The sequence below is a fragment of the Aquarana catesbeiana genome, linkage group LG04 (assembly GCF_042186555.1).
Source record: "Aquarana catesbeiana isolate 2022-GZ linkage group LG04, ASM4218655v1, whole genome shotgun sequence".
NCBI classification, from domain to species: domain Eukaryota; kingdom Metazoa; phylum Chordata; class Amphibia; order Anura; family Ranidae; genus Aquarana; species Aquarana catesbeiana.
In genome coordinates this window covers 274,093,201-274,381,558 of record NC_133327.1, presented here as the reverse complement: position 1 = coordinate 274,381,558, position 288,358 = coordinate 274,093,201, and the positions used below count along the sequence as shown (strand labels likewise).

At 44.3% G+C, this 288,358-nt stretch overlaps 2 protein-coding genes and 1 pseudogene across 5 annotated transcripts; 2 read left to right on the top strand and 1 right to left on the bottom strand.

The window, feature by feature from the left end:
* Positions 1–23,313: 23,313 nt before the first annotated feature.
* Positions 23,314–23,503, bottom strand: LOC141141746 (U1 spliceosomal RNA; annotated as a pseudogene).
* Positions 23,504–71,010: 47,507 nt separating this feature from the next.
* Positions 71,011–206,419, top strand: ECE2 (endothelin converting enzyme 2). 2 transcript variants are annotated; one of them, XM_073626597.1, is made up of 19 exons: positions 71,011–71,123; positions 123,385–123,471; positions 136,022–136,166; positions 140,845–141,060; positions 143,128–143,252; positions 151,677–151,823; positions 155,026–155,091; positions 166,604–166,792; positions 168,131–168,273; positions 177,186–177,300; positions 177,451–177,561; positions 177,651–177,749; positions 179,560–179,637; positions 179,738–179,841; positions 180,170–180,280; positions 181,995–182,062; positions 200,212–200,402; positions 200,528–200,623; positions 200,737–206,419. In XM_073626597.1, exons 2-19 carry the CDS (start codon positions 123,385–123,387, stop codon positions 200,911–200,913), a joined length of 2,268 nt encoding a protein of 755 aa, XP_073482698.1. In that variant the 5' UTR covers positions 71,011–71,123; the 3' UTR covers positions 200,914–206,419. The 2 variants fall into 2 exon arrangements, with proteins under 2 accessions (XP_073482698.1, XP_073482697.1); XM_073626596.1 differs by lacking the exon at positions 71,011–71,123 and adding an exon at positions 74,220–74,456.
* Positions 206,420–212,914: 6,495 nt separating this feature from the next.
* Positions 212,915–282,119, top strand: LOC141139951 (mitochondrial ubiquitin ligase activator of nfkb 1-A-like). 3 transcript variants are annotated; one of them, XM_073626595.1, is made up of 4 exons: positions 212,915–213,043; positions 229,798–229,879; positions 257,241–257,361; positions 280,709–282,119. In XM_073626595.1, the coding sequence occupies exons 2-4, from the start codon at positions 229,840–229,842 to the stop codon at positions 281,418–281,420; spliced, it is 873 nt and encodes a 290-aa protein (XP_073482696.1). In that variant the 5' UTR covers positions 212,915–213,043; positions 229,798–229,839; the 3' UTR covers positions 281,421–282,119. The 3 variants fall into 3 exon arrangements, with proteins under 3 accessions (XP_073482696.1, XP_073482695.1, XP_073482694.1); XM_073626594.1 differs by lacking the exon at positions 212,915–213,043 and adding an exon at positions 223,229–223,383; XM_073626593.1 differs by lacking the exon at positions 212,915–213,043 and adding an exon at positions 223,392–223,609.
* Positions 282,120–288,358: the final 6,239 nt, after the last annotated feature.

The window sequence follows — 288,358 nt, the reverse complement described above, 5'->3', positions numbered from 1 at the left end:
ACTTAATACACATGCTTCCTGCGCTACTCTGCACGCTGTGCTCTGATGTTCCCCAATGTGCCCTGATGTTCCCCAATGTGCTCCAATATGCCTTGATGTGCCCCAATGTGCTTTAATGTTCCCCAATGTGCTTTAATGTGCCCCGATGTGCTTTAATGTGCCCCAATGTGCCCTGATGTGCCCCAATGTGCTCCAATATGCCCTGATGTGCCCCAATATGCCCTGATGTGCTCCAGTGTGCCCTGATGTGCCCCGATGTACTTTAATGTGCCCTGATGTGCCCCGATGTGCTCCAATATGCCCTGATGTGCCCCAATGTGCTCCAATATGCCCTGATGTGCCCCAATGTGCTCCAATATGCCCTGATGTGCCCCAATGTGCTCCAATATGCCCTGATGTGCTCCAATGTGCCCTGATGTGCCCCAATATGCTTTAATGTGTCCCAATGTGCCCTGATGTGCCCCAATGTGCTTTAATGTGCCCCAATGTGCCCTGATGTGCCCCAATGTGCTCCAATATGCCCTGATGTGCTCCAGTATGCCTGATGTGCTCCAATGTGCCCTGATGTGCTTTAATGTGCCCCAATGTGTCCTGATGTGTCCCAATGTGCCCTGATGTGCTATGTGCCCTGATGTGCCCCAATGTGCCCTGATGTGCTTTAATGTGCCCCAAAATGCCCTGATGTGCCCCAATGTGCCCTGATGTACCCCATGCCCTGATGTGCTATGTGCCCTGATGTGTCCTGTGTCCTGATGTGTTATGTGCCCTGATGTGCTATGTGCCCTGATGTGCCTCATGCCCTGATGTGCTATGTGCCCTGATGTGCCTTGTGCCCTGATGTCCCGTGCCCTGATGTTCTGTGTCCCGGTGTGCTGTACCTAAATGTCATGTGCCCTGCTGTGCCCTGTACCCTGATGTGCTGTGCCCTGATGTGCCTGTACGCTGATGTGCTGTGCCCTGTTGTGCACTGTACCCTGATGTGCTGTGACCTGTACCCTGATATACTGTGCCCTGAACCCTGATGTGCTGTGCCCTGATGTGCCGTGCCCTGTGCCCTGATGTGCCATGCCTTGATGTGCTGTGCCCTGATGTGCCATGCTCTGTGCCCTGATGTGCTGGGCTCTTTACCGTGCCCTGATGTGCTGTGCCCTGATGTGCTGTGCCCTGTGCCCTGATGTACTGTGCCCTGTGCCCTGATGTGCCATTCTCTGTGCCCTGATGTGCTGGGCTCTGTACCGTGCCCTGATGTGCACTGTACCCTGATGTGTTGTGCCCTGGGCCGGTCTGGATGAAGTCCAGGGCCACATTTTTGTCCCAGTCCAGCCCTGCCCATAGACTGTGTCAGCGGGAAGAATAGTGCCCCATCATTCCTGGCTCCAGCTGGCGTGATGTGAACCACCTCTGGGCCTGTCCCTGCAGAGCTGCAAGAATCTCTGCTCCACTGGGTTACTGTCCCCTAAACACACCAGCTGAAGCACTGCATGGCACCTTTTAGCCTGACTCTGGGAATAGCCCTTTGAATGCTTAGGGGGTACCTGATGTTCATAGGACAATTCTGCAGAGGAGGGCATGGAGGTGGCCAAAGAGGAGGAGGGGGTAGAGCTCACAGGTCTGGCATCATCACCACCAGCTGTATGGGGACGTGGGGGCACAACAAGCTGCAGCACCGAGCCTTGTTCTGCATCCTTTTGAGTTGCAAGCAGCGTTACCCAGTGTGCTATGAACAAAATATATCGTTCCTGCCCATGCTTGCTGGACCACGTGTCAGCAGTAAAGTGGATTTTATGGCTGACTGCCTTGCTCAACAATGCCAGAACATTCCCTTCCACGTGATGGTAGAGAAATGGAACAGCTTTATATGAAAAGTAGTAGCGACTGGGAACGTGCCATTGTGGTACAGCACATTGTGCGAATTCACAGAAGGGGGCAGAATCAACCAGACTGAACGGCAGATGTTGGAGAGCCAACAGCTTTGACAAGCTTGCATTTAGCCGGGCATGTGGGTGGCACGGACTGTACTTTTTTCCGCTGCAGCAGATGGGGCCGAGAAATTTGCTGGCTACAGTCTACAGGTGTTGGTGTACCGCTGGCAGATGTGCTGCTAGGATCTAGGACACCCTGTGCTATATCATCATCCCTGTCATTGGAGGCTGCTGAGAGGTAATGATTCGGGATAGCAGGGGCAGATTGAAGTGGGTAAGGAGGAGGAGGGACAGATTTATGCCCCTTTTGTGTGGCTTTTAGGTGCTCTTGCCAACAGGCTGAGTGGTTGGAGGTTAAATGCCTTGTTAAGCATGCGGTACCCAAATGTCTGGTGTTTTTGCCACGTTTGATGTGCCTGGGACACAGTTTGCAGATAGCAACAGTGCGATCTGCTGAAGATGTGCTGAAAAAGGCCCAGACAGCTGAGCTTTGGGGAGTGGGCTGGGAGATAACAGTTGCAGAATGTGATGGAATAGGGTGGCTGCTCTCTACTCTTTCTTGATGTTGGCCTCCTTGGAGTTGTGACCCCTCACCTTCAGTTTCCTCCTCTGCTCCATCTGGCACCCAAGTCGCATCAGTGACCTCATCATCATCATCTCCATCTCCTCCATCATCATCATTACCCCTGTAGACAACTTGGCAATATGCTGCGGCTGGGGGAACATGAATGCCAATTTGCCTACCAGTGTTCTCCCCTCTATGTAGGCTCATGTTCCTGTCATCCTTAACCTCAGAACCAACATCTGAATCCAGTAATGGCTGGGCATCATCAAGGAGCAAGTGGCTAACTCTGTGGTCAAATAACTCAGCTGACTCCTCCGTGGCTGATGTTGGGGCTATTGCAGGAATAGATGTGGACAAGGAGGCAGGTTTATCCACTCGGGCAACTGCAGGGGACTGCACACTTGTCTGCTTGCATGACAGAGGGTGAGGAGGATGAGGAAGGTTTAGTAAGCCAGTCCACCACCTCCTCTGCATGCTGTGGCTGGATAGCACGGGCAAACTCACTAAACAGAGGAAATTATGACCTGCCTGAGGACTGACCACCACATCCACCTTTGCCTGCGGACACATTTGTTGCTGGCCCCCTTTCAGTGCCAAGGGAACATCTGCCTCTCCTTGACATTATTGGAAGCATAAGCAAGTGTAAAGAAGAAGTGGAAATCTGTACGTAGATGCACTTTAATCAATGTAAAGTGGTGTTTGGTGCACTTTAATGTGAGTACTCACACTACACAGACACTCCACAGATACACTATAATTTACTGCAATATAATGCGCCAAACGTATAGTGACGTACATAACTGTATGGCATTAAACTTGCAGTAACGCACACAGAAGTAAATTGCATTAAACTTGCAGTAACGCACACAGAAGTAAATGGCGTTAAACGTGCAGTAACGCACGAAACTATATAGCGTTAAACTGGCAGTAACGCACACAGAATTATATGACATTAAACTGGCAGTAACGCACACAAAACTATATGGTGTTAAACTGGCAGTAATGCACACAGAACTATATGGCGTTAAAGTGGCAGTAACGCACACAGAACTATATGGCGTTAAACTGGCAGTAACGCACACAAAACTATATGGCGTTAAACTGGCAGTAACGCACACAGAAGTAAATGGTGTTAAACTTGCCGTAACGCACAAAACTATATGGCGTTAAACTGGCAGTAACGCACAAAATTATATGGTGTTAAACTTACAGTAACGCACACAGAAGTAAATGGCGTTAAACTGGCAGTAACGCACACAGAACTATATGGCGTTAAACTGGCAGTAACACACATAAAACTATATGGCGTTAAACTGGCAGTAATGCACACAGAAGTAAATGGCGTTAAACTTGCAGTAACGCGACTTCCGGCCGGATGTCATTGAGGCAGCACACGTTCCTCTGCAGCTCTGTTTCCTGTCAGTATCCGCTATATTGGAGTGATTGCTGATTGCCACTGAGTCTACAACAGGGTAGGTGATGGCGCCCTGACTCTAACAATGCCCTCCTCGGCCTCCAAGAAGGCGCTTAAGGCACAAACGGACCTATACACTCAAAATTTTTATTATATACCGTATGACTCCAGATTTTCCTGTTGGAACACGCAGAGACGGTATGGAACCACCTACGGAACTGCCGGACTTTCAATTGCTTCGGCGGGATTTCACCGCATGTTTTTTGGTTTTTGTTCAGGGATTAAGCTATATGCCGGATTGAGAATGTTTGTTTCTGGCATACTGGCAGGGGAAGGTTTTTTTCGAGTCACAGCTCAATCTAATGTATTAAGTTCGGGTATAGTTTACATACCAATTAGGATATACAGTGCTATTGCTGGGGACAACCCCCTTAAACAACCATCCTCCTGGGATATGACTGGTAAAAAAGATAAAGATGACGGGTGATGTTAAAATAGTGTCTTGGAATGTTCAAGGCCTTAATCATAAGCTTAAAAGGGCCTCGATATTCCAATACCTTAAACAATTCAAGCCACATATCGTGTTCCTGCAGGGGACACACCTACATGGCAGCAGGATCCTCTCCCTGTGCAAACCATGGATTCAGAGAGCTTTACATTCGACCTACTCCATGTTTGCTAGGGGGGTCTCTATCCTAATCAGTAAGACAATCCCTTGCTCAATCCATCAGGTGCTCTCAGATCCAGGAGGTAGATATGTGGCGGTAGTATTGGATATATGTTATAAGAAAATTGTAGTGGTGAATATATATGTGCCCCCCCCTTCCATGTACAAATACTGTATGATTTATTAGCTAAGATAGCGCCATATGCCCATCTTCCTGTGGTTGTGATGGGGGATTTCAATGCCGTCCTAGACTGGACTCCTCCAATCCGAACAGAGGGGGATCTGCTGGGTTGACGAGCAGGGTGTCCGTGATAGGCTTTAAGGAACTGTGGCACTGGAAGCACCCGACTGACAGATGCTATTCTCATGTGTCGTCGGCCCATGGATCCTCGGCCAGGATTGATTTGGCCTTCGGGAATGACCTTCTCCTACCATTTGTGATGGATATCACGTACTTGGCTGGGGGGCTAACTGACCATAACCCTCTTTCTCTCACCCTGACCTTAGTGTCGGGGGTGAGAAGGGGGGTGGAGACTCTCCCCTAGTTGGCTACAGCATGAACAGGCTGCTGCCCAGCTGGAGGAATCAGTAAGGATGTACTGGTCATCCAATACCGATACAGCGGATCCCCCAATAGTATGGGATGCCTTTAAGGCAGTTACTAGGGGGGAATGTATCTCAGCTATCAAGACAGCACGAGTACAGGATGATGAGGAGAGCTAGAACCTGCAGCGGCGGGAGAGGGAATGTGCGGAGTCGCATGCAGGATCCTCTACAGGGGCCTCGTATGAATCTCTGTTAGAGGCGCGCTGTTCCCTGTCCTTACACATTACGGGTCACGCCTGCTCTGAGATGACAAGGAGGGCTCATACAGTGTTTGCAGAGGGAGATAAGAATGGGAAGCTTTTGGCGATTACTATCAGATCACTAATATTCCGGGTATTAAGGACTGGGGGGGCCTGATTAGTGACCCCATACTTATCATGCAAGAATTTGTCAGCTTTTATTCTTCCCTCTATGCCCCCATTCCATCGTATGACAAATCGGCCTTAGACTCCCTCTTAGGTGATCTGCCAATTCTGAAGCTGTCAGATAATGATATCAACATTTTAGACGCTAAATTTACGATCAAAGAAATACAGCAGGCGATCTTTGCTTTTCCTCCACACAAGGCCCCTGGGCTGGATGGCCTCCCTGCAGACTTTTATAAGGTAAATTTTGAAATTTTAGCCCCCAGGATTAATTTGCTTTTAGAATATTGCCATGAACATGACACTGCCAGACTCCATGTTAGAGGTCCATAGGGTCCTTTTACTAAAGCCAGGGAAGGATCCAATGGAATGTGCATCCTACCGGCCTATAGCCCTGTTGAACACGGATCTAAAAATTGTAACTGGCACTTAGATTAGCTACTGTTATCCACTCTATAGTTTACATTGATCAGACGGGTTTTATGCCGGGTAAGTCAACTGACACAAATCTATGGAGACTGTTCACCCACTTACAAATCCGGCCAGAAAATGCCAAAACTAGAATAGTAGTCTCCATAGATTTTGAGAAAGCATTTGACTCCGTGGATTGGTGGTACGTGCTCAAGGTATTGGAGGTCATGGGGTTTGGGCCACAGTTCAGGAAATGGATTTCCATGTTATATAGATCCCGGTTGGGCTCCTCGGTTTCCAATTATTTTGAGGTGGGAAGGGGAACTAGGCAGGGTTGTCCGCTATCCCCCTTCCTGTTTGCCCTCGCCTTGGAACCCCTGGCGGTGGCACTCAGGTCGTCAAAGATGATACAGTCCATCAAGATAGGCACAATAGAGGAATCTCTGGCACTGTATGTCGACGATATGTTACTATTTCTTAGTGACCCGGGAGACTCCCTGAAAACAGCTCTGGAGATTATAGATCACTTCGCCAAACTTTCAGGATTAAAAGTAAACTGGGATAAATCTTCTATTCTACCCCTAGACACTGAAGCCAAAGACAAGACTGACCCGAGCTTGCCGCTACAGTGGGTTAGGTCCCTCAAATATCTAGGAGTTAAGATTATAGCTAATATACAGGATTACATGCCCCTAAATTTATTACCATTGCTGGCGTTGATAACACAAAATGTCCCTAATAGGTAGGATCAGTTTGCTGAAAATGAAATTTCTCCCAGTAATCCTCTACTTCCTGAGACATGCACCTATATGGGTCCCAAAATCATATTTTAAAAAGATTGATAATATTATTACTTCTTTTCTATGGGCTCCCAAACCCCCAAGAATAGGCATTCAAATACTGCAGGAACCAGGTGATCAGGGGGGATGCGGCCACGGTACTGGAGGTGGCTCATCTGGGGTCATATGAAAGTCTCAGATTTGCTCTGTTTAGGGCCCTACCCCAGTTTTACAACCTACCGGATCCTATGTTGTGGGAAGTTAAGGGAGTGAAAATATTGAGGGACATTACATGCTTTGGAGAGTTGCTGACCTTTCCCCAACTAAAATCAAGGCATGATCTTGCGAATTCATACCTATTTAGATTTTTACAGATTGGACATGCCTTTCAGATGCAGTTTCGGGAGACGAGGGTAGAGTCCTTGCCCTCGTCTCTGGAAACGTTGTTGTCAAGTGAGGGGCTGGTCAAGCCCCTCTCGGTGTCATACAAAGAATTCTTCAAAACTACTCCACAGGCGGTCGTCAGGTGTAGAAAGAAGTGGTTGCAGAGATTCCTGATGCACAGGGGGAGGATTGGGATGATTTATGGACGCAACCATTTAAACATCTGGTGTCAGCCAGGGATAGGTTGATCCAGTTCAAATGTTTGCACAGGGGCTATTACACCCCGGCTATCCTGGCTAAGATTTTTCCTAATGCCTCAGCAGAGTGCTGGAGGTGCTCTCACGCCGACCACATTTTCTGGCAATGCCAACATGCTCAACGGTTTTGGTCAGATGTCACCTCATGTATATCAGAATTATTGTCGGTACCAATACCGATGACTGCAAAGGTTTGTGTCTTGTGGATGAAGTGATGCCATCACATGCTTTGCGGACTGTGCTCAACATTCTGCTATTCTATGGGAGGAAAGCTATTTTATTGCATTGGAAAAAGCCGGGGGCACTAATAGTAGCCTTTTGGAAGGGACTAGTAAATGCCATGTTGCCCTACTATAAGACTACATACGAGGCTAGGGGCTGTATGAAAAAATTTGACAAGGTTTGGCAAACATGGTATAAATCTAGCAATACGGTAGGATAGGGAAGAGAATGTAACTTGTGTTAATGACCTCCAAAAAAGATTGTGCTACCCACAGGAAGGAGGGGCTAAATTCTCCTTATCTTCCCCCTCTTTAATTATAATAATGATATATTTTCTTTATTTCATATTGTTTAATTTATCTACCCTGGCAAATCAGGTGATCAGTACATTTCATAAAGACTGTGAGGATTGCCTCATGAAGCCATGCGTGTATGTATACCTGAGCTAACATTACCCACTAGAAGTTAAAAGAAAACTGAAGAATCCTCCTTGATGAGCTGTGACCCAAGGTTGGAAAGGAGGGTTGGAGGGGAGGGGGGGAGGGAGGGAAGGATTTTTGTGCTAAATAGTTGATCTATGTTAGTTAATCGAGTTGGCCTAGGCCATGTTGGCCATGTATGGACAGTGTCCAAATGACACATCCAAGTGTTGTATGTTATGTATTTTTTTGTTTTTTTGAAAAAGGGAAAACCAATAAACAGAGTTAAAAAAAAAAACAAACTTGCAGTAACGCACAAAAAACTATATGGCGCTAAACTGGCAGTAACGCACCAAATTATATGGAGTTAAACTTGCAGTAACGCACACCCAAGTAAATGGCGTTAAACTGGCAGTAACGCACACAGAACTATATGGCGTTAAACTGGCAGTAACGCACAAAAAACTATATGGCGTTAAACTGTCAGTAATGCACACAGAAGTAAATGGCGTTAAACTTGCAGTAACACACAAAACTACATGGCGTTAAACTGGCAGTAACACACACAGAACTATATGGCGTTAAACTGGCATTAACGCACACAAAACGATATGGTATTAAACTGGCAGTAACGCACACAGAAGTAAATGGCATTAAACTGGCAGTAGCGCACACAGAAGTAAATGGCATTAAACTGGCAGTAACGCACACAGAAGTGTAGCGGGCACCTACTTTTATGTAGGTGACCTTTTTGTTAGTTTACAAATTTCAGGTAAATTTAGGCAGGCTTGTACCATATAGCAGGCCTGTTTGTTTATTTGGGATCTAAGTGACAGGTGGTTTGTATGCGAGTTCTGGCCAAACATTAATTTGTTTGGCAGGAGGCGGGACTCTCATATAAAAAGCCGGGTCACATGGTGAGTCAGGAGTTCGAGTTTGGAGAGGAACCCAGCCTGGTTCCCCCTCCGGGGAGTCAACGGAGCCCCCCCCCCGCGAGGAGGGTGGGGAACCGGCACCTGGAGAGGAGTGGATGACACCGTGCAGTATGTAGTCGCGGGTGTCGTTGGCCACCTCTGCGGGGAAGGGAGCGTGCCAGAAAGCGGAAAGGGAACAAAGAATCATTGCAAAAGAAGTAGCAACTAAGTGGAAGGAAACTGGGTGATCGATCGTTTATGAGTGGCACATGGACTATTGATCGCGTGAGTGAAAGCCCAAGGGAAGGGTACTGGCAGAGGCTGAGGGATGTTGGTACGCAAGTCAGTGAGACAGGTGGTGATGGCCTGTGACTTTGGGCTCAACAATGCCCCGGGATTCCAATCAGTCAAGCGGGAGGAGTTATTCAGAGTGACTTTTCTTTAGCTCAAACTTGGAAGTAACATGCAGATGGGAAGTAGTGGTAAAGAGGTGGCGGTGAAGATACTCGTACACATGTAGAGATACAGACTGTTCTTGAAAAGTTCTGCAGATGAAGTTATTCAGAGTGACTCTTTATCAATTATTCTCTATCAAATCTACTTGCATCTTCCCTGATGAAGAAATCACATTCTAGTTATTTTCTTTGCATGAGAGGCAAAGAAAACAGGTACAAAACAACAAAAGAGCATCTCAGAGAACCCTTCTCCTATCCCAGTTCATGTTACTTAAATAAAGCAAGAGAAAAAGAAATATGGACTGTTTCCGATTGTATGGGCTGCGATGGGTCAGGTGGTAAACGTGAATTAAGGATATAAAATTTAATCAGCCGCTCCTTCGGGGGTAAGCGCTATAGAAGTAAATGGCGGTTAACTGGCAGTAACGCAATCAAATAGACGGTGTTCAACCATCACTACACTGAGGCTATGTGAACTGTCCCTACTCTAGCTATACACTAATGTAAAGATTACTGACACGGTCTCACTACACTACAGTGAAACTATCTGAGCTGTCCGTACTCTAGCTGCACACTATGCAAAGCTAAATGATGGTCCTCCTCACTACACTCACACTATCCATAGACTGACACTAAACTAATATTCTACACTGACAATTGAAGCAAAATAGCACAGTATAGCACACTAACTAACTAATAGCACTGAACAGAGTCCTGTTCTACTGTATCTCTCTCCACGCCGAAATCACACTGAAAATGGCTGCTATTGAAAGAATACTTTTATACTTTGGGGCCGGAATGAGCCATGATTGGATAAAGTCATGATGACAGTGTCCAATCATGACTCTGACAGTGCTCTGTGCCCTGATTGGCTGAAGCTTTCACTGCTTCAGCCAATCAGGGCTTGCAATGCACTGTTCAGCGCAGCAATGCATTGTGGTCGGTTCGGGGGGCTGAACAAACGGTCGAACAATCCATTTGTTTGGCTACTTGCCGAACGTCGTTGTCCTATCAGCAAGCTCTCCTTGCTGATTGGACAGTTTACCACCACATGAAGGCATATGGCACGGCCAAAATGTGTTAAAGATACAGTATATTTCTTGGGCTGTTAAAGATACAGAATATTTCTTAGGCTGTTACTTTTCTATGCTAGAAAAGCTATTGTGTTAAGGTGGAAATCAGATCAACCCCCGCACACTAGATTATTGGGAAACCCTGATTAAAGTGTTACTAAACTCTGCTGTTTTGAGGGTTGAAATCTCTGTATGATTTGACGCCCTCAATGGTAACAACTATAAAGGCATGGAGAGCAAGTTTAGTTGGGGAAAAAACACTCCAAGGTGATTTTATCTCCAAATACTCCACTGTGGAGGAATCCTCAGCTGCCACATTTAAACTCCATCTAAGATCCAGGAGCCTGGACGAGATTTAAGGTTAAAAAGCTATCTCAGGTAGTGCAGGGAGAAATGGTGATACCCTTTGCAGGAATGATAGAATGCTGGAATATTCCAGGAAGCTACGTTTTTAGATATACTGTATGTAACTTGCACATGCTCTTTCTGCCCAGTTTCCTCAAGGTTTTCCACAACTAGAGGAATTCGGGCTGGAGCAGATAACTAGAAGGGGAATGGAAGAGAAACTTATTTCAGTACTATATATCCATTTGGTAGGAGTATCACTGACAGATATGAGTAAACTTCGATCATGTTGGATAAGAGATGTTCCAGAATTAGAGGAGGAGAATTGGGAGGAGATATGGGGATTCCCCTTATATTAGTCTCTCTTCGAGATAAACTCATACAATTTAAGATAGCACACAGAACGTAATATACACCATATAAATTACATAGAATAAGCCCATTGAACTCTCAGAAATGTTGGAGATGTGGGAATATTCCAGGAGATTTTATCCATATATTCTGGTCCTGCCCCAATATCGTTACTGTGACGGGAGTCACTTTGGGTGGGGGGCTTGTGGAACTCAGTTTACCTTGAAGAGTTCTGGAAACTCCATGTCCAGCTCCCCTGGCCCCTCCTATGTGTAAATCACCCTGTGTCCATTAGGGGCACAGGGTGACCGAGAACCCCACTATAATCTGTGCTGGTCTGACTCGCTGTACAGCCACACCGGAATGTTGTATATATATATATATATATATATATATATATATATATATACCGTATTTATCGGCGTATAACACGCACTTTTTTCCCCTTAAAATCAGGGGAAAGTCGTGGGTGTGTGTTATACGCCGATCCCCGCTATCGCTATGTGAATGTCGGCGATCGCCGCCGACATTTACATAGCGAGTAGTTTCAAATATGGCGCTGCGGAGTTCGGAGGGACTCGGCGGTGCTGAACGAGCGCCGCCGAAATCACAGAGCCGAGATACACATAGTCGGGTGTATTCGGCTCTTTCCGGCGCCGCTCACTGTCACGCCCAGTCCCGCCATTGGACCTGTGTTATGTCCATCATAGGGCGGGACTGGGCGGGACTGTGAGCGGCGCCGGAAAGAGCCGAGAACCCTCGGCTATGTGTATCTCGGCGGCGTTCGTTCACTTCCGCCGGCGCCGAGTCTCTCCGAACTCCGCGGCGCCATATTTAAAACTACTACCATGTGTATGGCGGCGGCGGCAGGAGGCATGGACACTGGGGACAAGGCTGCACTGGGGACAAGGCTGCAGGGACAAGGCTGCACTGGGGACAAGGCTGCATTGATAAGACTGCACTGGGGACAAGGCTGCATTGACAAGGCTGCACTGGGGACAAGGCTGCATTGACAAGGCTGCACTGGGGCAAAGCTGCACCGACAAGGCTGCACTGGGGCAAAGCTGCACTGACAAGGCTGCACTGGGGCAAAGCTGCACTGACAAGGCTGCACTGACACTGAAAAGGCTGCAATGACACTAACAAGGCTGCAGATGAACACTGATGAGGCTGCATTGATGGGCATTTTAATGTAAGTTTCTTTTCCTTAAACTTCCCTCCTAAAAGTTTTTTTCCTTAAAATTCTCTCCTAAACTTGGGGTGCGTGTTATACGCCGATAAATACGGTATATTGTGTGTTGTCTCATGCTGTTGTGGACTCTTTGCTGGGATTGTTTGGGGTGTCATTGTATTCCATTGTTTTATTGTGTCTGCCTTGGAAGAAAAGTATATTATGGGATGTGTATCTCTGTGGAGGGGGGGGGGATTCCTCCAACAGCTCTCCTTGCTGATTGGACAGTTTACCCTGCCCTGAATTCCAAAGGGAGGGGTGATTGTCCCCTGAGTTGTATTTCTTTCTATCTTTTCTACATGTGTTTCAATAAAGAGGCTGATGTTTTTCACCCTACACTGAGTTACGGCTAGTGACTGGGTGGGCTAAAGGGTCTTGGATCGTGTGGTACCAGACAGAGGAAGCATTTACGGCGGACCTGTTGAGGACAGGGGTTCGTCACAGTTACATTTTGGACAAGGGTCATAAATGTAACTGCTATAGTGACGTCAGATGTTTTGGAACAGGATGCAGGGACCTGTCTTTTGGGTTTGATGGGAAATAATATTGCTGCTTCTATAGCAAAGAGAACACAAATAAGCCTATTGCTTTTCTATGCAAGAAAAACAATAGCATTGAACTGAAAAAAACAGAGGTTTCCTTAATAGTTTTTTGCATTTTTTTTAGCATTTAGTAAACGATAACCTGCCGTTGTATAGGGAAACATACTGCAATAGAGGACATCAAGAAAAATATGAAAGCGTTTGGTCAATCTGGATAGAAGAACCTACAACGCTCTGTGAGCAATCTAAGGATTAAACCAGAATATGAAACAAATATAGAAAAGTAGAAAGAAAATAATGAAATGTGGGTAAAGAAAGCAAAGGGGTACAACAAACCACACCATGACGCAAAGTTAATGGGGAAGAATGTGTTTTTTTTTTTCTTTATCTTTTTCCCTTTTTTTAATGTGATATGTACTAAGTATTGTAAATAAGAGTTATGTGGAAGCTCCTGCAAGAGTGGAATATAGATTAAGTGAAAAGTATATGTACTAATATATAATTCTATTGAAAAATAATAAAGAGATTTATAAAAAAAAAAAAGTGTTACTAAAACCAGGATCCTGCGTTCACTATATCTGTTCTCCCACAGTACACAGTGATGTAACTGAGTGACCCCGCCCCTTCTGACATCATGTGACGTCAGAGGGGGTAGGGTTACTCGGTTACGTCAGTGGGTGGCCCTACCCTTGCCTATATAACAGCTGTCAAAGCCAAAAGAGTCGCCGGGAGGCCTCCCATTGAGGCAGCGTTTTTTTGTTTTTTGTTTTTTTCTATTTTTCGGGGGTTTTTTTCTTTTTTAATAAAGGAATTGTCAAAAACTGTCTATTGTGGTTTTTACTTTTTTACACTTTTTTTGGTGAACAGGGGGGGGCCTGGATCTGGGGGCCCCCTTGTTAAAGGGGGTTTCCAGATTCTGATAAGCCCCCCACCTGCAGACCCCTACAACGAATGGCCAGTGTTGTCGAGAAGAGGTCCTTGTCCCCATCAACATGGGGACAAGGTGCTTTGGGGGGCACTCCAAAGCACCCTCCCCATGTTGAGGGCATGTGGCCTGGTATGGTTCAGGAGGGGGACGCTCACTCGTCCCCCCTTATCCTGATCTGCTAGGCTGCTTGCTCGGATAAGGGTCTGGTATGGATTTTTGGGGGGACCACACACCAATTTTTTTTTATATTTTTGCGTGGCGTTCCCCTTAAAATCCATTCGGGTCTGGTATGGACTGGGGGGGAACCCAATGCCGTTTTTTTCCTTGATTTTTCATCTATATTGCCTCTGTGATTGGCCTCTGTGATTCTGCTTTATCCTGGTTCTCCTCCTACCTATCTCAGCGCATTTTCAGTGTCACTTACAACTCCATCTCCTCCGCTCCTCTTACTCTCTCTGTTGGGGTACCCCAAGGCTCCGTCCTTGGGCCCCTCCTATTTTCTCTCTACACCTCTTCCCTGGGCCAGTTGATAACCTCCCATGGCTTCCGGATCTCAAACTTACTGAATGACATATCGGTATGGATGTCACACCACTTTCTCAACTCAATCTTTCTAAAACTGAGCTTGTTATATTTCCTCTTTCCTCGTCCCCCCCCCCCCCATGACTTTACCATTAAGATCAACAGCACAACCATTGATTCCTCCACACATGCCAGGGTGTTGGGTGTAATCCTTGACTTTGACCTCTTCTTCAGCCCCCATATCCACTGGCTAAATCCTGCCGCCTTAACCTCTGAAACATCTCCAGGATTGGACCCTTCCTGACTAATGACACCACAAAGCAACTTATTCACTCCTTGATTATTTCCCGCCTTGACTATTGCAACTCTCTCCTTAATGGCCTACCCTTAAGCAGGCTATCCCCCCTTCATTCTATTATGAATGCTGCTGCTAGACTAATACACCTCACTAACCAATCCGTGACTGCTGCCCCTCTCTGCCAATCCCTTCACTGGCTTCCCCTACCCCACCGTATAAAATTCAAAATACTAACCACAACATACAAGGTCATCCACAACATCGCCGCCAGCTACATCACCAACCTTATCTGCAGATATCGCCCTAATCGTCCCCTCCGCTCCTCCCAGGACCTCCTGCTCTCTAGCTCCCTTGTTACCACGTCTCATGCTCGCCTTCAGGACTTCTCCAGAGCCTCTCCCATCCTCTGGAACTCCCTGCCCCGGTATATCCGATCAGCCCCTAACCTGTTCAGGAGATCCCTGAAAACTTACTTATTCAGGGAAGCCTATCCCACACCCACCTAACAACTGTCCCCAAGCTACCCCCATCAAATCATTCCCCGCATCTATTACCTTTTGTACCACCACCCCCTACCTTTAGAATGTAAGCTCTACGAGCAGGGCCCTCCTGGCCCTTCTGTATTGAACTTTACTGTAATTGTGCTGTCCCCCCTCAACATTGTAAAGCGCTGCGTAAACTGTTGGCGCTATATAAATCGTGTATAATAATAATAATATTGCTGGTCGGCAATACATTACAGCTGCGAGCAATTTTAAATTACATTTTTTCCTTTAGAAATGTCATTTTGCTGAGGCACAGTAAAACACATCACACAGATGTACCACTTTACAGGCAGACTAAGGGGACTCCCAGGCACAATATTTAAAGGAATATTTAATTTTTATTTTTTCACTTTAAGCATTATTAAAATTACTGCTCCTGAAAAAACTGTTGTTTTAAAAACTTTTTTTTGCATTGATACATGTCCCCTAGGGCAGTACCGGGTCCCCATACACTTTTTATGGCAATAACTTGCATATAAGCCTTTAAAATTAGCACTTTTGATTTTTCATGTTGGTGTCCCATAGACTTCGCTCAAAACTTTTTGCCTGTTCACATGTTCTGTGAACCAAACCTAGGGGTGTTCGGCCCATCCCTATTGTGAGGTAATGCCACAAACATTATAGCAAGAGCAATAATTCTAGCTCTAGGCCTCCTTTGTAACTCTAAACTGGTAACCTGTAAAAAAAAGTGTAAAGTGTCACCTATGGAAATTTTTAAGTATCATAGTTTGTCGCCATTCCACGAGCTTGCACAATTTTAAAATGTGACATGTTAGGTTTTAATTTACTCGGCTTAACATCATCATTTTTAGTATTCCAAAAAATTGGATTATATATATTGTTTTTTTGCATTAAAATTCATTGAAGTGTATTTTTTCCCCAAAAAATTGCGTTTGAAAAACCGCTGCACAAATATCCTGTGACAGAAAAAATGGCAAAAGCCAACATTTAATTCTCTAGGGCCTCTGCTAAAATATATACATAATGTTTAGGGGTTCTAAGTAATTTTCTAGCACAAAACACCAATTTTTGTCAGAAAAAGCCTGGTCTTTAACCACTTGCCTACTGGACACTTTCACCCACTTCCTGCCCAGGCCAATTTTCAGCTTTCAGTGCCATCACACTTTGAATGACAATTGCACGGTCATGCAACACTGTATCCAAACAAAATTTTTATATTTTTTTTGAGACAGACAGAGCTTTCTTTTGGTAGTATTTAATCACCACCGTGTTTTTTATTTTTTGCTAAACAAATGAAAAAATACAGAAAATTTTGAAAAGGTTTTTTTTTTTCTAAATAAGTAATTTTTCTCTGATGTGTGCTGATTATGCTGCACTGATAGGCTGCACTAATGGGCACTGATAGGCTGCACTGATTGGCACTGATGAGGCGGCACTTATGGGTTCTGATGAGGTGGTACTGATGAGGCTGCACTAATATTTGGCACTGATAGATGACCCTGATGGGCACTGATAGACAGCACTGATAGGTAGCACTGATAGGCATCACTGATGAGCACTGATAGGCAGCACTGATGAGCACAGACAAGGAGCACTGATGGGCACTGATTGGCATCACTGATGGTAATTGGACACAGCTGGTCACATGGTAAAGAGCTGCTGTGATTGGGTCTTTACCCCGATCTGTGATCAGCTGATCACAGATCTGTGCCGGTGCGCACCGCGCGGGGGGGGTTGGGGGCGTGGAAAGCTCGATCACGGAAGGATGTCCATAGATGGTATGATCAGCAATTTGGAAATCCCCTTCTCCGCTCTTCAGCCCAATCTGATCCAGCCTGTGGTTTCCTAGATCAGAAATCCACTCTCCCACACATCGTCTCTCTCTCTCTGTCTTTTCCTCTCTCTCTCCCAGGGCTCCCAGGCTTTTCTTTTTATATGCTGCCACTCCTTTGCTCACTCACTTGGGATCTGTAGTTTTATTCCAGCCTAACTGAATGAAGAAATCCTGCTTGCAGCATACAAGTCCCAACATTCTTAGCATTGTTATACGAGTTCCTGTGCCAACTGAACTGCAGATTTTGTGGCCATTTAACAACCTGCAATCAGTAACAATGCAGTGTGTTACACAAGTAAGTCCTCCAAGCGAGTCACCAGGCCCTTCTGAGAGACCAGCCTTTATCTTGGCTCTCTCTAGCAAGGAGCCTCCCCTGGATCTTTTCACCCTGGTATGGCTTCCTCCTCACCAGGCAGGACAGCCTCAGGGCCACCTCAGCATATGTAGGCCCTAAATAGGCCTCTGGGTCTAATTACAGAGCTCTCTCCAGTAGCACCCCTCAGGCCTTAGCCTGAGGCAAAAAAGACTTTGCCCATCAAATGTGGCAAAAATATATATCCTTCCCCTGAATGCACCAACAGTAAAGGACCTGCAGTATTAGTGCCACCTACAGGCGGCAGTGGGAAATTCACAGCCCCACTGAGCTTAGAAAAAAACAACAATTTGTAAACTATGCAATCCATCTGAGTTTCCTACAGCCCAGCTAGACTAAATTTACATAGTAGTTCCAGTTTAGAACCAGGGGGCTACATCAGGATACTTTTTCATACAAGTAAATGGAACAGAAGGTACATAAGGAATATGAAATGTTGGGTATACACATTCTTTAAATATTGCAGACACAGTATGGTATATGTAGGCTGACCAGACGTCCCCATTTTCCAGGGACAGTCTCCAGATTGAGGACACTGTCCCCGGACCAAAAATGTCCCCAGTTTTGTACTCGGATTGGCGGTGCTACTTCCGCCACAGCAGTCATGGCACTGTTTTCTATTTTTGGCTGCTCAGTCTCAGGCGGGGCTTGCTTACGCTTTCCCTGGCATTTTAGCTCTGGCCGGCTGCCCGGGAGTCAGGCTGTATCGCCTCTGTAGCCCCGTCCCATCAGCACTTCCTAGCTCCTCCCTTACTCTGCCGCCTGTCCAATTCAACACTCCGTCTCAAATTAGCGTCCGCCCAACCCTGCCCACACTCCAGCCTCCTGCATGCAATGCATGCACTGTGCTCAGCCTACCTGGGAGACCAGCCTGAGAGGGGAGGCATAATTGGTGAGTGAGCCATCTGCTCCGTGAACAACACTCCTCTCTCACCCAACCTCTTTGCTTTGCCTCTTTTTCTTCTCATTTCGTTCTCCCCCTGGGGAGAATGAAATGAGAAGGAACAGAGGCAAGAGGGGATTGTACATTCGGGGGGGGGGATTGTGCAGACTGGGGGGGGTGTTGCAGACTTGGGGGAGGGGGGATTATACAAACTGGGGGGTTGATTGTGCAGACTGGGGGGTTATGCTTACTAGGGAGGGTTGTGCTGACTGGTGGGGGGGATTATACAAACTGCGGGGGGATTGTGCAGACTGGGGGATTGTGCAGACGGGGGGTGTTGCAGACTGGGGGAGGGGGGATTATACAAACTGGGGGTTGATTCTGCAGACTGGGGGGGTTATGCTGACTAAGGAGGGTTGTGCTGACTGGGGGGGGATTATAAAAACTGGGGGGGATTGTGCAGACTGGGGGATTGTGCAGACTGGGGGGAGGGGGGATTGTGCAGACTGGGAGGTGGTGCTGACTGGGGGGACGGGAGATTGTGCAGACTGGGGGGAGGGGGGTTGTGCAGACTGGGGGGGTTCTACAGACTGGGGGGTTCTACAGACTGGGGGGCTACACAGTGCCCTGGACGGTGGTCTGAGGGGAGGCCAGTAATGTACACAGTGCTTTGGGCAGTCGTCTGAGGGGAGGCCGCCACCGCCCTCGGGATGGTGTCACCCCCCTGCAGGTGTCATCCAGGTTCTGGCTGCACCCCCACCCCCCCTAGTGATGCCACTGAGCCGTCCGTAGAGTTGCTTGCTCAGATTGTCACTCTCTGGGCGGCAGGCTTGCGTATAGTGAAAGGAGGCAGCTGCAGCAGGAGTGAGAGTGAGGAGTCTCACTCGGCTCTGGACGGCGTTCCCCCTGCCCTTGGTGTGCCTGTACCACAGGTTAAGAAACACTGCTCGAGACGGTGGTATGAGAGGAGGCCTGTAATGCACACAGTGCTTAGGACAGTAGTATGAGGGGAGGCCTGTCATGCACACAGTGCTCTGGATGGTGGTATGAGAGGAGGTCTGTCATGCACACAGTGCTCTGGACGGTGGTCTGAGGGAAGGCCTGTCATGCACACAGTGCTCTGGACGGTGGTCTGAGGGGAGGCCTTTAATGTACACAGTGCTTTGGACGGTGGTCTGAGGGGAGGCCTGCCCACAGGCGCAAAATGTTGTAAAACTCCACCAGTATTTTATGTTGCCTTTGTTCCTTTAACATCTGTAGTCTTATAACAGATATTAATATTTGATTATTTATGTTCGAAGGTAAACACGTCAGTGTTTCTCAACTCCAGTCCTCAAGGCGCCCCAACAGGTCATGTTTTCAGGATTTTTTAGATGAAATGGCTGTGGTAATTACTAATGCAGTGAAACCGATCAAATCTCTTGTGCAAAATAATGGAAGGCCTGAAAACATGACCTGTTGGGGCACCTTAAGGACTGGAGTTTAGAAACACTGTCCTACGTGTTGTTACCATCCAATCTTTTACTGTTCTGAATAGTTAATTTATATTGTTATTGTTGATCCAAAATTCTGTTGATCCAAAATTCCTCCAGGGCTTTCACACTGGAGCTGTGCACTGGCAGGATGCTAAAAAAAGTCCTGCTAGCAGCATCTTTGGAGCGGTGAAGGAGCGTGTGTGTATACCGCTCTTCAACCATTCCTGCCCATTGAAATCAATGGGCAGAGCGGCTATACCGCTGGCAAAGCGCTGCTGCAGCAGCACTTTGTGGGTGGTTTTAACCCTTTCTCGGCTGGTTTTAACCCTTTCTCAGCCACATGGCAGGGGGTAAAAGCGTCCCGCTAGCGGCCAAATAGCGCTGCAAAATTGACGGTAAAACGTCGCTATTTTTACCGCCAACGCACCCACCGCCTTATTGCAATTTTGTAGAAGAATACATATTGGCCTAAACTGTGGAAGAAATTAGTTTTTTTATATATTTTTTGGGATTATTTATTATAGCAAAAAGTAGAAAATATTGCTTCTTTTCAAAATTGACGCTCTTTTTCTGTTTATAGCGCAAAAAATAAAAACCGCAGAGGTGATCAAATACCACCAAAAGAAAGGTCTATTTGTGGGAAAAAAAGAATTTCAATTTTGTTTGGGTACAACGTCGCACAACCGCCCAATTGTCAGTTAAAGCGGCGCAGTGTCGTATCACAAAAGGTCAGGAAGGTTGTAAATCCTTCCGGGGCTGCAGGGGTTAAAGGGTCACCCGACCCCCCTCCTCCTCCTCTGCACTGTCTGCACCCCAACCTTCCTCCTCACCATCCGCACCCCAACACTCCTCCTCAACACCAACACCCCAACCCTCATCCTCCTGTTCTGTTGCAGTCAGTAATCTTGTGATTCAGAATTTTCATGGATCAAAGAATCAACAACATGTAGTTCATCAGAAGAGATCCTGCCACCATCAGGAAATGCATCAAAGAGGTTATTTGCAGATCACATCCTTGGTGTGCAGCATTTTTGGCTCCCTCTGGGATGGTTGCAGTAGATCCCAGAGGGCACAAACTCGCATAAAGTGGTGTTTGGCAAAACCAGCATAAAGATGCTGGGCACGGTGGTGATTTGGGGACTCCAGCAACAGATACAGTGTCCTGCACAGTACTGTATGTTAAAAAAAAGCCCTGCAGAGGTCTGTGGACCAAAACAGAGGATAGCATTGATAAAACAATTTCACCAATTCCTCATAGCCAGTTGATTATGGTGGGATTACTTGTACCTGGGAGGAGTAATGCTGCGTACACATGACTGTTTTTTTCGTCAGAATAAACTCTGATGGTTTTCCTGACGGAGTTCTGCTGAAACTGACTTGCATACACACGATCACACCAAAGTCCGATTGTTTAGAACGTGGTGACGTACAACACGTACGACGGGACTAGAAAAAGGAAGGTAAATAGCCAGTAGCCAATAGCTGCCCTTGCCTCGTTTTTGGTCTGTCGGAATAGCATACAGACGATCGGTTTTCCAGATAGGAATTGATTCCGTCTGAAAGATTTAAAACATGTTCTATTTCTAGGTCCGTCAGAATTTTCGAAAGGAAAAGTCTGATGAAGCCCACACACAATCCGAATATCTGATGAAATGATTCCGTCTGACCTTTTCTGCTGGAAAGTAAAGTCGTGTGTACGCGGCATAAGTAGAGAAAGGCATTATCAACCACTTCACTACCTCCTGCATAAATCAGCTCTTACAGGAAGAAAAAAAAAATACAGCTTCCAAAGCCTCTCCAGATTGCAGCCCCTATATATTTGCTTAAGAAAGAAGATTAGTAGAAAGACATGCATCCTATGACTGTAGGATTAAACACTTCATTTTTTTGTGGCTACCTGCCTTTCCCCCAGCCTTAGAATTTACCCCCTTCATTGCTACTGCACACCCCTGAAACATTGTGTTGAGTTGGCAGATGAAGCCAGTGAGGAGGAGGGGTTACAGCAGACTGCACTGTCACCATCAGAGAATTCTGTAGAGATTCAAGTCTTCACTTGACCCTCCTTTGTGGGGTCCCGTGACCCTCTACCCTGCTTGACATGGAATATCCTATGTCTCTGAAACCCTCTTTGAGACTCCCCCCCGTCACTAAAGGTCGCAGCTGTTGCAGTGGATTCAGCAGGAGAATGTTGTGTGGGGTGAATGTGGAAAGTGAGGGACGAGGAGGAGTGTAGGCCTTTAGCTGCCAGCTTGTCTCATTGAGGTGCTGCTCCCACAGGGATCTGTGGTGCGAAGTCATGTGTTTCCTCATGCATGTGGTATCCAAATGACTGGTACTTTTACCATTGTTAACTCCTTCAGATACGCGCTATAGCCAAATGACGGCTACAGCACGGATCTACTTTGCCGAGAGGCTGTCAGTAGATGTCCTCCCCTTTGCGCGCTCCCCGTGCGCCCCCTGCAGGGCACGTGTGGCCGCGCTGTGATCACCGAGTCATTGAGACTTGGGTGGTCACAGATTGAAGTAAGGGGCCGATCCCAGCCCCTTACCATGTGATCAGCTGTCAGCCAATGACAGCTGATCACATGATGTAAACGTGAGGAGAAAAAAGAGCTGATCACCGGCTTCTGTGCAAGGGACATCGGTCCCGAAGAGGAAGAGGCGAAGCCGCCCCATCTGTGCCCACCAGTACTGCCTGCCAGTGCCCACAGTGCCACAAATCAGTACCCACCAGTGCATAAGTGCCAGCAATCAGTGCCACCTATCAATGCCCACGAGTGCCACCTATCAATGCCCACCAGTGATGCCAATCAGTGCCGCTTATCAGTGTCACCTACCAGTGCCAATCAGTGCCCATCGCTGCCACCCATCAGTGCCCATCGCTGCCACCTATCAGTGCCCATCACTGCCAGCTATCAGTGCCACCTATCAATGCCCTTCAGTGCCACCCATCAGAGCCACCTCTCAATGCCCACCAATGCCACCTATCAGTGCCCACCAGTGACACCTCATCAGTGCCCACCAGTGCCTCCTATTAGTGCCCATCAGTGCCGCCTATTAGTGCCCATCAGTGCCGCCTTATCAGTGCCCATCAATGCAGCCTCATCAGCGTATATCAATGAAGGAGAAAAATTACCTGTTTACAAAATTTATTAAAAAAATATAAAACGTTTTGTATTTTTTTTTGTTTCGGTCTTTTTTAATTTTTTTAACAAAAAATAAAAAACCCAGAGGTGATCAAATACCACCAAAAGAAAGCTCTATTTGTGGGAAAAATGATAAAAATTAAATTTGGGTACAGTGTTGTATGACCGCGCAATTGTCTTTCAAAGAGTGACAGCGCTAAAAGCTGAAAATCGGTTAATGTGCTGCAGACATAGGCTACAGACATGGGCTACAGACGACAATGGTGCTGTTAGCAGCAAAATAAAAGCTCACACTGTAGAAATCTTTCTATTAGTTGCCTGTACAAGTGCATAGGTACTGTCCTGACGCTAGTTAGTTTTTATCAAACACATGCCTAATGTTTATGTTTTGAATATTTTGGGAATGCATGGGGATATGGGGATGAAAGGGGGGTTTGTGGAATGATGGGTCATTTTTTTTTTTTCTTTAGTCCCCCACTACCAAAAATTATGCAGTCGAGTTTCCTGCATTTGGGGAAATCGCAGGGGTCAGCACAGCCGGAGTGCAATGGCTGAGCCCCCTCGCCCTCAGAGAACCACCTTTTTGATCATGGTTTCTCCCCTGCCAGGTAAGTATGAATGATGGGTAGTTTTGAAGTCTTTTGTGCATTTTAATAAACTTTTAGGGCAATGAATGTAGTGTTCTGTAAAAAAGGTTTACAAACTATACAGTAAAACTATTTTGCACTGCCCATTTGTATTAAGTTGGGGGCTTTTGCTTTCTGTATTTATTTATTTTTAGGAAAACTTTCCTATAGGTTTTAGATCTATGACTGCTACTTACACCGTTCAATTCAGACCAATTACTGCTGAAAAAATGAGGTGTCGCAGCCAACTCTACATAAAATTCTTTCCTGACAGACGCCATGGCAGCATACATATGGGTTAACTCCGCCTCCACTCCTCTCCTATAGGACCCCACTCACATAAATCTTTGCTCTAACCTAGAAACCGCTTTCCTTTTTTTTGTCCTCCTCCTAAGGACCAGAATGATTGAAGTCCTACCTTGGATAAAGTGTCCACGATCAAGGTCTGGTTGTTCAGCAAGCTGTGCCCCAGAAGACATGCAGAGTTTCCAGCAGTCCCCAGCTATTAGCAGGGTGGAGAAGGGTGATGAACGTGGTGCCATGTGGAGTCTCCAGCAATCCCCAGGTATTAGCAGGGTGGTGAAGGGCGATGAATGCAGTGCCATGAAGAGCTTAAGCCTGGCCATTGGCAGGAAAAGCAGCGGTACGGCCTAAGAGCCTAGCTATTAGCAGGTGGCCATAAACCCCCTGGACCTGTGCAGCAGCATCTTCTGGATCAAGGCATGGTCGTGGGGGATGCCGTGTGCGGTGATGTATACGTTTATATTACATATTCTATGGCAGCAGTTTTTGTGTGTTTGTTTTTCTTCCCTGGCTTTAGTGTCTTCCAGCCTATGGCGACTGGAACGATTCGCGTTCCAAGACGCTGCTCTCTCTTTTAGCCTGGTGTCCCTGGGTTACTCCTGCTCAGGGGCTCAGTGAATGTGCGCTATGGGCGGCGGTGGCATCATTACAGTGGAGGAACTCAGTAGTCAGTACTGTTGATATTGGGATTTCTCTGTGGGAAGCTTGCAGCAGTTTCCCTAAATGCTGTGTGCAATCATCACAGGTATATCTGCATTAACACCCTTGTGTGCTGCCTGGGTGTGATTCTGCTATGATTCTACCACCTGTACAGGTTGGCTGTCTGTGTAGTTCACACTGTGGATGTATCACAGCCCCCCCTTGTGGCCAGCCCTGGTGTAGCAGGTATGAGAGGGTGTGTTTAACCCTTTCCTTTTCTTGCTGACCTGGGCACTTTTTTTTTTTTTAACCATTTCCTTTCTACCCTATTTTGCTTTTTGTGAGTCCTTCTAGGTCGAATTTACAATACACAGCATGAGATGATAAAGACCTTATTAGGTTACAACATTCTTCTTCCAGATGTAGTTGTCATAGGTCACCGTCAAGGTCCAGCCTTCATAGCAGAAGCTCTAAATCCACCTTTACGCAAAGGTAATGATGGGCATTTACATGAATAGAACCTGTAGAGTCTCCTGCAAAGCAAGAGGAAGTTCTTTAAGCACCTCTAGGGAGAGCATTCTAATTTCCCATTCCTAACGGAACTAAGGACATAATTTTGGATGAGTGGACCAAGGTCGTGAGATACACCTCCCTTCTGAGCAAGATGGCCAAGCTCTATCCATTCAGAGATAAGGATGTGAAGCAAGCAAGTATGTCGCTCTTCCTTGGAAGATGCAGGAAATCGCCTAAAAGTTGGCCTGGGCTCTTGTGGCCATGTTTAAAAGGATGAAAATGTGGATAGAGAAAGTGGTTCACAGTGTTCTCTGAAACTCTGTAGTTCAGGAGCCGGAGCTGGTGTCGGTTTCCATAGTGAGGCTCCAATTGACATCCTCCGCATAGTGGCGCATGATATACTCTTGTCAGTTACGGCAAAGTGAGTGCTATATCTGGGGCCTGGGCTTGCTGATCATACCTCTAACAGGCGTAGTGTAACATCCCTTTGAGGGAGCTTCATCTTTTGGCAAGCTGAATAGCACTGTAACCCGGGACACAGTTGACAGGTCGGGGTCCTGCCTCAGGGCCGGTGCCTGCAAGGCCAGAAGATGACAGTCTAGAGAACAATGTTCAGAGCATGCGAGGGTCACACATTTTTACAGATAAGGTCGTGATTTTAGGAAGAGCTGGTGAAGAGGCCACATATTCCCTCAGAAGTATGCTAAAAACTTGACCTCGAGTATCCAAGAAGCTACAGAGTTTGGGCCTCAGACTATTGGAACGTTAAAGTGGTCTTTTCAGGACATGCATAGTCCATCAGAAATCCTCCTCATCTCGGATTCATTTCCATGTATTTTGCCTCACTCTGAGGTAAAAGAAGCATATTCTCTTGTTTTTTTTCCCCGTAAAGTCACTGGTGTCTCAAAATGCAAGAGAATACAGAGCATGTACTCGCCCCTCTTTATGGTCATAAAGAGGAACAGCTTGTGTAGACCAGTTTTAGACCTTGTGCATCTGAGACAATTTTCAGCAAAGGAGAAATTCAAGATGGAGAGACATTGTCCTAAATTCATAGGGGGTCCAGCCACGTGACTGGCTTGTTTCCAATAGACCTAAAGATGCTCACTTTCATGTGCCCATTTTGGAAGACCTCCGCAAGTTCCTTCAGTTCAGTATAGGTCAAGACCATCTCCAGCTCGCTTATCTGCCATTCGGACTTTCAACATCACCCTGTGTGTTTTCAGAGTCTTATTGGTCGTTATCGTCTTTATCAAACAAGGAGCATACGCCTGCATAATTACTTGGTGGTCCTTCTCCTACTGTCCCAAGACAGAGGGCAGCTGCTGTAGGCCAGAGTACAGGTCTTTTCAATGCCAATTAAATTCAGCTGACGGCTGAATCTGGAAAAGAGACACCTGGAGACCATTCAGTCTCTTGGGTGCATCAGGGCTCAGTTCAATATAATCAAGAGGACCATTGCTTTGTCTCTGGATCTGGATGTTCTGAAACAGAATACTCCTGGCCCTGTCTTCTTCCTACCTGCGCGCCTTTCAGTGTCTGAACTGATTGGCTCTGGAGAAGGCGGCCCTTCTGGAAGATGTTTCTCCAGCAGTGGGAGCCAAAAAGCAGAATTCAGGTCATTTACTGTACATAACCTCAGTCATGAGAGTGAGTCCCCTGGTTGCTGCAATGGGGAAACTGGCTCATTTGCCATTGCATTGCCCCATTTCCTGGTTCACAATTACGTCTGATGCCAGCAATACGGGATGGGGGGCTTGATGCCTGTCGGGGATATCTCAAGGCAGGTGGGGCTGTCAATTTCACAAGATTGTGTTGAACATTCTGAAACTACGGGCAGCCATCTGCACCCTACAGGTCTTTCACCATATAACGAAGGGAGCATCAGTGCTCTTAGGCTAGTCAACACTTCGGCAGTCTCCTACGTTAAAAGACAAGGGGGGACTCACAGCCTGTACTCTATTACAGAAAGCGGAGCCAATTATGTCTTGGGCACAGAAGAATTGATCCTACATCTCAGCGGCTTATGTCTCCGGAGTCCAATTGGACAACAACGAATGGTCTCTATGTGTGGAGGCAGTGGCGGCCTGTCCATAGGGGGTGCATGGGCGCCGCCCCCCCCCAACGTGTCCGGGCGGACGCCGGACGCGGTGCACTATGGAAGCGTCATGCCAATGCAATCCCATGATTGCAGGCAAGACGCTTCATTTGCGGGGTTTTTTGATGCCCTGTGGCGCTGTGCAGTGCGCCTCTACAAGCTGATTGGGGCATTCTCCTTCATGTCTTCATGTCTGGGTGGTGCTGTCTCCCGGCGGCGTGTCACTTCCTGTTTCGGCTCTGTGTGAATGGAGAAGCCAAGGTACTGTGTTACTGACAGCCTATCTGTCCATCGTATTATATTCTTCTCAGTCTGTGATTCGAGGGTGGAGGGAGCCGTGTTTCACCTCTGCCCTACCAGGAATCAACCTCTGCTCCAGCCCTTCACCCAACAATCTGCTGGAGCCTTCATTACACATCTCCTGTATGTGTATATCACGAGGGCTCCCAGCACTGCGTCCTGGAGTCATGCTGTGCATTCTATCATCTCATCTCTCTCTCTCATCTCTCTATCTATCTATCTATCTATCTATCTATCTATCTATCTATCTATCTATCTATCTATCTATCTATGTATATCTATCTGTATATCTATCTTATCCATTCTATCCCTCTGTCTGTCTATAGGCTCCATCACGGGTGAGTGACGTTGAGGGGGGGGTTGGTTGGGATTTTGTTTGTGCCCCCCTAAAAAAATGGTGCACCAGCCGCCACTGTGTGGAGGTTTTCAGGCGTTTCTTCCAGTCCTGGTCATCCTAGGGTTTCTATGAAGACTCTGAACAGAGGTTGTGGAGGTAGTGGCAGTGATGCCTTATTGGCCAATTAGGCCATGGTTTCCCTTGCTAGCACAGTTCAGCTACCGGAACCCAGTGCCCCTTCTCCTCAGGCCAGACCTTCTGTCACTGGGTATAATTCTATATCCATACCCAGCATGGTTGCGTCTGACGGTCTGGTTCTTGAGATTGGAGGTTCTCGGCTGCTCCTCCAGAGTCATCTCCGCCCTCTTGAATGCTAGAAGAATAAACACAAAGTTTATGTGAGAAGCTGGTCAAAGTTTGTGCAATACATGTCTGCTGCTGACAGATCATATAGTGATCTACAAGTTGTAAATATTCTAGGCTTCCTCCAGTTGGATTTAAATCTGGCTCAATCGGTCAGCTCCCTCGGAGTACAAGTATCAGCTTTATCAGCCTTCACATGTGTATCCAGGTCTAGGCATCTTTTCCTGTCCAACAGTTCTTCAAGGGAGCAGCTAGACCTCGGAGTAAGTGGAGTTTTTCCAAATGGAGTCTCTCTCTTGTTCTCAACTTCCTCTCGGGAATTGGAGCGGAGTGTTCTAGGGCTGTCTCTGTTAGAGGCCTCTCTGGAAAGTTCGCCTTTCTCCTGGCTATCACATCGGCATAAAAAGCCTCAGAGATTGCTTCACTGGTCATGGAGAACTCTTCTTAATGTTCTTTCCAGTTCGAGCGGTGCTGTCACCTATGCTTGACTCAATTCCCAAGGGTACATCAGTCTTTCATGGGAACCAACAAATTGTTCTGCCAACCTTTAGAGCACTAACTTGTATCCTTTAGATGTGGGAGAGGTCGCGCTGTGGCTTAGTTGGTTAAAGCACTTGTCTAGTAAACAGGGAATCCTGAGTTTGACTCTCAGCAGTGCCTTACTTTGGTTCTAGGAATCTCTCAAATATTGTGAAGTTATATCTACAAGCTACAGCTTCCTTCAGGCTTCAGAACGCCTGTTAATTCTTTTTTGCTGGAAAGGATAATGGGAAACCTGCCTCATCTAGGACTATTGTGCCATGGATTGTCTAGGTCAGGGGTAGGCAACCTCGGCCCTCCAGCTGTGGTGAAACTACAAGTCCCATGAGACATTGCAAGACCCTGACAATCACAGGCATGACTCCTAGAGGCAGAGGCATGATGGGATTTGTAGTTTCACCACAGCTGGAGTGCCAAGGTTGCCTACCCCTGGTCTAGGTCAACTGGCAGGCTCACAGAGCCAAGGGCTTGGCTCCTTTGGAGGTAGTGACCGCTCTCTCGACCAGGAGTGGATCTATATCTTGGGAAGGTTTGCAGCATGTGGTTCCCAATGTAATCTGTAGGGCAGCCTTGTGGTCCTCAATCAATACATTTATTACTCTCTATTGTGTAAAGCCTGCTTCTTTATCATCTGTTTATTCTGGCTTGCAGGTCCTGTCTGTTGACGGTACAAATTAAAGCCTTTGGTTCAGCATTGCCCGCCCATAGGATGTACAGTATGGCTAGTTATTTCCCACACGTATGCTGCCATGGAGTCTGGCAAGAAAACTGAAAATTTCCTATCAAATACTAACCGTAATTTTCCTTTCCTGATGGACTCCATGGCAGCAGGAGTTCCCGCCCAGTGTTTTGAGTAGGCTAGTTACGGAATGCGGCCTCTGGTTTAGAGCAAAGATTTATGGGAGTGGAGTTCTGTAGGTGAGGACTGGCGGCGGGGTTAGCCCATACATATGCTGCCATGGAGTCCAACAGGAAAGAAAATTACGGTAAGTATTTGATAGGAAATTTTGCGGGTTTTTTATCAAGTTGAAATAAGTCAGAATAGGGGGCTGCTATTATATTTAAACTCAGCTAAACGTAAAAGTAATAAAATAATCAAATTTTCAAAATATGTATGGTGAAAATTGTTTCGTAACACCACATACAACATTTTCTATGATTGTAATTTAAATGATTTTTGTCTCACCCATGTTGCCCTCAATCTCACATTAAAAGGAGAACTCTCTGTCTCCTGTGCGGTATTTCTATTTTTTTTTTTTTTTTTGCATTGCCACATGTACCCTATTGCAATGCTCTTTTGTGAAATTTACTTGCTTATTAGTCTTAAACTGTTTATCAAATTTTACTCCACTTCATGGACTTCAACAGGGTTTTTTTGTAAATATAAATTTTTTTTACTTTTCAGGATTCAACAAATCCTCCGCACATTTACTTATACATCCTGACGAGAGACAGGAATATGCTGCTTCGTCACAGACAAATCCTGAATTCCACTGGGCTGCAGTGTCCAAAGCAGATTACCTCTCATGCCACTTTATAGACAGCAAGTGGTCTCTCATCTCATCTCAGATCTCTTTGACCAGATCTCTGGTCAGTGGGGACACCTGCAAGTGGACTTCTTTGCCTCACCATACAACAAAAGTGTCACAATCAGGGGTCATGCTCAAAGACCAATTGCTATAGCAGTAGCGGGACTACAACCGCCCAGCAGGATAGGTACACAGGTAGTCACCCTGGTGGATGACGCAGGCTCACCTGAGGTGCGGAGTCTAAATACTAACTGGTGTTCACCAGAGCTCCTGATGGTGGAGATGGCTTTTGCTGCGTGTAAGTACCAGGTTACAGACCTCAGGATCACCCCACCAGGAGGTGAGCAAGCTGAGGTCCAGAAGCGGATAAGCAGGTAAGGATCAAACAGAAGCCTAGTCCGTAAAACAAACCAAAGATCAGTAACGAGCAGTTGCAGGTTGGGATCAGGCAGAAGCATAGTCGAGGGACAAGCCAACGGTCGATAACGAGTGGTAGCACACTATGAATGACAGCAGGGAAGATGAGAGCGAGATATCTGCTGAAGGGAGTACAATAATCTGTCAAACAGGAAGTGCAGAGACATAGCTTAAATCAGGAAGTTCATCTAGGAGGGAGGAGCCGGATGTGGGCGTCAAGCTGGATTCGATGCTAAGCCCGGGACGCCTGGAGACCTCCTCCCTATAATGCCGGTCTCTGCTTAGGCAGAGCCGCTGCACCTTGGTTCCCCCTTCGCCCCACCTCCCTGGTGATCCTGTCTCTCTGGTACCTCCAGAGGCGGAGCGGCTTGTCGGAGCGAGATGTGAGGGGTCACGCTGGCGAGGGCCGACACTCCTCTGCTACTTGTTTCTTCCTGCTCAACCTGTGTGGGGCTGCCCGGGCTCGGAGTCAGTTACATGCGTGGCTCCGGGAGCCTGAGAAGCCGATGGCGTGAAGGGCTGAGGAGCTGAGCTGCAGGTGGGAGTTGCCGGGTGAATGCACACGTATCGATTAATGGGGTAAGTGTGCAATATTGTTACAGTGGAGAAGACCGGAGACACTGGATGAAACTGGATGAAAAAATACCAGCTAACTGAAGTATGTAGAACGACAAGTAGTACAAACCTAAAATATTTCATACCTATCCTCGTATGCTCACATATTAGAGTGGTTAAGTGCTGGATGTGTAAGGGTAATTTCTAGTGGCAAGTCCAAAAATCTGTCTAATAACAACTACCTATAAGCCATTGACTGTCCTATGTTCCTGCAGACTCGCGGCGCTGGAGCCAATGCAATTTTTTGGTTATAACCCTGTGTAGAGTCCATAGGCGACATCTGGCACCGATGCTGCGACCCCAGGGATAGCGAAATTACGGAAGACAGAGGGGAAGGTCCGGCAGGTAGATTTAACTTCTGTTAACTGTTAACTTTAATTACCGACCAAATCTGACTTTTTACTGTCTAAAGAGGCTCTCTGCCTATGTCACAAGGATAATTTTATAAAGCTAAGCTAAATAACTGTAAAGTATGGATTGTATCATGTATTATGCATTCAGCGGAGGCTCATGTCCTGAAGTATCCTGAAGTATCTTTTTCATCTTAAAATTCTCTGTGCTAATCAAGCCGCATTTTTTCCATGCACCCGCTTTAACACTGCATACTGTTCGACCGTCCACTTATTTATTTCAGTAAATTTATATATTGTCTTCAGAAGTAAAACGAACAGAGTTGGTCCCGATCAGTGAGTGGAGTGTTATGGAGATGTGCAACGCCATAAGCAAAGTTAACTTCATAGCAAATTATCAGTAGTATAAAGGCAGTGAAAATAAGGTGGGGTGGTGCCATCACATCGGTAACTGTGTGGACTGGGTGGTCTGAGGGACTGTTGTACGCACTACTAGGTCTGGCTCACGGGACGCCTAGGCAAATTAAGCAACGCGGTACAAAGAGGCGTGACACGGACATACTGGTTGGTGGGTACATCAGTTGCAAAGAATACCTACCTGTGAACTGTCATATGATTATATTGATCTAACTTATGGTACTCAGTCCACAAGCGGACAAGAATCAGATCTCTGGAATTTGGAATCTTCACTCGGTTAAAAGTAGGTTCCGCTTGAGAATCTCTCTGGGGACTTCCCATTAATTCTTTCTATAAAATACCCAAAAGCCCACTAGAGACGAGGTAATACCAGAGGGAGCCTGCCCGGGCTGGCCTGGGATTAAGATCGGGGGATTAGGAGTGGTAGGAAGAGAGGTAGGGAGGAGTTGGTGGGGAGAGGGCGCCCGTACTAAAGTGTAGTAAGTAGGAAGAAATGATAGGTAAATCAGCGAAGGGGGCAACAGCCAATCCTGCTAACCCAGCTAGGATAAGTGCAAGCCCGGGAACCATCAGAAAATATATGGTACACGATAATGGTAAAGATAGTCCGGGAAAACAAAAAGAAACTAAAAGTAATACCCCCGAGTGCATACCATGGACAGGGACGAGAAGACAGCTAGCCGAGGCCGAGACTAATATAGCAAGCAGCGAAGCACTTGAGGAAACAACAATGGAACCCCAACAAAAACTGCTACCAACAAAAGGCGAAATGGCAGAAATGTTTGCAAAACTTGAAGTATCTATAAAGGGGGAAATAGGCTCTATCCGCGAAGATATGAACCACATTCTTAAAAGAGTTGAAGACGCAGAAACAAGGATGGATAAGCAAGAAGTCAAGATCAAAGAACTTAAATCTCAGATGGAAGAGATGCAGAAAGAACAAAGAAATTTACGGTATAGATTGGAGGACCAAAAAAAACGGAATAGAAGGAAAAATCTACGGATTAGAGGCCTACCAGAGATACAAGGGGGAAATGAGGATTTACAAGGTATAATGGATGAAATTTTTGGTGGTATGATAAATCCTCCTGATACAAGTAGCAAAATAAAGTTCAAAAGAATCCATAGGATCAGAAAGCCCGCTAAAATAAGAGGTGAGGTCCCAAGAGATGTCATTGCAAGGTTCCATAACTTTAAGGATAAAGAGAAGATTAAGGCAAATATGAAGAAGAACTATCCAGTGAAGTTTGGTGAAACAAATTTGCAGATTTTCCCAGATCTGGCAGCAGAGACGCTGGCCAGGAGAAGAATCCTGAAACCACTACTGGAGCAGTTAAAGGCATACAATGTTCAATATTCTTGGGGCTTCCTAGCCTGCCTAATAGGGCGTAAAGAAGGCCGTTCGGCAACTTTAAGATTCCCGGAAGAAACAGCAAAATTCTGTAACCGCCTAGATGTGCCATTATTGGAAATGGCGGGTTGGTGGGAAAAGACAGTTGACACCGAAACTCTCGAGGAACAGCTTGCATGGAAACCAATATTTAAAGCGAAAAGACCATAAGCGAAGTAGAATTATGCACCAGGGAAACTGAAATTATGCTTAGGTCTTTTTGATTTCTCAGTTGGTGGGGGGGGCGTGGGGGGGGGGAGAGGGGGGGTTGGACAGGCACGGGAACCCCTCTATTACAGGGGGGAGCATAGGTTCTAGGGACGACCAATCTGAGCTTCACCTCAAGGGGGACAGCCGAGGGGCCGGGAGGTGTGTCGGAGGGGCCACGGTTCTTTTAGGCCATGGGAAGGCCTATTACCCCCAATGGGGAAGGAGGAGGGCCGGGGGGTAGGGTGGAAGGAAGGCAGAGGGAGGAAAAGGGAGGTGGGAGTGGGAGGGGGATGAAGTCAAGTAAGAATACCCATCGGATTAATATATCCTATAAGTATCTAGAACACCAATCTGCTACAGGGCTTAGGACAGTTATCTCAAAGCAAGTATGCCTAATTTAAAAAAAACAAGAGTTCTAGTTGGAGGTCAAACGAAAAACTATTAAGTGATAAAGAGGTAGGTAAGCTTATCACAAATGAATTAGAGTTCTACTTTAAAATTAATGAAACAGCGGAGGTATCGGAGTCTATTGTGTGGGAGGCCCACAAAGCCTACATCAGGGGGATTTTGATTAAGGCAGGCACGGAAAAGAAAAGAAAGATAAAAAAAGATAAACTTATATTAATGAAAGAGATATCTGAACTTGAGCAACTGCATAAATCAAATGGAGGAAAGGAGGCGCTCCTAAGACTCCACTATAAAAGAGAGGCCATGAGAGATTTAGTAGAACAAGAAACACGCGTAGCCTACAACCTAATAAAGAAGGAGAGGTATGTGGGGGGAAACAAACCGGGGAAGTATTTAGCTAAGACCCTAAAAAAAAAAGACTAACAACTATATTGAGAAAATTAAGACAACAGACGGGGATATGAGATATAGAACTAGTGAAATTGCTAAAACCTTCCTAGATTATTATGAGGTACTGTATTCCATTAATAACAAGATTTTAACGAATGAGGCAGACAAGAAAAGGGATAGAACTAAAGCTTTTTTTCAGGATTTGGGATTAAAAAAAATAGAAGAAGATAAATGTAATTTACTAGAGGCCCCTATAACAGAGGACGAAATAAAAAAAATATTGAAAGAAACGCCGGTAGGGAAAAGCCCTGGGCCCGATGGCTTTACTGTACTTTACTATAAAAAATTCCAGGACCTACTAATTCCCAAATTATGTAGGTACATGAACGGGATAGGTGTAAATTGGGGGATGGGGAAAGAAGCGTTAAAAGCCATTATCACCATTATCTTGAAAGAGGGCAAAGATAGCACACTCTGTTCTAGCTACAGGCCTATAGCGCTCCTCAATACGGACACAAAACTATTCGCGAAAGTACTGGTCGGGAGAGTGAAGAACATACTGAACAACATTGTCCACCCAGATCAGGCTGGGTTCATCCCTGGTAGGGAAGGGCGGGATAACGGTATAAGAACACTCTTGGTAACCCAGAGAATTAGAGACAGTGGAGCCCCAGGTCTACTCCTGTCAATTGATGCTGAGAAAGCCTTTGACAGGGTAGACTGGGGCTTTATGTACTGTATGCTGGAGGTTTTGGGCCTAACATGATCAGATGGATAAAGGCATTATATGTCCGTCCTTCTGCGAGGGTCAAAGTCAACGGAACACTCTCGGAGTGTTCTCTTCTGTTTGTGCTTATGCTCGAACCCCTTCTAACAAGGATTAGGCAGAACCCGGATATTACGGGAGTAGATGACGGAGAAGAAGTACACAGATTGGCAGCTTTTGCAGACGATATCCTTTTCTATATTACCAGACCTAGGATAGTCCTCCCTAACCTGTTTAAAACCTTAAAAGTGTACAGCGAAATATCAAATTTCAAGATTAACCCGGCCAAATCAGAAATATTAGAAATAAATAAGATGGATAAAGGGGATCGTATGGTTTATAGGGAGTTCCCATTCGCGTGGGGAAAAAAAGAGGTTAATTATCTCGGGATTAAGATAACTAGATCAAGAGAGTCTCTATACCAGGCTAATTTTGTTCCTCTCCTTAACGAGATCAAAGGGGAGCTGAACAGAATTACAAGAGGACAACTCTCATGGGGGGGAAGAATTAACATCCTTAAGATGGCAATTTTGCCAAAAATTTTATACAAAATGCAAATGCACCCTATTCCACTACCACAAGCATATTTCAAAATATTGCATTCACTTTTTCTAAAATTTATTTGGAGAGGGAAAAACCCACGCATAAGTTTTGCAACACTGGTTAAAGACAAGGAGAGTGGGGGTTGGGGGGCACCAGATATCAGATGCTATCACGAGGCAATTATTTTTTTTTTTATTAAATTTTTTATTTATTTCTGGAGACAGGTATACAAGTATTCAGGTAACAAAATTGGTTATACATCAATTTGCCACATACAAATGAAAAGGCATAGCATATAGATATTGTTAGATGTATTATGAAAGGAATGCATGAATCCTCTTTAGTTGAAGTTAGGGTATAAACAAGGAATTATATAAGAGGAGGCTTTTAAAAAATATAGGCTTGTGTATTCCAGGTGATGTCCCCCGTTTCTAGCGTATGTTTCTGTGATAGAGTGATTAACTGATTAGGAATATTGTATCCTTGTTCAGAGATGTAACTCCATACACCTTGTCTCCTTCTCTTTTCATATTTTCTCTTAAAACATATAACTAATTAGAAAAGAAATCGAGCCGGTTGTAAAAACCATCGGCTCAGAAAGAGGACCAGAAAAAATATTAAGATAAGCGGTATGGGGGGAAGGGAAAAAAGGAAACAAGGGGGTGTCTAGGGGTATCGGTATCCGCGAGCATGGAGCATCAAAATTATTTATTCAGTTCAGTGTATTGTGTAAGTGGATAGCGCTATGAAGCAACTTCCCACTATTTATCTATGTCAGCATTAATCAGACATTCAGGTTTCCTCCTCTGAGGATTTGTCCTTCTTCTGAGTATTGAAACATAGTCCATAGCTGCCATGTCCTGGAGTATGTTTCGCTCTTGTTTTGGTTCGAGAGCATCAGATCCTCAAAGCTACTGATTTCGTCAATTTTTTTGAGCCAGAGAGAAATTGAGGGCGGGTGTGGGGATTTCCAAGTAAGAGGTATACAGGCCTTGGCTGCGTTTAGTAGGTGACGAATTATCGACTTTTTGTATATGCGTGAAGGTGTGTTATTGACATGTAGAAGAAAATATGCCGGGTCGTTCGGGATATCACGATCTGTAAATTTTTGGGTTATTCGGCGAACTTCTTTCCAGAAGTTACTTAGCTTGGGGCATGACCAGAAGATATGAAGTAGTGTGCCTGTATCTTGCTGGCATCTCCAACATATGTCCGTGACCCCTGGAAATATTTTGTGTAATACTTCTGGGGTTTTGTACCAGCGTGTGAAGATTTTAAAGTTGGTTTCTTGGAATTTGGAACATATGGATGAATTATGTATAAATTGGAGGATACGTGTTCGCTCGTGTGTGGTAAACTGGCGGTTTAAGTCCCTTTCCCACTTGTCAAAACTGGGGTGTTGGTAGTTTTCAGGAGGTGTGATTAATAAGTTATACGTCAGGGAGAGCGTGTGTAACACCACTCCTGTTTCTGTGCAGAGTTCTTCGAGAGTAGTGAGAGGGTCACTGTTTGTAGCCGGGGGAGTCATGCTGTTAAGAAAGTGTGAGAGTTGTCGTGCTCTTAGGAAGTCCAGACGGAATGGGCCGCTCGGATCTAATAGATCAGCGAGCGTGACCCATCTGCCCGAAGTGCTAAAATGGGATGCTTGGTATTTCCCTGACCCTTTCAAATTGAGAAACTTAGGGTCTGTTAAGCCGGGTTCAAACTGGGGATTACCTATGATAGGTCTCAATGGTGAATTTTTGTGTGAGAGCGAGGTTTGCGCAAGGAGGCGTGAGCATTCTTTTACAGTATTGCCTATCAGAGGATGGCTGCTAATGTGAGGTGGTAAAACTGGGCCGCACCATGGGGCCCTGTGAAGTGGTACTACAGTTTGTGCTTGTTCAATTTGGGGCCATATTTTGGTCTCCTTATGTCGGCACCAGTCAACAAGCCTGCTCAGGTGCACTGCGTGGTAATATGTTCTGATCTCCGGCAAGGCTAGTCCTCCGTATTGTTTTGGCATTGAGAGCGTTTTCCTGGGGATTCGGGGTTTTTTCCCGGCCCACAGAAAAGAGAGGAAGGTGGAATGGATTTGTTTAAAGTAGGTTGCGGGTATGTGGATTGGTAGAGCCTGCAGAAGATAAAGGAATTTGGGTAATATCATCATTTTTAATATGTTACAACGGCCGAACCAAGAGTGAAGGCCACTGTTCCAGTTTTGTAGCAAGTGTTGGACAGATTTCAGTAAGGGTGGGAAGTTTAAGTTAAATAGTTGGGATATTTTCGGAGGGATAAGGGTTCCTAGGTACCTCAGTGCCGTATCTGTCCATTTTAGGTGAAAGCTGTTTTTAAGACTGGTGATTTGAGGTGGTGGTATACATATTCCCATTGCTTCAGATTTATTAAAATTTATTTTTAGGTTGGAGAGGCGTCCATAAATCTCAAATTCTTTCATTAAGTTAGGGAGTGAGATGATTGGATTAGTGATGGAGAACATCAGGTCATCCGCGTAAGCGGATATTTTATGTTGCAAGCCCCGGACCGGTATTCCTGTGATGTCTGGATTTAATCTCACATGGCATAAAAAGGGTTCTAGTGAGAGGGCGAAAAGTAAGGGTGATAGTGGGCATCCCTGTCTGGTTCCGTTGGAAATTGGGAACGGTTCTGAGACAACACCATTCGCCCTGACTCTGGCGGACGGGTTTGTATAGACTGCTGAAATCCAATTAGACATTTTAGCACCTACTCCTATGTGTTTCAGTGTCTCAAATAAGAAGCTCCATTGAATCCGATCGAACGCTTTTTCAGCGTCGGTGCTGAGAAAGACACAGGGTGTTTTATTGGTGTTTGCTATATGGAGTAGGTTTAGGACCTTAATGGTGTTGTCTCTAGCCTCCCTTGTTGGAATGAAACCTACCTGATCTAAGTGTATCAGGTGTGGGAGGTGTTGTTGCAATCGTAATGCTATGATTTTTGTGAAGAGCTTGAGGTCGGTGTTTAAGAGGGAGATCGGTCGATAGCTGCTGCACTGGGTTGGGTCCTTACCTTCTTTTGGTATCACAGATATCTGTGCTTGTAAAGTGGAGGTATGCAGATTTGAGCTTGATCCCAGGTCATTAAATAATTTGGTCAGATGCTGTCCTAGGGAGGGTAGGAATGTTTTGTAATATGTTACGGTCAAACCGTCCGGGCCCGGGGCTTTTCCTTGTTTCGTGTCCCGGAGGGCTAGTTGAATTTCAGATATAGTAATGGGTTCCTCAAGTATATCTTTTGTTTCTGCCGGCAAGGTCGGCATCTGGGATGAGGTTATGTATTCTGATGTAGTGACTATGGTGGGTTGCGTTGTAGTTAAATTATATAGAGAGTTATAGTAAGCTCTGAATTCTTCAGTGATTTGTTTTGGTAAGGAAACCTTCTGTCCAGAAGGGGTGACGATTTGTGGTATGTATGACGCTAATTTCTGTTGTTGTAGGGACCGAGCTAGCATCCCTCCACATTTGTTACCGGATTCGTACGATTTTGTCCGGCAGATCTGGAGCGCTGCCTTAGCTTTATATTGCAGCAGGTCAGTGACCTGTTTGCGGATGATGTCTAGCTCGGTGCCTATTTCTCTCGTAGGGGTCAATTTGTGTTTCGTTTCTAATGTCTGGAGTTTCTGGAGGAGTGTAGTTAGTTGTTCTGTTCTTTGTCTTTTTAATCTGGCTCCATGTTTAATAAGTATCCCTCTGATTACGGTCTTGTGTGCCTCCCATATCAAGCCTACGTCAGCGTCGGGAGTATCATTGGTGTCGAAATAATGTCCAATCTCCTTTGTCACGTCTGCTAAGACCAGCGGGTCCGATAGAAGGCTTTCGTTCAACCGCCATGGTGGGCGTTGCGTCCTGTGTATTCCTGCAAGGGCGTATCGCATTGTGATCGGGGCGTGATCCGACCATGTGATGGGTTCTGTCGTAGTGTTTATGACTGCCTGTAAGTTTCTGTGGGGGACTAAAAAGTAATCAATGCGGGAGTACAACTGGTGGGGCCGGGAGAAGAACGTGTAGTCCCTTTCTCCTGGGTGGAAGAGTCGCCATGTATCTATCAATTGTGCTGAGTGTAGTGTGTTACTGATGCGTTTGCGTGAGTCTCGGGAGGTCGAAGACCTGCCTGAGGATGTGTCCTCAGTCGGTGACAGGGGGGTATTTAGGTCTCCCCCTATGATTAACTGTCCGTCAGTGTAAGATGTAAGCTGTTTTAGGCATCTCGCTAGGAACGTATCCTGATGTGCGTTTGGAGCGTAGAGATTAGCTAGTGTCACTTTAATGTCTCCTATTTGACCTTTCAGAAACAAATATCGTCCCTCTAAGTCTGTCTTCTTATCTAGGCATTTCCACGGGACTTTAGCTGAGATTAGGATCGTGACCCCTCTAGATTTTGCTTGGCTGTTAGTGGAATGGTATACGGTGGGGTAATATTTGTTTCTGAGTATAGGTGTGGTGTCTTCCCTAAAGTGTGTTTCCTGCAATAGGATGATGTCAGCCCTTAAGCGTCTCATGTCATGAAGCAACATTCGTCTTTTTTCAGGTGTGTTCAGTCCTTTTACGTTTAAAGATACAATTGTTAAAGCCTCCATGCTCGCGGATAGAAGGGGTAAAAAATTAAAACACTAGGTGGAGGGTCAGTTAAGAACAAAAAAGAAAAATTATATAAGGCAACAAAAATTAAAATTTAAAAATTGAAAATAAATAAGTCAAAGTAACGGAAAATTATAGGCTGACACGGACGTGTGCAGCGAGAAAAAAAAAAAAAAAAAAAAATTACTAATAGTGCAAGAAGAGAATTCCTTGCTGAAGTGCTATCCAGATAGAATCTGGGTGATTAGCGCCGTCCTAAGTGGGGGAGTGGATAAACCTAGCCGAGGGAGGAGCCCCCAGCCCCAACCGCCCACCCCCGGCAGATGCAAGAATCATATTTCAGGTCGGCATAACACTTTTTATCTAGCAACCAATAAATTACCTGGAAGGTACTAACTGGTTCGGATATCATTTATATAACCAAAAGTAACAGAGCGAAATTAGTAACAAGGTGAAAGTTCAGATAACATTTCTCATCCAATTTCCCCAGGGGGACCCCTATCTCACCTAAACTCCTTTTCCTCTCATCTCGTTTCTCATGTCGGGCCCCGTTCCATAGTGACCTGTATCTTATAGATCTCCCGTTGACCGAGAGTTTAACTCCCCAGGTTTACCAAGTGAACAACAGAAAATTAACATGTGGCTCCTGGGCCTCTGAATAAGTTTCCCCTCTCCCCGTCCCCCCCAGGACAAGTCCCAAAGTCTAGATAGCTCATTTCCCCTGCTTGTCCCTGTTACCTACAGTGCGCCAGTGAGTCCTCGCCATGCATGCTTCACTCGGAAGAATTTCTCTTAGAATCCATCGCAGTCTCTGCAGGTTAGAAGTGTTGTGGTGAGATGGCGAAGTAGGGGGTTTCATTTGACTGCGGTGATCTTCCGTCTCCCGCTAGGGCTCTAAACCAGGCAGGTGTCTTCCTCAAGCAGAATGGGTTTGGATAGCATGGTGTAAGACACCGTTCGGATTCCCACCTTCCCTGGTCACAACTCGGTATTAATGTTCTTCCCTGCAGGCGGGCATCATGGGAGGGGAGGGGGGGGATTGTGCACAAGATGTCGCCCCCATCGCCGTGGTTTATCGTGTGCCGGAGCCGAGTCACTGTACAGGGACAATCTCCCGTGGTGGGGGGCGGGGGGGGCCGGCAGAGACAAATGTTTGCGAACGCCCTGAAGAAAAGGTGAGATGGTTACCCGGGGGCCCCCTCCTGGGATCTACTCACGTGGGACTTCACCCGAGACGGACCGGTGTCTTCTCCTGCCACGCTGGCGCGGTGGCATTGGGCCGCGTGCAGCTGCAAAGCCTGATCTGCCCGGGGGACGTGGTAAGATTTGTAGCCAATCTGGTACCTGGATCGGTCCCGCTTCCAAGTAGCGGAAGAGTGCCGGGAGGTCCGCTGTGGTCTGTAGGGTAAATGCGTCCGCTTCTTTGCGGAAAGTCACTGACAGAGGATACCCCCATCGGTAGGTGAAGCCTTTCTGTTTCGCCAGATCGAGGAGGGGTCTCAGCATGGCTCGGCGTCTCAGGGTGGCCCTAGATAAGTCAGGCAGAACCCTCACCCGCGATCCGTGTGTGTCCACATCTCCATGTTCCCACGCGCGGCGGAGAATGTTCTCTTTCTGGATGTATCGGTGTAGTCTACACACCACATCGCGTGGATTGTTTGGGTCTGCTGGCCTCTGTCCCAGGGTTCGATGCACCCTGTCAAGCTCAATGTTAACTCCTGTATCATCCAGGATAGTATGAAAAATCCCTGTGACTGCCTCCGCAAGGTTCTCAGGGGTCACAGTCTCCGGGATCCCCCTGAGCCGCAGGTTGTTCCGGCGGCTCCGGTCCTCGATGTCCTCGAGATGCAGCTGGAGAGATACTGCATTTTCTTTGTATTGATCCAGGGAACGTTCAAGTGCTGACACTCTGTCCTCCAGAGAGGATACCGCTGTCTCCCCTGTAGTCACTCTGTCCGACAGGCTGGATACCTCCCCTCGTACCTCCTGTATGTCCCGGCGGTGCGTCTCCTCGAGCCGGAGGATCATCGCCTCGATGTCGGTTTTTGTGGGGAGGGCTTGCAATAGCGCTCGAATGTCTCTATCCATCGGGACCGGTTCCGGAGATTGTGGTGGTTCCATAGTTCCCAGTATTGGGGGTCCCGGTGTTTCCGATGTCGTTCCAGGTATCTCAGAGGAAGACGCTGTTAGTCTGGTAGGGGTCTCGTCTATGGCCGCACGTGGGGAACCTCGTGGCGCCGCAACCCTAGCTCCGGGTGAGGGTTCCTGTGGGCTTCTGAGGTATCGATGAATAGCTCCGGGGTTCTTGTTTGAGGGGGTCCCTTTAGTGGTCGCTCTCGTTTTATATTTTTTGGCTGATTTCATGCCGATCTGATGTCTAAAAGTTCGAGGATGGTAGGCCTAGGCCGGGAGCTCACAGAGAAAGCAGCTTCACTCAGCCATGTCCAGGCCACGCCCCCACGAGGCAATTATTTTATCACGAATTATAGAATGGGCAAAAAGTAACAAGGAAAAGCGTTGGGTGAAAATGGATAACACGATTAGTAAAGTAAACATGAGTAAAGTAATTTGGATTCCTCCACCCTTTAGGAAACTCAGTTCCGAGACACATATTATCACTAGATACACTTTAAAAGTTTGGGATAATTTGCACAAAAGGGAGAAGTGGGAGTATAACTCCCCTTTAATCCCTCTGAAGGATACAGAATTTTTTGCACCAGGCATGGAGATTTTGAGCGGGAGATGGATTTTGCAAGAAGAAGCACAACTAAAGGATGTGATGGAATGGGGTAAACTTTGTTCTTTTCAGGAATTAAAAAACAAAAGTGACCTTATAGCCATTAATAGATGGCGATACTCCCAATTAAAACATTTCATCGAAACACTTCCCCAACCCGATTAGATCGGTGGATAACTTGCAGCCCTTACAGAAATTGCGTGTCGATAAAGCAGGGAAGAAGGGGATTTCGAGGATTTACAAGGTGTTGATAGATTTGAAGGGAATAGAAATTCCGGTATTCATTAAAAAGTGGGAGACTGAATTAGAATCAAAACTCACAGACGCGGAGGCTACGATCTTACTAAAGTGAGTTCACATCACATCAGTAAACTATAAGGTGTCCGAGCTAAACTACAAATGTTTGGCAAGATGGTATATTACCCCAGATAGAGCATCTAAGTATCAGAGTGAAACCTCGTAATATTGCTGGAGGGGATGGAAAGAGCTTGGAACAATGGCGCACATCTGGTGGCAATGCCCAGAAATTAAAAAATTCTGGGGTGAGATTAGGAAAATCATCAGTGAGATAACCCATATAGCGGTCCCCGATGATCCATGGGCGTGTTTATTTCACGGTTTTAGAATGTCAACTGAGTCATATTTGAGAACACTTTTACCACAATTTCTGAATGCAACCAAAAGTCTCATACCTAGATATTGGCAGGAAAGAAGCTGTCCAACATTACAAGATTGGTATGATAAAACAAACAAAATCCAAAATCTCGAATACCTAAGGTATACCGAGGGAGTGGAAATGGATGAATTCAAGGAAAAATGGAGGGGCTGGCTAAACTTTAAAAGTTCAATAAGATCAGCAGAGATGTTAGGAATCTAAAAGGTTTATATGGTTTGGCCCTTCACTCAGATAGAGATCGGTAAAAAGCAACATGAGTGGAGTACATGAGCGGAGTTGAACCGGTAGGCTTTGAGGCCCATGGTGGAACAATATATAGGACTTCGGGGGGGTTTGGGGGATTTGGGGTAAAATTGGGGGGAAGGGAGGGGGGTTTAGATAAGCTTGGTATTGGATTCGCTTCACGTGCCACTAATGAAGTGGGGTCTCAAGATGGTTCGGATTGTAAGCGACGTAGATTTTTTTTTTCTTTCTTTTTTTTAGCGATATATGTAATTATGGCAAAAGACTAGACTATAAACTTGTTTACATGGGGAAAAAAGAAAAAAGAAAGAAAAGAAAGGAAGGGAGGAAGGGAAGAAAAAAATAACACATTTAATATATGCCACTATGATGTGAATAACGAGTCGGGTGAATATTGAACTGCAAAGTTGAAACCTACCTCCCCGAAAACGGTCACTGATATGGAAAAAAAAAAAAAATCAGGAAGTTCATGGGAGGAGCAAAGAGTTCAAGGTTCAACAGAATTTATAGCACAAGGTGGGGTTGTCCAATGGATCAGACAGTGTGCTGTCCAACATCTCAGGTAGCTCAGCGAGAAGAGTCATCGCTAGACACAGCAGAGGTCTCAGGTTCAAGTCAAGGCATTGACAACATGCTTACTAATTTTTTCTCCAGGTATGCAAGTCAGATGTCATCAAAAACAGATGACTTTGTTTAACACAGGTCGTCTGGCTAGGCTGCACCTTTCCACCAATCCCTCTTATAATGAGGTTCCTGATCTGTCTTCTGTCCAAGAAGATAGAGGTACTGTCTTGTGTTTCTTACTGGCCTTGGAGAACGCTTTTCTCCCTCTTGACCCAGCACAGTGTAAATCCTCCAATTATACATCCAGAAACTTCAACAATGTTGTCTCAGGTTCATCTACATCTATATTGTCTACTTCTGAGGGCTTGAAGGTTGAGAGGTGGTATCTGTTCCTGTTAGGCTGTTTATCTGCAGTTTTTATCACCTTGCTAAGAGCCAGAAAACCACCTACCATGCAGTTTACCACTGAGTCTGGGGATAAGTTTGTTTTTACATTGGGAAAAATGTTTATCCTTTTCATCCTTGGGTTACCTAGTTGCTAGAATTTCTCCAGGAAGACACAGATTTGGGCCTGAGCTTGAGCACTCAGTGCAGGTAACTGCCATCTCTGCAAAGACCAACTCAAGGTGGGCAGAGGATCCCTTGGTTATCCACTTCCTAAAGGCTTTAGTGAGGGCCAGTGGGAGTTTCAGTAATTACTAAACTTTCTGGCCTGCTCTCTGCTTACTCTGGCCAAATCCTATTCTGCCTGGGTTGTAATATTCAAGACTTTAATTCTGGTAGTGGTATTGTAAATGTACAAAATCTCAGAGATTCAAGCCCTGGGGAGCAGGGAGTCCTAGAGTGCATCCTATCCTGATAAGGTTATTCTGCAGCTGTTTTGGATGCATTGAAGGATTAGATACTTTGCCGAGTTTTTATTGCTGTTTATCCCTCTATTGGAGAGATTTCTCCTCATTTTAATTCAAAGCATAACAGCATACTATGTTCTCGTCACCTAAAATGTTAATTTTATTTACAAAAATGGTGGTTTTGTAAATAGGTAGTTAGGGGCTGAGTTTTACCACATGTATGCAGGGCTCCCATCACATTGCTAGGGTTAAATGCTTGCTAGAAAGAACATAAAAAGTAACAAAACCTTATTACTTACTCCCGCAGGCTTCCTCCTAGTTGCACAACTTTTCACCAACAGCTGCTTCTCTTCACTGTTCCTTTAGTCGCAGGCAATTTGATGTCAACACATGCTATCCAGGGCCAGCAGTATTGCATTGTAACTAACTGAGGACGGGAAAGCTTGTCTACATCCTTGGCAGCCCTATATAGCAAGGAATAGGGTAATTATAGCTCATTTTTCTGTTCACCCTAGGTGAAATGAGCATTAAAAGCTTGCAGTGTGGGGGAAATCCCACTGCAAGGGACATTTTCTATTTTTCCCAGAGTTCAGCCTTAAACTTTTTATTTGTATCTCATATAATGTGTACACTGTGAAAATGTAAGGTAGCTTCCTTTTAATCAAATATTGACTGTTGTTTTATGCTATGAGTTGCCATTTGCTGGCCATAAGTCAAAGATAGACACGTGATTCTCACATATGACCAGACCTATATATCTATCATACAGTGGTTGTCTCTTCAACATTTCCTTCCACCCTTACATAAATAAAACTTTTAACAAACAAATTGAAAGTGTAATTTTGTATTCTTTGTTTTTAAATGTACTCAATTTTATAGAGTCTCTCTTCACCCACTACTAAGTCTCCCCAAGCTCCTTACTGCTTGCTGGGTTGTACCTCACACATTTCCAGCTGGTGCAGGGGAGGAAACTGATCTAAATGATTAAATAAATATGGATTTTTCTTCAGCTACAGTTTTCAGCTCTGCAAGGCTTTCACTCTTGGGTGAACTATTTTAAGAACTAAATTTAAACTGAAAATAGATGTTACTTGACTGACGGCTCCTTTCTCTGACAGCAGTCCAGTAAATCAATCATGGAATTGCTGCAAAGCAGTCTGCACTAGATGTACTAATTTCCCAGAGTCAATAGTTATGAAATGGTACCTTCTGAAACATTTTTGGCATGATTTTTAATATTTGAGCTTGAACATGTCACTGCTCTTTCCAATGTTAAAATGGAAGCAACATTTTAAAATCACTTCATGAGAATATCCCACTAAAATATCCCAAAATCTTAATATATTAATATAAGTAAATCCCTAACTTCCTCTAAAAGTAGCTCATCTTCCCAGTACGAATGGTCCCACGATGCACAAGAGGGGGGTCGACATCTGGTAGATGCACAGTGGCGCAAGGGGAAGGCAGCTTCCCCTTAAATGGTCCCCCACTACTTGCACTGAGGACACCATCACTGCCCAAAAAGGCATCGCAATGGCAACATTATGCTCACACAACATCTTAACATAGGTAATGTCATTGCACCTAGCAGAGCTGGAGATGCATGCATGCACCCAGCACTCAAGCTGACAAACAGGGTAAAAGAGGTGTTTTCAGGTAGCCAACAGCCTGCCTCACAGACACTGCCCCCTACAGGCTCCCAGCATCAAGGGCATAAAGAATGCCCGGGACCCAACCCCAACGTCATCAGAGAAAGGGGGAAGGGTTTTATCCATGTCAGGTGTTTAGAATTCCCATCCCCTCATCTGACCACCAGGGGGTCCCTCAGAGTGAGACAACCAAAGCCAGCAATACAATCATATATACAACATGTCATAATGGTTATTTGCTGTATAAAAAACATATATTGGTGTAATCATACAATAGTATTAGAACTGGCAATTGTGTTTAAATATATACACTCATATCATATGTAGCACCCTCTAGTGTGCTAGTGTTTAAGTACAAGCAAATTTATTTGACTCATGGTAAGTGTGAGTCTGGAATCTGGGTCAGGGTTTATTGCAGATCAGGCTGGATGACTCATACAGGCAGGTCGCTGTTGCCTCCCCCTGATTCTGGAAGTTTGCAGACACTAAAAGTTAGCTGGCAGAGGCCAGGAGGGTGGATCTGCATAGTTAGGGGAACCTAGCCAATCCCCAGGCATACTGTCCTGGCAGCAGATGAGCGATGCCAGCAGGGAGTCAGGTGGAAGATGGAGTGCTTAGGACACTGTCGGTGGCCTAGGAGGGGTTTCCTAGGTCTAGGGGAGATTCCTCCTCCAGGCTGCGTTAGGACTGGCTTAGCAGGATCCATTCAGCAGAGTGGTTTGACATGGAATCTTGCCTGAAAAGCAATGGGAGCAAGGTGGACAGTGTGAATACATCAGCACACCCAGGGACATTTAAGGGGAGAGACTGCCGCATGTACAGTAGCATGTTTTCTAAAAGGACAGCACTGTGCTTCACCCTTTTAGTACCTTGCCCTGGGAGATCTTCGGAGCAGCCAGGAGGGCTGGTAGTGCCTGCAGCATTGTAGCTGGGAGCAGATCTACATGTAGCGCTGGTAGATTTTTAATCTACTGCTTATATGTAAATTTAGTGGGTCATCTGTTCTGTACATAGTTCAGATTTAATCTATGGCTAAATTAGCTTCTGTTCCAGCCTTGGTTGTGTTGCGTGCAGTTCCACTCCGTCTCCTGTAGATGTCGGTGTCACTACAGACCGGATCTGGAAAGCAACAGACTGAGGTGTATTGAGTGCTCTTCTTTCTCAGAAGTAACTCGGCAGAGGTTGTCCCCTGCGGTGCATTCTGGGAAGGGGTATTTATGTAACAGACGCCATATTTCTGGGTCTTTTCGTTCCACTTGCTGGCCCTCCTGGACGACAGGTATGTGCTAGGAGTCCTACCTCGTGGTCCTCCGGGCCGGAGGACTGCGTTGCTGCAGCGTGTGGGTGGGCCCAGAAGTCTGTCTGGGGCCTACTACAACTGCTGCAGAGATGGTCCTGTGCTATCTGTCCTGCGGGAAGAAGCTGGACAATTGAGAAGAATCCAGGGGAGGACCCGTCATGGAAAGATCATGCGGAGCGCTGGTCTGGAGAGGGGCCTGGTGACTCAATTGGAGGATGCATCTTAAGTTAACCTACCACATAGTACTGCCGGGTCGGCTTAAAGGTTCTGGTACTGTGTTGCTGTTCATTGAAAACTACTACATTCTGTGGCAGAGGATCGTACAGTTTTGTTCTACTCAAGTCTGTGGCAGAGACTTTCTGTTTGTGCTGCGCACTGGCTGCTAGGTTAGTGAGAGAAACCTATCCGGGCGGGCAAAGATTAAATCCTGAACTGAAGATACATTCATCCCTGAGATTTCAATTCCTTAGTGCTACACCAAGAAAAGGTATTTGAACTTCCCTGCAACTCTTCTTCTACCTCTTTCCTGCTACTTCTTCCAGTTATCTCCCATTAAAGCATCGGAAAAGTATTAAAGTGACTGGTGCCTACATTGTCAGATGATAAGTTCAACGTGGACTCTAAGTCTGGTATTGGTGAAACTACAGGTAAAACGGTGACGGAAACAGCCCGCTTTAAATCCGCAGCTCCACCATGAGTTATTGCTACATACACATGGAGAGAATACACTCCTGCATGTAGTTTGCCTCAAATTTTGTGCTATTTTAAGAGTGGCTGAAAGCTCCTACTCTGTAAGGAACTTTTTCATCTAAATCCACTAAGGACTGTGTGAGAAAAGGAGAGAGAACAGTCTGGGATCTTTTGTACAGAGGAATGAAGTTGTCTCCTGTTGTTGTTCTTGTTTCCATTTGGGCATCCCATAATTCCCTTCACCCAGCCAAGTTGTTACCCCTAATAAAACATAAAAACAAAGCCAAGAGACTGACTTCTTGTGTTTGGTTACAAGCAAAGAGTGTGTGTTGCCTGGCTGTGCAGAAGTAGGAGAACCAGTTGCCAGCAGGCCCTGCAGGGGTAGTGCTACACAAATGTAGAAACATATGTAGATTTTTTTGAAAGTACGGAGTATAAAAAGACCCATAAGAAACAAAAGACCCAGGTCTCAACCAGCCAACTATTAAAATATAAGAAACTAAACTCCTCTAACAAAACTCATGCCATCACCAGCAAATGATTTTACACACTATTCTCATGATCCATAAACTTAGATGTATAAAAGAATACTAGCCACTAGTCAATAGGGATGAGCCCGCTGTTCGAGTTAAGCTTAAGTTCGACTCTAACATCGGGTGTTCGTTTGTTCTAAAACAAACCGAACATATGGGGTGTTCGTGGGAAATTCGAGCACCGCAGAACGCCTCATAATGGACTGCGAGATTGCAGTGCATTGCTGTATGATGATTGGCCAAAACATGTACCTGACCTGCATGCTTTGGCCAATCACAGCGCGTTCTGTTGAGAGAGCCATAATTGGACAAAGGCAGGGTGCCTTTGGCCAATCATGGCTCAGGGGGACTAAGTCTACGCCCAACGCTATATAAGGCTGCTTACATAGCGGCCATGTATAGTGTGTGGACAGAGATAGTTTGAGCTAGATTAGGCAGGCAGGTTAGTTAGTTGCAGTGTATTTGACATATATATATATATATATATATATATATATATATATATATATATACATATACACACACAGGGCTCAAAATTTCAAGTCCTGAGCTACTAGCCAGGCCTCAATGGTTACTCGCCACCAGTTGTCGCCACCCAACCCGACCCTGCCCCGCCCATAATTTCGCCCCTATACACACCCTCATAAATTATCTCATGAAATGTCCCCTCAAAATAACTCAACACGCAGCCATTAATGTCTAAACCGCTGGCAACAAAAGTGAGTACACCCCTTAGTGAAAATGTCCAAATTTGGCCAAAAGTGTCAATATTTTGTGTGGCTACCATTTCTTTTCCAGCACTGCCTTAATCCTCTTGGGCATGGAGTTTAGCAGAGCTTCACAGGTTGCCACTGGAGTCCTCTTCCACTTCTTCATGACGACATCACGGAGCTGGTGGATGTTAGAGACCTTGCGCACCTCCACCTTCCGTTCGAGGATGCCCCACACAGGGTTTAGGTCTGGAGACATGCTTGGCCAGTCCATCACCATTACCCTCAGCTTCTTTAGCAAGGCAGTGGTCGTCTTGGAGGTGTGTTTGGGGTCATTATCAGGTTGGAATACTGCCCAGTCTTGGAAGGGAGGGGATCATGCTCTGCTTCAGTATGTCACAGTACATGTTGGTATTCATGGTTCCCTCAATGAACTGTAGCTCCCCAGTGACGGCAGCACTCATGCAGCCCCAGACCATGACACTCCCACCACCATGCTTGACTGTATGCAAGACACACTTGTCTTTGTATTCCTCACCTGGTTGCCACCACACACGCTTGACACTATCTAAACCAAATACGTTTATCTTGGTTTCATCAGACCACAGGACATGGTTCCAGTAATCCATGTCTTTAGTCTGCTGGTCTTCAGCAAACTGTTTGCAGGCTTTCTCATGCATCATCTTTAGAAAAATGTTCCTTCTGGGACGACAGCCATGCAGACCAATTTGATGCAGTGTGTGGCGTATGGTCTGAGCACTGACAGGCTGACCCCCACCCCTTCAACCTCTGCAGCAATGCTGGCAGCACTCTTTCCCACATCTATTTCCCAAAAACAACTTCTGGATATGACACTGAGCATGTGCACTCATCTTCTTTGTCGACCATGGGGAGGTCTGTTCTGAGTGGAACCTGTCCTGTTAAACCACTGTATGGTCTTGGCCACCGTGCTGAAGCTCAGTTTCAGGGTCTTAGCAATCTTTTTATAGCCTAGACCATCTTTATGTAGAGCAACAATTCTTTTTTTCAGATCCTCAGAGAGGATCCAAAGCCACAAATTAAACATTTAATTTCATTGGGGAGATTTCTCTTCACTTCCTGTCCCAAAGCCAAAACAGGAAGTGAGAAAATCCCTCTAAAGTGAGGGAACCCCTGGTTGTCACCAGGGTCACCAGAACTACATAGTTACATAGTTAGTCTGGTTGAAAAAAGACAAAAGTTCATCCAACCAATACATTTCCCATTTGCCATAGTGTCCCCATTTGAAGTTACCCCCACTTATTATGTTCTGGGAACAACCCAAGCTTTGGGATTTTCTTTTACTTTTAGTAATAACAGTAAGCAGAACAAATAGAGAGGGTGAATTTCCCTAACAGGGTCAAATAAACAATAAAGCCTGAGCTAGAGCGTGTGTTGTGTGATGTTGGAGAAACCAGACAGGGACCAGCATTGCTGGAGCAGAGCAACGCCCATAGCTGCCAGGGGAAAAACTCCGCCAGTGAGGAAGGGTAAGGAAAGACAGATTCTGGTGGTAGGGGACTCAGTTATTAGAAGGGAAGAGAGGGCTATCTGGCAAAAATACCGTAAGCGCTGAATCGTATGCTATTTTCTGGGTGCTCGGGTTCGGCACATCACGGATCTGGTGGACAGATTTTTGGGAGGGGCTGGGGAGGACCCAGCTGTCATGGTACACATTTGCACCAATGACAAAGTCAGAGGAAGATGGAGTGTCCTAAAAAAGAATTTTAGGGACTTAGGAGCTAAATTAAGGAATAGGTCCAAGGTAGTATTCTTAGAAATACTACTGGTACCTCGAGCCACACCAGACAGGCAGTGGGAGATCAGGGAAATTAACAAAGCGGCTGAGGAGCTGGTGTAGAAAGGAGGGGTTTGGGTTCCTGGATAACTGGGCAGCCTTTTCAGTCAGTTACTGGCTCTTTAGCAGGGAGGGGCTGCACCTAAATGGGGAGGGAGATGCCCCAAAAAGTTAGAGGGGATTTTATACTAGGTGAGGGGGGGGGGTCCAGATGTAGAGATAGCCAGCGTGGAACAAGGTTTAGCAGGTAGTGTTGGGGGTATTAGCGGTAGGGAGTCTACAATACTTAAACCCAAGGTAAGTAAGTTCACTAATCCAAATTGCAGCCTCATAGCAACTAACAAGGCGATAATATGATACTGGACAAAACTACGAGGCTTGTACACTAATGCTAGAAGTCTGGCTAATAAGATGGGAGAACTGGAGCTGCAGATGTATCAGGAGGATTTAGAGTTTAAGGGAATTTCAGGGACTTGGTTTGACAGCTCTCATGATTGGCTGGCAATCATTCAGATGTATTCCCTATATTGCAGAGATAGGGAGGGTAAAAAAGAGGGAGGGGTATGCCTGTATATCAGAAATGATGCAAGTGAATGTGAGGGACAACATCACTAATGGAGCTAGGGAGGAGGTGGAATCCTTATGGGTAAAGCGTCAAAGGGAGGAAACTAAGGGGAAAGTAATACTGGGTGTATGCTATAGGCCCCCTAGCCAGAGGGAGGAGGAGGAGGCGGACCTTCTAACACAGTTTGGAATGGCGGCAAGACTGGGAAATGTTATTATAATGGGGGACTTTAATTATCCAAATATAGACTGGGCGGAGGGAACCGCGCATTCGTCTAAGGCTCGCCATTTCCTAAATGTCTTGCAAGACAATTTCATAGGTCAGATGGTGAATGCACCAACAAGAAACAATGTGTTAGTAGACCTACTAATTACCAACAATACAGACTTGATTGTGGATGTAGAAATCCCGGGCAACTTAGGAAACGGTAGGTCAATTAGTTTCAGTATACATCACAGAAATAGAAAGCACAAGGGTATTACACAGACACTGAATTTTAAAAGAGCCAACTTCCCTAAACTGCGCTCTCTGCTAGAAGACATCAAATGGGATAAAATCCTAGGAACAAAGAACATGGAGGAATGGGAGTGCTTTAACCACTTGCCACCCAGGCCAATTCTGACATTTCTCTCCTATATGTAAAAATTATCATTTTTTTGCTAGAAAATTACATAGAATCTCAAAACATTATACAGTGGGGACGGAAAGTATTCAGACCCCCTTAAAATTTTCACTCTTTGTTACATTGCAGCCATTTGCTAAAATCATTTAAGTTCAATTAATGTACACACAGCACCCCATATTAACAGAAAAACACAGAATTGTTGACATTTTTGCAGATTTATTAAAAAAGAAAAACTGAAATATCACATGGTCCTAAGTATTCAGACCTTTTGCTCAGTATTTAGTAGAAGCACCCTTTTGATCTAATACAGCCATGAGTGTTTTTGGGAAAGATGCAACAAGTTTTTCACACCTGGATTTGGGGATCCTCTGCCATTCACCTTGCAGATCCTCTCCAGTTCTGTCAGGTTGGATGGCAAACGTTGGTGGACAGCCATTTTTAGGTCTCTCCAGAGATGCTCAATTGGGTTTAAGTCAGGGCTCTGGCTGGGCCATTCAAGAACAGTCACGGAGTTGTTGTGAAGCCACTCCTTTATTATTTTAGCAGTGTGCTTAGGGTCATTGTCTTGTTGGAAGGTAAACCTTTGGCCCAGTCTGAGGTCCTGAGCACTCTGGAGAAGGTTTTCGTCCAGGATATCTCTGTACTTGGCCGCATTCATCTTTCCCTCGATTGCAACCAGTCGTCCTGTCCCTGCAGCTGAAAAACACCCCCACAGCATGATGCTGCCACCACCATGCTTCACTGTTGGGACTGCATTGGACAGGTGATGAGCAGTGCCTGTTTTTTTCCACACATACTGCTTAGAATTAAGGCCAAAAAGTTCTATCTTGGTCTCATCAGACCAAAGAATCTTATTTCTCACCATCTTGGAGTCCTTCAGGTGTTTTTTAGAAAACTCCATGTGGGCTTTCATGTGTCTTGCACTGAGGAGAGGCTTCCGTCGGGCCACTCTGCCATACTGCATCTCTGGAGCTCAGCCACAGTGATCTTTGGGTTCTTCTTTACCTCTCACCAAGGCTCTTCTCCCCCGATAGCTCAGTTTGGCCGGACGGCCAGCTCTAGGAAGGGTTCTGGTCGTCCCAAACGTCTTCCATTTAAGGATTATGGAGGCCACTGTGCTCTTAGGAACCTTAAGTGCAGCAGAAATTTTTTTGTAACCTTGACCAGATCTGTGCCTTGCCACAATTCTGTCTCTGAGCTCTTCAGGCAGTTCCTTTGACCTCATGATTCTCATTTGCTCTGACATGCACTGTGAGCTGTAAGGTCTTATATAGACAGGTGTATGGCTTTCCTAATCAAGTCCAATCAGTATAATCAAACACAGCTGGACTCAAATGAAGGTGTAGAACAGGGGTCTCAAACTGGCGGCCCTCCAGCTGTTCCTAAACTACAAGTCCCATGAGGCATTGCAAGGCTGACAGTTACAAGCATGACTCCCACAGGCAGATGCATGATGGGGCTTGTAGTTTCGCAAAAGCTGGAGGCCTGCCAGTTTGAGACCCCTGGTGTAGAACCATCTCAAGGATGATCAGAAGAAATAGACAGCACCTGAGTTAAATATATGAGTGTCACAGCAAAGGGTCTGAATACTTAGGACCATGTGATATTTCAGTTTTTCTTTTTTAATAAATCTGCAAAAATGGCAATAATTCTGTGTTTTTCTGTCAATATGGGATGCTGTGTGTACATTAATGAGGGAAAAAAAATGAACTTAAATGATTTTGAATGGCTGCAATATAACAAAGAGTGAAAAATTTAAGGGGGTCTGAATACTTTCTGTCCCCACTGTATATGTTTTTTTTAGCAAAGACCCTATAGAATACAATGGCGGTTGTTGCAACTTTTTATCTCGCACGGTATTTGCGCAGCAATTTTTCGAACACGTTTTTTTGGGGAAAAAAATAGTTTTGTGCTTTAAAAAAAAAAAACACAGTAAAGTTAGCCCAATGTTTTTGCATATTGTGAAAGATGAAGTTATGCCGAGTAAATAGATACCTAACATGTCAAGCTTGACATTTTTTTTACTGGTTACATGTTTTGAGTTACAGAGGAGGTCTAGGGACAAAATTATTGCAATCGCTCCAACGTTCGCGTTGATACCTCACATGTATGGTTTGAACACGGTTTTCATATGTGGGCGGGACTTACGTATGCGTTCGCTTCTGCGTGTGAGCACACAGGGACAGGGGCACTTTAAAAAAAAATTTTTATTGTTAATTATACATTCTTTTTTTTATTTTGACACTTTTTTGAAAAAAAAAATGTTGATCACTTGTATTCCTATTACAAGGAATGTAAACATCCCTTATAATAGGAATATGACATGACAGGTCCTCTTTATAGTGAGATATGGGGTCAATAAGACCCCACATCTCACCACTAGGCTGGGAAGCCTGAAATAAAAATAAAAATAAACCGATCACCGTTTCCTTGCCGAAGCGGCGCCTGTTTTTGAAGGCAGAGGCCAGACGTGAGTCATAACATCGCGCCCGGCCTCTGATGATCATAGAGACTCCGGCGACCATCTGGTCCACCGGAGATCTCTATGATCAACATCCGGGGCCGGCAGATCCTCTGTCCGACTCACCGATCATAGCGGTGAGTCGGTAGAAGCACTGGAGGGCGGTGGGAGGGGGGATGTCCCCTCCCGCCTCCCGTAAGAACGATCAAGCGGTGTATGATTGTTCTTATGGTGTAGGGAATTGCCGGCTGAAACCGGCAATATCTGAATGATGTCTGTAGCTACAGGCATCATTCAGATATACCCGCTCAAAGTCCGTCACGTCATATGACGGCGGGCGGGAGTGAGGTGGTTAAGAGAGTATTAAATAAATGTATTGGTCAGTGCATTCCAATAGGAAATAATTTTAAAGAGCTTCAAAAAAATCCTGGGTGGCTTAACTCCAAAGTAAAAATGTACATAAAAACAAAAGAAAAGGGCTTCAAAAAATACAAGGCTGAGGGGTCATTGTCAGCATTTCAATTTTACAAAGAATAAAATAAGAATTGTAAAGGTGCAATCAGGGTGGTCAAGATAGAACAAGAAAGGCACATAGCAGAGGTGAGTAAAAAAAATCCCAAAAAATTCTTTAAGTATATAAATAGTAAGAAAGTGAGGCCAGAACATATTGGCCTCTTAAAGGATTAAGAGGGGAAACTGCTTACAAAAGACAGAGAGATGGCAAAGGTTTTGAATATATTCTTCTCCCCAGTCTTCACAAAAGAAACGGGGGGATACAGTAACCAGGACGGTAATGTTAATTTTCATAGCTTGTCACAGGAAGCACCCTCATGGCTAACAGAGGACATAATTAGAAATAGACTTGAAAAACTTAACATAAATAAGTCACCAGGACTAGATGGCTTGCACCCGAGTGTCCTTAAGGAACTCAGTCAAGGCATAGCCAGACCATTGTTCCTCATTTTTGTGGACAGTTTACTGACTGGAATGGTACCAGCTAATTGGAGAAAAGCCAACGTGGCACTAATATTTAAAAAAGGGCCAAGATATATCCCTGGGGACTACCGACCAGTTAGCCTAACATCAATAGTATGCAAGCTATTGGAGAGGATAATACGGGACTATATACTATACTAGATTTCAGTAATGAAATCGGTATCATTAGCAGTAATTATGTTAGAATGTGGAAAAAGATTCCACCAACCCGCGCAGATGAAAAACTAAATTAATTACTGTATGTGTTATGTGAGAGCTGCACGTTGTGCTTGGAGTAAGAATAAAAAATAATTAATAAGTAAATTAATTAGAACCGCGCTCTCTAATAAAGTGAAAGTGCAAATTTAGTTAATTAAACAAACTTAAAAATAATAATTCTGAAAAGTGCGGGTGTCAAATATATATATACTGTATATATAAACACTAGACTAAAAAGTCCAAATATGAAATCACCCAAATATGATATTGTGGAAACTCAAAAAAATCATCAAACCATGATATGTGAAACTCAAAAATCATCAAACCAAACAGAAATGTGATGATAAAAATATGGAAATGTTCAAAAATGGAAAAAGTCAGATAAACAAAATCTGATGATAGTGTTCAAATAGACAAACCTCAAAAGCTTCTGGACAAAATCTTCCTATATTCGGCGATCATACAAGAGGTTTATCTTCCACCACCATCAACGGCCACACAGTCTACTCAACAGAAGTCGATGACCCCCATAACAGGAGTCAAAAGCGCTTCAAAGAAGGTGCAAGATGGATTCCCACGGCCGCGGCTTGATCCAAACGATGTATGGTCAGGAATGCTATGATGGACTTGTTAGTAAACCTCGATGCGGGATTGGTCATGACAGACCATCAATGCCATATATTGGGAAAAAGATAGGCTCCCATGGTGAAGTATGCCAAAAACTTATTGAACGAGGTAAAACCAAATAAAAACAGCATAGGGAATGCCACTGGCGCTCCAGCTGCGTACCAAACGGCGGAAGTGGCGTGTCACATTCAAAACACCCTACCGGTTTCGTCAGTGCGCTCTGACATCATCAGGGGTCCAAACAGCAACTGCCAGCGGTGTCCACCAGAGGTCATCTCAACATCAGCCACACCAACGAACCCATGGCAAGGGTACCATAAAATATAGAAGGGGCTCACATAGTGTAAAACTGATAAAATTTATTGAAATATAATAAAATAAAAATGAACACGTCACCCCCAAGCGAGTTGTATTCCAGCAGGACGGGTTTGTTCGAGCTCCGGTGGCCACGGAGCCGGACTTAAGGCTGTTCTATTAATTACGTTTGTAAGTGTTCATTTTTATTTTATTATATTTCAATAAATTTTATCAGTTTTACACTATGTGAGCCCCTTCTATATTTTATGGTACCCTTGCCATGGGTTCGTTGGTGTGGCTGATGTTGAGATGACCTCTGGTGGACACCGCTGGCAGTTCCCATCTTTTGGCTTTTAAAGATTTCTGCTTGCTGTGATCCCCTGTGGTGGGGGGTCATGGCCATCTGGTAAGGAGCAACCCCTTCCATTCTCTGGTGGTGGACCCTCCTTTGCTATCACAGAATTACACTCATTATCACTTGGACTTTTGTTGTTTATTTTTGGTGATTTGGACTAACTATGATATTTAACTGATGCCTCATCGGATGGGACTGTTTTTTCACTATCACTAAACGTTTTGCACATTGGTTTTATTTTTATTTTTATGTATGATCACTTTATAAATCTTCTTTCACTGTAGATTTTATATTATGCAATACCAGTATTAGCGCAACCCCTTGTTTTTCTCAGACCAATCTACTAACCTTCTATGAGAAAGTGAGCTGCCTTCTAAATAAAGGAAGGCCTGTGGATGTTGTGTATCTGGATTTTGCAAAGGCATTCGATACAGTTCCCCACAAACGTTTACTGCATAAACTGAGGTCTGTCGGCATAGACCAGAGGGTGAGTACATGGATTGAAAAGGGTGGTGATAAATGGTGAGTACTAGGAATGGTCTGGTGTGGAAAGTGGGGTCCCCCAAGGATCTGTCTTGGGACCAATCCTGTTTAATGTATTTATAAACAATCTAGAGGATGGGATAAACAGCTCAATCTCAGTATTTGCAGACAATACAAAATTAAGCAGGGCAATGACTTCTACGCAGGATGTGGAAACCTTGCAAGAAGACCTAAGCAAATTAATGGGGTGGGCAACTACATGGAAAATTAGGTTAAGGCCCCTTTCACACGGGTGGACCGTTAAAGTCTATGGAGCGATGGATGTCAGCGCTGACATTCGATCCGCTGAATCCAGACGGATGTAAACCCTATTTTCCATCCGTCTGACGGATCGGATGAAAACGGACAGGCGGTCCATTTTCATTTGATCCCCCATAGAGGAGAGTGGAGATCTGACAGGTCCATCCCTGCACAGTGATCAGAGATGGACCTGTCATCCGCCGGCTCAATGGAGCGATCCCCCTCTGAGCAAGCAGAGTCTGTCAAAACAGGCAGACCCGTGTGAAAGGGGCCTTAATATTTAAAAATGTAAGGTAATGGGTGCCAAGAATATGAATGCAAGTTACTCACTAGGAGGAGAACCTCTGGGGCTCCAGGATGGAAAAGGACCTGGGGGTCCTAGTAGATGACAGGCTCAGCAATGGCATGCAATGCCAGGCTGCGGCAAGCTAAGCCAACAAAATATTGGCATGCATTAAAAAACACATTCACTCAAGAGATAAAACAATAATTTTCCCACCCTACAAGGCTCTGATCCGGCCACATCTTAAGTATGCCGTCCAGTTCTGGGTACCAGTCCTCAGTAAGAATGTGCTGGAGAGAGTCCAGAGAAGAGCAACAAAGCTGATAAAGGGACTGGAGGACCTCAGCTATGGGGAAAGACTACAAGCATTGAACTTATTCTCTCTAGAGAGGAGACGCTTGAAAGGGGATATGATATCGATGTACAAATACCGTACTGGAGACCCTAGCATAGGGAAAAAACTTTTCTGTGATAGGAAATTTAAAAAGACACACGGCCATTCACTAAAATTAGAAGAGAAGCGGTTTAACCCTAGAGGTTTCTTTACTGTCAGAGCGGTAAGGATGTAGAATTCTCTTCCACAAGCAGTGGTATCAGCAGGCAATAGACAATGTACTATTGACATAGATGCACACACACAGGTTGAACTGGATGGACTTTTTTTCAACCTCACCAACTATGTAACTATGTAACCCTGACAGATGATTTAATCCCTCTCCACTCTATTCAAATGTAGTGCTTACCCCTGAAGGGGGGTTGAGAATGACCCAGGTTCCCCTTGCTAGTACATAGGCTAGAGACAAAGTCTAGGGTATTTGTTTTTTGCATTTATTGCTGAAGATTGAGTTTAGAGTCACAGGATACTCCAAAACAGAACTAGAAATCAATGAGAGGACAATCTTCTTAGAGAAAAATCATTTTAGGAGCAGGCAATAATTACAGTCCCAAATCAGTTCTTAGTGTCCCAGGAGCTGTCTGCCACCCAGCATCCACAGGTAGATCCTCAGTGAGCGGGATAAAAGATCCTCCCCCAGACTAGGACTTCAGGGCAGTGCCCTCCTGCAAAAAGTCTATTATCAATCTCCTCCAGGCCCCTTAGCTCAGCTCCTGCTGAGGCCCACACTGCACTCTTTTGTCTCAGTAGTTTTCTCCTATGGGCAGCACCCCAAGGAGAACAGGAACCCTTCCTTGAGAGGAAAGAACATTCTGCTCTGGTCTCCCAAACATTTATTACCATTATCACATTTATCTCCAGTCACCTTCCGGACAACTCCTTCCAGGGATTGGCTGGAGCATGATAAATATTCATGCTGGTTATTTAAATCTCCCTGCCCTATAATATAGAAACTTCTTTCAGGGGCAGGTTGGAGGAATAAAACCCTCAGCTCAGGAAACACTGAATAGACAAAAACAAGCACTACTCCACTCACTACAATTAAACTAAAAACTAAACCTAACAGCCTAACTAGAGGAGGGCACTGCATGAAACAAAAAGAAAAGTTATACTTTAAACTGGCAATTTGCACAGCATATACGTGACTGTCTCCAAAATTATATGTCTGTTTTGCCTATATAGAAGGCCCCACAATCGCAGGTAAGAAAGTAAATTATGCCCATGGTTTTACAGATTACAAAATGTTTGGATCTCAACCTTCTGCCATCTGGTAATGTTACTCATGCCCTGTACACACGGTCGGATTTTCCGATGGAAAATATGTGATAGGACCTTGTTGTTGGAAATTCTGACCGTGTGTAGGCTCCATCACACATTTTCCATCGGATTTTCCGACACACAAAGTTTGAGAGCAGGATATAAAATTTTCCGACAACAAAATCCGTTGTCGGTAATTCCGATCGTGTGTACACAAATCCGACGGACAAAGTGCCACGCATGCTCAGAATAAATAAAGAGATGAAAGCTATTGGCTACTGCCCCGTTTATAGTCCCAACGTATGTGTTTTACGTCACCGCGTTTAGAACAATCGGATTTTCCAACAACTTTGTATGACCGTGTGTATGCAAGACAAGTTTGAGCCAACATCCGTCAGAAAAAATCCTAGGATTTCATTGTCGGAATGTCCGAACAAAGTCCGACCGTGTGTACGGGGCAATATACTGTATGTGTCCTGGTGACAATGTACTTGTAATATGTGCAGTTACCACAACTATAGGTAGCCCTCACTGTACATGGGTCCCCCCATTGGGTGCCTTTGTATTGGCTAGGCACCAATTTATCCCTCAAAGAAGTAGCCCTCTTAAACATATCTTGTGGAGAGCCTGCCACAAACTGACCCACTAACAGGTCAACCTTTAATAAGTGCCAGTATTTTGGTACAATGCCTCTAATAACAATGTGTTGTGTACAGTATCTAGTGAAGATTACTGTTGTTTCCTTTTTCTGATGGGTATTGGTCTTGTATAGTAGGTCATCTTGGGGTTGTTGTATGATCTACGGAATGCTTTTTAAATAGGTGTGCCTATAGCCTGTCTTGTAAGTGTTTTGAAGTACTGTAAGTCAACCTCCATTCGAAACCCAGTTTCACTGGAACAATTCTGTTTTATTCCTAAGTACTGGCAGTAAGGTATGGATATCATAAGTCAGGTGGGATTGGAGCTAGAAGCATGCAAGATGGTATTCCCGGCAGTGACCTTCCAGGAAAGGCCACTAGCCAGACAGGCATCCTCCTATACAGACATCTTCACATTCAAAAAATTTAATTCTATCACAGTCATATGTCATGGAAAAGCTAAGATTTAGGGTTTTAATAGTTTATTTGCTTTAGGAATCCATGAAGCAAGCTCTCAGTCCCATCCCAGACCACAAAGATGTTGTCGATGTACCGATGCCAGCAGAGGCGGCTCTAGGCTTTGTGAGGCCTTAGGCGAAACTTACACATGAGGCCCCAATCACGCCCATAATGGGAAAAAAAGCAATAAAAATGGCTGCAAAAAGATGCACAGATCTAGCACACAGTTCATCAGCACCACTTCCAGGGCACCCTCCTCACCCATTAGACATATGCAGCCAATAAAACATCTGGGACCCAGCAAGGTGGCAACTCCTCTAAGAATTTCCCGTGTTTTGGGAGAATGGGGAGTGGATGTCACTGAGTCATTCCACATCCATAGAGGAAGTAGAGTGGGGGGATCCCAGTACAGCGCAGGGGGAGAGAGAAATGGGGAGGGAGATAGAGAGGAGGAGAAGGAGAGAGAGAGGGGGAGGGAGAGTGGGTGAGAGAGAGAGGGTGAGCGAAAGAGAGTGAGCGAGAGGGGGAGAGAGAGAGGGTGAGCGAGAGGGGGTGAGAGAGAGGGGTAGAGAAAGGGTGCGCAAAGTGGGAGAGAGGGAGGGTGAGCGAGAGGGGAGGAGAGGGAGAGAGGGGGAGGGAGAGAAAGAGAGGGGGAGGGGGAGAGAGAGAGGGAGGGGAGGTGAGAGGGGGAAGAGAGAGAGGAGAGGAGAGGAGAGGAGAGGGAGGGAATGGTAGGAAGGGGTAAGAGAGAGAGAAGGAGTGTGGTGAGAGAGAGGAGGGAGAGAGAGGAGGGAGGGAAGGAGAGAGAGGGGGAGGGAGAGAGAGAGAAAGAGAGGGGGGAGGTGGAGAGAGGAAGGGGGGGGAGATGGAGTGAGGGGGGAGAGAGAGGGTTGAGAGGGGGTAAGAGAGAGAGAAGGGGGGAGAGGTGAAAAAGAGGGGGTGAGGGAAAGGGGGTGAGAGAGATCCCTGGCCATGTCCCTGTCTTCAGCCCCTCCTGTGCCCCATGTCCCAGTCTGTGAGAGCACTGAGGGGGGGCAAAGAGCAGGGAGGAGCTGGAGTGTGCTGGGGGTGAGGGGCGGAGGGTGCTGGGGGGTGGAGAGTGCTGGGGGCAGAGAGTGCTGGGGGGGTGGGGGGAGAGTGCTAGGGATGGGGGCCGGAGAGTGCTGGTGGGTGGGGGCCAGAGAGTGCTGGGGCCAGAGAGTGCTGGGGGGGTGGGGGCCGGAGAGTGCTGGGGGGGCAGAGAGAATTGGGAAAGGTGGAGAGCACAGGAGGGGTGGGGGCTGGAGAGCGCTGGAGGGGAGCTTGAGAGGGGGGAGAAGAAAGAATTGGAGTGGAGAGCAGGGAAGTGCTGGTGAAATGGGGCCGGAGCCAGGGAGGACAAGGAGAGGCTGGAGAGCAGGAGGGGCAGAGCCAGAGAGCACAAGGAGGGGCTGGAGAGCAGGAGGGGCAGAGTCAGGGAGCACACGGAGGGGCTGGAGAGCAGGAGGGATGGAGCCAGGGAGCACAAGGAAAGGTTGGAGAGCACAGGATGCAGAAAAAGTTAGATAGGAGGAGCGGTGGGGAGACTGAACATAGTGGAACTGATTTTTCCATATTCCTCCATGCAGCCGCTGAATGATCACGTCTCCTCTCCTTCCTGCAGACATTCAGCGGCTGCATGGAGGAATATGGAAAAATCAGTTCCACTATGTTCAGTCTCCCCACCGCTCCTCCTATTCAGGCACACAGGGAGACTGCACGGGCACTCATCTTTTCTCCGGTCAGCCAGGCAGAACTACAGAACCAAATAGGAGGCAGGTGCGGAGAGGTCGGGTGAGCGGCGCAGGCTGAAGTAGCAGCTTAGCTGTGGGTCCCACATGGACATGCCACCCACATGCCTTGGAGCCAGATGCTGTTATCCAGCCGCTGCCGCCACCTAGAGGCCTCTATAATCCCGCTCCCCGCACTTGCTGCCACCAGACCGGGATGCTCCATGATGAGACCTTGACATCAGTGTTGATCACAGGCAAATTAGGCTGCCGCGAGGCCCCTGTGAGTGCGTGGCCTTAGGCGATTGCCTAATTTGCCTAATTAGAGAGCCGCCTCTGGATGCCAGGATAGAACATCTATACATACACGTGTACATATACAAAATCAGCTTCTCAGCGAGCCTGCCACTTCCACTCTCCCAGGTACAGGAGCATCTTGATCGGGACAAATACTTAGTCAGTACCTGAGACTTGTCCAGCGTTAAGCTATGTAATGTGTTTTGGATTGGTCTCCATGAATTGGGAACATATCAATTTCCTGCAGAGCTAGAGGTCCTGGTACTCTTTGAAAAGTTCTCGAAGATATAGTTGTCTTGGGGGCTTGCAAATCATGCTCAGTGTGAGTAAAGGGAAAAACTGCTATCAGTGCTCATACAACCGCCTTTCAAATTACCTTCACTATCATGCAAATAAAACCCATAGTATTACTATCCTGACATCAGTTAGGTTGCTGCAAATCCACAGTGCGTTTTTTATAGTCTTGTTCATGTGACAGATTACCATCACCTCTAAAATGTTTCTTAGTAGTTTGAATATGTGTTGTAGTAGATCCCTGTGATGCCTCTAAGGAAAAAGATAGAGAAAATAAACACGAGGGCAAATCCAAAGCTATGCCATTTCCCAATGATAAATTGGACTGGTCTAGTATACTTAAATCTATTAAAGATTTTTGTGTATTCCACCGATACCCATTGTCATCATTAAAGCTGTTGTAAACCCTGTGGAAAAAAAACAAAAACAAAAAAACCTGTAAGACAAAGGCATCCTACTAGCTCATTATGGAATACTTACCTTAGAACAAAGTCCTTGCAGCGGTGCCCGGTCACCAATAAGAGGTCTGACATGTTCCCCTGGCATTACTCCCGGGTTTGCAGGCTCCCGCGCTGTAAGTGGCCGGAGCAGCGATGATGTCACTCCCGTGCAAATATGCACCAGAGCACTTGGTTCCGGCAAGAAGCTCTGATGTTGCAGGCACGATACGCCGGACCTTCGGAGCGCATGCGCCGCTGATGTCAGCGGCTGCATGCAGGGTGAATATCTCCTAAACGGTGCGCATTTCGGGAGAAATATATTTTACCTACAGGGAAGCCTTATTATAGGCTTACCTGTAGGTAAAAATCACAAAGCAGGGTATACAACCGCTTTAATTACCATTTTATCTGTCAGGACCTGGATCAATTGCTGGTGGCACTGTGGTTTCCAGAGCTGAATAAACTTTAAAATAATAAAAACAAGTTAATAAACTTTATTATAATCATACACAGTCTGGTTTCAATTTACTAAGTACAGCTACATTTAACTGGTCATCCTGCTGCCGATGGATACCTGCACTCATTATCCCTTACATTTTCTCTCAATATTTCTTCTTTGCTGAGTTTCACAGTTAGTCTGGTTGAAAAAATACACAAGTCCATCTAGTTCAACCAATAAAAGGAAAAAACAAAAAGAAAAGCCCAGCAAGTTGTTGTCAGTATTCAGATATCAACAAAGATGTCATATTTTGGGGAAATAACTTGGAGGTTATCCTCCCATTTCTTCTTAAAGTGTTCACCAATATTTGTAGTCATTAGGGATGAGCCGAACACCCCCCCCCCCCCAGTTCGGTTCGCAGCAGAACATGGGAACAGGCAAAAAATTTGTTTGAACACACGAACACCGTTAAAGTCTATGGGACGCGAACGTGAAAAATCAAAAGTCCTCATTTTAAAGGCTTGTATGCAAGTTATTGCCATAAAAAGTTTGGGGACCTGGGTCCTGTCCCAAGGGACATGTATCAAAGCAAAAAAATTTTTGAAAACTGAAGTTTTTTCAGGAGCAGTGATTTTAATAGTGCTTAAAGTGAAACAATATGAAATATTCCTTTAAATATCATGCCGGGGGTGTCCTTAGTATGCCTGTAAAGTAGCGCATCTTTCCCATGTTTATAACAGTAAAACAGCAAAATTACATTTCTAAAGGGAAAAATGTCATTTAAAACTGCTCGCGGCTGTAATGTATTGTCGGATCTCGGTAATATAGATAAAAATAACAAAAATACAAAAAAAAAAAATGACGTGGATGTCCCCCCCAAGATCCATACTAGACCCTTCAGGTCCAAAATGTTTTTAAAAATGGCATGGGGGTCCCCCAGGCCCCCAGGCACTATATACTCTGAACAGCAGTATATATACTAGACGGCCTGCCCTATATACTCTGCAGAAAATTGGGCCTTAGGTGTTGGTGGTACCAGAACACTGTAAGCCCTCACAGTTACTCTTGTTGGGCGCAGGAATGGGCCCTGCTGTGAAACATTATATCAAGAATTATAATTACATGCCTCTGTTGAACAGGGGCTAACAAATTGGGCCTTGGGTGGTGGTGGTGTCACAACACTGTAACCCCTCACAGATACTCTTGTTGAGCGCAGGAACGGGCCCTGCTGTGAAACATGACTGCCAGTTTCTTGTCCTTCTGTGGCACCCCTCTCTCTAGGCTCATGTTACTCCCTTCTTCAACCTGGGAACCAACATCGGAGCCTTCAAATCGCTGCGCATACTCCAGCAGCATATAACGGACACTGTGGTCGAATAATTCTGGGGACTCCTCCATGCATGATGGTGGGGCTACGGAAGGAGTGACTGTGGACAAGAAGCCGGTGGAATAGGCCACTTTGGCAGCTGCGTTGGAAGGCAAACTACTCTGAGCCTGGGTGCCAGAGGATGAGGTGGATAAGGACGGCTTTGTTATCCACTCCAGCAACTCTTCTGCATGTTGTGGCTCAATACCACAGCCAGCAGCAGCAAAAAAGGATAAGCGTGCCCCACGGCCACCTGCAGAGGATGCACCATGTCCACGACCACCACTGTTGACTGTAGACACAGAGGCTGCTTGCCCTCTTTTGCCTGTGAGCTCTCCTTGGTGACCTTCCAGACATGATGTATTTTTTTGTTTAGCAACACCACACTACACTGTATCAGAAACTGCGTACACCGCTTGAAGTGTATTAAACAGTGTACAATGGCTGCACTGTATTGTATTTTGTGTACACCACCAGAAGTGTAGTGGAAACCGTACACACTGTATTAAATACTGTGTACACCACCTGAGGTGTATTAGAAACTGTACACACTGTATTAGATACTGTGTACACTGCCTGCACTGTATTAGCAACTGTACAACGGCTGCACTGTATTATATACTGTGTACACCAGCAGAAGTGTATTAGAAACTGTGCACAATGTATTAGATACTGTGTACATCGCCTGCACTGTATTAGCAACTGTACAATGGCTGCACTGTATTATATACTGTGTACACCACCAGAAGTGTATTAGAAACTGTACACACTGTATTAGATACTGTGTATACCACCTGCAATGTATTAGCAACTGTACAACAGCTGCACTGTATTGTATACTGTGTACACCACCAGAAGTACAGTAGAAACTGTACACACTGTATTAGATATTGTGTACCCTGCCTGCAACTGTACACCACAGAATGCACTGTAGATATAGGCTACACTGAATGCAGAGTATATATATGTGTATATATATATATATATATATATATATATATATATATATATATATATATATATATATATATATTAGCCTGTATATATATATATATTTATATATATATATATATATATATATATATATATATATATATACACAGTGGGGACGGAAAGTATTCAGACCCCCTTAAATTTTTCACTCTTTGTTATATTGCAGCCATTTGCTAAAATCATTTAAGTTCATTTTTTTTCCTCATTAATGTACACACAGCACCCCATATTGACAGAAAAACACAGAATTGTTGACATTTTTGCAGATTTATTAAAAAAGAAAAACTGAAATATCACATGGTCCTAAGTATTCAGACCCTTTGCTGTGACACTCATATATTTAACTCAGGTGCTGTCCATTTCTTCTGATCATCCTTGAGATGGTTCTACACCTGCATTTGAGTCCAGCTGTGTTTATACTGATTGGACTTGATTAGGAAAGCCACACACCTGTCTATATAAGACCTTACAGCTCACAGTGCATGTCAGAGCAAATGAAAATCATGAGGTCAAAGGAACTGCCTGAAGAGCTCAGAGACAGAATTGTGGCAAGGCACAGATCTGGTCAAGGTTACAAAAACATTTCTGCTGCACTTAAGGTTCCTAAGAGCACAGTGGCCTCCATAATCCTTAAATGGAAGACGTTTGGGATGACCAGAACCCTTCCTAGAGCTGGCCGTCCGGCCAAACTGAGCTATCGGGGGAGAAGAGCCTTGGTGAGAGAGGTAAAGAACCCAAAGATCACTGTGGCTGAGCTCCAGAGATGCAGCCAAGAGATGGGAGAAAGTTGTAGAAAGTCAACCATCACTGCAGCCCTCCACCAGTCTGGGCTTTATGGCAGAGTGGCCCAATGGAAGCCTCTCCTCAGTGCAAGACACATGAACGCCCGCATGAAGTTTGCTAAAAAACACCAGAAGGACTCCAAGATGGTGAGAAATAAGATTCTCTGGTCTGATGAGACCAAGATAGAACTTTTTGGCCTTAATTCTAAGCGGTATGTGTGGAGAAAACCAGGTACTGCTCATCACCTGTCCATTACAGTCCCAACAGTGAAGCATGGTGGTGGCAGCATCATGCTGTGGGGGTGTTTTTCAGCTGCAGGGACAGGACAACTGGTTGCAATCGAGGGAAACATGAATGTGGCCAAGTACAGGGATATCCTGGACGAAAACTTTCTCCACAGTGCTCAGGACCTCAGACTGGGCCGAAGGTTTACCTTCCAACAAGACAATGACGATAAGCACACAGCTAAAATAACAAAGGAGTGGCTTCACAACAACTCCATGACTGTTCTTGAATGGCCCAGCCAGAGCCCTGACTTAAACCCAATTGGGCATCTCTGGAGAGACCTAAAAATGGCTGTCCACCAACGTTTACCATCCAACCTGACAGAACTGGAGAGGATCTGCAAGGAGGAATGGCAGAGGATCCCCAAATCCAGGTGTGAAAAACTTGTTGCATCTTTCCCAAAAAGACTCATGGCTGTATTAGATCAAAAGGGTACTTCTACTAAATACTGAGCAAAGGGTCTGAATACTTAGGACCATGTGATATATTTTAGGTTTTCTTTTTTATTAAATCTGCAAAAATGTCAACAATTCTGTGTTTTTCTGTCAATATGGGGTGCTGTGTGTACATTAATGAGGAAAAAATGAACTTAAATGATTTTAGCAAATGGCTGCAATATAACAAAGAGTGAAAAATTTAAGGGGGTCTGAATACTTTCCGTCCCCACTGTATATACTAGACTGTATATATAGATTAATACACTGCCTGCACTGACCGAATATAGAGTAAACATTGACACTGAATATATAGTCTATGCTAAATGCAGAGTATATATATATATATATATACTAGACTGACTGTATATATATATATCAAATACACTACCACTAACTGAATAACCTGCCTGCTTAATCTAACTCAAGCTATCTCTCTGTCCACACCAACAACATTACACACAGCCGTTCTGTAAGCAGCCTTATATAGTGTGGGGCATTGACTTAGTCCCCCTGTGCAATGATTGGCCACCAAAGGCACCCTGGCACGCTGTGATTGGCCAAAGCATGCAGGTCAGGTGCATGCTTTGGCCAATCATCATACAGCAATGCACTGCGATCTTGCAGTGCATTATGGGGCGTTCCGCGGCGCTCAAATTTTCTGCGAACACTCCATATGTTCGGTTAGTTTTAGAACAAATGAACATCCGATGTTCGAGTCGAACATACATTCGACTCGAACCGTGGGCTCATCCCTAGTAGTCATAGAACAACCCCAGTATGGCCTACTATACAAGACCAATACCCAACAGAAAAAGGAAACAAGAATCATCACTGGATACAGTAGACAACACAGGGTTATTAGAGGTGATGTACAGAAATACTGCCACTTTTTAAAGGCTAACCCATTAGTTGGTCAATTTGTTGGCAGACTCTCCCGAGTTATGTTTAGGAAGGCCACCTCTTTGAAAAATAAATTGATGCATAGCCAACACAAAAGTACAGGGGACCCATGTACAGTGAGGGGTACCTATATTTGTGGTATCTGCTCATATTGTCAGTATATTGTCAGTATATTCACACCAGGACACAAATATTATCATATGGCAGTAAGTTGAGTCCAAAACATTTTGCTAAACTGTAAAACCACAGGCTTTATGTACTAATTTACCTGTGATTGTGGGGCCTCAAATTTTGGAGATGCATATATGATCACATATATGCTATGCAAATTCATGTATGGGCAGGGAGGTTGGACATCCCATTTGACAAGCTAGCTACAGGTTTGTGAATCAGTAGTGACAATGCTAATATCTACTCCCCCCTGCAACATCTTCTCATCCACTGTAGTCAAGGCCGCTATTAGAAATCACAGGGCCCCTGTACATATATTTAGGTAGACAAAATTGAGCTTTCAAAATTTCACTCTAAAGGCACTCATACGTGGACTGAATTTCAGCCAGCTCAGCAGGAACTTTAGATCAATGTATGGACAGGGAGATTGGACAGAAGTTGATCTACTGATCGATATCTGTACAACCATTCTGTAGGATTTTACCCACTTAATCAGCACCGCTGGCAATAGCCCTCATTTCTGATCAGTGTATTCTGACAGTGGGGAAGTCTCCCCACTGTCAGAATACAATAGCTTAGTGGGGAAGATTCCTTCAGCCACATCGAGTGTGTGGATGGGGGAACTGAGTCTTTTTTTCTGTTTGAACTGCTGGTTAAAAAAAAAAAAGACTCATCTACGGGCTGCCTAAAGCTTTTTTTACCCTGAGGGCGGGCAGGTCATATTGGTGGGCAGCATGAAAATTAGACATTGAATGTCGTGCAGAAATTACTGTTCGTCTCAGCTAACGTTATCTCGTTTCCCCAAAGTATTTCTCCTCTGTTTTAGAGCATTTAATAGGCTATTGTTCATTATTTTTGTTTAAACAGTCATTACGTGCAGCCAAAGGAAAACTCCCTTCCTGCTTTGTGATTGAGACCTTATAAAAGCAGAGTATCTAAAGGCAACAATAATGCTTGAATGGCTCTGTTACTTCTGCCTTGCATCGGATTTGGATGACTGTATAAGGCTTCTTTCTGGGGTGATAAAGTAAGTGTAAATGATATCAAAGATGTCTGTGTGTGATCTGTTAGTGGGGAGTTTATAGTAATCATTCTTTATATACACAGTTATTATTATTACTGTATTGATAAAAAAAATACAAAAATTGATTTAAAAAATGACATAGAAGTGACAAGTAGCATGAATTAAGAGTACTGCTTAGGATTTAATGAATAGCATTGTAAATGACAAATATGTGCAGTGATCTATAGCCAATTAAAATACTTTAGTAGTATGATTGTACAACATTGCAAGTGAAAAGACCCATTCATACCTACTGTATGTGTTTTAATGCACACATTTAATGCACATCAGTATACTGTATATACACAGGTTAGCCATCATTTTAAATATTGCTAGTTCACATCTATGATATGTTGAAATTTGTATCCATGTTTCCATGCATTGACACGTGTTATAGAGCCTATTGATTACAATTGCAGAGCATGAAAGTACAGGATTTTTGATAATGCATGTAAAAATGCATAAAAATACACATGAATACTGTAGATGTGAATCCAGGCAAAGTCCAGTTTGGTTACTATAGTATACTACATATTATTACTCTTTGTTCTATTCTGGAAGGTGGTCTTCTATGGTGCCCTTTACTATGTCATTAGATACTTCTTAAACAGTAAAACAAAAGTAAATAAGATAAAATAAAGAAACCATATTTAGGCATACCTACTCCTGAAATGTTTCCAGGAAGTAAGGGTGCACTAAAATGTAACTATTCCTTTCCCAGTAAATGTGCTTCAAGCTAATGCATAGCATGCCTTCTACGCTAACATATGGTCTGGATCTCAGCCGTTCGACACCCCCCGTGCATTCACAACTGCTGTGCTCCAGTCAACAATGCACACACTCCCTGAACAACGTTGTTGATTGGAACATTGTGCAGGGGGCGTGTCAGTTAAGGTCTGGACCACCGCTCTCACATAGAATGCAGTGATCCGGGTCTCCAGCATTGCTGCCATGGCAGGCCTGCTAAGCATATTAATGAAAAAACATAAACAAAAGAATATTTTATTTTTATGCACCATCATTTTGTTTAAAAAAAAGAAGTGGAGATGCCTAGATATGGTTTATTTATTTGAATTTACACATTTTAATATGCTTTTTTTATAAAAAATATCTAACAACATAAAAATTTTAAATTGCAATTGGAGATTAAAATCAGCTCATGGCTCCAGCAGCTCTCATAAGCTTGTTTACAGTTGTTCAGCTGGCTCCTGGCATTTATGTAAAAGCAATCCGAGTGTCTGTAGAGCCACCCAATCATTTTTACAGGAATGTGAAGTTGCAACTTATTCCCCTCGCCTTCTGTGGTTCCTGGGCCCTCCCACTGGGGAGCCCGGGACCACGGTAAATGCTGTGAGGATGGTGAGCGGGAGCAGATCGGGCAGCGTCCATTCCCTGTACTGCTCTGGGATCAATGAACCCTGGAGTGCTCAGTTCTGAGCATTTCTGGGTTCAGAGCTGTCAAAATCCTGTCTGAAAGGGAGGTTTTTGTTAGCCCCTGTGTGATGGCAATAAAGTTACATGTACCTGTAGGCAAGTGAATAAAAAGAAAAGGTAATTTTTAATAGCATTCAATTGCAATATGAATCATGGAGTAATTTTTTTTTTTTTTTTTTTACTATATTTTTTTCTAACGAAAGTGGATTTACCCTTTATATTCATGCATACACTGATCCAGCATTGGGCTCTTTTTCTTTACTCATTGTATTGTGTAATAAAATCAAAAAGTCAGCCAATGTGCACCCTTCTGTTTAGGGACATGTGAAAAAAAAAAAAAAAAACTTAAAGCGGAACTTTATTCATTTTTTCATCTTTCCATCTATTAAATCTTCTGCTTTTCTTGTTTTAACTGTGGTAAGTAAAACATTTTTTCTGCCCTCTTTAAAGAGGAACTGCAGTCTGCTCACATAATTTGTAATGAAAACATCTTTGCCATTCTGAAGCTTCCCTCCAACCACTTTGCATATTTTATAAATACTGTGATTCCATACTAGCCAAATATGCTGCAGCAATCTCCCTTCACTGAGTCTGGCTGCATCCATTTTAACTGTTTGCAGCTGAAGCTGCTGCCTGTTTACTTCCTGGACTTACACAGAAACACATCCAGCTCTGCAGCTCTCATTGGCCCTCTTATGACTCATCCCCCCTCCCTTCCTGGCAAACTCTCACAAGAGTTAGAAAGAGAGAGTTGTGCATGACACAAACATGACACAAACACAACACAAATTCAAACATGGAGTCAATGGGGTTGATTTGCTTTATAAGGCAAATAGACTGTGTACCTTGCAAGTGCAGTTGGACTCATTTTCCCCAGTGCTTGGTGAAGGTAGTAAAGTTCTGCTGATTTCCATCATCCAATCATGTGCAAGCGACAATACTTTTTAAATTATTTTCCTTGCACCTGATTGGGTATTCTTCACCAAGTGAAGCTTTACCACAATACATTTACTAAGGAAAATTAGTGCAACTGCACTTGCAAAGTGCACATTCTATTTGCCTTTAGTAAATCAACCCCTGTGAAACATTTATGCCAATTTCCTATTGGCTGACAAGCCAGCGCGGCATAATAAATGCTATGCTCACCCAACATTCACTGCACATGGAAGTAATAAAGCATTCTCCTGAGGGTCTGACAGTTTCTAATTAAATGATCAATTGACCTCTTTTTAGCAGCATGATCATACCCATTAGAGGTTTGTGAGCCTACATAATATACTACAGCACGTAGAAAAAGGTTAAGATAAGCCTAGACGCAGATGTCTGCATCACCCTTATTCTGATATAACTGTAGGAACGGGTCTGGAGTATCTCCATTCATACTGTTTGAGGGATTATTACATTGTCACATTCTGCCTTTTATCTGTTTATGTTTTTTTTTTCTTGGCGTCTTTTTCGTCATTTCCCTCCCACCATTTTAGTACATAGAGCTGCACTTTCTTTTCCTCTTTACAAATTAGCCATAGTGTGTTTTCTTGCTCTCCCTCCCTCCCTGTAACATCTGATGCTCTCCTGTCCTTCCTGTTGAAGGATACAATAGGGTTTTGTCATGGTAACCAGAGCGTTCCCAGTTAGCAGCCCCAGCTTCACTCCCTCCCTCCTTCGCCTTGCCTCTCCCTCCCCCTCTCTCAGGCCTTATCTCCCTGCAGTTTGCCAAGGCTGGCTAGGATCTGTAGGGTGATCCGGGGATGGGCAGCGGGTGCTGTATCCCTTGGCTCCTGGGCATGGCTCATTCTCTGTAGATGCTGCTGCTGCTCCATCATTACCAGGATGAACGTTGCGCTTCAGAATCTCAGCAACAGCGTAAGTGCCAATGGGGGGGGGGGGGGGGGGGGTGTTATTTTTACTATTGGACACAAGCTCTGTCTCATCATACATGTACACTGGTGTGTGCAAGCTGATTTTTGGCCTGTAGGTACCGCGCACAGATGTGCCGCTCTCTTTTCACATATCAACTGCAGAGCTGATTTGCTGATATGCTTGCATTCAGATTTTGCATACACAAACATATAACAAAAATGGCATACATCCCGACACATCATGTGATACTGCATAGTATAGGCCACAACTACCCATCATTTAATCGGTAATGTGTCCATCTATATTCTTGTCTTGTTTTATGATGCTTTAAGTCCTGTTTACATCTTCGAGCAGGCTGTTCCATGTATCTATCCCGTTGAGTAGTATTGCTTTCTTATAGTGCAGTTGTCATCCCTATAATAGTTTTTAAAGTTTTTAATAATTTAACTGTTCCATTTCCACACACATTACTACTCATATCTGTGTTTCTGGAAAAGAAAGGAACACTTCCTATGTTCAAATGTAATTCCTATAAATAACTGCAAATCTTGGCTAATCAAAGCTAGTTCTGGCAAACTTTGGTAAACCATTGTGCACGGCACCCAGTGCCGGGACAACGTCATCTAGAGCTCAGGGCAAATATGCCAAACTGCGCCCCCTCCCAAAGATGCACGAGCATTATGCGTCAGCAAAAATCCCCCAAGTGCTCAAAACTGATCACTAATCTACATGATTACCCCCTAAGCATAAATCCTTTCTCTTCCAGTACAAATCCGCACCTCTGCTGAAATCACCCCTCCCAGTACAAATCTTTGCCCCCTTCCCCCAACCCCTTAACAAAAATGCCCCTCTCCCAAAAAAAAATCACCCCTGCTAGTACACATCCTCCCACCCCACTCCAAATCCCCCTCTCCCAGCACACATTCCCCCCTCCTAGCACAACTCCCCCCACCCCCACCCAATTTCCCTTTGATCATCCCTACTAGCACAAATCCCCCCCCAAAAAAAGTCCCCTCCTAGCACAATTCCACCCCCCCCACTATATCACCTCTTCTAACACAAAACCTCCAATCCCCTCTCCTAGCACAAATCCTATTCCCCCATCCCCCCCCCAACACAGATCCCCCTAAATCACCACTCCTAGCACCCCCCTAAATTTCCCTTCTCCAAAAACAATTCTTACCCCCTGCCACCCCCCAAATTCCCCCTTTCAACACAAATCCACCCCCCCCCCATCTACTCACGGTGCCCTCCCACCTCACATGATACCAAAGTGCCCAGGACAGCCATCCCTCCTGCCCACCCCTTGTACTGAGCCTGATGGCACCTAATAACTTTGCGGTCTATGAGATGACAGCAATCAGAATAGTGACAGATTGACACTGATTGATTTCTTTGGATTACATCACTTTTACACATTGCTTGTTATCTTTTCCAAACAAGCATTAAGGTCTTTGTTTTTTGCTCCAGATTTGTACTTATGACACGTCTATTATTAATAATTTATTACACAGATAAAATGACGGTATCTAAGCCAAGAATCCATAGTAAATGAAATGTAGTCTTAGTTAAAATTTTCCTCGAGGGCACTTGGTGTGTGGCTTCCTTCCTGTTTAATCCTCAAATGACTTTAATACGAGGGAGTGCTGTTCAAAGTGCCCCCCCCCCCCCGCCCCCCCAGTGCAATTTGTCAGCTCCAACTAATAACAAGGTTAGCGATTATCAGAATCACAGGGGTTCATCAATAACTGCAAAGGATGACAGCGAGGCTGGTCAATAGCACCTTAATGACGGTCTGCATGACCTGTGTGGTGTGTGATGTATTGAGCAGTGTATCTCTCAGCATAGGTTGCTGTTTCATTATGAAAGTTTTAAGCTTCCTACAGGCACTAACAACCTCGGGAAGCTGGTTCGTGCATTATCTGGCCGAGAAACAATTTTTTGTTAATGAAAGGACATGGTACGAACATACAAGTTTGCACTGGGCACACGTGCGGGTTTGTGCCTATGGAGAGGGAAGGGGTGCACTCTACAGCCATCTCCAGTTTTTTTCTTTTTTGAGGAAAAATAATGGAAAACAAAAATCAAACCTTGATGATCAACAATCCCCCCCCCAAGAAGGCTCAGGCAGATGATTTGTGCCGCAGTCAGGGAAGGCTTAAGACATACAAATGTCCCCCAGTTTGGCTGGATTGGGCAAACATTTTCCTTATCCTCTATTATTATTATTATTATACAGGATTTATATAGCGCCAACAATTTGCGCAGCGCTTAATCCGCTATAAATTGTAATTGATGCAAATGAAAAACTGAAATGTCAGTATATATATATATATATATATATATATATATATATATATATATATATATATATATATATAAAGCTACAGACTATATTATCTGAAAATGAAGAGCATTCTCTGTTTTTGTTGTTTTAAACGTTCCATTCTTATTGGCACATTGAAGCATCACTATATTTGTCTAGCATATAGCTGAGTGATATTCAATACCTAGATGGATACCGAAAAATATAATGGATATTGTCACAAATGTGGATAATGTTTAGACACCATGAATAATCTCAGATTATCCTAGCAGGGTTCCTGAATTTCAAGTACAGTTGCAGTGTGGTTAAGTGCAGTGAGGCTGCGGGTTATGCAGTATTTAGTTACAAAGCCTGAGAGATAAACAGGAATAAATAAATTAGTCTCCACCCAGCTCACGGTTTAAGCTGCACATGCAATCTGAAATAAATGCATTTCAATGTATAAAGTTGTTCTGCGTATCTTAGATATGTCCATTGATTATAAATGCCTATTTTTTAAATTATAATATCTATAGTGTAAGCAAATTACCTTATTTCCCCACTCTTAAATTATTATAGCGCACACCGAAAACTGTTTACATCATTACTGACCTACGCAGGATGCAAAGTATAATTATGAAGTAATTTCCTGTGTATGACATAGTAAATTACCAGCTTTTCTAATAAGATACTAAACTATTCTGCATGCTTTTTCTGCTGTTCACATCACTGAAATAGCAACCTTCAAAGGCCACTTTATAGTGTTACATACATAGCGATTTTTTTTATTACTATTATGGTATTGGTACCATGGTACAAATATTATGGTATCAAGTACCATGTCATCAATAGTATAGTCATGGTCATTTGCAGAGAAGTGGACGTTATAGAGAAAGATTGCCAATTTTGCATCCAAACATAGCCATTTGTAAATGTTCCTTTATTTTTCATTGCCTTATGCATCTCAGTGATGTAACTTACAGCCTCAGACCGTGACTGCTATAGGTTGCTGGAACATAGTGCCCAAACTGCCAGATACAACTGAACAGATATACAGCACATTGGGTGCTGAAGCATCAGCATGATTGGTGTCCAAAACTCCTAAGGTATACTGTAAATGTGCATTGGCGCTCCCTAATAGATACAAATAGCTTTTAATGAATCTACATTCAAGTCAGCCATGTCACTGCTGCCTTGTTGAAGGGAGACTCCACTGAGAAACCTTGTGCTTGTCCGCCACTTTTATACATATTTCATTAAAGTGGCTGTAAAGGCAGAAGGTTTTCTATCTTAATACATTCTATGCATTAAGATAAAAAACCTTCTGTGTGCAGAAGCCCCCCTCAGCCCCCCTTAATACTTACCTGAGCCCATCTTGCTCTAGCGATGCTGCTGTCAATCAAAGTCAGTGAGCCAATGAGGAGAGAGAGGGGGGTGGGTCTGGCGCCGTGTCTAAATGGACACACAGAGCTGCAGCTCGGCTTGGGTGCCCCCATAGCAAGCTGCTTGCTGTGGGAGCACTCAACAGGAGGGAGAGGCCAGGAGTGCTGAAGAGGGACCCAAGAAGAGGAGGATCTGGGCTGCTCTATTCAAAACCATTACACAAAGTAGGGAAATATAAGATGTTTGTTAAAAAAAAAAAATAGACTTTAAAACCTATTCGGTTTGATGAAGGAGTGCTGGTGACAAATTTATACAAACTATGGGGTTTTCACTCAGGATTCACACATTTTCTTTTGCATTCAACTGGAATAGTATGTGAATCCTGGATGAAAGCTGTGTAACTCATATGTGAAGACATTTATAAATAGACCCCTCTGTGTCTGTGGTAGAGTTGCCACCTGTACAGGATTCACCTGGACAGCCTGGGTTTTGATTAATTCGTCCAAGTTTCAGTCTGCTGAAACTCAGAGATATTATTCAAACTGCCATGTGGCCTCCATGTCACACCAGGTGGTAGGGGCGCTATTTAACTGATCAGCAGTATTTTCCTTCTGCAGCAGCTGAAAGCCAACTTCTCTTCCTCTTCCTCCCACCAGCATTCAGTGGCTACAGGAGGAAAAGTCAGCTAATTAATTCTAGTAAATGTCCTCATGCCATCTCTCCTGTCCAGGTTCCACTTCTTCCTGCTGCCTGTTTAGACCCCTAATATATTTTGTCAAAGCCCCAATGGGGCTCCTAAAAAATTAGTAAAACACCATCCATTGCCCTACTGACACTGTCCACTGCTCTACTGACACTGTCTGCTGCTCTACTGACACTGTCCGCTGCTCTACTGACACTGTCCGCTGCTCTACTGACACTGTCCACTGCTCTACTGACACCGTCCACTGCCCTACTGACACCGTCCACTGCCCTACTGACACCTTCCACTGCCCTACTGACACCAGCCTCTGCTTTACTGACACTGTCCTTTGCCCTACTGCACCATCCTCTGCCCTACTGACAAAGTCCACTGCTATACTGACTGACACCATTTACTGCCCTACTGACACCAACTTCTGCCCTACTGACATGTCCACTGCTCTACTAACACCGTCCACTGCTCTACTGACACCGTCCATTGCTTTACTGACAACATCTACTGCCTTACTGATCCCATCCACTGCTCTACTGACACCGTCCACTTCCCTACTGACACAGTCCACACACCATCCACTGCCCTACTCACACTGTTCACTGCTTTACTGTGCGACACTGTACACTTTTAAGGTAGGCAAAGTTCATATTTTAGTGACAATTGTTTTTCTTAATCTTAACATATTTTATGGGTTCAATAATGCTTTTGTGTTATTTCACTATCCCCCTTTAAGTCCCTCCCACTGTTAACACAATTTGGGAACACCCACTGTTCACTACTCTCGTTGGAGCACCCAGAGGTGTGGTATAAACTGTATGTAGCTGAGGCTGCATACAGCATACAGCAGGGTGTTCCAAGTTCGAGCCGAAACCTCCTGCCTCATACCCGGAACAATAGAGTCTATCTGATCAGCGGTCAGCCAATCAGAGAAAGCAATGTATTCTAGCAATGAATACAAAGCTTCCTCTGGTTGACTGAGTCAGAGAGGCAGGTTTCCACCCCTAAATGCTTAAAACAGACTTCCATTATTGAGTCAATCAACAGTAAATGAACTAAAAGCTTGAATGTTACCATAAAAAAAAAATCTCTATAGCTTTAGTGAGTGGGGATGAGCCAAACATACCTGGGTTTGGTTTAAGCAGGGTTTGATGAACATGGATAAAGTTTGTGTGCTGAATCTGAACCACGTTGAAGTCAATGGGAGATGGATGTCAACAAAACATGAATGGTCATTTTCTAGGCTAATATGCTGGGGATTGTCAAACAAATGATATGAGGGACTGGCCACACTTGGGGGAACATGTAACAAAGCAAAAAAATATATATATAGATTCTGTTTGGTGGGGTTAGCAGCAATTTTAGCATTGCTTAAAGTGAAATACTAGAAATGCTAAATTGCATTAAATAACATCCCTTGGGAGTGTTGACTTTGCCATATGAAGTGGTGTATTTATTGCGATGGATACAACATACCACCGCAACACTGACATTTAAAAAAAAAAAAAAAAAAAAATATATATATATATATATATATATATATATATATATATATATATATATATAGATTAAATTGCCAGTTTTACTTCTGTAATCGAAGTGGATGTCGATTCCCTTCATTTATACCAAACACTTAGATCTTAGATGAAGGTCTGATATAGATGTTATTGGGGGACACCAGCACACATAACAAAAAAAAAAGCATCATGTGGTTTCCTGTTTTAATTTATACCAGGCCCTTTAGATCTAGCGGAAAATTTCCGCTTTGCTTAAAGTATAACAATAAAAATGCAAAATTGCATTAAATAACACATCTGGGGAATGCCCTGACTCAGCCTCTGAAGTGGTGCATATATGCAATGTATACAACCTACCACAGCAACACTGGCATTTACAAAGAAAAAAAATGTTTAAATTGCCAACAAAATGACAACATTAGGCCAAGGTGCTTTGCCATTTATTTGCATTGGGCCCCCCTAACATTCATACTAGACCTAAAGGGACTGGTGTAAATTAGGAGGTTTTTTTTTTTTTTCTTGTGTGTGGGTACCCCCATTAACAGCTTCTTAACTTCTGTTTGTGATCAAAATGGATGGGGATACTCTTCATTTATACCAGACCCTTCTCCTGGATGAGAGTCTGATATAGATGTAAATGGGGGACACAAAAGAAAAAACCCAATGGGGTTCCCCCTTATAATTCTTACCAGGCTCTACAGGTTACGAATTAATTTTAGGGGAGGGCCCATGCAGAAAAAAAGGCGAAGCAGTTTGTCGCAATGTTGATGAAGACAAGGGCCTCTTCCCCAGAACCCTGATTTGGTGGTTGTGGGGGTCTGTGGGTGGTGGCTTATCAGATTATGGAACCCCCAATAAAAAATAAGGGGGCTCCCAGATACCGCTTTGCCCCATGTGAGCGAGTAAGCGGTACGTAGTGCCCCTACTCATTCACAAAAAAAAGTAAAAGTGTAACTAAAGAGAGGTGCAGTTTTTGCCAAGTTCTTTAAAAAAAAGTCCCACTATGTAAATTCACCTTCAATCTCATTGTCAAGTGATATAGATCCATGTCAGTCACGATGCTCGATGTTTCACCAAAAGAAAGAAAACTTGCCAGCCGCTGATTGTTCCTACACGTTTTCTTCTCATCACTTCACTGCTGCCGAATAACAGGTCTGGCAGATGACAGCTGTTATAAATAAGGTATGGGGTCTCCCAGGGTATGTCATAGATTATATATAGACATGCCCATATATGGTCAATGACATCACTGGGATCCGGTGATGTCATTGACTATATATCCCAACATACTTCTGATGAAGACCCATCCCTCCTTCATTGCTTTCACTGCTTGTAAATGGGTGAGATAATCCTGTGACTCATCAGAAGCTCCTCCATTCACAGATCATGTTACAGGCAGTGAAAGCAATTAAAGAACTTTTCCCAATGGAAGAGGAGAGAGGAGAGGGTGTGTCCTCATCGGGAGCCATTTCACAGCAGCTTCACAGAAGATTCAAAGCTGTTAAACCCCCACAGAACTGGAAGTTCAGCAATAGAAAGAGGACAGGATATCCCAGCATAAAGATTTTTGTAGGATTCAGCTGCCTGCGCATTGAGGGACATACTTTATTATAGGTCACTAAAGAGGTCACTAAAGACCTAAAGTTAGGTCATTAAAGCTTTAGAGAATCACCACTTGCCAAGGGAGCAGAGGGTTTCATAAGTAAAACTGTTTCTCCTCTCCCCTAGATAAAATGAGCTATTAATCAGTGCAGGTACAGCCTCACTGCTTAGCATACAATATACAGGGAAGCAGTCCGCATGTGAACTTGACTAAATCTTCAGATGCTTAAACATAAAAAAATCTCCACTGTAAGGTGCTCCTCTCTTCCGCCACTTAAAGCCCGGGTGCCGGGGGGCACTACAAGCTACACTATATTACCTAAAGTATTGGGACACCTGCCTTTACATGCACATGAACTTTAATAGTATCCTAGTCTTAGTCCATGGGGTTCAATATTGAGTTGGCCCACCCTTTGCAGCTATAACAGCTTCAGCTCTTCTGGGAAGGCTGTCCACAAGGTTTAGGAGTGTGTCTATGGGAATGTTTGACCATTCTTCCAGAAGCACATTTGTGAGGTCAGGCACTGATGTTGGACAAGAAGGCATGGCTCACAGTCTCTGCTCTAATTCATCCCAAAGGTGTTCTATCGGGTTGAGGACAGGACTTTGGTGGAGGGGAGATTATGGTGTGGGGTTGTTTTTCAGAAGTTGGGCTTGGCCCCTTAGTTCCAGTGAAGGGAACTCTTAAGGAGTCAGTATACCAAGACATTTTGGACAATTTCATGCTCCCAACTTTATGGGAACAGTTTGGGGATAGTCCTTTTCTGTTCCAACATGACTGCCCACCAGTGCACAAAGGTCCATAAAGACATGGATGAGTGAGTTTGGGTTGGGGGAACTTGACTGGCCTGCACAGAGTCCTGACCTCAACCCAATAGAACACCTTTGGGATGAATTTGAGTGGAGACTGCAAGTCGGGTCTTTTCATCCAACATCAGTGCCTAACTTCACAAATGCGCTTCTGGAAGAATGGTCAAAAATTCCCATAGACACACTCCTAAACCTTGTGGACAGCCTTCCCAGAAAATTTGAAGCTTTTATAGCTGCAAAAGGTAGGACTACTCAACATTGCACCCTATGGACTAAGACTGGGATGCCATTAAAGTTCATGTGCGTGTAAAGGCAGGCGTCCCAATACTTGTAATATAGTAATATGGTAATATAATGTATCTCTGTTCACAGACTAGATGCTGAAAAAGGAAGCCACCGCATGGTGGAGGGATCACTAGTATCCATGTTAATTGCATGGGATAGCCACAAGCTTGACATTGACAGTCTCTGCTTTAGGACCACCCATCTAAAGCATTTCACCTTGTAGGGCTTAGTTGTAGACCTGGCTGTGGTGCTAAAGCAGGGACTGTCTGTGTAAAGCTTGTGGATATCCCATGCAATTAATATGAATACCAGTGATCCCTCTGCTGTATGGTGGCTTCCTTTTTTTGACCAAATCTTGCTAAGGAAAAAGGAAGAATAATTTTTGCAAAGTAACATCGGATGGTGAATATCAGTAAAGGTGCTTTTATCAAACTGCATTCCATATTCACCAGCCTTTCTGAAAAACACCAGAACTGCCAGTTTTAAAGATAAGACCAAGCTGATTTCCATTTTTCCTGTTTAAATGGTTGAGTCTTTATGTCTTACATTTTCTTTCTATTGATGTGTATTTTTTCCTTGTAACATTCTTACCCTGCTATTCCAAGAATTAGCAGAGCCAATATAAACTGAACCTAATAGTAACTGACAGGCCAACTACAATTAGATCCACATAACCAGGATAAATTAGTGTAGTTTGGCAGCAATTTCCAGACTCAGTTCTGTTCTGTTTCTCCCTAAGCCTGCCTCCTATTGTGCAAACATCATACTGTACTTTTCTGAAGCATGGAGTCTTCACTTTGAAATATGTGTGGAATAATTGGGGCCCCAAAGCCAAACAATAATGCCTCTGTAATAGCCTGCAGGGAATTAGATATAGTCATTTGTTCAGAACCACAGGGCCTTTTTCCGTTTTATATAGACTTGTATATATGGATAAACACTATAATATAGGAGATAAGTTAGTGGCCTACAAACACTTTAACTGGGCTAGAATCTATGCTACAATTTAAAATATAACATCCAAATGAATGTACAGTTTATAGATTACAACAAACCAAATACATCTTATTATTACAATTGCAAAAATGTGTAAACATTAGCTCAAATAAACGTAAAACAGAGACATGTCAAGATTATTTATTGTACACAGATATAAGACAATAAAATAACATGGTAATAAATAACCCTTTTAAAAAACATGGACCTACTTAGCACCCTGAAAAACATTGGAGAGCTGCCCTGTGTTTAGTAACTGATAACACTGGTAAAGTATATGTAAACCCTCACCTTGTAAAACTATTTAGCTTAAAATAGAAATGAAAGGCAAAACACTTGTGTATACATATTAAAAAAACATTATAAATAAGTGATCACATAATTCTCAGCTGTATAAGAAGCTCAGAGAGCTAGGGTAGGAGAAACAGCAGCAAACTGGTCTTCCCAGTGTCAGGGCTGGGCTCAGCCATTCCTTCTCAGAGCAGGCCGTTCAGCTGTCGGTTATATGCCAGCTCCAGTCTTTTCTACAGTGACTCACCTGATGATGATATCCTGTTTGTCGGTCCTGCTGGGTACTTAAGCTGTTCAGTTCAGTCCCTCTCTGCCTTCACCTTGGTCAACACATCCAGAGACTCTCTCCTGTGTACCTGTTGAAGACTTGCTTGGCTGATGTCCCTTCTGGTTCCTGATCCAGCTTGCTGTTCCACTACGCTGATTCTCCGGTTTCCTGATCTCCTGGCCTGTCCTGAAGTGCGCTGATCTCTGGCTCCCTGACGTTATGGCTTGTCTGACTATCCGTTCCGGTTACCGAACTCTGGCTATGATTTGACTACGTTGCTCTGTTTACCTTTTATTATTATTATTAAACAAGTGTGATTTTAACTGGACTTCTGTCTTGGTCTGATTCATGGTTTCTGACAGTAGGTAAAGGTCATGAATTCAGAAGATGCAGTCAATCCACTTGTTGATAAAAATTTTTCCAGGTTGGATGAGCAGGATCACTGTATGGATCAGTTTGCCTTAGCATTACAGACACTCCTGAATCACACAGCTCACCTGGAATCTCCCACTGTGGCTGCTCCAGCACAACCTGTGTTGAAGGCCGTCCCTGCTGCTGCTCCAGTCTCTGTGCAGGCACCCCTCTTGAGTATTACCTCTATAAGAGGTATGTCTGGTTCCGCTCCACTTCCCCAGCGATTTGGGGGTGATCCAGTTCCATGCAGAGTGTTACTCAATCAGGTTGAGATATACTTCGAGATGCTGCCCCAGGTGTTTCCCATGGACAGAAGCAAAGTAGGTTTTGTGATATCTTTACTTTCTGAGAGAGCCTTGGCCTGGGCAAACACTTTATGGGAAATGCAAAAACCCGTTGTCCTGAGTTACCCAGACTTTGTGGCTTCCTTTAAAAGGGTATTTGACATTTCCGCACGCTCTACTTCTGCTGCCAAGTGCCTCATGTCCTTTAAACAGAGTACGAGAACTGTTGCCCATTATACCATTGAATTTCGCACTCTGACAGCAGAGGTTGCGTGAAACAATGAGGCCCCCGTGGCTGCTTTTTCTCATGATCTCTCGGATACCATCAAAGATGAGATAGCAGCCCAAGATTTACCCACTAAGCTGGAGAAGTTGATCACATTTGCCATCCTCATTGACTACAGACTCTTTGAAAGACTCTCCTTTAAGGAGCGCTTGCAGAAAACTCCTATACATTTGTCCCCGAGCTTTGCAGTCCCACCCTTGCCTCCGTCACCTCCCATTCCTCCTGGTACAGAGTCGGTCAGTGAAGAGGAACCCATGCACTTGGGCTTCACATATCTCTCTGCGGATGAGAGAACCTTTAGGAGGAGTTTGTGCCTTTATTGTGGTCAGGCAGGTCACTTTTTGAAGTCTTGTCCTACCTGTCCAGGGAACGCCCGAACCTTGACTTCCTGTAGGGGACAGACCTTAGGTGCCGTTGTTACGTCCCCAGTTATACAGAAAGAAGCCCCTGGTTCTGGTTACCCTTTCTTGGACTGAGTCGTCCGTCGAGATACAGGCTCTAATCGACTCTGGGGCTTCAGGCCTGTTCATTGATGCTGCCTTTGTATCTAAGCACTCAATTCCGCTGCAGCTTTGTGCCACTCCACTTTCCATTGAGGTTCTTGACGGGAGACATGTTTCCAGAATATGGCTAAGGTCCTATGCACCTCTTCACTCCCCTCCCTGCCAGAGGAGTACAGCGATTTTAGTGTTGTCTTGACAAAGGCTTGACAAAGGTCAAGCCGGTAGTTTGCCTCCACACCAGTCATATGATTACGCAATTGACCTTCAATCTGGTGCCATACCCCCTCGTGGCTGGGTTTACCTCTTTTCAGTCTCAGATGATAATGCCATGCAGGAGTATGTTGCAGACGCATTTTCTCGAGGTTTTATCCGCAAGTCCCCATCTCCTGCTGGTGCTGGTTTCTTCTTTGTGAAGAAGAAGAGTGGTGAACTGAGACCTTGTATTGATTATAGGGGTCTCAATCATTGTACGATTAAGAATGCTTATCCCATTCCGTTGATTATGAAGTTATTTGACCGCCTCAAGGGAGCAACGGTTTTCACAAAGCTGGATTTGAGAGGAGCATACAATCTCGTGAGGATCAAGGAGGGCGACGAATGCAAAACTGCATTTAATACCAGAACAGGCCATTATGAGTACCTCGTAATGCCATTTGGCCTTCGCAATGCTCCGGCAGTTTTCCAGGAATTTATCAACAATGTCCTCCGAGATTTGTTGCAGCTATGTGTGGTGGTTTATCTCAACGATATCCTAATTTTTTCCAAGTCCCTGGAGAGCCACCACACAGATGTCTGTCATGTGCTTCAGAAGCTGAGAGACATGATCTCTATTGTAAATTGGAGAAGTGCGAGTTCCATCGTGAACAGGTTAAATTCCTGGGTTATGTCATTTCCACTGCCGGTTTTTTGATGGACCCAGAGAAACTTTCAGCAGTCCTACAATGGCCCCGACTTGTGGGTATACGTCCTCTGCAACGTTTTCTTGGCTTTGCAAATTGTTATCGAAAGTTTATTCGTAACTTGTCATCTCTGGTCAAGCCCCTGACTGATATGACCAGAAAGGACGGTAACCCACAGAGTTGGTCTCCAAGGTCGATAAAGGCCTTTAAAATTCTCAAGGCTGCCTTTGTTTCTGCTCCTGTGTTGGCACACCCTGATCCTACGTAACCCTTTATCCTTGAGGTTGATGCTTCTGAGACTGGAGTTGGCACCCTTCTGTCTCAATGTCCTAACTCTGAGAGCGCTATGCATCCTTGTGGCTACTTTTCCAAGAAATTGTCACCTGCGGAATGCAATTACGAGATTGGGGACAGAGCATTGTTAGCGATCATTTTAGTCCTTAAAGAATGGAGGCATGTCCTCAACGGTACCACTGTGCTGGTTCTTAATTTTAATAAGCATAAGAATCTCACATTCTTGCCTGAGGCTAAACGCCTCTCTCCCAGAAGGGCGCGATGGGCTCTTTTCTTGTCAAGTTTCAATTACATTATCTCATTCTTACCCGGTACTAAGAATGTAAGGGCTGACGCTTTGTCGCAACAATTTTCCTCCAATTCCAAGATGGAATCGGTTCCTGTTCCTGTGATTCCTCCTGATCATATTCTGGCTATGGTTCGCACCAGTCTCACTTCTCCTTTGGGTGACAAAATGCTTGCCGCTCAGGTCCATGCTCCTCCTGAGAAACCTTGTGACCGCTGGTTTGTCCCTGAGAGTCTCCGCACTGCCGTGGTCCAGACTTACCATTCTCCCAAGACTGCTGGCCAACCTGGGAAGAATCAACTCTTTGGGCCATTTCCTAACAATTCTGGTGGCCTAGTCTATGTGCTGATGTAGCCGCCTTCGTAGCTGCTTGTTCCGTGTGTGCTCAGAGCAAGACACTACAACACCCTTCAGAGAGGCCTTGGACCCACCTGTCCATGGATTTCATTGTGGAGTTACCCAACTCTCAGGGCAACATAGTTAGCCTTATGGTGGTTGATCGGTTCTTGAAGATGTCTCATTGTATTCCACTTAAGAAGTTTGCCCACATCTAAGGAACTGGCTTCCATTTTTGCTCAGGAGATCTTTTGCTTACATGGGCTACCCAAGGTGATCGTCTCGGACAGGGGTAGTCAGTTTGTGTCCCAGTTCTGGCGAGCCTTTTGTGCACAGTTGGGAATTCAGCTTCCTTACTTCTCTGCGTATCACCCGCAGTCTAATGGGGCTGCAGAACGAGCCAACCAGTCCTTGGAGCAGCTTTCACATTGCTATATTTCTGACCATCATAACAACTGGTCAGCCCTCTTACCTTGGGAGGAGTTTGCTCACATTAGTGCCTTGAATTCTGCTTCCTGATTGTTTATGGCAAACTATGGTTTCCAACCTTCCATGTTGCCTAAATCATTTGTTCCGCAGAGCATCCCTGTGTTAGAGGAGCATCTCCGTGGTCTTCATTCCATTTGGGCACAAGTCCAGGAGGCTTTGTGACATGCCAATGATAGGTACAGACTCCATGCTGACCGCAGACGCCTGCCTGCGCCTTCCAACCAGGTTGGAGACAGGGTTTGGCTGTCATCTCGCAACCTCCAACTCCATGTTCCCTCACTGAAGTTGGCACCTTGGTTTATTGGGCCTTTCTATATTCTCTGCAGGATTAACCCAGTGGCTTACACTTTAGACCTTCCTTCTAATATGCAATTTCGAATTAATTCCATGTCTCCTTATTAAAACCTTTGGTCTACAACCGCTTTACCACCTTAGTGCCACGTCCTCACCCAGTACAGGTTGAGAACCATGAGGAGTATGAAGTACAGTCCATTGTTGATGCCCGTAGGTTCTGTGGGCGCATACAGTACCTAGTGCATTGGAAAGGTTACGGTCCAGAGGAACACTCTCATCCTCAGACGTACATGCCCCTGTCCTCCTCCGTGCTTTCCATAGACTTTTCCCCTCAAACCTGGTAGTCCTCCGAGGGGGAGGGGTCGTTAAGGAGGGGGCATTGTCAGGGCTGGGCTCAGCCCTTCCTTCCCAGAGCAGGCCGCTCAGCTGTCGGTTAATTGCCAGCTTCAATCTTTTCCACAGTGACTCACCTGGTGATGATATCCTGTTCGTCAGTCCTGCTGCTTACTTAAGCTGTTCAGTTCAGTCCCTCTGTGCCTTCACCTTGGTTAGCACATCCAGAGACTCTCTCCTGTGTACCTGTTGAAGACTTGTTTGGCTGACATCCCTTCTGATTCCTGATCCTGCTTGCTGTTCCACTACGCTTATTCTCCGGTTTCCTGTTTTCCTGGCCTGTCCTGAAGTACACTGATCTCTGGCTCCCTGACGCCCTGGGTTGTCTGACTATCTGTTCTGGTTACCGAACTCTGGCTGATTTGACTACATTGCTCTGTTTACTTTTTTTTATTATTATTATTAAACAAGTGTGATTTTAATTGCACTTCTGTCTTGGCCTGATTCATGGTTTCTGACACCCAGTGACTGGCTGTGCCACATCCCCTATTTTTGAACAAAAAAAAAAATACAATTAGTGGAGTGTTCTCTCCTAAATACTATACCTCTAAAAACTACTAAAGAAAGAAAAAGGAGAACATATGCGCACTCAATTATCAAAAAACTTTATTACCAAAAATATAGATACTCCTTACCAACATAACCAACCATCCTCCCCCTATTATAATTAACAGAGACAATTGTCTAAAAATTCTCCTGGGAGACTAATCAGTTAGGGATATCATGGGGCATGTATCCAGGAGAAAATACAAATGTATTTCAAGCCTCCATTCCCTGATTCATGCTAAACTGGACACCTATATTGTACAAGACAAATTGGTAGATACAGTATGTAAACCCAGGAATCCCCTTTACATCACAGCCCCCTTTACATTACAGTACCCCCTTTACAGAGCAGTCCACTTTACATCACAGTGCCTCCTTTACAGTGCAGTCTACTTTACATCACAGCCCCCCCTTTACAGTACAGTGCCCCCTTTACAGAGCAGTCCACTCTACATCACAGTGCCACCTTTACAGAGCAGTCCCCATTACAATAATGTAAAGGGGCACTCTGATGTAAAGAGGACTGCACTGTAAAGGGACACTGTAATGTAAAGGGGGTCAGTGACATGAACGGGAACTGAGGACACTGGTATTAAGGGAGGGGGCTGTGCTGTAAAGGGGGCTTGTGGTGTAAATGGGGCTGAGGACGGACTCAGTGAATATCCCATCCCCCGACCCACCCACCAAACACCCCTAACCCCAAACCCCGCCCCCCCCCCCCCCGGTCCCTGTGAAAACTGTCTGGCATGAAACCACTGATTTAACTAGATTCACCTTGTATGTTAGGCTTTGGACTGGGAATAATTGCAACATTGTATTTATGTGGAAAAACATTTCATCTTAATATGCAGTTGTACTTCCACTGCAGTCATTCACTAGCAAGGCCATTGTGGAGGACCAACACCTGTTCCACTTAAACAAGGATTCAACAGGTAGCAACATACAATCCAGAAGATATGCAATCAGTATCTTTCCACATACATGCACCACCTGGGATTATACAATTAATCTTTTTCCATTCATTTTCTAGTAGGTGATCACCAGTTCATATAAAGGCAGGTGCAAGTTACAGTGCAGCATGGGATTAACTCCATTGCTGAGTATAGGCAGATATGTAATCGATATAAAGAAATAAGTCCTCTCTCCACATACATCCACCAATTACAAGCACCTGTTCCGCTTAAATGAGGATTCAACAGATAGCACCATACATTCATCAACTGGGATTGTGCAATCAATCTTTCTTCATCTAATTTCTAGCAGATGATCACCAGTTCGTATAAAGGTAGGTGCAAGCTACGGTGTTGCAAAGGTTGACTCCAATACTGAGTATAGAGACCAATATAATGTTTCTTTAACTCTGGTATGCTCTCAGTGCTGCAACTCCAGACATAATCGCAACATTGAAAACTGTTTTCCTATGTTTCTTTAACTCTGGTATACTCCTTTGCTTAACCATCTGTAGACTGTCCACATTGCCTTGCTATTTTTGTTTCCTCCCTATGCCTTACCTAAATGATGGCCTTTTCTTATCTTTATTAGCTATCTGTTTCTGAAGTGAGAATTTTGCTTTGCATAGCCTGCCATCTTTTATTAACTCCCTGATTAGTAATTAGAAGCACCCACCCCCCTAGCAGTATATAACTAAGCATCTCTTGGGAAAGGCACGTTTTCCAAGGGGTAGCACGTTTGCAGATGGGGTTCTTTATCAAAGTGGGGCTATTTCTATGAGTGGGAGCACTTCTGAATCTGCACTTCAGCGAATGCACAAAGTGAAGGAACACAAGGAAATGCCTTGAAAAATACCACACAGACACAGACTACCACACAGACTACAGGTGACCTTGTTTATACCCTTGGCTCTTCCTCCCCCTTTTAAAATGCACTGTCTACCATTCCTTCTGACAGCTGTGTTCTCTATCCTTAAACTAACTCTCCTGCACACCTCTCCTCCACCCCACACCTTATATATATAGCCCTCAGTTCTGTCCTCTCATTATTACTGCACTCACCAACTCCTGCTAATTCTAAATCCACATGCACAGTGCACCCATTATCCTACACCCTCTGGCTGCAGCCTCAATGCACACAATCTAGTTCCCATTTCTCTTCTTCCCAAGACCAGACTCCCTTTCTCTTGTGCCCTTTGGAATGCCTGCTCTGTCTGTAACAAACTCACCTCTCTCCATGATCTCTTTAGCTGTAACTCATTTCAATTACCGAAACCTGGCTTTATGAATCTGACACTGCGTATTCTGCTGCCCTATCCCACGGTGGTCTTCTTTGGACTCACTCCCCCAGACCCAGTGGACGCAAAGGAGGTGGTGTTGGAATCCTTTTAGCTCCACATAGCATTTTCAGGTATTTCACCCACCTCCCTCCCTGTCACTCTCCTCATTTGAGGCACACTGCATTTGTCTCTTCTCCCCAGTTTCTCTAAGGATAGCCGTGATCTACCAGCCCCCTGGACCGGTATCAACCTTTATTGATGACTTCTCTGCCTGGCTACCCTATTTTCTCTTTTCTGAAATCCCCACTATCATTCTCAGGGACTTCAACATCCTCACCTCTTTGCTCCCCTTTTTATCCAAACTCCTTGAACGTCTGGTCTACAATCGACTGAGCGACCACCTTGCTGATAATAGCCTTCTTGATCCCCTTCAGTCTGGATTTCGTCCTCAACACTCCACAGAAACTGCTCTGCTAAAACTAACAAACAATCTACTAATGGTCAAAACCAATAGATACTATTCTGTACTCCTACTCCTGGACCTCTCTGCTGCCTTCAATATAGTTGACTACCCGCTCCTCCTCAAAAAACTCCACGCCTTTGGTCTCCATGACTGTATTCTTCGCTGGTTCTTTTCCCACTTTGCAATAGCACCTTTAGTGTTACTTACAATTCTACCTACTCCTCACCTCTTCCTTTCTCTCTTGGGGTCCCCCAAAGTTCTGTTCTTGGACCTCTCCTATTTTCAATGTACACCTCCTCCCTGGGTCAGCTGACAGCCTCCCATGGCTTCCAATACCATCTCTACACTGACAACACTCAAATCTATTTCTCTACCCCTCAGCCCACTACTTCAGTCTCCTCAAGTATCACTAATTTACTATCGGATATATCAGTCTGGATGTTGCACCATTTCCTCAAATTTAATCTATCCAAAACTGAACTTATCAATTTTCCTCCCCCATGTGCCTCTTCTCCTGATCTCTCTGTCAAAATCGATGGCACAACTATAAGCCCACCCCTACATGCTAAGGTCCTAGATGTAATCCTGGACTCTAAAGTCTCCTTTAAGCCCCACGTCCAATCACTGTCCAAATCTTGCCACCTCAACCTCCACAACATCTCCAAAATATGCCCCTTTCTAACCAATGACACAACAAAGCTCCTAATTCACTCCCTGCTCATCTCTCGCCTCGACTACTGCAACTCCCTCCTCATTGGCTTACCTCTACATAGTCTATCCCCCTTCAATCCATCATGAATGCTGCTGCCAGACTCATCCACCTTACCAATCGCTCTGTGTCTGCTACTCCTTTCTGTCAATCCCTCCATTGGCTCCCACTTACGCAACAAATTACATTAAAAATACTAACAACTATTTACAAAGCCATCCACAACTCTGCCCCCAGCTCCATCACTGACCTAGTCTCTAAATACCAACCTAATCACTCTCTTCATTCTTCTCAAGACCACCTGCTCTCTAGCTCCCTCATCACCTCCTCCCATGCTCGCCTCCAGGACTTTTCCAGAGCCTCTCCAATCCTATGAAACTCCTTACCCCAATCTGTCCGATTATCTCCAACTCTATTAGCTTTTAGACAATCCTTGAAAACCCTCCTCTTCAGAGAAGCCTATCCCTCCCACACGTAACAACTGTATTTTCATTTTCTCCATCTGATTATCCCCCACCACTGTTACCTTTTGTTCCACTTGACACTTCCTTCTAGATTGTAAACTCTAAGGAGCAGGGCCCTCTGATCCCTCCTGTATGGAATTGTATTGTAACTGTACTGTTTGCCCCATGTTGTAAAGCGCTGCGCAAACTGTTGGCGCTATATAAATCCTGTATAATAATAATAATAATATACAGTATTATCAATGTAAAGACAGTGAGTCCCCCTTCTACATACATTCACTGAATCCATGTAAGATCACAAATATATCGTTCCTTAAATCAAGTGGAGCCAGTGCTTCTGAATCTTTCCAGCATACAATCATGACCAAAAATATTGGCACCCCTGCATTTCTGACAGGTAATGCACCACTCCGTCCAGAACATTGTTGCAATTACAAATGTTTAGGTATACAGTGGAACCTCGGATTACGAGCATAATCCGTTCCAGGAGTATGCTTGTAACCAAAGTACCCGCATATCAAAGCGAGTTTTCCCATTGAAGTCAATGGAAACAAAAATAATTTGTTCTGCATTGACTTCAATGGGATGCAATACCGCATGCGGCCAGAGGCGGGGGGGCGCCGGAGAGCCTCAGATATGGTCGAAAAGGCCCGAATACACTTCGGCTGACCTCGGCAAACCTCGGAAAGACTTCCTACCCGAGATTTGCCAAGGTCAGCCGTGCTGTACTCTGGTCTTTCCGTGCATTTCCGAACGTGACGTTCGGCTCTGCTTGGCTCTGGCACCCCCCCAGCTCAGGCCAAAAGCGGTACTGCACACCGCTTTGGCCTGAATCGTGCTCGTTTTGCGAGACAACACTCGCAAACTGAGGTACGATTTTTAAAAATACAGTGCTCGTATTGCGAAACGCTTGTTAACCGCGTTACTCGCAATCCGAGGTTCCACTGTACTCATGTTTATTTCTTTTGTTTGTATTGGTATGACACAAAAAAGTGGAGAAACAAAAAGCCAAATCTGACACATTCCATGCAAAACTCCAAAAATGGACTGGTCAAAATGATTTGCACCCTCAATTTAATATTTGGTAGCACACCCCTTGGACAAAATAACTGAAATCAATTGCTTCCTGTAACCATCAATGCATTTCTTACACCTCTCTACTGGAATTTTGGCCCACTCTTCTTTTGCAAACTGCTTCAGGTCTCTCAGATTGTAAGGGTTTCTTTTGCCAATTGCTGTTTTGAGATGTCTCCACAGGTGCTCTATAGCAGGGGTAGGCAACCTTAAAGAGGTGGAGATCTACCTGAACATCATGGGAGAAGTCAAAGATCACTGGGCACAGTGTCATCTCCTCACGCCTGATTTAAACTAGGGTTGTCCCGATACCGATACTAGTATCGGTATCGGCACCGATACCGAGCATTTGCCCAAGTACTTGTACTCGGGCAAATGCTCCTGATGCGTCCCCCGATACCTGGAAGACAGCTGTGATCGGTGCGTGGGGGAGTTACAAGATTCTCCCCCAGCGGCTTTCAGCAGCTTTAGTGACATACAGCTGTGATCGGTCACCGCTGACTGTCACTGCATCCTCCTCCATGCCCCCTCCTTTCCTCTGTCCCCCTCCGCTGTCCCCCTCCGTTCCTCTCTCCTTCCCTGTGTATCTCCGCTGTCCCCTCCGTTCCTCTCTCCTTCCCTGTGCCTCTCCGCTGTCCCCTCCGTTCCTCTCTCCTTCCCTGTGTCTCTCCGCTCTCCCCTTTGTTCTGCTGTGACTCTCCGCTGTCCCCTCCGTTCCCCTCTCCTTCTCTGTCCCCTCCGTTCCTCTCTCCTTTTCTGTCCCCCTCCGTTCCTCTCTCCTTCCCTGTGTCTCTCCGCTGTCCCCTCCGTTCTGCTGTGACTCTCCGCTGTCCCCTCCGTTCCCCTCTCCTTCTCTGTCCCCTCCATTCCGCTGTCCTCCTCCTCCTTCCTTTGTGAATGGATAGAGTCAGCTGACTCTGTCCATTCACATAACTGAAACATTGTAATCTCCTGTGATTACGATGTCTCAGTTTATGAATGGAGAGGAGCCACTGTCTTCTCTCCATTCATTCTCAGTGCAGCTGAGGCTGCAGAGAAAGGGACTGGGGAATCTCTATCCTCGGTCTCTTTCTCTGTCTCAAGGGGGAGATATCAGAGGTCTGTTAAGACCCCTGATATCTCACCAAAGCCCCCCAACGGGGCTGATTAAAAAAAAAACAAAAAAAAAACAAAACAAAACATATAAAGAATAAAAAAAATATTATTGTAAAAAATAAAAATTGTAAAAAAAAAAAAAAACACACACACACATACACCGTTCACCCCCCCCCCCCCAAAAAAAAGGAAAACACTGTTAAAAAAAAAAAAACTACTGTCACGCGACATTAAAAAAAAAGAATCGGTAACGGCGAGTACTTGAAAAAAAGTATCGGTACTTGTACTCGGTCCTAAAAAAGTGGTATCGGGACAACCCTAATTTAAACCTATAATTGCTGTACTACCGTGTAGCACTCACGTGCATTGCACAGTGATCATGGGTTTAAATCAGGTCATGAGGAGGAAACATATTGCTCCTTACCACCTGTCAAACACACTCAGATCACTTTGTCAGAGGAGCAGCAGTGCCTGGGGCACTGAATGAGCCCTTAGTTGCATTTGGAAGCAGCCCTCTTAGGGCTCGTTCACGTGTAAAGTTGGGGGGGGGTTGTTAAAATGGTAAAACCCTGCGGGAACCTCAGCAGGAATTAAGAAGCCCCCTGTTGCTTATGGTGGGTGCTACCGCCTGCCAATCGTGACCCATTCAAGTAAATGGGGTCACTCTGCAAGCACCCTGCAACTGCATGCTTCTGCAGGGTCCAAGGGGTTAAAGCAGGTGGTGAGAAAGCAACAAAACACTGCTGTTATGCCCAATGTATTGCTTCACACTGACCTGAAGACCTCTTCTTTCCTCCTGCTGGGACCACTCTGGAGACCACTAGCCAGGATAAGCGATGGGGTGCAGTTGGTATCAATCTGCATGTGACAGGGGCCAGCTTATGCGGCTCTTGCTTCCTACTACAGCTCTAACTTTACAGGTAGTCTCTCTGCATTGCACACATTGATGCTCTGATATGGCTAGTCAGCAAGCCCAGACCGCGATCTACCAGTTACCTGTCCGAGATCTACTGGTAGATCGCGATTTACAGGTTGCTGACCCCAGCTCTATAGGATTTAGATCTGCACTCAATGCTGCCCAGTTCAGTACTCTCCAGCACTTTGTCTTAAACCATTTCTTGGTCCTTTTTGATGTGTGCTTTGGGTCATTGACCTGCTGCAAGACCCATGACCTGTGATGGAGACCCAACTTTCTGACACTGGGCCCTACAATGCACCCCAGAATTCTTTGGTAGTCTTCAGATTTCAAAATGTCATGCACATGGTCAAGACATCCAGTGCCTGAAGCAGCAAAGCAACCCCAAAACATAAGTGAACCTCCACCATGTTTGACTGCAGTGACTGTATTCTTTTCTTTAAAGGCCTCATTTTTTTCTGAAAACAGTAGAATGATGGGCTTTACCAAAAAGCTGTCATTTTGTTTTGTCTGTCCACAACACATTCTCTCAAAAGGATTTTGGCTTCCTCAGGTAAGTTTTGGAAAAACTTCAGTCTGGCTTTATTATGTTTCTGTGTCAGCAGTGGGGTCTCCTACCATAGCATCCCTTTTCTTTTAGATGATGACGTATAGTGCAAGCTGACACAGTTGTACCCTGTGCCTGAAGGTCAGCTTGGATTTGTCTGGAAGTTGATCAAGGTTCTTTATCCACCATTCAAACAATCCTTCATTACAATCTTTGATCAATTTTTCTCTTTCATCCAAGTCCAGGGAAATTAGCTACAGTGCTGTGGGCTGTAAACTTCTTGACAATGTTGTGCGCAGTGGACACAGGAACATTAAGATCTCTGGAGATGGACTTGTAACCTTGAGATTGTCTAAGCTTTTCCATAATTTTTGTTCTCAAATCCTCAGACAATTCTTTGCTGCTCTTTCTCTTCTCTATGTTACGTGTAGCACACAGAGACACACAACAAAAAGGTTGCGTACATTTTTCACCATTTTAACTGGTTGCCGGTGTGATTTCTATATTGTCAGCACCTGTTAATTGATACAGGTGAGTTTAATTACAAATTACAGAAGCATCAAAAACTTGGAATGCAATTATTTCTTTCAATTTTGAGAAGGTGCCAATATTTTTGTAAAGTCCATTTTTGGAGTTTTGCATGGAATGTGTCAGATTTAGATTTTTGTTCCTCCACTTTTTTTGTGTCATACCAAACAAACAAAAGAAATAAACATGAGAATGCCTAAACATTTCTAATTGCAACAATTTTCTGGGTGAAATGCTGCATTATCTGACAGAAATGCAGGGGTGACAATATTTTTGGCCATGACTGTATATGATCATGCTCCCACCGGTAAACACATATTGTAACGTTGTTCAATGGTCATACAGTGGGCTGCATTCCAACACTTGGGGACAAGATATGAATGTGAAAGCATACAACATTACTTATCTTCCCGTATTAATAAATGATGGTGCATGGCTGTGAATATTCCCAATGAAGAGAGGCAGTGGAATCCTTATAAAGGGTAATATGCTGGTAACATAACATCATCTGCTTGTCCATTTGGGTACAGTCCTGTGTACCGGAACCGCCAGCAGCGGCGGAGGGCACCGGAGAGCGTCATGAGGGGGGGCCCCTGTCCTGCCACCAATAAAAGTGATATTGCGGCGAATCCGCCACAGAGACTACTTTTATCGGAAACCGGACTGCTCACTGAAGAAGAGGAAACTGGGGTTGTGGTAGCTAGCTACTGCCATAACAAGGACATCCCTCTTCAAAGTGCCGACGTATATCGGCGTGAGCCGGTCCGGAAGTGGTTAAATGCTTAACCCCTTGTGAGGTCCGAATTAGAGGAACAACATCAATTTAAAGGGTTACTAAAAGTTCGTTTTTTTGTTTTTTTTTTAATAACAAACATATCATACTTACCTCCACTGTGCAGTTTGTTAAGCACACAGTGTCTCCAATCCTCCTCTTCTGGGGTTCCTCAGCGGCGCTGGTAGCGCCTCCTCTTTTCAAGTGCCCCGTCGGAGAAGCGCTGTCCTTCGGGACACCCGTGCGGGCGTGCTCCAGAGTCCTGCCCCCCAGGGCCCATGTCATTGGATTTGATTGACAGCAGCGGGAGCCAATGGCTGTGCTGCTATCAATCTATCCAATCAGGACATGAGACACCAACTAGAGCTGGTGTGCTCGTCCCCGGGGAGAAAAAGACCGGGTTCATGTAGTTAAAATGGGGGCACTGGTGGGGCAGCAGCATGAGAGAAGGTTTTTCACCTTAATGCATAGAATGCATTAAAGGGGTTGTAAAGGTAAAAATGTTTTCACCTTAATGCATTCTATGCATTAAGGTGAAAAAACTTCTGACAATACCGCCGCCCCCAGCCCCCCCGTTTTACTTACCTGACGCCTCGAAAGTCAGCTTCTCGTTCCCGACATCTATTCCTCCGCTCACCCTGGCCGCTGATTGGCTACAGTGGATGGATTGGAAGCAGCGCAGCCATTGGCTCGCGCTGCTGTCAATCACATCCAATGACGCGGCGCGCTGGGGGGCGGGGCCGAGTGATACAGTGAGCGGCTATAGCCACCGGCTGTATCACGGGAGCGCGCCCGCAAGCACTAACCACCATGCGAGGGAGCTCGCATTAAGGTGGTTAATGCTTGCGGGGTGGAGCTGAAACAGCCGCCGAGGGACCCCAGAAGACCAGGTTCGGGGCCACTCTGTGCAGAACGAGCTGCACAGTGAAGATAAGTATAACATGTTTGTTATTTAAAAAAAAAAAAAAAAATTTACCTTTACAACCCCTTTAAGGTGAAAAACCATGAGGGTTTACAACCCCTTTAAGTTCTTTTTTTGATCCCTTAGGGGTTAAGGTACCCCAGATATAAATCCAAAAGCATTCCTTTTGTAACAGAACTATGTCAAAATCACCATGTCTTGAACTAAATTGTAATAAATACTGTAAATTCCCTTCACTTTTAAACCCTTTGGTGATCCATTATGATACTTAGCAAAAAGGGCTTTTATCTTTTTTCTAAATAATTTCTCTTAGATGCAATCCACAGGGGCATTCGATCCTGTAAATCACTCTGCGTAATGCACAATTAATAAAAGTATTCATGTGAAATGAATTGACACCTTCTGTCAACTCAAATCTATCATTTTGTTTCACATACTGACAGATTTCACAACCACCACGTCTGTACATTCCTTTCTAGCCTTTTCAATTCATTTAAATGTCACTAGAGCCCTAAAACTCACTCCTAACTAGACTGTTACAGATCCCTAGTTCTTTTTGTTGTCATATAAGGGTGGGGACCAACTATTTTAGCTATAATGGGGTCCATATGTAAAATACCCCACTGTCTCTTTATAATCCCCTTCAGGTGCCCACAATGTATACCATATTTCGTAAAAAATGCTTGTTAGTTGTTCTTCTTGATTTCTAGTTCCAATATCTCCATTCTTCAGATTTATACACAAGTAATGGTCATCTAAAACCCCTTCAAGTACACGTGTGAGCAGGTGCAGTCTGCCACGAGGTGGCTCTGTACCAAAATAGTGTGTGATAACAGGGAATGGTGTAACTGGGTGTTAAGTCCCTTTTAGCTAAAGCCTTCCTGTAGTGATATCACGGTTGTAGTCATTGCCCATATAAAAAGCAACCCACCAGCATGCAGATGTAGTCAATTAACACAGAGGCCCTGGGCAGGGTAGAAGGACAGGAGGACAGGGTGAGATAGTTCTACACCCAAAAGAGCTGGTTGTAGTCATCCTAACTCCCTATGGTTGGTGGAGGCTAAGGCCTTTTAGGCCAGGCCAAGTGTGACTTCTCTGTTGTGACTTCTATTCCCCTGGAGGTCCTGAGAGAAGGGTACAGATACTAGAGGAGCAGCTGCATCAGTCCTGTCTCTGGAACAACATGCAGGGAATCATGAGCCTAATGGGAAAGTCAGAGCCCTCTGCGTGTACTAATGACCCTGGGCATGAGAGAGACAGTTAATACTTAATAGTGATGTGCACTGTGCTGCTTACATATAATGACTGCTGCATTACGTCCACTATCCATGATTGGCAAAGAATCCCAAGCGACCCCTGTCTGTGTATTTTGATGTGGTCTATCACTGCCATTTTTAAAGAACTTCAGTAACCTGTGAAAACAATAATATTTGTGTGGACATTTCTTTTTTCTGAATATAAAGTCTAACGCCCGGGGATATCGTGGGAAGGTAATAACAAAAGGCAGTACAGCACATAAATAAAAAGATCTAATAAGACAGTAAAAGATAGTCCATTTGTATATTTCAAGACAAAAATATCCAGCAATTACTGCGGTGACACGAGTGACATCCACAAAAAGTTGAGTGACTGTAGTGAAAGAAACCTCCACCTTCGGTAACACAAGCTGCTCACCTTAGCAGATGGACCCCTGAGTTAATCAGTCAGGTCTAAATCAGCAGTTCCCTCACAGGGATAATGACAGGAAAAGATGCACTTATAACTGGTCAGACACCGATAGCTTTTGGGCTTGCAGTAATCACATGGAAAAGAATAATAAAAGAGATCTAGTGCTCTCTGAATGTTGCTTAAAAGGTTTAATGTAAAATCAATGGGAACACTTACAAACATTGCACTGTACCCCAGTGCGAAGGATGAATCGTGAGAATGGATGATCCACGAGAGTCTACGAGCAGGACGCGGGTGACGTCACGATCTATGTCACGTGGTAATTCCGTACGTGTTACGTCCCTAAAGGGGGCAGGACTTCTTCAGCGGCGACGGCATGACGTGAAACACCCGCTTGATATACATGTCTGCTGATCGAGATGACCAATGGGTGCCGCTGTATACTAATCTCCATAGCAACCCAGGAAGTGTGTACGCAGAGATACAATATGTGAAAAGAGTCCGCAGTTACAATGGTATAACTGAGACAACTTTACCATAAAATAAAAACAATGAATAACCATAGCTTTATGAACAAATGAGATGGTTTGCTAATAATAAAATTATAATAAAAATGAAGTTAAAAATGTGTAATAATCACCCCGCGTTCACGCTCGATCTCATGGAACATCCATAGTAGACACAGCATAACAACTAAAACATGTTAATCACTATAAATGAAAAACAAAAACTATTAACGGTCAGAAATAAAACAATTAACGTCAAAGTCGACGTTCAGGCCCCCCGGGATAAGGACCTTGGTCTCGTGAATCCAATGGGATTCCCTGCGACTAAGTTGACGTAAAAAATTACCCCCCCTCCAATGTTTATCAACTTTTTCGATACCCCAAAAACTGAGTCCCCTGGGATTTTGACCGTGTACTAGTTTAAAATGTTTGGAAACATTATGAGTTTTTAATCCTTTTTTAATGTTATTAACATGTTCTCCTAGTCGAACATGGAGGGGCCTAGAGGTCCTTCCGATATATTGAAGGCCACCCCCACACTGGAGCATATAAATGACCCCAACTGTTGTACAGGTAATGAGTTGATCTATCTTATATTCCTTACCAGTGGAGGTGGCTGTAAAGTTTTTACGTTTTTTATTGTTACATTTAGAATGCCTGCAGGCTGTGCACCGCCCACAGACATAAAAACCTGAGAGGAAAGAGAACAATCTATTATCTGATTGTATGGGGGGATCCACCACTCCTCGAGCCAGACGATCTTGTAATGAAGGAGCTTTTTTGTATATGAACGAAGGACGCGGTGGCAGCAGGGGACCCAGCACTCGATCTTGCTTAAGGATCGACCAATTTTTTGAGACTAGCTTCTCAAATTGTTTATGCTGAACGTTATAGTTGAGTACCATTTTAAAGTTGGAGACACTGGAACTGGTGTCCTTAATTTTGTCAGAAACCAATAATGTCCTGTCCATAGCTAGAACTTTCTCTATTTCACTTTTCAAGATGTGTGTATCATATCCTTTTTCCTGAAATCTAGATGTGAGTAACATTGATTGAATAATAAAGTCACTGTCACGTTTACAGTTACGTCAACTTATTCGCAGGGAATCCCATTGGATTCACGAGACCAAGGTCCTTATCCCAAGGGGCCTGAACGTCGACTTTGACGTTAATTGTTTTATTTCTGACCATTAATAGTTTTTGTTTTTCATTTATAGTGATTAACATGTTTTAGTTGTTATGCTGTGTCTACTATGGATGTTCCATCAGATCGAGCGTGAACGCAGGGTGATTATTACACATTTTTAACTTCGTTTTTATTTTAATATTAGCAAACCATCTCATTTGTTCACAAAGCTATGGTTATTCATTGTTTTTATTTTATGGTAAAGTTGTCTCAGTTATACTATTGTAACTGCGGACTCTTTTCACATATTGTGTCTCTGCGTACATACTTCCTGGGTTGCTATGGAGATTAGTATACACCGGCACCCATTGGTCATCTCGATCAGCAGACATGTATATCAAGTGGGTATTTCACGTCGCCGCTGAAGAAGTCCTGCCCCCTTTAGGGAGGTAACGCGTATGGAATTACCACGTGACATAGATCGTGACGTCACCCGCGTCCTGCTCGTAGACTCTCGTGGATCATCCATTCTCACGATTCATCCTTCGCACTGGGGTACAGTGCAATGTTTGTAAGTGTTCCCATTGATTTTACATTAAACCTTTTAAGCAACATTCAGAGAGCACTAGATCTCTTTTATTATTCTTTTCCATGTGATTACTGCAAGCCCAACAGCTATCGGTGTCTGCCAATTATAAGTGCATCTTTTCCTGTCATTATCCCTGTGAGGGAACTGCTGATTTAGACCTGACTGATTAACTCAGGGGTCCATCTGCTGAGGTGAGCAGCTTATGTTACCGAAGGTAGAGGTTTCTTTCACTACAGTCACTCAACTTTTTGTGGATGTCACTCGTGTCACCGGAGTAATTGCTGGATATTTTTGTCTTAAAATATACAAATGGACTATCTTTTACTGTCTTATTAGATCTTTTAATTTATGCGCTGTACTGCCTTTTGTTATTACCTATGTTCAGGGATTTGATAAATTTGACCCTCAGTACTACAGCTGCTTATGGTTATTGTTATATGGTTTGCGCTGGTTGATTTCATTACATATTGTGGGAAGGCCTCTGGCAAGGAGGTACGCACAACTGCCAGCCAATCACAAGCCCTCATACACACTTATGTGAATATCCATGTGCTCAAAATCTATTGTATAGATTGTTGGCTTCTGCTTGAAAGCTGTCATTTTGGAGTAATTCCTTCTAGTCCCAAAGAACTGACTCACTGGAATTGATGATATTTTGTGTTGGTAGATGGTGGCTTGTAGCATTGTCCCCAGTGGGATTCCTATATATAAATAATCTTGGCGTGCACATTACTCCACATATGTGCCAATTTGTTCTGTACAATATGGGTGTCTAGTTTAGCATGAATGCAAGGGATGGAGGCTTGAAATACTGGAATACTTGGAATACTGCATGTATTCCCTTCTGGATTCATGCCCTGTAGTATCATTAACTGATAAGTCTTCCGGGAGAATTTTTAGACAATTGTCTGTTTTAATTATAATAAGGGGGAGGGTGGTTTGTTATATTGGTAAGGAGTATCCATGTTTTCGATAATAAACTTTTTTTTTAATATTTGAGTGTACATGTGTTCTTGTTCTTTCTTTAGTAGTTTTTTGTGATCAATATGTTTAAATATGGAGCTTGTCAAAAAAATCTGAGAGAAAAAATTCTACAAGGCCTTGTAACAGCAAATGCCACAGTCACAGTCACAGTATTTCAAATACTAAACTTGGGGAGTGATAAATACATGTCTATACAAAACTGAATAGCATGCCTGGTATATAATATTTAGATGGTTCACAAATCTCAAGAAAATACATAAAGGAAAGTATCCTGAATCAAATGTAGATGCAGTGTCCATGCATAACGTCCATCTCAAAGAAGTAGCATACACATTTTGCCACTGGGTGAAAAGACGTCTATCAAGGCATATTCATCCATAGACAAAAGGGATTGTAGCCCTTGAAGGTTTATTTCACGCAGAAGATATAGTAAAACTTTCATCCCCTTGACAAGACCTGCTGTGGGTGAAACATGTTGGGGTGTGGCTTTGGGTGGAGTGGTGTGCTATTATTGCAATAAACCTTGGCTGGAGTTGGGCCACACACCAATGATGTCTATTTCTTGGATTGTGGTTTACATTGGAGAGAGAGTGGACTCCTGGGTCTTGGCACCTGACTGATCTCAGGGAATCAAGGAGGTCAAGGAGGATACAGGTTGACCTGTAAACAGTGAGAGGGGTGGGGTTTGTCAAGTAGTAAGTCTGCTGTTTTTCACTACACAAGCATAGTGCAAATGTCACACTGTCCACATGCTCTTGTATCCTGCACCCTTGTTCATCCATAGCCTGGATTCATAATTTCCATCTGCAGTAATTATTTTAGGCTTACTTGGGCATCACTATTCTATTCTAATGCAGAATACATCTGAGATCTCTCCTGCAGGATATCTAATCTCTCCTGCAAATTCATAATCCATATGAGCATATACTCACAGTGTCTTTTTGCTTAGTGTGGTCATTAATTGGCAAATGGTCACATGAATTCAGAGTTTTCAGGGTGATGTTAGAGCCTCCCATGAGTGTTCAGTGGATTCATGTAGGGCATGATGCATGAGCACACTTGACTTGTTAGCTGACACTCCGTAATTGGGGGGTAGACCTCAAGAACAATTTGCACCTCTCTTCTACACAGGAAACACAGCTGCTGGAAATGCTTGCAGCACACTGTGACCATTTCACAGGGAAACCAGGGAGGACATGCCTTGTATTATGCAGAGTATTGAATCATGCACTAGAAGCTTCTTGTATACAGCAGAATACTTTACTTTCATTGAGAAATATATTACATGCCTTTTATCATCATGGAGACAGACAGGAAGAGAACACAAAGGAGTGCATTGAGCATAGATAGACAATACATCCTGTTATATCATAGAATATAAGAACTATACACTATAATACCACAGCGCCACCTGCTGCATAGATAGGTATAATGCATACAGTATTGTCAGTTTATTAACAACTTTACATTACATACTGTTGTTCTTTTCCAACACCCCTTCTCAACAGCATGTGCTTTGTCAAATTATATTCAGCTTCTTCTGGAAATAACAATGATGTTCCTTGCTCTTGATTGTCCCTCAGTAGATTATACTTGACATCGATGTGTTTGGTCCTAGAATTGACCCTTTCTGATTGCATAAGCGTTATACAACCTTGGTTGTCTTCAAAAATGGGAATTAGTTTTGACATGTTTATCCCAATGTCTGCAACACAAAATCATACCACTCTGAACAGAAAAGCCAAATGATGAGATGGACGGTGGCACGCGGTGGCACACCTAGTCCAGGTGCTCTGGCTCAGGATGTCCCTCCCACATCCGGAAACGAACCACAAATGTACATAGAAGAGCCGGCACGACTGGAAATTCAGTCTTCAATTTTATTGTTGTCTTATGACCATGATAAAAAGAACATGCTGACGCGTTTCGGCATGCAGGCCTTGTTCACATTACATTCAAAAGTGACACACATAGCATTTATATATGTACAAGGAAGTTTATCTCTACCAATCAGATGTTATCTTCAATCAAGGTAAATGGGTAACATCCCTGTGTGTATGTAATCCCTACACAGTGCAATATACATAATTTTTTCTAAAAACAGACAAACCATTTTATCTGTAGTAAACAAATGCAAAACAATCAAATAATAAAGAGAAATAATTATTCCTTCCTTGGAAGAAAATGGATAAAAAAATCCTCAAGAGTATTCCTTACATGCAACAGCCTAACGGAGGAATAAGTCAACGTCATATCTATTGTTCATGCCAAGTGGTAATCTGGTAATCCCAATGTCCACAAAAAGTTGACGAATCAATATTGCTTCTTGATATGCGTGTGCTGCTGCAATGTAGAGTTGCTTGCTTCTGACTAGACCAACTTATGGTTCCTTCCCCATACTGGAAGATGAATCCACTTGTGGATATGTGGTCTGTGCAGTCCCGGCCCAATCAGCATCCACATATCTGACAAGTTTTGGTGGTACTGCATCACTCTTTCTATCACATTTCAGTCACGCTGACAGGGAGCTGAAACTGTCCTGCATAGTATGCCCACTGCTGTATCTGGTTTTGTTACAGTGACAACATATAGCAGCTTACCAATTGCTCTGCGATACATGTCATTGTTGGGTAGCAAGTTTTCTGCTTCATTGCTCTTCCGTGTTTTGGGAGAATGGGGAGGGGATGCCACTGAGTCATACCACATCCACAGAGGAAGTAGAGTGGGAGGATCCCAGCACAGCGCAGGGGGAGAGAGAAATGGGGAGGGAGATAGAGAGGAGGAGAGAGGGGGAGGGAGAGTGGGGAAGAGAGAGAGGGTGAGCGAGAGGGGGAGAGAGAGGGGGTGAGCGAGAGGGGGTGAGAGAGAGGGGTAGAGAAAGGGTGCGCAAAGAGGGAGAGAGGGAGGGTGAGCGAGAGGGGAGGAGGGAGGAGAGGAGGGGGGAGAGAGAGAGAGGGGGGGGAGGGAGAGAGAGAGAGAGAGAGAGAGAGAGAGAGGGGGGAGGGGGAGAGAGAGAGGGAGGGGAGGTAAGAGGGGGAAGAGAGAGGAGAGGAGAGGAGAGGGAGTGGTGGGAAGGGGTAAGAGAGAGAAGGAGTGTGGTGAGAGAGAGGAGGGAGAGAGAGGAGAGAGGGAGGGAGAGAGAGGGGGAGGGAGAGAGAGAGAAAGAGAGGGGGGAGGTGGAGAGAGGAAGAGGGAGTGAGGGGGCAGAGAGAGGGGTGAGAGGGGGTAAGAGAGAGAGAAGGGGGAGAGAGGGAGTGAGGGGGAGAGAGAGGGGTGAGAGGGGGTAAGAGAGAGAGGGGGGAGGTGAAAAAGAGGGGGTGAGGGAAAGGGGGTGAGAGAGATCCCTGGCCATGTCCCTGTCTGCAGCCTCTCCTGTGCCCCATGTCCCAGTCTGTGAGAGCACTGAGGGGGGGCAAAGAGCAGGGAGGAGCTGAAGTGTGCTGGGGTGAGGGGCGGAGGGTGCTGGGGGTGGAGAGTGCTGGGGGGTGGGGGGCAGAGAGTGCTGGGGGGGTGGGGGGAGAGTGCTAGGGATGGGGGCTGGAGAGTGCTGGTGGGTGGGGGCCAGAGAGTGCTGGGCGGTGGGGGCCGGAGAGTGCTGGGGGGCAGAGAGAATTGGGAAAGGTGGAGAGCACAGGAGGGGTGGGGGCTGGAGAGAGCTGGAGGGGAGCTTGAGAGGGGGGAGAAGAAAGAATTGGAGTGGAGAGCAGGAGGGTGCTGGCGAAATGGGGACGGAGCCAGGGAGGACAAGGAGAGGCTGGAGAGCAGGAGGGGCATAGCCAGGGAGCACAAGGAGGGGCTGGAGAGCAGGAGGGGCAGAGTCAGGGAGCACACGGAGGGGCTGGAGAGCAGGAGGGGCAGAGTCAGGGAGCACACGGAGGGGCTGGAGAGCAGGAGGGGTGGAGCCAGGGAGCACAAGAAGGGGTCTGAGAGCACGGGATGCAGAAAAAGTTAGATAGGAGGAGCGGTGGGAGACTGAACATAGTAGAACTGATTTTTCCATATTCCTCCATGCAGCCGCTGAATGATCACGTCTCCTCTCCTTCCTGCAGACATTCAGCGGCTGCATTGAGGAATATGGAAAAATCAATTCCACTATGTTCAGTCTTCCCACCGCTCCTCCTATTCAGGCACACAGGGAGGCTGCACGGACACTCACCTTATCTCCGGTCAGCCAGGCAGCATAAGAGCTCCTTCCTCTTCACAATCATGGGGCAGCTCAGCTGGATAGCTTCAGCGACTCCCCCCCCTGGCCCTGACTACAGAACCAAATAGGAGGCAGGTGCGGAGAGGTCGGGTGAGTGGCGCAGGCTGAAGTAGCAGCTCAGCTGCGGGTCCCACATGGACATGCCACCCGCATGCCTTGGAGCCAGGTGCTGTCATCCAGCCGCTGCCGCCACCTAGAGGCCTCTACTATCCCGCTCCCCGCACTTGCTGCCACCAGACCGGGACACTCCATGATGAGACCTTGACATCAGTGTTGATTACAGGCAAATTAGGCGGCCACGAGGCCCCTGTGAGTGCGTGGCCGTAGGCAAAACGCCTAATTTGCCTAATTAGAAAGCCGCCTCTGATGATAAGGTAACCTGATGGAAAAAAAGAGAAAAAAAGTTTTTTCTTTTCATTGGGTTACCTTATCATCCTCAATGTATCATTTCAAAAATAGCGATGATCAAAGGAGAAGTTTCAGGAGACGGAGTCATTACAGGAATCACTGCTTGCAGGAAGCAAGGTACCATGGGATATGTAGTCCTTAGAAATTGCAAGTAAATAGCAGCAGCAAAACCGCAAAAATTTAGGGGGGTTGTGGAAAGTGATGTCCAGCCGACAGTCGGCACCCACAACACCCACAACATGAAGATTTTTCACATATGCTTATACTGGATTTTAACAAATAACTCATGTTTGTATAGCTATTACAATGCTGATGTTAGAAAATGAAAGTGTATGCTGTGACTACAGATTTTCTTTAAAGTGGTTGTAAAGGCTGAAGATTTTTATTTTTTTACCTGAATGCATGGGCACTGATAGGCTGCATTGATGGGCACTGATGAGTCTGCACTGATGGTAACTGATAGGCTGCACTAATGGGCACTAATAGGCTGCACTGATAGGCCATAATAGGCTGCACTGATGGCCACTGATGAGGCTGCACTGATGGCCACTGATGAGGCAGCAATGATGGGCACTGATAAGTTGCACTGATGGGCACTAATCAGGCTGCACTGATATGCTGCACTGATGGGGACTGATAGGGCTGCACTAATGGGCACTGATGAGGCTGCACTGATGATGCTGCAGTGATGGCCATGGATGAGCCAGCCATGCTGCACTGATATGGGCACTGATATTTTGCACTGATGGGCACTAATAGGCTGCACTGAAGGGCACTGATGGCCACTGATGGGGCGGCACTGATAAGCTGCACTGATGGACACTGATATGCTCCACCGATGGCCACTGATGAGGTGGCACTGATGGCCACTGATGAGGCGGCACTGATGGCCACTGATGAGGTGGCACTGATGGCCACTGATGAGGCAGCAATGATGGGCACTGATAAGCTACACTGATGGGCACTGAAGAGGCTGCACTGATATGATGCACTGATGGGTACTGATGAGGCTACACTGATGGACACTGGTGAGGCTACACTGATGGGCACCGATAGGCTACAACTGATATGCTGCACTGATGGGCACTGATAAGGCTACACTGATGGGCACTGGTGAGGCAGCACTGATGGCCACTGATGAGGCAGCAACGATGGGCACTGATAAGCTGCACTGATGGGAACTGATGAGGCTGCACTGATATGCTGCAATGATGGCCACTGATGAGGCGGCACTGATAAGCTGCACTGATGGGGCTGCACTGATGGACACTGATTTGCTGCACTGATGGGCACTTATAGGCTGAACTGATGGCCATTGATGAGGCAGCACTGATGGCTGCTGATGAGGCAGCACTGATGGCCACTGATGGCCACTGATGAGGCAGCAATGATGGGCACTGATAAGCTGCACTGATGGGCACTGATGAGGCTGCACTGATATGCTGCACTGATGGGCACTGATGAGGCTACACTGATGGACACTGGTGTGGCTGCACTGATGGGCACTGATGAGGCTGCACTGATGGGTACTGATACAGTATGCTGCACTGATGGGCACTAATAAGGCTGCACTGATGGGCACTGATAAATCTGCACTCATGGGCACTGATAAGGCTGCACTCATGGGCACTGATGAGGCTGCACCGATGGGCACTGATGGGGCTGCACTGATATGATGCACTGATATTTTGCACTGATGGACACTGATAAGGCTGCACTGATGGGTACTAATATGCTTTATGTTAATATTGTTAAAGTTGTTGTTGTTAATATATATTTTTTTAACTTTATTCTGCAAAAAACATTTAACAGTGTAATTTCATGAGATAATTTACAAGAGTGTTTTTAGGGGCGGAATTAGGGGCGGGGCATAGTAGGGGTAGGATGGGGCAACTGCTGGCGAGTAACTCTTAAGGCCTGGCTAGTAGCTCAGGACTTTAAATTTTGAGCCCTGCTCTATACTGCAAAGCATTTTTATCACGCATTACAGAGCAGTCCTATTTTTTTTAAAACAAAGCAGTTTTGTGAACTGAGACTATAGAAAACAAGGTCTTGTGCTTGAACTGAGACTTTGATGGGCACCCCAAGCCCAATTGCTATAACCTCTTATAAGCTTTTACATGTTAATGAAATATTTAATACTTTTAAGTCAGACACTTTTATTAAAATAAATCTTTGGGATCCAGCGATAAAAATTCTTGTTCAGGCATTTCCTATTGTACTGTGACAACACTTTGTCCCTGTCTCCCAGTTGTACTCCTGCATTGTCACTCTATCACATGGACTTCTTATAAGGACTAAAGCTGGCCAGCTGACCAAAGAAAAAAAAAACTGAACAGATTACCCCATCCACACATTCGAGGCAGATGGGGGAATCCTCCCCACTATGCTATTGTATTCTGGCAGCAGGACTCCTCCAGTGGCAGAATACATTGATTAGTGCTGCAGCTGACTGGCTGCAGGTGCTGATAGAGTGAAAATATACTGAGACCCCATTCACACAGGGGCAACACGACTTAAACCAGTTCCTGCTGAACCAGGCAAATTTAGATCCATGTATGGCCAGCGTAGAAGTGGCTGTTTCAACACACATTACTCAGATTGGCCACTTTTGGCCCTATCAGATAACATGTCCTCAAAATGCCTTACAGCCATCACTGGAATGAATGCATGTAGACAGGAAGTGGCTGCAGGAGATCAGCAGCACTGAGAAGCAACACAGGATGAAAAAGGTGAAGACAAATATTTTATTTTAAAAAAATGGGAAGCACTTAGCAAATTGAATGTCCTTCCATTTCACATTTACTTTAACTGTCATTATGCATTTCAGAATGACTCTGTGACAAAAAAAAATATCTTTTTCAAAATAATTAATTTTAGTACTGAAATGCAGAAAGATGTAGCTTACAGGTATTGGTGGGTGGTTGGGGTCAGTGGAACCTAAAAAAATAATGTTTTAAAAAAAAACTTACCCTACCCATGTCCTTTGCAGCTTATTTGTGCCAGAATATTTCTTAAAGACATCAACTATATACACACTTTGCAGTCTGAATAGAATAATTACTCTTTGCTTTACAGAGTACATTTATGAGAGAATATAACCTTTTATACAATGTCTTTGAGCCCTGGTTCACACTGGAGCGTTTTGACATGCGATTGACATGTCAAATCGCATGTCAAATCGGCGGAAATTGCCATCAATGGCACCGTCCTAATTGGTGCGACGACGTATCAGCGGCGCTACACCGATTTCAAAAAGTAGTTTCTGTACTACTTTTTGCGATTTTGGCCTGCGATTTGCATTGACATCTGTGCAGAAACCGATATCAGGACTGAAATGCTGGAGTGAAATCATGCGAGTTCAGCTGAACTTGCACAGCTTTGTTCCCGCAGCTAAGTGTGAACCTGGGCTTAGTAACAGAAACATTACCAGTGACGGCTCAGATGGCTAAGAAAGATAAATGACAGCAAGCCATCCTACCTACAATGAAAACAACGATACATGCCAGAAAAAACAATCATAAATAACAGGAGGGTCTAGTACAGTGTTTCTAAACCCTCTTTTAGTCAAGGCACCCTTTTTTCAGTCAAGTCATCTCGGGGGACCTCATTCTAAAAAGAAAACAAATACATTTACATAATGCAGTAACATCCACACACGTAGGACACCCAACATTAGAGGTGATTTCACGCAAATATATAAAGTGCAATGATAAGCCGTGATCAAAGTGCAATCTTCATAACAAGTGAAAATCGTTAAGTGCAATGGGTAGTAACTTCACGAAAGAGCATAAAAAGTCATAAAAAAGAATGTGCAAAACCCTAATAACAGGTGTCCAGTTCAGTGCAAAATACTGCAATATAGTGAAAAACGGTAAATGAGTGTATAAAACAGTTCTCCAAAAAAAAAATCAATGTGTTCAAAACTTCCAGGGAGAATAAATAGTTCAGGGGAAATGGAGAGATGAACACAGGTGATGTAATGCTGCATGAAAAAATCAGCTACCATAAATGTCCATAAATGACTCCATAGATAGCTTCCTATAACATCAGTCTCACAGAACTCTCACCTCTTATATTAAAGTAAGTGGCATCAAAGAATAAATGAGACTCTCCACTTCATCCTATTACGTCCTTTTTCAGCTTTCATACACTAGTGATAGGGCCAAGGGTAGCTTCTCCAACTATAGGGGTCCTCCACAAAGCCGTCCCAATGTTCTCCCGTAAGATCCTTCACAGCAGTTCTCCAAGTTATAAGAGACCGTGAACAACGTGAGATTGCAGAGCTTCCTTCCACCTCCCAGATTCAGCTGTACATTGGCATTGTATGGAAGCGGATCACATGTTCAATCACAGACACCTCAATCTCCACACCAGAACTGGACACCTGTTATTAGGGTTTTGCACATTCTTTTTTATGACTTTTTATGCTCTTTCGTGAAGCTACTACCCATTGCACTTAACAATTTTGACTTGTTATGAAGATTGCATTTTGATCACTGCTTATCATTGCACTTTATATATTTGCAGGAGATCACTTTTTTTTTAAACCAAAAAATCAGTTTATTAAGGTTCATACCAGTTATACATATACAATGCATTTGGATCCAGTTGAGGCATACATATACATTCCATCATGAGATATACAAACGTTAATATTCATGTCTGACATCATATCTTTGTACAGATGTGCATCTAATGTTTATATTGAAACAATATAGACTGCACAATTAGTCACAATTTCCAGCTACAGCTCATATAGTGCAAGTTTCACCATCCTCCAGCCAACGATCCCATATATTAGAGAATTTGTGAGTATACATCATTTTCCTATAAGGGAGGGTATCATTTATATCCTTTTTCCAGTTCTGTAATGTTGGGAGCCCTGTCTGCTTCCAGACTTTAGCTATTACTTTCCTTGCTAGGAATAATGCTTCAGATGTAAATATAGCTAAGTATTTATCCACATCAGCATCAGGTAGTAAACCTAGGAGACATAATTTTGGGTCAAGACCCACAGATGTGCCCATAATGTCGTGTAGAAACTGTATTACCTGTAACCAGTAGGATTGGATTTTCGGGCAGCTCCATATTAAATGGTAAAAAGAACCCGGAGCCAATAAACACATATTGCACATGGGACTTCTATTTTGTTGAAACTTCGCCAATTTCATTGGTGTAATATATGTGCGGTGCAAAATATTTAGTTGTGTTAACCTGATAGTTTAGGGGATGCCATCTTGACTCCCTCCAAGATTTCTACCCAGTCTGTGTTATCAATTGGGCCTATGTCTTGCTCCCATTTTTCTTTAGCTATTTGGGATACTTTATGAGATTTATACAGTCTAAGGGCATAATACAGATTAGATATAAGTTTGGTTGGGTCTACTCCTAGTATAATACCGACAACTGGAGGGGTGTCAAGAGTGATGTCCGTTGAGGCCATCTGTGCTCTAAGCGCATGTCTGAGTTGTAAGTATCTAAACAGTAGCTGGTTTGGGAGCGAAAATCTTTCTTTGAGTGACTGGAAGCTTAAAGGCCCTTCTGCAGTGCAGACATGCGACAGATACAGGACACCATACGCTGCCCAGATATGGGGATCAGGGACTGTTTTCAGTTCAGGTAAGTGGTCATTTAGCCATAGTGGGGTGTGCGAATGTAAGCTGGATTGATTTTGTTTCTTAGTTGCTATGTCCCAAATTTTTTGATGGTGTTTCAACATGCCCGCGTTGAAATGTGCTTTATTATGTTGACATTTTCCCTTTCTAAAGATTGCCTGAATAGGGTTAAGCAATAAATTTCCCAGGTCATCGCATACTAAAGATCTATATCTCTGAGCTTCAGTAGTATTAAACTAGTATATGTGTGACAGTTGTGAGGCCACATAGTAATCTTGAATATCCGGAAGGGAACATCCTCCCTCAAGAATGGGATTTTTAAGAATATGCCATGCTATCTTATGTCTCCCTGGACCCCATACAAAGGAGTTCAAGATGGCCTCCATTTGTTTAAATATTTTAAGTGGGATATACAAGGGAGCATGCCATATCATATATAAAATTTTGGGCAACAGAATCATTTTTATTAAGTTGATTCTACCCATCACTCCCAAAGGTAATCTTGACCATATTTGTATTTTGGATTTAAGCACCAAGAATAAGGGTTCTATATTTAGGGCTACATAGTCTCTGAGGTCTCTGGTAATTTTAATTCCCAGATATTTAATTTCCGTTACTATTTGTAAAGAAAGCTCTGGTACAACTACTGTAGGGGGAAAGTGATCTATGGGGAGAATTTGTGATTTCTCCAAATTAATTCTCAGGCCTGAATATTTCCCCATTTTCTCTATAATTTCCAGTGCTGCTTGTAGCGAGGGACCCTGATCCGCCAGGTAAAGAATTGTGTCGTCTGCATAGAGACCTATCTTTTCCCAGTAATCTCTGCACCTAAGGCGCACTACTTCCGGCTTGCTCTAATCACCATTGCCAGGGGTTCAGCTACAAGGGCATATAACAAGGGTGATAGGGGGCAGCCCTGCCTCGTGCCCCTCGCCAGGGAAATTTGATCGGATAACCACCTGTTTACATACACCCTCGCTGTTGTTGTCTGGTACAAAAGCCGTACCCATTTTATAAAGTTGGGGCCAAACCCATAACAACTCAGGCATTCCCACAGATAAGCCCATTTGACAGAATCGAACGCTTTAGCTGTGTCAAGTGCCACTACCACTCTAGTTCCTGCGTTATCATGCTGGGCCTGTAGGTTCATGAATAGCCTCCGGATATTCATTGCCGTGTTCTTCCCCGGCATGAACCCGGTTTGATCTGGGTGAATCAAAGATAGGATAACTAAATTTAGTCTAGAGGATAGGATCTTAGCTAATATTTTAATATCTACTGGCAATAGGGAAATGGGGCGGTAGGATTCTGGATAGTGAGGGTCTTTGCCAGGCTTGGGGAGGACTATAATTTGGGACTCTCGCATTGATGGGGGAAGCACTCCCGTTTCAAAAATTGACCGGAAAAGAGTCTTTAGCTTTGGCGTAAGTATTTCTGAGTACGTGGTATAAAACTCCAAAGGTAACCCATCTAATCCCGGGTCTTTGGATTTTGCCAATTGGGAAATTGCTATATCTATATCTTGCACAGTTATGGGGGCCTCTAGTGCTTGAATTTGTTCTAAATTTAGACGAGGAAATTGTATCGTGTGTAAATATGATCTAATCTCTTGGGGAGTGTAGTTACATTTGGAACTATAGAGTTCTCCGTAGAATCTCAAGAACTTTGAGGCCACTAGTGCAGGGTCAGTGACAATCGTGCCATCTGTTTCACGCAGTGATACTACTATTGGTGGTTTATCCTCTAGGTGAGCTAGATATGCCAGCATTTTCCCTGCTCTTTCTCCATGCTCGTATATTCTTGCTTTACAGAAAAACAAGCGCTGTTTGGCTTTTTCCATCTGTAATTGTGACACTACCCGTTCTTGCATTTTAACTTTGTTAAGGTTGTCAGGAGAAGGATGAGCATTATACGTCTCTTCCAAATCCCGCAGCGTGTCTTCCGTCAAACGTAATATCATTTTAGAGGACGCTTTAAGTCTTGTGATTCTATTATCTAATACTCTTTTTGCATGCATTTTAAAATCGTCCCATTGCATGTTAAATGACATGAGACTTTGATCTACTGAGAAAAAGAACTTTAGCTCTCTTTCTATAGAGCTGTGATCCGTCAAAACTGATAACCAAAATGGATTAAGTCTCCATACATATAAAGGAGCCGTAGTAAGCAAAGACATCTGTATACAACTTGGAGAGTGGTCTGACAGTGCCCTGGGTGCGAATCCTGCTCCTGTAATCCTAGGAAGTAATGTTTTAGAGACCAGTACATGATCTATCCTAGACATGGTTGCATAGCTAGTAGAATGGCATGTATATGCCCTTGTAGTGGGATTCCTATACCTCCATACATCAATTAGCGCAAATTCCGTCATGAGTCGACTTATTCTAGTCTGTCTATTTGCATTAGCCACATTCCCAGACTGTGCAGGGCGATCCAGGTATGGGTTCATTGTCATATTGAAATCCCCCATCCATACAGCAGGGACCGTTGGATGCTGGGCCATATAAGATAAGCCTGCCCTGACCACTTCCGAGCTGTAGGGGGGGAATGTAACACGCTATCATTAACACAGGCAGTCCCCCCATAGTAGCATGTAAGAATATATACCTGCCCTGGTGATCCGATTCCATGGATATTAGTTCAAATGGAGTGTTTTTAGTTACCAGTAAGGTGACTCCTCTAGAAAAATTGGTGTGTGTACTATGATATGCCCACCCAATCCACGGTCTCTTTAGTGCGGCTCTTAAGTGGCCAGTAATATGGGTTTCAGTTAGGATGATCACATTTGCTTTCTGTGATTTTATATATGTAAGGGCCGCAGTGCGTTTGATTTTATCTCTCAGTCCCCTCGCATTCCAGGTCAGGAATTTAATCGTAGTCATCTTATCCTTTGGTGGGAATTTATGAAGCAGATCACCAGGGCCAAGATAACTAAAAACATTGTACACCTACATTTTGGTATCATACCGCTCATTGCACATATAATACTTATACGTATGCATGTCTGTATCTGGTAGACAAACCTAACATTTGTATATACATTTTTTGGTTCAGAACTCAGGCCCTGTATACAGGCAACATCCCTCCCTTCCAGCTCCACACCTCCCCAACATGGTAAGAGCATCCAATACCCTAAACAGGTTATCAATATTATCATCCTCCAGCATAAAAACCTAGCTGGAGGTGCATGACTTATTACCATTGTTTGATACATTACAACTATTAACCTTGTTCCTATGGGGACGATTGTTCACTGAACAGAGTGTAGTAGAGCAAGATAGGGAAACTATTGTGTCCTCTTGCGCATATGAGAGTTAACTTCTGCTTACTGGTATCTCAATCCCCATGTTTGAATAGCTCACGGATATCCGCGATCGGGGGTAAAGAAAAAAAATAAAATATATAGAGCGTTCATAGAAAAAAATACAAGGAGAGAACAAAAGGGGAAAAGTGAGTGAAGAAAATGGGGCAATGGGGCAGGTAAAAATAAACCGCCCCCAAACATTCTCGTTCCCCTTCTCAAACCCAGCATAGGATATATTATAAGCATTTCTCCAGCCGTGAGAGGCTACACAACTCATGTACTTTAATATGTCTCGGCTGTTGCGGGTCTTTTGATTTTTCCTCCAACATCTGGGTGCAAGAACATAAAGTATGCTAAACTTGTGTGGAGGTCAAAATTCAAACTGGGTTCCTATGTAATAAGGGGATTGGTTAAGTGCACTTACAGTGGCTGTGTTCCGATACACCACCTAAGTCGGTCTGTCTCGGCGGTCCAGCCATGTCATCGCCGCTGCTGGGGTCTCAAAAAATTGCACTTGATCATCTTCTTCCACTCTAAGCCTGGCTGGAAAGAGCATGGCATATTTTAGGTGCAGTACCTGTAGGCGACGCTTGACATCCTGGAATTGTGATCTCTTCCGCTGTACCTCACTTGAGAAATCTGGATAGACTGCCACGTGGCCATTTTCTATCTGTATGTTCCCTCTTTCTCTTGTGAGTCGCATAATCTTATCCCGGTCCTTAAAATTTAGAAACTTGGCAATGAGAGTGCGGGGAGGTTCTCCTGTAGGTGGGGGTTTAGCTGGTATACGATGTGCCCTCTCCACCGCAAACATCACTGAAAAAGCCTCCCGGGCATATGTAGTAATGAGAAGATTTTCCAGATATTCAGCTGGATCTTTACCCTCAGCCTTTTCAGGCAGGCCAAAAAATCTGAGGTTGCATCTGTGAATCCTGTTCTCCATGTCGTCCTGATGAGAATGGAGCTGTTGGATCTGTCGCTTCATGTCCTCAGTAGTGTGCTGCAGTGGGTTTAAGATGTCCTCCACAGTGCTTATGCAGGCTTCAGTTTCAGTGACTCTGTCTTTCACTTTAGACAGATCTTGTCTCAGGTGTGAGATATCAATCTTAAACTCATCAATCTTAGTTGTGAGAGTGGTCTGCAGCGCTGCTATTGCATCCAGTACTCTGGTTGTATCAGCGTTCTGGCGGTCTTCTCCTGTACATGTGGCGGCGCCATCTTTTGCCTGTCCGTCCTCACCGTCATGCCGGTATTTAGCAAGCTTGTCCGCCGTCGCTGTCGCTTTTTTCGGTGGTGACATAGCGGCGCCCGATCCCGGGTAGAAGCTGTGTCTGTAAATAGCTTTTATATATCTCGGTCCGCAGTAAGGCTGGAATACAGGATTTCGGCAAGAGGAGCTCCTGCTATCTGCTTCTTACTCTATCGCCTGTCAGGCCACGCCCCCTCGCAGGAGATCACTTTATATGTATTATTGATTTTTGTGTATTGTGAATACCACTAGGTGTTGCTGCAGATCTATTCTTACATTTTGTTTGCATATTTCATTATTTGTTGGGGTTGGATACATTCACTCATTACTCCCAGTAGCGCGAGGGACATTTTACACTTTTTATCAGAGGTGATTTATTTTTACAAAGCAAATACACCTTTGTACACTTGAACTGACTAGTATGTTAGGTGACCGGTCCACACAGTGCCCAAAGTTATAATGCTGCACAATAAACACCTGTGGCTTGATCCACCCACCAGCCTGTTCACAATGTTTAGTCAATTTGGGGTAATTTTTAGGCATAAGTTTGCTTATGATCGGGGGTCTTGAGTGCTATAATGGCCAAAGTCGGTGTCTTATGCCGCGTACACACGATCAGACTTTACGGCATACTTGGTCCGGTGAACCTGAGTCCGTCGGACAATTCGATCGTGTGTGGGCTCCAGCGGACTTTTTTTCTCAAAAGTTTGACGGACTTGGATTTGAAACATGTTTCAAATCTGTCCAACAGACTCGAGTCCGGTCAAAAAGTCCGCTCGTCTGTATGCTAGTCCGACGGACAAAAAACGACGCTAGGGCAGCTATTGGCTACTGGCTATGAACTTCCTTGTTTTAGTCCGGTCGTACGTCATCACGTACAAATCCGTCGGACTTTGGTTGATCGTGTGTAGGCAAGTCCATTCATTCGGAAAGTCCATGGAAAAGTCCGCCAGACAAAGTCTGCCGTAAAGTCCGCTCGTGTGTACGTGGCATAACAGCTTTTTTTTTTTTTTTTTTTATATAGAACTTAGTAATGCCCTTCCAATAACCTGATGTACAGTACCTTTATTGAGAACTGTCTAGAAATGTGCTAAATCAAATATTTGATTATATTTCACAATTTAAAGTCCTCCAGGTCTCATGTTGACTTTGTTTGTTTTATATATATATATATATATATATATATATATATATATATATATATATATATATAATATAGCTGTGGAATTTCCACTATATAGGTTTTATATTCTAAATATCTCAGATAGTTCAGGCTGTGACAGGCATTTGCAGTTTATTGCTTTTAGAAGAGTAAAAGAAGGAAGATGTGTGTTTATTCAATGGAAACACGGTGACTATCTTCCTAAAACGTCTGCTTAACGTCTCATTTTTGAAGAACTGATGTGGCATTTCTTCTAAGAAAGGGCATTCAACATCTTCTGGCTCTGAAAAGCCAACAGGAGAATCATCTTTGACGAAAGTTGACAAATGTCTGCTCTCCAAATGATTAATAAATGTTTAGAAATGTAAATGCTGTCAGGATGTAAAATATTTAATTGTCACCATAATATGTAAACATCCAATCTTTCTGCTTAATGGAATGTCTTAGTGGAATAATTCTGAAGGTCTATTTCCTTGTCATCTTGTGAAAGAGTAAATGAAAATCAGTTTAATAGAGGAACTAATGCCGCGTACACACGGTCGGACTTTTCGGCTACAAAAGTCTGACAGACGCCGACGGACAATCCGATCGTGTGTGGGCTTCCCCGGACTTTCAGCTGACTTTTCCAGCCGCAAATCTGACGGACTTTAGATTAGGAACTTGCTTCAAATCTTTACGTCGTAACTCCGCCGGACCCAGAAATCCACTCGTCTGTATGCTAGTCCGACGGACAAAAACCGACGCTAGGGCAGCTATTGGCTACTGGCTATCAATTTCCTTATTTTAGTCCGGTGTGCGTCATCACGTACGAATCCGTTGGACTTTTGTGTGATCGTGTGTAGGCAAGTCCGATCGTTAGAAAGTCTGTTGAAAGTCAGCCAAAAGTCCGTCGAAAGTCTGTCAAAAGTCTGTCGGACGGGCTGTCGGACTTTTGTAGCTGAAAAGTCCGACCGTGTGTACGCGGCATAACAGATGAGGGACTATTCTAGATTGTTTTCTAGGTAACCCAGGAAGTAAATGTTTACAAATCTGACAATATGGTGACCTAACTGTAAATTCTAATAATGTTTGAACCACTTGAATCTAGATATAATTTTTCTAATATTTTGCCGTCTGATCCATTAGCCCAAATAGGTTAGACTATGTCCTTGACACCTTGAAGTGTATGCTCGTTTATGGACGCTACCTATATGATGGTTATTGTACAACACAACACAGGAGAAATAAGTAAAGCTGTGTAGTATGACCTCTGTTCAGCTTGGTATACAAAAGTTATTGTTAGCTTAGCCAATTTAGAGGGTTCTGTTTACATCATGGCTTGCTCAACTGTTAGATTTCTTTAGAATTTGTGCTGGATGCCCTAAAGGGAACGTGATCAGCTGCACAACAAAATCGATCTTAGGAAATTAAAAGCAAGAAACATTCATTTAGTACAGAGAACAAATAATCAAGTTAAGTCTTATGGTCAATTACATAGAAAAGAGCTACACCCTTTTTTTCAATTGCAAGACAAATCATAATCTGATTACACATGTTTACAAGTTTTTGTCCATGGTATAATAATATATTTAAAAGCTAAGTCCATCTTTCTGACATTTCATGTTTCATCTATATGTACGGTGTAACATGAAACATACACTATATTGCCAAAAGTATTGGGACACCTGCCTTTACATACACATGAACTTTAATGCCACCCCAGTCTTAATCCCTAGGGATCAATATCAGTGGCGGCTGGTGCCCAATAATTGGGGGGGGGGGGGCGAAAACCAATGCCCCCCCCTTGGCAGAAGACAGACATGAAGGTGGAGAACACCAGGAACACCAGCAAAACCCCTCCCCCTCGTGGCCGGGATGACAATCCGATTGTCCCTCCTCCTCCCTTCCCTGTCTGAGGTGGGGAGTGCTGGATGTGGCTGAGCCGCTATGGTTGAACCATCCCTGGAGACAGTGGTGGCTGATGGGTCGGTCGGGCTTCCCCTGCGTCTCCTCCGGCCATGCATCTCCTCTGGCTGTGCGTCTCCTCTGGCCGTGCATCTCCTCCATCCTCCTCCCTCCTCCCCCTAGGCCAATAGGATCGCTTCTCCTTTCAGCCAATCACATGCTTAAAAAAACCCATTGGAAGTCATGCGTCCAGCGCTCTGCATGTAGATTAGGGGGTCGGGATGCATGGATGGGGGGACGGCGGCTGTGCGCCCCTAATGGATGGCTGCCACTGTTCAATATTGAGATGGCCCACCCTTTGCAGCTATATCAGATTCAACTCAGCTTCCACTCTTCTGGGAAGACTGTCCACAAGGTTTAGGAGTGTGTCTATGGGAATGTTTGACCATTCTTCTAAGACTGGGATGCCATTAAAGTTCATGTGCGTGTAAAGGCAGGTGTCTCAATACTTTTGACAATATAATGTAGTCATAGTCTACCTCCCCTCCCCTATTCCCCCTTGCAGAATTGTGGAAAGAGGTGTCCGCCAGGCCTTTTGGCTAGGTGAACCAGAGTGTGCCTTGCCCCTGTCAGGAGTCCTGCAGAAGGTCAGGGAAGGGTCCTACCCTCTACCCTAGTGGACTTTTTTGTGTGTTTGCATACTTTTTTTGGTTCACTTTGGTGTTTTTCTTTGCGTACCACAATGTGGGCTCAAGAAAAAAAAAGTCGGCTGCCATGCAGTTCAATCAAAATCAATAGCCCCACTTAAAAAAATACACGTGTACTGCATGGAGACCTCATGTTAGTGTACATGCAGTAATGTGCTGCAACAGAATGGACAGGTATGAAGCAGGACTAAGCGTGATATAATTCTATTACTTGGGCTTGAACCAGACTATAAATGACCTCCATTTTTTTATATGGAATATTTAAAAAAATACAATTCAATATCCTGAGCTACAGAGAGAGGGTTTTCTACCAAGATGTTCACCTACTCCATCCCAGTTCTGTCAGGATACTTATTTTGTTTTGTTGGATGAACCCACAGATAAAATCTTTGATGTATACCTTTGGTGCAGACTGACACTATAGTAATAGATTGCATATAGAAGCTCTTTTTTGAAAAGTCAAAGCTTTTTGTAAGAGCTGCTGTTTATGATTCCTCTTCTAGCAGACACCAGCATTGAAAAATCTTCACATTCACTCAGAACAGTGCTAATCAAAGTGGCCTTTATACACTTTATACTCATTTGCCAGTATACTGATGATTTTGATTTGGTTTCTTTTGTTCTCAGATGTCTGACTATAAACGTGCAACATTTCATGATGAGGAAGTCCAGGACCCTACTGGGGAGACTGCGTCATCTCCTGATACTGTAGAGGTAAGAATGTTTTGTGTTACCATCTTGCTGTTGGCTTTTAACTATAAATCAGCAAAAGAAAACATAAAAGAGCCTAAAGATTTATCCAAGAGACAGTGGATATTAAAGGTACATTCCACCTTTTGTGAAAAATAAATAAATAAATAAATGCACCAGTATCGCACAAATAAAAAAAAGTGCATTTAATTATTTTTCTGCATTGGAGCCTGCAAAGTATTAGAACTCCGATCAGTGAATCATGGGTGCAATACACAAGCTCCTGCAGGCTCTTCCTCAAGCCCTAGGTCTATATGAAAGTACAGACTTTCATTTATGGAGCTGGATGAAGTAAACAGTGGACTACAAGTGCAAGGAACGAGTCCCTGTTCCATGGTGACAGAGGTAATGTTAGTGCGTGATAGTTACATAGTTACATAGTTAGTCAGGCTGAAAAAAGACACAAGTCTATCCAGTTCAACCATTAAAAAAAAAATATATATATACATCGTACAATCCAATATACCCAATTCTATACCCACAGTTGATCCAGAGGAAGGCAAAAAACCCCAGCAGAGCATGCTCCAATTTGCTACAGCAGGGGAAAAAATTCCTTCCTGATCCCCCAAGAGGCAATCGGATTTTCCCTGGATCAACTTTACCTATAAATGTTAGTACCCAGTTATATTATGTACATTTAGGAATGAATCCAGGCCTTTCTTAAACCAATCTACTGAGCTGGCCAGAACCACCTCTTGCGGGGGTCTATTCCACATTTTCACAGCTCTTACTGTGAAGAAACCTTTTGGTATTTTGAGATGAAATCTCTTTTCCTCTAGGCGTAAAGAGTGCCCCCTTGTCCTCTGTGTTGACTGTAAAGTGAATAGCTCAACACCAAGTTCACTATATGGACCCCTTATATGCCGTATTGATCGGCGTATAACACGCGCCAGCGTATAACACGCACCCCAAGTTTAGGAGGGAATTTTAGGAAAAAAACTTTTTAAGGAAAAAAACTTACATTTAAATGTCCATCAATGCAGCCTTATCAGTGTCCATCTGCAGCCTTGCACAGCGTCCATCTGCATTCTTGTCAGTGTCATTTGCAGCCTTGCAGCCTTGCCAGTGTCATTTGCAGCCTTATCAGTGTCCATCTGCAGCCTTGCAAGTGTCCATTTGCAGCCTTGTCAGTGACATTTGCAGCCTTGCCCAGGCTGCAGTTAAACTGCAGTGACTTGTCAGTGTCACTGCAGTTTGAAAATGGCGCCGCCGGCGCCGAGATACACAGAGCCGGTCCTCGGCTCTTCTCAGCTCCTCTCATAGTCCCGCCCTATGATGAACATAACACAGGTCCAATGGTGGGACTGGGCGTGACTGTGAGCGGAGCCGAGCGCTGCCCATATACATTCATAGCCGAGTGTACTCGGCTAGGTTCGGCTAGCTCCGCTCACAGTCACGCCCAGTCCCTGTGTTATGTCCATCATAGGGCGGGACCGGGCGTGACTGTGAGCGGAGCTAGCCGAGCCTAGCCGAGTACACTCGGCTATGTATGTATGGCGGCGGCCGGCGCTCGCTCCGCATAATCAGCGGGGGGGATCGGGGGGGATCGGGGGGGGGGATCGCTGGGGATCAGCGTATAACACGCACCCACGATTTCCCCCTGATTTTAAGGGGAAAAAAGTGCGTATTTTATACGCCAATAAATACGGTATTTGAACATGTTAATCATATCCCCCCTTATTCTCCTCTTCTCAAGAATGAATAAATTCAGTTCCTCTAATCTTTCCTCATAGCTGAGCTCCTCCATGCCTCTTATCAGTTTGGTTGCCCTTCTCTGTACTTTCTCCAGTTCCCCGATATCCTTTTTGAGAACTGGTCCCCAAAACTGAACTGCATATTCCAGGTGAGGTCTTACTAATGATTTGAACAGGGGCAAAATGATATCTCTCTCTCTGGAGTCCATACCTCTCTTAATACAAGAAAGGACTTTGCTCGCTTTGGAAACCGCAGCTTGGCATTGCATGCTATTATTGAGCTTATGATCTACCAAAACCCCCAGATCCTTCTCCACTATGAATTCCCCCAGTTGTACTCCCCCTAGTATGTATGATGCATGCATATTCTTAGCCCCCAAGTGCATAACTTTACATTTCTCAACATTAAACCTCATCTGCCACATAGACGCCCAATTAGACAGAGCATTGAGGTCAGCTTGTAAATTGGAGATATCCTGTAAGGACGTTATTCCACTGCATAGCTTGGTGTCATCTGCAAAGACAGAAATGTTACTTTTGATCCAAGACCCAATATCATTTATAAAGATATCAAAGAGTAAGGGTCCCAGCACTGAACCTTAGGGTACACCACTGATAACCCTAGACCATTCAGAGTAATGCCGCGTACACACGAGCGGACTTTACGGCAGACTTTGCCCGGCGGACGGGATTTCGTCGGACAATTCGATCGTGTGTGGGCTCCAGCGGACTTTGTTTTCTCAAAAGTTGGACGGACTTAGATTTGAAACATGTTTTAAATCAATCCGTCGAACTCGAGTCCGGTCGAAAAGTCAGCTCGTCTGTATGCTAGTTCGACGGACAAAAAGCCATGCTAGGGCAGCTATTGGCTACTGGCTATGAACTTCCTTGTTTTAGTCCGGTCGTACGTCATCACTTACGAATTCGACAGACTTTGGTGGATTGTGTGTAGGCAAGTCCGTTCATTCAGAAAGTCCGTCATAAAGTCCGTCGAAAAGTCAACCGGGCAAAGTCTGCCGTAAAGTCCGCTCGTGTGTATGCGGCATTAGAATAATTAACCACTACTCATGTAACAATGAGTTCCAGCATACTAGTTTCAGCAGAATACATTATAATACATTATGATAGTTTAGCCGGTATCTTATACATACTAATGGCATTTAGGGGAAAAAAAATAGTATTTTCGAATTTGTACTTCACTGTTTTGAGAAACTCAGAGTTGAAAAAATGTCAATAACACTTAGAAAATCCATAGCTGAAAGGGTAACTGCACTTTGATTGGGAAAAAAAAGGAACAAATAAAAAAAAATAATATAGCATATTTAAGTTAAGTAATAGCAATAAGTATATTGAAACAAGGGTAACAAAGAAGAAATATACCGTAATGAATAAATGGTGAGAATTATAATGCAATGGTTAAACAGTAAGAGAAATATATTGCAACAATTGAAGAAGAGCTAAAGGTAAAACTTTTTTGTTCATTTTGGATAGAGGAAAGGAGGGTTATAACCCATGTCAATTTTTTTGCCATGTGTCCCATTGGGGAAATTTACCTTCACTTCCTGTCCCATAGCCACAACAGGAAGTGAGGAGCAATCCCTCATTCTCACCATGGTCACCAGAACTAGTGTCCCCTGTGGAAGATTTTCCCTCTATTACTGTTCTAAGGACAAGCCAAAATTTGTGATTTTCGTTCACTTTCGATGATAATGGTAAACGTAACAAATGGAGAGGGTGAATCAATACGAGTAATACGACTATCATTGTTATAAAAACACAATCCCTCCTGAAGCCTGTATTGGGAAACCCTACCTAGGGGGAGATGTACAGTGGGGCAAATAATTATTTGATCCCCTGCAGATTTTGTAAGTTTGCCCACTTACAAAGAAATTAAGAATCTAGAATTTTTATCATAGGTGTATTTTAAAGGATAGAGACGGAATATCAATCAGAAAAAACACATGATACAAATGTTATAAACTGATTTGCAGTTCAGTGAGTAAAATAAGTATTTGATCCCCAAGCAAAACATGACTAAGTACTTGGCGGAGAAACCCTTGTTGGCAAGCACAGAGGTAAGATGTTTCTTATAGTTGGTTACAAGGTTTGAACACATCTTAGGTTGGATTTGGTCCACTCTTCTTTAAAGATCTTCTCTAAATTTTTAAGGTTTCTTGGCTGTCGCTTCACAACTTGAAGTTTCTGCTCCCTCCATAAATTTCCTATAGGATTAAGGTCTGAAGACTGGCTAGGCCACTCCATGACCTTAATGTGCTTCTTCCTTAGCCACTCCTTTGTTGTCTTGGCGGTATGTTTTGGTTCATTGTCATGCTGAAAGACCCATCCACGACCCATCTTTAGTGTACTGGCTGAGGGAAGAAGGTCCAAGATTTTACAATACATGGCCCCGTCCATTGGCCCCTCAATGTGGCAAAGTCGGCCTGTACCTTTAGCAGAGAAACAGCCCCAAAGCATAATGTTTCTACCTCTGTGCTTGACTTTAGGTATTGTGTTCTTAGGGTCATAGTCAGCATTTTTCTTCTTCCAAACATGGCGAGTTGAGTTAATGCCAAAGAGCTCAATTTTGGTCTCATCTGACCACAGCACTTCCTTTCAATCCTTCTCTGAATCATTTAGATGTTCATTGACAAACTTCAGGCAGGCCTGTACATGTGCCTTCTTGAGAAGGGGGACCTTGCGGGCACTGCAGGACTTCAATCGATGGCGGTGTAATGGTTTGTTTGGTAACTGTGGTCCCAAATGCCTCGAGATCATTCACAAGCTACTCCGTGTAGTCGGGTTGATCCCTCACCTTTCTCATGATCATCCTTACCACATGAGGCGAAATCTTGCATGGAGCTTCAGACTGAGGGCGGCTAATGGTTATCAAGAGAGTGTCTATCAAAAATATACCCAGGCGGAGCGACGCGCTAACGTCACCTCGTACTTGCTGTTTGTGTACCCAGATGGTCGGGTTTGTCTGAGTGTGTGCAGGCCGGCGCACCAGACTTCAGGCACTTTTACTGCTAATACATTGTAAGTGCAATACTTTGTTTATCTGTTTTAATAAATTTAAAGGTTTTACACTATTGAAGCATTTATGTTTTTACATGCCACGCACAACCCACTCATGGGCTTGAATACAATGAGATGGTTTGAAGAGTAGTCCCGCTTGGTGCACTCTGGAGATTGTAATACTACCACAGGCGATCCGAAGAGCAGCGGTTTTGCTTGGGGTGTCCTGGAAATTGTACCATTATTGCAGGCTTCCCTTGATCCTCTGTAAGGGGGGAATCATGGGTTTCTGGTAAGAAGTAATTCTCTACTAAACGGTGGTGGATTCAACACAGTCTTCTTTATATCAGTTTCTGAGGATTTATTCCACTTGTGGACAGACTTTATTTAATTTTAATTTTGCACGGGTGGATTTTTTTTAGTATTATTATCATATTTCACCTATATATGTCACATATACATTTTATTTCATTTATGGTGTTTTACTCATGTTTTTGAGAATAATGGTTTTAGACCTTATGTACAGGCATTGGTATATTTATGTTTGATTCACGCCGAACTCTGGATCTCTCCAGGATTGGTGTGTCTTGATTATCTGTTTGTGGCTCACATTTACTTTATATTTATAGGTTTAGCGTGAATCTATATATTTTTTCACCCGGGTTCTCTGTTTCCGTGGGTGTGGACAGGTGGGCTTGATGTACCACATGTGGTGGTTGTGTAATAAAGTGAAGCTTTCTTGGACAAGAGTTCACAGCCTGATATACTCCAGGACTATGATAAATACTGTTAAAAACACCACTTACTTTACTTAACGAGCCCATTGAAGGGGTTCCTAGACACCCCCGGACCTTGATCCATTTCATGTTTTTGGAGGCCAAAATAGCAATCGCAACTGCCTATAAGATTCTACTAGTATAAATGAAATTAACCTGATGGAACAATTGACGGCCACGTTAAAACGAAAAGAGGAACAATTCAATAAAATCTGGTTTTACCGGCACAATTTCCAGTTCTCTCAAGATTATAACACCTTTGTGGCCCCCTTGGTGGAGTAACTGTAACTGTGCATGTGTCCTTAATCATTTTTGCTTTAACAACACCCCCCCCATGTTTTTTTTTCTCCCCTTCACCCAAGTCTTCATTCTCATTTTCCAACTGTTTATATTGTGCCTGCTCTGGTTCTTCTACTGCTTACTCTTGCCTTCTTGTCTTCCAACTTCTAAGATGTAAAGTTTTCTTCGTCATATTAGAAAATTCGTTTCTGTACACCTGCTTTGGGGCGATATTAGTGTTTTACACTGTTGCATCTTAATTCAGTCTAATGTAGGGGAGCTATTGCTATGTTGACATCATCCTATTCACTATGTTCTTAATAGATGTTGCTACTTTCTTATTGGTTTGTGTAACAGCCTATTCTTACTGGACAATATTTCATTGCTGGATTTGTTTTGCCCTGTCTGGTGCACACAATAAAAAAATTTAAATTAAAAAAAAAAGAGCCCAGTAGTATAACTGGTAGTGATGAAGCGGAAACTAACATGGCTTATGACTAACGAAAAGATGGTTAGTATTTTGTGAGATACATCTTCACGGTTCAAGAAAGTTTGGAAACTATGGATATCTTCAATCTATTTAATGATTGTCGCAGTGGCGGCTGGAAAGGACATTTGGACGGGCTGTGGCTTTTTCTCTACCTTATTCTCTTTTTTCTCTTTCCTCCTTATTTATGATGATGTTTTATTTGCCTTCCAATGGATAAAAGCCATCCTCTGTGATGATGCCTCTCACTGTTACATTCATTTGTTGTGCCTTGGTGAGCATATTACTCTACAAGTTTTGGACCTACCTGATTGAGAATGCTTGCATTTTGTACCTAGCTTAATCAAACCCGGTGACATTTCTGACTTGTATATTGACTTACGAATACTTTCTATTATTTGTTGCCAAGGACTTTTTCATTTGCCTGCCTGTCATCTATCCTGCCTGTGAAGCGGACCTTGATTTTAACCTGTGCTTGAAAAATGGCTACACGATTGTTATGGTATTTTGTAACCTTTAATAAAAATATTGAAACAGGAAACAGCACAAAATGGAAGGGGACTTTGAATTCCAATAGAGAGCTCTTTCCAATTTAATTTCTGAAAGAAATAAGAAGCCAATGGATAATTCAGCTCACCAGTGGCCACCAAAATCTACATATCAGTTTTGGGTGGATAGATAAATTTAAATATACAGTATATATTATTAACACTACACAATTCATTCTGTGTTTTCATGTTGGACTATGAAAAAAACTCTAGGAGCACACCTCCTGAGTCAACATATTAAGCAGAATGAACCCCTTCAGCTCCCGGGCTGAATGCATTATGTGGCCGCCCCCTGGGGGATCACTTCTTGGAACCTCGGCTTTGTCGATCTGTAAGTATGGGGCTCCATTTGGACCTCTATTTGCAGAAAGATATTTTATGTGACAGATGCTTTCAGTTGATTTTTTGTTTTTCTAGAAATATTGCAAATAAAGATATATATATATTAGATTGTAAGCTCTTCTGAGCAGGGCCCTCTTAATTGTATTGTATTGTATTATAACTGTATTGTCTCCCTTTTATATTGTAAAGCGCTGCGTAAACTGTTGGCGCTATATAAATCCTGAATAATAATAATAATAATATACTCCTGAAGAAGCGGGCAGTGGCCCGCAAAATGCATTGAGTTCTTTAATGCTTATATACTCTACAATTCTATCAACAACCCATGTACATACTCAACCAATTTGTCATCATGATAACAGCTTGGCTTATATGTTATGTAATACTTAGGTTACAATAAACCATGTTATTATGTTTTACTCTACTTCGTTGGCCCCCATGCTTGCCTCATTTAAGGTCCCATGGGCTAGGAGAACAAGGGAAGGGCCAAGAAGGGTGGGGAGGATGGAAAGGGGGGGTAATAGAGTTGAGGATAAGAGGGAAGGGGGAGAGGGGGAAGGAATGGGAGAGGGGAGAGGGAAAAGGAGAGGGGAAGAAAAAGGGGGAAGAGAAAAGGAAGGGGAAGGAAAAGGGAGGGAGGGAGGGAGGGAGGGAGGGAGGGAGGGAGGAAAGGCCTGGGGGGAGAAAAGGAAAAAAAGGGGAGGGCAGGGTAGAAAACAAAGGGGTAATGAGGGGAAAGGAGGAAGAGGAAAGGAAAAAGGGGAAAGAAAGGGGGGTGGGATGAAAGCAGGGGGAAAGAGTGAAGGAATGAAAAGGAGGGAAAAAAAGTAGAATAAAGGGAAAATAAGGGGGAGGTGGGAAGGCAGGAAGGCAAGAAGGAAGTAGAGAAGGGAGGGGGAGTGAATAAAAATGGAAAGAACCAGTTGCCACAAACCATTATTAGTGGTGAACTAACCTGAAAAAAACCTGGTTGAAGATAATTTAACCCTGGGAGGAATCAGACCATTCAACCCATCTACTGGGCATACACTCAGTAAGCAGCAAAAAAGCGAGAGGATTTCTCACAATAGTGGCACAAGGGAAAAGGAACATAAAGGTAGATTATGCTGTCCAACCAGTAATGAAAAGAGAGGTGTCCTAGGACAATATAAATTGAATTAATTAATAGGAAGCTGTTAATGGTTGAGCTGTTAATGTTAATGATTAATCCCCCCCTTTAAAGGTTTTACAAGCATAGAAAAATAGGTGTTGATCTCTCAGACTCTCAGAAATTCACCCAGTTTCTAAGTCTTATTCTGGGATAACAACACACAGTTTTTTTTTGTGGACTGAGTGTTGTCAGCTTTCCCTATTGTCTCTTGCTAAACTTCTTAGCCACTCCCACTCTCAGATCTCTACAATAGCCATTCTCAACCAGGGTTCCTCCAAAGGTTGCTAGGGGTTCCTTGAGCTGTGGCTGACTGACCTCCTATCTTAAGGTGTCTGCATAGTTCTGGGGTCAGTGCCACCTGGTAGAGCCAGTTGCATGAAGCCAACAATCTTTTAAGCCATCCGTAGGGATTGCATTTTTACCACCACTGTAAGGGCTGCCTCATTCCATATAACCACAAATGTAAGGAGCATTTTTTTTCACTGACCACCAATTAATTGGTTTTAGTAAGGGTTCCTCGAGACTAGAAAATTATTTCAAGGGTTCCTTTGGGGTAAAGAGGTTGAGAAAGACTGCTCTACAACATAATCATTCTGTAGTCCAAGATAAGAACCAAGAAGGCTAATACGTTTATGAGATATCTACTGAAAAGAGAGACACGTGTGCTGGCCTGGAGAATGATGGATTCTTCCTGTAAAAATCCTGTTTGTTCATTGCACAGAGAAGGTAGAGCAGATTCCATCTGTTTTTCTGAAGACTGGGGATAGCTGACTGCTAGAGTCTAAGCACCATATGGTCTTCACAAGCAAGTGCTGTGCTACAGTGACTGCCTCTCAGACTTAAAGAATTGCCATACTTTGCTGCAACACTTAACTTCTTTGTCTTCCATCCAGTGGCGTCTCCAGCTTTCATATTTAGGGGGGGCACATGGGGGGACAGGGACAAAAGTAGGGGGGCAACTATAAAATGCATATATATATATATAGATATATATTATATATATATATAGATATATATATCTATATAGATATATAGATATATAAATATATACTGGGGCCCTTTACTACGACCCCACAACGGCCCTTTCACATGTTTTGCATTGAGCTCCCTTCCTACTGTATTGGGATCCCCCAGGGTGGCAGGAAACAAGATATATATGTCACCAGCATACCAAGAAAATATAAGGATCCAAAGCAGTGGGAGAACTATCAGGGTTGCAAAGGCTGTCTTGCCCCTGGGCCCTGGTGTTCTGCCACTGTGGGGTTCCCCAGCTTCCTCTTGCTGTCCTGCCCCGGCTATTGACTGCTCTGGTCTGGCTTCTCTTGGAATTTACAGGCTGGTTCTCCTGTCCTAAGGATGGGAGAAATCAGTCTGTTTTTTCAGTAACTGAGAGTCCTGGTGGAGTCCTTCCTGCAACTCGCTCTTCTCCCTACCAATGAGGATGCAGGGGAAGGAGCAGATCGGGCTGCCGTGGTTGTGCGAGTGCTCGCATTATGCAGTGTCAGCAAGCAGAGGGAGGGTGGAGGAATCACCCGCAGGAGCTGACTGGGGACTCTCTCCCTCTTAGACATTGATTTTTTGTAAAAAAAAAAAAATTTTTTTTTAATTGGGGGGGGGGGGGGGGGGCACATGGTGGGGCACAGCATAATGTTGGGGGGGTCAGGGCCCCCTCTGCCCCCCCCCCCCTAGGGACGCCATTGCTTCCATCTATCTGTTCATCTCAACAGAAGCTAGTGTGAAAGACTATATTGCATAGTCAAGGTAAAACTGTAATCTAAATGCAGAAGATAAATATAGATACAGTAATTGCTTAATATTAGTGTCTGCTGAATAAAGTAAATGGTCTACAAGGGAGATCATCTTAAAGGGACTGCACATCTGTTGCTTTTTCAGTGTGTATTATCTTAACAGTACATTTGTTTCTATCTTGTTGTCTTGGAAAGAAATCTGTTGCTGTGCAATTGTGATCAGTGCCAAAGACAGGCCCATGAGCTCACCAATGGACAAGTTTAGGATTTACAGTGGGGACGGAAAGTATTCAGACCCCCTTAAATTTTTCACTCTTTGTTATATTGCAGCCATTTGCTAAAATCATTTAAGTTCATTTTTTCCTCATTAATGTACACACAGCATCCCATATTGACAGAAAAACACAGAATTGTTGACATTTTTGCAGATTTATTAAAAAAGAAAAACTGAAATATCACATGCTCCTAAGTATTCAGACCCTTTGCTCAGTATTTAGTAGAAGCACCCTTTTGATCTAATACAGCCATGAGTCTTTTTGGGAAAGATGCAACAAGTTTTTCACACCTGGATTTGGGGATCCTCTGCCATTTCTCCTTGCAGATCCTCTCCAGTTCTGTCAGGTTGGATGGTAAACGTTGGTGGACAGCCATTTTTAGGTCTCTCCAGAGATGCTCAATTGGGTTTAAGTCTGGGCTCTGGCTGGGCCATTCAAGAACAGTCACAGAGTTGCTGTGAAGCCACTGCTTCGTTATTTTATCTGTGTGTGTTTAGAGTCATTGTCTTGTTGGAAGGTAAACCTTAGGCCCAGTCTGAGGTCCTGAGCACTCTGGAGAAGGTTTTCGTCCAGGATATCCCTGTACTTGGCCGCATTCATCTTTCCCTCAATTGCAACCAGTCGTCCTGTCCCTGCAGCTGAAAAACACCCCCACAGCATGATGTTGCCACCACCATGATTCACTGTTGGGACTGTATTGGACAGGTGATGAGCAGTGCCTGTTTTTCTCCACACATACCACTTAGAGTTAAGGCCAAAAAGTTCTATCTTGGTCTCATCAGACCAAAGAATCTTATTTCTTACCATCTTGGAGTCCTTCAGGTGTTTTTTTTAGCAAACTCCATGCGGCCTTTCATGTGTCTTGCAGGAGAGGTTTCCATCGGGCCACTCTGCCATAAAGCCCCGACTGGTGGAGGGCTGCAGTGATGGTTGACTTTCTACAACTTTCTCCCTTCTCCCGACTGCATCTTTGGAGCTCAGCCACAGTGATCTTTGGGTTGTTCTTTACCTCTCTCACCAAGGCTCTTCTCCCCCAATAGCTCAGTTTGGCCGGACGGCTAGCTCTAGAAAGGGTTCTGGTCATCCCAAACGTCTTCCATTTAAGGATTATGGAGGCCACTGTGCTCTTAGGAACCTTAAGTGCAGCAGAATTTTTTTGTAACCTTTGCCAGATCTGTGTCTTGCCACAATTCTGTCTCTGAGCTCTTCAGGCAGTTCCTTTGACCTCATGATTCTCATTTGCTCTGACATGCACTGCGAGCTGTAAGGTCTTATATAGACAGGTGTGTGGCTTTCCTAATCAAGTCCAATCAGTATAATCAAACACAGCTGGACTCAAATGAAGGTGTAGAACCATCTCAAGGATGATCAGAAGAAATAGACAGCACCTGAGTTAAATATATTAGTGTCACAGCAAAGGTTCTGAATACTTAGGACCATGTGATATTTCAGTTTTTCTTTTTTAATAAATCTGCAAAAATGTCAACAATTCTGTGTTTCTCTGTCAATATGGGGTGCTGTGTGTACATTGATGAGGGAAAAAAAATATTTTTAGCAAATGGCTGCAATATAACAAAGAGTGAAAAATTTAAGGGGGTCTGAATACTTTCCGTCCCCACTGTATATTATAGTTAGCCATAGCCAGATGGAGGAAGTGAACTGCTACATCCCATGTGTTGATGTTCTAATGTCAGTACTGAGATTCCATTTTAATTATTTAGCTTGTTACTCTATTTGCATCAACCATTTCACGTACTTTCAGTGTGCAGATACAGCTGAATAAAGTTGCATATTATTTACAATTGTCAATTTCACTGTGTCACAGGATTTTGAGGGTGTCAGCAGATTCTCGTATGAGTTGTGCTCATATACTTATCAATGAGACACTTACAGGTGTGCTTCAATAGGTCAGATTGTTGCTGACATCTCCTCAAAAAAAGAATCCATGTTTCATTTTGTCAGTTTAGGAATTTTTCCTGTAGCAAACTTTTCATACATCAACCCTATAGATTATTAGGGCCACCCAAAGAGCGCAAGAGACAATCAGGTATAAACATTCATCAAGTATAGTCACTCACAACAATTAAGGTTGCTCTGTGTTACTTTGTCTCATTAAATAAACCTATTAGCATTCCATGTTCAGCTATAGCTGCTATCTTTCTTTACCCTACTTTTCTCATTATGTGTTTATTTTGTATAGGTTGGATTTCGGAAAGGAAGAGGACATATCCTTGGCTCACTTGGTGGTAGATCTCAGCCAGAAGTTTTTCTAGGAGCCCTTAGTGCTGTTCTAGGATTGCTGCTCCTTGGATGCCTTATTGCTTTAGGAGTTCAGCAAGTCTCAGGTGCTTCAGATTCATACCATTCCTTAATGTTGTCCTTTTATCAATTCTAAAAGCTCAAAGGCAGAAGTAAAGTACACATTTTTAGTAAATTGACCAATTTACCTAAGTACGTCTTTGCAATTGTTATTGCTGTGCACCTGCACCATGAAAAGAGGAGGGTATATTCAGTCATTTTAAATTTTAAGTGTGGTTGGTGGATTATGTGACAGATTACAAAAATATGCTTATTCTCATTAGAATCACAGAGCATCCTCCAGAATTGTATCACATTTTTTTTAAATCAAATGTATCATAAATTCAATCCATTAAAAAAATAACCAAATGTTACAGGCAGGTACAGTTGTATTTCAGTCCTAACTATTCCTGTAAAAGCTGCACTTCACTCAGTCGCACCAAGAGTTGTCCAAATGTTTCACATTTTGAAAAGGGTGAAAGGTTACAATCTCCAGCAGGTACTGTCTGTGTTACTCATTGGTAAATTTTCCCTACTTTCCCGCCTATTTAAAAGGTGTAAGTCAGAACAGGTAGTAGAGGAAGTTATCCTAATGGTGACATTGCAGTAATATTTTTGTAAGAAAGGTTAGAATATCTTTCAGGTTTCTATTTTTTGTTGTGTCCCCACTGGAGAGTCTTTACACTGAAGGTAGAGACGCCATTTAAAACTCAAAAGAGGTTTTAACCTCTCCTTACTCTATGTCCAGAATAAAAAAAATGTTTTAGCTTGAGTCAGGATTTAAAGTGTATGTAAACCTTTATAGTGATATTTTATTTAGGCCCCTTTCACATGGGCTTGTCCACAATCAGGTGACAGTTTGTGGAATTACAGTCAAGCTTCTGGGAACTTTGTTGAAATTATTCCTGAACCTTTGCGTCACTTACTACTGAACTTCTGCACTCTGTGTCCCTTTAAGCCACAGCCAGTATTCAGCGCAATGAAAATCACACCCGACTTTTCCTGTGTCACAGAGCCGCGCACTTTTTCTCAGCTGCGGGGGCTCAACTTATGATCCCGCACACAGGCCCACTGCTTTCAGAAAATGCTCCTGACCGGAGCTCATCATTGCACATCCATTCCAGATGCTTGTATGTGACATCACATACAAGCACATGGGCTGGATGCGAGAATTGGATCAGCAGGATGAGTGTGCCAGGACAGGTAGATGTGAATCATCTCTGCTTCCTTTCACCACTCTGCATATCACTCATATCATAGATGAGAAGAGGGTACAGCGATGGAGCAGATGAGCAGAAGGGTAAAGCGGTGGGGAAAATGAGCAGGGTGGGTTCAGAGGTGGGACAGATGAGCAGGAGGGTACAGGGGTGGGGCAGATGTGCAGGGAGGTACAGTGGTGGAAGAGATGAGAAGGGGGTTCAGCAGTTGGACAGAAGAGCAGGGGGGTATAGTGTTGGGCCAGATGAGCAGGGGGTTCAGTGTTGCGCCAGGTGAGCAGGGGGGTTCAATGTTGGGCCAGATGAGCAGGGGGTTTAGTGTTGGGCCAAATGAGCAGGGGGGTTTAGTGTTGGGGCAGATGAGAAGGGGGTTCAGTGATGGGACAGAAAAGCAGGGGGGTAGAGCAGTGGGGCAGATGTGAAAGGAGGTGTACTGGCGGGACAGATGAGCAGGGGGTTACAGTGGTGGGGCAGGAGAGCAGGGGGAACAGAGGTGAGACAGAAGAGCAGGGGGGTACAGAGGGGAGACAAATGTACAGGAGGTACATTGGTGGGTCAGATGAGAAAGTGGGTTACAGTGGTGGGACAGAAGAGCAAGGGGGTACAGTGGTGGGACAGAAAAGCAAGGGGGTACAGTGGTGGGACAGAAGAGCAAGGGGGTACAGTGGTGGGACAGATGTACAGGAGGTACAATGGTGGGAGGGATGAGAAGGGGGTTCAGCGGTGGGACAGAAAAGCAGTGGGGTACAGTGTTGGGGCAGAGGAGCAAGGAGGTAAGTTCAGCGTTAGGACAGATGAGAAGATGGTTCAGCAGTGAGACAGAAGAGCACGGGGGTATGGTGGTGGAGCAGATGTGCAGGGAGGTACAGTGGTGGGGCAGATGAGAAAGGGGGTACATTGGTGGGGCAGATGAGCAGGGGGTTACGGTGGTGGGACAGAAGAGCAGGGTGGTAGAGTGATGGGACAGAAGAGCAGGGTGGTACAGTGGTGGTACAGCAGAGCAAGGGGGTACAATGGTGGGGCAGATTGCAGGAGGTATGAGAAGGGGGTTCAGCGGTGGGACAGAAAAGCAGGGGGGTACAGTGATGGGGCAGATGAGCAGGGGATTACAGTGGTGGGACAGAAGAGCAGGGGGGGTTCAGTGTTTGGCCAGATGAGAAGGAGGTTACAGGGGTGGGAAAGATGAGAAGGGGGTTCAGTGTTGGGGCAGAGGAGAAAGGAGGTACATTGGTGGGACAGATGAGCAGGGGGTTACAGCGGTGGGGCAGAGGAGCAGGGGGTACAGAGGTGGGGCAAATGTACAGAGGAGAAAGGGGTACATCAGTGGAACACATGAGCAGGGGGTTACAGTTGTGGGGCAGAAGAGCAGGGGGTACAGTGGTGGGACAGATGTGCAGGAGGTACAGTGGTGGGGCAGATGAGAAAGAGGGCTACAGTGGTTGGGCAGATGAGCAGATAAGTTCAGTGTTAGGACAGATGAGAAGATGGTTCAGAAGAGCATGGGGGCACGGCAGTGGAGCACATGTGCAGGGGGGTATAGCGGTGGGGCAGATGAGAAAGGGGGAACATTGGTGGGGCAGATGAGCAGGGGGTTACAGTGGTGGGACAGAAGAGCAGGTTGGTACAGTGGTGGGACAGAAGAAGAGCAGGGTGGGACAGTGGTGGGACAGAAGAGCAGGGGGGACAGTGGTGGGGCAGATGTGCAGGGGGTTACAGTGGTGGGGCAGATGTGCAGGGGGTTACAGTGGTGGGGCAGATGAGCAGGGGGTTACAGTGGTGGGGCTGATGTGCAGGGTAGTACAGTGATGGGGCAGATGTGCAGGGGGTTACAGTGGTGGGACAGATGAGCAGGGGGTTACAGTGGTGGGGCAGATGAGAAAGGGGGTACATTGGTGGGGCAGATAAGCAGGGGGTTACAGTGGTGGGGCAGATGAGCAGGGAGTTACAGTGGTGGGGCAGATGAGCAGAGGGTTACAGTGGTGGGGCGGATGAGCAGGGGGTTACAGTGGTGGGGTGGATGAGCAGGGGGGTAACAGTGGTGGGGCAGATGAGCAGGGGGTTACAGTGGTGGGGCAGATGAGCAGGGGGTTACAGTGGTGGGCAGATGAGCAGGGGGTAACAGTGGTGGGGCAGATGAGCAGGGGGTTACAGTGGTGGGGCAGATGTGCAGGGGGTTACAGTGGTGGGGCAGATGAGCAGGGGGTTACAGTGGTGGGGCTGATGTGCAGGGTAGTACAGTGATGGGGCAGATGTGCAGGGGGTTACAGTGGTGGGACAGATGAGCAGGGGGTTACAGTGGTGGGGCAGATGAGAAAGGGAGTACATTGGTGGGGCAGATAAGCAGGGGGTTACAGTGGTGGGGCAGATGAGCAGGGAGTTACAGTGGTAGGGCAGATGAGCAGAGGGTTACAGTGGTGGGGCAGATGAGCAGAGGGTTACAGTGGTGGGGCGGATGAGCAGGGGGTTACAGTGGTGGGGTGGATGAGCAGGGGGTTACAGTGGTGGGGCGGATGAGCAGGGGGGTAACAGTGGTGGGGCAGATGAGCAGGGGGTTACAGTGGTGGGGCAGATGAGCAGGGGGTTACAGTGGTGGGCAGATGAGCAGGGGGTAACAGTGGTGGGGCAGATGAGCAGGGGGTTACAGTGGTGGGCAGATGAGCAGGGGGTAACAGTGGTGGGGCAGATGTGCAGGGTGGTACAGTGGTGGGACAGATAAGCAGGGGGGTACAGTGATGAAAGAGATTTCCGGGGGGGACAGTGATCTGAGGGGTGAAGGTGCATGAATTGGGGCTCATCTGAGGTATGGAGTTGCAGGAATTGGGGATGATCTGAGGCGTGAGAGTGCAGGATGTTAATTTCTCACTACTAAAGTAGTTTATAGCATTTACTTTATAAAAAATCCTTTTCGTGATTGAGAGTGTGAAGTTGACATTTTTTTTTATAAAATCGGCACGCTCAATTTCTTTGAAAACATTTTTCGGCACACTGTGCTCAAAAGGTTGCCTACCCCTGTTGTAGATACATGTTGCTAATGAGCAGCAGAGAGGAAACATGCCGCCTAATGTAGCCACGGCTCTGCTCTCTGAAGAAAGATGGGCTAAGAGTCCATGCACTCATGTGACTGCTGATAAAGGGAAAAAATGGTATACAGCTGCTTTTTTTTCTTTTTTAGAAGAATCAATTATTATATGAGAGATAGCAATAGTGTTTCAATGTAATTGCTTGCTTTTTGATATGACTTTACATATACTGTATACGAGGCATCTTTCACATGGGCAAAAAACACATAACATGCATTGTTATTTATGGAGCAATGCAGACAGGTACATAAAGATTTCTAATGCAGCGATGCGTTCAGAGCCACAAGCAAGATCTTATGAATAAATATCAGAAATATATTACATCTGTGTGCAAGAGGCATTCATGTTATAGGCATTGTAATTGACAAATTCGGGAGGCTTAAGTGCAGGAGGTCTGACCCCTTTGTATTGTATCTTCTTACACCTAGACAAGACTCGCTCCTTGTGTCTCTCAGAGGCCTGTGTTTCTGTAGCTGGCCGTATACTCGATTCCCTGGACAGAGACATAGAACCATGTCAGGACTTCTACCAGTATGCTTGTGGAGGATGGATGAAGAGGAACCCTCTACCTGATGGCCGGTCAAGATGGAACACCTTCAACAGCATCTGGGATCAAAACCAAGCGGTGTTAAAACATATACTTGGTAAGAAAGATAATGGTGGAAAGAAGGGATAAGTGAAGGGAAGGGATCGGAAAGATGATAAAATAGCATAGTTGCCAACATTGAAAAAAAAATATGTGGGACACTTTTTTGGCTGTAGGCGGAGCCGATCAATAATTAGGAGGCGGGGCATTCGTTTGTGGGCGTGGCCTAGCAAAAATTAATAGCTGCGGCGCGCGGAGCGCGCCGCGGCGAAAAATGGGCGTGTCTTACGTGGAAAGTGGGCGTGTCTTGCGTGGAACGTGGGCGTGTCTTGCGTGGAAAGTGGGCGTGGCTTAAATTGGCGTGGCTCAAGAGGGTGTGGTTAAAGTCTGAGATGAATGAGGGATGGAGAGGGAGAGGGAAAGGGGGAGAGAGGAATGACGGGACAGCAGCCCCAGGTCCTACACAACAATAGAAATATGTGTATTCTAGAAAGTTTAACAATCAGCAGATAAAGATACTCCAAACACCTGGTGTTAACGCTTCAATCATCCCGGCACCATGATTGTTATGGTGTCAGGATGATTGAAGCGCATTATTTCTATTATTACATTGTAATATAAAATTAAATCATTCAACTCACCATAATGCCGAATCAGTGGGATCCCTGAGCGTGTCACTAGCCACGTCGCCTGCCACCAGCAGAGTCTGTCCTTGCATCAGGTGCCCCCGCCAGAGTCTTTCCTTGCATCAGGTGCCCCCGCCAGTGCAGCCCCCCCTCAGTTAGTGCAGCCCCCCCTCAGTGCAGCCCCCCCTCAGTTAGTGCAGCCCCCCCTCAGTTAGTGCAGCCCCCCCTCAGTTAGTGCAGCCCCCCTCAGTGCAGCCCCCCTCAGTTAATGCAGCCCCCCTTCAGTTAGTGCAGCCCCCCTCAGTTAGTGCAGCCCCCCCCTCAGTTAATGCAGCCCCCCCCTCAGTTAATGCAGCCCCCCTTCAGTTAGTGCAGCCCCCCCCTCAGTTAGTGCAGCCCCCCCCTCAGTGCAGCCCCCCTTCAGTTAGTGCAGCCCCCCCTCAGTTAGTGCAGCCCCCCCCTCAGTGCAGCCCCCCTTCAGTTAGTGCAGCCCCCCCCTCAGTTAGTGCAGCCCCCCTTCAGTTAGTGCAGCCCCCCCCTCAGTGCAGCCCCCCCCTCAGTGCAGCCCCCCTTCAGTTAGTGCAGCCCCCCCTCAGTTAGTGCAGCCCCCCCTCAGTTAGTGCAGCCCCCCCCTCAGTGCAGCCCCCCTTCAGTTAGTGCAGCCTCCCCTCAGTGCAGCCCCCTCAGTTAGTGCAGCCTCCCCCCAGTTAGTGCAGCCTCCCCACCTCAGTTAGTGCAGCTCCCCCCCCCCTCAGTGCAGCCTCCCCCCCCTCAGTTAGTGCAGCCTCCCCCCCCCTCAGTGCAGCCCCCCCTCAGTTAGTGCAGCCTCCCCCCCTCAATGCAGCCCGGCCCCCGCTCAGTGGAGGAGCGACCGGTGTTCTGCCGAGAAAGTTCCCCTCGGCAATGGCGGACCCCCTGTACTGCGCAGGCGCAGCGCTTGCGCAGTACGGGGCTGGGGAACTTTCAGGAAGACACGGCGCCGCTCGCTTCAGTGGAGAGAGGAGGGGCCGTGCAGCCAAAGAAGCCGCTTCATTGGCTGCACGGATCGAGCCCCCTTCCCCTCTCCACTCAACACTAGAGGCAGCTAGAGCGGCGGCGCCGGCCGCCATTTTTCTGGAGCCCGCTGCTCCAAAAAAAAAAAAAAAAAAAAAAAAAAAAACAACATTCCCGATTTTCCTTATGGAAAATCCCGATTCGGGACACTCTCCAATTCGGGACAAGGTCCCAAAATCGGGATTGTCCCGGGAAAATCGGGACTGTTGGCAACTATGAAATAGCAATCAAGTAAAAGTTGCAACATTAAATGTCTAGAAATGCATATTTGCACAAACTGTTGAGTATTCCATGATTCTAGGTATCAACAGATGAAATGGCCTGGTCTTAAATGAAAATGTGTGTTGTTTGGTTGGGTGCCTGCAGGTGGGTGGGGTCTGCCATAGGTATACAAATGTTTATTTTATCATTTTACTGTGACTGACATAAAATGTTATATGTTGCAGAGAATGCTACATTTAACTCTAGCAGTGAGGCAGAGATGAAGACACAGCGGTTCTACCTGTCTTGCCTCAAAGAACAGAAAATTGAGGAGCTGAAAGAAAAACCCCTCACTGACCTGATAAAGAAGGTGAAAATGCTAACAATCTCTTGTTAAAATAGATCAAAATCTTAACTGAGTGACATTTAATTTGCATAAAAGTAAAATAATTGTACCATGTAAGGGTAGGGTGCTGGGGTGGTTGTCATGTCCTCCATGTTTCCCTCTTTGTTGAGCGCCAAGCAAGGGTGACATGAGAGGTCTACCCCGGGGTGGGTTCTTCTGGGCTACGCTAGGCACCTGACAGGAAGTGCATTGACAGGATCACCAAGTATTATCTTAGTAAAAGTTGCATATTTAAAAAGAATGAAAATTAAAATTAAAAATTAAAAAGTTTTGAAATTACAATAATGTAGAACTATAGGCAAAACTTTTTTTTTTTTTCATTCTGGATAGAGTAAAGGAAGCTTATAACCCCTGCCAGCATTTTTTTATCTGTGTTGCAAGGGGAAATTTAAAGTGATACTAAAGTCTTGTGTTTTTTGTCTAAAAATAACAAACATGTTATACTTGCCTGCTCTGTGCAGTGGTTTTGCACAGAGCAGCCCTGATCCTCCTCTTCTCTGGTCCCTTCTGGCCACTCCCTCCTGCCGAGTGCACCCACAGCAAGCAGCTCGCTATAGCCAAGTCACAGCTCCCTGTGTCCATTCAGACATGGAGCCGTGGCCCTGCCACCTCTCTCTCCTCATTGGCTCACTGACTTTGATTGACAGAAACGGGAGCCAATGGCACCGTGTGTCTAAGCCAATCAGGAGGGAAAGTCCTGGACAGCTGAGTCTCTTGTGCAACATCACTGGATCGAGAAGGGGCTCAGGTAAGTATTAGGGGGGCATCTGTGCACAGAATGTTTTTTATCCTAATGCAGCATTAAGATCAAAAAAAGGTTTACCTTTTGTTATTTTTTAACTTGTTACTTAAACTTAGGAGATTTTAGTGTTTTTTTACATCTATTTTAATAACCCCATCCTTTCAATGTGCATAGATTTGTTTGTCGAATACAGTACAATATGAGTCACTGCACCAAATCCAGTGTCATGTTTTAGACATTTAAATCTTTGAATATACCCTTCATTTAGGGGACACCAACGTCTTACTCATGAATAACAACATTAATTAGAAAAGCTCTACTAAGGCTCCATGCACACTGGGCTTTAAAAAACATCTGTTCTCTTGGCAGTAAAAAACGCTCATATAGAGCATTTTTTTTACAAAGTTTAGATGAGTTTAGGAGGGTTTTAGGTTTTTTTCTGCCAGTAAGCGCCAATCATAAATGCAAACCAGAAGGGGTTTTTTTTCCTCCCTCTAAACATTGAGCTCAAAATATGCCTGTAATTGTCCTAATGTGCATGGACACATAGGATAACATTGAGCTGCTTCTACAGGCAAAACACAAATCTCCTGTAGAAGCAAAGTTTTTTAAGCCAATGATTGTAGATGTGACTACAGTATCCAATCAAGAAATACATTCTTACTCATGTTGAGGAAATAACAAGTTAGACTGTAAAGTGTGTATTAATAAAAACACATAGTAACTTACATGTAGGTAAACAAGGAAGGGTACATCTGTGGGTAAAAGCTCTGTGGGGCATCCATCATGCTGGTCAGTAGAAGGTATGCTGTCTCAGCTGTCTCGGCCGCTCCACTGGCCACTTGGACTTTAGTACTATAGGATCTGTTTCAGTACCAGCGCCACATGTATATTTGTTTGTGGCAGATTTTAAAACTGCCCTTATGCCGCTAAATAAAAAAAAAAGCAATGTCTCAGATTATAAGCATTGCTTGTTATTATTTTGTCACATTTCTGACGTGTTAGAGCAGGATTTCTCAGCATGGATTTCACAGAACTGGGTTTCAGGAGAAGTCCCCGGGGCATTGCTGGCCACCGTTGCAGCGTATTTTTATCAACCCAACAGTGGCTTTAGTGTGCTTGAGGTATCGCTCATTCGAGTACTAAATACCTCTAGGTGGATTAATATTAGCAAAATGGTACTCGTTGAGCTCCGGCTCTTGATGTCACCACACTGAGCCAGCGGGTCAGATATTGCAGACACCAGATACTACCATCTTTTTCCTTCACACAGAAAACAAGCTGCCAAGATATTATCTTCCTCTTTTCAGCTTTTCCCCTTTGATTCCATTTTCTAGCTTCACATAGTCCAACATGGTTGAAGAGTTTGTATTTCAATATTGCTGTGACTTGAAGAAGGCAGCCTATCTTACAAAAGCATATCCGTAAAACTTATTTGAATAGAAACTGGAGAAAATGAACTGAAACAGTTTTCCACCACAACCAATTCATTGTTTCTAGGGCAGGTTAAAATGTGAAAGCCAGTTTTCAGTTCATTAGTGGATATTGAACTGAACACCAATGCAGAGTTAGTTAATTATATTCCTCATTAATGTAACATGCAGTGGCGTTGCTATGGGGGTGTGGCCCGCACTGGGTGACACCCGCCAGAGGGGTGACACCGGGGGCCGAAGCCCCGAGGGCTTTCATACTGGAGCGGTGCGCTTGCAGGACGGGAAAAAAAGTCCTCACTCAGTCAGGCTAATGTCCCCCAGTGAGCCAGAGTTGGTTGGCGGAGCTGGGGGTGTGGCTGCCTCCTCCACTCCTCCCACAGACTCCTTCACTATGGCTGATCCTGCAGCTCAAGGAGATAAAGCTAGGACACAGCTGCCCCGCCCAACTGCCCGGGTGTTCATATGCAGGCATGAAGCATGCTGTAAGTTACTGCAGTGCACAGTGTCACTAAATAGAGTCCTAACCTGCCTATGCCACCCCAACCTGCCCTGTGCCACCTTAACTTTCCCTATAGCACCTAACCTGCCCTGTGCCACACCAGCCTGCCCTATGCCACACTAACCTGCCCTATACCACCCTAGCCTGACCTGTGCCATTCCAACCTGCCCTATTCCACACTAACTTGCCCTGTGCCACCCTAATTTGCCCTATACCACCCCAACCTGCCCTGTGCCACCCCAGCCTGCCCTATGCCACACTAAAACCCTATACCACCCTAGCCTGCCCTGTGCCACTCCAACCTGCCCTATGCCACACTAACTTGCCCTACACCACCCCAACTTGCTCCGTGCCATTCCAACTTACCCTATACCACCCAACCTGTCCTGTGCCACCCTAACTTGCCCTATACCACCACAACCTACCCTGTGCCACCCCAGCCTGCCCTGTACCACCCCGATCTGCCCTATGCCACCCCAACCTGCCCTGTGCCACCCTAACTTGCCCTATACCACCCCAACCTGCCCTATGCCACTCTAACTTGCCCTATACCACCCCAACCTGCCCCATGCCACCCTAAACTGCCCTATACCACCTCAAACTGCCACTATACCACCCTATATTACCCTAACCTGCCACTATACCACCCTATACTATCATTTACAGGGGTGCGCCCCGTGACCGTGCAATGCCTGCAGGGTGCTAGGCAGCCTAGACAGGAGGGGGGAGGGGGGCGGCGACACCATGTTTTACCGCACCAGGTGATACCAACCCTAGTGACGCCACTGGTAACATGGGCTGTAGATCAGAGAATTATTTCAGGGGTTCTCCGGGACCTCAATTTTGTTTTTGAGCCTAGGTTCACATTGGAGCGGGATTGAAATCATGCGAGTTCAGCTGAACTTGCACAATTTCATACACCCGCATGTCAATCCAACGTCAGGGGCGACTTCAGAGACATCCGTGCGGGTTCCTGAAGAGATGTCTATGGAAATCTCACCCGAAGTCACCAAAAGTAGTACAGAAACTACTGTGGGAACAGATTCGGATGGTGCCGTTGCCGGCATTTGTTGCCGATTTGGCATGCGATTTGACATGTCAAATCGCATGCCAAATTGCATCAATGTGAACCTAGGCTCAGGGGAAGGTATAAAGGTTGAAAAAAGCTGTTCCAGAGGGTTATAACTAGCACAACAGGCACTCCTTATCACAAGCTCTTCCAATATCTTCCTGGAAGTGCAGCTGATCAGTCACTTTACTTGGAAGACAACTGTGAAATCAGGTGGGAACTAACAAGGGTTGCAACGCTCTGCAGACTTGTGCAAGGATGGCCAAATATCCCCTTGTCCATTATTATTAGGGGTACATATGCCCAACTTTGTAAATCTGATGTATCAACAACATGACAATAAAAAATGCACCTGACAATTAAACAGGAATCCTAATTTATGCCATGTTGGTTTCAAACAATACTAATGTGCCAAAATGACCACATTACAATGTATATTTTGTTGAAAGAAAAATACACTACAAAGTGAAGAGAATAAACAGTACCCAAAAAATTGATAACTGCAATTTCGATACCCTAAAGTTATTAAATGTATTCACGATCATACCACTGATGTTTTAATGGTGTGTGTGAGAGCTTTATTATAGTCAGTAAAAGGTTTCTGCTACTATGTTAGGAATTTATACCAGGATGGGGTTCACCAATGAGTAAAGGCCTGAAAAATACAATTTACACATATTGGCTATTTGTATTGCATGTAGGGCTAATGTTATTGGTAAACAGAATAGATTCTAAAACTGTACTTTCAGGACACTTTTAAACTGGAACTTCAGTCAAAACTTTTTTTTTTTTTGGATAGGGCAGTGAAGAGTTAAATGTACTGCATACTTGTTCCAGGTCAATGACACAAAGTACTAAAACAAAAGGGTCAGGCTTCATGCACACTGGACGTTAAACTAATGTTATAAAAACACCAGTAGCTTTGCAGTGAGTCTTTCAACGTTTTTTAACGTTTTTGCAACAATGTTTTTCCACGTTAGCGTTTTTTTTTTTATTTGTTTTTTTCAATGGATCAAAAACGTTAAAAACACTGGTGAGCCACGTTTTTGAGCGTTTATTGATGTTTTTTGTGGTCAGAAAATTTTCGATTGCGATTTTTTGGCGATCAGAAAACAGCCCATAAACTTCACTGCTGATAAAAGTTCAAAAACGTCTATGTGTGCATGGACACATAGAATAACATAAAGTGGAGTTTATGGGCTGTTAAAAAAAACGCCCAAACTCCAAAAAACGGCCATTTATGAGCTCCAGTGTTCATGGAGCCTTACAGTTACAGCCAAGCAATTTGCTTTTTTAAGATGTAGGGCTCAGCAATAGCAGCATCTATGTTTTTTCTAATAACAGGTTTCCTGTAAGTCTGGAAGGTCTGCTGTCAAGGCAAACCAAGGCCAACAATTTACCATACTGTATGTTGTATGCACATACAGTATCTCACAAAAGTGAGTACACCCCTCGCATTTTTGTAAATATTTTATCTTTTCATGTGACAGCACTGAAGAAATTACACTTTGCTACAATGTAAAGTAGTGAGTGTACAGCTTGTATAACAGTGTAAATTTGCTGTCCCTTCAAAATAACTCAACACACAGCCATTAATGTCTAAACCACTGGCAACAAAAGTGAGTACACGCCTAAGTGAAAATGTCCAAATTGGGCCCAATTAGCCATTTTCCCTCCCTCGGTGTCATGTGACTCGTTAGTGTTACAAGGTGTGAATGGGGAGCAGGTGTGTTAAATTTGTTGTTATCACTCTCACTCTCTCATACTGGTCACTGGAAGTTCAACATGGCACCTCAAGGCAAAGAACTTTCTGAGGATCTGAAAAAAAGAATTGTTGCTCTACATAAAGATGGCCTGGGCTTTAAGAAGATTGTCAAGACCCTGAAACTGAGCTGCAGCATGGTGGCCAAGACCATACAGCGGTTTAACAGGACAGGATCCACTCAGAACAGGCCTTGCCATGGTCGACCAAAGAAGTTGAGTGCTCATGCTCTATCCAGAGGTTGTCTTTGGGAAATAGACGTATGAGTGCTGCCAGCGTTGCTGCAGAGGTTGAAGGAGTGGGGATCAGCCTGTCAGTGCTCGGACCATACGCCGCACACTGCATGAAATTGGTCTGCATGGCTGTCATCCCAGAAGGAAGCCTCTTCCAAAGATCATGCACAAGGAAGCCTGCAAACAGTTTGCTGAAGATAAGCACACTAAGGACATGGATTACTGGAACCATGTCCTGTGGTCTGATGAGACCAAGATAAGCTTATTTGGTTCAGATAGTGTCAAGCGTGTGGGGTGGCAAACAGGTGAGGAGTACAAGGACAAGTGTCTTGCCTACAGTCAAGCATGGTGGTGGGAGTGTCATGGTCTGGGGCTGCATGAGTGCTGCTGGCACTGGGGAGCTACAGTTCACTGAGGGAACCATGAATGCCAACATGTACTGTGACATACTGAAGCAGAGCATGATCCCCTCCCTTCGGAGACTGGGCCGCAGGGCAGTATTCCAACATGATAATGGCCCCAAACACACCTCCAAGACGACCACTGCCTTGCTAAAGAAGCTGAGTGTAAAGGTGATGGACTAGCCAAGCATGTCTCCAGACCTAAACTCTATTGAGCATCTGTGGGGCATCCTCAAATGGAAAGTGGAGGAGTGCAAGGTCTCTAACATCCACCAGCTCTGTGATGTCGTCATGGAGGAGTGGAAGAGGACTCCAGTGGCAGCCTGTGAAGCTCTGGTGAACTCCATGCCCAAGAGGGTTAAAGCAGTGCTGGAAAATAATGGTGGCCACACAAAATATTGACACCTTGGGCCCAATTTGTACATTTTCACTTAGGGGTGTACTCAATTTTGTTGCTATCGGTTTAGACATTAATGGCTGTGTGTTGAGTTTTTTTGAGGGGACAGCAAATTTACACTGTTATACAATCTGTACAATCACTACTTTACATTGTAGCAAAGTGTCATTTCTTCAGTGTTGTCACATGAAAAGATATAATAAAATATTTACAAAAATGTGAGGGGTGTACTCACTTTTGTGAGATACTGTATATGCGACACACAATATATAAAACTTGTGAATATGAAAGTCTCTTCTAATAAACAGAGCTTGGTGTTGAGCTTTATGTGCAATGTGGTAGTAAACAGAAAATACAGATTACTCATGAACTGTTAGATCTAGGATCACCCATAGCTTTGAACATAGTAAAGGTTTCCATATCTGCTGCTACACATCCATATCTCGGGTTTAATCATTATATATGTGTTTTTGAATCCTAGACGTTAAAACTGGAAAACTAGAACCCAGATAGCAAGCAATTGTGCTGGAAATTCGAAAATGACTTGCTAAGCTATTGTAGACTTGCCAGACTTCACAAGTTCGTAGCACAATTGCAGCATGTCCGCATTGCATGACTCCAGATCATCTTTCTTTGCAAGCATTCTGCAAGGCTGCTGCAAGTTCTGGTTGAGTTATGTTGTGCAATAGTCATCCCACCACAGGGGTCACTGTGGCTGAATTTTCATGCTGTAGACTTGCAAAGCTCTTGCTGTAGACTCACCACTGCAACTTTTCTAACAAATTAGAAAACTGTCAACTAGAATTTGTGCTTCATGTGCTCTGCAAGTGTACAACTTGCCAGTGAAAATGTGCAGCAAGATAACAGACTTACAATTCAACACAGCCACAAATTTGTGACAAGTTATCCTTGCTATCTGGGTAACTTCTTGCTGCATCTCTAGGACAGGAAGTGAAGTTAAAAGAGATTGTAACCCTAGAAAAAAAAAGATCCTGTTTCTTCAAAGCATGTTAAACAGCATAGTGCTTGTGCGGTGTCAATTGTCCCTTTCTATGCTGTAAAATACCTTGTTGATCCTGCCTGTTCCTGTGTCCTCTTATGTGAACTGACCATGGTAATCACGGTTGTGATCCATGATACTATGGTCAGTTTACATGCCTCTATCATCCCACTCTCTGCTCTTTGCTGTGAGTCTCTCCCTCTCCCCCTCCCCTCCTGCCGCTATTTTGTGTGGCAGTAAAGTCAGTGATTACAATTACTGCCAGCCCCTCTGTTATAACAAGCTATACTACACAGTGTATGTGTTTTTTTTTTTTTTAAATTATGCAGCTAAATACCTAATTTCACATTGCCGCTGTGGGGTCACGTGACCTTCCAGCTGATGTCAGAGGGGAATCTCAGCTCCTTCAGGTCAGGAAAAGAGAGTAGTGGGTTGTCACATGACCACACAGCGGCACTCTGAAATAAGGTATTTAGCTGCATAATTTAAAAAAAAGCACATACACTGTGCAACATAGCTTGTTATAACAGAGGGGCTGGCAGTTACGACATTTACAACCACTTTAAATCTCCCGGACTGGACACAAAGATAAAATAAAAAAACCTGACTAGGTCTTTACCATTCCCTGTTCTATCTAAAGCTAACAAAAAAGAATTGGCTTTGCATAAATTTGAATATTCTTGGAATATATTATGTAGCTTTAGCGGCTATCATTGACAGTGTTATCCAACTTGTTTTTGCATTGTATCCTAATACCCCAAATTCCTTGTTTTGCACTCCAGTACTTCTGTAGACCATTGTAGTAGCTTTGTCATAATTCTGTTAGTAACAAAAAAACATTTTTCTGTTAAGGTTGGTGGATGGAATATCTCAGGTACCTGGAGAGGGGATAACTTTATGGCTGTGCTGAAGACTGTCTCAGGGACGTACCGGGCGACGCCATTCTTCAGCGTCTTTGTAAGCGCGGACTCCAAGAGCTCAAATAGCAACATTATACAGGTATTAGCATTAGACTAGACAGTAAATATATATACAATATACAATAGAACAATATAACTATATCATGTGGATTCATGTTTTTGGCACATAGAAATAGTTGTCCTACTTAGGGGGCTATTTAAAATGAAAAACAGATACTGGTATACACAATCCGACAGACACCGCAATGTTTACTCAGCACTGCTCCTACAATTTACATAACATTTATAAATGAGATGTATAGAACCACACAATCTTGTCAGTGAGCCCTCGTTCACACCGGTGCGATTTGTCATGTGATTTGGAACTAACTCACTTTCCGGCAATGGAACCGTTTATATCGCCTCATGTCGCAGCGATTATGAAAAAGGTTCACGTGCTACTTTTTTTCAGATTTTATTGCGACTGGCATAGACTTCTGTTAACCACTTCAGCCCCAGAAGGATATACCCACTTCCTGACCAGGTCATTTTTTGTGATACAGCACTGCGTTGTTTTAACTGACAATTGAGCGGTCGTGCGACTGTGTACCCAAATAAAATTGATGTCCTTTTTCCCCACAAATAGAGCTTTCTTTTTGTGGTATTTGATCACCTCTGCGTGTCCAATCACAGCAGGAGCTGCGCTCTGGCGGCGCGCAAGCGCTCTCTACACTGCGTGCACAAAATCACATACAGGTACGTGATTTTGCGCAGCCGGGCTGCCCTGCTGCAGTATATGCACGGTGGGCGGTCCGGAAGCAGTTAAATTAAGTCGCAAGCCGCAATGAAATTGGCAGTGCAAATCACACTGATTTGCGGCTTTGAAATCAGTCTGAAGTGCGATTTCAAAGCCGCACCTAAGTGAACCAAATCTAAAGCTCCATACACACAGGCGGAATGTCGGGAAGCAACGACTGGTTCCATAAAAAATGGGCCGTCATTCGATCCATGTGTATGTCGGTCTGTCGGACGTGCATGCTGGAAAACCAGCAACCAACCGACTCCTGATCAGCGCTCTCCGCCAATGGCAGAGAGTGCTGATCGGAGTGCATTTGATGGTGGGGGGGGGGGGCGTCCCCCTGTCAGAACACAACAGCTCAACGGGGGAGATCACTGAACTAACCTTGCATGGTTAGTACAGTGTCTCCAACCGGAGCTGTCAGGTTTTTTTCGTGCAACCCAGCGGAAAAAAAACTGTAGCGTGTACCTGGCTTTAATAGCAAAGGTCACAGGTTAAATAAAGAAATAGTGAAGGAAGCTGCAACCCACTAAACAGTAATTGATACATAGATAAGAGCAGACAGTGAAACCTTTATGGAGTCATTTATCCTCAAAGATCACAGTGAAAGTAATGTATTCATTTTGTAATCCAGACAGATATAGAGAATTTTTTTTTTTTTTTTTTTTTAAGTTTAGGACATTCCCCAAAAATATATTAAAAAAAATTGATACAAAACTTTATTATACAAAATGATTTCAAAATAACATATAAATTGTTAGAAAGTTTTAAGAACTTTCTTTAACTGTTTAACAATGTAGTCCTATGAATTAGATATACAGTATTTGTGATTTTGAAATCATTTTGTAAAATGTTGTAATAAAGTTTTTATATTAAAGCGGTTGTATACCCGCAGAAAAAAAATTGAAATGTAAAAAAAAAACAAAAAAAAAAAACCCTGTAAGGCAAAATGCATAATGAGCTAGTATGCACCGCATACTAGCTTATTATGAAATACTTACCTTAGAATGAGGTATCAGCATCTAATCCCGGTCCACGCCGAGGGAGCTGACATTTTGCCCTTGGTGTGTCTTCGCGGCTCCGGCACTGTAACCGTACAGGTTTAGGAGATATTCATTTTACCTACAGGTAAGCCTTATTATAGCCTTACCTGTAGGTAAAAATTTAAAACAATGGGTATACAACCGCTTTAAAGATTTTTGTTTATTTTTGAGGAATGTCCTAAGTGTTTTCTAAAAGTTTTCCTATATCATATTTAACCTCAAAGTCTGGGCATTCGTATTTGTATTGCTGTGTTTTTTGCTTATTAGAATTACAATGAAAGAGCCATAATTACTTCCCATTTTGGAAGTTTGTAATCCAGCTCAATTTACCCATTCTCCAACAGTGATTCAGCAGCCTTTTGGGCACTTTCATGAGTGGCCGGGGCAGTAAAAACAGGTGATAGTGTTACAGGTTTACCACCTCCTGGCCATGCACCCACATTTTTAGCACCTTCAGTAGTGCCTACTGAAAGCCTGTCACCTGCTACCATACCAGCCTCCAAAAAGCGGTCCACCAAAATGGTAAAAAAAATAGTTGCTTGTGGAATTGTTAAAATGCATGTAAGTTTATTTTTTGGCTCTGTACCATTGGAAAGATTTCTCTGAAAATCCTGAAAAAGCTCTAAAAAATGCATAGGTATGAACCAGGGTTTAGAGGAGAATTCCCTCTACAGATTATCTCTCATTTCCTGTTGCATCCCTGGTTCATATCTATGCATTTTTTAGAGCTTTTTCAGTTTTGAAGACAACTACACTACAGTCCATTTAACATGGTTTCCCATGGGTCACGTTGATATCTGTGCATTTTATGGAAGGGGCCAGGGACTTTTTTCTCTTTTTGGTTCCATAGACTTCAATGGATCAAAATGTGTATTGAAAAACATAAAATGCACCTGGAATATGCAACCTGCAACCTGCATAGGTGTGAACCAAGTCTTAGACAGTTGTCATTGGAATAAGTGTCTCCACTGGAAGATTTCCCCTCTATTTGTGTTCTGGTAACAACTATACCTGACTAATGATCTATATAAAGACTGAAAGCAGACAAATGTATAGGTGAAAACCCAAAAAAAAACATTTTTAATTGTATGATTATTATTGTTATTAGTCTATATACATATGGGGGTTGATTTACTAAAGGCAAAAAGAGTGTGCACTTTGGAAAGTGCAGTTGCACACTGCAAGAGCAATTGCTACAGTGACTTTCATCAACCAATCATGTGCAAGCAAAAATGCTGTTTTTTTTATTTTCCTTGCATGTGATTGTGTATTCTTTGCAAAGTGAAGCTTTACCCCATTTACTAAGCTCTGGCGCAGCTGCACTTGCAGAGTGCAATTGCACTTTCCAAGGTGCACAGTCTATTGGCCTTTGGTAAATCAACCCCATAGAGTCAGACTGTGACAAAGCTCTTTACAGTTACATGTATTACCTTTTTACTTCAAATTGCTTTCTACCACAGGTGGACCAGTCTGGACTCTTCCTTCCATCAAGAGATTATTATTTGAATAAGACAACTAATGGAAAGGTTAGTGAGTATGTTCTCTCCTAGCTGGGGTCCAAAGACTTTTGAATGATACATAGCTGTTGACACTGCTAGTTTTTTTGTGACTTAGCATAAAGACATGTGTTCATTTTAAAGGATATTTTTTTTCAAGTCCACTTTAATAGAAAAGCTGGCATGTGGGAACCTTTAAAATAAGTAGTCACAGCATATTTACTGTTTTAATAACTTTTATTTGAACCACTTGAATACCGGGCACTTTCCTCCCTTCCTGCCCAGGACAATTTTCAGCTTTCAGCACTGTCACATTTTGAATGACAATTGCGCGGTCATGCAACACTGTACTCAAACTACATTTTTATCATTTTCTTCCTACAAATAGAGCTTTCTTTTGGTGGCATTTGATCACCTCTAGGTTTTTTTTTTTTTTTTGCGCTAAACAAACTAAAAAAGACCAACATTTTTGAAAAAAAAAAGTTTTTTTTCGTTTCTGTTATAAAATTTTGTTTTCCCCTTCACTGACGGGCACTGATGAGGCTGCACTGATGGGCACTGCTGAGTTGCCACTGATAAGGTGGCACTGATGGGCACTGATGAGGAGGCACTGATATATAGAATTGATGGGCACTGATATGCAGCACTGATGGGCACTGATAGGTGGCACTGAAGGGCTCTGATAGGTGGCACTGATGGGCATTGATAGGCGTCACTGTTGGGCACATATAGGCGGCACTGATGGGCACTGACAGGCGGCACTGATGGGCACTGACAGGTGGCACTGATGGGCACTAATAGATGGCACTGATGATGAGGTACTGACAGTCATTACTGATGAGCACTGATTGGTATCTGTGAAGGGCACTAACAGGCGTTACTGATGGGCACTGATTGGCACTTTGATGGGCACTGATTGGCACATTGATGGGCACTGATTGCCATATTGGTGGGCACTGACTTGCACTTTGGTGGACACTAACTGGAAGCTGATGGGCAATGATTGGCAGATGTGGTGGGCACCTCTGATGGGGGGCTGAGCTGATAATCAATGCGCCGATTATCAACACAGACCCTCCCTCTGACAGGAGAGCCGCCGATCAGCTCTCCTGTCACCGGAAACCGAGTAAAGCCGTTTACCGGCACTTCCTGATCACGTGGTAAAGAACCTACGTCATAGGCTGTTTACCACGATCAGAGATGCGGTGTGTCAGAAAAATCAGAAATTCGAAAAAAATCAGAAATTCGGAAACCCAAAAATGTGAAAATCTGAAATAATTACTAACTAATAATAACTTAACTATTACTAACTATTAAATTATAGGTATTGGAATTTCCTTTCAAATTTGGCTGTTAGTGAACGTAACGAGTACGAATTTATACAAAGTTACAAATTATCCAAAATAATGAATGCTGCATCTAAACAAATGGAACGGAACACATTAATACTAAATAATAATAATAATAAAATGTTTTTATTATTGTAATTTATTATTATTCATTTGTTACGTTCCATTCGTTTAGATACAGCATTCGTTATTTCAGATAATTCGTAACTTTGGATAAATTCGTATTCATTATGTTCACCACAGCCAAATCTGAAAGGAAATTCCAATACCTATAATTTAATAGCTATTAATAGTTAAATTTTTATTAATTAGTTATTATTTCAGATTTTCGAATTTTCGGGTTTTTGAATTTTCGAATTTCATCATTTTTTCAAATTTTCTGATTTTTTGAATGTATGCATTTTTATCGAATATACAAATTTTCAAATATTCGCATTTACGAGTATTCAGAAAAGTTTGTTAAACAGGTTTTAGTTAATTTGGTTATTTCCAAATTAACAAATTTGTCAAAGTTTGTTAAGAAATGAATTCGGAACAAAACAAATTGCACATGTCTAGTGTCTTCTATTGCTGGATATGTATCTTTAAGAGCCCTTGCACACTGGGGCGGTTTGCAGGCGCTATTGCGCTAATAATAGCGCCTGCAAACCGCCCCGAAAGTGCCGCTGCTTTCATTCCAGTGTGAAAGCCCCGAGGGCTTGCACACTGGAGCGATGCGCTGGGAGGACGGTAAAAAAAGTCCTGCTAGCAGCATCTTCGGAGCGGTGAAGGAGCGGTGTGTATACCGCTCCTTTACCGCTCCTGCCCATTGAAATCAATGGGACGGCGCGGCTATACCGCCGGCAAAGCGCCTCTGCAGAGGCGCTTTGCGGTGGTATTTAACCCTTTCTCGGCCGCTAGTGGGGGGTAAAACCGCCCCGCTAGCGGCCGCATACCGACGGTAAAACGCCGCTAATAATAGCGGCGTTTTACCGCCGACGCCGCCCCCCGCCCCAGTGTGCAAGGGCTCTAAAATCCTGAAAAGGTCTGCTTATACATAGACTGGTTTCTCATAAAACCTTTGTTACATGTTTGATCCAAACTTGGCCCAATCTGAAATCATAAATCTGTAGTTAAATTGTTATGGCTGCTATGTCTTAATAAACAGTGTTGTTTGTACCATGCTTGTTCTGTTATTTTACATAAACCTAAAGTGTTACTAAACCCACAGCAGTAAAATCAGTCTGTACATGCAGTAAAGGTAAAGCATGCTTGTTATACTCACTGTGGAACCTAAGGGGTTAATCGTCTGCATTGTGTAAAAAGGCTGTTTCTCTTCTAATCACCTCCTTCTTTCACTGTCTCCAAAAAATACCTGATATTTACAGAGCCAGGGGACAGGCTGCACATGCTCAGTTTGGTGTGTATTGCTAGAGAGTTTTTTTTTTTCCTTGGGAGAGTGCATTTGATCAGCATAGGGCCAATTAGCACTGTCCAGACAGTGCATTCTCATTGGACAATCGTAGGAGAATGAAAACTCCTCCTACAAGCTTTAACCAAACACTGATAAAAGTGACAAGACTGCTCTAACTGCTGATGAGAAAAGGTATTTAGCAGTTTATATTTCTAAAATAATTGTATTTCCATGAGCTGTGTTCTGTGGGAGACCGGATATACTGAATGCAGGGTCCTGGGTTTAGTAACTCTTTAACTTACATTACTTTTGATGGCACCCTAATTCAAAAGGTGCATTGTCTATAACTAAATATGCTGTACTTTGCTGCTGAGCAATCAAGTTGAAGAAACCAAAATCAAATGCAGCAGAAATTTTTGTTGTTTTCTACCATGATCGATTTCTTTCTTTATCGTAGTTATTATTTCCTTGTATTAAGTCTATTTCAAACTGTTCAATTGATCGAGAGTCAATCAAATACATTAATGCTAGGCAGCTTTTGTTCTTTGAGTCACAGCAATCATACTGGCAATCAAAAGTTGCTTAAAAATTGCCATGTGTATGGCTATCACATAAGACAACTGATTGAAAACATGTTGTTGCTGTGTTTGATATCTAATCTCAACAGAGATTGTTAATCTATATTGTCTCTAGTGGTTTATCTAGAAATAACAACAATATGAAATAGTAGGATTGTTAAAGCCCAGCTCTGGGTAGCTTTAAAATGATCCCTTGCAGTTGTGCTGTGCAAGGGTACATTGCTTGTTTAGGTCACAGAAAAGAAAATGTACTTACCTGATTCCCTACTCCGTTGTTCTGCTAGACCAGGCTGGACTGCAGCATCTTCTCTTCCCAGGCTCCAGCAGGTCCTGACAGCATCAAAATCAATGCATACATTATATTGCAATGCATAGGATACATAGCACTGCACTGAGCATGATGAAGCCAAGGGACAATTCACCGCTGGAATGCTGGGGAGCGCCATCTGCCAGGGAGCAGAGGATCAGGTAAGTAAAAGATCGTCTACGCTCCCCTAGACAAAATAAACAGCTAACCGTTGCAGTGTGGGCGCAGCTCCACTGCAAGGGATCATTTCAAAGTTGGGTTTTAAAGTTGAACTTCAGGAATTCAGACACTTTCTAACAGGGCTTTTTTTCTCAGACAATAGGTGCAGGAACTCCCCCTTTCCGAGTCACCCCTTTTCTCTGCCCCTACCCACCTCCCACTACCGTCCCTTTTAGACAATATAGAACCAAGTATCATTTTGAGGTGCTAAGTAATTTGTATGGAATTTGGTAATGATATCAAGAAAAGCAGTAAAACAGATCCCCTGCAGCCAGCAACAATAGATCCCCCTAACAAAAATGGACCAACAACAACAAAATTTCCCCGCCAGCAACAATAGACTCCCGGCAGCATCAACAGATCTCCGCACAGCCAGCATTAATAGTCTGTCTGGCTGCCATCAACAATAGACCCCTTCCCCAACAATAGATCTCTTTCAGCAACAGCTGACCCCCCCAGCAACAACTGACCCCCCCCAGCAACAATAGGTCCCCCATCAGCAACAATAGAGCCCCCTTGCAAAAATAGATCCCCAGCAGTGAGCATTAATACCCTGCAGCACACCCCAGCACCCCTTGCCATTACATACAGTCAGTCCAAGAGGTGCTGGAACTGCGTTCCCCCGCGTTCCCGCTGAAAAAAAAGCCCTGCTTTCTAAAATGAGCTGGCTTTCTTTGGGTTAAGTCCATTGAGGCGCATACCATCTCATGGACTTATCTCTTATTTACACCTGACAGTTTTACTGAGTGCCGGTATTAAAACTATCACTATACTCTTGGCGCTCTGACAAGAGAGATGCTACTTTCTCATACAGCCGCCGCTCTGCCTGCCCCTCCCTTCTGCCATGTGTTCACAGAAGGCTTTGTATTTTGTGAATAGGGTCACATAATACAAAGTGCTCTATGATTGGAGAAGAGGACAGGAGGGGTAAGTAGAGCGGCTGCACACTGAGACTTGAAGGTCCAGCTGCAGGAACTGAGACCTGAAAGTCCAGCATTATAGTGCCAGAGGTATAGCAATAGCTGTACTGCCGGTGCTCAGTAAAAATGTAAATTTTAAATCAAAGAGATAAACCCAGAGATAAACCCAAGGTGTGGCATGCCTCATTGGACTTAACCCATAGTAATCTGGCACAATTTAGGAAGCGGCTGAATTCCAGATTTAAACTATGAAAGTCACATCAAAAGTTATGATAACACTGCAGTAATAATGTAAAACATAGGCTCACTAAATATATACTAACACTGTTGGCAAGGATTGAATGTGCTGACTGTGCCAGACTGACCTTGTTAGGTATAATAAAACTGGTCCCCAGTTGCCTTTTTTTTTTTCCCTGAAAACCAAATTTGGCTTATGCCGCGTACACATGATCGGATATTCCGACAACAAAATCCTGGATTTATTTCCGACGGATGTTGGCTCAAACTTGTCTTGCATACACATGGTCGCAGAAATGTTGTCGGAAATTCTGAACGTCAAAAACGCGGTGACGTACAACACGTACGACAAGCTGAGAAAAATGAAGTTCAATAGCCAGTGCGGCTCTTCTGCTTGATTCCAAGCATGTGTGGAACTTTGTGCGTCTGAATAGTGTACACACGATTGGAATTTCCGACAACGCATTTTGTTGTCGGAAAACTTGAGAACCAGATCTCAAATTTTTGTTGTTGGAAATTGTCAAATGTGCGATGGAGCCTACACACGGTCGGAATTTCCGACAACTAGCTCACATCGAACATTTGTTGTCGGAAATTCCAACCGTGTGTACGTGGCATAACTCTTACAACATGCTTGTATGCATTTAGTCAAAAGAGGATTTGGTTTTATTGTAAATGAGGCAACTACTTGAATGTAAATCTTCAAACTAGATATTCCACTTTCAAACCAAATTAATAAAGAAAAGTACGGCACATACTTTATTGAACCTAAAATGTACAGACTTCTATTGCCTATATATGTATGAGAATAAAGTATTCGTTTGGGAAAGATGGTTGTAAAAAAAATCAGTATCTATAATCAACTTGCTTCTTGCTTGATTACCAACTGGAACCAAGATGCACTGCCCCTTTGCCCCTACAGATAAATGGGATATTTAAGTTGATGACTTTTTCTTCATACAGTAATAGTTTTATCATGTGGACTTACTTCAAAATGACTTGCAAATATACTGTATGCAATTGCATTAAAAACACAAATATGACATGCCTTGGTAAGAAGCACGATTGCTTCAAAATGTATTCACATTTCATATTGCTGTAATAGGTCTATACACAGTCATTGCTTTTCATTTTACCGCTCTGGCCAAAAGTTTTGAGAGACAAATATTAATTGTCACAAAGTCTGCTGCTTCAGTGTTTTTAGATCATTTTGTCAGATGTTACTATGGTATACTGAATTATAATTACAAGCATTTCATAAGTGTCAAAGGCTTTTATTGACAATTACATGAAGTTTATGCAAAGAGTCAATATTTGCAGCGTTGATCCTTCGTTTTCAAGACCTCTGCGACTTGCCCTGGCATGCTGTCAATCAACTTCTGGGCCACATCCTGATTGATGGCAGCCCATTCTTGCATAATCAATGCGTGCAGTTTGTCAGAATTTGGGGGGGGGGGGGGGGGGGGTTTGTTCACCTGCCTCTTAAGGACTGACCACAAGTTCTCAATGGGATTAAGGTCTGGGGGATCTCCTAGCCTTGGACCCAAAATTTAGATGTTTTTTTTTCCCCAAGTCACGTTTGCCTTATGGCAAGGTGATCCATCATGCTGGAAAAGACATTGTTCCTCACCAAACTGTTCTTTGATGGTTGGGAGAAGTTTCTCTCGGAGGATGTTTTTGTATCCATTCTTTATTCATGGCTGTGTTCTTAGGTAAAATTATTAGTGAGCCCACTCCCTTGGCAGAGGAGCAACTCCACACATGAATGGTCTTAGGATTCTTTTCTGTTGACATGACACAGGACTGATGTTAGCGCTCACCTTTTTTTCTCCGGAGAATGTTTTTTCCAGATGCCCCAAACTATTAAAAAGGGGACTTATCAGAGAAAATAACTTTACCCCAGTCCTCAGCAGTCCAATCCCTGTTACTTTTGAAGAATATCATGTTTTTCCTGGAGAGAAGTGGCTTCTTTGCTGCCCTTCTTAATACCAGGCCATCCACCAAACATCTTCGCCTCACTGTGTGCAGATGCATTCACACCTGCCTGCTGCCATTCTTGAGCAAGCTCTGCACTGGTGGTGCCCCATCCCGCAGCTGAATCAACTGTAGGAGATGGTCCTGGCACTTGCTGGACTTTCTTGGATGTCCTGGAGCCTTCTTCACAAATGCAGTGGAAATGTTTTTTATGGGATTAAGTTAATTTTCATGGCAAAGAGGGACTTTGCAATTAATTGCAATTCATCTGATCACTCTTCATAACATTCTGGAGTATATGCAATTTGCCATCATAAAAACGTAGGCAGCAGACTTTGTGGAAATTAATATTTGTGTCATTCCCAAAACATTTTGGCCAAGGCTGTGATGTTTACATTTACTGGAATTAAAGCATATGTGAACCCTTACCTTCTAAAGCAACCCATTAAGCTTAAAGCGGAGTTCCATCCAAAAATGGAACTTCCACTTATACGCTCCCCCCACCTCCGGTGCCACATTTGGCATCTTTCAAGGGGGAGCGGGGGGCAGGGACAGGTCTCCAGGTTTTTCACAGGTTCCCTTCCCCACTTCCGGAGACGTAGGCGCAGCCCGATCTCCCAGAAGTTCGTCCCCCCTCCTCCTTCCCCCGCCTTAAATGGTCTTAAAGGGGAAAAAATTTTATTGAAAAAAAAAAAAAGACTTTAAGTGTAAATGTGAGATCGGAGGTCTTTTTGACCCCAGATCTCACATTAAAGAGGTCCTGTTATTCTTTTCTTCTATTACAAGGGATGTTTACATCCCTTGTAACAGGAATAAAAGTGATCCATTTTTCTTTTTAAAGGGACAGTGTAAAGATAAAAAGTAAAATAAATAATAAAAAAAAAATTTAAAGCGCCCCGTACCACTGTGCTCGCATGCAGAAGCGAACATATACGTAAGTCGCGCCTGCATATGTAAACTGTGTTTAAACCACATATGTGAGGTATGGCCACAATCGTTATAGCGAGAGCAATAATTCTAGCAAAAGGCCTCCCCTGTAACTCAAAACAGGTAACCTGTAGAAATTTTTCAACTTCGCCTATGAAGATTTTTAAGTGTCAAAGTTTGTCGCCATTCCACGAGCGGGCGCAATTTTGAAGCATGACATGTTGGGTATCAATTTACTCGGCGTAACATTATCTTTCACAATATAAAATTGGGCTAACTTTACTGTTTTCTTATTTTTTGTTCAAAAAGTGTATTTTTTCCAAAAAATTGCGTTTGTAAGACCGCTGTGCAAATACGGAGTGACATAAAGTATTGCAACAACCGCCATTTTATTCTGTAGGGTGTCTGAAAAAATATATATAATGTTTTGGGGTTTTAAGTAATTTTCTAGCAAAAAAAACAACTAGATTTTAACTTGTAAACACCAAGTAGAAAAAATAGGCCTGGTCCAACAGACACATATCACGAGTATGAAATGTTGGGGTAACATATTCTTTAATTTACTACAGAAGGAAAGTTAATGCAATTGCTCACTATCCAGAGTGCCATGCGTAGTAACGCATTTTTCTGAGTTGTATTGCATATAAATGCAGGTGTGTTTTCTCAGTGTCCTTACATTAAGCCCACAATGATCAATGCAGATCACTGCATCCCAACGCACCTGGTCTAAACTAGTGAATAAGGTAAAGTGGTTTTAAACCTCAGACATGAAATATGAACAAAGCATAGCCTTCTATAGTGTGTACTTGTCTCAATTAAGTTTTCCTGACACCAAGAGAAAAAAAGTGACAGGGGAGGGATCTCCAGCTGATTGACAGCCTCAGCTCTGTTCCTGTGAGCTGTGTGAAGGGGGTGGTTGTCTCCTCCCTCCAATCAGCTCTCAGAACTCTCATCATTGAGGCCTGCAGAGTGTAGCTTCAGCTCTATGACCCCTTTACTTCTGACAGCTCAGACAACTTTAAAAAATCCTGGACTTTGAATCAGGGGTGTTCAAACTTATTTCAAAGAGGGCCAGATTTGATGAAGTGAACTTGCATGAGGGCCGACCATTTTGCCTGACATTCTTTGAAACATTAAAATTCGGTCTAAATGTGTTCGTTCGAGCACTAATACACTGCCCAACAAGAATTCTCTTGCCTTTGTGGTTGTGTGTGGTAAAGAGATGAGCTTAAGCGTGTTATTTGGAGATATATATATATATATATATATATATATATATATATATATTGTGGCCCCCTTAGTAATGAGCACCGCTCATTACTAAGGATGAGCTTGGGTGTGTTATTTGGATATACCATATTTATCGGCGCATAACACGCACCTTCACTTTAAGAGGGAAGTTTCAGGAAAAAACTTAAATTTTAAATAAAGAACTGTAAAACAAAATAAGGGTCAGTGCCCATCATTGCAGCCTAATTAGTGCCCATTTGCAGCCTTAAAAGTGCCATGAATGCAGCCTCACCATTACCATGAATGCAGCCTTACCATTACCATGAATGCAGCCTTACCATTGCCATGAATGCAGCCTCACCATTGACATGAATGCAGCCTCAAATGCAGCTATATCATTGCATGAATGCAGCTTCACCATTGACATGAATGCAGCTTTAAATGCAGCCTCACCATTTCATGAATGCAGCCTCACCATTGACATGAATGCAGCTTCACCATTGACATGAATGCAGCTTCAAATGCAGCCTCACCATTTCATGAATGCAGCCTCACCATTGACATGAATGCAGCCTCACCGATGACATGAATGCAGCCTCACCATTGCATAAATGTAGCCTTACCATTGCCATCAGTGCAGCCTGATCGATGCCCATCTGCAGCCTCGGAGGGGACAGGAAGGGGGGCGGGACAAGCGGCAATAGATTACATACAGGAGAATCTCCTGTTTTCTCAGTGGCCTCTTTAATACAAAGTCCCGCCTCGTATGATTGACAGAACAGTTGTCCAATGGCAGCCCAAGAGACGGGACTTCCTATTACAGAGGCCGGCGTGTAAACGGGAAATTCTCACTGTATGTATTCTGTCTGCGCTCGTCCCAACACCTCCCCATCCCCTCCGAGGCACATAAATAAACATAAATACGGGTATATATATTGTGTGGCCCCCGCGGCACTCGGAGATGCGTTGGGGGCCATAAAAGATATATATAGCCAAATTGCCAGTGGGGCCGTTTAAAACCGGAACGCAGGCCGCAATTGGCCTGCGGGCCAGACTTTGGTGCTGTAGATAAACAGGTACAACTTATGTAGGAGGATTTGGTTCACCTCTGTGTATCGCCTGAGGCCAGTAACTTTACTAGGTTTATGTAAGGGTTTGCAACTCCTTTAAAGCTGTGTTCACTTCAATCACCCAATCATGTGACAAGAAACAAATCTTTTTTTTAATTTCCCCATTTTTGCACGATTCAGTATGCAACGTGTCTCAGTTTATCCACTAAGCCAAGTACACATTCACTTTGCAAAGTGAATATTATGTCCTTTTTTATAGTAAAGCAACCCCATTGTGTGAACTCAGTTTTGTGCTGCCTAATGATGCAACGTAGCATACTTTACGTTTAAAAAAAGAAATTGGTAGGCCAGCCTATATGTTAGAAAAAAAAAACATTACAGTCGTAGAAATGTGTCTTAATTTTCTCCAGAGGGAGGCAAAAAATAGTACATTTAACAATATTTTTGACATGCTCAACAACGGTTTTTGTATTTTTTTATTATGTTGTAGACTGGGTATACACGTATCAAAATTTGGCTGGTTCAGCAGGAACCAAGTTAATTTCAATCCATGTGTACCCCTCTCTGTTCAAAAGAAGCCAATTGTTACACCATTGTCTGTTGAATGGTCCTGCTGGAAAACCAGCATTCGATCGGCTGCTGCAGCCAACGTCAGCAGCACTGATCAGTGTATTCTGACAGAGGGGGAATCCCCACTGTCAGAATACAATAGCACAGCAAGGAAGATCCCTACATCCACATTGCTTGTGTGCATGCAGAAATCTGTAAGGTTTTTTTGTTCAAACAAGCTTTACTTACTTGGGGGTAAGGAAGTTTTTAGTTGATTTCATATGAGCAATTTGATCTGTTGTCACCTGTAGAATTGCCTGGTAAAAACTTCTACTTGCCTCTATAGGATCACTTCCTTGATGACGCAGAATGCTGCCCTATGTACCTTGCTAGCAAGGGAGCAGTGAGGGGATGACATCTCACTTTTTATGCTAGCGAGGTAGCAACTCCATAGAAACAGGTAGATGGTAAGTTAGTGATCTCGTCATCGGCGAGTTGTCTCTAGTAAAAGCTCTTGTGACATCAGCTTTAAAGCTTTCTTTTAGGATCAACATTTGCCTGCCTGTAAGAATTGTAGGGTCAGGTAGCTAGGTAGCTAAGCATTACAATGCATTGTTGTTGGACATTTTTGCAGTTAATAGCAAATCTTTCCAGACGGCAGTGACTGATTGATAATTATTATCAGAAACTTCTATTAAAAATTGAGTGTAATAAAACATTTTAGCCTGTATCTGTACTAAAGTTCCCCTTTAATCTTTGTGTGCCACTTTCTCCTCTCTTTGTTCACAGGTGTTAGCTGCATACCAGCAATATATGGTGGACATGGGCTTACTGCTTGGAGGTGCCATAGGTTCTGTTGAAGTCCAGATGGCACAGATTGTGGAATTTGAGACCCAGCTGGCTAATCTCACAGTTCCTCAAGATGAGCGTCGGGATGAGGAAAAAATCTACAACCGCATGAATGTGGCTGAGCTACAGGTGACCACAGACTTATGCTGTAAATACTGTGGGGTTGATTTACTAAAGAGAAATAAGCTATGCACTTTGCAAAGTGCAGTTGCCCTCCGTAAGTGCAGTTGCTCCAGAGCTTAGTAAATGATGTAAAGCTTCACTTTGGAAAGAATACCCGATCACGTGCAAGGAAAATAAAAAAAACAGCATTTTTGCCTGCACATGATTGGATGATGGAAGTCAGCAGAGCTTCTACTTATCTACTAAGCTCTGGAGCAACTGCTCTTGCAGGGTGCAACTATTTGCCTTTAGTAAATCAACCCCAGTATCTCAGAGCAATGTTGTCAAAGAGAAGGGATAAATATTTTATGTTAAAACTACAAAAATAAAATAGCTGAATTCTAGGTGGTCAAAAGTTGATTGTCTGTTGGCCTCAGTCACATGGGTGCTGAAGCCCCTGCACAGCGAATAAGCCGCCAGGTGCTGTATGCAGGCATCCCATGCAAGTGAATGGCGATGCAGCGGCTGCACCACACAGTTGTTTGTACCAATGTGACAAGCATGCATGTGCAAGTTAGCAGACCTGAGCACAGACAGTGTGCACTTACATGGACTGCCTGCATGCAGCACCTGACGATGGAGTACGGACCTCAGCTCCTGTGTAAATGAGGTCTTACTTGTAGATGGATACTTGTAGAAACTAGAGCAGCACGATTCTGGACAAAATGAGAATCACAATTTTTTTGCTAAGAATAAAAAGATTGCGATTCTCTCACGATTCTCACGACGTAAAATCTTTCACATTATACAAAAAATGGGCTAACTTTACTGGTTAGTTTTTTTTTTTCTTTAATTCTTTAAAGAAATTTTCTCAAAAAAAATTGCATTTGAAAGACCGCTGCGCCAATACAGTGTGACATAAAATTTTGCAACAACCACCATTTTATTCTGTAGGGTGTCTACTAAAAATAAATATATTGTTTGGGGGTTCTAAGTAATTTTCTAGCAAAAAAAAATGATTTTAACTTGAAACCAACAAATGTCAGAAAAAGGTTTAGTGTTTAAGTGGTTAAACTTTTTTCACTTACACACAAAGTCTATTCCATTGACAATTTGTTACAATGTTTATACTTAAGTACAACTGATAAAGAATGTTTTGATACTTGGCAGACTGCCCAGTTTTTCTCTTCCTTTCATTTTGATGGCTGTGGCTTCAGAAGAGAGAATTCTTTGCATAGAAAAAATTGTGAAACACTTTAGTCAAGATCGCGATAACCATTCTTGACGATTAATTGTGCAGCTCTAGGAGAAACTCTACACATTACTTGTAAAGTACACTTTCATGTATTACTTTGTTTTTTTCAGAATCTTGCACCTGTATTTGATTGGTTGGATTATTTAAATTTTGCACTGTCACCCTTGGAGATCAATGACACAGAGCCTGTGGTAGTATATGGCAAGGAATATCTACAACAAGTGTCAGACCTTGTGAACAGCACAGACCCAGTGTAAGACATATTCTTTTTTTCTTTAGTCTAAGAAATTATCTTCCAAAGTTCATATCATACCTGTATAAGTATTAGTATTTCTCTATTCTGCTGATAACTCTATGTTCTTTTGCATAATATTAACATTAGCAGCAGAGCATTCAAAGAGTTGGGTGTGATAGGCTTACCTGTTAATCACCCCCAGCTCAGTACTTCCCCTTTAGTCCCTAATTTGAGGAGTATCAGCCATCCCAGAGGGGGGTTACCATCCACCACCCCCCAGTTTCCACCCTTAGCTGCCCTTATCAATGTGTGCGTGGGAGTATGCATGTGAGCCTGGGTGGTCTGTTTTTCAGTATGTGACAATGTTGTCATACTGGGTTTTAATTTATGTGTGGTGAAGTTATGCTGAATTTTTATATATTTTGTGATTAACAATTTTTGCTTTCATCGCCTTTTCCCCTTCCATTACCTGTTAGTAATAGTACAATTCGCCAGCAATCAATCCAGTTAGCCAGAACAAAGATCAGTAAATTGCGAGCAGATCGTCTGGAATAAGCCCAGCCCCTTTAAGTCCAGATTCAATCAAGTGTGCTAATGATCCCCAGTGTGCAAGAGTAGAAAAAAATACAATGGCAGTTTCATCATTAAAAAAAAATAATAATAATGATAAATACACCAAGAATATAGATGCAATTTGTATGCATACAGAAGTGGTAATGAAAAGATACATTGGGGGACATTTATCAATTATTTTACTCAGCAAGCCTATCCTCCCTCAGCTGCTCTAAAGTGGCACTGCCACCAAAAGAAACCTGACCCTGACCACTTCCTAAGTGTGCTTTTGTAAAAAGTAAAAATCTGTCCCATCTACAGTGGGAAATCACATACCTTTCCAAATTATTAATATTATTATGTATATATATATATAGCCAAAAGTTTGCGCAGAACTTACAGTATAAAGGGAGACACTACAGTTACACTACAATAAAATACAAGAGGGTTAAGATGCCCCTACTCATAAGAGCGTACAATTTAATAGGGTGGGGCAAGTGGTACTAAAGGTAAAAACTGTGAGGGTGAGCTGATGAAAGAATAAAAGTTCAGTTGTTAGGTGGAGGCAGGATATACTTCCCTGAAGAGATGATTTTTCTAGGGATCGTGTGAAGGTGGCCAGGGTAGGAGATAGCCGAACAGATTGAGGTAGTGAGTTCCAGAAGATGGGAGAAGCTCTGGAGAAGTCCTGGAGACACACATGGGAGGAGGAGACTGGAGAGCAGGAGGTCTTGGGAGGAGCAGAGAGGATGGTTTGGGTGATATTTGGAGACAAGATTGGAGATGTAGCTCAGGGCAGAGTTGTGAATGGCTTTGTATGTTGTTAGTATTTTGAATTTGCTGGGCAGTCAGAAGCCAGTGGAAGGATTGGCACAGAGGTTTGAAAGACACTGAGTGGTTGGTAAGGTAAATGAGTCTGACAGCAGCATGCATTCATGGTGGACTGAGGGAGGATAGCGTGCATGGAGGTAGGCCTAAGAGAATGGGGTTGCAATAGGGCGAGAGATAAGATAAAAAAATGAGTAGCATGGTGGTTTCATTAGTTAAAAAGGGTGCATTTAGAGATGTTACAAAGGTGAAACCTATAAGCTTTTGACAGTGATTAGATTTGGTACTGAAAGTACAGGTCAGAGTCTTGGATTACACCTAGTACCCTGGTATGAGGCAAAGGACTGATAGTTGTATTATTGATCTTTATGGAGAAGTCAAGGAGGATAGCACAGGCGATTGGGGGGGGGGGATATACATACAGATCTGACAGTTGGCTGCCCAGGATTACAGTGACATGGCTCATGGATTGCAACTATACAATCAAACTTTTGCATAAATGGGAGGCAGCCTGATTTGCTTGATGAATGTCCCTCTTTAGCTTTCAATGCCAGGTGATGCGCACTGGAGCTGAGAGTGGTCCTCTCACACCACCCCCTGTATTCATTTTACATGTATTATTACCTCTCTGAAGCTCTAATACTAACCATCACACTAAACCTTTCTGTAAACCTGACATTAGCCTTTACAATAACATGCCTTGTAACCCTCACACTCATTATCACATTCACCTTACCTGTAACCCTAATATTATTCCTCCCTTCTGTAAATGTAACTCACTGTTTACATATTTATCTCTCTGCACTAGGATCCTCTGTGCTGAACATACCAGAGGTCTCATTGCCAAAATACACTGATTTAGTGTGGTATAATGAGTTCAATGGCATGGCCCAGTATAGACTATTATAAAATGTAGTGTAATGACGTGGTAAGATTTAATAATGAAACTACTGTAACTAATTAAACATTTTGGAAATATTTGAAACCAATAATGCATTTTTTAAAGAGTCTAAGCTTCCAAGACCAAAGCTGTACCATCCTATTAGAAAAGGATCAACCAGGTACCCATAAGATATGTATGGGATTGCACAATCTGAAAAAAGACTAATAAGCAACCTCTTCCCCAGCAGTGGAGCTCTTTGCTGATTTCTTGGTTGAGGACACTCCTTAGGGATCCTTGTTGGCCTTCTGCCAAGTACAGGTAGTGTTAATATCCATACTAGGTTGCAATCAGAGGTGGCTTTGGCATCCTATGAGAACAAAAGATTTGTTCCTCCCATAAGCAGGGCCACTAAGGATAACTGGTTCCATGCCATGGATATTGGGATACTTTGAGCATGCTCTTAAGCTACAGCTTTGTTCAGAGTTTTAGGACATTATTGTCACTCTATCTAGCAGAACCAGCGGGACGGAGATATCATCCAGAATTATCGCTGGATGGGTCATTCCGGCTAGCCAAGAGGCTTATAGAGCTAAGGGTTTGGTTCATACGGAAGCAGTGACAACACACTCAACCAGGAGTGTGTAGGCTCAGTGTGAAAGGGCGCCAGGAATATTTGTAGGGGGATGACATGTCTTCCATTAAGACTCTTTTGGCTCATTGTGGGTTGTAGCTAACTTCCTCATACTGTAATATCTATTAATAACGTATGCTGCCATGGAATCTCTCAGGATAACTGAAAATTTCTTATCAATACTTACCGTAGTTTTCCTTTCCTGATGGACTCCATGGCAGCAGGAGTTCCCTCCCAGTGTCATGAGTCGGGTTAGCAAGACATAAATTTAGGTATATAGCATACTTTAAAGGGTTAATGCATTATGCCAAAGGAACTGCCACTCCATACATACTTGATTTCTATGCACATACAGTACATCCGGAAAGTATTCACAGCGCTTCACTTTTTCCACATTTTGTTATGTTACAGCCTTATTCCAAAATGGATTAAATTCATTATTTTGCCTAAAAATCTACAAACAATACCCCATAATGACAACATGAAAGAAGTTTGTTTGAAATCTTTGCAAATTTATTAAAAATAAAAAAAACAAAAAAAATCACATGTACATACAGTACGTAGTCACAGACTTTGCTCAATACTTTGTTGAATCACCTTTGGCACCAATTACAGCATAAAGTCTTTTTGAGTATGATGTTACAAGCTTGGCACACCTATTTTTGGGCAGTTTCTCCCATTCTTCTTTGCAGGACCTCTCAATCTCCATCAGGTTGGATGGGGAGCGTCGGTGCACAGCCATTTTCAGATCTCTCCAGAGATGTTTAATTGGGTTCAAGTCTGGGCTCTGGCTGGGCCACGTAAGGACATTTACAGAGTTGTCCCGTAGCCACTCCTTTGTTATCTTGGCTGTGCGCTTAGGGTCGTTGTCCTATTGGAAGATGAACCTTTGCCCCAGTCTGAGGTCCAGAGCACTCTGGAGCAGGTTTTTTTTATCAAGGATGTCTCTGTACAATGTTGCATTCATCTTTCCCTCCATTCTGACTAGTCTCCCAGTTCCTGCCGCTGAAAAATATCCCCACAATATGATGCTGCCACCACCATGCTTCACTGTAGGGATGGTATTGGCCAGGTGATGAGCGGTGCCTGGTTTCCTCCAGACATGACGCCTGCCATTGAGGCCAAAGAGTTCAATCTTTGTTTCAAAAGACCAGAGGATTTTGTTTCTCATGGCCTGAAAGTCCTTCAGGTGCCTTTGGCTGTCATGTGCCTTTTACTGAGGAGTGGCTTCTGTCTGGCCACTCTACCATATAGGCATAGGTGTGCGCAGCCTATTGCATTAGGGTGTACACCCCAAAGCTCAAACACACATGCAGCCTCAGTTGCATGGGGCAGTGAATGAATGGGAAGTGCTCTGTGCTGAGTGGCTTCCTGTTCATTCACAAACTTATTAAGCATAGTAAACACATTTTACTATGCTTCAGTTATGAATGAACACAGTGAGTGAGTGTTTTCTTCGTGTTCATTTAGAAAAGGAAGGGGCTGCTAAATTACATATTTACTAGCCCCTTCCTCCGCTCTCCATTTTGAAACATCCCCCACAGCAGCTGGGGGGATAGGAGGGAAGCCAGCAGCACTGTGATGCCAACATGGGGGGAAACCCGGGCAGAAGGGGGAATCGGTATCGCATGTAGTAATTAGGGTGTGCCCAGGCACACCTGGCACACCCCCTGCACACGCCTACGCATATAGTGCTGCAGTGATGGTTGTTTTTCTGGAAGGTTCTCCTCTCTCCACAGAGAAAAGCTGTAGCTCTGTCAGAGTGACCATCAGGTTTTTGGTCACCCGCCTGACTAAGGCCTTTCTTTCCTGATCGCTCAGCTAGGTAGAGTCCTGATGGTTCCAAACTTCTTCCATTTACAGATTATGGAGGCCACTGTGCTCATTGGAACCTTCAATGCTACAGAAAGGTTTCTGTACCCCTCCCCAGATCTGTCCCTCAATACAATCCTGTCTCGGAGGTCTACAGACAATTCCTTTGACTTCATGGCTTGGTTTGTGCTCTGAAATGCACTGTTAACTGTTGGATGATCAGTGGAAACAGGATGCACCTAAGCTCAAGTTTGAGTGTCATGGCAAAGGCTGTAAATACATATATACATGTGATTTTTTTTCAGTTTTTTATTTTTAACACATTTTAGCAAAGATTTCAAACAAACTTCTTTCACGTTGTCATTGTGGGGTATTGTTTGTAGAATTTTGAGGAAATTAATTAATTTAATCCATTTTGGAATAAGGCTGTAACATAACAAAATGTGGAAAAAGTGAAGCGCTGTGAATACTTTACGGATGCACTGTAAGTGCTATGTAATTTTAGGAAGATGTCCACTAAGTGGTTTGTGGTAAAGCAATGTAGCTATTGCTATCTTCATTACTATGTACTACAGTATGTCAGATTTATGTGGAACTGAAAGGTCATTATTACTTGGCTTTTTTAGACTGGTTTTCCTTTAAAGCTGCCAATAGACTTACAAGGGCAGTTGGACATCTACAGTAGGGATGAGCTTCGAGTTCGAGTCGAACTCATGTTCGACTCGAACATTGGCTGTTCGCAAGTTCACCGAACAGCGAACAATTTGGGGTGTTCGCGGCAAATTCGAATGCCGCGGAACACCCTTTAAAAGTCTATGGGAGAAATCAAAAGTGCTAATTTTAAAGGCTAATATGCAAGTTATTGTCATAAAAAGTGTTTGGGGACCTGGGTCCTGCCCCAGGGGACATGGATCAATGCAAAAAAAAGTTTTAAAAACGGCCGTTTTTTCAGGAGCAGTGATTTTAATAATACTTAAAGTCAATCAATAAAAGTGTAATATCCCTTTAAATTTCGTACCTGGGGGGTGTCTATAGTGTGCCTGTAAAGGGGCGCATGTTTCCTGTGTTTAGAACAGTCTGACAGCAAAATGACATTTTGAAGGAAAAAACTCATTTAAAACTACCTGCGGCTATTGCATTGCCGACAATACACATAGAAGTTCATTGATAAAAACGGCATGGGAATTCCCCAAAGGGGAACCCCGAACCAAAATTAAAAAAAAAAAATGACGTGGGGGTCCCCCTAAATTCCATACCAGGCCCTTCAGGTCTGGTATGGATATTAAGGGGAACCCCGGCCAAAATTTAAAAAAAAAAATGACGTGGGGTTCCCCCTAAATTCCATACCAGACCCTTCAGGTCTGGTATGGATTTTAAGGGGAACCCCGCGCAAAAAAAAAAAAAAAAAAACGGCGTGGGGTCCCCCCAAAAATCCATACCAGACCCTTATCCGAGCACGCAACCTGGCAGGCCGCAGGAAAAGAGGGGGGGACAAGAGTGCGGCCCCCCCTCCCTCCTGAACCGTACCAGGCCACATGCCCTCAACATTGGGAGGGTGCTTTGGGGTAGCCCCCCAAAACACCTTGTCCCCATGTTGATGAGGACAAGGGCCTCATCCCCACAACCCTGGCCGGTGGTTGTGGGGGTCTGCGGGCGGGGGGCTTATCGGAATCTGGAAGCCCCCTTTAACAAGGTGACCCCCAGATCCCGGCCCCCCCCCTGTGTGAAATGGTAAGGGGGTACATAAGTACCCCTACCATTTCACGAAAAAAGTGTCAAAAATGTTAAAAATGACAAGAGACAGTTTTTGACAATTCCTTTATTTAAATGCTTCTTCTTTCTTCTATCTTGCTTCATCTTCTGGTTCTTCTGGCTCTTCTGGTTCTTCTGGTTCTTCCTCCGGCGTTCTCGTCCAGCATCTCCTCCGCGGAGTCTTTTGTCTTCTTCTCCTTGGGCCGCTCCGCACCCATGGCATGGGGGGGAGGCTCCCGCTCTTCTCTTCTTCTCTTCTTCTTTTCTTCTTTTCTTCTCTTCTTCTCTTCTTCTTCATTTTCTTCTCCGGGCCACTCCGCAATCCATGCTGGCATGGAGGGAGGCTCCCGCTGTGTGACGGCGCTCCTCGTCTGACAGTTCTTAAATAACGGGGGGGCGGGGCCACCCGGTGACCCCGCCCCCCTCTGACGCACGGTGACTTGACGGGACTTCCCTGTGACGTCACGGGGAATGCCACAGGGAAGTCCCGTCAAGTCACCGTGCGTCAGAGGGGGGCGGGGTCACCGGGTGGCCCCGCCCCCCTCCGTTATTTAAGAACTGTCAGACGAGGAGCGCCGTCACACAGCGGGAGCCTCCCTCCATGCCAGCATGGATTGCGGAGCGGCCCGGAGAAGAAAATGAAGAAGAAGAGAAGAAGAGAAGAAGAAAAGAAAAGAAGAAAAGAAGAAAAGAAGAAGAGAAGAGCGGGAGCCTCCCCCCCATGCCATGGGTGCGGAGCGGCCCGAGGAGAAGAAGACAGAAGACGCCGCGGAGGAGATGCTGGACGAGAACGCCGGAGGAAGAACCAGAAGAACCAGAAGAGCCAGAAGAACCAGAAGATGAAGCAAGATAGAAGAAAGAAGAAGCATTTAAATAAAGGAATTGTCAAAAACTGTCTCTTGTCATTTTTAACATTTTTGACACTTTTTTCGTGAAATGGTAGGGGTACTTATGTACCCCCTTACCATTTCACACAGGGGGGGGGCCGGGATCTGGGGGTCACCTTGTTAAAGGGGGCTTCCAGATTCCGATAAGCCCCCCGCCCGCAGACCCCCACAACCACCGGCCAGGGTTGTGGGGATGAGGCCCTTGTCCTCATCAACATGGGGACAAGGTGTTTTGGGGGGCTACCCCAAAGCACCCTCCCAATGTTGAGGGCATGTGGCCTGGTACGGTTCAGGAGGGAGGGGGGGCCGCACTCTCGTCCCCCCCTCTTTTCCTGCGGCCTGCCAGGTTGCGTGCTCGGATAAGGGTCTGGTATGGATTTTTGGGGGGACCCCACGCCGTTTTTTTTTTTTTTTTTTTGGCGCGGGGTTCCCCTTAAAATCCATACCAGACCTGAAGGGTCTGGTATGGAATTTAGGGGGAACCCCACGTCATTTTTTTTTTTAATTATGGCCGGGGTTCCCCTTAATATCCATACCAGACCTGAAGGGCCTGGTATGGAATTTAGGGGGACCCCCACGTCATTTTTTTTTTTTAATTTTGGTTCGGGGTTCCCCTTTGGGGAATTCCCATGCCGTTTTTATCAATGAACTTCTATGTGTATTGTCGGCAATGCAATAGCCGCGGGTAGTTTTAAATGAGTTTTTTCCTTCAAAATGTCATTTTGCTGTCAGACTGTTCTAAACACAGGAAACATGCGCCCCTTTACAGGCACACTATAGACACCCCCCAGGTACGAAATTTAAAGGGATATTACACTTTTATTGTTTGACTTTAAGCATTATTAAAATCACTGCTCCTTAAAAAACGGCCGTTTTTAAAACTTTTTTTTGCATTGATCCATGTCCCCTGGGGCAGGACCCAGGTCCCCAAACACTTTTTATGACAATAACTTGCATATAAGCCTTGAAAATTAGCACTTTTGATTATTCATGTTCGTGTCCCATAGACTTTAACGGTGTTCGCATGTTCGAACGAACTTTTTTCCTGTTCGCATGTTCTGGTGCGAACCGAACAGGGGGGTGTTCGGCTCATCCCTAATCTACAGTATGCACATCTGACAGCCTTCATACACCAAAATTAACCGCCAGACAGACAAACATGACATCTGACCAGAGATAAGTGTCATGTTTTTAGCCATGTATTCATGACATGATTTGTAACCTACCCAATCAGCTTTTCCCCTAGACATTAACCAAAGCTCACAGACATAGGATCCTCTTCTGATCTAGGTGAAAACAGAGAGATCAACAAATATCATGTCATGCTTGTGGGTACACCAGCTTTTTGCACACTGCCTGTTTTTGTCCTGTTGGCTCTTGTTCTGACTGGAATGGGATGTGCGCACAGCGCAATACCCCTGTACATGAGTTTTTACATATGCCAGTAGGGAACTGAAGGTTTTAAACTTCCTGTTTTCGGTTTGTAGAAATTAGTCCATAACTCCTAAATAAGACATAATTTTTGGTGCTTTCTTCCTCCTTACCCTATAACCTTCTCTGTTTTCTCTCTTTTCTAAATTTTTAGGATCTTAAACAATTACTTGATTTGGAATCTGGTCCAAAAGATGTCACCCAGTCTGGATTCCCGTTTTGAGAAAGCTCAGGATAAGCTGCTTGAGTCACTATATGGGGCCAAAAAGGTACTACTATTACAAAGTCATTTTTCCCTAGTTTCTTCCAGCTGGGCTTGCCCTTTTTTCTGAAAACATAAGATGCTTAACACTAAAGTGCAAATGCAGTTTCCACTGCATTGCACTGTCATTTGCTCATTTTCTTCCTCTTGATTGCAGTCCTGTACCCCTCGCTGGCAGACCTGTTTATCCAATACAGATGATACTCTTGGATTTTCTCTGGGATCTCTGTTTGTTAAATCGACATTTGATAAGAACAGTAAAACAATTGTAAGTGCTCGTGATTGGATGCAAACCCTGAAATAATTGTATATTGGTGTTCAAGGAGCAGCAATAATTTGCAATTCAATTACTTTTAGGCAGAGCAGATGATTGCTGAAATCCGAACAGCCTTTGAATTCACTTTAGCAAGTTTATCATGGATGGATGAGAAGACAAAGAGAACAGCTAAGGAGAAGGTGTTGTACTTCACTTTTAATTCTTTCAGTTATCGTTCCACAACCAGGCACTTGTGAATGTCAGTTAGTTAAAGCGGAACTAAACCCATTGATTTAAGGGTTTAATTTTTTTTCTTTTCGTTCCACCTCCCACTGAGGTATTGTGTTCTGACAGCGGGGAGACTTCCCTGCCTTCAGAATACATGGGTCACTGTGGCTGGCCACAACCGGCGGCACTGATCAAGTGTAAATTTTCCTAGAGGCTGGTTGTACATTGGATCGTCTTCTGTACAACCAACCTGTCCATACATGGGTCGAAATTTGGCAGGTGCATAAGACAAAAACATAATTTTTCTGTGCAAAAAAACATATGTAGTGGAAATGTTAATATAAAAAAATAAATTATCTTTTGTCCTGAGGTTTATTTGTGTCTGTGAGACTGTCAATTGTGGTAATTAGTATTCTGTGGTTACAAGGACTGTGGTATATGTGTGTATTGTATACAGCAAGTGCAGATTCTGTTCAACCCCCCTTTAAGACTTTTCTGTTCTGTCCCAGGGTGCTTCATGTCTTTCATAATTCTAGTCTTGCTCATATCTTGTCATTTTGTCTTGACTTTTTAATTGTAAAGCCAATATTGTAAAGACAATATTACTAATATTGTCAATGTTTACATATTGGTTATACTGTTTAAAGGCTATGTTTCCCTTTAGAAACAAATTAAACCTCCTCTGCCCTGCTGACCCTGCTGTACACTCCCCTGTTGACTGCCCATCCTCTGCCCTACTAACCCCTGACCTCCTCCTTGCTAACCCCTGTCCTTGGCTCTGCTGACCCCTATTCTCCACCCTACTGACCCCTGTCTTCTGCCCTACTGTTCCCTATTCTCTGCTCTACTGACACTGTACACTCACATGCTGACTTCCCATCCTTTGCCCTGCTGACCCACTACACACTGCCCTGCTGCCCCTTGTCCTCTGCCCTGCTGACCCCCTGTAAACTGCCCTATTAATGCCTGTTTCTGTACACTGACCTATCAATTCCTGTTTCTGTACATTGCCCCGTTGATTCCTGTTTCTGTACACTGCCCTATGGATTCCTGTTTCTGTACACTGCCCTATTGATTCCTGTTTCTGTACATTGCCCTGTTGATTCCTGTTTCTGTACATTGCCCTGTTGAATCCTGTTTCTATACACTGCCCTATTGATTCCTGTTTCTGTACGCTGCCCTGTTGACATCCCATTCTTTGCCCCCTGACATTTTTTACTGCATCCCTGCATTAGACCAGCTAGATTCAGCCCTGGTTTGCAAGTAAAACAACTCCTGCATTAGTATTTAATCTGTGTATGTAGCAGTTTGATTTGGAGTTCAGCTTAACAATGAGGGGGCAGGAGTGGATTAAAAAACAATATGTTTGAAGAAATAAAGGGGGCTGGGGGAAGTTAGATGAGAAATATAGTAAATATGTGGCACCAGTTCAGTGGCTACAAGACTCAGGCCTTTGTTATGTCTTATCCTCATATTAGCCAGTGGCCAAATTTATGACATCTGGAGAAAACAAACGTCCACAGATTCTGATTAAATGATAACTAGCTGCAAGAAGAATGAGGTATAAGGACCACATATGTGTGTACATTTAATCAATCTACTTGCTGACCACCAATCATCACTTGAATTCAATAAACTTCTTTAACTAGAAAATAAAGGATATAGAAAAGTTTTTTTTTAATTACAAGGGAAACACAGGGGGGTGGGAAAACTGAAGACTGATGTCAACATCCATGTATAATTATGCAGGGCTGCAATGATAATCTTTGTCTGGTGTTTTAGGCAGATGCCATATATGACATGATTGGATTTCCTGACTTCATTCTGGACACAAAAGAATTGGATGAGGTGTATGATGGGGTAAGAAGATATTAGATAAAAGGGAAAAACTCAAACGTGAATTTTATGATTGAACGGACATTAATGTTGTTTTTTTTCTTTTCTGTCTTTTTACTCCCAGTTTGAGGTGGCTGAGGACTCTTTCTTTCAGAACATGTTGAATTTCTATAACTTTTCAGCCAAACTAATGGCTGAACAATTAAGGAAGCCACCAAACCGAGAACAGTAAGAATGCTTTAAGATTTGATTCTCCAGACAGATTGATTTACACATGCTTTAGTTTCACACTTTGCTGGTTTCCCAGCGGCCGTGTTTGCACGGGCACAGCAGCCTATTTTTTTTAATGGGCTTATGTACCTATGGCAAATGCAGGGAAAAGGTCCCTGCATCTTTTTTGATATCACAACCACAGGGAAACCGCATAATGTTATCCAGTTCCCAGCACAGAAACAAATAAAAAATAACTTGCTTGCTACATCTGACTATCCTGTATGTATTGTTTATACAGCTGTCATGTACAGAATAGGCATTTATGTTTCCAATATTTTTGCAGATGGAGTATGACACCCCAGACTGTCAATGCCTATTACCTGCCAAATAAGAATGAAATAGTCTTTCCAGCAGGCATACTTCAGGCTCCATTCTATGCTCCCACACATCCAAAGTACGTATGTTGAATTTACAAGCCGAACAATGCCTATTGTCAAATACTACGCAGGTATTTAAGTGCCACTGCAATGTCTTTACTTGCTTTAAATATACATATACTGTATTAAAAAAAATCTCTACTTTAATAATATTTAACATATTATCATAGAAGAAAAATACCTGATTCTCTAAACAGTAGATTAAACGTATTTTGATCTGCAAGCATGTAAAAGAATCAAATGAATATAAATGATCATGAACCTTGGGATACAATCCATCTGGATTGGTTTCTCTCATTACAAGTTTACTTAAAATATGGGGGAGAAGGTGAAATTTAAGGGTCAGGTTAAGTGTTGGTTGAGGCCTAAGTTACGTGAAATTGACTCTGCTAGTAAGTGCACCAAATTGAATTAAATCAAGACTGTAAAAGAAGATGATGTATACCCTGCTGTGGTTCCTACTGCTGGCTCCTACATCCTGGGTGGCAAACATGCCAGTAGGTATTTGACATACCTTGAAGTGTTGGTTACATGCAACTCCTGGATATCTGGCCCCAAAAAGGTATACATCAACTTCTTTCACAGCCTAGGTTTAATTTATTAAAGAACTTCAGCCTCACCTATTTTGGCCCATCTGGTTATGCCTCTGGTGCATGGTAAAAAGCTATGTTACTCTGTAATTTTCTACCATCATCACTGTGTGTCGCCACATTTTCATTAAAAAGGCGTTGCAGCAGGCACACTTCCTGTCTGCAGATGCCCAGTCTCCCGCAACACCCATTGTGGGTTCAGGGGATGTCAATCACAGCTGGTGCATACAACTTCCACAGAGCCAATTTCATTTGGACCAGAGTTACTACTGAGCCTATCCCCTCTGTACACTGAATCCTACCTTGGACTGAGGATCTGCAGCTAATAACAATTGCAGAGATTATTATCCATTATTATCATCCATTTCATTTATTGATTATTATGTGAACCCTATTCTTTATTTTTTTTATTTTAAACTCTGTAAAACCTACCAATTTTACCAATGTACCTTGTGCTATAGATCTAATCATTTTAGTGGGGTTTCCCTGAGACCTGAAAACAATTCAATTGATGGGTTCCTCTAAACAGGTTGAAAAGGCTGCCTTAGGGTTGTTTGTTTTTTACTGTTAGGGATATTTTAGATGCTAGAAACCCTTAAGCAAATGTTAGAATTTATTTTTTCCACGGGTATTTAGTGTAAATGATATCAAAGCAAACACCAGGTACTATGTTCAAATTAGCGGCATACTTGGAAGGGGTGTAAAACAGCCACTGGTGTTTTTTGCAGTACCTAAAGTCATTTGAAAAAACGAAATTAAAACTGCCGAAAATCTAAATCTGAATCAAAACTGCTCCATTCTACGAACCAGATATTCGCTCTGCGATCCACTCATGATATGCATGTTCCAACCTGTTTATCTGAAAAAAGTTTCAGGTGAAAACAGATGCAACAGGCATATATTAAAAATAAAGGCAATTTAAAATGTTGATCATTTCATTGTTATGTCTTTCTATGGTAACTCTATATCAGAAAGCAGGGTCTAATCTTTAAATTATCACTCGCTTTTTTCACCACTATTCTACTGACCTTTATTACCATTAAGATCTAAACCAAAACACTAATACCACACAAATCTGTTCTTTTGCATTGCTAGTGCATGTCTCCTCTCACTCATGCTTTTGTTTCCTCTTCTTCTTCAGGGCTCTAAATTTCGGGGGTATTGGGGTGGTGATGGGACACGAACTGACGCATGCATTTGATGATCAAGGTTTGTGACAAATTATGCAGTCAGATGATCTGTAGCTAGAAGTGGTGTTCAGGGTGATTGATAGAGGTCATTGTTTTAAATGTTTTATATCTGGCATTACTGATTTAGCAAACTGATTTAGCAGTTCAGGGTAATGTAAAAAAAATAACCTCACACATTAGGCTTAAGTTACACATTTTTAACATAAAGCTAAACTTATTGTGAGAAAAAAACACTATCAAGCTGTGCAAATAGTATGTTGTCCAATGCAACATAAGGTAACAGCACTTCAAATGCCTGAAATTCCTATTTAGCTACAATGTCAGATAAGAGTACTGAATGACAACTAAGGATGTTAAGTCAGTATACAGTATGCTGAAGTAATGAGCATATGAGTAATAAATAAAGAGACATTTTGGGCATCTGAGGTGCTGCTGCCTTTTGTCACCTTGTGGAGTATATAGAGCAGAACTAGATTTAACATCTCAAGCTAAAAGGGAGATGAGTTTAATGTTTTTAATATTCAAATGTCCAGAAATGTAGTGTTAGCCATGATTATATGACATGAATCATCACCAACATCTTCCATCCTATTCAATTTAAAAAATATTGTTGCAAAAGGTCTTCATTTAATTTTCTAGTTGTGGGGCAATATTTATTTGTGTGTAAATGGCATGTATCTGCTTTTGTGCATGCTAAAAACTCCAAGAAAATAGTTTTAACAGGTATGTGGTTTAAGCCGGTCACAGACGGATCCAAATTCGGCCATTCTGCAAATACCAACCAGATTTCGATCCATCTATGGGCAGGCTGTCAGGTTTTTTTTGCAAAATAACTGCTATCAGTTATAGCAGCCCTCAGTGATCATTATATTCTGCCAGTGGGGAAGGCTCCCCGCCAGCAGAACACAATACTGCTATGGGAGGTATTCCCCCATCAACATTGACTGTGTTGATGAGGGAATCAAGCATTTTTTTTCCTTCAACCATGGCTGAAAGAAAGAAAATTGCATACTGTATGGCCTACCTTATAATTTACAAATCTAGATAGATAAATAAAATTATCTATCTAGATTTTTAGAAGTATGTCATGATGTGCAAATGTCATCATGAAGTATATCCCATGATGTGCAGGCTGCCGCATTTTGTAGAGATCTTCCCTGTCCTCTTCCTCCTGCTGAATTTTCGGCACTGTGGAGATTAACAGCTTTGGGTCTCTGGCCTTTAACTGTACTAAAGGTGATCTGATGGGGACATGCCCCTTCATGGAGATATGCTCCTTCATTGAGAAATGTTCTATTCTGGTTATACTGCCTACAACATGATCTGTGAATGGGGAAGTCTGATCAGTCGGAGGATTTTCTCCCCCATTAATAGTGGCCAACATTGTCAAAAAATTTATAGGGACACTTTTTTGTCTGTAAGCAGTGTCTTATTATAATTAGGGGTGGAGAATTCATTTGTAGGTGTGTTGTAGCGGGGAGAAGAAGGAAAGTATAATAGGGAGGGAAGGAGAGAGAAGGAAGAGGGATGGAGGGATAGCAGGCCCAGATCCTACACCACAATAGAAATATGTGTATTCCAGAAAGTTTAACAATCAGCAGATAAAGATACTCCTGGTGTTGGCGCTTCACTCGTCGCGGCACCATGGTTGTTATGGTGTCAGGGTGATTGAAGCACATTATTTATATGATTACATTATAATATAAAATTAAATAGTTCAACTCACCAAAATGCAGGATCGGTGGGAGCCCCGAATGTGTCACTTGCCATGTCGCCTGCCACCAGATGCCATCAGGTGTCCCCAGCAGAGTCCCTCCTTACATCAGGTGTCCCCAGCAGAGTCCAACCTTACATCAGATGCCCCCAGTATAATCCCTCTTTACATCAGGTGTCCCCAGCAGAGTCCCTCCTTAGATCAGGTGTCCCCAGCAGATTACCTCCTTACATCAGGTGCCTCCAGCAGGGTCCTTCCTTACATTAGGTGTCCCCAGCAGAGTCCCTCCTTACATCAGGCATTCCCAGCAGAGTCCCTCCTTACATCAGATGCCCTCAGTAGAATCCCTCCTGACATCAGGTGTTCCCAGCAGAGTCCCTCCTTACATCAGGTGTGAATGAATGAATGAATGAATGAATGAATGATTTGTAGAGCGCTGCAATTGCGAACTGAATCGCCTCAAGGCGCTAGATGTATTCTCTGTAGCCAGCTTCTAGAAAAGGAAGGTCTTTAGTTTTTTCCTGAAGGCCTGGTGGTTTTCTTCCATGCGGAGGTTGGTTGGGAGAGCATTCCATAGGCGAGGTCCTTGGACTGCAAATCTACGTTCTCCCTTTGCTTTGTAGCGGTATTTGGGAATGAGGAGGAGGTTTTGGTTAGCTGATCGAAGACTGCGAATCGGTGTGTAGTGTTTTATTTTTTCCTGGAGATATTGCGGAGCGTTTCCTTGTATGCATTTATGGGTGAGGCAGAGGGTCTTGAATATGATCCGGTTCTTCACAGTTAGCCAATGTAGGCTTTTTAGGGATGGGGAGATGGATTCCCAGGGCTTTTTTCCTGTTAACAGTCTTGCCGCCGTGTTCTGCATGAGTTGCAAGCGCGCAAGCTGATATTGGGGTAGACCTACGTAGAGGGAATTTGCGTAGTCGAGTCGGGAATTGATGATCGTTCCCACAACTGCCGCTTTGTCCTCTTCTGGGATGAAGGGGATGAGTCTGCGAAGCAGGCGGAGGAGGTGGTGGGATCCGCTCACCACCGATCCTATTTGTGCATCCATTGTCATTCCTGAGTCAAAGATGACTCCGAGACTCTTGACTTTGGTGCTGGGCGAGATGGTCTGTCCGAGGATGGGGGGTGGTGTCCACGGAGTCTTAATTTTGGAATTTTTGTTGGCTTGCAGGAGAAGAAGTTCTGTTTTTGATTCGTTAAGTTTGAGGGAGCTAGCGGTCATCCAGTCATTGATTAAAGTGAGGCATTTCTGTAGTTGCTGATGATGATCTTTTTGTCCATTAATGCGAAGGTAGAGTTGGGTGTCGTCTGCGTATGAGTGGAAGCAGAGGTCCGTTTTCCTGATGATATTGAGAAGCGGGCGGATGTAGATGTTAAATAGCACTGGTGACAAGGGTGAGCCCTGAGGGACTCCACAGGAGACTGCCCGAGATTCCGAGGTGAATGTTCCCAGTTTCACTGTCTGAGAGCGATTCTCTAAGAAGGATGTAAACCATTTTAGGGCAGAATCTGTGGCTCCTGCAACTTCTGAGAGGCGGACAAGTAGAGTATTGTGGTCCACTGTATCGAATGCTGCACTGAGGTCTAACAGTACCAGAAGACTCGGTTCCCCGTCATCTGCTGCTTCGAGGGCGTCGTCCCATATTTTGAGAAGTGCTGTTTCTGTGCCATGGCCTGGGCGGAAGCCTGATTGCAGAGGGTCCAGGAGGTGGTGTGTCTCCAGGTGGTGTTGTAGCTGCTGTACTACTGTTTTCTCTATAATCTTGGAGATGGTGTTGAGGCTTGTTATTGGTCTGCGGCAGTTAGGGTCTTTAGGGTCGAGATTAGGTTTCTTTAGCAGGGGTTTGACGATGCCTTGCTTGAGGGAGGTTGGCACAGTCCCTTCTTTGAATGATTGATTTATGAGATGTGTTAGGGTGGGGGCCAGGATGTCGGAACATTCTTTGAACAATTTGGTGGGGATGATGTCGTTCGGTGATGTGCTGTCGCGAAGGCTTCCGATGATGTTTTTAGTCGTGTCCGTGGTGATTGGGGCCAAAAAGAACTTCGGTGGTTGAGTGATGTTCGTGTCGATATCCTCTTTTTGCATTGGTTGGGTGAGGTTGGTTGTTATTTTCTGATGAATTGCTTTCCGAATGTTGTCGATTTTGTCGATGAAGAAATCTGATAACTCATTGCAGAATTCTTGGGTATCGTTTGCAGGGGGCTCTAGGCAGGTCGGGTTCATTGATTGAGCAACTATTTTGAAAAGTTCACGTGGGCGGTTTAAGGCGGATGAGATGGTGTCTGCAAAATGTTCTTTTTTGGCTTTGAAGATTGCCTTGTGGTATTTCACCGTGAGTGCTTTGTAGTTAGCATGGTTTTCCTTGGTGGGATTTCTTCTCCAAGTTCTCTCAGATCTTCTGCGTTCTTGCTTGAGTAGGGTGAGAGTGCCATTAAACCAATTCGAGTTTTTTGTGCGGACGGGTGTTCTGCGTTTTGGCGCCACGGAGTCTGCTGTTTGTAGTAAAACATTGTTTAGGGAGTTGAGTGTTTGTTCCGTTGAGAGGTTTGGGTTTAGCAGAAGAATTTTGCTCGACAATGTAGTTTTGAAGAGTTCAGAGTGTAGTTTCTTCTGAGATCTTTTCCAGTGTGTTGCTATTGCCCGTTTCTGTTTTTGGAGGGTGGTGTTAGTGGTGATTTTGAATTTGATAGCATGGTGGTCCGTCCATGGTAGTGGGGTGTTGTTCAATACGTCGATGTCCATATTCTGTTTGAAGATGAGATCTAAAGTGTGTCCTGAACCATGCGTAGGAGCATTTATCAGTTGTTGCAGGCCAAGTTCTTCCATTTGGTTAACGCAGGCGGTTGCAATAGGGTCTTGGGCGGAGTTTGCCCACAGATTGAAATCCCCAAGTACCAGAAGGTTTTTGGTTTTCAAGGTGTGCATTGAGAAGAATTCAGTGAGCGGTGTGAGGAGATTGGTCTTTGGTCCTGGTGGTCTGTAGCATAGTAGTATGTGAATGGTGTCTTGAGGTGTTGTTTGAAGATGCAGTGAGAGTGTTTCCATGAAAGGCACTGAGTTCTGTAAGTTTGGTTTGGTGAACCCCAGGTGCGATTTGAAAATCACTGCAAGACCTCCTCCTTTTTTTCCAATTCTATGCTCAGATATGATACTGTAGTTCTTGGGCACCAATTCAGTCAGGATGGTGTTGCAGTCGGAAGTTAGCCAGCTTTCTGTAATAAAGAGGCAGTCTATGTTGTTTTCGATGATGAAATCGCGGATTTCCAGCCTGTGCTTGACTGCAGATCTGGTGTTGATCAGGGCGCATGATAGTTGTTGTGGTTGGATCGGTGTCTCTCTGCCTTTGATGGTTGATTGTGGGTTGGTCCTTAGTAATTGTTCTTTTTTTAGTCTTTTTTGCGTGGTGGTTGGTAAAGTTGCGGCCGTGTTTCTTAGCCTGTGGAGGGTGTCTGCTGTGTACTTGAAGTTGCACATGATGCTGAAGGCGGCGTTGCTAGAAAAGAAATTTGTATGACGAAGGCACTGGTGTGGCGATGATAGCCTTGCAGGGGGATGGAGGGATCGGATGGCTGACCACTGCTCTGGAGTGGTGAGAGTGACGGCTGAGTGTTGGAGCGGAGGTACTAGAGGGCGGTGGGCTGCCCACCTCCCTCTCGTTGGTGTCCCCAGCAGATTCCTTCCTTACCATCAGGTGCCCCCAGCAGGGTCCCTCCTTACATCAGGTGCCCCAGCAGAGTCCCTTCCTTACATCAGGTGCCCCCGGTAGAGTCCCTCCCAACACCAGGTGTTCCCAGTTACCAGTGGCATCACTAGGGTTGGTGTCACCTGGTGCGGAAAAACATGGTGTCACCCCACCCACTATAGTCCTCCCTCGGTACAGACCCTGCTCCCACAGTACAGATCCCCCTCCCTCAGTACAGAGCCCCCTCCCTCAGTACAGACCCCCCCAGCACAGTACAGACCCCCCTCCCTCAGTGCAGACCTATCTCAGTGCAGACCCACTTTATCAGTATAGATCCCCTTTAGTGCAGACCCGCCTCCATCAGTATAGACCCCTCACAGTGCAGACCCCCCACCATCAGTATAGACCCCCCTCAGTGCAGACCCAACTCCATCGGTATAGACCCCCTCAGGATAAACCACCCCCTTCTCCATTAGTACAGACCCCCCCAGGACAACCCACCCCCCTCCATCTGTACAAACCCCCCCAGGACAATCCTCCCCCTCCATCTGTACAGACCCCCTCAGGACAACCCACCCCCCATGAGTACAAACCCTCCAGGACAACCCACCCCCCATCAGTACAACCCCCCCTGGACAACCCACCCCCCCATCAGTACAACCCCCCCATCAGTACAACCCGCTATCAGTACAAACCCCCCAGGACAACCCCCCCACCCCATCGGTACAAACCCCTCCCCCAGGACCACCCCCACCATCAGTACAACCCCCCAGGACAACCCACCCCCCATCAGTACAAACCCCCCAGGACAACCCACCCCCCCTCCCCTTATGCACCTGGGCGGGGAGCGGAGGTGGAGTCAGTGTGCAGCCACCCGGAGAGTTGCTTGCTCGGACTGTCACTGACTTTCCGGGCAGCACGCTTGGCACAGGAGGCAGTCAGTGAGAGTGAGACAGAGCAGTCTCACTCAGGGATAGCGCGGTGCCAGGAGCCAGGACTCTCCACCGGGCCTTGGCGCCGCTCAGGATGGTGTGTTTGTCTCCACGCCATTTACTGAACCAAGAGCCGGAGCCTGGGTGGCAAGAAAGCGGCTGCCAATAGAAATGCTCCAGCTGGTCTTCTGTAAAATGGCGATAGAGACAGATTTGACCAGTGTTGCGGACCTCTAGGCGGCGGGAAAGAAAAAAAAAAATCGTGAAAAAAAAAATTTCCCGGGACCGTTCACGGCAAACGGTAATACCAGGTCTAAATCCTGGGAATGTCCCAGGAAATTTGGGACAGTTGGCAAGTATGCCCATTCACAGATCATGTTAAGGGCAGTGTAATCAATGAAAGAATATTTCTCAATGAGGCTAGGTTCACACTAGTGCCGTGCAATTTTGATCTGATTTTCAATGCAATTTTGTAGTGCACCTGCAGTGCAATTTGGTGCACTTTTGATACGTTTTTAATGCATGTTTTACTGTGACTCATCCCTGCTATCAGCCAGCACCCCCCAACATCCTAACGATGAATCATTCTTGCTGTCGGTGGGGATTCCCTGCTGACAGCAGAATGTGAACAAAAGAGCTGGCATTAAACAAAAAAAACTATGTGGGGTCCCTCCCCAATCCATATCAGGCCCTTCCTGTCTGGTATGGATTTTAAGGGGGACCCCACGCCAGGAAAAAAATGCATGGGTCCCCCCCCAAAATCCACACCGGCCCTTTGGTCTGGTATGATTTTATAGAGAACCTCATGCCAAAAAAAAAGGCATGAGGTCCCTCCCAAAAAAAAAAAATCCATAACAGACCCTTATCTGAGCATGCGGCCCAGCAGGCCAGGAAAGCCCCCCCCCCAAACCATACCAGTCCCTCGATATGGGGGGGAGGCACTCTGGCAAAGCACCTTGTCCCCATGTTGATGAGGACAAGGGCCTCTTCCCCACAACCCTGGCCCGGTGGTTGTGGGGATGCAGGGGTAGCTTATCAGAATCTGGAAGCCCCCAGATCACATGACCCTTCCCTAAAGTTGCATTGCAGCTGGGCTGCATTGATGTGAACAGGCACCATTGGAAGCAATTTTATTTCCATTGTCATGCGATACAGTGTGATTCAAGTCACATCTGAAATCACATCAGTCTGAACCAAGCCTAAAGGAGAGAGCAGAAGGGGGCTTGTCCCCTTTTAATCATCTTTAGTGCAGCTGAGCCTGGAGACCCAAAGTTGTTAACTTCCACGTTCAGTAGCACAAAGAGGACAGGTGAAGACTTCTTCAGAATTCAGCAGACTGCACTGCATGGGACATACGTCATTACAGGTAAGTAAAGTAACTAAAGCTGTAGAGGAAAAAAATGTTTTTATTCAAACTTCAGTTTTAGTCAGGGACAACTACTAAATACTGTATATTAGATTTTATTTTCCCAATATATTCTTAAGAACACAAATAAATATTTATATAATTTTACTGCCAATAGAAAGCCTATTTGTACCTATGACATATCACTATTTATATATTTCATAATAAAAAAGATATTAACAGCTAACCCAAAGCAGTGTAAAAAAACAGATGCCAGAATTGCTCAGGTCTTAAAAAAATAAAGGATTTTTCTTTCTTCCTGTGTCCATTGAGAGACACAGGAAGCCTTAATCTTCAGTTGTACTGCCTCCTACAGGAGGACTGGAAAACAACAAACTGTAGGCCAGCTCAGAATAACACTTCTCACTATCAGCATGCCTTAGTGTTTTAAGAGGATGGACATATTTTCTTCAGTTCTGCTGTGTGAAAGACTAACTTACTTTTTATATCACCCTTAGAGCTTGTCTCTCTGATAGTACTATCTAGTGCAGCTGTTTACAGTAGGGTTGCCACCTTTTCTTCAAGCCAAACCCGAACACTTTAGTGGCACGCTGAATTTTCATTTTCTTTCATAGTATACAAAACAAATGAAAATCAAAATGTAGTACAAATAGATGTGAAACCTGTATCTTTTTAAAAAAATTGTGCTGCACCAAAATGCATGATATTTTGTTACCATATGTTTTGCTGCAGGTGAATGAGCGCAAAAGCAAGAGGTGTGGTAGTGCCATTAAGACTTAAAGGCACCACTGCACACCTGCAAAAGAGCTGTGTGTTTTTGTGCATTGCAGGAATGCACACAATTTTGCAGACATTCCTGCAAAGCAAAAATGTCCACCTAGAACAGGGGTAATAAACTTAAACAGAGTACCCCCCTTACATCTGGTGTCCCCATCAGAGTACCTCCCTTACATCTGAATTGCCCTTTAGAGTGCCCCCTTACATCTGCTTTCCCTATCAGGGTGCCCTCTTATATCAGGTGTGCCCACCATAGTACCCCCTTACATCTGGTGTCTCCATCAGAGTCCCCCCTTACATCTGGTGTCCCCATCAGAGTCCCCCCTTACATCTGGTATCCGCATCAGAGTACCTCCCTTACATCTGGTGTGCCCACAAGAGCTCCCCCTTACATCAGGTGTCCCCGTCAGAGCCCCCCCCTACATCTGATGACCCCATCAAAGTACCCCCCTTACATCTGGTGTCCCCATCAGAGTACCTCCCTTACATCTGAATTGCCCTTTAGAGTGCCCCCTTACATCTGCTTTCCCTATCAGGGTGCCCTCTTATATCAGGTGTGCCCACCATAGTACCCCCTTACATCTGGTGTCTCCATCAGAGTCCCCCCTTACATCTGGTGTCCCCATCAGAGTCCCCCCTTACATCTGGTATCCGCATCAGAGTACCTCCCTTACATCTGGTGTGCCCACAAGAGCTCCCCCTTACATCAGGTGTCCCCGTCAGAGCCCCCCCCCTTACATCTGATGACCCCATCAAAGTACCCCCCTTACATCTGGTGTCCCCATCAGAGTACCCCCCCCTTATATCTGGTGTCCCCATCAGAGTACACCCCTTACATCTGGTGTCCCCATCAGAGCTCCCCTCTTACATCTGGTGTGCCCATCAGAGTACCCCCTTACATCTGCTGTCCCCATCAGAGTACCCCCTTACATCTGCTGTCCCCATCAGAGTCCTTCCTTACATCAGGTGTGCCCACCAGAGCTTCCCTTACATCAGGTGTGGCCACCAGAGCCCCCCTTATATCAGGTGTGCCCACCAAAGCCCCACCTTCTACATCAGGTGTGCCCACAAGAGCTCCCCCTTACACCATGTGTCCCCATCAGAGTACCCCCCCTTACATCTGGTGTCCCCATCAGAGTACCCCCCTTACATCTGGTGTCCCCATCAGAGCTCCCCTCTTACATCTGGTATCCCCATCAGAGTACCTCCCTTACATCTGGTGTGCCCATCAGAGTGCCCCCTTACATTTGGTGTCCCCATCAGAGCTCCCCGCTTACATCTGGTGTCCCCATCAGAGTACCCCCCTTACATCTGGTGTCCCCATCAGAGTCCCCCCTTACATCAGGTGTGCCCACCAGATCTCCCTCTTACATCAGGTGTGCCCACCAGAGGCCCCCTTACATCAGGTGTGCCCACCAGAGCCCCCCTTTCTACATCAGGTGTGCCCACCAGAGCTCCCCCCTACATCATGTGTGCACACCAGAGCTCCCCCCTACATCAGGTGTGCACACCAGAGCTCCCTCTTACATCAGGTGTGCACACCAGAGCTCCCCCTTACATCAGATGTCCCCCACCAGAGCTCCCCTTTACATCAGGTGTGCCCACCAGAGCTCCCCCTTACACCAGGTGTGCTCGCCAGGGCCCCCCCTTACATCAGGTGTCCCCACCAAAGCCCCCCTTACCAGAGGCGGCTCTAGGCTTTGTGAGGCCTTAGGCGAAACTTACACATGAGGCCCCAATCACGCCCATAATGGGAAAAAAAGCAATAAAAATGGCTGCAAAAAGATGCACAGATCTAGCAAACAGTTCATCAGCACCACTTCCAGGGCACCCTCCTCACCCATTAGACATATGCAGCCAATAAAACATCTGGGACCCAGCAAGGTGGCAACCCCTCTAAGAATTTCCCGTGTTTTGGGAGAATGGGGAGTGGATGTCACTGAGTCATTCCACATCCATAGAGGAGGTAGAGTGGGGGGATCCCAGTACAGCGCAGGGGGAGAGAGAAATGGGGAGGGAGATATAGAGGAGGAGAAGGAGAGAGAGAGGGGGAGGGAGAGTGGGTGAGAGAGAGAGGGTGAGCGAAAGAGGGTGAGCGAGAGGGGGAGAGAGAGAGGGGGAGCGAGAGGGGGAGAGAGAGAGGGTGAGCGAGAGGGGGGTGAGAGAGAGGGGTAGAGAAAGGGTGCGCAAAGGGGGAGAGAGGGAGGGTGAGCGAGAGGGGAGGAGGGAGGAGAGGAGGGGGGAGAGGGAGAGAGAGGGGAGGGAGAGAGAGAGAAAGAGGGGGAGAGAGAGAGGGAGGGGAGGTGAGAGGGGGAAGAGAGAGAGGAGAGGAGAGGAGAGGGAGGGAATGGTAGGAAGGGGTAAGAGAGAGAGAAGGAGTGTGGTGAGAGAGAGGAGGGAGAGAGAGGAGGGAGGGAAGGAGAGAGAGGGGGAGGGAGAGAGAGAGAGGGGGAGGGAGAGAGAGAGAAAGAGAGGGGGGAGGTGGAGAGAGGAAGGGGGAGAGAGGGAGTGAGGGGGGAGAGAGAGGGTTGAGAGGGGGTAATAGAGAGAGAAGGGGGGAGAGATGGAGTGAGGGAGAGAGAGAGGGGTGAGAGGGGGTGAGAGAGAGAGAGGGGGGGTGAAAAAGAGGGGGTGAGGGAAAGGGGGTGAGAGAGATCCCTGACCATGTCCCTGTCTGCAGCCCCTCCTGTGCCCCATGTCCCAGTCTGTGAGAGCACTGAGGGGGGACAAAGAGCAGGGAGGAGCTGGAGTGTGCTGGGGGTGAGGGGCGGAGGGTGCTGGGGGGTGGAGAGTGCTGGGGGGGTGGGGGGAGAGTGCTAGGGATGGGGGCCGGAGAGTGCTGGTGGGTGGGGGCCAGAGAGTGCTGGGGCCAGAGAGTGCTGGGGGGGGTGGGGGGCCGGAGAGTGCTGGGGGGCAGAGAGAATTGGGAAAGGTGGAGAGCACAGGAGGGGTGGGGGCTGGAGAACGCTGGAGGGGAGCTTGAGAGGGGGGAGAAGAAAGAATTGGAGTGGAGAGCAGGGGGGTGCTGGTGAAATGGGGCCGGAGCCAGGGAGGACAAGGAGAAGCTGGAGAGCAGGAGGGGCAGAGCCAGAGAGCACAAGGAGGGGCTGGAGAGCAGGAGGGGCAGAGTCAGGGAGCACACGGAGGGGCTGGAGAGCAGGAGGGATGGAGCCAGGGAGCACAAGGAAGGGTCGGAGAGCACAGGATGCAGAAAAAGTTATGCTCCATGCAGCCGCTGAATGATCATGTCTCCTCTACTTCCTGCAGACATTCAGTGGCTGCATGGAGGAATATGGAAAAATCAGTTCCACTATGTTCAGTCTCCCCACCGCTCCTCCTATTCAGGCACACAGGGAGGCTGCAGGGGCACTCACCTTTTCTCCGGTCAGCCAGGCAGCATAAGAACTCCTTCCTCTTCACAATCATGGGGCAGCTCAGCTGGATAGCTTCAGCGACCCCCCCCCCCGGCCCTGACTACAGAACCAAATAGGAGGCAGGTGCGGAGAGGTCGGGTGAGCGGTGCAGGCTGAAGTAGCAGCTCAGCTGCGGGTCCCACATGGACATGCCACCCACATGCCTTGGAGCCAGATGCTGTTATCCAGCCGCTGCCGCCACCTAGAGGCCTCTATAATCCCGCTCCCCGCACTTGCTGCCACCAGACCGGGATGCTCCATGATGAGACCTTGACATCAGTGTTGATCACAGGCAAATTAGGCTGCCGCGAGGCCCCTGTGAGTGCGTGGCCTTTGCCTAGTTTGCCTAATTAGAGAGCCGCCTCTGCCCCTTACATCAGGTGTGCCCACCAGAGCTCCCCCTTACATCAGGTATGCCCACCAGAGCTTCCCCTTACATTAGGTGTCCCCACCAGAACTCTCCCTTACATCAGGAGTGCCCACCAGAGCCCCCCCTTACATCAGGTGTCCCCATCAGAGTACCCCCTTACATCTGGTGTCCCCATCAGAGTCCCCCCTTACATCAGGTGTGCCCACCAGATCTCCCTCTTACATCAGGTGTGCCCACCAGAGCTCCCCTTACATCAAGTGTCCCCACCAGAGCTCACTGTTACATCAGGTGTCCCCACCAGAGCTCACCCTTACATCAGGTGTGCCCACCAGAGCTTCCCCTTACATTGCGTGTCCCCACCAAAGCTCTCCCTTACATCAGGTGTGCCCACCAGAGCTCCCCATTACATCAAGTGTCCCCACCAGAGCTCCCCTTACATCAGGTGTCCCCACCAGAGCTCCCCCTTACATCAGGTGTGCCCACCAGAGCTTCGCCTTACATTAGGTGTCCCCACCAGAACTCACTGTTACATCAGGTGTGCCCACCAGAACTCCCTCTTACGGCAGGTGTGCCCACCAGCGCCCCCCTTACATCAGGTGTGCCCACCAGAGCCCCCCTTTCTACATCAGGTGTGCCCACCAGAGCTCCCCCCTACATCAGATGTGCACACCAGAGCTCCCCCCTACATCAGGTGTGCACACCAGAGCTCCCTCTTACATCAGGTGTGCACACCAGAGTTCACTGTTACATCAGGTGTCCTCACTAGAACTCTTCCTTACATCAGGTGTGCCCACCAGAGCTCCCCCTTACACCAGGTCTCCAAACCAGGGCTCCCCTTACATCAGGTGTCCCCACCATAGCTCCCTCTTACATCAGGTGTGGCCACCAGAGCTTCCCCTTACATTAGGTGTGCCCACCAGAGCTACCCCTTACATCAGGTGTCCCCACCAGAGCTCATTCTTACATCAGGTGTGCCCACCAAAGCTCCCCCTTCCATCAGGTGTGCCCACCAGAGCTCCCTCTTACATTAAGTGTTCCCACCAGAACTCCGCCTTACATCAGGTCTGCCCACCAGAGCTCACCTTACATCAGGTGTCCCCCCCTCCCAGGGCTCCCCATACTTTATGTGTCCCCACCAGGGTTTCCCTTACATCAGGTGTCCTCATCAGAGTTCCCCCTTACATAAGGTGTGCTCACCAGAGCTCCCTCTTACATCAGGTGTGCTCACCAGAGCTCCCCCTTACATCAGGTGTGCCCACCAGAGCTCCCCCTTACATCAAGTATTACCAGCAGAGCTCCCCCCTTACTCCTCCTGTTATCAGGCAGTCTGAAAACCAGACACATGATTCAAAACCCGGACTGTCCGGGTGAGTCCCAGACAGGTGGCAACCCTAGTCTCCAGCCTGGCTTTCAGAGTGTCACTTCCAGGTCCCGCTGGACTGGACATTGTGGGGATAGCCTGGAAGTAACCTTTGAGCACTGGGTTTAATGTGGGAGGATTTTTTAACTCTATGCTGGTAACAGTTATTCACGGATTGCTTTTCAGGTCCAGAACCGCTGCCGTTGACTCAGTTCTTCTGCCTCTAGAGACTTTGTGAATATACTGGTTAGTCTACCAGGAGTACTAGTACTAGTACCTCAATTAAATAGGTCCCTGGGTGCCTTTGGGATTCTACTTTTTTCAATGGTTTCCAATGTGGAAGGGCTTATCCCTGTAGAACTGAGCGATGACATGTTCCACTTGGTAGGTATCATGCCGATGCCATCTGTATTGTCTTTTCCGCCATGCAGCATCAATGACACATTTGCCCACTGCTGTGCCCACCAGAGCCCCCCTTACATCAAGTGTGCCCACCAGAGTTCCCCCTTACATCGGGTGCCCAACCAGGTCTCCCCTTACATCAGGTGTCCCCACCAGGGCTCCTCTTACATCAGGGGTCCCCACCAGAGCTCCCTCTTACATCAAGTGTTCCCACCAGAGCTCCCGCTTACATCAGGTCTGCCCACCAGAGCTTCCCTTACATCAGGTGTCCCCACCAGGGCTTCCCTTACATCAGGTGTCCCCACTAGGTCTCCCCCTACATCAGGTGTCCTACCAGGGCTCCCCCTTACATCAGGTGTCCCTACTAAAGCTCCCCCTTACATCAGGTGTGCCCACCAAAGCGCCATCTTACATCAGGTGTGCCCACTAGAACTCCCCCTTACATCAGGTGTGCCTACGAGAGGTCCCTCTTACATCAGGTGTGCTCACCAGAGCTCCCCTTTACATCAGGTGTGCTCACCAGAGCTCCCCTTTACATCAGGTGTGCCCACCAAAGCCCCCTCTTTCATCAGGTGTTCCCGCCAGAGCTCCCTCTTACATCAGGTGTGCCCACCAGAGCTTCCTCTTACATCAGGTGTGCCCACCAGAGCTCCCCCTTACATCAGGTGTCCCCACCAGAGCTCCCTCTTACATCAAGTGTTCCCACCAGAGCTCCCGCTTACATCAGGTCTGCCCACCAGAGCTTCCCTTACATTAGGTGTCCCCACCAGGGCTTCCCTTACATCAGGTGTCCCCACCAGGTCTCCCCCTACATCAGGTGTCCTACCAGGGCTTCCCCTTACATCAGGTGTCCCTAATAAAGCTCCCCCTTTACATCAGGTGTGCCCACCAAAGCACCCTCTTACATCAGGTGTGCCACTAGAACTCCCCCTTACATCAGGTGTGCCTACCAGAGGTCCCTCTTACATCAGGCGTGCCTACGAGAGGTCCCTCTTACATCAGGTGTGCTCACCAGAGCTCCCCTTTACATCAGGTGTTCCCGCCAGAGCTCCCTCTTACATCAGGTGTGCCCAGGTTGTTTCTGACTTTGTGGTTTAGGAATTTCAGGATATTGTGCTGTCTCCATAGCGTTGGCCATCCTGGTGGAGAGTGATCTGATCTGGGTTTGACAGTGGCATACATCAACTATCAGGGAAGAATCTTAAGTCTTATCAGAAGTCTTGCAGTGGCAAGAAACGTAGATAAGATCCAGTTCTGGGCAGAACCTCACTATCCTGCCTAGTCTGTTGTAAATCCAAAGTATAGACAACTAGAAGGCAGACTTATGCCCCGTACACACGGTCTGATTTTCCGATGGAAAATGTGTGATAGGACCTTGTTGTCGGAAATTCCAACCGTGTGTAGGCTCCTCCCCTAACATCAGGTGTCCCCACCAGGGCTCCTCTTACATCAGGGGTTCCCACCAGAGCTCCCGCTTACATCAGGTCTGCCCACCAGAGCTTCCCTTACATCAGGTGTCCCCACCAGGGCTTCCCTTACATCAGGTGTCCCCACCAGGTCTCCCCCTACATCAGGTGTCCTACCAGGGCTCCCCCTTACATCAGGTGTCCCTACTAAAGCTCCCCCTTACATCAGGTGTGCCCACCAAAGCGCCCTCTTACATCAGGTGTGCCCACTAGAACTCCCCCTTACATCAGGTGTGCCTACGAGAGGTCCCTCTTACATCAGGTGTGCTCACCAGAGCTCCCCTTTACATCAGGTGTGCCCACCAAAGCCCCCTCTTACATCAGGTGTTCCCGCCAGAGCTCCCTCTTACATCAGGTGTGCCCACCAGAGCTTCCTCTTACATCAGGTGTGCCCACCAGAGCTCCCCCTTACATCAGGTGTCCCCACCAGAGCTCCCTCTTACATCAAGTGTTCCCACCAGAGCTCCCGCTTACATCAGGTCTGCCCACCAGAGCTTCCCTTACATTAGGTGTCCCCACCAGGGCTTCCCTTACATCAAGTGTCCCCACCAGGTCTCCCCCTACATCAGGTGTCCTACCAGGGCTTCCCCTTACATCAGGTGTCCCTACTAAAGCTCCCCCTTACATCAGGTGTGCCCACCAAAGCACCCTCTTACATCAGGTGTGCCCACTAGAACTCCCCCTTACATCAGGTGTGCCTACCAGAGGTCCCTCTTACATCAGGCGTGCCTACGAGAGGTCCCTCTTACATCAGGTGTGCTCACCAGAGCTCCCCTTTACATCAGGTGTGCCCACCAAAGCCCCCTCTTACATCAGGTGTTCCTGCCAGAGCTCCCTCTTACATCAGGTGTGCCCAGGTTGTTTCTGACTTTGTGGTTTAGGAATTTCAGGATATTGTGCTGTCTCCATAGCGTTGGCCATCCTGGTGGAGAGTGATCTGATCTGGGTTTGACAGTGGCATACATCAACTATCAGGGAAGAATCTTAAGTCTTATCAGAAGTCTTGCAGTGGCAAGAAACGTAGATAAGATCCAGTTCTGGGCAGAACCTCACTATCCTGCCTAGTCTGTTGTAAATCCAAAGTATAGACAACTAGAAGGCAGACTTATGCCCCATACACACGGTCGGATTTTCCGACGGAAAATGTGTGATAGGACCTTGTTGTCGGAAATTCCAACCGTGTGTAGGCTCCATCACACATTTTCCATCGGATTTTCCGACACACAAAGTTTGAGAGCGGGCTATAAAATTTTCCGACAACAAAATCCATTCTCGGAATTTGCGATCGTGTGTACACAAATCCGACGCACAAAGTGCCACGCATGCTCAGAATAAATAAAGAGATGAAAGCTATTGGCTACTGCCCCGTTTATAGTCCCGACGTACGTGTTTTACGTCACCGCGTTCAGAATGATGGGATTTTCCGACAACTTTGTGTGACCGTGTGTATGCAAGACAAGTTTGAGCCAACATCCGTCGGAAAAAATCATAGGATTTTGTTGTCGGAATGTCCGATCAATGTCCGACCGTGTGTACGGGGCATTCGTCAGCGGACAACACCTAGACCCAGGGAATGATCCCTAAATCCAGAGGTGTTTCAGGACCTATTTTGCAGGCAGGGAATGCCTGATTTTGACCTCTTGGCTTACAGGTTCAACAACAACTAGACAGGTTTGCCTTCAGGTACAGGGATCCTCTTGTGGAAGCAGTGGATGCTCTGGTGGCTCTGTGGGATCAGTACACTCTGATCTTTGCCTTTCCTCCACTGAAACTTCTTCACCAGCTTCGCAAAATGGAGAACATTTCAGTGATCCTCATTGCTCCCAACTGGCCCAGGTGGATGTGGTATGCCGACCTACTAAAACGTATTGCTCATTGAGAGACAGAGAAAGACTTAAAGAGTAAGTTCACCTTGAGTCTAATTTTCCAATAAAGTCCACATGCACCACCCTGCCCCCAATATATGAAAACACAAACAAAAGTCCACCTTTTCAGCTGCTGACACCACTGTCCTCCCCAATCCTTCCTGCAGATGGCTGAATGCATGTATCCAGTGCTGGATGCACAGCCCCGCAAGTCCACAAATGAGCACGCTAAGCCTCCATTCTCATTCATGCATACACAGTTCACTCTCCTTTACTCTTGTAAAACAGCTGAGCTGAGCTGTGAGAGCAAGCAGATTGCACATGCAAAGGGGCGAGGGAGACTGGGAATGTTCATTTGTGGATTTCCAGAACCCAGCATACGGAACTAGGTGCATCCTGCCAACTGTAGGACAAATTGGGGAGGACAGTGGTGTTAACAGCTAAAGAATTGGATTTTCTTAATGAAAGGGAGCACAGCATTTTATTATATTGGGGAAAATGTGGTGCATGGGGACTTAGTTCTTAAATAGAATTTTAATAATGTTTAGTATAAAGCTTTCCTTCTTTACCTCTTAGTTCAAGACCTGCACAGTGTGTCACTTAATACATGCACCAATAGAGGATTTTTTCAAGTTACTCCTGTGCAGCAAAGAAATATTTGTCTATGAGACAATGGTTGTGTAAGATGATAGAAACATGAATTACGAGTAGCAATGCTATATGTTTTTGTTGGTCAAGGTACTAGTGATTTACATGGGTTCCCTTTGAAGTACACTTAAGCCCAGTCATCCACTATCATGTTTCATTACAGGTCGAGAATATGATGAGGATGGAAATTTGCGTCCTTGGTGGCAAAATTCTTCTTTGGAAGCATTTAAAAACCGTACTGAGTGTATGGTCAGTCAGTACAATGCTTACACTGTAAATGGAGAGAAAGTCAATGGAAAACAAACACTGGGGGAAAACATAGCAGATAATGGAGGACTGAAAGCAGCATATCATGTAAGTAACACGTTGTAGCATCTTAATCATTGTTCTGATTTTTTAATACTAGTGTAGCATGTTTTGGTCTTGAAGCCTAGCATGATGTACTTTTATATGTCATATGGCCAATTCTTTTGTTTCAGGCTTACAAATCTTGGCTGCAAAAACATGGTGAGGAGAAACGATTGCCTGGAGTAGGGCTGTCCAACCACCAACTCTTTTTTGTAGGATTCGCACAGGTAAAAAAAGAAAGAACTGGCCTATGGATACTGTCCTAAATGACATAAATTGTTCCTAGATTTGCTTGAACATTCATGTTGGCACTGAGCTTTCTCTGCAATCTTTTTTGCAGGTATGGTGCTCTGTACGGACTCCGGAGAGTAGCCATGAAGGATTAGTCACGGATCCCCACAGTCCTGCAAAGTTCAGAGTGATTGGAACCTTGTCAAACTCAAAAGACTTTGCTGAACATTTCAATTGTCCCAAAGGGACCCCAATGAACCCAGGAAAATACTGTGATGTGTGGTGAAAATCTAGATGCACATATTAGTATGGCTGCTTGTTCTGCATATACATGAGGTTAACTTTAAATGGTAATTTTACCAAAATGGATAATTCATTTATGGGAATTGTTGGTAGGTTGAATCATCCCCTGTCTTGTATCTCTTAGAAACTCCAGTGGTTTGATCTCTAAAGTTTCAAGGTCTGCATTTACTAAGTGAAGTTCTTAGTTCTGTCAGCTTGTAAAGACACGATCAATTATGTTACCAGCTCTACTCTACGTATTGAATCTTGCTTATGCTGCATTTCATAGTATAAAGTCACTTATGTAAAAATGCAGCAAAGAATGTGAGACCCTTTGGAATAGCTGTGGCAATTAAGAAGCAGAATCCTCAAAAGATATAAGAAGAGGGTTATTCAACCTGTTACACATTAATTTGGATAAACAAAACAATTCAAGTAGAACTCTAGCAAAAGTTTTCTTTTTTCTTTGATTTGTGAGTAAGGGTTAGACCCACTGTCAGGTTTCATTGCTGTTCACCTTTTAGTAGATTTCCCTCACTTCCTGTTCTGGTGACATATTGGAAAGAAAAACATTTTCCCCACCAGAGACATACATTGCAACACTGTCACAGAGGTTATACACTTTACCCACTCACCCAATAAAGGTGCACTTATTTTTGTCATGTCTCCTATTGGATTGATTCAATAACAAAACAGGAAGTCAGGGGAGATTTTCTTAATGGTGACTCAGCAGTATAAATACAATTTCAAAACCATTTCCTATTCTATCCAAATTAATTTAAGAAATAACTGGAGTTCTACATTAGGGGAATCATGTAGTGAGTATGTTTTGAGGTTTCCATTGCTTATCTCTCCTTTAGAAAATGTATGATAGTTTCCTGACTGCCATGGTAAATTAGTAGCGTCTGAACATTCTGAGGTGTTGACCATTATTTTATCTTCACTAAGACTTTCTAATCTGCATGGTTGTTCCAGGTTAGAACCCAGAAAGTACAGATGACAGAGAATCAGTATGAAACCAGCATTTTCAGAAGGAGGTCAGCAATGGCAACCTTTGCAGTTCTCCCAAAAAAGGTTTCCTTTAAATCTTAAGTTAAAGTGTATGAGATACTGGTAATGAATGTAATGATACATTTTATATGATTTGTTATGTTTGTATGATGGGTGATACGATGTAATAGATGGTACAAAAGTGGATGTGATCTGTTAGTGACAGACAGGATTTGTAAAAGTTTGTTTTTATCATGATGACGTAGCATAATTATGACCAAAGATAGAAGCAGTTCACTAAATTAAGTGCCAAATAGAGAAAGTAAGTATCTCTTATAGCATGAAAAGCAACATCATTGGGTTATATTCAATCGTTTTGGCTTATTCACCTATAATATTTTTATCTACAAAACTGAGTATAATTACATACCTTAGAAGTCTTTAAAGATGATATGGCTATTTTTATAAGACTCCCATAGGGTCAAGGAAGTAAAGGAATTGATAATTCACTATGTGCAGGTATATACAGCTATTGAGCTGTGAGGGTATTAAGTCACTGCATACACTGTTTAATTGCCTATAACACCCCCACGATTTTTATCAGTTTATGTCAATCTGTACAATGAAAGAAAAGTTCTGATTGGTTGCTGATGGTTAATATAGTTTAGCTTTATTACTTAAAATGAGAGCTTAGTACAAAATGCTTTCTTGGTTACTACTTTTCCTTATTCTGCCTAGTGGACCTGACAGATCATAATTAATAATCCTATTAGACTATCAATGGAAGGACACTTCCCAAAATGTTTGTATTGTGGTATGGTTGAAACCCACATACAAACATTGATATGGATTGTGTGAATAGAGCGCTTTGTTATCACAAAGCAAATCAAGTGCCAGAACATTTAACCATTAATATGCCTTTTATGAGACCCCTACTTTATTAGCTGCGCTAACATGTAAAGCAGTGTTTTAGCAATGAATGACACATATGCGAATGTGAACTGACATGGGTATTTTAAATTGTATTCAGAAGTGTGTAAAGATTATCTCTAGTATAACACTGAATGAATGCTGACTTTGTGTGTATGTCCAAAAAAAAAAGATGTACTTGGAACATGATTTGAGCACAGGCACATAGAACATGCTCTGTACACATGCAGTCTGTTTGTGCGCTGATAATATTAGATTCACTATGTGGTAACTAGCAACCTAGAGCTATTCAGATCCTGTCATTGTGCGATCCAGCCTTTGGGCTTTCACTTTTTACTAAAGGAGAAGTAAAGGCTCGTCCTTTAAAATAAGATTGTTGGAAACTGAACAGACAACTGAAGCAGGAAAAAACTTAGTAATGATTTTCTATTCCTTACAGAGTCATAGCTGGTATTTAACTGCTTCCACCTCATGCAGAGGTAGAAGGGCACGTACAGGCAGATTACTGTACCTGTACGTTGTCCTTTAAGAGGCGGCTCGCGGGCCCGGGAGCTCCATGACCGCGATCGTGGGTCCCATGGACCCGATGTCCGCGGGATACCCGTGATCGTCTCACGGTGAGGAAGAATGGGGAGAGGCTAATGTAAACAAGCATCTCCTCGTTCTGCCTAGTGACACTGTCACTGATCTCTGCTCCCTGTGATCGGGAGCAGTGATCAGTGTAGTGTAACACATGCCCCCCCCCCACAGTTAGAAACACTCCCTAGGACACACTTAACCCCCACAGCGCCACCTAGTGGTTAACCTCTTCACTGCCAGTGACATTTTTACAGTAATCAATGCAATTTTCTAGCTTTGATCGCTGTATTAATGCCAATGGTCCCAAAAATGTGTCAAAATTGTACGATGTGTCCGCCATAATGTCGCAGTCATGATAAAAATCGCCACCATTACTAGTAAAAAAAAATTATCAATAAAAATGCCATAAAAACTATCCCCTATTTTGTAGACGTTATAACTTTTGCTCAAACCAATCAATAAATGCTTATTGCGATTTTTTTTTACCAAAAATATGTAGAAGAATACGTATCGGTCTAAACTGAGGGGAAAAAAATGGTTTTTTAAATATTTTTGGGGGATATTTATTATAGCAAAAAGTAAAAAATAATTCATTTTTTTCAAAATTGTCGCTATTTGTTTGTTTATAGCGCAAAAAATAAAAACCGCAGAGCTGATCAAATACCACCAAAAGAAAGCTCTATTTGTGAGAAAAAAAACGTCAATTTTGTTTGGGAGCCACGTCGCACGTCCGCACAATTGTCAGTTAAAGCAACGCAGTGCCGAATCGCAAAAAGTGCTCTGGTCAGGAAGGGGTAAATTATTCCAGGGCTGAAGTGGTTAAAGAGTGATGGGTACAACCCCCAAAACCTTACTGGTATTATCACAGTGGCACCCGGTGCATGCCCCACTGTTAGGTCCCTGATTATCAGAAGCATCAGAACATCAAAAAGGCTATGTGATGTCACATGCATCATAGAAGTTACTATAACAGATTGCTGTATGAAAGTGGATGTATGCAAAGTACTGTATGAATGTGCTGAGAAGGTAATGCAAGTGTGGTAGCTGTTTGTATATGTGTTCAATCTGAGATGACTGTGCTTTATGAGAATACGCTGTCTGTGACTGTGTTCTAAGTGATAAAACCAATATGCTGCACATGTGTATACTTATAAAATATGCTGTGTGTTGATGTTGCTGGTGCTAAATGCAGTGTCAGCTTTACTTCACCACACATCTGACCGTCTGCTGTCATGGGGGTCCCTATCCTGGGAAGGGTCTTATTGCCCCATCAATCTTCCTCTTTTGCACTGTATGGAACACATATCACGCTGGCATCATGCTTTTGAGACTAGAAAGAGTAAACGTCACATAGTGTTCTGCCAGGCTACACTGGGATACCATACAATCATTTTAAAGACATCACCTGTCCTTCAATGCCCGAAAATGTAGCAGGAACAAAGGATTTATACAGAGATACTGTTTTACGCTTGCTGCATGAACTAAATTCATTGTGACATTTTAAATGATCCAGCAATGACAGACCTCAACCTCCCAAAGATACATCAGGGGATCCATAAAACACAGGATACTCGAAAAGAGAAAAATGAAAACCATGCCTTAATCGCCAGCACACCCACATAGAGATTTATATTAGAGATTCTAATTCAGTTAGAAACTCAGTGCCACATAGCGTGAACCAGTTAAGTTTTACATTGTTTTAGTGAGTTATGCAGTTCTCACTTTTAGGCAAGTAGCCTATGTCAGGGTAAATATGTTTCTTTTCCTCCTATGTATTACATGTACTGCAAAGAGAGTGCTATTGCCAGTCTGTGGGAGAAGTAATATGAATATTTCTTAGAAACAAAGGGTCATAAATGCTTTGAAGCCCTAGAATAGCTATATGCAACCTGAGGACTGTCATTTGGCACCCTACTGCCACCTTTGAGGACCATGCCACTACTATAGGACACAAGGCCTAGGAGAGCCTGTGGAAAAATGTCATTACATTTACTTTCTCCCTGAAGTCCTATTCATACAACACCTGTTAGTATGATGTCCAGAGTCTTGCATAATGATTGAAACAATATTGGCTTTGTAAAGTACATGCTGAAAATCTGCACAGTTCAGCAGCAGACAAAACCAGCAGTACAGAAGGTACTCTAGGTATGCCTGATTGGGACATCATGCCAATTTACCACTTACCCAAATTTTACTAGAGGCCTGCAGATTTGTCATTCAGTGCCCAGTCTTACCCAACATGTTCAGCCAGTAGCCATTTGTAGGATTTACAAGGCTGCATAAGCATGTTCTAGGTAAAGAAAGCCAGTGTGCACATGCCATTCAATGAGAGGGATGGGGCTATGTGCTGTTGTATTGATAGACCTGTTGTCTACTCCCTCCACACCTACCTCACACTGTGACATCTGCTGTTTCTCCCACTGTTACACACAATCTGTGTGCTGATATGAAGGACACAAGGAGTTTTACTCAGGAGGCAGCCATCATAGATGATCTACTGGAAAAGATGTGGATCAGTAAAGGATGGCTTGAGATTTCAGCACAAAACACATTTGAACTATTGACAGCTTCGCACCTGTGATATGTACTGTCTGCTCAACCATGTACTCAGACTGTCAAGCAGTGCATTGTGGTAAGTGTAGTCCTTGTGTAGCACCGTTAGGTAGTATTAGATCTGGTCATTAAAACCATGAAACTTCTCAAGTCTCAGTGGAACACATGGGTTATAATCCTCAGTAATTTAAATACAATACAGGGACACCTGTGTGTGAACTATCACTTGGCTGTACTAAGCTTCACATTATTCTACTTGGTTTCATGCAGTAGGATATTTCACAAATAATGCAATGTTTGCATATAATTCCACTGATCCTATACTTTGACTCAGTGGGTATGAACTACACATCACCTCATTATATAATGTTACTGTTTACTAGATGCTTGTGGCTTCTCCATTGTGTATCTGTGAAAAGGTTTTATTTTTTCATGTCTATTAAACCCAAAAGAATCTGCTTGCATTTGTGTTTGAAAATTCTTTAGTTGGGCATACACTGTAATTATTCTTTCAATGTGGACAAGACGTTAACATGAGTATACGTTATAAAGTTTTTTTTTTATCACTGTAACTTTGGATAGATCGCCAGTGGTAGATTGGCTTAATTGGGCTTTTAGGGTTCTGACGGCTTTACGTTGAGTTATCAATTTCACTGGGATGGATATCTAGAGAGTAATAGAAAAACTGAAATACTTTGCCTAGGGAAAATTCTGTACTTTCTAGTACAGGCATACCCCATTTTTAAGTACACAATGGGGTTTATTTACTAAAGCTGAAAAGTGCAAAATCAGGCTCACTTCTGCATAGGAACCAATGAGCTTCCAGGTTTTATTACCAAAGCATAATTGAACAAGCTGGGGTTAGAAGCTCACTGATTTCTATGCAGAAGTGAGCCTGATTTTGCACTTTCCAGCTTTAGTAAATAAACCCCACTGTGTACTTAAAAGTGGGGTATGCCTGTATTGACCATATGTGAAAACCTTAGGCTCTTGGTCACATTTACTCAGGGATATATGAAGATTTCCTTAGCTGACTTCTTCTGCTTGACCACCTCTTAAACTGGTATTTGCCTGCTTGCCATGCCAATCCTGTGACTTCAGTGTTTCTGAATTGGGCAAAGCATGCAGACCATAAATTCTGACTTCACGCACTTATTCCTGGATCAAAGAACTGACAACACTACAACAATGTAACCAGCATTTTTTGAAGGAAAAGTCAGCAGTGATGACCTACATATTTTTCTCAGCACTGGTTTTGAAGCCACATACACACTATCAGATTTTCTGCTGATTTTTTTCCTTCGGATTTACCAAAACCATAAAATATGAGGTCAAACCATAAGGTAAAACCATGCACTACATGGTTTTGGTAAATCTGAAGACAAAAATCAGCAGAAAATCTGATAGTGTGTATGGGGCTTTAGCTGTCAAACATTTGGCAGGTGCTGAAGGGAAGCAGCATTCTTTTCAACACAAGTATTTTAGTCTTTCCTTTACACTTTATGGGTTGATTTACTAAAGGCAAATAGCCCTATTCGCCTTTAGTAAATCAACCCCTATGTACCCCATCCTACCAACACAACCAGTATATTATCAACGCAGGATAACAAGCAGATTGACTGATCTTTAGCAAATTTGGCTATGCTTAGCTATGACAAAACCCAACAAAATCCAGTCATTTATCAGCTAAGAAGAACTTTCAGATTAAATGAGGGCATTAAAACTGGCAATACAATAACCATGCACATTGACAGATAAATTATTGTTGACCTTACATCCCACCAATATATCCAGCTTGGAAGTGCTCTTGTTCAGTAATATTTGTGATGGAACAAGTACTGTCAGAAGTGATGTGTTTTCCTTTTGTACCTTACTTAGGTACACACTTGCAGATATGAAGGTTGCTGCTTTCCCTTGAGTAAAATCACAGCATGCCACTAGGGACACATTGAAAAAAGCCCTTAAAAGACTTATTATTTTAAAAGACGAATGTCTATTGAGTTCAACCTTAAAGTGTCCTTCAAATCTATGCACATGCTAACATGTGTTTTTTCATGTGTTGATGTAAGCTGTGTTCTTGAGCTCCAATGCAAGCATTGTATCACATTGCAGTGATATGTTAAATTTGAGTCTTAACGCGCATCACTATGCATAAATTGGTGCTGGGCCAGCCCTAAAAAAGTATCATGTATCCTAAAACCCCGCCAGGTAATTCAGGCAAAGGGGAAAAACCTCTGCTAAAACATGACCCAGTTTATTTTATTAAAGAAAAATTCCTATCTTATATTATATTATATAAACTCACCGGCCACTTTATTAGGTACACCTTGCTAGTACCGGGTTGGACCCCCTTTTTTCTTCAGAACTGCCGTAATTCTTCAGTGCATTGATTCAACACAGTGTTGGAAACATTCCTCAGAGATTTTGGTCTATATTGACATGATAGCATCACGCAGTTGCAGCAGATATTTCGGCTGCACATCCATGATGCGAATCTCCTGTTCCACCACATCCCAAAGGTGCTCTACTGGATTGAGATCAGGTGACTGTGGAGGCCATTGGAGTACAGTGAACTCATTGTCATGTTCACAAAACCAGTGGTGAGATGATTTGATCTTTGTGACATGGTGCATTATCCTCCAGGTAGGCTGTGGCATTTAAACAATGCTCAGCTGGTACTAATGCCGCGTACACACGACCGGACTTTACGGCAGACTTTGTCCGGTGCACTTTTCGATGGACTTTTGAATGAACGGACTTGCCTACACACGATCAACCAAAGTCCGACAGATTCGTACGTGATGACGTACCACCGGACTAAAACAAGGAAGTTCATAGCCAGTAGCCAATAGCTGCCCTAGCATCGGTTTTTGTCCGTCGGACTAGCATACGGACGAGCGGACTTTTCGACCGGACTCGAGTCTGTCGGAAAGATTTGAACATTAATTAACATTAACATTATTTAAACATGTTTCATTTCTAGGTCCGTCTAACTTTTGAGGAAAAAAAGTCAGCTGGAGCCCACACACAAACGAATTGTCTGACGGACTCCGGTCCGCCGGACCAAGTATGCCGTAAAGTCCGGTCGTGTGTACGCGGCATAAGGGGACCAAAGTGTGCCAAAAAAATATCCCCAACACCATTATACCACCAGCCCAAGCCTTTGATACAAGACAGGATGGATCCATGCTTTCATGTTGTTTATACCCAAATTCTGAACCTACCATCTGAATGTCACAGCTGAAATCAAGATTGATCAGAGCAGGCAACGTTTTTCCAATCTTCTAATGTCCAGTTTTGGTGAGTGTGTGCAAATTGTAGCTTTAGTTTACTGTTCTTGTCTGACAGGAGTGGCACCCTGTGTGGTTTTCTGCTGCTGTAGCTCATCTGCTTCAAAGTTTGATGTGTTGTGCATTCAGAGATGGTATTCTGCATACCTTGGTTACAACCAACCAATGTTATATGAGTTACTGTTGCCTTTCATCATCTCGAATAAACTACATTGTGCTTGGAATCTTAGGAAGACATCTGGTTCCAAAACCCCATAATACCTGTCTGCTCTCCTCTAGTTATACAACACACAAGTTAATACAAAACTGGAGATCTATATAAAGTAGAACTGCTGATTTTTTTGGCTTTTCTGTACACTGACTGCAAGCAGGCAATGTAAAGCCCCACTGACATATCAAGAATATAGTCAGCTGACAGGGATTAAATTATCAGTGGCCTTCCAGTGGCCGAAGAAGATTGCTATGGGACCCAAAAGAAGTATTGGCTGTGATGGCAGAAGCCTTGGATGAATTGCTAATAGGATCCTGGACCAGTCATTGCTGCACTTTGGGAGGTAATGTGTACTATAATGTGCAATTCATTATGGTGAATGCTCACCCCCACCCATGACTATTAAGATATTACTCAATTAAATTTAATAGAAAGAGTTATTGTTTACACTTATGGTCTGTACACATGAGCGGAATTTACGTTGGAATAATCTTGGATGGTTTTTCCGACGGAATTCCGCTCAAGCTTGCCTTGCATACACAGGGTCACACAAAAGTTCTCTGAACTTTCGACCATCAAGAATGTGGTGACATACAACACTACGACGAGCCGAGAAATTGAAGTTCAATGCTTCCGAGCATGCGTCAAATTATTTCCGAGCATGCGTGGTTTTTTGCGCGTCAGAATTGTGAATGCAGACGAACAGAATTTCCGATAGCAACTTTTTCCGAAGAAAAAATAGAGAACCTGCTCTCAATCTATTGCTGGCGGAAATTCCGCCAGCGAAAGTCCGATGGAGCACATAAACACGGTCGGAATTTCAGACCAAAATCTCACATCGGACTTTTGCTGGCGGAATTTCCGCTTGTGTGTACGGGGCATTAGCCTTTCCACATTGTTTGTATACCACAGGGGGTTCATCTGAATTTACTGTAAATGTATCATACAAGTTTATAAAAGCATAATGCCTATATAAAATATACATCAGTAGCGGCTAGTTTACACTTGCTTCAAAACATGGATTCAGGCACGCTTTGTTAAAGCTCTCTGAACGCCAGTCAAAAGGCCGGTCACTAAATAAAATAGTTAGCTTACAGTACTGTTTACACCTTGCTTTTGCTTGGTGCTTCGATGAGGCTTTGGTGGGGCTTCGGTGAGGCTTCATGGGGCTTTGATGAGGGCTTCAAGCAAGCTTTGTCATAGACCTCTATGGAGGCTTTGAAGACGCTTCGAAGCACCACTAATAAAGCTACATGGGGTATAATTTTTGAAGCAAAGCAAAGGCAAGATGTAAACGGGACTGTAAGCTAACCATTTTATTTAGTGACAGGAGCTTTGACTAGTGTTCAGAGAGCTTTACCAAAGCCTGTCCGAAGCCTTGTTGAAGGCGAAGCAAGTGTAAATGAGCCCTAACTATTTTGAAATTTAAAGGGTAAGTTGACCTTTTGTACACTTTTTTTCTAAATTCCAGCTCCCCTATGCATTAATATAGCATTCATGTACTTTTTTTGCAAAAATATCAAAGCTTTCTATTAAATCCACAGTCACTTACTTTTCTTATCCTAATCCATGTTTCCAGACGTTTCTATTAGTAATGTCTTCTTCCTGATCAGACTTTAGGTCTTGACACAGGAAGGAGTTGACCAGCTGACCTCATTAGCACGCACCCTGCATCATCCACCCTCCCACTCCCAGGTACATGCTTTTTAAATAAAAATGCAATCAATCAGTGATCACCCTTCTCACTAAATACACAATATACAATCAGATTGCATAGTGTATGGCCATGTTTATGCACCTAAAATTACTAGTTTCACTTTCAGTGCCATTAATTGTTAACAGCACACCAAACACAGAAGCAAACACACATTTTGCCATGTGAAAAAGGAGGGGCAAATACTGTAAAAACTTACAGTAAAAAACACACAACCCACAAAACACCTGTTTTTAGCCCTGATGAAGGGGGAGTGCTGAGCCCCCGAAATGCGTTGGCTGGTACAAAATAAAAATCTTTTTAATAGTCTGTACAAGCTGGTGTGGCGCTCCCATCCTTTAAATTTAATAAAAGTAATGACAGACACAGATAATAATAATATTAGAAAATATAACAAGAATACTTAACTAAAGATGCTGTTTCACCACAGAGTCCCCCCACGATGGTGTGGCCAATGACCAGGTTCAGATACATGCCTAATGGCACCTCTGATGTAAGACTTAATGTTCAAAGGTATAACTGTAGTAAATAGACTTGTGTGTAAGGAATAGCCAAACCCCGGCCAACTCCCAGTTTGTAATGGCATTCCTTTAGCATGAAGTGACCATTCTTATATGTCTTGTATGGCCCCTTAGTCAGGTTTAGAATTCATTATTAGATATTGTGAGCCAACAATAATAAGGAAATATGAAATATACAATTTCCCCATCACTCCACTCCCTGGCTCACAAGTATCATACAGTAATCCCTGTAACTGTACATAAAGGCAATTTCTTTATCGTACATCACGGGACACAGAGCACCATAGTAATAACTATGTGGGTTATAGGCCACCTTTAGGTGAATAGACACTGGTATAACCAAAAAAGAAACAGGAAGTGCCCCCCCTATATAACCCCTCCCATACCGGGAGTATCTCAGTTTTTTAGCCAGTGTCTAAGGTGTTGGTCACGGTTGATGAAGTGCTAAGAGAGCTCCGCTAAGTAATCCCTGACAGAATCAATGGGTTGTGAAAACGGATCCATCTAAAGTGCTTGAAAGCCAAATGGATGGTACCCAGGCCTCGTACAAGAAGAAACTAGGTTTTTGCCTGTAATGCTTCTCTTTTGAGAGCTGGACCCTGGGATCATGTTTATACAGCCAAAGAGTTTTCGGGCAGTGGTGCTGTACAGGTCCAAGGGAGTGGACCCGTGAAACGTGACGCGGTCCTTGAAGGTCTGGCATGACACGGTCCGCCGTGATGGGTGAAGGCTGAATCTGTCTGTGATCATTTCCAGCAGTCCTGCGGTGGGGATCAGGTAAGTCAGAAAGACAGGGAATGTGTATATATATATATATATATATATATATGTGTGTGTGTGTGTATATATATATATATATATATATATATATATATATATATATATATATATATATGATTCACATGATCTTTCTGGTGTGAGTATGCGATGCCTTGCCTGTTTTGCCACTAGAGGGTGTAAAAGCTACATATACCTTTCTTCCAGCGTTCCATGCATCCCCTGTGATGTGCTCAAGTGTCAGCAAAGGCTTCCTGCGGCAGCATTACTATTTCTCCTGCTCTGTCAGCCATCGATAGGGGTTTGGGGGGACCATCCACCATCAGAGAGGTCAGGTTCCCCCCTGCTGAAGACCCCCCCCCCCCTCGATCTGCCCTCACTACAGCGCTGGCTATCTCCACGCAGAGCGCAGGAAAGGGATCCTTTAAAAAAGGGGAGTGGCCTAAGTCTGCGGAGGGGGTGGCTTTAACGCAGCTGGTGTGCACGTGGAGCACAAGGCTCACTGCTTAAAAGCTTTACACTCTGGAAATGTCTGGTTGGCTGACAGAGGGACACAGAGCATACAAGTGGTATGTAAGCTGTATGGGCGTGTGGATAAAGGCATTTTTAAGGGGCATGTTTTACTCAGTATTGAGACTAGCAATTACATAACATGCTGCTATAAATGCTCAGACTAAAGCTCGGCAGTAGATGCACTTTGTTTAGTACCTCTGCTTTTTTTGTGCTTAGGACTATGTCTTTCCCCAGGATGGGTAATTCATCAGGGGGGAGTGCAAAGTTGCTGCAGTCAGAGCCTGAGGCTCCTAGTCGCATGCCCGCAGTTCCATCCTCCCCTGAAAGACCTGGAGCATCCGGCGAATCTGAGCCATTTTGTCTCAGAGGCATGGTGGCTACCTCCAACATCCCAGCCTCTGCATACGTCACTAAGGACGATTTGGCTTTGGCTATGGCTGGTTTGGAAGAGAAAATAGCCAAGATATTAGCATCTTCCTCCTAGGAGGTGAGGAAACGCAGAAGACCCCCCTTCTCCTGCCCTTGACCTTCCAGTATTGGAGCAACAAAGGGCAGATGATATTGGGGTATCTTTGAGAAAAGGAGACTCAAGTGACTCCTCTTCAGAGGATTCAGCGTCTGAAGAACTTTTCTCAATTTTGCAATTGCAGAAATTGCTAATCCAATCCCTTACAGACTTGGTTCATTCTGGATATAAGTTGCCTCCTGCAGAGGTGGAGGATGTTTCCTTCCCCTCCTTGGGTTCGCTAAAACCCCCAAAGGGTTCTCATGCTTTCCCTATTCACCCGTTACTGGAGCAACTGATTTATGCTGATTGGGATCACTCAGATAAGCAGTTTTCTCCTCCTAAAAGATTTTTAATTCTTTATCCTATGGAGAAAAAGTTCTCAAAGAGATGGGATTTTCCAGCAGTAGATGTGGCTATCTCCTCTGTGAACAGGAGTTTAACTTGTCCAAGTGGACAATGTACAAGTATTTAGTGATCCAGCTGATAAGAAGTTGGAATCTCTACTTAAGTACTTAAGGCCTCATTTGCTGTAGCTGGTGCGGTAGAACAACTTGCAGTGGCAGCAATAGGCATCTGTCAATTGCTTCGGGATGAATTCAAGCAGGTTTTAAAAAAAAAAAAAAGGTCGTGCTCAAACTGAAGAGGCCCAAGGTTTAACTGAGCTACCTAGGGCCCTATACTTTGCAGTGGACACTGTCAAGGATTTTATCCATCAGGCGTCTCGCCTTGCGCTCATGTTGATACATATGCGCAGGATTCTGTGGCTAAACAGCTGGTCAGCCGAATTACCATGCAAGAAGCTCTTGGCTGGGTTTCCGTTTCATGGAGAAAGGTTGTAACCTTCTCCTTAGATGTCTGGGGCAACAGCCTCCAGGCAGTCTTGACGGCCTCCACCGCTAGGGGCAAAGGATAAGCCTCATAACCAAGCACAGGGCTACAAAAAACCCTGGAGTCAGAAGTCCACAAAACAGAGTCCCAAGGCTTCCTTGTGAAGGGGCGCACCCGCTCGATCGAGTGGGGGGAAGACTGCGGTGGTTTTCAGAAACTTGGCAAGAGGAAATCCAAAACAAGTGGGTCCTCTCTGTAGTAGCCCTAGGCTACAAACTAGAGTTCCAAGAGTTTGCACCAGCGCGTTTTCTAAGATCAAACGTTCCCAAGGACCCAGTAAAGAAAAAGTCCTTATTCCTGGCACTGGACCGATTACTGTATCAGGCAGTGATAATAGAAGTTCCCTCAGAAGAGAGGGAGACATGGGGTTTTATTCAAATCTCTTTATAGTACCAAAACCAAATGGAGATGTCAGACCCATTCTAGATCTCAGGAATCTGAGGAATATCAGGAATCTGAATCACTTCCTAAACATCCGCTCCTTTCAAATGGAGTCAATTCGGTCAGTTGTTTCCACCCTACGGGGAGGAGAGGTTGTAGCATCCATAGATATCAAGGATGCGTATCTATGCGTATGTGCCAATATTTCCCGCTCACCAGAAGTTTCTGCGGTTTGCGGTAGAGCAGCGCCACTTTCAGTTCATGGCCTTGCCTTTCGGGTTAGCCATTGCTCCCCGACTATTTACAAAAGTGTTAGCCCCAGTATTAGCAAGACTAAGGGGACAGGGTATAGCAGTAATAGCATACCTAAATGACCTGCTACTGGTAGATCAGTCAATAGCAGGGTAAATCAAGGGGTGTCCAGAACAGTCAGTTATCTGAGACACCTGGGTTGGATTCGCAATCTAGAGAAATCATCCTTACAGCCGGTAAGAAGGCTGCAGTATTTGGGCCTGGTCAAAGACACAACGCAGGAAAGGGTGTTGTTGCCTCAGGCAAAGGTCAACGCTCTAAAAGTCCAGACCGTCAAGGCAAAGAAGGTTCCTTCCATTTGCCTTTGCATGAGATTAGTAGGGAAGATGGTAGCTTCTTTCGAAGAAGTTCCCTATGCCCAGTTCCATTCAAGACTGTTACAACACAGTATTCTGTCTGCTTGGAACAAATAGATCCAAGCCTTGGATTATCCAATGAATCTGGCTCCAAAAGTACGCCAGAGTCTCAACTGGTGGTTGATAACCAGGAATTTACAGAAGGGGAAATCCTTCATTCCAGTTTCCTGGAAAGTAGTAACTACGGATGCCAGCCTATGGGGCTGGGGAGCAGTTCTAGAAGAGACCATGGTTCAAGGGAAGTGGTCAGAGTACGAGAAGACCTTGTCCATCAATATCCTATATTCGGGCAGTACGTCTGGCTCTAATAGCCTGGACGTCCAGGTTGCAGAATGCTCCTGTCAGGATACAATTCGACCATGCCACAGCAGTGGCCTATACAGTATCTATCACCAAGGAGGCACCAGAAGCCACGCTGCCCAAAGGGAAGTGGACCATATTCTGTCTTGGGCAGAGAAACATGTTCCTTGCCTATCTGAAGTTTACATTCCAGGAGTGGAAAATTGGCATGCAGATTTTCTGAGCCATCAACAGTTGTTGCCGGGAGAATGGTCTCTACAATCTGATGTCTTTTTGGCCATATGCCAAAGATGGGGTATGCTGGACATAGATCTATTGGCGTCCAGGTTCAACAAGAAGTTGGACAACTTTGTGGCGAGAACAAGGGATCCACTTGCACTCGGAATAGATGCGTTAGTGATCCAGTGGAATCAGTTTTCACTGATGTATTCATTCCCTCCAGTTCAGCTGCTACCAGGGCTGCTTCACAGGGTCAGGGAAGAAGGGACCCAGTAATCCTAGTGGCCCCGGCATGGCCCAGAAGACCCTGTTATGCAGGGATCGTGAGAATGGCAGTAGGGGAGTCTTTGACTCTTCCAACTCGTCCGGACCTGCTGTCGCAGGGACCGGTATTCCATCCTGCCTTACAAATGCTAAATTTAATGGTGTGGCTATTGAAGTCCACATTCTAAAAAATCGGCTGCTTTCAGGTTCGGTAGTAACCACCCTGATTAATGCCAGAAAGCCGGCCTCCAGGACCATTTATTACAGGGTCTGGAAGGCCTACGTCACTTGGTGTGAAACCAAGGGTTGGCATCCTCGTAAGTATGCCATAGGAAGAATTCTGGCCTTCCTACATTTAGGAATAGAAATGAAGCTGGCCTTGAGTACAATCAAGGGTCAGATTTCGGCCTTGGCAGTGTTTTTCCAAAGACCATTTGCTTCGCACTCTTTAGTCCGGGCATTCATACAAGGGGTAACTCGGATAACTCCGCCAATTAGAATACCCTTATGCCCATGGGATTAGAATCTGGTTTTGTTGTTGTTGCAAAGACAACCCTTTGAACCTATGCAGAATATTTCTTTGATCCTTTTGACAAGGAAATTGGTATTCCTAATTGCGATAACCTCTGCAAGAAGAGTATCAGAATTAGTTGCTTTTTCATACTTAATCATTCACAAGGATAAGGTTGTGCTGCGTCCGCACCCAACCCTTTTGCCAAAGGTAGTGTCTGGTTTTCATCTGAATCAAGATGTTTCCTTACCCTCCTTTTTCCCAGAACCTCGTTCTGCAGAAGAAAAAATATTAAATTCTCTCGATGTAGTGAGAGCAATTAAAGCCTATCTGAAAGCGACGGCTCAGATAGGGAAAACTGATGTTTTGCTTGTGTTGCCGGAAGGCCCTAGATAGGGTCAGGCAGCATCGAAATGTACTGTTGCTAAGTGGATTCGTGAGGTGATTAGTCAGGCTTATGGCCTGAAAAGAAGGGTTCCTCACTTTAAGATTAAAGCGCACTCTACCAGGGCAGTCAGTGCTTCATGGGCAGTGCATCACCAAGCCTCTGTGGCTCAGGTTTGCAAGGCTGCTACTTGGTTGTCAGTACATACATTCACGAGATTCTATCAAATGGATGAAAGATGGCAGGAGGACACCGCCTTTGGGCGCAGTGTGCTGCAGGCAGCAGTATAGATCCTCACGCCTGGCGGCGGCTATTTGCTTTATGTCTCCCTCCCCTCAGGTGGCATTGCTTTGGGACATCCCACATAGTTATTACTATTGTGCTCTGTGTCCCGTGATGTACGATAAAGAAAATAGGATTTTTATAACAGCTTACCTGTAAAATCCTTTTCCTGGAGTACATCACGGGACACAGAGGTCCCTCCCCTCTTATTGGGATATGTGTATATATTGCTTTGCTACAAAAACTGAGATACTCCCAGTATGGGAGGGGTTATATAGGGAGGGGCACTTCCTGTTTCTTTTTTGGTTATACCAATGTCCATTCACCTAAAGGTGGCCTATAACCTACCTAGTTATTACTATGGTGCTCTGTGTCCCGTGATGTACTCCAAGAAAAGGATTTTACAGGTAAGCTGTTATAAAAAATCCTATTATGTCAACAATGGAATGAACGTACCTAGTTATTTTACATTCTTCCACCCCCCGGTTACATTTCCCCTAAAGTGGTTATGTCAGATATTCCAATTCCTGCCAGCCCCTCTGCAATAACAAGCCGTACTACATATTATGTGTTTTTTTGTTTTAAATTCGGCAGTGTGGTCACGTGACCGCCCACCACTCTTCTTCCCCGATCTACAAACTACAGTGGGAGGGGCTGAGTTCCAAGCTGACATCAGTTGGGTGGTCACGTGACCGCACATCAGTGATGTGAACAAAGGCATTTAACTGCAGAATTTAAAAAAAGAATACACTGTGTAGTACATCTTGTTATTGCAGAGGGACTGGAATCCGTAACGTCTTACAGACTAAATACTGGCAGGAGGGGAGGGGAGGGGCGGGGAGGGGAGGAGACGGCTCACTACAAGACTTTTGAGCTGACAGGGAGAGAGAGAAGAGAGCAGTGGGTTGACGGAGGCACGTAACCTGACCATGGTATCATGGATCAGCAGCCATGATTACCATGGTCAGCACACTAAGGGGGACACAGGAACAGGCAGGATCAACCAGGTTTTTTAGAACAGAGGGACAAATGACACCACAGAAGCACTATGCGGTTTAGCATGCTTTAAAGGAACAGGATCTTTTTTTTTTTTTTTATCAGGGTTACAACCACTTTAACATATGGTGTCGTCTTCCGGCTGCTGGTGGTGAAATATGGTCAGGAAAATGGAGGATGGATGGTGACAGGTACTCAGATGACTGCCATTTCCCCATTTTCAATTTCTGTCCTGAATATTTCCCTGGTGCCTCAACCAACCATATCATTGCCTTCCATGTGAACTGACCCTGGCCTGTTTATCGACTATGCCTCTGCCTGCCGTCTGCATTGTTTATCCGCCATGTTTCTGCCTTTCACATGAACTGACCCTGGACTTTCAACTATGCCTCTGCCTACCGTCTATTTCTGCCTTTTGCCTGCACTGACCTCGGCCTGCTGACCATGTTTTTGCCTGCCCCTTGGACTGATCTTTCACCCTGCTACACAGGGGTCTTACATATGTGAGGGGCTCCAGAAGAGTGTTCTGAGTTTAGAAAAACAGTTTTTGTTTTTCTGTGTTCCCAGAACAGGTTCTGGTTGTTCGGAGGCTTCAAAGAGATTTGGGTAGGAGAAGCCTCTACCCCTGTCCCCATTCTTTCCTGACCGAGGCCCTAAGCTTGATGGTCCTGCCTGCTGCCCGGACAAATACTTTGGCTGTGCTGACAATATCTCTGCCTACACTGACCCAGGACTTTATGGACCATGTGCCTGTTGCCTGGACCAATACTTTGGCTGTACTGACCGTATCTCTGCCTGCTGCCTGTACTAACTACAGACAGTATTACTGCCTGCTGCATGGATGATCCTTCTGCTGCTGCTGACCACATCCCTGCCTGCTACCTGGACCAATGCTTTGGCTGTGCTGACATCTATACCTGTACTGACTATGGACAGTATTCCTGCCTGCATCCAACTGTGACAGCCTGTTTTGCTGTCCACGTTCCTGTCTGCTGCCTGGACCGATGCTCTCCTCTGTGGACCACTGCACTACTAAAACCACAGTCTTTTCTTTACCCTTTGCTCAGCAGAATGTATTTTGGTTTGGAATTGGTATGTACAGTACATTCTATGTTTTAGAAATATGAAGGGCCTTCAACAATGTGATAGGTTGGCAGGAATGTATGTGTGTAATTTATGTTCCTAGTATTCCTAGAGGTGCTACTTGGATGTTGGGCTTCTGTATGTGACCAGGCTGTGTAAAAGTCTCATTATACATTGGGGTGGTAGCTTTCCAAAATGGGGTTATTTTGTGGGCGTTTCCATTGTCCTGGTACTCCAGGGTCTTCAAAATTGTAATAGGTGGTTGAGAAATGAGATCTGTAATTTATGCTTGTAGAACGCCTGAAGATGCTACTTCAAAGTTGGGCCTCTGTATGTGGCCAAGCTGTAAAAGTCTCACACATGTGGTATCGCCATACTCAGGAAGAGTAGCAGAATATATTTTTGGGTGTCATTTTTGCTATGTACATGCTATGTGTTGGAAATATCTTATAAATGGACAACTTTGTGTAAAAAAAAATGTGTTTTAATTTTTTCCCCACATTTTCCAAAAACTTCTGGAAAAAAATGAACTGTTCAAAAGACTCATTATGCCTCATAGATTATACATTGGGGTGTTAGCTTTCCAAAATAGGGTTATTTTGTGGGCGTTTCCATTGTGCTCCATGGTGCTCCAGAGTCTTCAAAATTGTAATAGGTGGTTGAGAAATGAGACCTGTAATTTATGCTTGTAGAACACCTGAAGATGCTACTTCAATGTTGGGCCTCTGTATGTGGCCAAGTTATGTAAAAATCTCACACATGTGGTATCGCCATACTCAGGAGGAGTAGCAGAATATATTTTGGGGTGTCATTTTTGCTATGTACATGCTGTGTGTTGGAAATATCTTATAAATGGACAACTTTGTGGGAAAAAAACTTCTGGGAAAAAATGAACCGTTCAAACGTGCACCAAACGAACACCAAACTTTCCCTTTCAAGAGTTCAAAAGCACAGGCGCAGATGTGGACATCAAACTTTCCTTTCCAAGATTATAGGATTTGTCTGTAAGGAATGGCTAACCCCCCCAGCCAACTCCCTTTGCAAGCAAAATAACCTTTTAAAGGGGTTATAAAGTCAGAAGTCATTCTATACATTAAGATAAAATAACCTTCTGTGTACAGCAGCCGTCCCAGCACTCACTAATACTTACCTGAGCCCCATCTCTCCCCAGCGATGTCCACGAGTGTCTCAGCCATCCAGGACTCTCGTCCTGATTGGCTAAGACACAGCAGTGGCACCATTGGCTCCCATTGCTGTCAAAGCCAGTCAGCCAATCGGGAGAGAGAGAGGGGGCAGGGCCGAACTGGGGGTCTTTGTCTGATAGGACACAGGGAGCTGTGACTTGGCTCGGGTGCCCCCATAGCAAGCTGCTTGCTGTGGGGGCACTCAACAGGAGGGATTATCCAGGAGCAGCGAAAAGGGACCCAAAAAGAGGAGGATCTGGGCTGCTCTGTGCAAAACCATTACACAGAGCAGGTAAGTATAACATGTTTGTTATTTTTACAGAAAAGAAAACGAGAATTTGCAATCACTTTAAGGACCTGGTCAGTTTGCAGTGACATTTCTTTGGTATGAGTCAGCTACGGTAACCAGGATATTAGAGGCTTTCTTATATATGTGTGACACAACTAATAAGGAAATATGAAATATGCAGGTGCGCTGCATTTTTGTTTCAATGGTATTTATTGAGGTTTATATAACATACAAAATGATTGTACAATGTACAAAATATAATAAGGTAAGGTGGATTACAAGGCGTACTAGTGCATACAAAATGTAAAACATAGGAAGTATGTCAAATATTGCATTGAAAAAGGTGTGCTGCATTTTTATGGAGCTCAATGCACCAGGTTGCAACATACTGCGGTGTATAAAATGTGCTTTTTTAAAAAAATTGGGGATATTTATTATAGCAAAAATGACAAAATATTGTTTTTTTCAAAACTGTCGCTCTTTTTTTGTTTATAGCGCAAAAAAACCCCAAAAAACCGCAGATGATCAAATACCACCAAAAGAAAGCTCTATTTTGGGAAAAAAAGGACATCAATTTTGTTTGGGTACAACGTTGCACGACTGCGCAATTGTCAGTTAAAGCGACGCAGTGCAGTATCGCAAAAAATGGCCTGGTCATTGAGCAGCCAAATCTTCCGGGGCTGAAGTGGTTAAAATATCGCCAATGGAAAATATAGGATACTAACGTTTTCACTGTTTCACGGGCACATGCAATTTCAACTGCTTATCGGCCGACCCACGTACAGTTACTGCGGCAGGGCAGCCGCTCTGTGCCAGATAACGTACCTAGTACGTGATCTGACATTTCCAAATCTGGGGCACGCGCTATGCCAGAGACCCACTCCCGCTGTGATTAAAGCAAACAAGAGCCAATCAGCGGGTATGGCGGACATGATGCCCGCCGGGACCCACCGATCGTTCAGGGGAAAGGCAGTACAGCAGTCTGCCTATGTAAACAAGGCAGACCACTGTACTGTGAGAGGGGAAAGTGCTGATCCTGTGTACCTGCTAAGTACATTTCCCCAGTCTAAGCACCTCCCCCACAGTTAGTAAGCACTAAGGATGAGCTCTGGCGTGTTCGCACAGCCCACGTGAAGAGCCCGCCAGGAAGTCGGCACTGCGCTAATCACAGGCAGTGAGACATTTCCCGATCTCTGCAGCCGCACATCGGGACAATGTCTCACTGCCTGTGATTAGCACAGCGCAGTGCCGACTCCTGGCGGGCTCTGCAGGTGGGCTGTGCGAACACGCCAGAGCTCATCCTTAGTAAGCACACCCAGGGAACACATTTAACTCTTTGATTGTCCGATGTTAACCCCTTCCCTGGCAGTGTCATTAGTACCGTAACAGTGCATTTTTTTTTTAGCACTGGTCACTGTATTAGTGTCCCTGGTCCCCAAAAAGTGTCAAAAGTTAGGTGTTCGATTTGTCTGCCGCAATATCGCTGTATAAGTCACTGATTGCTGCCATTACTAGTAAAAGAAAAAAAATCTATAGAAATATACCACAGTTTGTATCCACTATAACTTTTGCGCAAACCAATCAATATACACTTATTGGGAATTTCTTTTTACCAAATATATGTAGCAGAATACATATTGACCTAAATTGATGAAGTAATTAGGTTTTTTTACATTTTTTTTATTGGGAATTTTTTATAGCAGAAAGTAAAAAATAATTCGGTTTTTTTTTTTTTTTTTTCATAATTGTCGATCTTTTTTTGTTTATAGCACAAAAAATAAAAACAGCAGAGGTGATCAAATACACCCAAAATAAAGCTATATTTGTAGGAAACATAAGACATAAATTTTATTTGTGTACAGCGTCGCACAGCCACGCAATTGTCAGTTAAAGCAAAATTGCCGTATCACAAAAAATGACCTGGTCATGAAGAGGGGGTAAACCTTCCGGGGCTGAAGTTAAGGCTTGACATGTTGGGTATCTATTTACTCGGTACAACCTCATCTTTTATCAAGAAATTGTGTAATATATTGCGCTTATGCTCCCAAGAATGGACTTTGGTGTATTTACTGAAATCTTGTGTTCCATAAACTGTTGCACTAATATCGTGTGACATTAAAAAAAAAAAATAAAACTAGCACCATTTTATTCCCTAGGGTGTTCTGCTTTCATAAAATATATACTGTTTTGTGGGGTTTTATGTAATCTTCAGACCTAAAATGAGTTTTTAAATGTGCATAAACAGTGAAGGGATTGAAGAAATGTTAGTTTCCAAGTTTCTACCAGTAAAGGGTTAACTAAAAAAAAACAACCCCCAGAAGGTTCCAGCTTGCTCTCTCTGCCTGTATTGCCTCCTGCAGCCACTCGTAGAGATGTAAATATAGAGGCGAAGCCGCAGGGAGCACATGAGCGCTCTATGCCCGGTGCATGCCGGGAAGGTCAGTTTAGAACCGCAGAGGCTCTCGGGAATAGTAGTGGCCGGCTCCAGAGGATGCTGGGGGGAAGGAAGTGTGTGTAGTTTGTAGTGATTTGGACTCGCTAGGTGGCCGGGGTGACATGGAGCTGTCAGGCCTGGAGACGGTGTGCGCGGGCTCTAGCCTGGCCCTCACAAGCCTCTTCTATTATCTATACCGGAAGCAGAGAGCGGCTGTCCGCCGTATTCAGGTACGGTGTGATGTGTAACACACAATGCTGCCCCCCTGCATCTTCAGAACTTCCCGGCCTGTGTAGTTCCGCCCGTGGAAGTTCCAGCCTGTGCTAGAGAGAATAGCTAGCTTTCCATTCTACTTTTATTATTATTGTAGTGTTTACAGAGAGCAACTCTGTCATCCAATGCTGGTTGTAACATGGTACAAGGAGTGCTGACAGCTAGTCACCATTCGCTAATACTAGTCTGCAAATCTCCAGGCTTAAACTGTGAGGAAAGATTAGCACTGGCTCTGTCAGAGGTTCATAGTGCAAAAAATAAAAACCGCAGAGGTGATCAAATGCCACTAAAAGAAAGCTCTATTTGTGGGGAAAAAGGACTGACATTTTATTTATCACATGACCGCGCAATTGTCAGTTAAACGAAACACAGTACCGTATCGCAAAAAATGGCCTAATCGTGAAGGGGGGTAAATCTTCCAGAGGTGAAGTGGTTAATAATTATGCTACCAAAATAAGTGTGTTTTAAATTGCCTCCAGCATTGCAGCTGTTTCTTCCTGCTGGAAGCCGCTATTTTGTTGAAACCCAGAGAAGTCACTTCCTTATTGGAAACTCCCCCCTCCTTGGTCTCAAAAGCTATATGTCAATTTCTTCAATTCAAATCTGTACATTTCCAGCTTGACTGTATGTATTAGTGAAGTTAGAGAAGAAGGCTGACAAGCTTAAAGTGGTTGTAAAGGCTCCCCGCCAATACTTAAGCCCAATCGCGATACTGAGAGACTGCAGCGGGAGCCAATTACAGCCAAGTGAGGAGGGAGCGGGGGTGGGACCGAGCCCCATTCTGTGTGTCTTATGGACACAGAGCAGGGCTCGGGAGCGAGCATGCATTAGTGCCCCCATAGCAAGCAGCGGGAGAGCCTAGAAGAGGAGGATCAAGGCTGCTCTGTGTCAAACCATTGCACAGAGCAGGTACCTGAGCCCCATCTCAATCCAGCGTTGTGCACAAAGACCTCGGCTCTCCAGAGACTCTACTTCTTCATTGGCTCCGCTGCTGTCAATCACAGCCAATGAAATGAGAGAGAGGGTGGGGCCAAGCCTTTGGCTCCGTGTCTAAATGGCCACGGCTCAGGAGCAAGCCTGCTCAGGTGGCCCCTTTTGCAAGCTGCTTGCTTTGGTGGCACTAGACAGGAGGGAGGGGTCAAGAGCAGGGAACCCAAGAAGAGAAGGATTGGGCCTGCTCTGTGCAAAACCACTGCGCAGAGCAGGTAAGTACAACATGTTTGTTATTTAAAAAAAATATTTAAAAATACTTTAATACCACTCTACCCTTTAGTAGAACTTATGTCCCGTTTCACACTGATGCGGTGCGGGATTCGCAGTGATTCCTGATACCGCATCACAATCACACTCCAGTCGTGCGGGTGTCAATGCTACATTAACGACACCCCAAAAATGGTTCACAGTACGATCGGCTGAATTGGGTGGTCACACACATGTGATGTGATTCCAGTGTGGCAAAATTTGAGCCATACAAAATAAATGGGCTCAAATTGCACTGCAAAGAATTGCGTGTGATTTGAACAGGAATGTAGTGTGATTCCTGTCTGAATCACTTGCGGTTCAACGCACTGCATCACTGCGAACCGGGACTTAAGGGTTCATTCGCACCAGATGCTCTTGGGTGTATCTTCCGATGACTGCTGTAGGCCTTTAAATAGCCAATCACTTTTTGTCCTGGTGGCAATGGCCATCAGGACAGATAGGATGAATCACCTCTGAGGGACACATACAGTGATAAAAACACGGCAGAGATTTCATCCCATTGCCTACGCTGTCCAAAAATAATACATTTTAGCTTTAGACAACAGATTTCCCTCTTGACTCCATGTTTTTGTGACAGCTAAAACATTTTGGATTTTCCAGCCCTTCCTATCCCAGAGACACAGAATGTAGTAGAAGCAGCCTCTCCAAAGGTAAGGGTATATCCCCTTTTAGACAATTGTCACCAGAACAGATCTCCCTCTCAACTCATGTTGCTGTGACAACTCAAACATTTAGAATTTTCCAGCACTTTCTGTACCAGAGACAGTAGTCACAGTAGACCGATTGTGAAGGTAAATTTCCCTAGCAGCGACAAATACAACAATAAAAGCCTGACAAAGGCTCTAACCCTTCAACATTCTATCCAAAATCAAAGTAAAAAAAGGTTTCTAGATTAACTAGTAGGTGATTGATTGCTAGGGCATTGGGTGGTCCTAGCAACCAATAACCAGCTTGTTAATATGAAAAATTACCCCGGCAGCTCCCGCTTCCACCCTCCATTCAGCACTGTTGTGCCTTGAGCTCTCCACTCTGTGTAAGGTTACATAGTAGGTGAGGTTGAAAAAAGACACAAGTCCATCAAGTCCAACCTATGTGTGTGATTATATGTCAGTATTACATTGTATCTCCCTGTATGTTGTGGTCATTCAGGAGCTTATCTAATAGTCTTTTGAAATTATCGCTGCCCCCTGCTGAGACCACCACCTGTGGAAGGGAATTCCACATCCTTGCCGCTCTTACAGTAAAGAACCCTCTACGTAGTTTATGGTGGCCACGTGTCTTGTTTTTCCGCAAAAAAGTCTTATACCTATTGTGGGGTCACCAATACGGTATTTGTAAATTAAAATCATATCCCCTCTCAAGCATCTCTTCTCCAGAGAGAATAAGTTCAGTGCTCGCAACCTTTCCTCATAACTAATATCCTCCAGACCCTTTATTAGCTTTGTTGCCCTTCTTTGTACTCACTCCATTTCCAGTACATCGTTCCTGAGGACTGGTGCCCAGAACTGGACAGCATACTCCAGGTGCGGCCAGACCAGAATCTTGTAGAGTGGGAGAATTATCGCTTTATCTCTGGAGTTAATCCTTTTTTTAATGCATGCCAATATTCTGTTTGCTTTATTAGCAGCAGTTTGGCATTGAATGCCTATGCTGAGCCTATCATCTGCTAGGACCCACAGGTTCTTTTCCATCCTAGATTCCCCCAGAGGTTCCCCCCCAGTGTATAGATTGCATTTATATTTTTGCCACCCAAATGCATTATTTTACATTTTTTTACATTAAACCTCATTTGCCATGTAGTTGCCCACCCCATTAATTTGTTCAGATCTTCTTGCAAGGTTTCCACATCCTGCGGAGAAGTTATTGCCCTGCTTAGCTTAGTGTTGTCTGCAAATACAGAGATTGAACTGTTTATCCCATCCTCCAGGTCGTTTATGAACAAATTAAATAGGATTGGCCCCAGGACAGAACCCTGGGGAACCCCACTACCCACCCCTGACCATTCCGAGTATTCCCCATTTATCACTACCCTCTGAACTCGCCCTTGTAGCCAGTTTTCAATCCATGTACTCACCCTATGGTCCATGCCAACGGACCTTATTTTGTACAGTAAACATCTATGGGGAACTGTGTCAAATGCTTTTGCAAAATCCAGATACACCACGTCTACGGGCCTTCCTTTATCTAGATGGCAGCTTACCTCCTCGTAGAAGGTTAATAGATTGGTTTGGCAAGAACGATTCTTCATGAATCCATGCTGATTACTGCTAATGATACCATTCTCATTACTAAAATCTTGTATATAGTCCCTTATCATCCCCTCCAAGAGCTTGCATACTATTGATGTTAGGCTAACTGGTCTGTAATTCCCAGGGATGTATTTTGGGCCCTTTTTAAATATTGGTGCTACATTGGCTTTTCTCCAATCAGCTGGTACCATTCCAGTCAGTAGACTGTCAGTAAAAATGAGGAACAATGGTCTGGCAATCACTTGACTGAGTTCCCTAAGTACCCTCGGGTGCAAGCCATCTGGTCCCGGTGATTTATTAATGTTAATTTCCCAAGTCTAATTCTTTCTTCTGTTAACCATGGAGGTGCTTCCTGTGTTGTGTCATGAGGATAAACACTGCAGTTTTGGTTACTGAAGCCCCACGATTCCCTTGTGAAGACCGAGGAGAAGAAGAAATTCAATACCTTCGCCATCTCCCCATCCTTTGTAACCAGATGTCCTTCCTCATTCTTTATGGGGCCAATATGGTCTGTCCTCCCTTTTTTACTGTTTACATACTTAAAGAATTTCTTGGGATTTTTTTGCTCTCCCCAGCTATGTGTCTTTCGTTAGAGGTTAGAGAGCATGAGCAAGAGGACATGGCTGTGAAGGTGGTGGGGAAGACATAAAGGGGTAGTACTGTGTGTGTGTGGGGCAGATGTGAAGCAGGGACGGGGGGTGGTGATGTGAAAGGGGAGCAGTGCTGTGGGGGGGAGGGTGATGTAAAGGGGGGCAAGTACTGGTGGAGGGAGGGAGAGATGTAAAGGGAGCAGTGATGTGAAGAGGGCAGGAGCTGATGGGGAGGGGAGATGTGATGTGAAGAGGGCAGGTGCTGGTGGGGAGGGGAGATGTGATGTGAAGGGGGCAGTGTTGTGGGGAGGGGTGATATAAAGGGGGGAAGAGATGTAAAGGGGAGCAGTGATGTGAATGGGTGCAAGTGGTGGTGGAGAGGGGAGATGTGATGTGAAGGGGAAGTGCTGTGGAGGGGGTGATGTAAAGGGGAACAGTGAGAGGGGAGATGTAAAGGGGGGCAAGTACTGTGAGGGTGAAAAGTAAAGGGGGCAAGTGCTGGTGGGGAGGGAAGGGTGATGTGAAGGGGGCAGTTCTGTGGGGGGGAGGGGTGATGTAAAGGGTGGCAGTGCGGTGGGGAGAGATGTGAAGGGATAAATGTAAAGGGGGGCAAGTGCTGTGGGGGGGTGTAAAAGGGGGGCAGTGATGTGGGGGGGATGTAAAGGGTAATAGTGACTGGTGGGGAGGGGTAATGTGACATGGGCTGTGTTGTGGGAAGGAGATCTGAAAGAGGGGATGTAATGTAAAGGGGACCAGTGCTGTGTGGGGGGTTAATGTGAAGAGGGCAGTGGACGCTAATGTGAAGGGGAGACTGATGTGAAGCGGGGGAATGTGATGTGCTTGGGACTTAGGATACTGATGTTAGAACAGGATAATAATATAAAATGAGGAAGCTGTGATGGAAAGGATCCGAGTCATTGCACAAACATGCGATTTAGACCTCTGCTGAACTTCTAAATCAAGATCCCTGATCTAAACAACCAAAAAGCTGATTGAAATTTCCTGGAAATTCCTATATGTATGGCCAGCATTAGAGTAGCCATATACAATACATGGCAATTTTCAGCCAATCTCAGCCAGATATCAACAGCAAAAATGATAGAACCGAATCGTGTCTGACTTTTTCAGTTGAAAAGACAGGCAAACTGATAAAGGCAATCGACCACCGGCGGTTTCCATTAGTTCACGTTTGTACAGGAAAAGATGGCAGTAGGTTGTCTTTATCTTTTCTTTGATCTTTGTAATTGAAAGAAATTAAGATTGCTGGAAAACTGCCATATGACAGCAGTAGAGGTAAGACCTTACCTTATTCTGATAGTTGGTACTCCTCCTCTTTTTTTTTCTTCTTTAATTCTCGGTAGAGATGGTCTAGATACTCTGAGTTTTCATTGCTGTCTATTGTACGTTCCTGTCTATCTGACAGGTGTCAGAACAGGTGTAGAAATAGAATTTCCCTAACAGCAACACAAGTAGAAATTTATCATTTTTATTAGAAGGAAAGAGTTAGGCCTTTGTCATGATTATGCTGCTGCCTTAATCTCCATTTGGAAGATTTTCCCCCACTTTCTTCCCAGGAGACCGGTGTCACACTGAACAGAAAGTGATGAGTAATTATATGGAATGACATACAGACAGCAGTTAAAACCTCTAGAGGCTAAAACACATTTCTATTGATTTACTAAAGAAGTGAAGGCTGTTCATGTTGTTGATGATAGGAGATGCACTGAACCTGTGTTCAGTTTGAATGACCAATTATGTGCAAGGGAAAGAAAAAAAAAAAAATTTTTTTTTTGCAGTCTCGTGATTGGTTGATTGATGTGAACACAGCTTCATCTTATCTATTAAGTTTATTCAGTATTCACTTTTTAAAGTGATCATTCATTATTTATAGCAGTCAGCACTGGGATGTGTTTGGATTTTATTAGGGGGGGGGAGGTGTTCTTGACTCAGCCCTGTAATCTTTTTTTTTTTAATAGTTCTTTAGATGTGGAATACTTGCCACCGTCACCTCCTTGATCTGTCTCTTGTGTTTCCAATCACCAGGCAGCGCCCAGGCTACAAGTGAGTGCTGACCTGCGGACGTTTATGGAAACAACAACGGAAATGAGTTATGTGGCATTGGAAGGTAAGGGATGAGCTCATTACAGTAGGGTATGAATGGACTGATCTTTCATGCAATATTATGTGATAAGTCTTATGCAGAAAAGTGTACTTTGAATTTTCCATGCTTCTGCAGAAACAGATACATGAATGATAGGATCATTACTTAATTTTGGTCATTACCATTGAACAGGGTACTCCACAGTAGTGTGCAAGCCATGAACTATTTTCATATTACTGGGTTTAGTAACACTTTAATCAGTGGAAGCATAATTTTAATAGCACAGTCATTTTTTATGTAGGGCTTGTACACATAGGTGTTTTCAGATGTGCTCACCTGCTTTGCCCTGCTCAGCATTTGGCAAAAACACACCTCTGCTGCAGATAATAAAACTCAGATTTCATCTTAGAGAACCAAAGTTTACCAACAGCTGTCTAGTGTGGGTGCCTTCGTGAAATGGATATAAATTGAATGAACTGTGGTCATTACACTACATGGTCTTATGTAAAACAAGGTACAGTGGAACCTCGGATTACGAGTATAATCCGTTCCAAGAGAATGCTCGTAATCCAAAGTACTTGCATACCAAAGCGAGTTTCCCCATTGAAGTCAATGGAAACGAAAATAATTTGTTACACATTGACTTCAATGGCATGCAATACCGCATGCGGCCAGAGGTGGGGGGGTGCTGGAGAGCCTCGGAAACGGCCGGAAAGGCCCGAGGACAGCTCGGCTGACCTCGGCAAACATCGAAAAGACTCAGTTCCCGAGGTCAGCCAAGCTGTCCTCGGGCCTTTTCTGTGCATTTCCGATCGGCGTATTGCACACACTTTGGCCTGAATCGTGCTCATTTCGTGAGACAACACTCGCAAACCGAGTTACAATTTTTAAAAATACTGTGCTCGTATTGCGAAATGCTAGTTAACCGCGTTACTCGCAATCCGAGGTTCCACTGTAGATTGTACAATCCAGGTATTTTTTTCAGTTAGAACTCTGCTCCGCCACCTCCGGCACTAGCCCTGTGTGCACTGCTGTCCACTGATACTTGTAAACACAGAAGTCCTGCTTCTGTGTTTACAAGTGACAGAGCACCACTTTCAGAACACTCCCTGCCCCTGCTTTCAGGGCGTGGACAAGGCAGGTTGAGTTGCTGGGGCACATTGTGTTTTTGTGTGGCAGGGAAGGCATCGCTTGATGAGCTGCAGCCTGGTGCCTGGATGCTGATGCCCTTGCTGGATGGTCTCGCTGCCACTGCGGGAGAGGTAGAGCACTGAGGGTGAGTGTGCAGTCTGTGGGACAAAAATACCGGGCTAGCTACTGAGAGAGGTGAACAGATGACAAGAGTGAATGGGGGGGGGTGCAAAGGTGAGAGCTGTGGGGGTGCAGAAAACAGACCTGAGAAGAGAGATGGGGTTGGAGGATGGAGAGTTGATGAGGAAGGAGGTGGTGGTGGGGAGTTATAAGGATATTTTGTGAAAGATTGGTGCAGAGGTGAGCTGTGGAAGGGGGAAAGTGAGTGGAGATGAGGTTCAGACAGAACCGTGACTGAACCGTGCACTCTGCATTATGCACTCCTGTTTTTTTTTTTAACAATGCCCCTTTAAGACCCTTCTGTTGGTGCAATTTGACCACACCCACCCTATGACGCGATGGACACAACATGCCGCGTTGCCACTTTTCTTATTGTACATCACGGGACACAGAGCCATACTAGTTACTATGTGGGTTATAGGCCACCTTCAGGTGATGGACACTGCCATACCCTAAGACAAGAAGTCCACTCCCTATATAACCCCTCCCACTACTGGGAGTACCTCAGTTTTTTTCACCAGTGTCTAAGGTGTTGGTCACAAGTAAAGATGTGCTGTGTTGAGCTCCACTGGAGCAATCCTTGCTGGGGCTAGCTATGCAGCCGGATCTATTCAAAGTGTCTTTTTAGGCCAAATGGAGTATGGAATGGTACCCAGGCCTCACGGCGGAAGAAACAAGGTTTTGCCTGTAACGCTTCTCTTTTTAGAGAGCTGGACCCCGGGATCCATAGCTTTGGTTTATTCAGCCATTATGTTTTTTCTGGCGGGGTGTTTTATGGGTCCAGGAGTGTGGGTTCTCCGAGGGTCCCCGGTTCCTGAAGGTTTTGTAACGGAGCCCACCGTGAGAAGTGAAGATTGGGTCTATTGGTTTTTACCACAGAAAACCCTGCATCGGGAAAGGTAAGTGGAGGTTTCTAAGGAATTTTTAAATTTTCTTATGAAATGTCTCCTTTAAATAAGTAAATGTTGTCATGCCTAAGAGTCACCACTGGGGGCTGTATAGAGCACGTACCTTGTCATGCTTTCCTCAAACATCACGCTTTTCACAGAAGCAGCAAGCTTCTCTCCGGTGAGCAGCGCAGACCTCCAGTAAGATTGGGGGGGGATTTTCTTCAACGAAACACCCCCCACCTGGACACCTCCCACCTCCCCCTCTTCCTGCAAGGGGGAGCCAAAAACTATCGGCATGCCGCTGCGTTTTTTCACTGCCCCTGCACAGCGGCTTGTTACAGGTCTCCTCCTCGCCATCCCCCCTCCACACACACACACACACACGCCGATCCCGTCAGATCGGAGGCCCGCACTCGCGCAGGAAAACCTTCTTTTGAAAAGAGGGGGGGGGGCCCACGATGGGATCCCTAAGCATTTGAGCATGGTATGCCAGACAAGTCGAACTCTTATTCACAGAGGATATAGCAGCGTTAATTGCTGGTATACCCCACTTTTAGTGAATTTTCCCCTCCATAGGATAAAGTGTGAAAAAACTTTTTAGGAGGGAAAAAAATGCTTATCTGGGTGATACACTCAGATACAAAAAGCTTTTCCAGCAAAGAATGGACAGGAAAGGCATGCACAGCTTGAGGAGGCTTTAGTAAACCCAAACACTCAGTTAAGGGTACATAAATGTGGAGCGGACCATTCAGCAAGAAATTGCACCAATTGTGGAGGGGGTTTATGACGGTAGGTGTGATGAGTTCCTACACCTGTTCTTTTATTTGCTTCAAGCTTTGACAGACACTGAAGAAGAATGGGCTCTGTACTGGTTTCCTCCTTCAGCATTCCGTTGTACAGAAGCTGAACAAACCCTTACACAAAAGATTTTATAATGGTATTGGATGCTGTCAAAGCAGAAACTTTCCAGCTTCCTAAAAGAGTTGTCCAATCACCACCCATAAATTACCATTACCCAGGAACACTATTATATAGTTCATATTTTCTGATTGTACTGTACAGGACACTGCTTCTTTAATAGGTTAGTTCGCTGTTATTTAAAAAAAAAAAAAAACACCATGTAGTCACTGGGCACCATAGCAACACACTATGATGATCAGATCTTACAACCATGCCTCTCCTCTGGTAACAGACCAGTGGGCCATATTCACAATAACAGAAGACTGCCAGAACTGCTACTTTTTTTACACATCCCTGTCCTGTTTTTACAACATTCTACTATGACATAGCAGCCATTAGGACGAGCACCCCCTAGCCCTACAGGAGGGAGTAGTGCTGTTCTTCTCTCTGAACCTCACACCCACAAAGCTTGGGCACTGGCAAAAGAAGGCTGCAGGGACGTCCTTCTATATAACTTTTCCCTCCTCCAGCCAACGTTAATTTTTGCTAGTGTCCTTAGGTGTTATAGATCTTTTTTCTTTACTAAGAAAAGCTAACTTTCTTAGCTAACTTTCTTTTTATGGAGGATTTTCCTTTTTCTCTGGATGATTTCTTCCAAGATGATTCATTCATTATCATCTTTGCACATTATCCACTGCGACTTTCTATGCAGCTTCTGGATCAGTGGACTCCTTGGCAGAGCCTTGGGGGACTGTACCCTAATCCCGCCTAATGGAAAGCTGGCCTGTGATGTTGCTATGCACTGGATCCTGCTGTACTGTGAACTAACCCTGTGGGTGCTCCCCTCGGCACATAGCATAGCATGTGGAGTTAGCCACAAGGTGCTTTACAGGTCCAGAGCCATAGTCTGCCTTGTGCAGGGCTCAGTTCCTGAAGACCCCTGAGGCAGTATGTCCACTGTGCAAAGGGTGAAGCCGGAAAGGGGTTAACTCCTCCTAAGTCCTGCTACTGATGTGGTGATCTCCCAGGTTTGAAATACAGGGGGTCCCCTAGTTACAAACATCCGACTTACAAACGACTCCTACTTACAAACGGAGGGAGAAAACAGGAAGTGAGAGGAAATCTACCCCTAGAAAGGGAAATTTACTCCTGTAAGAGCAATTATGGGGAAAAGGTACCTCCACTGATGCATTATCACCAAGGCTTGTTTCCACAACAACCCAAAATTTTCAAAATCCAATTGTCATTGGGACAGAAAGTGAGGTGAAATCTTCTGAACAGGGGCACAGACAGCAAAACAAATGTTACAGGGGTGTTAACCCTTCCCTATGCTATCCAAAAAGCTTAAAAATAGTTTTTTTGGCTGGAGCTACACTTAAAAAATGTACCTGTTTCGACTTACAAACAGATTCAACTTAAGAACAAACCTACAGTCCCTAACTTGTTTGTAACCTGGGGACCCCCTGTACTTTAAACACTTTCATATCATGTTGAGTTCTCCTTTTGAGGGTGAGACATTACCACCCCTCACCCTTGCGATGGCATAGTTGTACAGTCCAGGATGATCAGGGCCCCTGTGCTGCGCTTGCGCAACTGAAAGCTGCTTACTGCGCATGCGCTGCTCTGAGGGAGGTTTCTGAACCCTGCCTTTTCCTCTTTGCATTCAGGACACCAGCCAAGCAACATCTGAGTTACAGCAGCCTAGGTTATTGCACACATGCATCATCTCCTCACCCCCCCCCCCCCCCCCCAAGCAGTGCTGCTCTGTATACATATATGCTGTGGATGGGGTGAAATGTATGAGGGGATGTGTGCATTGCTTTAAAGCTTCTTTGTATGTACTGCTTTTAATCATAATCAACCAGTTTAATCCTGAGTTGATTTGTTGTAAATATTAATAAACGTTTTGTTTTTTATTTATGCATATTTGTATTTTCTTGAAGGGGAGGGCACCATCAAAGTCTCTTTATTTTTCTGGCTGCCAGTTCATGTAGTTATTCTTTGTGCTTCTGGTCCCAGAGCGTCTCAGACGCCTGGGCCTAGAGTGTTTCCAGAGGCTAAAAACAGTCTTTGCATTCTACCTCCTCCCCTGTTCAATTTGTCCCCTACCCCATCAAAGTTGTCTAGCAGCTTTTAGCTAAGGGGTCCCTGTACCATACTTTTAGACCATGCCACGGCCATGGCTTAGGTCAGTCATCAAGAAGACATTGAAAATCACGCCACTCTAAGAGAAGCAGACTTGATTCTTTTTTGTGCATATCTTCATGTCACAGCACTGTCTGCTGTCCACATCACAGGCATTGAAAATTGGCAGGCAGACTTCTCAGTCATCAGCGTTTGGATTCAAAAGAATGGTTACTTCATCTGGAGATCTTTCAAGCTTTTTGCCACAGGTGGGGAACACCATCTGAGGTCAGGCATCCAGATTTAATAACAAACTAGACAGGTTTGTCACCAGGTACCCTCGTGCCTTCCCAGTGGATATACGCTGGTGATGCTGTATGATCAGTTCAATCTAATCTATACCCTTTTGCCCCTCAACAGTCTTCCTTGTCCACTTTGCAGGATTGAAAAGGAAGGCATCCTATGGTCTTCATTGCACTGAATTGCAGAGAATGGGGTATTATGACAAACTCAAGCTCCTGGCAAACACTCCATGTGTCCTTTCAGTTTGTCTGATCCTCCTGTACCAAAGGTCAGTGTGCCATCCTACTTCTAAGTCACTGGCTTTAATGGAATGGCTGTTAGGGGCCTTTCAGATTCTGTCATCCATATCCTCTTGAAGGCTAAGAAGTTGACTCTTAGAAGCTGCTCATTGTGAGGCTGTAGGAACTTAGACCAAGTGGAACTTGTCTAAGTGGTGAGTTAAAAACCAGAGTTAGAGTGAACAAGTCTTGCTTTTTGTTTGCTGGGTTGCATTTTTGGGGCTTTTCCTTTTAGTTTTTCAATCACCTTTTTCTGTCACTTTTTAAATAGCTTTTTTTTTTTCTTCTTTGGTTCCTTCAGGCTATCAATTAAGGGGAGTGGTTAATTGCTCACAGGTGCTTGCAGCCTATATAACTGTGTGTAGGACTCATCCTGAGCCTGCTCATTGTGAGGCTGTAGGAACTTAGACCAAGTGGAACTGGTCTAAGTGGTGAGTTAAAAACCAGGGTTTAAAACAGGAGGTTATAACAGGGGGCATAGTACCTGTGTGGTGTGAGTACATGAGTGTTGTCTGAGTAGTGTGTGTGGATCGTTAGTACTTGTGTATTGTGTACTGTATACTTGAGTATTGTGAGTGCACCTAGGTCTGTGAGTACCTGTGTATTGTCTTGTTGTGTACCTGTGTATTGTCTTGAGTATTAGTGCCAGGAAGCTAGCTGTTAGGTAATTTGGACAGGGTAAAATCCCCAATCCTCACTAAATTTAATAGGTACGATGCCCGGCGGGTGTGGAGAGGCGACTCTTTGTACATCTTGCTGCATGTATGCATTCCTTGATTATCCAATCGAGGGCGAATACTGCTGTGCAAAATGTAAGCACATTGTTTCCCTGGAAGCCCAGGTTCTGAATCTGGGGAAGCAACTGTCAGCACTGAGAAGTCCCTCCATACTAAAGGAGAGCCAGGAACGTACACGGCAGGTGCCGGCAGGGGCCAGCACAGAGGCGGGTGGAGACAAAGAGGTGCAGGCACTAGCAAAGAGTAGATGGGTGACAGTCAGGAGGGGTAGAGGGGAAGTGCCAGGGAGGCCGATCCAGGACTGGAGCATCCCAATAAGTACGCTCCATTGAGTGACATTGGTGAAACCAGTCAGGGACCAGCACTGCTGGAGCTGAGGGACTCTCCTAGCTGCCAGGGGAAGAACTCCTCCAGTGAGAGTGGGGGGTGGGGGGCAGCAAAGGGAAAGGAAAGACAGATTCTGGTGGTAGGGGACTCAATTCTTAGAAGGACAGAGAGGGCAGTCTGTAACCAAGACCTGAAGCGCCGAACAGTATGTTGTCTACCGGGCGCTCGGGTTTAGCACATCACGGATCTTGTGGACAGATTACTGGGAGGGGCTGGGGAAGACCCGGCTGTCATGGTGCACGTTGGCACCAATGACAAAGTCAGAGGCAGATGGATGGAGTGTCCTAAAGAACGATTTTAGGGATTAGGAGCTAAATTGAGGAAAAGGACCTCCAAGGTAGTATTCTCAGGAATGCTACCGGTACATCGAGCCACACCAGAAAGGCAGAGGGAGATTAGGGAAGTAAACAAGTGGCTGAAGAGCTGGTGTAGTAAGGAGGGGTTTGGGTTCCTGGAGGACTGGGCCGACTTCTCAGTCGGTAACCGGTACTATAGAAGGGACGGACTGCACCTAAATGAGGAGGGTGCAGATCTGCTGGAAATGAAGATGGCCAAAAAGTTAGAGGGGTTTTTAAACTAGGCGATGGGGGGGGGGGGGTCCAGAGGCAGAGATAGCCAGCGCGAAAGATATTCCAGAGGGTAGTATTGGGGGCATTAGTGGTAGGTTAACCAAAGCACAAAAATACAAGGTGAGTATAGTAGCAAGTCCTAGTTACAATCTCAAAACAACCAATACGGGGACAATATGCGACCGGTCTAAACTATGTGGCATGTTCACCAATGCCAGGAGCATGGCGGACAAGATGGGTGAACTAGAGATACTGTTGTACGAGGAAGATTTGGATTTTGTGGGAATTTCAGAGACCTGGTTCAACAGCTCTCATGATTGGCTGGCAAACATTCAAGGGTATACCCTATACCGCAAGGATAGAGAGGGTAAAAAAGGGGGAGGGGTATGCCTATATATCAAGAATAATGTACAAGTGAATGTGAGAGTTGACATCACTGCGGGAGCTAGAGAGGAGGTGGAATCCTTATGGGTAGTGCTCCAAAGGGATGAAGCTAAGGGGAAAATAATAGGGGTCGACCGATATATCGGCCGGCCGATATATCGGCCGATATTTGGCGTTATTTACTTAATCGGCATCGGCGGATTGTGCTGATAAAAAAGGCCGATTGTAACTTCAGCCGTGACTTGCAAATGACTTCTGTAATAGAAGTTAATGCAAGTTGCCTTAAGTTATCTGTGAAGTTTTCTTCTCTCCTCCTCTGGGCAGCCTGCCAAGTCTGATAAGAAGATACATTGTATCTTTCAGGTTCTTTTTATCAATAGACTGAACTCCGTGGAGAAGTTCTCAGTTTAACCATTTAAAGACTAAATCTTTTCTGACACTTGTTGCTTACAAGTAAAAATCCTGTATTTTCTGCTAGAAAATCACTTAGAACCCCCAAACATTATATATATTTTTTTAGCAGAGACCCTAGGGAATAAAATGGTGATTGTTGCAATATTTTATGTCACACGGTATTTGCGCAGCGGTCTTTCAAACGCAATTTAAAAAAAAAAAAATACAGTAATGAATTAAAAAAAAAAACCTAAGCAGTAAAGTTAGCCCATTTTTTTTCGTCCAAAAGTTTTGATTACCTGTTTTTGTGTATTTAATATTTAAGATAGGTTTTTTTTTTTTTTTTTTCGTTTTCTAAATTATACATACAAGTGAACTGATTGGAGGTTTGTTTTGTTTAATGTTTAAATGAAAAAAAATTTCTGTATTACTTAAGGTTGCTTTCACACTGGAGCAGGCATGCGTTGATGGTAAAACGCTGCTAGTTTTAGCGGCGCTTTACCGTCATTTTAGAGGCGCTATTCGGCTGCTAGCGGGGCGCTTATAACCCAGCTAGCGGCCGAGGAAGGGGTTAAATGCGCCCCTGAAGCGCCGCTGCCAAAACGCTTTGCAGGCGCTTCGGCAGCGGTGCACATTCATTTCAATGGGCAGGAGTGGTGGAGGAGCGGTATTGCACCGCTCCAAAGATGCCATTTGCAGGACTTTTTTTACATCCTGCCAGCGCATCGCCTCAGTGTGAAAGCACTCGGGATATCACACTGAGACTGCAGGGGAGCCATTTTACAGGCACTTTACAGGCGCTATTTTTAGCCCAAAAGCGCCTGAAAAACGCCCCAGTGTAAAAATCTAACTGTTAGATTTTATGAGATGAAGGGAAAAAAAAAAAAAAATCGGCCAAATATATCGGCCCAAAAAAATCGGCATCACATATCGGCCATCGGCCACCGCGATTTCTAAATATCGGCATCGGCATCGGCCAGAGAAAAACCCATATCGGTCGACCTCTAGAAAATAATACTGGGAGTATGATATAGGCCCCCTAACCTGAGGGAGGAAGTGGAGACGGATCTCCTATCACAAATTGGATTAGCAGCAAGGATGGGAAGTGTTATCATAATAGGGGATTTTAATTATCCAGACATAGACTGGGCGGAGGCAACCGCGCATTCATTTAAGGCTCGCCAGTTCCTTAATGTCTTGCAGGACAATTTTATGGGTCAGATGGTAGACGCACCAACTAGAAATAAAACATTACTGGATCTACTGATTACCAACAATACAGACCTGATCTCGGATGTGGAAATACAGGGCAATTTGGGTAACAGCGATCACAGGTCAATTAGTTTCAGTATAAATCACACAAATAGGAAACAAAGGGAATACAAAGACACTGAATTTCAAAAGAGCAAACTTCCCTAAACTACAAACCTTGCTAAAAGGCATAAATTGGGATAAAATATTAGGAACAAAGAATACGGAGGAGAGATGGGTTTGCTTTAAGAGCATATTAAATAATGGCATTAGCCAATGTATCCCATTGGGTAATAAATTTAAAAGAGCGAACAAAAGTCCTGGATGGCTTAACTCCAATGTAAAAATGCATATAAAAGCAAAGGAGAAGGCCTTCAAAAAATACAAGGTTGAGGGAGCATTCAGACTTTATAAAGAATGCAACAAGAAATGTAAGGCTGCAATTAGAACAGCTAAGATAGAACATGAAAGACACATAGCGGAGGAGAGCAAAAAAAATCCCAAGAAATTCTTTAAGTATGTAAACAGTAAAAAAGGGAGGGCAGACCATATTGGCCCCATAAAGAATGAGGAAGGACATCTGGTTACAAAGGATGGGGAGATGGCGAAGGTATTGAATTTATTCTTCTCCTCAGTCTTCACGAATGAATCGGGGGGCTTCAGTAACCAAAACTGCAGTATTTATCCTCATGACACATCACAGGAAGCACCTCCATGGTTAACAGAGGACAGAATTAAAAATAGACTTTACATTAAACTTAACATTAATAAATCACCAGGACCAGATGGCTTGCATCCGAGGGTACTTAGGGAACTCAGTCAAGTGATTGCCAGACCGTTGTTTCTAATTTTTACAGATAGTCTACTGACTGGAATGGTACCAGCTGATTGGAGAAAAGCCAATGTAGCACCAATATTTAAAAAGGGCCCAAAATACATCCCTGGGAATTACAGACCAGTTAGCCTAACATCAATAGTATGTAAACTCTTGGAGGGGATAATAAGGGACTATATACAAGATTTTAGTAATAAGAACGGTATCATTAGCAGTAATCAGCATGGATTCATGAAGAATCGTTCTTGCCAAACCAATCTATTAACCTTCTATGAGGAGGTGAGTTGCCATCTAGATAAAGGAAGGCCCGTAGATGTTGTGTATCTGGATTTTGCAAAAGCATTTGACACAGTTCCCCATAAATGTTTACTGTACAAAATAAGGTCCGTTGGCATGGACCATAGGGTGAGTACATGGATTGAAAACTGGCTTCAAGGGTGAGTTCAGAGGGTGGTGATAAATGGGGAGTACCCAGAATGGTCAGGGGTGGGTAGTGGGGTTCCCCAGGGTTCTGTGCTGGGACCAATCCTATTTAATTTGTTCATAAACGATCTGGAGGATGGGATAAACAGTTCAATCTCTGTATTTGCAGACAATACTAAGCTAAGCAGGGCAATAACTTCTCCGCAGGATGTGGAAACCTTGCAAAAAGACCTGAACAAATTAATGGGGTGGGCGACTACATGGCAAATGAGGTTCAATGTAGAAAAATGTAAAATAATGCATTTGGGTGGCAAAAATATGAATGCAATCTATACACTGGGGGGAGAACCTCTGGGGGAATCTAGGCTGGAAAAGGACCTGGGGGTCCTAGTAGATGATAGGCTCAGCAATGGCATGCAATGCCAAGCTGCTGCTAACAAAGCAAACAGAATATTGGCATGCACTAAAAGGGGGATCAACTCCAGAGATAAAACGATAATTCTCCCACTCTACAAGGCTCTGGTCCGGCCGCACCTGGAGTATGCTGTCCAGTTCTGGGCACCAGTCCTCAGGAAGGATGTACTGGAAATGGAGCGAGTACAAAGAAGGGCAACAAAGCTAATAAAGGGTCTGGAGGATCTTAGTTATGAGGAAAGGTTGCGAGTACTGAACTTATTCTCTCTGGAGAAGAGACGCTTGAGAGGGGATATGATTTCAATTTACAAATACCGTACTGGTGACCCCACAATAGGGATAAGACTTTTTTGCAGAAGAGAGTTTAACAAGACTCGTGGCCACTCATTAAAATTAGAAGAAAAGAGGTTTAACCTTAAACTACGTAGAGGGTTCTTTACTGTAATAGCGGCAAGGATGTGGAATTCCCTTCCACAGGCGGTGGTCTCAGCGGGGAGCATTGATAGCTTCAAGAAACTATTAGATAAGCACCTGAATGACCGCAACATACAGGGATATATAATGCAATACTGACACATAATCACACACATAGGTTGGACTTGGGTCTTTTTTCAACCTCACCTACTATGTAACTATGACTTCTTGTAAAGTCTACCATCACATCTAGAGAACCTACTATGCTTGGTGCAAGTCTGGGAACTTTCATCCCAGAAAGTATGCCATGGGGCATATACTGTCGTCCTCTGGCCCAAAAACTGCCTTTGAGTTTCATCAAGAACAATTCTTGGCCTAGGCCATTTTGTTTTAGAGACCTTATAAGGGCCGTACACACAGGCCAAATATCGGCTGGTTCAACAGAAACCCGCCGGCATTCGACCCCTGTGTACGGCAGCCGGCCCGACAGAATCCAGACAGCTTCTGTCGAAGGGGCTTGACTGAAAATGGTCTGCCGATCGGCAACCAATCTGGCTCTCAGCCAATGGCCGAAAGTGGTGACCATTGTGTTCTGGCAGGGGGGCCGTCCCCCTGTCAGAATACAATAGCTCAGCAGGGGATATTGCTGTCCCAACATCAGATTGTTAGTACAGTGGCTCCTCCTGAGCTCCTTTTTTTTTTTTTTTTTTTTTTAGGCTATCACTCTCCTAGTTCTTCCAGGGAGTAGCTCAAACCTCTCCACCTGTTTGTTGCCCTGTGTGCCCCTGGGATCTTTGTATGCCCCGATCATCTCTACGAGGCGAGTGTTTGAGTTGGAAGCCTTATCCTGCATGGAGCCCTTCTTAGTGTTGCACAAGAACAAGGATGTTTAGAGATTCTCCCAAAAGTGGTCTCTGTTTTCCACCTTAATCAGGATTTTATCCTTCTCTTTTCTTCTGCTCCAAAGCATCCTAAAGAAATTTCTCTCCACTGTCTGGTGTGTATGATGAGAGTGTACTTCTCAGCTGCTTCCACTTTTTGAAAATTTGATATGCTGTTAATCCTTCTCCGAGTCAATCTCTTCTTGACCTCTGGCCTGTTGGCATTGTTCGTGGTGTTGCCCACCCCTTGGTTGGATTTTTGGACATCCCAGTTGTAATGTTTTTAAAATGTCTGTATGCTCTACTGCAGTGGTTCTTAAACCTCAGTCCCCAAGTACCTCCAACAGGCCATGTTTGTAGTTTTTCCTTTATCTTGCAGTGGTGCTTTAATTCAAAGTCAATGGCTTGGTATTTTGGACAGCTATTTTATCTAAGATGAATTCCCAAAACGTGGCCTGTTGGGGCTACTTGAGGACTGAGGTTGAGAACCACTGCTCTACTGTATGATCAGGTAAATAGGATTTTTAACTTCCCGGAGCAAAATACAGGAGGGGGAATGCTCTCTTCTTTTTTTTTTTTTTTTAATATATGATCACCCTATTTGCTACAGAACTAAAGCTAGCTGGGAGTGGGAGGGGTTATATAGTGGGTGTCCCAGCAGCCTTATCTTTTTTGCTAGTGTTGCAATCATCTGACGATATCTGTGTATAATAGTTAAAAAAAGTACTATACTCTAATGCCGCGTACACACGGTGGGATTTTCCGACGGGGAATGTTCGATAGGAGCTTGTTGGAAATTCCAACCGTGTGTAGGCTCCATCGGACATTTTCCGTCGGAAGTTCCGCCAAACAAAATTTGAGATCTGGATCTCAAATTTTCTGACCACAAAATCAGTTCTCGTAAATTCCGATCGTGTGTGCACAATTCCGACGCACAAAGTTCCACGCATGCTCTCACTTAATTATGAAAAGGAAGCGATCGGTCTGGTAAAACTAGCATTCGTAATGGAGATAGCACATTCGTCACGCTGCAGATTTTTAAATCTTTTAATGCAGCGCATTCTCTTCTTCTTTATAATGCTAGAATAATGAAGTTTTGCTGCTCATATTCACACAGAGTTTTAAAAAAAAAAAAAAATTCTTTATTATTTCTCGTGATCTCCTGAATATGTTTTTTTTTTCCCGTCATCTCCATAATAATGTTTTTAATTTTTTTTTTTATCAAGATCTCCTGCTTTTTTTTTTTTTCTATTTCTCTCCATAATATTGTTTTTCGTTTTGTGTCAAGTTACCACAACACCATTATTATCTAGTATGTTTTTAACCTCAAGGAGGTTGGTTGGTGTAGGTGTCCCTTGTTAATTTGACATTGTATTTAGGAAATGTACCTGCCTACTCACAAACAAACTGTCCTTTTTTTAAGTAAAACACATAGGCAAGTATTTGTGAATCCAAAATAGCCATTTATTATGGGTCATAATAAAATAAAGAGGAAGGCAACGCTGGAGAAAATAGTGAAATTGGCGAAGCCTTTGTACCCCAGGGCACACATCAACTATTTTACAGCCAAAATTGGTAGCATGAGGAGTCCATGTAATAGTGAGCGCAATCCGGTCCAGGACTACAAGAGATCAGGAACAGCAGCGGATGACATATATGTTCCCAGGCTGTGGTCATACAACAGAATGTGTCTTTGGTCACACCAGACTGAACCCAGGCCATCACACTCTTGTCTTCCTTCCACTCTTCCTTCCAGGCTTGCTTCCAGGCTGTGGTTTTGGAGTTGCCTCTTTTTGTTCATGATTATAATGCAGATGTTTCACCTGCCACAGACAGGGCAGCTTCCTGTACTTGTCTATGAATAGGGGGAGGAAGTTGTGATCATTGAAGCCATCCATTTTCTCTGCAAGACACAACACAAGACAAACCCTAATGTCAGGCTAAACTCTCCTAATCTTGTCCCAATATAGGCGTCAATCTAGAGGCAGTATAGGCCACTGATGCACCAAGTTAAACTTGTACCTTCGTTAGAACGATCGGTGCTTCTGCTACTCCTTCCTCCGCTCACAGATCGTACGACGCACGCGTGTTACACTTTATATACACTGCGCATGCGTGAAACTCCGCTCGCCCCTGACGTTCTTTCTAGTCTATTCCCCGCCCCTTGTCTTTCGGTGCAGTGGGAGAGCACATGGCGGGGAAAGAGCAAGTGCATGCAGGACAGCAGCAACGACGAAAGCCCGGAGCCACGAATGTCCCAATCCCGGAGGAGATTTAAGCCCTCAAATATGTCATTTATAGAGATGGTGGACATCTTGAAGAGGGCCGACTATGATGGGAAGCATGGACCTTACCCAAACCCAAATGTCAGAAAGGCCAAGATCATGGCTAAAGTTGTGAGAAGTCTGCACAGTAATTTTGGGGTACAACGATTCAAGGATCAATTGAGGAAACGCTGGTCAGACCTGAAATTGAGGGCGCAGGATCAGTACAGAAAGATCAAGAGAGTTCTTCAAAAAAGTAAGTAGTTGTGGTGTGTTCCTATTGTTGTTGTTGTTGTTGTTGTTGTTGTTGTTGTTGTTATTATTATTATTATTTGCATGCTGCTCCATGTGCTTTTCTTTACTGTTGTACAGTTTTAAAATGGCAAGTTTCAGGTTCGTGGGCACAGTAATCGTTCATAGTAAACATCATTCGTTCGCCCACTAATACGATGTTTTTGGCAGATCCAGGTTAACTACATTTGTTCAGGCCTATTTGTATTAAAATAAGTTTCTGACTTTGTCTACATGGGTTTGTACTAGAATGAAATGCAAACTTGATTCAGTGTAAGGAGAGGACACTCGGCAGCTGTTTACACATCTGGACGCAGGAGCACTAGTGTGGGACACCAGATCAAACTTTTTAGGGTGTCCCACACAGGTGCTCCAGAGGATAATAGAGGTGTCTCCATGTGTGAAAATTGTACAAAAAAGGTAAGTATTCCAGCTTTAGAAAGGGAAAAAAATAATGTCTTCAGCTTGGAACTCTGCCAAAAAAGACAATTGTACGACACTTCCAAGCAATGTTTCATATTACTATTTCTGGCCTCAAATATCTGTGCTAAGTACAGTGCACTTGGAGTGCAAAGTGGATTTCCTTTAGTAAATAACTCCCACAGTGTTTTATAATTTGCCACATTCATGCCATTTTCGTGATTCAGCAAAATTCATTCATGGTGCTGAAAATGATGTATATTTTTAACAATAATGCATTACATACATTAACAACAAAAACAAGGTGTGTGTATAGCAGACCCACAACATAATAATAGTTCGCTGAAGAAGAGATTGTCACCTCATGTATCAAATAAATTACGTTTGCACTATTGAAGTAAAATGCCCAAAAAAAGCACATTGGATAACCTAGGAGACAGCTAAAAGAAACAAGCAGTAAATCAAAGGAAATCTTATTTCAGTTTAACTAAAAAAATGTATTTTTAAAATGTTTATGAAAGATTTTATGGCATATCAATGCCCCCCCTACCTGCAAAGTACTCCATAAATGTTATTTATATTTGATACGGACCTCGCGGGCGCTTTGGAGGGGCAAGCCAGGACAGCCAGCTTCAAGCGCCGTCAGGGTTTGTTTGTTAAGTCCGGCCTCAATTGAATTTCTCCTTAAATAGTTGTGGAGAATGCAGCATGCAAAGATTATATGGTTAAGTTTATATTCCGCCATGTTGATTGCCGTAAGGAATAGGCGGAACCGGCTGGCCATTATCCCGAAAGCATTCTCAACCATTCTTCAGTCTCTGGCCAGCCGGTAGTTAAAAACCCTCTGGTCCGGGTGAGGGTCCTCATTGGGAACGGCTGCATCAGGTGATCACCCAGCCCAAACGCTTTATCAGCGACAAAGACAAACAGGAGTCCTTCCACGTTCTCTTCAGCAGGTGGCAATCCCAAGCCACCATTCTGGAGCCGTGTGAAGAACTCTGTCTGGGCGATGACTCCACCCACCGACATCCAGCCATTCTTCCCCACGTCCACATAGAGAAACTCCTATGTCGCCGACACCACTGCCAACATCACAATACTATTAAACCCCTTGCAATTATAATAATATGACCCCCAGTTGGGGGGTGGCACGATGTGGATGTGTTTCCCATCAATTGCCCCTCCGCAGTTGGGAAAGTCCCACCGCTGGGCAAATTGGGAAGCCACAGTCTGCCATTCCTGTGGTGTTGAAGGAAACTGTGGAGTCAAACAAGAAAAAAAGAACTTCGTAATTTTGCACATAAACATTGCAAGCAGATTAGACACAAACATTCTTGGCCAACATCAGGATAACATTTTTTTTAAGGAGTATTTAAAGACAAAAATAAAAGGTCCACTTATCAGATTCCTCACCCTCTCTGATGGGCCATTGTACAAAATTGAGGGGGGGGGGGGGTATGTTATGGACAGGTAACCCTTTCCACTTCAATGAGAGCTGAATGCATAAATAATGTGTGTTACTTTGGCCAGCCCCTCCTTACTTACACTATTGGCAGCCCACTGGACAGGTAAGAAGTGTCATAATACAAAAATATAAATACACACTGTATAAATTTAAGCACTTTTTTACATTCTGGAATTACCTATCAAGATAATAGGAAAACAAAACTTTAAACAGTACCATTTGAAACTATTCTGGCAGGCCCTTTCAACTACATGCTTTAGGAAATTCATACAGAAATCTGACCACAAAAGAGGTAGGTATAGTGTGTATGGGTTTGGCAAAGTCAGCAGATAGAGGATTGGTACCGGTTGACTTAGCGGTTGGGGGGGAAGGAGGGTTCCAAATGATTTTGGGACCCAAAAAAAAGCCTCTGGCACTCTGCATGAATTTAAGCACACAAATAACATTTGTACACATTTTAGGGGGTGTTTAGGATAAAGCACTACTATGGAGCTGACACATTAAGTGACTAGGCTAGGTGTGTATGGGCCCAGGATAGCATGCTGGGGAGGTTAGTGAAGGCAAATATGCATGAAGGACAAAAAAAGTAGTTTAAAAAATTCAAGCATGCATAAGAACAAAGGGGGACATTCACAGCATATTACAATCATGGTAATTAGGGAATGATTAAAGAAATACAATACATTAGCAAACATTAAAGACAAGAATGTGATGTTAAAGGAGAAAACTTACCCTAATATAGTCCTTCTGAAGGACCTGAATGATGGCAGAACAGGTCTCTGGAATAATGATCCCCAGAGCCTGGGGGGAGATGCCTGTCGAGAACTTGATGTCCTGCAGACTTCTCTCTGTCGCCAAGTACCGCAACGTGGCGACTAGCCTCTGCTCGGGAGTGATGGCTTGCCGCATGCAGGTGTCCTGCCTGCTAATATAAGGGGACAGCAAAGCCAACAAATGGTGAAAAACAGGGTCCGTCACCCAGAGATGATTCCCGAAATCTTTAGGATTATTCTCACGGATCTCCCTGCACAGCACGAACTCTACGATGAGTACGTACCCGCAACATGACTTCAAAACGGTCGGCTGGTCAGAACAAACTAACAGAACGCACCGAAAATCAGAAAGGCCTGAGGAGAGCGATCTGAAAATCAAAAGAGCGAACAAGAACGCACTGTAAATCAAATACGTACTATGAAATACGCACTGAAAAACAAATGCGAACTGACATACACGTACTGAAAACCAGATACGAACCCACAAGCACAAACTGAAGAGCAGTAACAATCGGAAAAGCACGAGGCTGAAAAGCGCGAATTGTCTCTTACCAAACTTCTACTAACACGAGATTAGCAGAAGGAACCCAGAGGGTGGCGCACTGGTTATTGAACTTCCCTTTTCTAGTGCCGTCGTACGTGTTGTACGCCACCACGTTCTTGACGTTCGGAATTTCCAACAAGATTTGTGTGACCGTGTGTATGCAATACAAGTTTGAGCCAACATCCGTCGGAAAAAAAACATGGATTTTGTTGTCGAAATGTGCGATCGTGTGTACGCGGCATAAGAGACCAAAGTTACTGGTAAGTCGAAAATCCTAATTTTTGTTTACTACATTTGTATTATTTTCAAATAAAGCTAATGTTAAAGTATTCCAAACATTTGTGATACAATCAAAACAAATGCGCTGACAAGTTATACAGTAGTGACAGGTCTACAGGAAATAAAATCATAAAATCATCAAATTAACTTAATAGCAAATAATAACAAGATTTACCACAAATTCCTTTTTCTAACATGGTATGGTATTCACAGGTTAAAGTAACAAACAAAGTCTAAAATGAGGAGTCCAGTATTAGGAGATGGGGGAAAAAAATAGAGGGAAAAAAGAAGAAAAAGGGGGCAATGGAGAGTAGAGGAAAAATTATAATCAAGAGGATATGGGGAAGAGGGAGGTGCAATGAGATAAGGGAAGGGGAAAGTAAGAAGAGGAGATGGTGTCAATGGGGTAACATTTATCAAGCAATATCACAACCACTCCAGGGGTGTGTACCTGAGTATTGTGTGTATTCTGAGTATGTTAGTATTTTGTGTGTGTGTGTGTTTTCTGAGTACTGTGTATTGTTTGTTCTGTGAGTGCACATGGGCTGTGAGTACCTGTGTATTTTTTTTTTTGTTGAGTATTCGTGTCAGGAAGCTAGTTGTTAGTTAATTTGGACAGGGTATAATGCTCAATCCCCATCAAATTTCGTCTGATGCCCGGCGGGTGTGGAGATGCGACTCGGTGTACATCTTGCGGCATGTATGCGTTCCTTGATCATCCGATTTTGCTGTGCAAAATGTAAGCACATTGTTTCCCTGTAAGCCCAGGTTCTGAATCTAGGGAAGCAGCTGTCAACACTGAGAAGACCCCCCACATGGGGGGCAGGCACCAAAGCAGAGTAGATGGGTGAGAGTCAAGAAGGGTAGAGGGGAAATTGCCAGGGAGGCCGCACCTTAGGGACTTAGGAGCTAAATTGAGGAAAAGGACCTCCAAGGTAGTATTCTCAGAAATACTACCGGTACCTCAAGCCACACCAGAAAGGCAGAGGGAGATTAGGGAAGTAAACAAGTGGCTGAGGAGCTGGTGTAGTAAGGAGTGGTTTGGGTTCCTGGAAAACTGGGCCGACTTCACAGTCGGTCACCAGCTCTATAGAAGGGACGGACTGCACCTAAATGAGGAGGGTGCAGATCTGCTGGGAGTGAAGATGGCCGAAAAGTTAGAGGGGCTTTTAAACTAGGCAATGGGGGGGGGGGGGGTCCAGAGGTAGAGATAGCGCAGAACATATTCTAGAGGTTAGTATTGGGGCATTAGTGGTAGGTTGACTAAATCACTTAAACCCGAGGTAAGTATAGTAACAAGTCCTATTTGCAACCTCAGAACACCCAATAAGGAGACAGTATGCGACCGGTCTAAACTACTGTTGTTCGAGGAGGATTTCGCTTTTGTAGGAATTTCAGAGACTTGGTTCAACAGCTCTCAAGATTGGCTGGCAACCATTCAAGGGTATTCCCTATATCGCAGGGATAAAGAGATGGTAAAAAGGGGGGGAGGGGTATGCCTGTATATCAAAAATTATGTACAAGTGAATGTGAGAGATGACATCACTAAGGGAGTAAGGGAGGAGGTGGAATCAATATGGGTAGAGCTGCAAAGGGATGAAACTAAGGGGAAAGTAATACTGGGAGTATGCTATAGGCCCCCTAACCAGAGGGAGGAGGCAGAGGTGGACCTCCTATCACAATTTGGATTAGTGGCAAATCTGGGAAGGGTCATCATAATGGAGGATTTTAATTATCCAGACATAGGCTCGGTGGAAGGAACTGCGCAATCATGTAAGGCTACTAGACCTACTGATTACTAACAATACAGACCTGATAACGGATGTAGAAATACGGGGCAATTTGGGAAACAGCGATCCTGGGTCAATTTGTTTCAGTATAAATCACACTAATAGGAAACATAAGGGGAATAGAAAGACACTGAATTTCAAAAGAGCCAACTTCCCTAAACTACGAGCTTTGCTAGAAGATACAAATTGGGATAAAATCTTAGGAACAAAGAACACAGTGGAGAAATTGGTATGGTTTAAGAGCATATTAAATAAGGGTATTAGCCAGTGCATCCCAATGGGAAATAAATTTAAACAAGCTAATAAAAGTCCTGGGTGGCTTAACTCCAACGTAAAAATGCATATAAAAGCAAAGGAAAAGGCCTTCAAAAAAATACAAGGCTGAGGGATCATCATCAGCATTCCAACTTTACAAATAATGCAACAAGAAATGTAAGGGTGCAATCAGGGCGGCTAAGAAGATAGAACACGAAAGGCACATAGCGGAGGAGAGTAAGAAATATCCCAAGAGATTCTTTACATAAATATTAATAAAGGGCGGTCAGATCATATTGGCCCCATAAAGAATGATGAAGGGAATGGAGAGATGGCGAAGGTATTGAATTTATTCTTCTCAGTCTTCACAAGGGAATCGGGGGGGGGGGGGGTCTTCAGTAACCAAAACTGCAATGTTTATCCTCATGGCACATCACAGGAAGCACCCTCATGGCTGATAGAGGACCGAATTAGAAATAGACTTGAAAAACTTAACATTAATAAGTCACCGGGACCAGATGGCTTGCACCCGAGGGTCCTTAAGGAACTCAGTCAAGTGATTGCCAGACCATTGTTCCGAATTTTTACGAACAGTCTACTGACTGGAATGGTACCAGCTGATTGGAGAAAAGCCAGTGTAGCACCGATATTTAAAAAAGGGCCAAGATACAGTCCTGGGAATTACAGACAAGTTACAGTAACATTAATTGATACAAGCTCTTGGAGGGGATGATAAGGGACTATATACAACATTTTAGCAATGACAACTGTATCATTAGCAGTAATCAGCATGGATTCCTGAAGAATTGTTCTTGCCAAACCAATCTATTCACCTTCTATGAGGAGGTGAGCTGCCATCTCGATAAAGGAAGGCCTGTAGACGTGGTGTATCTGGATTTTGCAAAAGCATTTGATACAATTTCCTATAAATGTTTACTGTACAAGGTAAGGTCAGTAGCCATGGACCATAGGGTGAGTACAGAAGGTTGTGATAAATGGGGAGTACTCAGAATGGGCAGGGATGGAAAATGGGGTCCCCCATTGCGGACGATACTAATCTAGGCAGAGCGTCTCTACAGAATGTGGAAACCTTGCAAGATGATCTGAACAAATTAAGGCTGGGAAAAAAATCGATTTAAATCTTGACTCGAGTTGAGAGGTCAAATTGATTCAAAATTTAAGCAAATCGATTTTTTTTAGATTTTTTTTTTTTTTTTTTTTTCACCGCGCCGGTCCAGAGGCGCAGTGGGCATGAGTTTTTAGGCGAGGCCGCAGCTTCGGCCTAGTCCGCAGCTACAGCCGGACGCCGCGGACTAGGCTGAAGCCGCGGCCTCGCCTAAAAACTCATGCCCGCAGCGCCTCCGGACCGGCGCGGACACCGCGCTGGGCCTGAAGAGCTGAGGGCAAGGAGTTTTTAGGTGAGGCCGCGGCTTCGGCCTAGTCCGCGAGGCCGGACGCCGCGGACTAGGCCGAAGCCGCGGCCTCGCCTAAAAGCTCATGCCCGCAGCGCCTCAGGACCGGCGCAGTTTCCAAAAAAAAAAAAAAAAAACTTGATTCGAATCGTGACTCGAGTTTTTTTTAAGAGAATCGAAGATTTTTTTTAAAGAAAATCTCCCAGCCCTAGAACAAATTAATGGGGTGGGTAACTACATGGCAAATGAGGTTTGGAAAAATTTAAAATAATGCATTTGGGTGGCAAAAATATGAATGCAATCTACTCACCGGGGGGAGAACCTCTGGGGGAATCTAGGATGGAAAAGGACCTGGGGGTCCTAGTAGATGACAGGCTCAGCAATGGCATGCAATGCCAAGCTGCTGCAAGCAAAACAAACAGAATATTGGCATGCATTAAAAAGGGGATTAACTCCAGAGATAAAACTATAATTCTCCCACTCTACAAGACTCTGGTTCGGTCACAGTATGGAGTATGCTGTCCAGTTCTGGGCACCAGTCCTCAGGAAGGATGATCAGGAACTGGAGAGTGTCCAGAGAAGGGCAACAAAGCTACTAAAGGGTCTGGAGGACATTAGTTATGAGGAAAGATTATGAGTACTGAACTTGTGCTCTCTGGAGAAGAGACGCTTGAGAGAGGATATGATTTCAATGTACAAATACCATACTAGTGACCCCACAATAGGGATAAACCGGTTAGGATGTGGAATGCCCTTCCACAGGCAGTGGTTTCAGCGGGGAGCATCAATGATTTCAAAAAACTATTAGATAAGCACCTGAACGACTGAAACATACAGGGATATGCAGTACAATGTAATACTGACATAAAATCACGCACATAGGTTGGACTTGATGGACGTGTGTCTTTTTTCCAGCCTTGCCTACTATGTAATTAAAGACCCCCGAATAAAAAGACAGCAAAGATGTCATACGTTAATTTTAGTGGATGACTGCGCCAACCTTTAACCAGATACCACCCAAAAAAGGCCTATAACAGTGAATATTAATTTACACCCTATAGTATAAATTCAGTAATAATAAAAAATAGAAATTTAACCCATGATAAGAACTGTGAACTATATATGCGAAAAAAACAAAACGGAGTACTCTGTATCCAAATAGTATATAAAGAGATAGATAGATAGATAGATAGATACCCTGTTTCCCCGAAAATAAGACCTAGTGTGACTGTCGGTGATGGCTGCAATATAAGCCCTACCCCCCAAATAAGCTGTAGTTAAAGTCCTTGTAGGTCTTACTTTCAGGGTAGGGCTTATTTTTGGGGAAACAGGGTAGGGCTTATTTGGGGGGTAGGGTTTATATTGCAGCAATCACCGACAGTCACGCTAGGTCTTATTTTCGGGGAAACAGGGTATGTGTGTAGATAGATAGATAGATAGATAGATAGATATACTTGGACCTCCTACTATTCTCGATCTACATGTCCTCCCTGGGTCAGCTGATAGCCTCCCATGGCTTTCACTACTTTATATGCTGATGACACCCAAAACTATCTCTCTGCCCCTCAGCTCACCCCATCAATCTCCTCACGCATCACTGATTTACTAACAGACATACCAGTCTGGGTGTCAAACCACTTCCTCAAACTGAATCTAAAACCAAGCTCATAAAATTTCCTCCCCCACGTGCCCCCTCCCCTAACTTCTCTGTCAAGATCAATGGCACATCACATGCCAGGGTGCTAGGGGTAACCTTGACTCTGAACTGTCCTTTCAGGCCAACATCCAATCCCTGTCCAAATCATGTCACCTTAGCCTCTGCAACATTTCCAGAATACGCCCCTTTTAAACTAATGACACCACCAATCTTCTAATTCACTCCCTGGTTATCTCTTGCCCCAACTACTGCAACTCCCTCCTCATTGGATTACCTTTACATAGACTATCCCCTCTTCAGTCCATAATGAATGCCGCTGCAAGACTCATCCACCTTACCAACCATTCAGTGTCCACCCCTCTCTGCCAATCCCTCCACTTTCTTCCACTCACCCAAGGAATAAAATTCAAAGTACTAACAATTTACAAAGCCATCCATAACTCTGCCCCCAGCTACATCACTAACCTAGTCCCAAAATACCAACCAAGCCGCTCTCTTCGGTCATCCCAAAACCACATGCTCTCTAGCTCCCTTGTCACCTCCTCCCATGCTCGCCTGCAGGATTTCTCCAGAGCTTCTCCCATCCTTTGGAACTCCCTACCCCAATCTGTCCGACTGTCCCCCAATCTATCCATCTTTAGGCGATCCCTGAAAACCCTTCTCTTCAAAGAAGCTTATCCTGCTTCTAACTAACACTGTTTTACTTCCTCCATCAGCTCATCCCCCCCCACAGCTATTACCTTTTGTATCAATTGACCCTTCCTTTTTAGATTGTAAGCTCTAACGAGTAGGGCCCTCTGATTCCTCTTGTACCAAATTGTAATGTAACTGTAATGTCTGCCCTCATGTTGTAAAGCGCTGTGCAAACTGTTGGCGCTATATAAAACCTGTATCATAATATAAATATATATTATATATACACACACACACACACACACACAGTTGTGCTCATAAGTTTACATACACTGGCAGAATTTATGATTTCTTGGCCATTTTTCAGAGAATGAGTGATGAAACAAAAACTTTTCTTTCACTCATGGTTAGTGCTTGGCTTGTAAATCATACTACCCAAATGACCCTCATCAAAAGTTTACATACCCTGGCGATTTTGGCCTGTTAACATGCACACAAGTTGATACAAAGGGGTTTGAATGGCTATTAAAGGTAACCATCCTCACCTGTGATCTGTTTGCTTGTAATTAGTGTGTGTAAAAGGTCAATGAGTTTCTGGACTCCTGACAGAGCCTTGCATCTTTCATCCAGTGCTGCAGTGACGTTTCTGGATTCTGAGTCATGGGGAAAGCAAAAGAATTGTCAAAGGATCTGCGGGAAAAGGTAGTTAAACTGTATAAAACAGGAAAGGGATATAAAAAGAAATCCAAGGAATTGAGAATGCTAATCAGCAGTGTTCAAACTCTAATCAAGAAGTGGAAAATGAGGGGTTCTGTTGAAACCAAACCACGGTCAGGTAGCCCAACTAAGATTTCAGCCACAACTGCCAGGAAAATTGTTCAGGGATGGTGTAGTAGGTTTTTTAAAAATCCAATTTATTAAAGTAAAAAAGGTTCATAAAATAACATCCACACTGTGTGTACAGTGTGGAGCGGTGACAGGAAAAGATGGCGGCAGAACGCCGTCACCTGGTGCAAAACTTCCGGTTCACAGTAACAACACCCGGGGTCAAAGCAGCGTCGAGTGTTGTGCGTGATTCCTAGCTGGATCCTGCGCGTTGCGTCACGTGACCTTGTGACTTCATCAGGGATGAGGTCACGTGACGCAACGCGTAGGATCCAGCTAGGAATCACGCACAACACTCGACGCTGCTTTGACCCCGGGTGTTGTTACTGTGAACCGGAAGTTTTGCACCAGGTGACGGCGTTCCGCCGCCATCTTTTCCTGTCACCGCTCCACACTGTACACACAGTGTGGATGTTATTTTATGAACCTTTTTTACTTTAATAAATTGGATTTTTAAAAAAACCTACTACACCATTGGGAGCCCCCTTTCTTTTCTCTCGTTTTGTTGGCTTGGAGTCCAGGATACAGAATTACTCCCATTAAGAAGCGGCCAAGGCATCCATTCACCTGGAACCAGTGGACATCACCTGGCAATTTGGAGAACAGGCATCCCCTGATCACCACTTTACATTCTTATTAAGGCTTTATCTTAAGCCCCTTGAGGTAAGGGCATTGGGAGCACTTACACAGAGGGAACGAGTCTAGTTGTTGTTATTGAATTTTTGGAAACACCATCACTAAAGCAACTTCACACAGCTGATTGATCACATTATTGTTTACTTTTACCTACCATTTCACCACTATTGGACACTTGGAATGGATTTATAATTAATTGTTGTACACAGATCACGTGACACACCAGTCAACACTTATGTATGATTATTATTGATTTACATGTGTTTGCGCGAAATCCTACTTACAACATTTATTTTATGGTGATACAGTGTGCACTATTGATTTTGCGGCATCACTTTTTTGAATTGTTGTACACATTTGAATTTTCACTTATTGCACGGTTATTTAGTAGCGCAGAGGTCCCATCACAAATTATGTTATCAAAAAATACTGGAGGAACATTTGCATTCATCAGCCAGGAAGCTGCGCATGGGACGTACTTGGACAGTCCAACATGACAGTGATCCAATACACAAGGCCAAGTCGACCTGTCATTGGCTACAGCAGAAAAAAGTGAAGGTTCTGCAGTGGCCATCTCAGTCTCCTGACCTCAATATCATTGAACCACTCTGGGGAGATCTCAAACGTGCAGTTCATGCAAGACAGCCCAAAAATTTACAGGAACTGGAGGCTTTTTACCAAGAGCAATGGGCAGCTTTACCATCTGAGAAGATAAAGAGCCTCATCCACAAATACCACAAAAGACTTCAAGCTGTCATTGATGTTAAAAGGGGGCAATACACGTTATTAAGAACTGGGGTATGTAAACTTTTGATCAGGGTCATTTGGGTAGTTTCTGTTGTCATTCTGATTTAAAAAGAGTAAACACAGTTGATTGATAATAAATGGCTTCAGCCAAACACTAATCATGAGTGAAAGAAAAGTTTTTGTGTTTATCATCATTTCTGCCAGGGTATGTAAACTTATGAACACAACTGAAGCTTCTGAGCCCCATATCTCAGGAACCATAGGTGAAATGTGCCCCAAATTTGGGGTCTCTGTGATCGATCATGGTTTTTTTTTTTTTTTATGTTCATGGCAGGTGAGGCTCTGCCTCACCTGACTGCATGTCCCTGGCGTATAACCATAATGTTCAACCAGAATCACGGATTCTTTGGTAGGAAAAACAGTACACATATAAATATTTGAACAATAAAATATTTCCCTTAACATTTTTTAGCCTTTTTATCTTTGTCCTTTATTTGCCTTATATGTTTTTTGTGGGTTCTAAATAATTTTTTAATGGTGGAGTATATTAAAACTTCTACAACAGATGACTTGACATTTACGTCTTAAACTTTTTTTTTGAAAATTTAAACTATGCCATAATTGTCAGTTAGGAAAACAAATGTTAGATTAGCTGACTTTTCTTTCAAGAAATTCGTAGCATACGGGTGGCTTTGTGAAACTGTATTTTTTACACTGCTATACCAAAATCAGCAATTGGAGGATTTTCTTACTTTTTTTTTTTCTTCCCTAATTCGCATTCATGTAGTTTCTTGTAATAAACTAACAGAGTAAGTAATCCTATTTTTTTTTTCTTTACAGGAAGAGTGGAGGCAGTCGGTAAAGCTATCAGTAGTGAGAACTACCCCTATCTCCAGGCTGTAATTCAGAAGCACCAAATGGTAGAGCACCGCTTGTCTTGGAACAGCCTAACCAGAAGCTGGTGAGATGAGAATTTTGGGCAGTTAGCACAAAAGCAATGATGTGTCATTGGCCTGTATCTGAATGGCAGGATGGTGATGAGAGCCCCATCTTGTAATGCTCATTATTGTACAGGGTTGTTTTCTAGCTTTTTTGGGCATTTTTACTGTGAGAAGATCCACATCCTTCGCCATATTTTGTAGCAGAGTGACACATCCAAAGTACCACTTCATTTTACAAGACTTCCATCCGATAGTACAGATTTACTAAACTGTAGTTCACTTTAGCTGTAAAAACACTATACGTATAATGTTGGCTAACTCAGCATTTTGCTGTCTTATTATGTCAAACTTTAATATCCATTAAATAGGTACCCCACTTCTAATCTCTTGAGTTCGGTAAATGTATTTGTTGTAGGGTGCTTTTTTTTTTTTTTTTTTAAATTAGCCACACGTGTTTTGCTAGCAACATTTTTTTTTTTTTTTGTCTTCAAAGGGAACCTATTAGGTTAGAAAAATGGGGCAGTTTGACTTTGTTAAAGGTGCATGCCTTTGGAGCTGTTAGGATACAATCGCTTGAGCGTTTAGCCATGGTACGAATCCCAGACCCACACAAAGCGCATCCAACCATGATCATGGTAGATGATTGCTGCATGTGCAAACAAAATAACTGAGGCCGCTGACAGCCTGTCATTGCAGTGTAAGGGCTTTATGGCCGCTGCTACCTGCACGCAACTGTCAATCCCAGCAGCAAAAATCAGTAGATTCGTGCCTTAGCTAACTGCCCATGTTAATGCAGCCTTTCACCCATCCTTGCTTCACTGCTTAATCATAAACTCAGCGCAAGCATATGCTGTCAGTGAATTATCAGGACACCTGTCCTGCACCATCATTCAAGTTAACGACTTGATAACTAGTGATGGATGGATATGAATGACAGCCAGGGGTTTGCACCTTTTAACCTTCTGCCTGACAGTGATTCATACCATACATAATGATTGTCCCTCTCCAAGGTAGCTTATGATGTGTGATATCCAGTTAATGATAATCAAGGGGCTAACCTTGCAAAAGCAAACCAGTTTGTAAACATTGTGGCCAGCCTTTGTCATGTCTAGAGGTCAACCGATATGGGTTGTTCTCTGGCCGATGCCGATATTTAGAAATCCCGATATATGATGCCGATTTTTTTTGGGCCGATATGTTAGGCCGATTTTTTTTTTTTCTTTTTTTTTTTTCCCTTCATCTCATAAAATCTAACAGTTAGACCCTTTTTAACACTGGAGCATTTTTCAGGCACTTTTGGGCTAAAAATAGCGCCTGTAAAGTGCCTGCAAAACGGCTCCCCTGCAGTCTCAGTGTGAAAGCCCGAGTGCTTTCACACTGAGGCAATGCACTGGCAGGATGTTAAAAAAAAAAAAGTCCTGCAAGCAGCATCTTTGAAGTGGTGTATACCACTCCTGACCATTGAAATGAATGCGCCCTGCTGCCGAAGCGCCTGCAAAGCGATTCGGCAGCGGCGCTTCACGGGCGCATTTCATCGGCCGCTAGCTGGGTTATAAGCGCCCCGCTAGCAGCCGAATAGCGCTGCTAAAATGACGGTAAAACGCAGCTAAAACTAGCTGCATTTTACCGTCAACACCTGCCGGTGTTCTGCCTGCGCAGTAGGATCCGGCGGAAATAGCCGAAGCGGAATAGCTGAAAATCAGCTGTACACGGCGCCTGTAAGAGTGCCTCTCGCGGGCTCGCTTCGCTCGCCACGCTTCGGGCACGGCCTCGCTTCGCTCGGCTCTTTTAGATTCCCCCTCTAGGTCCACTTGGATGGTGGGGAAGGAACCTGGACCTAGGGCGCAGGCGCCGTGTACAGCTGATTGAAGAGTTTGAGCTTTGACTATCTCCGGCGGCTGACAGTATTTCATACTGCGCTGCGCCTGCGCAGTACAGGGGGGGAACTTATCCGCCGAGGGAACTTTCTCGGCAAGACACCGGCTCTAGTGTGAAAGCAGCCTTAATTAATAATTGATACAGAAAATTTCTTATATTTAAACATTTAGTAAACAAAACAAACCTCCAATCAGTTCACTTGTATGTATAATTTAGATAAAAAAAAAAAAAAAACAATTCATTACTGTATTTTTTCCTAAAAAATAGCATTTGAAAGACCGCTGCGCAAACACCATGTGAGATAAAATATTGCAACAAGCGCTATTTTATTCCCTAGGGTCTCTGCTAAAAAAAAAAAATATATATATATATATATATATATATATATATATATACATACATATATATATATATATATATATATATATATATATATATATATATATATATATATATATATATATATATATATATATACATACATACATACATACATACATACATACATACATACATACATACATACATACATACATACATATATATATATATATATATATATATATATATATATATATATATATATATATATATATATATATATATATATATATATATATATATACATATATAATTTTTGGGGGTTCTAAGTGATTTTCTAGCAGAAAATACAGGATTTTTACTTGTAAGCAACAAGTGTCAGAAAAGATTTAGTCTTTAAATGGTTAAACTGAGAACTCCTACACACTGAGTTCAGTTCATTGATAAGTAGAAACATTGTATCTCTTCTTGGTTCTTTTATCAGACTTGGCAGGCTGCCCAGAGAGGACATACAAGTAGCTCCACTGAAGATTTTAGGCAACTTGCATTGACTTCTATTACAGAAGTCATTTGCAAGTCGCGCTGAAGTTATAATCGGCCTTTTTTATCAGCACAATCGGCCGATGCTGATTAATTAAAGCGGAGTTCCACCCAAATTTTGAACAATATCTGTATGTATTCTCTTCCTTGCCTAGATGCTGACATGCCATTTAAAAAAATTTAAATCGCCGTAATTACCTTTTATTTTTCTATTCTTCTTTGCACTTCCTGGTTCTCCTCCCGTGGGAGTAGGCGTGTTTCTAGCCTCTCCCAGACTCCTGGGAGCTAGTCTCAGGCTTCCCAGGATGCCACTGAGCATGTGCGGGAACGAGCGGTGAATGCTGGGAGCACAGCATTCACCACATCCAGGAAATAAATGCTTGTGGGCTTCAAATGCCCACAATGAAGATGGAAACCGCCTGCAGTGAATAATATAAGTTATTCTTTCCGACGAAATCTGACACAGGCGGACATATTACACACAATATGTGAGTATGTAATGCTGAGAGGAAAAGTTTGTGAATGAACTCAAAAAAAAAAAAAAAACGATAGATAGGTGGACCCCCGCTTTAAAAAACCCCAAATATTGGCCGATATATCGGTCGACCTCTAGTCATGTCTGTAGAAGTGATTATTTCTTTGATGTGCAAGAATGAAGGTAATGTTCATCCCCCAAGAGTGAAAAGATTACCTTAATTGTTATGTAATTATCAGAGCTCTCCAGAAAGTCATAAATCTGCCCGCTGAGGGCCATATGTATACTGTCACGTTAGGACTTGTATGTTAAGGGGCTCAATCACACAGATGTTCACCCCCACAGAGCATGAAGAGCCAATTGTTTACTTTTTGTATTAGCACTGAGCTGGGTGCAGGCATCTTCTATAAAGTGAATGGATATACGCAACAGCTATACAGACTCAAAACCAGGTTTGACAGGTACTCAGGGACAATGCATTCTGGTCTGTCCAACCATCCCTGCATACCGATAAACTCAGCTGTGTGGGATAGTCTGCACAGCCAATGCTTTACATTATTATTATACAGGATTTATATAGCACCAACAGTTTGCGCAGCACTTAACAAAATGAAGGCAGACGTGCAGTTAAGCGCAAACTGCTCTTCGTGTGCTACGACTAGGCACCCGCCTGAGTGAATGAGCCCTAAGTCATGAATATACATAATATTGAATAATAAGAACAACATAAAAGAGTTTAATGCAATGTAAAATTAAAAAATAATAATTAAAACAATTACAATTAATAAACTTTTGTTTGCATAACCATTCCTACATAAAATTAGGATGTACAGAAGTACAATATCTCTGTTATGCAATATAGTCTCCCTGGTATGCTACACATGCTAAGTATTTACTTAATTTTATAGACTTTGCATTCACCAAACCGCTGTATCCAAACCACTGTATCCTACTTCACTGGACATGCAATTTTTAAAAAGTAACTGTTATTTATATTTATATTTCTCTTTTAAAATTCACTTTGTTTATTGATATCCCCACTTCACATGTCTCTCACTGCCATTCAGAATTTACTGACAAACTAGTCTTATATGGCTTATTTCTTCTATATCCTCCTAGCAGCGCTTATTTTTGTATTCTTTTACTGTGTTGAAAAAAAAGAGCTGTGGAATGGTATCGAAGAAATGAGCCAGGTGAGAGTACTTTGCTTCTACATTTTGAGATAAGATGAGAAAGGGTCTAGTGAGTTTTAATAGACAAAATGAGTTTTAAAGAAGCAATTGAAATAACAGTTACATTTTAATAGTTTGAATGCCCAGTGGAGTAGGATTCAGGGGTTTGGTGAAGTGTGTCCAGCACAAAGGCTATAAAATTAAAGTAATTAATTCCATGAGGAACTAAAAATACAAGATATCTGGATCATTTAAAGCTGAATCTAGGCTAAACAAATATTGTCTTACCACAAGAGTCATGTGTAAACTTACTTTAATCTAGGTGTTCTTTGTGTGGTTCTATCCGATTTAGGCAGTAATCAGCAACTCTGAACTTTCTGTAATAAAGACTGTCCACTGTGGCTCTCTCTTCTTGTACACGGTGACTGGTCTTGTATTCTCCCCCAGTAGTGGGTGGTCCCTCTTACAGCTGTGCTTTCTGCACAGGCTGTATTTAACCCAGTGATGATACTTTTACATGGAAATATCTGGGCTTTTCAAAGGTATTTGGTGCACACAAAGTGGTGCCTTATAGTCTAAAATTTTACCCTAAAGCAGAGTTCCAGTCTGTAAAAAAAAAAATTAAAAATCAGCAGCTACAAATCCTGTAGCTGCTGACTTTTAATATAAGGACACTACTTGCCTGTCCAGGGATCTCGCGATGTTGGAACCCCTAGCCGATTCATAAATCGGCTTCAGGTGCAGGCGCCAGCTTCTGTAGTAAGGGAAACAGGAAGTGCAGTTCAGCTATAAAGTGAATCTAAAGGCTCCTGTATGACAGACTAAACCGCTCCTAAATTCAGTACGTGATGAACAAGCCTCATAAAGTAAACAGAAATTGTCCTTTACCTTCACTGATTGAGGGCCTATTCACACCAGGTGCAGTAGAAGTGTGTTGGGTGGCTATTTCATTGCAGTCCCATTGCAAGACGAGACAAAATGTCTTGTCTCATACTTGGCCAGTTCACACCACTGTGTTGCGTTGGGGTGCACTGAGAAAAAGTAAACATGCAGTACTTTTTTTTCAGTGCAGCACAGTGTGATAGAGACATAGAAGCTTGGATAGTTTTCCTCTCAAACTCTACTGTAGTAGGAGCTGCTGGATGTACCCTGTAGTGTTTTAAGAACGTATGATGTGATGACCAGCTAGCTGCTTTGCAGACTGTCTCCACTTCTGCTTGTGCCGCCCAAGAAGAAGACATCGCCCTGGTTGAGTGAGCTCTAACCAACTCCGGAGGATCCTTCCCGGCCGCTCTATATGACCAGTGAATAGTTTTTACTATCCAGGCCGAGATGTTTGTGGCCGAGGCCTCTTTCCCTTTAAATTTTCTGGTAAGTAGGATGAAAAGTCTGTCAGAACGTCTAATTGTGAAGTAGCCTGGAAACAGGCTTTAAGGACTTATGGAATGTCCATGTCGTGCAGATCAGCTTCTGATTCCGCTGAGAAGGCTGGAAGCACCTATTCACTGGAGAGATGAAATATCGATGCCACTTTTGGGACAAAGTGATCCAATGGTCTCAGCATAACCCTGTCTGGGAAGAACATGGAATAAGGTTCGGCTGACCCCAATTCTTGGAGTTTCGACACCCTATCCCCTTGAAGTTATGGCTATTAGGAAAGCCGTTTTTAAGGTGATATCCCATAATGAACAATCTTCTGTCGGAGCACAAGGAGGGTTTGCTAGAAAATTGAGGACTACTGCCAGGTCCCATTGAGTGAACCCATTTCTCTTGGGAGGGCAGAGTCTAATGCCGCGTACACACGGTCGGAATTTCCGACAACAAATGTTCGATATGAGCTTGTTGTCGGAAATTCCGACCATGTGTGTAGGCTCCATCGGACATTTGCTGTAGAAATTTCCGACAACAAAAATTTAAGAGCTGGATCTCAAATTTTCCGACAACAAAATCCGTTATCGGAAATTCCGATCGTGTGTGCACAATTCCGCCACACAAAATTCCACGTATGCTCGGAATCAAGCAGAAGAGCCGCACTGGCTATTGTACTTCATTTTTCTCGGCTTGTTGTACGTGTTGTACGTCACCGCTTTCTCGACGTTCGGAATTTCCGACATTTGTGTGACCGTGTGTATGCAAGACAAGTTTGAGCCAACATCCATCGGAAATAAATCCACGGTTTTGTCGGAATGTCTGATCGTGTGTAGGCGGCATTAGTGTTGCTCTCGTGATGTGCTCCACCAGCAGGTTTGCTGCCCCTTTCTTTTGGGTAAAAGCAGAGATGGCTGAAACTTGCACCTTAAGCGAACTTAGGCTGAGCCCCAATCCAATCCGGATTAGGGGTAAGACAGGATTTGAGATACATTTGGGTCACTACGGTCAAACGGACTTCCAGCTGCAAAGCTCATGAACCTATTCCATATTCTGGAGTAGATGACATTGGTTGATCCCTTTCTGGAATTCTGTAAAGTTCTAATAACCTCTGGAGAACATCCTAACTCTTGTAACCCCTGCCTTTCAATCTCCAGGCTGCTAAGGCCAGTCGTGATGGTTGCGGATGTAGGATATCCCTTTGCGACTGGAGATGAGGAGTCACCGGCAGAGTGATCAATGGGCACACGCTGAGATCCATTGCCAGAGAGAACCATGGTCTGCGAGGCCAGTATGGTAATACTGTGATGACTGTCAAATTCTCTGTCAACAATCTCATTAGGATTAAAGAAATTGGAGGGAAGGCATAGACCAGTTGCACAACCCAAGGATGGGTCAAGGCGTCCGTCCCCTCCACTAATGGATGAGGGTGTGTGAGATAAACTGGCTGACCTTGCAGTTAGTTGATGAAGCAAAAAGATCCAGTTGTGGACACCTCCACTCGTGGATGATCTGTTTGAAAACTTCCGGGTGAAGGGACCATTCGTTTGGATCCTTGAATTGTCTGGATAGGTGATCCACTTCCAAGTTCTAACAGCCTGGAATATATATGGCCCTCAAATCTGGGAGATATTGCTGTGCCAATGTAATGGTCGGTTCCACCTCTCTCAAGAGGGATTGGCTATGTGTCCCACCTTGTTGCTATAAATAGGACACTGCTGCCATGTTGTCCAGATGGAGCAGGACTGGACCACCCTGTATGTGAGGCAGCAAGGTGGCCAACACCATGAATGCTGCTCGAAGTTCCAGAATAATGGAAACTAGGCCCTAAGTGATTCCCCTCTGCCCTGGATCTTGAGTTGTTCGCAGGTGGTGCCCCACCCTGCTGCGCTGGCATCTGTGTTGACAATGATCCATGGCTGCAGCTCTAATGGACGATGCTGTTTAGCGTTTCTTGTTTCGTCCACAACCAGAGACTCTGGCGCATCCGGCTGGTGATCCTGATTGACTGGGCTAGACAAACTCTCTTCCACTGCATCAGGAAGCCTTGTTAGAAAACTCAAGTTTCCAGTGAGCCCAGGGGACCATCAGGATACATGAAGCCATTGTCCCGAGAAGACTCGTGCACTGGGATGCTGACACTGGTGCAGCCAATGCCTGTGGAACTTCTTCCTGATTTTGGGGAGTTTCTGAAGTGGCAAAGAAACTGTGGCCGCCTGAGTACTGAATTGGGCCCCTAGGTAGACCATATTCTGTGTAGGCTCCAGCTGGCTCTGGTAATGCCTGTCCCCCAACGCAAATCTGAGGAACTGCTGGTATGACTGAAGGATCTGCTAATAGGCATCCTGCAAGTCCACTGAAATCATCCAGTCTTCTGGTTGAATAACCTGGATTGTGGTATGGAGAGACTCCATCTTGAGTCTCTCTATCCGGATTAATTGATTCAGCCACTTGAGGTCCTTCTGGAGGCGGTCGTTTGAACAGCCAATATTGGCCTTGCACCACTGTGGACTAAATCCGCTGATTTTGGCTGTGGTCTTGCCAGAACTGGGCCCTTTGGGCAGCCTGCCTCCAACTGCCTCCTGGGCGGGCCTGGCATTAAAAGGGCTTCTGGGTATCTGAGGGAGCCGCAGGGGCCTTAGCTCTCTGTGATCTTACGAAGGTTGACTGTGCACCCCTCCAACCCCTTCGGGAGTTCTTGGATGGGCAAAAGCCTCCAAAATCCAGGTACCTGTTTGGCGCTCCTCTGGATGGTTGCCCCCTCTGGCTTCTGGACCTTCGATCTTGGGGCAGAAGACCTGATTTTCCTCCAGTAACCCTGGAGATGGTAGTCTCCAGTTTTTTGGCCAAACAGCGCCTTCCCATCAAAAGACAGTTTACAGCAATTCTGCTTTGAGGATGGGTTGGCCACCCAGGGTTTTAGCCACAATGCTCTTTTGGCTGTGACTGAGCTGAGCATGGCTCTGGAGGACCATAGAATGTCTATAGCTGCCTCATCTGCGAAGTCCGCAGAGAGTTTTATCTCATCAAGAGCTTTGATGATTTTTTTTTATTTTGGCAGCTGATTTTTGATTGCATACTCCAAGTTCTGCGCCCACACTTGCATAGCGCTTACTACAGATGTTAAGCAACAGCGGGCTTACAAGCACCACCTACCGCGAGGTAAAACTTTCTTAAGTTCATGTCAATGCGTCTATCAAGGATATCGCGAAAGGAGGAAGAGTCTTCCATCGGAAGTGTCACATTCTTGGCAAGTCTGGTGACTGCCGCATCTACCATTGGTGGGTTAGATCAAGGAGCCGCAGCCTCCTCAGTGAGTTGATACAACTTCTGCAACCTATTGGTTGAGGAGGGTTTTCTCTCCCTTCTCCCATTCCTCCTGAAACAGGCCTCTTATTTATATCATAAGAGGAAAGGTAGCTACCTGTTTATTTAGGTTCCTCCTATGGAACCCAAAGGCTTGTTCACACTTGCAGCTGGCTCTGCTATTGCACTGAAAAGTGATCTGTGCTTAGGTCACTTTTCAGAGGCATTTGATATTATCACATAGAGGGGACAAGTGTTTCTGCTATGCGATTTTCAAAGAGCAATTTGCACGCAATGTTGCAACTTGCATGGGGGAGGCCCATTCAATCGCACTGCATTTGCGTGTTGTGCAGGCGATTGCCACACAATTTAAAATCAGATTGTATGGTGTGTGATAATAAGTTTCTCCTTCTTTGGAGGAGGTTCCAGATCCTCCCATTCCAGTGCAGATTTCACTGCCTTAAAAAAATGGTTGTAACATCAAAAATCAAGGCCTGAACCTTCAGGATCCTCTGCCGAGGAGGAGGCGGTATCTTCTCCCTCTGCCTGGAAGGTTGGCTGTAATACTGGGTCTGGGGAATCAGCCAGCCTAATCTGCTGGGCTGGAGTCACCCCTGAAGTGCCTGGTACCCCTCTAGTTAGGGTTGAATGGCTTGGTTTAGACCCGGTGCAGGGCCCACACTCTGTCCGCTTCTGTCCCCGGTTGTCCGAGACGACCGGAAAATTCTGCCAGGGAGTCATGGACTACTTTCTTGAGCAAGTTTGACACCTGCTGACTCTCCTACTCCTGGTGTCTGGCAAGCTGCCTGAAGCAGTTGCTGCAAAGTAGCTTTCCTGGCATAGGGTCATCTCCACATGACCAACATTTGCCTTTCGGGCGCTGAGCCCTCAGAGGAGAATGCGTGTGCTTTCTCTTAAGCGTACATTTGCGCCCTTTGTACTTGGGTCTGCCAGGACTGGAGGAGTCACTTTCTGCCCTGGAAAAATCGTCATGATCCAGAGGGCCTCTGGACCTCCTAGAGCTGGAGTGTGAGCGGCTGGGGCTGCAATAGACAAGAAGGCACGCTCGTCCAGGCATAATGCACTCTTTTTCCGCATCTTTCTTACCCAAAGTTGGCCCTTACCTGGTATTGCGGTGGTCTTTGTTATGTGGTGTTAGGCTCATGCTGGCGGAAGAACAGGAAGAGGGACTGCATGGCAACAGAGACAATTATGGGAAGCGAGAGAGGGAGGAAAAAAAATACATATATACCCCCCCCTTTTTTTTTTGGCAAAGAGAAACCAATTTTAATAAAATTCCCTTCTATCCCCTGTCTCTCTGCATGCCTGAATCACAAAGGCATCCATTACCTGGCCATTTGTGCCCTTTAAATAGAGCATCTGAGAGAGAGAGAGACTCAGTCCTCCCCAGCCTCTGTTCTAATAAAAAAAGGGCTAGTACAATTAGGAGTGAAGCCAATGCCCATCCACACAGAACTACACTTTTAAGCTGGCTACACATCATGCAATGCTCTGCAGATTTTTTCCCTCAGATTTACCAAAACCACACAATACGAGGCCTCAATTTGTGTGCAATCAGGCAGGCCCCTGCACCACATGGTCCCGGCAAATCTAAAGGAAATTGGAACAAAAGATGAACAGTGTGTATGGTATCTTTAGAGACATGAGAGCAAGAAAAGGAAAAAAAATGTCTTATAGAGATTGACAGACCTGGAAAGAGTTTCATAGGAGAGAAGACATCATGCAGTCCCAGCTGCTGGATCTGGGCTCCAAAGCAGGCATGCCACAAGAGGAGGATTGTCGTCTCTGATTAGAGAACACCTCGACCCCAAAAGACCACCAGAAGGGGTTCCCCACCTTGTTGGTGCATTTAGCAGCCTAAGATGTGGGACTGCATGCTGGGAGAGGCTTGAACCCAGATGGACTCCAACATAGTCGGCAGGTAAGAGCTTATCCTGAGTGTAACGGTCTGTAGGTGTTAATCTTTGAGGACAAAAAGGAGAATGGGGAGGTAGCTCTCAGTCTGACTTTTATAGAGCTACACAGGTCCTGTGGGTGGATATAAGGGCAGAGCTATATCATATCCACTTCCCGACCGCCGCACGACTATATACGTCCTAAGTTTGAACGGGGATATCGTTGTTATGGCAGCAGCTAGCTGCCATAACCCCGGTATCCCGGTTTTCGTGCTGCGGCTGGCTTTCAGATAAAAGTGGTCCCTGCGGCGGATTCGCCGCGAGATCACTTTTATCGGTGGCGGGAGAGGGGCCCCTCCCGCCGCGATCCGGTGCCCTCGCGTCCTTCTGCGTGGTGTGTCTGGAGACGAGTGAGGCCAAGATGGCGCTCACTCGTCTCCATGATACTGCTGGGCGGAAGCGACGTCAAAACGTGCCTTAAAGGCATATTTTTTCAAATGTAATTTTTCTAAATTACTTTTTTTTTTTTTTTTTTTATTGCATTTTAGTGTAAATATGAGATCTGAGGTCTTTTTGACCCCAGATCTCATATTTAAGAGGTCCTGCCATGCTTTTTTCTATTACAAGGGATGTTTACATTCCTTGTAATAGGAATAAAAGTGACACAATTTTTTTTTTTAAACAGTGTAAAAATAAATAAAATATTTTAAAATAAATAATAAAAATAAAAAAAAAATGTTTAAAACCCCCCTGTCCCGACGAGCTCGCGCGCAGAAGCGAACGCATACGCGAGTAGCGCCCGCATATGAAAACGGTGGTCAAACCACACATGTGAGGTATCCCAGCGACCGGTAGAGCGAGAGCAATAATTCTAGCCCTAGACCTCCTCTGTAGCGCAAAATATGCAACCTGTAGAATTTTTTAAACGTCGCCTATGGAGATTTTTGAGGGTAAAAGTTTGACGCCATTCCACGAGCGGGCGCAATTTTCAAGCATGACATGTTGAGTATCAATTTACTTGGCGTAACATTATATTTCACAATATAAAAAAAAATTGGGATAACTTTACTGTTGTTTTATTTTTTTATTCAAAAAAGTGATTTTTTTTCCAAAAAAAGTGCGCTTATAAGACCGCTGCGCAAATACGGTGCAAAAAAAAGTATTGCAATGACTGCCATTGTATTCTCTAGGGTGTTAGAAGAAAAACCATATATAATGTTTGGGGGTTCTAAGTAATTTTCTAGCAGAAAAACCTGTTTTAAACATGTAAACACCTAAAATCCAAAACGAGGCTGGTCCTTAAGTGGATATGTACGCTGCCATGTTGGCGTCAGGAAAAAGCATTAACAGGCCACTCACAATCTGGGTAGCATCTCAATCAAGTGGGAACCATCTTCTTGTGAAAATCTGATAGATTCCACATCCTGTACCCACAGCTGAGCAGGAAACAGCTTGCTGTATTTACTTCCCTTGTTACAGAGAGTGAGCTTCACCTGGTCAAAAGACCTACAGTATCTCACAAAAGTGAGTACATCCCTCACATTTTTGTAAATATTTTTATTGTATCTTTTCATGTGACAACACTGAAGAAATGACACTTTGCTACAATGTAAAGGAGTGTACAGCTTGTATAACAGTGTAAATTTGCTGCCCCTCAAAACAACTCAACACAGAGCCATTAAGGTCTAAACCGCTGGCAACAAAAGTGAGTACACCCCTAAGTAAAAATGTCCAAATTAGGCCCAAAGTTTCAATATTTTGTGTGGCCACCATTATTTTCCAGCACTGCCTTAACCCTCTTGGGCATGGAGTTCACCAGAGCTTCACAGGTTGCCACTGAAGTCCTCTTCTACTCCTCCATGATGACATCAGGGAGCTGGTGGATGTTAGAGACCTTGAGCTCCTCCATCTTCTATTTGAGGATGCCCCACAGATGCTCACTAGGGTTTAGGTCTGGAGACATGCTTGGCCAGTTCATCACCTTTACCCTCAGCTTCTTTAACAAGGCAGTGGTTGTCTTGGAGGTGTGTTTGGGGTCGTTATCATGTTGGAATACTGCCATGCGGCCCAGGCCGAAAGGGAGGGGATCATGCTCTGCTTCAGTATGTCACAGTACATGTTGGCATTCATGGTTCCCTCAATGAACTGTAGCTCCCCAGTGCCGGCAGCACTCATGCAGCCCCAGACCATGACACTCCCACCACCATGCTTGATTGTAGGCAAGACGCACTTGTCTTTGTACTCCTCACCTGGTTGTCACTACATATGCTTGACACCATCTGAACCAGATACATTTATCTTGGGCTCATCAGACCACAGGAAATGGTTCCAGTAATCCATGTCCTTAGTCTGCTTGTCTTCAGCAAACTGTTTGCAGGGTTTCTTGTGCATCATCTTTAGAAGAGCCTTCCTTCTGAGACGACAGCCATGCAGACCAATTTGATGCAGTGTGTGGTGTATGTTCTGAGCACTGACAGGCTTACCCCCCACCCCTTCAACCTCTGCAGCAATGCTGACAGCACTCATACATCTATTTCCCAAAGACAACCTCTGTATATGACGCTGAGCACGTGCACTCAACTTCTTTGGTCGACCATGGCGAGGCCTGTTCTGATTGGAACCTGTCCTGTTGAACCGCTGTAGGCTCTTGGCCACCGTGCTGCAGCTCAGTTCCAGGCTCTTGGCAATCATCTTATAGCCTAGACCATCTTTATATAGAGCAACAATTCTTTTTTTCAGATCCTCAGAGAGTTCTTTGCCATGAGGTGCCATGTTGAACTTTCAGTGACCAGTATGAGAGAGTGAGAGCGATAACACCAAATTTAACACACCTGCTTCCCCTTCACACCTGAGACCTTTTAACACGAACGAGTCACATGAGACCGGTGAGTGAAAATGGCTAATTCGGCCCAATTTGGCTTTTTTCACTTAGGGATGTATTCACTTTTGTTGCCTGCGCTTGGGACATTAATGACTGTGTGTTGAGTTATTTTGAGGGGACAGCAAATTTACACTGTTATACAACTCACAACTTTACATTGTAGCAAAGTGTCATTTCATCAGTGTTGTCACATGAAAAGTTATAAAAAAAAATTTACAAAAATGTGAGGGGTGTACTCACTCTTGTGAGATACTGTACATAGCCTCTGCTGGAATAATCCAGGAAGATTATTAGCTTGGCAATTCTATAGCGTAGGTACTCTTGTTTCATTGGCTCACGAAGGACAGTGTCCTAATCACGGAAATAAAAGCCAAAATCTGGGCAAAAAAAAAAGTTTTTCCCATGCAGTGGGGCTGTGCACGGGTGTACTGCTTGTTTTGCCTAGGGGTGAGCTGATATTCACCTGATCTTTCGATCCTCTGGAAAATGGCACTCCCCCCACAGTCCAGCAGGGGACTATTCCTGGCCTATCAAGCATGCTCTGGGCGTCATGACATCAGAAACAGTTCACTATTGGAGCGCGGGGGTCCCGGACTGGTCTTTTGCTTGGAGGATCAGGGGATTAGGTAAGCGTATCTCTGCTCTCCTCACCCCTAGAAAAAAACAAGTTAACCAGGCAGTGCGGGAATGGGAAAAACATTTTTTTTTAGAGGTGGAGGATGAAGGTACGCGATGGGGTTCCTGGGGGCCTCCAACATCTGGCAGCCTATGAGAGTGCTCCACTGCAAAGAAAGATGAAAATGGCACTTGCAGAAGCAGAGTGCGAAGGAGGCGCTCAGTAAAAGATGTTGGGTCTTGATCCTCCACAGCCAGCCCCAGATTGTGAAGTTTGTTCCTGCGATTGCAGTTCTCTACATCCTCCACTTTAGATTTCAGAGACCGAACCTCGTACACACTACTCAGGTTGGACCCACTGTACTAAGAATCCAATGTTAGTACAGCGATCTCCCCTGCTGAGCTATTGTGTTCTTTGTTCATGAGCCTTCAACAGAAGCCGGCCCGGCTGCTATACACATGGGCCAAATGCCGACATTTTGCCTGTGTGCGACATTCGACCTGTGTGTACTAGGCTTTAGTACGTACGGCGTGCAGCTGAGCTAAGTGCTCTGTAACTGTGTCCTCTGATTCCTCATCAGCGTTCCACTTCAGGCAAGAGGTTGCAGAATTTCTCTATGTCTCAACAGGATAATCTGGTGTCTGTCTGGAAGGAGTCAATTTTAGAGCGAAGTGTCGTCTGACGGCTAGATATCGCCTGCATAAGAACTGTGAAGCTTGCCTGGTCTGGTCATCATCAGCAGGCAAAGCTGAGTAAAAGGATGTAGTCAGTAGCTACCAGTGCTCGAGAATCAGAAAAGGCTAACATAAAAGTAGAGCTCCTCACGCCTCCATTTGTTAACTTTTTAATTGCATGCTTATTTTAATTTTTTATCTTAGTCTAGATGTGTTTGTTATGCATTAGCTTTTTAATTGTATGTTTGGTATGAATTTACATTAAAAAAAAAAAATACGAGGGGGCGTGGCCCAGAGCTCCATCCGCCATAGACAAAGCTACACAATCTCTGAGGTATTCCCTTCACACACCGAGCCCACAACATGGGGACAGCATCCAGGAACTCCTCGGCATCTCGTTCCCGTTCCCCCAGAGACCTCACTGGGTCACAAACTCACAATATCCTGGAGATGTTCAGGGCCGGCAGAGGCAATATGGCGCTTTCCCGCCACAGAGCGGCCCACTCACAACCGCCGCCCCTGCCTCCACATCTAACTGCGTCCCCGACCTCCATCAATGCGCAATCCACCAAGGGGGACGGGGGGATTGTTCTCACCCCCCAACCTCCGATCAACATGCAGGATCTACGATCAATTGCGGACAACATCAAAGATACCCTCTCCGCTGCTATATCGGAGCTTAGGCTGGATCTCAGCGCCCTGAATGATCGTGTACAGATCATGGAGAAGGTGACTGAGTGCCATGACACCGCTATAATCTCCAATACTGACCGCATAGACTACCACACACTGCAGATGCGGGACATGCAGCGACACCTCGAAGACCTTGATAACAGGGGTCGGAGGCACAATCTGAGAATCAGAGGTCTTCCAGAATCTATTGAGGGAGACCGTATCTCGCAGGAAGTAGTGGGCATTTTTAATGGCCTCCTTCAACCTCCACAGACCCCCATCGCCATGGAGAGAATCCACCGCGCACTTAGTCCTAAAGGCAGGGAGAGTGACCCCCCGTGTGACATAATCTGCTGCATAGTGGACTATAAGTTAAAGGAGGAAATCATGCAGCGAGCCAGGGGCAAACAACATTCTTTCACGGGGACTCCCTCATTCATATCTACCAGGATCTCTTGGGTATCACTCTGCAGCATAGGCGAGACCTGAAACCCCTTTGGATACCCTCAGAGGGAAAAATATCCCATACAATTGGAAGTTTCCCTTTTGCCTCTCGGCCTCCACGCACGGCCGCACCGCTCTCCTCAAGGTACCTGAAGACATGCCTCACTTCTGTGACACGCTTGGCATCCCGGTGGTCCCTGTACTGAATTGGTATGCAGCCTTCCGCCCCGCTTCCTCACAACGTGATATGCTCCGGGAGGATCCCATGGATGCTCAAGCATCCAGACACCGCAGGAGACGTTCACCCTCCACCCTCAGGAACCGCTCCGGATACCGCAGTAGTCCCAGAGAAGCAAGCCCCACAACCTCACTGCGGTACAGAAGAGCTCGCAGGGACCGCTAATACCTGTTGATAGGGTCATTACCACCCGTCCGTGCCTCCAAGGTTCCGGCACCCATCCGTGAGTTTTATGTTCTTTCTTTGTACTGTTGTTCTAATGGCACGCTTTTACATTTGATTTTTCAGTGCCTGTTCTGGACATTGTCAGCTTAGGGTCCTGACCCTTAGAGTTTTGCCTCTCTCCCATATCCTTTACCCACACTGAAGAACCCTCTGTTTAATGTCTATTCATTTCCACCTCACTCACTTTGTGGGAACAGTGTCAAAACCCGCTGCCTCATATATACTCAGGATTACCTCCTTTCACACTCAAGGGTGCGTTCCAGGAGTAGACTGCTCTCGCTGAACTTCTCAGCATTAAGCCAGATACTACATTCACCAGGATGCATTGCGGTATTGGACTCCGCCCCACACCTTCCGCTAAAGCCCTATTGCTACGCCTATCTACGTGGACACTTCGGACTCGCTCTTCAATCAAGCGTGTCCCAGGATCTCTTCAACTCCAGCGACGTTCCTCTTCTCCGCGCATCCTTCCAATAGACTGCTTCAGTGCCGCCTCAGACTGACTTACACCACCCATCGGCTCACCTGGTATTTCAGAAGATCCGGCTCATATGACCCGCGTACCCGAAGCCCCTCCTGAACAGACACACATGGGACTCACTAGCTGAACGCCTGTACCCCTCTGTCCCAGCTACAACTTTCGGGTAATGTCCAGTGTCTCCTAGGTTCACATAACATATGCTTTTTACTGCATATTGTATGTTTTCCGTAGCAGACCCTACGTAATGTTTTTACTTATGCATGGCTTCCCGTAGTGGGTGTGCAACGCTTACAAGTCTGACATACCAACCAGAGGGGCGTCAATGGTGGCGGCCCACCCCTTGCGTCTGGGCTGCACCTATTGAAGCACCACTCCCATGCTCCATTCATCACAACTGGCACACATCACCTGCCAAAACCCTCCCCTTCTTACTGGTGAACGTATTTAACCAGGCAGAGGGGGCTTAGATAGGGTTTGGCTCTCTCCTAACGATCGGGGCAGGTGATTGGTCCCAGGGCCTGCTAACCACTCACCCACGTTCGGTTCACTAGCAGACGATTCAGTGATTCTGTTTTTAGGGCGCAGGATCAGATTATAATATCCTAGATTCACTGCCCGTACTCTAAAATCCCCACCGAGGTACGCACAAGGTCCAGCTGGGCAACACATGCAAACACTACCTCTCCCTGTTTGCTATACACCACTCCTATGGCGGTAGCTCATGTTCTCATTCATTTTTCCCACTTCTATCGTTCTCTCCCTGCCCTGGTATAGGTCAACCCCCACACGGGGTCGCGTCGGTGTGCAGCTCCCCTAATAGGGACTTGTGCGCCGCACACATTCCGTACCACTCCGATCCCATACCCTTGAGGCTGTTGGAAACTCTGTTTAACACCTCTTCGGATCATTCCTTGCCGCTCGTACCCTTGCTCAAATTAACTCCTGCTCCCCAGACCACATCCCCCTACCCTCACCTCTGTCCTAACCCACCCACACCCCACCAATGGCGAACCCACAAGTCATGAGCTCGCCTCAGGCGGATAGACAGCCTCAACACCACACTCTCAAATTATACTCACTGAACATCAGGGGCCTCAACACACCTGAAAAACTCTTATACTCTCTAAGACAATCTAAAGCACACATTGCACTTCTACAGGAAACACATTTCCAAACGGATTTCATCCCCAAACTCAAAGACCAACATTTCCCCACTGCCTTCCATTCCTCCAACGCAGAGGCTAAATCCAAAGGGGTAACCATCCTCATTTCGAGAAATTGCCCCTTCCAGGTGACTGACGTCCAAAGAGACCCGCTAGGCCGCTTTCTCTTTCTTAAAGGCACTCTACATCACACGCCCTTTACGATCGCCAACATTTATGCCCCCAACTCAGGCCAAGTCACATTCTTTCGCAATACCCTTCAACTACTCTTCAGCTTCCAGTCAGGAACACTTATTCTCGGTGGTGATTTCAACGTGTCACTGACACCAGCGGTAGACACATTGAATGGCACATCCTCTCTACCTTACAGGGCCTTAAGGGCGATCAAACGGCAACTTAGTAACTTACTACTACATGACACGTGGTGCACGTTACATCCCAAAGATAAAGATTTTACTTTCTTTTCCGCTCCACATAACAAATACTCTAGACTGGACCACTAACGAACCTCACCAAAGCTACCATTGACCCAGCCATACTTTCGGACCACAGTCCCATCTCCATGACCCTACAACTGACCTCACCATACGTGAAGACACGTATCTGGCGCCTTGACAATTCCCTGCTCAATGACGAGATCAATATTCAAAAACTAACCACATGCCTATCTAACTTTAAGGAGAACTCCTCACCAGACGTAGCACCCGCAGTCACATGGGCCGCACACAAATGTGTCATTCGCTGCGAATTGTTCGCAATGGCATCTCGCCGAAACAAACTTCAAACCGCACGCATTGCTGAATTAACCACGCACATTCGCTCACTCGAACAAAAACAAAGCCTCCCTCGCTACCTCTGCCCTATCCGAACTGTCACAGGCACGGGTGGACCTCTTGGAGGTGCTAAACGCCAAACTGAATCGTAAGTTCGCATTGACACAAAAATTATATTATGAGTTTGGCAACAAAGCCGGCAAACTCTTAGCGAGGGCACTTCAATCCAAAAAGGCTTCACACACCATTCACAGAATTAACAACACCAGGGGCGACGCAGTGGTCACCAATGAAGGCATCTCGTCCCAATTTATACAGTATTTCTCCAAACTCTACAACCTCCCAACGTCCCAACCCACTGAATCTAAAGTTAACCGTCTGAAAGCCATTAACGATTTCTTAACGCAATTCGGCCCGACCCCTCTCTCCCCTGAAGATTCACATACTTTAGACCTTCCACTTTCTACTGACGAACTCCTCTTTGCATTAAAACAAATGAAGACGGCAAAAGCCCGGGTCCAGATGGCTTTTCGGCTAGTTACTACAAATCCTTCCCGACCATTCTCCTCCCACACCTAGCCAAAGCCCTCAACAACCTCTCACCAAACTCGGCCGCACATACCGACTTACTTGAAGCCCATATCACCCTTATACCTAAACAAGGCAAGGACCCCACATTGGTCACCAACTATCGCCCCATTTCGCTACTAAATGTGGATCTAAAGCTATACGCAAAAGCACTAGCCAATCGCATTCTCCCTTTCATTCCGACTCTGGTCTCACTTGAACAAGCGGGTTTTGTCCCTGGCCGGGAGGCCAGAGACGACACCACGGAAGCCCTAAACGTCCACCACTGGCTCCCTAAATCATCTACACAAGACTTCTTCCTCTCGCTGGATGCAGAGAAGGCGTTCGACAGGGTGGCCTGGGACTACATGGAGGCCACGTTACGTGCGGTGGGACTACCACCCCGCATGCTCCAAATGATTTTGGCCCTTTATGCCTCTCCGAAGGCCAGACTCCGGATCAACGGGGGACTGTCGGACGCCTTTTCTGTATCCAATGGGACGCGTCAGGGTTGCCCTCTGTCCCCCTAATATTTATACCGACCATGGAACCCATGCTTCGTAAACTGAGACTTAATCCCACTATCAGAGGCATAGACATCCATCGTAATCAATACAAAATGGCTGCCTATGCCGATGACCTCTTACTTTTTCTTACAGACCCCATCACAACCCTCCCCAACCTTCTAGCCGACTTTGCCCTTTTCAAATCCCTATCCAACTTACAAATAAATTTCGACAAATCTAAAGCCCTCAATGTCAACCTGCCGATTGATACTGTCAACCTATGCAAACACAACTTCCCATTTGTTTGGGAACGTTCCGAAATATCCTACCTTGGCATCAAAATCACTACCAACTTAAAAGATTTATACACCAAAAATTTCTTGCCGCTGCTCCGGGCCATCCAAAGTGATCTCCAGAAGTGGCATCTGGGCTCTTTCTCTTGAATGGGCAGAATAGCGGTAAAAAAATGAACATTTTGCCCAGAATCCTCTACCTCCTCCAAGCCATACCGATCAAGATACCAGCCTCCTTCTTCTCTTCCTATAAAAGTATTTGCAGGTCTTTTGTGTGGTCCGCCAAACGCCCACGACTTAGCTGGGAGAGGCTGGTTCTTCCCAAGCAGCTGGGAGGCCTGAGTCTCCCAGACCTTCAAAAATACCACTGGGCCTGCCATCTGACCAGACTGGTGGACTGGCACGTCCATCGCTCTTCCAAAGACTGGATCAGGCTTGAAGACTCCTTTACGCACCTCCTCATAGCTGACTTGCCCTGGATAGACCACACGTACATGACCAAAGATCTCTTAGCACACCCGTTCATTGGCACCACTTTATCGATATTTAAACTAGCATGCAAAACGCTTGCTTTCACCCCCGCGCCAGGCCCAATGACCCCATTAGTCGACAACCCAGACTTCCCCCCGGGAATGAAACTGAAAGACCCAACCCTCGAAACACTCTCTTCACGAGCCAGAGCACATGAATTCTTCGGGAACGGGACCCTCCTACCCTACCCTACTCTATCTGCACAACTACCTAACCACGACATACCCTTTTACAAATACCTACAATTGAGACATTTCTTCCAATCACATCAACGAAACCCCCCTTGGCATAGGGAACTCACACAGCTTGAAATTCTCTGCTCCAGCACAGAACCCCAAGACCACCTAATTTCAACTATTTACTCTCTCCTATTTTCCCGACACAAGGTCAAGGACGACAAAATTGTGAGACAATGGGAGCATGACTTATCCATAGATCTCACCCTGTCGGAGTGGGACCGCATATTTACCCTAATGCACAAGGGCTCCATTAACGTCTCAACTCAGGAAAATAGATACAAACTGTTCTCGAAATGGTATAGGACGCCAGACAAGGTCCATCACTTTCACCCCACTATCACCCCGACTTGCTGAAGATGTAATGTAGCCCGCGGTACCCTACTTCACATCTGGTGGGACTGCACCCTTATACAACCATTCTGGTCAGAAATTCACCGACTGATCTCCCACATCACCACGCACACACCAACCTTCTCACCGGCCAGCTATTTACTACACCATAACACAAAGTCATGCAGCTCCTATAAAAAATCTCTGACTCTATACCTCATCAATGCGGCCAATTTATGTATCCCCGCCCTATGGAAGAATTCCGCCCCCCCCATCGGTGAAAGACTGGATTCGTAGGGTAGACAGAATAGCTGACATGGAACAACTTATATGCCAAGCTAATGACAACCCGACCAAATATAATACTACCTGGGCATGCTGGTCACATTACAGGCAATCCCAAACACAGAACGCTTTATCTCCAACATCAACACCTGCACCCTAAATGCGTCTAACTGTCTTCCACCACAGGTCCCCCCACCTCATTCACCCGCCACCCCCCCCCTCCCCCCCTCACTCCACACCTCCCTTTTCACATTGAGCTAATACTGTCTCAACTTCTGAAGCTCCATATCCCTACCCAAATTCTTTATTTTTACGTAGTTTCTTACAAATAAGACCTCCACCCCCAGCTACACATTCAAATCTCTACCAATACTATCACCTTATCACTCTGACTCTCTAGCGGGAACCAAGATTAAAGCTTGCCACACCGTCTCCCCTTTGGACACAATCAATGAGTCCTCCTACACTCTGCTCCTTTCACAGCGATGGTCCCGTTAGGGGTGAACGGAGAGGGGGTAGAACCTTGACGGTGTGGATGTATCTTCCATACTCTTCCCGCTCTGCACAATGCCAGGCCTATTGTACAAGGGGACGCAAAATGTGAGCACATTGGATTGACTCAATGTTTTCTCGTCCTTTTCAGTCTCTGATGACGTGCCACATAAAACTCCCCCTAACTTCCCACATCCACTGATCGCCTACGGTCTTTAACACAAGGGCCGCTCCTCATGCATTCCCATTCATCATTTTTTCACTTTTTGCTTCCTTCCTTCGTTTTATTATCCTGTTGCAAATGTCTGTTTGTATACATCAATCACCTGTATCTCTGCTTACTGCAATTATATGCTCTGTATCACTGGTGAACTTGTAAAATTCAATTAAAAAAAAAAATACATCTAGACTAAGAAGAAAACTTAAAACAAGCATGTGTTTAACATATGCAAAAAAAAATTTTAAAAATGGTTCTGGAGGCTAAAAAGGATTAACACTACAATTTATTTTTTTTGTTATGGTTAGTCTTTAGTAAACCTTGAGATCTGTAATAGGTAAGCATTACACTTGGAACCATGGAAAACCTGGCTCAGCTGTCTGAGGTACAAAAAATGAGCAATGACAGCTGCCATTTTTTGTTCTTTAAACCAAGACTGTGACACCCCCTCCACCACCAATTACTTTTTAGTACTACATAATTAACAGTTACTAAAATAATGCATTATGGGATTCGTTTTTAAGTATTTCCAAAAAGGTAGCAACAGTACAAAATGTGGCTCATCATATGAGGAAATGTAGGAGAGTCTTTGCAAAGGACTAGAATCTTACTTGAAAAGCTTTGTATTCTTTGAATTGTATTTTTTGTGTTCATATGCTGGCACCTTTGCCAGCAGGTTGGCTCTTAATATATGCTGAAGATAAGGTACAGCTTTTAAATAGTAAGGTGGCTTGTGACTTGCCTAACATGCTTTCTTTCTGCAGGAATGAATATGTACGAGTAATTTACGAGTGTGTGAAAGAAATTCCCTTCCAACTATGTCCTCTGGAGGGTAATGAGGTCTCTGTGCTAGTTTGTGATCCACAGAATGCCTCCGGTTTGACATTGCAGATTGTTCACGAGCGGTTTCATCATGCCTCTTTGGGCCTAGGTGAGTTACTAGGGCACTACTTCAGTGGGGAAAAGCCTACAGGCATGTTGGAAACAGAGGAGATTCTGCCTGTGGGCGCCATACTAACTGGAGTAGGAAAATTGACACTGAATAATAAAGGGGAAATGACATTGGAGCCTCCTGAAGATGGTTGTAGATACTTTTTATCCCTTTCTGGATATGAAGACATACTGTATCAACAAAAGTCCCTAGCTCATTTTTGGAGGGGTGCAGCTTTGTTCTTTGGAGCTTTGGGGACAGTTGTGATATGCATTGCCATGTATCGAGCCTATCAGAGATATAAGGAGAAACACAAAAGTCAAGACCGCTTGGATGAGCTGCAGATTCAGACTCTGGACGTTGATGAGGATCTAGTTGATTCTGAAAGATTATGTGTGATCTGCATTTTGAGAACACGAGAATGTGTGATCTTGCCTTGTGGGCATGTATGTTGCTGCTTTCTGTGTTACCAGGCTCTTCCTAACCACATGTGTCCCATCTGCAGATGTTCTATAGAAAGAGTCGTTCCTCTTTTCCAGATATGAATAAAGAATTTTATGGCCTTATTCTTTACAGGTACACTCAAAACTAAATGCTAAATCTGGAGATACATAAATGAAGCCTACACTGGCCATACATTATACAATTTTCTTATTCAATTTTCTTTACATTTACCTTAAACGATGTAGTCCAAGGGCCTGCCTGATTGCATACAATTTGAAAGTGTATAGGTTTAAACTCATATTATATGGTTTTGGTAGTCTGCCTGCTCGGGACCTCAGTTTTTCATCCAGATATTGCTGTGATTTACCAGTCTATTCCAGTTTATCTAATCAGTAATTTTTTAATCTGGAAAGGGATCCTCTGCTTTTGAAGCAAGAATTCCCAAACCCAACCACTGTTGGCTCTTTGTTATCTCTCACATAGAGAAAATCTTAATTAGGAAAATGGCAGTGCCATAGCACACTAGTGATCATGTTGCCTGGGAAAACTTGCCAGTGATAGGATTACCATACAGGGCAGAAAAACCTATTCCAAGTATCTCTTTCTTGCTGGTGGAAACAGTGAGATGTCACTCTATGCTTTCTGCCAATGACAGGATCTCTAGTGTGCCATGGGACTAAAAAAAAAAAAAAAAGACAATTTCTACCATTTAATGAAGAGCCCCAGTCTGGAAAAAAATAAAAAAATAAAGGTCAGCAGCTACAAATACTGTAGCTGCTGAATTTTAATATAAGGGGACTTACCTGTCCAGGGATCCCGCGATGTCAGCACCCTGAGACGATTTGTCAATTGCCTTCAGGTGCAGGAGCCGGCATTGTAAATAAAGGGTTTCCTACTGCGCATGCACGAGTCGCGTTGCACTTTGTGAATGGTCCCACCGTCTTCAGGAACCTGTGTGTGTCCCAGAAGGCAGCAGGGGGGAGGAGGGGCCGGAAATGCTCGTAGATCGCCCAGGCGATCTTACCCGGAAGTGGGTACCTGTAAAAACCAGGTACCCTCTCCCCCCCTAAAAAGTGGCAAATACATCAAGAGATATTTGAATTCTGGCACCCAACTCTAAGCTTGCCATACACTGTGTAAATTTTGTCCAGCTTCTGATGACTGAATTAATTCACTTAGTGGGTAGCCCTGTCAGCCCACTAGTGCCTGATATTATTCAACTGAAAAATCGAAGGTTCCAGGCAGAAAGTTGTTGGCTGAACAGTTGCTGCATCCAGTTAGATGCAGCTGCTGTTTGGGTATTCAGAATATAGTAGTTTAGCAGGAGGATTTGTCCATCTGTGCTGTATGTTGTGGATGAAGGAATCTGTTAGATATTTCATTGTTTTATTTTGGCTGCAGAGTATAGCCAGCTTTAGGTATATTAAATAATTAACTTTATGTCTTTAGTATAATTACAGCAATTACTGAGTAGTTTTAGCAGCTTACTGAATTTTCACTTATTGCCTAAGATTGCTCTTTACATGTAGCTAATTAAGTGAATAATGATTTTATTTAAGCAAAAATTGGGTAACGGTTAGGCATTGAACTTTGATGGTGAATTGTATTTCCTATTGTTAAGATAGAGTAAGGTGTGTATCCTTGATGTACTTTCTGACATTTCTCTTAGATGCTTAGTCCACTCAGTGGATACTAAATCAAATTCTAAAAGTAGTTATATACCCTCGCAATCTAAAATGTGAAAATTACGGTACAGCTGCCAGCACTTCCTTTGTATCACACACACACATAAAAAACTTGTGATCAAAAAGTATATCTATAGTTCAGCGCCTAATCTATCTACCCATTAAAACATAAATATACAATTGGGCTAAGTGTGAAATATTACATAAACAATTATATACAGTGTATGTGTGTATATATGTGTGTTTATATATATTTATATATATATATATATATATATATATATATATATATATATATATATATATATATATATATATATATATATAGTGTGTATGTAGAGATAGAGAAAAGAAACGCCAGATATTTTTAATCACTAAAAGTCCCTGTGACAAAGTATTCATTAGGGGGAAAAAAAGATATCTACCTCCAGTATAAAGTTGTGTCTGCAAACGCTGTTTCTTCATGCCGCAATGTGTGCCTCTTCCAACACTACCACAAATGCTTGTAAATCTGCTGACCTCAATGAAAACCTCAATGTGGCGAGAACTACTTCAAAATAATACCACATCTAGTGTTCTCTGTAAAATGCTTTATTCCTCATAGGCACAAACCAAAAATACTCCCGAGCAAGAAACTTGAAAAGCTGATACAATAAAAAAAGTTAAAAAGCCTGAATCCACTTCCTTCACCATTAAAATGAGACCAAGCCAACACTAGCTGCTGCTTTGTAACACACCACCAGCGGCTGTATGTGATGTCACTCCTTGGCTCCGCCCTGACAAGTTGTGTCTCTGGGGTGGGGGGTGGGGGGACTTCTTCAGGGTACCTGATTTATTTATTTGTTTATGAACATTTTGTCACGAGGACTTTTGGTGATAAAAACCTCTGGAATTTCTTTATATATACACTATATTGTCAAAAGTATTGGGACGCCTGCCTTTACACTCACATGAACTTTAATGACATCAATTGGTCTGTAGGGTTCAATATTGAGTTGACCCACCTTTTGCAGCTATAACAGCTTCAACTCTTCTGGGAAGGCTGTCCACAAGGTTTAGTGTCTATGGGAATGTTTGACCATTCTTCCAGAAGCGCATTTGTGAGGTCAGTCACAAATATTCTGTTTTTAATGGATTCTTTATAATAATGAAATAAACTGGAACAAATATTTAACTTCCACAATATACAGTTGTAGAGTTGTAAAGCTATAAAAACAATTTTGACTGCTACAAAATGTATTAAAAGCTGGGCCAGGTAGGAAGACCTCTAAGGCCAGATAGGCTTGTCACGCAGTGTCTAATATCTGAGACATTTATTACATCAATTTGAAAAAAGTTGTATTTATAGACTACTATGTATTTCTCAGATCCTTGCTAGGTGTTGCTTTAATGTACTTGAACTTTACAGAAGGAGTATATCCTGATAGCAAGAGATTAGTGAAAAGCCACTAGAAGCGGTGAACTGTCTACTTTACTTTAGTATGCATTAAAGAGAAACTAAAATGTTTTTGGTCATTTTTTTTTTAGGTTTGAAAAATTGATGCTGCAACAGTGTTTCATTAATATTTATTTTTGATATAATCATTTAGCACAGAGTGCTTGATGACGTGCTTGCAAAGAAATCCTTATGACATGACAAGACAGCTCAGCGGTAGCTGCTCATGCCCTATAAACTAGAGGCGGGGAAGGTGGTTTGTTGTCATGTGACAAGCCGACACCCCTCTTTATTCTCTCTGGCGTTGGCAGTAGGATGTCCTCAGTGCTGCATAGAACCCCCAAGGTTTTTGCCCATAAGGACCTAGGCTCACAGGAAGTGATTGAATTACATTGACATCATCAAACCTGGAAAAGTATTATTAGCCAGTGATCATGAAGGGCGGCGCTGGAGCATGGAGGGTGAGAAATAATTTGCAGACTTGATCTTAAAAAGGAAACACTGAAAAATCATAAAAGCAAAATATAAACCTGAAGTTGGGTTTTAAGTTGAAGTCACACAGGCCATTTATGCAGATTGTTTTATTAATATTACATTTGGGAAATCCCATGCAAAGCACAATTTATTGTATAGGAAAAGACAATACTATATTTCTGTGGAAGAGAAGTTTTATTCTTTGTGGAAGCATGAGGCTAGGCAGGTTTTTAAAACCACAATTGCTGTTGCTGTAGGTAAAAAAATAAAGCAAATACCTTTTGCAGATATCTGCTTTAATTTTCCCACCTACACTATTCAAATGACAGCTAAAATGCCTTTGATTGCTTTAAATAAAAAAGGGCAATCCCCTTTTCTCACATTTTTCCAAAATACTTCTACTACACTAGTCTTTTTCTACACATAGTTGTGATTTGACAGTCCCCACATCCAGAGCTATATGCAGACTTGCTGCCCCCTTGGAGGGAATCTTCACTGTTGTGATTTCATAATTTGCCATGTCACGAATGTTAATTCTCCATTACGAGCGCTAGTTTACAAGACCGACCGCTTCTGGCTCACCCTTGCTTCCGAGCATGCGTGTTTGTACTTTGGACTTTTGTCCAACGGACTTGTGTACACGCGCTCGGAAAATCCGACAACAGACATTTGTCCGCGGAAAATTTTAAAACATGCTATTCAATATTTGTCTGCAGAAAATCCGACAACAATTGTCCGATGGAGCACAACAGCCTGTCATCACACATTTCCCATCTGAAAATCCGATCGTGTGTACGAGGCTTAAGTTCCCTCTGAGAACTTGGCAGAAGTTATCATGCTGCTAACAGACAAACGACGCAGCAGAAAGACATGGCACTTAGAGCTTTGGGGAGAGATAAGTAAACACTACAGATATGTGCCTAGGTCAGATTTCATGAACGGGGTTTACATTAGAAGCTGACTGGCTGCAGAGATGCACCAGATTTTGCACTCTCCAGTTTTAGTACTGCATTGATTAAACTTCATAGTGTGACTTTTATGGACTGCAGCTTTGTTCTTTGTTTTTACAAAGTTAATATTGATTGTAATCAAAATTAATACAGTACAGATGTCTCTAAAATATAATTGAAATTAACTGAAACTATTTTAGATTTTAGTCTCTTTTATGATCTTTAGGATGATTTGCTTCACAGCACATGCAGCTAGAGAGGTCAGGGATTGCTTGTTTTAAAGAATAATTCCAGGTATGGATATTTTATACAGCCTAGACCAATGTTATGATGCATATACCACTACTTCAGTGATCTCCACTTTCTGAGGATTCTGAGTCCTGCGCTGATTGGCTGCCCTGCTGCATTGTGGACACAGAAGGTTGGTCATTCAGCACAGCTCCATTCAGTAAATGCTTTGCGAGCGAGCCGTTTCTTCAATGCGCATGTGGATACAGTGAATATCTCCTAAACGGTGCAAGTTTAGGAGATATTCACAGTACCTACACGTAAGCCCTATTATAGGCTTACCTGTAGGTAAAAGTGGTAGTACAGGGTTTACAACCACTTTTTAGTAAAAGTTTTACTGCGCTATGTTGCACTTCCCTTTTCTTGTTTTTTTATACCAAGTTGCAAAATTGAATTTGGGCCTTAAGGTTTGTTTTGACCATGGTCATGAAGGGGTTAAACCATTTTAAGGATGCATTTTGATACCTGGTACTTCATAGATACAGAACACTCCCATCCCCTTTATGCTGTATGCAGGTCGTCGTACACCTGTGGCCCCTCAGTGGACACCACTGTATAGAGGAACTGTGCTAAATTTCATACACTCAAAATAATTTAAAAAAATTAAATTATAGATAAAAAGACAGCAATAATAGGCTAATAGGGTGGCTGCATTAGCAGTTAACATTGGGTACTTCTGCATAGTGGTTTTTATTCACTTACAATGAAGATGCATCATCCATGCAATAATACCAGTGTAGTGTTGCTATCTTGATGACTCAGTCGCAAGAAGGTTTAGCATAAATGTGTTTAAATACTTTTAGATTTATAAAGCTGTAATAGCAATGAATGCCCAACAATAACCTAACTCTTCTTTGAACTCCCCCATTTTCTCAAATACTTTTTTATAAATTTTATGCAGACAAATATAAAGCTGGGAAAGTTTTTCTGTTTCCATGGTAATTCCGGGCTGATGTGAGGAAGAGAGATAGAGAGACTAGAACTAGAGGTTGCTATGGAAACAAGGCAGAGATTTGTCCTGGACACCCTTCCCCCAAACAGTGTAACACCGCTAGCCCTCATACTCTACACACCATACTTGTCACACTGCTTACACTCCTGCCATTACGTCATAATGCCATTGCCATGATCTAAATACTGTGTCACTCTAATGCACGTTGCAATATATTACTTCTTTATTTCATTGCACAGTGATTGCCAAACAGAATATTCTGTCTTCAACACCTTAACAAATTAACACTACTAGCTCTACATATAGTGTAGGTGACACGCCTCCAGTCCACCCACTTACTGTCACACTGTCACCCTCTTCTAGTTGTCTGTTATCACACACAGACTAACACCTTATCCAAAGCATGTTACAATGCTCACCTTTCTTCCCTCTTCAGGTCCATTTGCTTGTGCAGAGTAGATCTTTCAATTCTGGCAATCAGCAGCAGAAATCTTTCTTTGATGAAACTGTAAGGATTTACCATGCTTTTTGTACTCAACAGCGGAAACAAAATATATGTAATTTGATTGGTTACTGTGGATAAAAGATTTGATGAAACTGTAGGGATTTAGCATGCTTCTTGTACTCAACAGCAGAAACAAAATTTATGTAATTCGATCGGTTACTGTGGATAAAAGGGTTGGTTCACCCTTACCAAAAATGTACCTATGTAACTGTGTGGCTTTGACTAAAGTAGATAATTCCCTTGCTATACGTGTAGCCACCATTTATGTACCTCCTGAAACCTGTCTGAAAAACCCCCAGAGATGGCATCATCACAGTCTGTGACCAGACAACAAATAGGGGGTGCTGCTCATTCTCCATCCAGCTTTTTTACTGTAGTATACTGCTAGGAATGCTGGCAAGGACAGAGCTCACCCCAGCTTCAATGATACAACAGACAACACAATGATACAACAGACAACGCATTTCACTCCATCCCTGGAGCTTAATCATGGGGATCCCCATGATTAAGCTTCGGGGGGGGGTGAAATGTGTTGACGGGCATGGCTTGGCTGGAGCCCGGGCTGAGGCTGTCATTTCACATATACACAGGCTCTTGCAGTAATGTGCAGCGCATAGAACCTTTTTTGTCTGTTGTATCATCCCATCTTATTATGTTGCTAGGACGTTGCTAAGACACTCACAACTGTTACTGCTTACCCCCAGCACCACAGGAGTGAGATCTCTAAGCCCACACTTGCGTGGTCCACTA

Bases quoted from the DNA above. Each gene is read 5' to 3' on its own strand.
- ECE2 (XM_073626596.1), top strand. From the start codon at position 74,424: ATGAACGTTGCGCTTCAGAATCTCAGCAACAGC. The intron at 141,061-143,127 runs GTAAGAAAGATA...TATATGTTGCAG, and splicing joins GGTGTTAAAACATATACTTG to AGAATGCTACATTTAACTCT. The intron at 200,403-200,527 runs GTAAGTAACACG...CTTTTGTTTCAG, and splicing joins GACTGAAAGCAGCATATCAT to GCTTACAAATCTTGGCTGCA.
- LOC141139951 (XM_073626593.1), top strand. From the start codon at position 223,502: ATGGAGCTGTCAGGCCTGGAGACGGTGTGCGCGGGCTCTAGCCTGGCC. The intron at 223,610-229,797 runs GTACGGTGTGAT...TCCAATCACCAG, and splicing joins CGGCTGTCCGCCGTATTCAG to GCAGCGCCCAGGCTACAAGT. The intron at 229,880-257,240 runs GTAAGGGATGAG...TTTTCTTTACAG, and splicing joins GAGTTATGTGGCATTGGAAG to GAAGAGTGGAGGCAGTCGGT.